At 46.6% G+C, this 288358-nt stretch overlaps 1 protein-coding gene and 1 long non-coding RNA gene across 3 annotated transcripts; one reads left to right on the top strand and one right to left on the bottom strand.

Annotated features, from left to right (window-relative positions):
- Window positions 1-69189: 69189 nt before the first annotated feature.
- SIX2 (SIX homeobox 2) lies at window positions 69190-83242 on the bottom strand. 2 transcript variants are annotated; one of them, XM_069608447.1, is made up of 2 exons: window positions 82157-83242; window positions 69190-70086 (listed from the first exon to the last, which is right to left on the bottom strand). In XM_069608447.1, exons 1-2 carry the CDS (start codon window positions 82720-82722, stop codon window positions 69786-69788), a joined length of 867 nt encoding a protein of 288 aa, XP_069464548.1. In that variant the 5' UTR covers window positions 82723-83242; the 3' UTR covers window positions 69190-69785. The 2 variants fall into 2 exon arrangements, with proteins under 2 accessions (XP_069464548.1, XP_069464549.1); XM_069608448.1 differs by having other exon boundaries at window positions 82163-83242.
- A 1326-nt stretch (window positions 83243-84568) lies between these two features.
- LOC138468049 (uncharacterized) lies at window positions 84569-219563 on the top strand. Its single transcript, XR_011268188.1, has 2 exons — window positions 84569-85204; window positions 217950-219563. It is a non-coding gene; the product is annotated as an uncharacterized lncRNA (long non-coding RNA).
- The last annotated feature ends 68795 nt before the right edge of the window (window positions 219564-288358 follow it).

The following is a 288358-nucleotide window of genomic DNA, read 5'->3' as shown; positions in this document are numbered from 1 at the left end:
CATTCTGTAAATGAAACTGTCGTGGGTGGAGCCTGGATAGTTGGCGTATACTGAGGTGATGATTCCCTTGGCATCACATACTACCTGGACATTGATGGAATGCCAGTGCTTGCGGTTTCTATAGATGTGCTCAGTTGCCCTGGGGGGACGTAGAGCCACATGGGTGCAATCAATGGCACCTAGCACTTTGGGGAATTGTGCCACCCCGTAGAAATCCTGGGCGACAGCCTACCTTTCTGCAGGTGTTCTGGGCAGGTATATGTGCCTGCGGACTGATGGGCGTGCAGTGATGATGGCCAGGACCTGGTGTAGGCAGCGTGACTGCCTGGCCTGTGACACCCCCCCACTATGGCACTTGTCCGCTGAAATGATCCAGTGGCCAAGAAATGCAGTACATTAAGGACCTTCTCCAGGGGGCTGAATGCTTGGGTGCACAGGGTGGTTGATGTGAGGTCATCCTCCCACTCACTGACCAGGTCGAGTATTATGTGAGGTGGAAACCTGTACCTCCCATACACATGGTCATCAGGCATCACAAAAAGGCTTGTCTGGGTGTAAACATTCTGGCCCTGACTATCCTCCTCCTCCTCCTGCGGTATCCCACGGCCACTGCTGCTAGGAACGGTATATTCATCCTGGCGTCTGAGCTTGTTTGTTGTTTGCGTGCACTTTTATGCTGTGCGGGTCGACGTACGCCTGCTTCCTGCTGGCGTACGTGTTTCCGGATTGGCCACGTTCGATTCCATGAATACGTGTTGGAGGCGAGCATGTAATACTTCCCGCGCACCCCTGAAATACACGTACCCAGCCCAATCGCGTGTAAAACTTCCCGCGCACCCATGAAATACACGTACCCAGCCCAATCGCGTGTAAAACTTCCCGCACACCCTGAAATATACGTACCCAGGCCAATCGCGTGTGAAAACACCGGCGCACCCATGAAATACATGTAGCCAGCCCAATCGCGTGTAAAACTTCCAGCGCACCCCTGAAATACACGTAACCAGGCCAATCGCGTGTGAAAACACCCGCACACCCATTAAATACACGTACCAAGCCCAATCGCGTGTAGAACTTCCCGCGCACCCCTGAAATACACGTACCCAGGACAATCGCGTGTGAAGACACCCGCGCACCCCTGAAATACAACTACCCAGCCCAATCTCATGTAAAACTTATCGCGCACCCCTGAAATACACGTACCCAGGCCAATCACGTGTAAAACTTCTCGCGCACCCCTGAAATACACGTACCCAGGCCAATCGCGTGTAAAACTTCTCGCGCACTCCTGAAATACACGCACACGCTCCCCCAGGCCCGATCGGGTATTAAACTTCTTGCGCACCTCTGAAATACACGTACCCAGGCCAATCGCGTGTAAAACTTCTTGCGCACCCCTGTAACATACACGTACCCAGGCCAATCGCGTGTAAAACTTCTCGTGCACCCCTGAAATACACGTACCCAGCCCAATCGCTTGTAAAACTTATCGCGCACCCCTGAAATACACGTACCCAGGCCAATCGCGTGTAAAACTTCTTGCGCACCCCTGAAATACACGTACCCAGGCCAATCGCGTGTAAAACTTCTCGCGCACCCCTGACATACACGTACCCAGGCCAATCACGTGTAAAACTTCTCGCGCACCCCTGAAATACACGTACCCAGGCCAATCGCGTGTAAAACTTCTTGCGCACCCCTGAAATACATGCACACGCTCCCCCAGGCCCGATCGCGTGTGAAACTTCTCGCGCACCCCTGAAATACACATACCCAGCCCAATCCTCTGACAAACTGGCCTGCCGCCTGCTCCAAAGGCAGTACCGTCTCTCCGTTCTCATCAAGAAGAGAGCCCTTATCCAAGCCCGCATCTCTGCGGCATCAAACAACTCCGCCGAACTCTTTAAAATCTGCAAGGAGCTGGCCAACCCTGTTGCAGTCTCTACCTCTCCTGTCCCCTCCCAGGCCCTCTGCACTGCACTGGCCTCTCACTTCATCTCTAAAACTCAGGACATCCTGTCCTCGCTCTCCTCCTTTCACCTCCCTCCCTCCCTACCCGGCCCTTCCTCTGGCCCTTCTGCGGTCACCCCTCCTCCCTCTTTCTCTGCCTTTCCACCTTTCTCTGCTGACGAGGTTTCCAGCCAAGTCCGATCAATGAAAGTCTCGTCTAAACAGGTTCACCCCTGTTCCTCCAAAACTATCAAGGACCACATCGACTCCTTGGCTCCTGCCCTGGCTGACTTTTGCAACCACTCCTTCGCCTCTGGAGTCTTCCCTTCCCCCCTCAAGCACTCCCTTGTGCACCCTCTTCTCAAGAAACCCTCTTCCGACCCCTCCTGCCCGGCTAACTATCGCCCTATCTCCATCACTCCCTTCCTGGGCAAGCTCCTGGAGAAACTGGCCATCTCCCAGCTTAACCTCCATGCTGAATCTGTTGGTAGTCTTCACGACCATCAATCTGGCTTCAGATCTGCCAGAAGCACGGAAACTGCTCTCCTGAACATCCGTGAAGACCTGCTCTTGAACCTCGATTCCAACACTCCGTGTGTTCTTATTCTGCTCGATCTCTCCTCTGCCTTTGACACTGTCAACCATGCCATCCTGCTCAACCGTCTCCGGGAAAACCTGGGTATCACTGGTCAGGCTCTGGCGTGGCTGACCTCTTTCCTTTCAAATCGACCCTCCCAGGTCCAACTGGGGTCCTTCCTCTCCGACATCTTTTTCTCCACCTGTGGTGTCCCCCAGGGATCTAATCTCTCTCCCTGGCTGTTCAACCAGTATCTGGCACTCCTTGCCCACCGCATCGCCGCTCTCTGCCCTAATTTCCAGTGCTATGCGGACGATACCCAGCTCATTTTCAGGCTACCCTCAGCCTCCCCTCTCCTTCCCTCATCTCCGACTGTCTGTCTGCTATCCAAGAATGGTGTGCCGCCAATGACCTCTGCCTAAATGCCAGTAAGACTGAGATTCTTCTCATCGGTACTCCCACTCCCTCCTTCCCTGCAGCTCTCTGGCCTGCCTCCCTTGGCCCCCTCCCTGCTCCTACCTGCAAGGCAAAAAACCTTGGGGTCATCTTCGACTCCACACTCTCCTTCTCTCCTCATATTTCTGACGTCGCCAAGAGGTCACACTACCAGCTGCACCTCCTCAGAGGTATTCTTCCCTTCCTCTCCTTCCCCCAGAAGCTCACTGTCTCCCGAGCCCTGGTTCTCTCGAAGCTGGACTACTGTAACAGCCTCTATCTTAATCTGCCTGCCTCCACTCTCCGCCCTCTGCAACTCATCCAGAACAGAACTGCGAGACTTGTCCTTGGCCTCAAGCCCAGGGACCGTATCTCTCCAGGACTGAAATCTCTACACTGGCTCCCAGTGGCTGCGAGGATAAAGTTCAAAACCCTCTGCATTGTCCACAAGGCCTTCTGGGGCCTGGGTCCTAAATACCTTCAACTCTCTCTTCCCAAATATCTTCCTTCCCGAGCCCTTCGCTCATCCGCCTCCAACTCCCTCAGGGTTAGCCGCTTCTCGAAGCAACGAGCTGGGGGTAGATCTCTCTCCGCGGCAGGGGCCTCCCTCTGGAACAGCCTTCCTGCCTCCCTGAAACTTGAGGAGAACCATCTCCGGTTCCGGAAGCACCTCAAAACCTTCCTCTTTGCTTCTGCTTTCTCTCTCCCTCTCCCCTGCTGAACAGCTAATTAATTCTTCACTGAAACTGCACTGATCCTGCAACTGGACCACTCTAAACGGCCTCGGTCCTGGGCCCAGCCACTCTCCACTTGCACTGATGCCCTGGAACCCCTCTGCACTGCGGGACTGTCTCTGTATCCCTACAGCCCCCCCCCTTCCCCAGCACTTGTTCTGCACTTATCTTGCACTTGCCACCAGCTGGCCCTATTTATTTATTACTTTACGCCACTTACCTTGTACTGCACTTCCCCCCTCCCCTTCCCCTTGCACTTTCCCCCTTCCTCACCCCTGCACTTGCGCGATCTGAATGACACCTGGCCTAGTAGGATCGTTTGTCTGTCTCCCCTTGTTCCTCCCCTCCCTGCCTCGTCGCGCCTTGAAACACCTGTGTATAGGCGCGTTATAAATACCATATCATATCATATCATATCAATCGCGTGTGAAACTTCTCGCGCACTCCTGAAATACACGCACACGCTCCCCCAGGCCTGATCGCGTGTTAAACTTCTTGCGCACCCCTGAAATACACGTACCCAGGCCAATCGCGTGTAAAACTTCTCGCGCACCCCTGTAATATACACGTACCCAGGCCAATCCTGTGTAAAACTTCTCGCGCACCCCTGAAATACACGTACCCAGCCCAGTCGCTTGTAAAACTTCTCGCGCACCCCTGAAATACACGCACACGCTCCCCCAGGCCCGATCGCGTGTTAAACTTCTCGCGCACCCCTGAAATACACATACCCAGGCCCGATCGCGTGTGAAACTTCTCGCGCACCCCTGAAATACATGTATCCAGGCCAATCGCGTGTAAAACTTCTCGCGCACCCCTGAAATACACGCACATGCTCCCCGAGGCCCGATTGCATGTGGAACTTCTCGCACACCCCTGAAATACACGTACCCAGCCCAATCACGTGTGAAACTTCTTGCGCACCCCTGAAATACACGCACACGCTCCCCCAGGCCCGATTGCGTGTTAAACTTCTCGCGCACCCCTGAAATACACGTACCCAGGCCAATTGCGTGTAAAACTTCTCGCGCACCCCTGAAATACACGTACCCAGGCCAATCGCGTGTAAAACTTCTTGCCACCCCTGAAATACACATACCCAGCCCAATCACGTGTAAAACTTATCGCGCACCCCTGAAATACACGTACCCAGGCGAATCGCGTGTAAAACTTCTTGCGCACCCCTGAAATACACGTACCCAGGCCAATCGCGTGTAAAACTTCTCGCGCACCCCTGAAATACACGCGCACGCTCCCCCAGGCCCGATCGCGTGTGAAGCTTCTCGCGCACCCCTGAAATACACGTACCCAGCCCAATCGCGTGTGAAACTTCTCGCATACCCCTGAAACACACGCACACGCTCCCCCAGGCCCGATCACCTTTTAAACTTCTCGCGCACCCCTGAAATACACGTACCCAGGCCCGATCGCGTGCGAAACTTCTCACGCACCCCTGAAATACACCTACCCAGGCCAATCGCATGTAAAACTTCTCGCGCACCCCTGACATACACGCACACGCGCCCCGAAGCCTGATCGCATGTGAAACTTCTCGCGCACCCCTGAAATACACGTACCCAGCCCAATGGCGTGTGAAACTTCTCGCGCACCCCTGAAATACACGCACCCAGGCCAATCGCGTGTAAAACTTCTCGCGCACCCCTGAAATACACGCACACCCTCCCCCAGGCCCGATCACGTGTACAACTTCCCGCGCACCCCTGAAATACACGCACCCAGGCCAATCGCGTGTAAAACTTCCAGTGCACCCATGAAATACACGTACCCAGCCCAATCGCGTGTAAAACTTCACGCGCACCCCTGAAATACACATACCCGCTCCCCCAGGCCCGATCGCGTGTGTAAACACACATGCACCCCTGGAATACACGTACCCAGCCCAATCTTGTGTTACCGCGAAACCCGTAATACACGTTCCCCGCTTGGCGTTTGCTGTTTTGCAGTCCGGTAAACCGGTCCAGGGTTGGCGCAGCCCTTTGCACTGGTTTTGGGATTTTGATGGCTTTTCCTTGCGCGAGGGCGTTCTTGGGGGCGTAACTGGCGCTGCTGCAGGCTCGCTGCGCCACGCTGCGCCGCCGATGGTTTTGGATGTGAGAATCCAGGAATACGCTGTGCGCGGAAATTGATTTTATCGCACGCGGCTGGCGCAGACATTCGCACGGGCATGCTGTGCGCCAGCCGCGTGCGACACTTTTGTGCGAAATTCCATGAATTACCCTGTTAATACTGAGCCCTTATTGACAAAAAAGTCTAAAAATCAGAAATTAACGAAAATGCAAAAGAGCAAAAACTCCAGGCTATTTGTCAAACTGCTGTCCCTGCCTGACAAACGATCTCAAGAGAAGAGTGCAGCCATTACATAAATACACTGCAATATCTAGTAGCAAGGCTCCTTCTCCAATGAAAAACCTGGCACAAAAAGAGCCCATAATATCAGTGGAAACAGATCTTAGGTATGACCCTCTGGACAACTTAGTTGAGGAAGTGGCAAAAATAGAAAAACCAGGCACCACGCTGAAAACATACCCTGCCTCACAGGTGGTCATGAATAAATGCTCAGGTGGAGATCCAACGAAACAGGTTGAAGATCTCTCATTCATGACCTTAGAAAGCAGGCGCAAGGAAATCCAAAAATCAATGGGACTATTTATGTCACGATTCCAACCAAGTGCCAAATCAAATACCACCAATGAAAGTGCTCTTAAGGGTAAGTCAACTTGGATAAACAAGCCTAACACATATGAGTCACAAATATGTCAGAATAATATGAACTATGGAGTAGGGTCCTCGTTAACAAGTGGACCTCCTACAGCTCAGAGTAAGAAAAATGAAACGAAGATCAATCCGAAGAATCGGCATAACAAATGCAACGATTCAAGTCATGTAAGTCTAATTCTACAATGTTGTGGTGGTGAATTTGGCTTATATGATTTGAATCGATCCTCGGTACTGAATATTCTAAACAACATTCCGAATTTACAGGGCACTAAATCTGATGATATAGCACAAATTGAATTCATCAACGATTATGATCGATCAGTGGTGAAGATTTGGATGCTGTCGGCTTGATTCTGCTAAACCCAAAGGAAGTATTGAATGCAACAAGCGGCTACCCTAATCTGCAACAAAGAACATTACAAACTAATGCAGAAACGAAAAGTCCCTTAACAGTGTTGTGTTCGACAGGCAATGACAACCGACTAAGATCTGTATCATATCCTGCTGTGGGGATTGGGATGAATAGCTGTTAGCTGAATATCACTGAAATCAATCAGACAATACATTTAGCCTTGTCGAACACGCAAGGACACGTGCATTTAATAATGTCCTCGGTATCCCTTTTGGCTCAGTATGACATCATTATGTTACAAGAAGTGTGGCTTAACCCACCCCCTTCTTGGGAAAACCACCAAGTATCGTTGGTGCGAGTCAATTTATCAAACTAGGGGTAGACCAAAGGCCGGACTCATAATAGCAGTTAAACTTTCAAGCGGTCTGAAAATTGAACCACGGCTTTCCCCAAACAGTTTTATTCAGTTGGTGCGAATTATATCAGAGGATAGGATGATAGCATGTTTGAATTTGTATTGGGACCATCTTAGCATCCAGGATAGTCGCTTTTTTAGAGACTTAACATCTGTCTAAATGTGATTGACAAAACTCCTGAAGTAATTCATACTATCATAGCTGGCGATTTGAATATGAACAGTTTGGACAAGAAATGCGGGAAGATGAAGGAGACTGTGCAGCAATGGAATAGCCTAATGAAAGAGAGAGGATTTAACCTGATCAATGGTGCGGTACGAGGCGATACTCCACCACAGGCAACGTGGCGGCAAGGTCGCTTGACTTCCACAATTGATTATATTTACGTCGATAGTGAGCTATTTTCGAGGGTTACGTCATTTAAAGTCATAGATCAGGCACAGAGACCACAACATTCTTCACCTAAATTGGGCATGGCCGAAGATGCTTACAAAAAAGAGACATCAACGGTACGATAATGCACTATCAATCTCTTTGAAAGGCAATCAATTTAGATGGACTCCATGAGCTCTAAATGATTTACTGTTTACTATATCATACCCTAAAGACATCCTAGAACCAAACATTTGTTATCTAGATGGAGAATATGTTGCTATTTTACAGTTATTTAAAAACAAAGGGCAATCAAAGCCTGGGGTAAAGCAGTCGCATTTGCATGCGTATGATGAAGAGGTTCGATATCAGAAAGCTAAGCTAAAAAAGGATATACGGGCTCTGATGCAGCAGGATAGCCCCGATAAAATACAAGAGATCTCAAGATGTAAAAACAGAAAGACATTGGATAAAACAGCGCAAGGCGGCTATGATATTAAAAGATGCTCAAATCATGTTGTATTTCATAGCCTCCAAAAGCTCTGCCTTAGTGTGGGGCTTAATAAAAACAGTATATGGTGGCCAGAAATCGATAACACAGATCAACGTAGTGCCAGAAGAAGTGTGGATTCAATATTACGAATCCCTATATGCTGAAGCTCATTGGCCGAGTCCGCTATTGGGTGTGAATGTTAACAAGAATGATCAACTGTCATTTGATGAGCTAGATATTGTGATAAACATCAAAACACTTAGCACATCTAGGGCGCCGGGCCTGATGGCTTGTCTAATGCCATGCTGAAAAACAATCCAGAAGCATGGGCCTCCATTTTGCGAACAATATTTGAACAAGCTATACGTAGTAAGAAAATACCTCATTCCTAGCAAAAGTCGATTATAGTCCTTATAAACAAAAAGGGGGACAGACTGGATCTGTGCAATTACAGACCAGTCGCCTTACTTGATACCCTGGGGAAGATTTTTGCGCGATTGGTATTGATAGACTTCAACAAATGTACTAATGAAGCAGGCATCAATGATCCATTCCAAACGGGATTTGTAGCAGGCCTAGGCACTGCAGTTAATCTTCAGGTGTTGCACGCCGTCAAACAGCATGAGCTGCAAGTAAAACAAGCAGTCTTTATAGCATTTATCGACTTTGAGACGGCCTTTGATTCTATATCAAGGCAATTATTATTTAGCAAATTGTCAAAAAGTTCCTGCCCGTTGTATTTACAGCACTGGATAATCGAATTCCACTCTAATACTTCGATTCAAGTAAGATTATCAATGGATGGAAGAGTATCAAGGCCCATTAACACCTATAAAGGTTTAAAACAAGGCTGCCTTTTGGCATCCACCTTGTTTAATTACTTAACATCTGATGTGGCAAATGAGTTTAAGGATGTAACATCTGATGCACCACATCTGGGACCTAATGCAGTCCCCTGGTTGTTTTATGCTGATGACCTGGTGTTACTGGCTAAAATGCCCAGGGGTCTGCAAGCATTGCTTGAGCAACTAGGGAAGTATGTCAATCACAATAACTTAAGCATAAATGTGGCAAAAACCAAGGCCATGAATATTGTACCCAATAACAAGACCAGGTCATTTCATCAAGCTTGGTTGTTACTGCCCCAGCCCCTTTAACATGTTGTACCATATAAGTATTTGGGATTAAATGTGAATGTTTTGGCTTCTGATGCCCCATATCATGATGAATTAAGAACTAAAATCAGAATCGCCACTTCACAGGCCTCTTTAATTATTCACAAATATGGCCTATTTTCATTAAAGCCAATACTTAATACTTACTTATTATTGTCAAAAGGCTGTCCCCACTGTGATATATGGTGCAGAGACTAGGTCGTGGAAAGATGAGATGTCCTGGTCTAGATTGGAAGGCGCTTTCTGGAAAAATGTATTACATGTACCTAAAGCAGTCCCTATTTGTCTGATACGATATGAAATGGGGCTCTCTTCTCTGTATACCATGTACATGTGAGATTGTGTAATCTGTATCGTAAATGTATGATGAGCCAGCATGAGAGTACTATTCTACATGTACTATCCTCTTACATGAAAACGACAACTCATTGGGCAATGGTTATGTGGCTGTAGAAGGTTAAAGCCTTTTTACAAAATGCAGAGGTCTCAGAAGAACTGTTGTTAACAAATCCTGAGAGAGTGAAATACAAAATTATGATATGGGATCGGATTAACACGTATGACCAATGCCAAAACACAAAGCATGCAAAAGAGCACAACATCATTACAAAAAAAATAAGGACACCGGAAACTTATATTATAAAGTTCCCGGGAGCCAAATTCAGAGATCTGTTTTTAAGATTCAGGATGAATATATGGCATACCAAAAGTGTACTGGCTAAATGGAGACTGATTCCTCTGAAAGAGGATTTTTGTCATTTTTGCAAAGACCCTGAAGCATCTGAAACCTTGTCACATCTAATTGCGGTCTGTCCGATGCTGCTAGATAAAAGAATTGAATATTTCAAATCGCACTTTGAAGTTTATAGCTCTTTGTCTATTGAACAGTTTTGGTACTATGTTTACAATGCTCAATCAACAAAAGTAATAATAGCAGTTGTTAACTATTTATTATCGCTAAAGATACAAGATGGAAAACCATTTTGATAATGCTAAAATTGGTAGCGGCTATTCACAAGTCAGCAAGCCTTTCTGAACAGCTCAGTACATCATACTGTATAAGTGAGATGTAGAACTGCTTATGTTTTATTTGCTCTGATTGGCTTCAATGGTTTTTCACTGATTTATATTTGTTTTTCTTTATTTAATGTAAATTGTACCAATGTAAATATGTAAAAACTGTATAACTTTTTCAGTTGTAATTTTAAAGCAATTAATTAATTATTGTATTTTTATGAATTTGTATAAATGTATTGAAAAGTTGGTTAATCAACTGCATCCATAAAAAAAATAAAAATAAATAAAAATCTTTGAAGTTCTCCCAATAGTTCAATGAAAAATCTCTGCGGGAGCTGACTCGGGATGGCAGCACATAAGTACAAAAGAGGTGGGAACACTTTCATTTTTACGGAAGTCATGCATCCATTACAAGATAAAATTAAGGTGGCACAGCTCTTAATATCTAATTTCGAATGCTCAAAGAAGGGGTCATAATTTACTTTCACAATCTCTCTCAGTTCTCCTGTAACTCGGATCCCCAGATATTTTATGCTCTTATGTTTGATCCTCATACCCAAATATCTCTCCTACAAATCAAAGAGATGGACTTTGTTCTTCAATGGGCATGATACATGGCTGTTCCACATAAATTTTAAGATCTGAAAGGTGGCCATATATCAAACTTTGTTTCAATAATTTCGGGAGTGAATGCTGTATATCTATGAGATAACTCAATATATCAACCGCAAAGAGCGAGAGCTTGCACTCAATCTCTCCAATAGATATGACCTTAATTTGTCGGTTCTCATGGATTTCAATTGTCAAGGGTTCCATCGTCAAGGCTTAGAGTAATGGAGAGAGAGGACAACCTTGTCTAGTACCCCTTGTTAACCTGAATACCTCTGAAAGCCCTCCATTTATTAGAACCCCTGCCCTGGGACCATTAAAGAGTCCTGCCACCCATCTCAGGAAATTCGTACCAAACCCCATTTTCGTCAAAACCTTCATCATAAAAGGCCACTCAACCTCATCAAAGGCTTTTTCTGAGTCAAGAGATACTAAACAGGCATCTGGTACCCCCATTTGGGTGCAGCAAATCAGATCCATGGTCTTCTGTATGTTGTCTGACCCTGTCTCCCCCGGGCAAAACCCACTTGGTCACAATGTATCAACTTTGGTGGAAGCCCTACCTATAGTCTTTTTCCCAGGATCTTCGCTAGGATCGTCTCATCATTGTTCAGGAGGGAGATGGGTCTATATGGGGAGCATTTTGTGGGGTCTTTCCCCTGTTTATAGTCATTCCATCAACAGCCAAAGCATCTAATGCCATACTATCCAAATAAAAGCATCTAAAAAAAAAGCATCTAAAGCAATTTGTTTTCATTTTTCTTTTTTTATGGGCACTCCCAACCCCCCATTTTTTAACCTTTAAACCCCATTTGTATTAAACTAAACCCTTTACCATCTACACAAATGCATTAGATGCTTTTTTTTTTAGATGGTATGGTTGTTGATGCTTTGGTTGTCGATGCAATGACCGGATACCATTTCACCTCCTTATGCCTAGCTACTATTTTAGCTAGCAACATCGTGGCGGTTAGGGCTGCTCCCTCCTAGCATGCGTTGAACATTCACACTAAATAAGGGCTGAGTAATGACCAAAGAATTTATAAAACTTAATTGAAAACCCATCCTCCCCTGGGGCCGTCCCCGATTTCATACTCTTTATAGCCAGCTGTACATCCTCTTCTGAAATAGGGCGTTAAAGGTCCTCTGCCATGGAGTGTGAAACCCTGGGAAGGGGCTGACCCTCTAAAAAGGTATCTATCTGTTCCTCCTCACCTTTCCATTCCAAAGTGTATAGATCATTGTACTATTTAGTGAATTCCCTCCTGATGCCCTGATGATCATATATGATGACCCCCATCTCGATCTCAATAACCCAATCATTCTCTGCTTCCTTTCCTCCCTCAATCTCCATGCCATAATCTTGTCTGCTTTGTCATGGTATCTCTGCTTCAATAACAGGAGTTTTTTTCTCAGTATCCTAAATCAAAATAGTATTTAATTGCATTTTATATTTTGGATCTTACTCGCCACCGCAGATGACATATAAACCGTGGATACCCCCTGGCTGCAATTGTTCTACCTTTTGACGAAGATGGTTTTCCTGCTCCCCCCTTTCTCTCTTCTTCTTGGACCCTATCCTTATGAGAACCCCCCGGATTGTAGCCTTGAAGCCCTCCTAGAAGTGATGGTAATGGCTAGATTTGACAAAGTTACCTCATACCCACTTGCTGTCTGTGTGGTTTGAGAAACCAAATGATGTCTCACCTGCTAATCCCAGGGGATCTCTCTCTCAGGTGTCCAGGGGACGGCCATCTCCATTCGATCCAGAACCTGAGGGTGGAGCAGTGCGGGAGGATCACCTAGGTGAGGGGTCTTTGGGGAGCGGGAGTGAGGCAGCCGATGGCGAGACACAGTATTTCTCCCTTTCCCATACCCATGATCCCTCGTATTTCATAATATTCTCTGTCCCAACCCCCCCTTTCTACACAAACACTCGGCTGGGTAAGAAGGTGACTGAGAGTAACAATACTAACTGTTACACATTGCATTGGACATGTCCATCTAATTGGGTCAGGTTAAGTCAGGCACTTGACTCTAAGTGCATACACCTGATACGAATTAGCATTCCTCACACAGATAAAAGACAGAACATAGAGACACACTCTGAGCAAGGTGCAACATGAGTAAGAGCATAACTTCTGTGGAGAAGGCAAACCTACTGGAGCAGAGTAACAGAACAAGGGATGAGAGCCACTGGTAGGGAAAACCAGGGGTTCCCTGCAGGAGGTTGTTGCCTCCAAAAGGCTGCAAAAGACACGTGGAGAAGGCTGAATCCCAGACCAGAAGGCTGCATTGTGTTTCAAGGATACCAGCGATCCTCCCGGGTGAACGGCAGCGTTGGGGATGTGAAGCCAGGCCTGTGGTACTAACCTTGACTCATAAACTGGAAGACAATAAATACAAGAAAGAAACGCACACAACCAGTGAGTTGGCAAGCGACGTGAGAGACTGGTGTGCTAAAGAAAGATTGAAGTGGCAACATTATATTGCACAATTGAAGGCTGCATGCATGTGGATGAGATGCGAAGAAAGGCAGACCTGCGAATGCACCCTTAAGTAATGATAGCTGTAAAGTAAGCGATACTGAGCAACGGAGTGGTCTGGCAAAAGAAAGTAGCCCACTCAAAGGTCTCCGTGAAAGGTGAAATGTTTGTAGCGATAAAGTGAATGCACTGTAAAAGGTAGGTGATTGAAATTAACCCAGAGACAAGGGGAAAGAAAAAAGGTGAACCTTGAACTTTGGTGCATAATACAGTGAACTACCCAGACCACGAAACACTGGGGCAAATAACATAGGATTGTGAGTTGAAAGCTGGAAAGTCAAAGTGGTCCTGTTGAGGTCTGTAGAAAAAAAGCCATTCATATTCCAAAGTCTTCAACATCAGGAAATGGTCCGAGCCCGACTGAGGGAGACCGAAGGTGTAATAAGTTAGAGGAAGGAACTCCTAAAGGAGGTGAATTAAGCTTGGGGAAGGGAGCCCCTGCAAGTGTTTTGTTTTGCTATGAAAGGTCTGACCCCGACAGGGGGGGGCTATGTGAATTTTTGCTTTAAGAGGTCTGAGCCCGGCAAAGGGGGACCGGTGTGAACTTTTTGTTGAACTGTGTTTTAGAACCAGGAAAGAGAGACTTTAACCTAGAAGGCCAGGGGGGCAGCGATACACATTTTGAACTGCCTATTGTGTTAGGAGCCTGAGTCAGAGTGTGTCATCTTGCCTACAGGGACCGCTTTACTCCGTGCTGTCCAACGTGGTGAGGAGAGCCAACTCAGCAACATTTATTCTTTATATTTAAACACTGACTTTCCTTTAGATACATATTCACATTTTTGTACAAGATATAGGGCAGACATTAGGTTTTTGTTAGTATATGCTATTTTGATTTGAAAGACTCAACTAGGACTATTTTATGACTTTGTAGCTGTAGGGCAAAGTAGGAGTTTATCCTACCCCATTGAAACTTTAATAAAGGTTTTACAAATGTTACCTTTTGTGTTAGTGTCATGCTTGTAATACCATGCCACCCTTACTGTGGTGAGTGTGGACTTGTTTCTCTCCAGAATTTAAAATAACTGCATGCTCAATGTATAATGTGTGTGGGCATCCCATAACTATGGTGGCAGACTTCTTTACTGCAAATGCTGCGGCAGCCAATGCTGGCTCACCTGGAAAGTGCTGTTGCATCACTGGGTCTAAAGGACTGTTAGAGAATATTTGTGGTTGTCGGTGCACACTAATAGTTTGAGGTCGTTTATCAATTGATAATTTATAAAAATGAGTTATGTAAATGTAAGGTGCGGGGGAGAAAAATGGTCTTGGCACAAGATCAATATAGCAAAAAGTAGAAGAAGTCAGAGGATCCAAATTAGGAGCCCTCCCTTCCCCTGCACACTATATAATGTGTCAATAAAGGCATTCAATAGATTTGCATGTGATATCACATGTCGAGCACATTCAATTGAAGTTCATAATAGTTTTGATTCAGAAAAAGTAGAATTTATTTAATTCAAAGAGGCAGGGCAACTATTACAATATTTGCACTAAATTATAGGACAGTTATAAATGAACATATACAAAAGAAAGCAACAACAAAAGAATAATATCCATAGGTTAACATATGCTTGGCTGACGTGTTTCGAGGTACTTTCCTCTTCTTCTAGAGCCTAATAGCACTAGTACACAAAATAGTTGAGAAAGTGTACGCGACAAGGGAGAAAAGAAAAAAATGGGGGGGAGAGAGAATAACTGATGAAATTTACATTTTGCATAGTCAGGTATGGCAAACATTATAAAACGTATGCTCAGTAAGTGTTAACCACCAGTGGTTGTTAAATAGTAACAATGCATAGTGTTTGAGTACTTGTTATTCGACATACTGTGTATTCAATACAAAATTCATAGTGATGCCCAGCTTCATGCTGTTGCTGGAAGTTGTAATGTTATAAGGGGACCCGGTGAGCACCAATTTGAAAGAACATTAATCGAAGGGTTAATAAAGATATAGCTAGATTAATGCATTATATTAAGTGATCGATCAATCAAAAAAGCTAGAAACCATGGTGAATAAGAAGGTCTGGATATCTAGTTAATGGTGATGACAGGCCGGTGATAATTCATAAAATATAGGTTCCATCACTCACAAGTCACTGGAGTACAACAACAGTGTCCTTCTCTGGTTGTCAAGTAAAAAGTAAAAAAATCCTTCAGAACCGAAGGATTGTAGTTTCAGTATATTCAACTGTGTTATGAAAACCTAACTACATCTGTGGAAATATAGGTAAAGAGAAACTTACATTTTATCCAGTAACTGATGAGTGTACAAAATATTTTTTATACGAGATGCCGGTTCAACTAAAATTGAACTTTGGTGCATAATACAGTGAACTACCCTGACCAGGAAGCACTGGGGCAAATAACGTAGGATAGTGAGTTGAAGGCTGGAAAGTCAAAGTGGTCCTGTTGAGGTCTGTAGAAAAAAAGCCATTCATATTCCAAAGTCTTCAACATCAGGAAAGGGTCTGAGCCCGACTGAGGGAGACCGATGGTGTAATAAGTTAGAGGAAGGGAACTCCTAAAGGAGGTGAATTAAGCTTGGGGAAGGGAGCCCCTGCAAGTGTTTTGTTTTGCTATGAAAGATCTGACCCTCGACAGGGGGGGCTATGTGAATTTTTGCTTTAAGAGGTCTGAGCCCGGCAAAGGGGGACCGGTGTGAACTTTTTGTTGAACTGTGTTTTAGAAACAGGAAAGAGAGACTTTAACCTAGAAGGCCAGGGGGGCCGTGATCCACATTTTGAACTGTCTATTGTGTTAAGAGCCTGAGTCACAGTGTGTCATCTTGCCTACAGGGACCGCCTTACTCTGTGCTGTCCAACGTGGTGAGGAGAGCCAACTCAGCAACATTTATTCTTTATATTTAAACACTGACTTTCCTTTAGATACATATTCACATTTGTGTACAAGATATAGGGCAGACATTAGGTTTTTGTTAGTATATGCCATTTTGATTTGAAAGACTCAACTAGGACTGTTTTATGACTTTGTAGCTATAGGGCAAAGTAGGAGTTTATCATACCCCATTGAAACTTTAATAATGGTTTTACAAATTTTACCTTTTGTGTTAGTGTCATACTTGTAATACCATGCCACCCTTACTGTGGTGAGTGTGGACTTGTTTCTCTCCAGAATTTAAAATAACTGCATGCTCAATGTATAATGTGTGTGGGCATCCCATAACTATGGTGGCAGACTTCTTTACTGCAAATGCTGCTGCAGCCAATGCTGGCTCACCTGGAAAGTGCTGTTGCATCACTGGGTCTAAAGGACTGTTAGGCAAGATTTGGAGTAGTCCCCTTTAGGTGCACTACAACAACCTTGACCTCCTGGCAATAGGAAGCCAACTTTTGGTATAAGTCTGTACTACACAGGTTGGTAGTGTGATTGAGCAGCCAGGCTTATCTCAAGAGGTGTAAATGTGAGCAGTAGTGGAGTTACACAGAGATTCACAGTGACAAGTATCCAAATAAACCTTTATACACAATGTTTCTAGATTAAACAATTATTAATGTATTTAACAGTCAGTTTGAATAAGTCTTCTACAGAACGGGCAATATAATTGTAACACACAAATACACTCCAAAATACACAGTCTTAGTTTCTCTAAAACAGCAAATACCCATTTGCGATGACACACAGACACTTCCTACACCCTTAAGTGACTAAAATAATTAGGACACTGTGGACATTAATATATCGCAGTTGCATTTAGAGCAGTACTTAGAAGTATGGCAAAGAAAAAGGGTTATTACAATAAAACAAGAGATCACACAAATATTTTGAAGCAGGTAAGTACTTTTGAACCCCCTAATGCAGAGCAAGTTAACCCTTTCCTGGAAGGAAGGTAGAACACACAATCAGAGAACAGAAGAGTCATTCAGGTAGACAGGCCAAAGTCAATTGGGCAAATGGCTAGGTGAGCTGAAGCACTTCTTACAGGTAGGTAAAAGTCTTGCACCATGTTTTATAAATCTTTATAAAAGCACCTGTGAAGCCCTGTCAAGTCCCGCTTTGCCGCGGGTTTTTTGAGCTCTTTTACTTCTCTTGGATTACCTTCGAATCAACGTGAAAGCAACACTTTCTGGTCAAACTACGAGCCCCAGCAGGTGAAGATACGCTGTTAGAAGCCATACATAACAGCTACCAGTATACCTACATGCTGATACAACTTTGTTTCTCTTTGTTTAGGCTTTCTGTGTAACACCCACTGTGAGGGGCCATAAATACGAGGTTGTGCGCACACCGCACACACGCACCCGTGAAGCCCCGTCAAGTCCCGCTTTGCCACTTCGCCGTGCTTGTCACAGTGAGTGGTGAGGGTCTGAGACTGTGGGTTTACTACCCAAACAATTGCTCTTTCATACTTGCATAGGTTTAATCCTATTGAGTTCACTGGCCCAATTTCACTATGAAACGAGGCATTACCTCTTTAAAATCGGGGATGCCCAGTGTAACTGCTTTGCACTGTACAAATGGCGAAAGCCTCCCTCATAATTCCCCATCCTCTTTAACTAAAAAACCTCGTCTAAGCTCTACACCTCGCATGGCCATTATGAAACCCAAACTAAAAAGTAAAGCTGAACTATTGTTAGGGATGGACATTCATCCGTTTTGTCATGATTCAAGTCACGTGGACTCTTTTGATCTGAATAATGGGAACATCTCATCAGCAGTTCCTGACTGTCTGGACAAAATACCTGCTGGATCAAAAAAAGACTCTTCACATGGACATTCTACCAGGTTCAATGCAGTGGATGATGGAATAACCGGTGAGACACCAAAGTCCATGCCGTCGACCGTTTCTACGGTTACTTTTGCAAAGGAAAATGTGTCCCTTACAGACAGCATTTTGCTAAATAATGCGTTAACTGGTTCTGTTGTGCCATCTGCCAAAGTACCTAACATCTCTGCCTTGGCTGCCAATGACATTTCTAATTCTAAATTGTCTACCATATCGAATACTGGAGATATGGCTGGAATTGACCTTGATACAAATGCTTCTTGCTTTTCAGCACACACCATTTCTGAAAATGTGTCCAAGTCTCCAATTTTATTCACAAACATTAGTGCTGCCAATTCTGTGGACAAACTGTCATTTATTGCTCCAAGACGATCGAAAAATGGGGGGAAATTGCACTCCTGATGTTGGTTTGGTTGAAACCCAAAATGTAAATACTGGCATTGCTCTGACTTCCATGAACACTGCTATTCTTGCTTTAGCCAAATTGTTTGAAGTATTAGCTAACAAGGCTGGCGTGCATTCTAATCAGCTTAATCAGCTATTAGCTGAGCAAGTTACGATTTCCAATAAGCTTGAAAGTCTAAGTCAATCTGCCACCTTACCTATTATCAAAAGGTCAGTAGTCTCCCAGACTTCTTTTCAATCTGATGCTTCTGTGCAGCGTTATCAGACCATTCCGTGTATACCAAATCCTATAATCAGTCTGATGAATGTTGTAAATGAAGCCTCAGATGACCAGCAAAAAAAAAAAGAAAATTACTCGCTGTTTGGTGATGCAAATGCAAATCCTTTTGATGCAGTGAAGTTGGGGCCCAAGAAGGGTCATCATCCAAAAAATCTAAAAACATCACATCTGTGGCTAAACGAGCAACCCAAACTAAATCTTTTGTCAAAAATCTTTCAACTCCAGTAACAACTACGGCAAGTACTTCTAAAGCTATAGCAAAAAAATATCTCCTTCAATCGCAGGTAAAGAGGGCAAAGATATTGCCAGATCCAGCTGCCTCTGTTATTGCTTATAGTCCTTTAAGTGATTTGATAAGTGCTGCTGCTGACATTTCTCGAGACACATCCAAAAGACTAATATCCAATGGCTTTTGTTTTAAACCTACTTTGGCCATAGGAGCCTCGAGCACTGAAAAGCGTTGTAAAGAAATAAGGCAAGCAGTGGATGAGTACATGTCCTCCAAACCTGTTGTAAAGAAGTTGTCCTTTGCGCCATGTGAAACGGTTAATATGTATGAGCCTTCTGCTCCCGTCGCACAGCAAGCGCAAATAACATGTTCACAAGTTTCTGATAAGATAAACTTAACACAAACCGTGCCACAGGCCCATTCTCAGAATAAGACAAATGTTTCTGCATCTAATCTTGTGGTTTCTAGTGACATGGAAAGGCTGATTCAATCAACATTGACCAAGTTTTTTGAGGCTTCTGCCTCCTCTCAAAATAAAGTCTGTAGTGTTAACCACCTAACCTCCAATGCTCTGCCCAATCCATCTAAACAAAAACCTTTGACTGCGGGTCCCAAGCGCCCTGCAGTTCATTCACTGACACTCAGTTGCAGACCTTTGCCAGCTATGCAATATAATCTTAACCGTGCCTCTGTGTTGTCTATTCTTAGTGAAATTCGCGAGCTCGATGACATTGGCACCATCGACATTGAGCTAGTGTAGTTTATTGATTATTCAAAACGGTCCTCTGTGATTCTATGGATCAATTTGAGGGTTGTAGTTAATGCAATCTGGGCTGTCAAGTCTCACCTTTTTGATCTTGGCTTCATCCTTTTGCCAACTTCTGACTCCTCAGATCGCCCATTAGAGCAACAACAGGATACATATTCAAAGCAATACACAAACAGAAATCAAGGTACCTCCTCCCACACATGCAACTGTGACCCCAAAAGTAACCAATGTTAGCATACTAAATCTTTAGAATCTGCTTTGTCTTTGATAAGTTGGAATTCCAGGGGGCATAGGCATCTTTTGAATAATCAGGCCTTGCAGTTGCTAGACCATGATGTAATTCTGATACAAGAATCTTGGCTTATCAGCGTTCCATCATGGAACAATTATGATGTTCTTTTGATACCTGCAGTCAAGGGTCGCACGGGGCGTCCCGCCTCTGGCTTGTTAACTGCTGTCAAGCAGTCTTCCACCCTAAAGGTCGAACCTTGGTTTTCCCCAAATGCATTTTTACAAATGACTAGAATTGTGGACAAAATTTCTCATGTGCTGCCATCAATGTTTATTGGAATCCTTTGGGTATTTCTGATGATCGGTTTCTCGAATCTGTGAACAAAGCCATTGATATTATAATTCTCGATGGACATTCGGACTCCATCATTCTAGCTGGTGACTTGAATCTTCACTGCTTGGGTCCGAATTGTAAATCTGAAACACATTGTCTTGCTAAGTGGACAAGCTTTGTTGAATCCCGAAACCTGTTCATCCTAAATGGTGCATTTCCTCGGGATATCCCGCCTAGATCTACTTGGCATCGTGCTCGTAGCCAGGGAATTATTGATTTCATCTATGTCAATGCACGTATGTTAAATAAAGTAAAATCCTTCCAAATAATCAACACAGAAATGAACGATCACAATGTGCTAAATGCAATTTGGCTCTTAAATTCTAATACAGCACAAGAGAAAGTCTCTTATCTTATGGGTTCCTATAAAGTAAACTCAGCCAGAAATCGACTAACATGGACCGAGTCATCTCTGGAAGCCTTTAGGTCTTGCTATGATGCTGAGCTTCAGAGCAAAGCCGTGCGCAAACATAACCCAGATGTAGTGTATTATGATCTCATGCAGCTATTTCAACCAGCCTCAATCAGACATAAACAAAAACAAACACCGCATCTGCACATCTTTGACCATGAAATCAGAATTAGGAAATCCCTGGCTCGGGCTGAAAAGAGGGAAGCCCTCAAGCTCCCTGTAGATATACGATTAACTGCCCTAACGCTTATCAAAACCAGATATATAAATTGGGTAAGAGGCATGAAGGCCAAACTTTATCAAACTGATGGAAGCAATATGTTGAAACTATTGGCATCTAAAAACTCTGCTCAGTCATGGAACATCATCAATCAAGCTACGGCAGGCCACCAATTTGCTGTCCAAACTAATGATGTGACTGAGGAGAGGTGGGTCCAATATTATTCTAAACTATTTGCTCCACCACCGGCATATTCAAGTCTATCTATGCCTGACTCACAACTTTCTTTCCATTTATCTTTTGACAAAGTCTACATCTCGTATTTCATCAAACAAGCAAGTAATTCCAGAGCACCTGGCCCGGATGGCTTGTCGAATATACAAATGAAGCAATTCCCAGACATTTGGGCAGATATATTATACCTTATTTTTGAGAACATTAATGCTTCTCAGAAAATCCCGATGTCCTGGAAACAATCCATTGTTATCCCTATCTATAAAAAGGGAGATCGGGCAAATCCGGCTAGCTACAGGCCCATTTCCTTGCTTGATGTGCCTGGGAAGATCTTCTGTCGCCTAACCCTGAGAGAGTTGAATACTTGGACAAAAAACTACTTTAAGAGAGATCCCCTACAATCAGGATTTGTCAGTGGTCTGGGCACTCTTCCCAACCTCATTACCATTAATATGCTTAAGTCACAATATGCTTGTCGGAAACAATCTCTAATCTTTGCATTTATTGATTTCCGATCAGCATTTGATTCCATAAACCGTGACCTTTTATTCCATAAGTTAAAATTGCTTGGTTATCCATCATCTCTCTTGGCTCTAGTGATTCAGCTACATACGGATACCTCCATGCGAGTTAGGTTATCTCTAGAAGGTCTCTTGTCTTCCTCCTTTCCCACTTTTTTGGGACTTAAGCAGGGTTGCATTTTAGCTTCAATACTGTTTAATTTATTCATCTTTGATATGGGCCCATCTTTTCTCGGAATTGTATCAGATGCTCCTGAATTGGGAGGTCAGCGTATACCTTGGTTGCTGTACACTTATGACCTAGTTTTAATATCTCAAACTCCCAAGGGACTCCAGAATTTTTTATCCGCCCTTTCTGATTATGTTGAGAGGAATCAGCTTATAGTAAATTTGAACAAACCTCAGATTTTGGTTTGTAGACAACAAGGAAAATCCAAAAATATAAATGGAACTTGGCGGATGCAACAGGAACCAATGGAACTAGTTTTGGAATACAAATATTTGGGGCTTTTTATACAAATAGTGTTGGTGATAACAAATATTTGATTACCTTACAGTCAAAACTTCTGACTTTGACCTCACGGGCTAAAATACTTTTGTATAAGTATGGGAAATTTACTTTAAAGCATCTCTTAATGTTCAATGAACAAAAAGTCATCCCTATTCTTCTTTATGGTGTTGAATCAAAGCTGTATTCAAATGACAAAATGTGGAACAAATTGGAGGCGGGTTTTTGGAAAAGGGTCTTACATTTACCGAACTGTTCACCTATGCCTATATTATGATTCGAATTAGGTTTGAATTCATTATCCAGTAGAGTCAAGTGGAGAATGTGTTCCTTCTTTCATAAGTGCTTGCTTGGCGTGGAAAATAATAACATATTGAGTACGGTTGCCCGCTACTTGTCCTCTTCCACTCTCGCTTTTCCTTTAAAATGGTAAAAATCTAGTATTGAATACCTTGGTAGAAGCTGATATCCCATTACAGCTCCTAATTGAAAATCCAGCCCGTGCTAAAACAAAGTATTACCTTTGGGATTGGATACAAAATTATGATTTTTGTATAAAATACAAAGATTTCAACAATAATCATTTTGGAAATAAGCGGTTGGGTCAAGTGGCAGGTTATTTAATGAAATGTCCTTCCGCGAATATACGGAATACATTTCTGCGCTTGAGACTAAATGTATGGACTACTAGGGAAGTATTGGTGAGGCGTAAAATAATTTCTGCTGACTTAAACTTTTGTCGGTTTTGTGAATCCCATACTATGAGGGAAACCTTACAACATTTGATAATAACCTGTCCTAATTTGAAGGACATGCGGGGTACATTTTTTACTAATTTGTTGAACTTGCATGAGGAACTGGATGAAAACCAGATATGGTGTATTTTACTTAATAGCACAAGATTTTCGGTCATAAAGGCTCTGGTGCACTTCTTGGAAGCCATTTTGCCTGGTGAAATTTATTTACAAACATAATTTAGAATTGTCAACATTATTTGTAAATATTTAAAGTTATTTTTTTTATTTTTTTTTTCCTTTTCTGTGCTTTTTGTTTTTGTGCTTTTTGAGAAATGAATTGAAATGTATAAGATTTTAAGTTTTAAATTGTTCCATTATTTGATCATATTCTGCTTCATTTTTTATGTTCCTCATTGTTTTTTTACTATTGTTAAAATTATTGTTATTAATAATGTTGAATGAATTTGGAAATGTACACTTGTGTGATAATTTTGAAAAGTTGACTTGTTCAGCTGTATCAAAATAAAAATCAAATTAAAAAAATAAGTATTTGTATAAAATAAGAATCGATGTAGGGCCACAAGCTGCTTAGGCTTATGAGGTAAAGAAGCTGTTAGCAACTCTACAAAGCAACCAAGATAAGACTCAACTGAGATCAAGTAAGGCTATAAAGGAGGTAAGCTCTCTTCGACTGTACAGTACCTTTGGTTAGAAGAAGTTATTCCAGCTGACTTCTGTTCCTGTGTGGGTCTGCGGATCCCATTGTTCCTGTGCCTCAGTCATGGGGACAAGAGGGAGTACTTCTGGAGACTCCTGCAACACAACGGGATGTCAGCGACAGAAATGGACAAACTTCTATTCAGCGGCATTTCGTGGTTTCAGCTCCTCGCGTCTCAGCAAATAGCACCACAGCGGATTCTCAGATACCACTCTGGACTTCCCTCGCATCTGGGGCCCAGCACTCTGTTGTGGTGGCTCAGGCTTGGTCAGTCCTGCTTAGTAGGAGTCCGGAGGATCTTCCAGCAACTCGGGTCTGATTTAAAAGTGATCCACTCCAATCTGGTGTTCCTCTCCCTGGCACTTCGGTTCCTGCAGCCACAAGGAAGTACAGCCAGCTCCGAGAGGATGTCCAGACAAATTCACTTTGGAGTTGATTGGTCCCACCAACTCTAGGGGAAAATTCATCTTTACAGGGCTTCTCTAGTCAAAATGAATTTTGAGCTTCAGCAAGGCAGCAGGGCTTCATCGGGCAAACCAACGGTACAGGAGTTGCAGCAGGCATCTTCTTCAATGTCTTCTTCGGATTCCTTCATCCAGTGGTCGACTCTGCCTTCCAATCCAAAAAGCCTCATCTTTTATGCAGGTTTCTCCCATTCATTCCAGCCTAGCTGTCAGTCACACAGCAGGGTGGCTGTGTTTACCGGAAAGCCAGCCAGCCAATCACCTTTGGGTGCATTCCTGTAACCAGGGGGATTAAGCAAGGGAGTGTCAGGCACCTCCCTCACTTCCTGCCCCTGCCAGACACTCTGGAGCCAGAGGTGGGCTTCACTCGTGAATCCTGCCAAAGCCAAAATGAACGAAGGGACCAAACCTGGTTTGGCGCGCAGAGTAAATCTCAAGAAGGACCTTTCTAACAAGAAATGGCGAAAAAAGAAGACCGGGCCATTTTGACATAATGGGTACCCATGGGCAATTGCAGCCCGCGGTTAAAACACATAATGGTAATAAAAATTAAACCACTGCCACCAGCCATTAATTGTAGAAAGGGTAACATGAATATGTTACATGAAAAACTAAACAAAGGGGATTCTAAGTAACCCCTCCAGCACCCTATTGTAAGATAGTGTGTGCTGGGTCTAGAAAGTTACAAATGTAAGTAAAGTCAACTTCACTTCACTGCTCTTGGAAACAGTAATTCATCCAAGAGAAGGTATTTAAACCTTTGGGAAATCGGAAAGACTTCCCTGTGCTACCACATTAAAGGTGCTGTGTGACACAATATAAAGATGATGCATATGGATTTGTCAGACTCCATACTAACAAGGAAACACAGTATTCAAATCACATTAAAATACATGAGAGAGTGGGAAAAAAAGGATCTCACTCTCTCCAGGTTAAAAATTAAAAGTCCTAAAATCCAGTTAAGTTTGCTGGGGCTCTCTAAGGTAGAGAGAAATTTGCACATTTCTGAGAATTCTCCCTAACAAAGACCACTTTAGAATGCCATTGGTTTGTGTTTCTCTGATGATCGCTGTGTAAGTGCTGCTGTCATAACTTGACCATTTGAATTCGAGCAAAAGAAGAATGTTTTTTTTAATCTGGCATTGCTAGTACAGGTGTGCTGCTGATTGCTATTTTGAGATCATCAAAACATTCTGATATTTCTGTTGTCCATACAAATGTACCCTTAATCTTCTGGGCTTCCCAGAGTTCCTGCAATAGGGTTCTGACATGTGTTGAGTAGTGAAATACCCAACGGTGACAATAATTGCACAAACCCAGGAATTGTTGCCTTTCTCTGATTGTGATGGGCTGGGGTGTATTTCTTACGGCTGTGGCTCTGTCTGGGCTTATCTTTCTCCACGTTGCAGATATTATCTGATGCAAGTATACCACTTCTTTCCAGCAGTACTGTAATTTGACTCCATCCACCTTGTACCCTTTGTCTGCTAATAGTGCAAGGAGCTGTACTGTGTCTTTTCTGAAATGTTCTTCTGTGGTGCTGCATACTTATTGCTTATTGCTTTTATTGCTTTCATTTATTCTATTTTGTTTTACTGTCGATCCCATGTACTGCACTGCCCTCTGCTACTCCCCGTGCACTTTTCCCATCCCCTCTCCCCTGCACTTGCACAATCTCAATGTCACCTGGCCTAGTAAGATCATTATCTGTGTCTTCCATCTGTTCCCCCCATACCTTGTCAGGCCTTGAAACACTTGTATATAGGTACGTTATAAATGTCATATCATATCATATCATATCATATTATATCATATCATACTAGTAAGGAATTTACGTACTGTAGAATTGTACTGTCCATATTCATGTTCCCTAAGTACATCTGGAGGACCCCGTTAAAGACACTGGGGGATTCACAATACCCCTGGGGCAAACAAGTGTGTTGGAAACTCTTTCCTTGACATGAAAAAGCAGTCAGGTACTGTGAGTCTGGATGTTATGTTATGGTGAAGAATACATTTTTTAGGTCTACCACAGAAAAGTAGAATGCACAGGCGGGTAGGTTGTACAATATTGATGCAGGGTTTGGTGCTAGTGGATATTCTGCTTCCACTATGTCTTTTAGAGGGTGGAGATCCTGAATGAACACACATGATGCCCACTTTGCTTTCTTCAATGGGTATATAGCTGTGTTACAAGGTGAGTTTGAAGGCACTATGATGCCTTGTTCAAGCAATGCTTTGATTGTGTCATAGATTCCCTTATCTGCTTCACTGGACAGTGGGTATTATTTATTCTAGGGAGAATGGCACCTAGTTTGGGTTTGATTTTAACTGCCCCTATGCTGATCAGCCACCCTATGTCATATGGGTTGCTTGTTGTCAGTCAACTAGGCATTTGTGCTAAGTCTTTGTGTAACTATATAGGTGTTATTGTAGCTGTCAGTGTTGTCTGTGGGACTTCCCTGTGTTGTATTACCAAATGGCAGGGTATGCTGATTTCAAAGACTACTTCCCCATCTGTGTTCAAGTTTGCAAATAGTTCTTTATCTGTAATTTCTCTTAATGGTAGTGCAGGGTCTAAATAGGAATTTTGCTGACAACCGAAATATGAAGTTCTGCATTCCTGGTAACCAACCAATCAGGATGGTAACTGCATATGCAAATAGTGCCTTCTGCAGTGGTAATGCTCGAATTGTGTTGGCACTGCAATGTGCCTGTATTACTCTGGCTATTCTGTTGTAATACATACCTGGTGTTGAACACATGATTCCCTTATCAGTGAATGAAATGGTCATGTTGAGCTTCTTAAGGTGATCCCTCCCTGATAAATTCTCTGGTTTATCGCTACTGTACAGTAACGGTGTGACTATCTCTTGAGTCCCTATAATGAGAGATAAATCTTCTGTGAAAGGAACCCTTATGATTGTCCCAGAAAAACCTTGAGTATCCATGCTGTTGTCTGTTAATGGAAACCCTCCTCCCCTTATAGGACATTGGGTGGCTTGTGTGTCGACCATGAATGTAAACAATCTGTTCCTGATCTTCACCCCTTCTTTGGGTTTGTGGGGTGCATTTAAGGCCCTAACCAGAAATCCCGTCCACTTGAAACATCGCATTTAAACCCTGTCACCAAAAATGGGCCTGCATCATTTTATTTCACCTGAATGAAAGGAAGTCTGAACTGCATTCAAAAACTTCCTTGCATCTTTGTATTTCACCTGAATGGCATGATGTTATGCACTGCATTCAAAAATGGCCCTGCATTGTTTTGTTTTACCTAAATGACATGAAGTTATGCACTACATCCCAAAAAAAGCCCTGGGTTGCTGGTGTTTCATCTGAATGACAAAAAGTATGCACTACATCCAAAAACGGCCATTGTATTACTTTCAATTGATATGAGGGGCAAGGATTTCAACATTGTAACCCAATACAGTTTTTGCTTTCCATTTCGTTTGAACAGCAGCCCTGGAAACACTGCAAACAGGGAAAAAACGGCTTACACACGTGTGAAAAAGAAAGAAAAATTACTTTTAAAAAGCCATCATGAAAGGATAGCTCTGCTCGCACAGAAATGGCAGAGAAAATGCTATAGGGACAGGGTTGACTAAGCAATGTACATTATCCCTCTACCCCAAGACTTAAATCACCAGGGAAGAGGCTTAGAATACCGGAATAAATGTGTTGGGGCTCAGGCAGGAAACTTCTCAATTGAAAGCCCTACTCTCCACTGAAAGTCACACCTACTAGTGAATCAGCGTGCAATGACATGTGATGTACTGAGGGCATTATAATTCCCTAATCTGCCAGACTTGAAGGCAGGGGCTCAGGGAGTTCAAGGAAAGCAAGTGTAGCTAAAACCTTGACTGGGAGGAGTGAGCTCCTCCTTCACCCACTCCCAAGGCCAAACTGACAACGTTAAAGGGGATAATAAAAATCTCTGGTCACTGGCTGTGGGGGATAAAGTGCACCCCCTCCCACAAATGGGGACAGATCTTTCAAATTGACATTAAAAGACTGAGTCAATTTTTAGGCATTTTTGTAAAATTAGAATGAGAAATAATGTTGTTTTATGCTATGTTTTTATGTGATTTACAGGTGGCTTTTAAGAGCTATAGTGCATTTTCCTAGGACTTGGGGGACTGAAATGGCCAGTTAAGACTAGTTTCTGGCTGCTCGGAAGATGTGACAATTATGAGATTTGGTGGAAAGATAGAAGGTGAAATTAAGTATATGCTTGATCATTTGCAAAGTCATATTTGTTATACATTTTATGAAAATGACAACAATGTGCCAAAGGGCCATGCTACCTCATAAGGAGTTGGCAATCAGCGTACCTAATTCCCTATGACCCACTCAAACTGCATATCTAATGCATATGTCAGGGGCTAGTAGAAATATGAAGTTATGAGATGTAACTGGGTTGTTGTCCAAAAGTGGCCAAGAGAACAAAGAAGAGTCATAACATTTAACAGAGAGATGGTTCTCTCTTACCTTGGACCAACCATGCCAGGGGGCAGAGAAAGGAATGGTAAACTGTCCTATCCGAGGGGTAGAGGTAATTATAGAGTACTCCCCTAGATTGTAAAGTGAGTGATGTTGTTTGAGCTGTATAAGAGGGGCTGTACTAAGTCAGGGGACAAGACAGACAACCAATACCAGGGAGACAGGAGAAGGAGGACGGTGAGGAGGCAGCTGAACCATACCAAGGAAAGTGCAGTGACCAGACCCCTTGCCTAGCTGTCCAGAGCGTCCTGAGATCCAGCTGGATGTCCAGAATCCCAAACCAAGGAAAGTGCAGTGACCAGACCCCTTGCTGTTAGGAAAGATTTCGTAATTGTAGGTAATGTTCCTTCCATGTGGCAACCCCTAAACTTTTTGCTGTTGTTTTCACCTTGTTCTTGACTTTGCCAGAGAAGTGCAGCCTTCTGCCGCACTCCTCTGGGCTTTCGCTCCTTTCTTACGGGGAAACTGACATGCCCTTAAGACAGTCAGTACCGGGGAACGCTGTTTCCCGTAGTTTCTTTTATCATGTTGCAGCTTTAGTGCAACATGACACAAGAGGGCACTGTAAGCTAAGTTACCGCTCTCTTGGGTCTCTAGCCTTCTACAGGCCCTAGATACTCGTTTAGGATGGTATTTGATCGGTGCAAGTCATTCAGGGACTCGAATGGTGGCAGCGATCGTTTTGCGTATTTTGAGCTCCTTTTGGCGTTCTGAGCGCGTTTTTCGCACTGAACCCAAAATGGTGGCCTGGCTCCCAAAATGGCCAGACCACGAGGCTCCTTCGTCTTGTCCACTGACCGTCTTGCTCCCTTCACCTTCCCCAGGTCGAGAGACCCGGGGCCTTCCTTATTTGGGCATGTACTTTCCCGCGAAACGTGGTTGCTTTCGCGGGCTTCTACATGTCTTTTGTGTGCCTCCAGGGTGTGGGCTGGGATGTCTGGTCCCAATACACATCCTGGGTGCCAGAGAGTCTAGGGTAGTGTGAATGCCTGGGACCACCGTGGTCCGTGATTGGTCCACGTATGGTATGTGTGTTGATGAGCGGATCTCCCATTGGCTCCCCTCCGTTTTGGCGCGAAGGGAACCGTGGATAAGAGGGAGCTGGAAACACCACTACCATGTCGATCTCCTGAGTTCTCACGAACAAAGGAATACAGGAGCCAAGTATCCTGCAACCACGAGGCTGGACCGAGGAATCGCTGGTGACCCGCTGAAGGAATCCTCCTTGGCACTGCTGTCGTCCTGTGAAACCCTTTCCTCCTTTGATCGAACCAGAAGGCCTGTACTGGTGCTTCGACCTTTGGAATAGCAGGAACAGCTATTCCCGGCGACTTCATCATCTCCTGCCAAGTAAGCCTTCGGAAGTGTCTCTGGGCCATCCAGTTGACTGACCAGCTTACAAGGGAGTCCTGCTCTGTAACCGCCGCCAGGTTGTGTTGTATTTCGAGTCCTGGTCACTCTCCCACGCTTCGTACACTTGGCGTTCCCAAGTCTGAAGGGAGGAGTGTACATTTGGCTCGGATACACACGGCCGCTCCGTTGTCCTGCTGCGGCAACAAACTGTGCTGGTTTCGTCGATTGGGACGTCTTTTTGCTCTACACGACTACGAGGCGTTCCCTGCTCTTCTGAACCTGCCAGCTGCTGAAACTAACGTGGAGAAGCCTGGGTCTGCTTGCTTCGGGGACCGGTGAGTAGTTTAGCTAGGATCTGGTCGCCCTCCTGCAGTAGCCCATTGCTTTTCCCCGCTGTGTAAAAACAGCACCCTTTTGTCCGTACTCGCGCTCTGCTTCTGCTCGCTGTGGAGGCTGCGCTTGAGTTGCAGAACCTGTTCTCCTTCTGCTGGGCACTAACCTGAACTGCCTGACTTCCTCCGAAGAGCTTCCCCTTTTGCCCGTTGACACCGGCGTGGCAGGTACTTTGAGCACAAGGCTCCACTCTTCGCAGGGCTCGGACTTCCATCTAGTTAGGTGCCTCTGAAGGCGAACTGAGTCTAAAGCGTTATCGCACTGCCTGTTTTCCTTCCCTTGCAGGTGGACTACACATTTCGTGCTTATAACGCTAGCGACTGTTGTATTTGTATATATATTGTGTTGATATGGTATGTGTTGGTTTAATATTGTGATATTGTGATTTTCTCGCTACGGTCATTGTTTTAAAGGCCTTAAAATAAATGTGTATATATTTTTTGATATAACAACTGTTTGAAGTAGTTTGTAAGCGCTCTTGCTTTGTGTGCTCATTGCGGGCTTTCAGTCACCCTCACCCCTCTTGAGACCTAGTCTTGACCGCCGCGATCGCTACCTTGATTGGTCTGGCTCGTCCAAAGGTTACCCTGTTCCAAGTAATTAGGTTGGCCTTCTGAACTTCTGCGCCACCAGGACAGAGTTCAGAAATCCGTCTTAACAAATTGGTGTACAGCGGTGGGATACGACTGAAGGTATCCAGTGTTGCGCACAAACTAAGGCATTTCAGGTTATTCCAACCAGTACACGTAGTGAATTGTTGTAGTATAACTTTAAAAAGGCCATAGTCCTATCAAACAGTATGGAAACAAATACCTTGTTAACTTTAAATGCTTCCAAATCAGAAACATTGAAGAAGATGTGTGCGGAGAGAGGTGTTTCCTCTCAAGGCACTAAATTGGAAATGATCCAAAGAATCGTGGCGTGGCAAGAAGCGCAGCTTGACGCTATAACTTCTGAGGACAGTGCAGAAGGTGGTGGGGCTGCTCTCACTGGTAGAACCGACGGTTCTGCCGCTGCACTGATCCATCGCGACCACGAGGACAGGGAGGATGTGATGTCTAATGTTTCCTCTGCCAGTGCTGATGGGGAGGCTATGCTTGAATTCAAGAAGCAAGAGCTGCGGTTTAGGCAGCAGGAGCTTGAATTCAGCATAGCCAAACTAAAAATCGAACAGGCAGAAAAACAAAAAGACAGGGATCACCAGTTGGAACTGGCCAAGCTTCAGGTTGCAAATGGGTCCAAGGGTCCTGGACATGGGTCTGGGGCTTCCTCTCATCCACGGTTTCCGAAAGATCTGCTCAGTGTGTATGAGGAAAGGAATGACATTATGGACTGGCTGAATGCGTTTGAGTATGCATGCGAGGTTCAAGAAATTGACAATGCTGATAAGATTGCGTGGTTGCTCAGTAGACTGCCCCATTCTGGCTGTAGTGCCATTATGGAAATGTCGAAGGCTGAGCGAGCTGATTTCGCAATGTTAAAGCAAACTCTCATTTTAAAGTTTGGGAAGACTCCGGCCCAATATTTAAAGCGTTTTCGAGAGTATAAGAAAAAGGAAGGTGGTACTTGGGTATCTTATGTCGCTGAATCTTTGAAAAACTTAACTGGCTGGGTCGAAGGTTATAAGGTTTCTACCTTCGAAGGCATGATAAATCTTGTCATGCTGGAACACATTTTTGCTTCTTCTTCCCCGGAGCTTAAGCAGCATTTGGCCGATTCGAAGGAGATAGATCCTAAGAAGCTGGCCATTGCAGCAGACTTGTGGGTGTCACATCGAGTGTCCCATAAGGACAAAACTCATCCTGGTAAGCAGGAGGAAGGGAAAAAGTCCAAAGATATGGAGGGTGGGGAATCTGCTAAATCTTCTTCCCATAAGGGCCACAAAAAGAAAAACAAGGGTAAGACACAAGAGAACTCACAGGGTAGTGGAGGTCAGCCTCCGAAACAGGACTCTGGTTACAATAAGCCTCCCTACGTAAACAGACCCACTGGGGCTTGTTTTTCTTGTGGAGCAACTGACCACGTGAAGGGGGATCCCCGTTGTAAGGTTAGACCTTTGGGGGTCCACTCCGCTAATCTGGCCTTCTCCTCCTACGAGGAAGAAGAGATTACAGGAGCATCCTTCTCCTCAGACTCATTTCCCAGCGGAATAGAGGCTGAGGTAGTTTTAGTGTCCCTGGGTTCCTGGGAGCCTAAAGTCGCAGAGGCTTATGCTAGGATTCCGGATAATACCAAGCACTACTTTAAAGACAGTGTGCTGATCAATGGAGTGGATACTCCAGCTCTTAGGGATAGTGGGTGCAGTCGCACTGTAGTGGATTCTACCTTGGTAGACTCAGAGGAAGTTGCCAGAGCTACTCTGATGCCCACTAAGTTGGCTGACGGCCCCCTCCGTATGTTTCCAGTAATACCTGTAAATCTTACTTTAAATGGTACAGCAGTCAGGATTCCAGTGAGCATTCAGAGAAACGTCCCGGGAAAGGTCTTGTTGGGTAATGATCTCAGAGCTTTAGGGCTCGTAGGAGACACTGCCGAAAAACCCTACACACGGTCTCAAACACGGGCAGCATTGGCCAAGTCCAATACGCCGCCCCAGCCAAAGGGGAAACCCAAGCCGAAAGGAGTCTACAAGTCAAAACGAGGGAAAGAGAATATTCCCCCGAGCTCGCCTACCACTGCGGTGGAGGAAGTTGGTCAATCGCCCGGGCCTGACGAGGAGGTGGCGATGCCTGAAGTATTCGACCCCAACGATCATCCTGAACTAAAAGACTTGTTAGTTGAAGGAGGTCCTGATAGGGACGAATTCAGTAAAGGCCAACGTGAGTGCCCATCTCTGGAAGGCCTAAGGAGACAGGCCTGCTCCCAGCTTGAGGGTGAACCTCCTGGGAAGCATAGGATTTATTGGGAAGGTGGACTCCTGTATAGTGAGCCCACAGAGTCTACAGAAGGAGACCATAGGAGGTTGGTGGTTCCCCTTGCTGTTAGGCCCTTCCTCCTGCAGTTGGCGCATGAAGTTCCCCTTGCTGGTCACCTTGGTATGAAGAGGACCAAGCAAAGGTTATCCATGCACTTCTACTGGCCCAAGATGGGGGTGCAAGTAGAAAGTCACTGCAGGAGTTGTGCCTCCTGCCAGTTGTCTGGTAAGGTTGGCGCGACAATCCAAGCTCCGTTGGTACCGCTCCCAGTTGTGGGGGTACCATTTGAAAGGGTAGGGATCGACATCGTTGGTCCCCTTGACCCGCAAACATCCTCGGGCAATAGGTTTATCCTGGTGCTGGTCGACCATGCAACCAGGTATCCTGAGGCCATCCCATTGAAAACTGTACCTGCCAAGTCAGTTGCAAAAGCTTTACTCGGCATATTTACTAGGGTTGGCTTCCCTAAAGAAGTTGTGTCGGATCATGGCAGCAACTTTATGTCGAAGTATAGGCAGGCTATGTGGAAAGAATGTGGGGTCACCTACGGGTTCTCTTCTGCATACCACCCCCAGACCAATGGTCTGGGGGGCGTTTCAACAGGACGTTAAAGAGCATGATTGAGGCTCTGGAGGAGCCTCAGAGAAGAAAGTGGGATCTTCTTGTTTCATGCTTACTGTTTGCCTACCGAGAGGTACCACAGGAGGGTGTTGGCTTCAGCCCCTTCGAACTTCTGTTCGGTCATCCCGTACGGGGACCCTTAGCCATCGTCAAAGAGGGATGGGAGATGCCCACTCCCCCTGTTACTACCAATGTAGTTGATTATGTGCTAGGGCTCAGAAAACGGATGGTACTTCTGATGGGTTTGACTAGTGATAAATTGAAGGCAGGGCAAGCGCTGGTGAAACATTGGTACGACCAGAAAGCTTCCCTCATCAACTTTACACTTGGTCAGCAAGTCCTAATCATGAATCTCATAAGGCCTCGAGCTTTACAGGACAAATGGTCAGGCCCTTACCCAGTGGTGGAGCCCCTGGGTGAGGTTAACTATTCAGTGGACCTTGGAAGGCCTGAACAGGCTCCAAAGGTGTTTCACGTGAATAGGCTGAAGGCTTTCGTCCCAAGCGGCGAAATCGCAGCACTGCTATTGGCTTCAGACGTTGAGGAAGAGGAGTCTGAACCTCTCCCCGACCTGTTCAAAAGCAGTCCTTCAGAAAGCTCTTTTGAGGGTGTCCGAGTGGCCCCTCACCAAAATGGACAAGGCTCAGTGGTTTACCTTGGACATGAAGTAGGTGGAGGGAGGAGACAGCCTCTATCCAGTAAGGTACAAGCAGTACAAGACTGGCCTACCCCCACTACGCAAACCCAAGTGAGAGCCTTCTTAGGACTCACAGGGTATTACCGCAATTTTGTGGCAGACTATGGCACCATAGCTGCTCCTCTGACTGCCCTCACAACTCCGAAGAAACCCAAGAAGGTAACTTGGACTGACGAGTGTGAGAAGGCCTTCAATGGCTTAAAAGACTCCTTGTGCCAGGCCCCTGTCCTCAGGGCCCCTGATTATCAAAGACCTTTTATCGTGCAGACGGATGCCTCTGACACTGGGATAGGAGCTGTACTATCACAAGTAGATGAGAAGGGTAAGGAACACCCTATCGGTTTTATTAGTCGCCAGATTAAGGACAGAGAGCTCAGATGGTCCACGGTAGAGAAAGAATGTTTCTCTGTTGTGTGGGCCCTAAGGAAGCTGAGGCCCTACCTCTATGGGACCCACTTCACTGTGCAGACTGACCATAAGCCGTTAAAGTGGCTAATGAACATGAAGGGGGAGAATCCAAAGTTGCTTAGGTGGTCCATAAGTCTACAAGGCTTCGACTTCACTATTGAGCATAGGCCAGGTGTCCAACATAGCAATGCTGATGGGTTGTCCAGAATGTTTAACCGACCTGAACAAGAGACTCATCCAGGGGTGGATTAGTTCCCCCTGTCCATAGTCTGGGAGGGGCGAGTGTTAGGAAAGATTTCGTAATTGTAGGTAATTTTCCTTCCATGTGGCAACCCCTAAACTTTTTGCTGTTGTTTTCACCTTGTTCTTGACTTTGCCAGAGAAGTGCAGCCTTCTGCCGCACTCCTCTGGGCTTTCGCTCCTTTCTTACGGGGAAACTGACATGCCCTTAAGACAGTCAGTACCGGGGAACGCTGTTTCCCATAGTTTCTTTTATCATGTTGCGGCTTTAGTGCAACATGACACAAGAGGGCACTGTAAGCTAAGTTACCGCTCTCTTGGGTCTCTAGCCTTCTACAGGCCCTAGCTACTCGTTTAGGATGGTATTTGATCGGTGCAAGTCATTCAGGGACTCGAATGGTGGCAGCGATCGTTTTGCGTATTTTGAGCTCCTTTTGGCGTTCTGAGCGCGTTTTTCGCACTGAACCCAAAATGGTGGCCTGGCTCCCAAAATGGCCAGACCACGAGGCTCCTTTGTCTTGTCCACTGACCGTCTTGCTCCCTTCACCTTCCCCAGGTCGAGAGACCCGGGGCCTTCCTTATTTGGGCATGTACTTTCCCGCGAAACGTGGTTGCTTTCGCGGGCTTCTACATGTCTTTTGTGTGCCTCCAGGGTGTGGGCTGGGATGTCTGGTCCCAATACACATCCTGGGTGCCAGAGAGTCTAGGGTAGTGTGAATGCCTGGGACCACCGTGGTCCGTGATTGGTCCACGTATGGTATGTGTGTTGATGAGCGGATCTCCCATTGGCTCCCCTCCGTTTTGGCGCGAAGGGAACCGTGGATAAGAGGGAGCTGGAAACACCACTACCATGTCGATCTCCTGAGTTCTCACGAACGAAGGAATACAGGAGCCAAGTATCCTGCAACCACGAGGCTGGACCGAGGAATCGCTGGTGACCCGCTGAAGGAATCCTCCTTGGCACTGCTGTCGTCCTGTGAAACCCTTTCCTCCTTTGATCGAACCAGAAGGCCGGTACTGGTGCTTCGACCTTTGGAATAGCAGGAACAGCTATTCCCGGCGACTTCATCATCTCCTGCCAAGTAAGCCTTCGGAAGTGTCTCTGGGCCATCCAGTTGACTGACCAGCTTACAAGGGAGTCCTGCTCTGTAACCGCCGCCAGGTTGTGTTGTATTTCGAGTCCTGGTCACTCTCCCACGCTTCGTACACTTGGCGTTCCCAAGTCTGAAGGGAGGAGTGTACATTTGGCTCGGATACACACGGCCGCTCCGTTGTCCTGCTGCGGCAACAAACTGTGCTGGTTTCGTCGATTGGGACGTCTTTTTGCTCTACACGACTACGAGGCGTTCCCTGCTCTTCTGAACCTGCCAGCTGCTGAAACTAACGTGGAGAAGCCTGGGTCTGCTTGCTTCGGGGACCGGTGAGTAGTTTAGCTAGGATCTGGTCGCCCTCCTGCAGTAGCCCATTGCTTTTCCCCGCTGTGTAAAAACAGCACCCTTTTGTCCGTACTCGCGCTCTGCTTCTGCTCGCTGTGGAGGCTGCGCTTGAGTTGCGGAACCTGTTCTCCTTCTGCTGGGCACTAACCCGAACTGCCTGACTTCCTCCGAAGAGCTTCCCCTTTTGCCCGTTGGCACTGGCGTGGCAGGTACTTTGAGCACAAGGCTCCACTCTTCGCAGGGCTCGGACTTCCATCTAGTTAGGTGCCTCTGAAGGCGAACTGAGTCTAAAGCGTTATCGCACTGCCTGTTTTCCTTCCCTTGCAGGTGGACTACACATTTCGTGCTTATAACGCTAGCGACTGTTGTATTTGTATATATATTGTGTTGATATGGTATGTGTTGGTTTAATATTGTGATATTGTGATTTTCTCGCTACGGTCATTGTTTTAAAGGCCTTAAAATAAATGTGTATATATTTTTTGATATAACAACTGTTTGAAGTAGTTTGTAAGCGCTCTTGCTTTGTGTGCTCATTGCGGGCTTTCAGTCACCCTCACCCCTCTTGAGACCTAGTCTTGACCGCCGCGATCGCTACCTTGATTGGTCTGGCTCGTCCAGAGGTTACCCTGTTCCAAGTAATTAGGTTGGCCTTCTGAACTTCTGCGCCACCAGGACAGAGTTCAGAAATCCGTCTTAACACTTGCCAAGCTGTCCAGGGTGTCCAGGGATCCACCTGGCTGTCCAGAATCCCAAACCAAGGGGAGTGCAGAGACCAGACCCCTTGGCTAGCTGTCCAGAGTGTCCTTAGGTCCAGCTGGCTGTCCAGAATCCCAAATCAAGGCTTACTCTGTAAGTAGCGAATAACCCCTGCCCTAAATTCAATAAGCCCTTCCTTTTTGTAGCATTGTCCCATTGAAAACCACATTGAAAACCTCACATTGCTAGTGTAGTTCAGCCACCTTCCCATAGAAGAATCTGTGTTTAGCCTGTGCATGTTAGCCTATTCCCTTGATAAACCTCTCAGTGTCTGTAAATCCTTAGCATATTTTTAAGTAATTCAATTAATTTCCCCATTGAAATTCACGGTACAGGGTGGTTAAAATTTGAAATTAACCGCCTTGTTACTTGTGTCTTTCTTTAATAATTATAGTCATTTAAGTATTGCCTTAAAGAGAGTTAGTCTCCTTGTAACTGAAAAACGAATTTGCCTGTGTATTGTGTGCATTATCGCACACATTTCTAGTTGTATCTGTCCTATTAAAACCCCAAACCATAGTCCCATTGACAGCAATCCCTTTGGCCTACAAGATTATCTGTTATGTGTCTCTGTCCATGTCAATGAAAACCGATTTTCCTCTTTTGAGCTATACCCCTTCCCTGAGCTACCTGTCATTGTAAATCCAGTGTAAAACGAAGTTCCATTTGTTGTCTGTATTTCTCCTTTTGCATTTGCTTTCTCCCCAAAACCGATTTCCTACTTTATTTCCATGTTGCCCTGGTGTGCTGATTAGTAGCCTCTAAGCTTCCCCATCTCCTCAAGTGTAAGCAACACACATTTCCTTTCATTCTGTCCCATAGCCGAGTGAGTAATAATCTAAATCCGATTCTGCCATTTTGCTCCAAAATCAGGTTTTCATTTTCTTTGCTGGCTTCCCACCCTGGGGTGGTGGGCTTTACCCAAAATCTGATTTCGCTCTCTATCCTTACTCTTTGCCACTGACTTCCATTCAAAAGAATCAAGTTAACTAATGTTTGGGGGGGAGTGTTAAACCATTGAGGTTATTTATTTCTAAAGTTGCATTTTTTTCTATATTGCCATTAAAGATTGTGAGAATTGTAACAGTATATATTCACTGAATTGTTTTGTAGAGATTAGTGCAATTGTGTACCACAACAGTAGTGGCTGTAAAATAGTTTTTACTTTCCTTTTTTATTAAATTAAAAATTAATAAATATATTATTGATACACACCGGCCTGATTCCTGGTCCATTGTGACATGGACTGTTTGTGGAGGTTGAGTGCGAGACGGGTTGGAGGCCTACTCAAATAGAAAAGAACCTGTGGTTTATTAAAAATAAAAAGTGCTTTATTGTACGTGGCATTCATTGTCAGGGAAGGAGTCGCTGGAGTCCCTGGCTGGAGTGTGCCGTGCAATAAAACCTGTGATAGGTTCCTTATCTGCATTCAGAGTGATTGAGAGAACTGGGCACATTAAGGCTTGATGTGGTCTGTCCTATTGTGTATAGGTGTTGGACCCTGAAAGAAGGAAAGTAGTCTTGTTTAAAACATTGGCTCCAGTGCAGTGTGTAAGTGTTCCCTGTGGTAGGGCATTCTGTTTCCATGGTACTTTAATTAGCTGTGTCAGAGCTTGCTGTGTGACATTCTGAATTGCATTAGGTGTGGGATTCTATATAGATGGTCCTTGCCTTGTGTGGGAGTGATCATTTGTATTTGACCTTTATTCTGGGGCCACACAGATCCTGGGGGCAAACTTTGGCATTGGAGCTGTAGCTTGCTGTGTGACATAATAGTCTGCACCTTGTGCATAGTACAGGGCTGGGGGTGCTCCTGGGTGATAGTGCATGGGGGGCCTACTGTGACAATCGTTAGACATGTGTCCCATCTTTCTGCAGGTACAACATGCCCCCCCAACTCGTGGCCTTAGTCCTCCAAATCCTACCCTTCCTGTGAGTTATCTCTTGCTCCTTGGACTCCCCCTATCTCGCTGGCTATTGTCATGTGAATATGCCCAGTCCTGTGATGATCATGCCTGTTGTTGTTGTTGTACATCTGTGGCTCTTGTCACTACTGCTCCCATCATGCTACCCTACGCTAGTTTCTTCTGATCTAGTTTAGCTTCTGGTTGCTGTGATTTCTCGTCGGATGTTCTTTCACCCTCATGATTGCGCTTGCAGAAATGCACTATGTGGGCCTGTATTCCTCCCCATCCCTTTGCTTCCATACCTATGATTCTTTCTAGTTCTGCTTGCACTTCAGTGGGTAGACTCTTCATTAATATGTGGTAGAAGAATGGTATGTTCAGTTCCCACTGTTCCCCTGTCTCTTGTCGGCACATTGACTAAATAGACTGAATATACAATGCAGGGTCTTCATCATGTTTCACTATGCGTGCCATTATGGCACCTACATCAGGTCTTCCGGGTATGTCCTTCTCAATGATATGATATGATATGATATGGCATTTATAACGCATCCCATACACAAGCTCAGCAGTTATGAAATGGAGCACCGTCATGTGCACCGCTCTCTAATCAGATTCCTGGGTATCCTTCTTGCTCCCATATTCTGTTTGTCTGATCTATTATGCTAGCTAGTAAGCTTTTCATGTCCCCAATCACTGAAGTAGCCCCTGCTGTGTGCTTTTCTATTGCACTAATCCATTTACCCTCCCCTCCTGTAAGAGGTGGTAGCATCTTAATCAAATGATTCTTATCCAAATGTGGCCATGGTATGTATTGTGATCTGCCCACTCCTTTTTGTATTAATGGGAACTGCCTTAACCACTTTCAGCTATGCTGTGTTCAAGCCTTCTTCTTTCCTCTGACCACAGCCACTGTTCTGGGGTGAGGTCTCATTCGTCTCCTCCATGGCGTTCTCTCTTCCTGGTCCTCCCCTGTTTCCCAAATCTCCTTACCTTCTTCTTGCTTATCTTCACTTTCTGTTTCATCTGACCCATAATCTACATACTGCGGCTCTAGTTCTGCAGGTTCTACTTTCACATCCTTTATTACCACCTTGTGCAATTTCAGAAATATTTCTCCCGCTGAACAGGTTTCTGCATCTATCGTTTGACATGGCCCCTCCCTTTTCCTGGTCGTGCTTCGCAATTCTTCCTCAGTCCTACGTATTGCTGCTTCTAGATCTTTATGCTCTTTATTCTCTAATTTTACGATTTCTGGATTTCTCCTGTCACAAGGTGCACTTACTCCCTTTATGGGGTTCATTGCAGAGTAGGCAGGGGGTTGCATTTGGGGTTTGTGTATCCTGCAGCTGCCTTTAAAGGATAATTGCCTACTATATATAGGGTTGTCGGCTGTGGGGGCGCTAAATCTTTTGCCTGCTGTGTGCCTTTCTCTAAATTTGTCTGAGGCATCGACAGTGCAGGCATTTAAGCCAGGTGCAGGGCAGATGTGCCCTCAGCATTCTCCTTTTCTTTAAAGTTACTAGCATCTTCCTATTAGAGCTTTCAAAGCTCTAATGTACTCTGTCTCTTCTTTAATGTTTTCCCGTTATGTGTGGATAGTAAACGGGTGTACATGTGCTCAATAATATTTGTATCATGGGTGCCCTCAGTTGGCCAGGCTCTGAACATTTTTCCTTCTGTTCCTACCACCCACTCCTTATTATACTTCATAATAGTCTCCTTGTAAGTGGGCAGCTCCCTGCACATATGTTCTAAGGGAGTGCTCATTTTTCATCTTATACAACAACACACAACATAACTGATTGGTATACCTTTTTGTGCCACAGAACAAAAATCCAAACAATGCCTTTGACAATATCTCTAAGTGCCACCCCCTTATTACCCTCATGTGACCCTCATTAAGTTACATTTGGTCGATCTGCCTAGGGACATACATTTTTATAACTCTCTGGAATATGGATATGGGAACTCAGCAGACCTGACGTGTTTTGACCAATCAGTGTACAATGTCTTGTCCTTAAACTCTGGGGTCTGGTATCGTTTCTATAGCTCTTTCAGAGCTGTCTCTCTCTTTGAAGGACTGCTCTCCCATGTGTGGACACGGATGCAGCACAACAGTGTAGATGAGCAGTGACTCGCGTGGCTCTAAACAGATAGAGATTGGACCAAGTTGGACCGGACATCGGTTCAGGGTTCATATCCACCTGAACCTAAGTGGATCTTTGGATTTTTGGCATCTTCAAGACTGGCTATCACCCTTATATTATTATAAGGGAGCTGAGGAATCCCTTAATAGAATAACGATTGGCATTGGTTTAAGAACAACAGGTGCAATTTACAAACTAAGACATCATCATTCTGTGATGTGATGGATGGCTCTGGATGAATATTGACAAGAAAGCCACCTGGTTTGGGAGCCTGGACTATAAAGACAAGACAGACCTAACACTGGCCCAATAGATTCCACACCTACTATTGTGATCAGAAATGACAACACTTGTATATGTCCTGATGAGGGTATGGGCAGTGAAAGCACATATTACACCATGCTCGAAACTCGAGTAGACATTATATCAACTCAAGTTCTATGTTTTTTGCATCTTCATTGTTCTCTTTGGTTTATAAAAATAATCTTTGGCAGTTGGAAATATCAGAATAAAATTGTTAATATATGCTGGACACAATTGAATATTGATGCATTAATAGAAAACAAACAATATGTTGCATCAGAGGTCTAATGGATGGGCCTTTTGGTTTTAGATATTGTTAGGATTGTGTGTTGTTTTCACATGTATGAATGGATATTGAATGGATATGTATGAAATTGATATAAATTAGTAAGTATGTTTGATCATAATATGGTGCTAGGTTAACATGATATGAATTGTTTAAATAGAAAATTCATGGTATGTTTTGTAATGAAATTTGAATGACCGTCGTTTTTGTACACTGTCTTGATAATATGATGACTGAAAAAGAAAGCAATAAGAATAACATAAGAAATAATTGCAAAAATAAACCCTTGGAATTCTTTTTAAGAGAAGGTATTGCATTTAGAATTGTTGAATAAATTGAATTCCATGAGTGTCAGTACATGTTTTTTTGACAACTGTACTTTTGTGCTGTCTTCCATAAACTAAACCCTCAGAATGCATTTGCCCCCTTGTTTCAAACAATCATTGCATGGCATTCAGCCTTTGGCTATGTGAATTGTTGCAACTTGGAATACGTGTGTCTTTATGCAAGAGTCTGGCTAATGTTCTCTAAAGCGGGGTGATGGGGAATTTTCATGCTTCATGAAAATCTAAGTATTTTTGGTGACCTACAAGTATCATGCATTCAGCTAATGCTGAACAGAGGTGATCATTTATTCATCATTATCAACGCTTCCTCTTTATTTCTCTGACTGATGTTAGATGCTGTTGGATCTGGTTAAGGATACATGGTAATATTTGCCTACAAGAGGTGTGCAATGACCTATTTAAAGAATGGCTACCTGTGCCTAGCTGGGCCTATGCAGGAAACCCTTCATTACGTAGGGCAGCATACTTCTTTGCTGCATGACTTTTCATTGTGACTTTTGCAGCTTGTATTTCTGTGCATACTTAGGACATTTAATACTCTCCAATATTTTCATATTCCCCTATACACTCCATCTGGATAAGGGCAGCTACCTCTGCCACAGTGATAGGACTAGGAACTGTGTACATGAAAAATATCAAATTTTGGAAATTCAATTGCTACCAACATTGCATAGGTTATTACATAGGAAAAAGGAGACTAGTGGAAACATATGGTTCATTAAATATGTCTAACATAGTATGTCATTTAAGGAGATGATGTGCTGCTGCCTGGTGTAGTTCACTGAGCATTCCTTTGTGAAGAGAGCCATGTGGAGGATGCTGGGATGCATGGAAATAGCAGCATCAAGATGCTGACTGCTTTTTTCAACTGGACACAGAAGAATAGATTTAACTTGTTGCGAAATTGGAAAAGTTTGAACTTCGAGAGCCATACCACTGACGGGGGGTGAACACATCATCATCGTCATTTCTGTCACTTCTGCAAATTGCTACAAATATTACAATATTTATGGTATTGGGAAAAAATTGGTACATTTAGGTTACTTTGTGTTATTTTGTGTAGAGGCATTACAGTTGTAGATGTGCACGTGTGCAGACCATAACAATGAAACATTGTTGAACGGGGGGTCCTTCTCCACTAAGGTAAAGCAGGCAATCAATATGTGCACATAGAGTTTAGCTGTATGAATGGCGCTCATGATAGGATATCATAATAGGAATAAAATGCACACATAATGCTATACATGTATGGGAAGTGTTTTTCGAATTTAGTAAAAGAATTGAAATATATGAGGTCGGATTGCTCTGTGTGTCATGGGTCTCCGCATTGTGGATTAATCAGAATGGTTTTTTCACCATCATGGCAAAGGTTTTCAAAGGCTTCATCTGCAGTTGGGGAACAGGATTTTCACGTTGATCAATTGGGTAGCTGCAGTCAATTTGCAGATGGCACAAGTGCTGGAGGGCAAGGGAAGATATGATCTCTGGTGAACTGGAGAGCTAATTGTTGTAAGAGATAGGCATCTTGTGAATTCATAGGGTGTTTGAAGCAGGTGGATCCTCCTAGGGCACTTGCGGAGAAAAGTAGGAATACATTTTAGGAGAACGATTGTGTTGTCAGAGAAGGGGCAGAACTCATGTGAATTGAAAAGGGTAAGCCACGTAGAAGTCATAAAAAGTGGCCACCGAACAGGTCTGGACAATGCGATTAGCAAACAGGAATAGGTCAAAAGGGAATCTACATGTCTTTCTCTCGTCTTCATGTGCTTTGGTATTTTTGGGGTAGGTCTGTGTGTGTCATTAATAGGAATTCTGTTGTTGTGTAACTAAGAGGCAACACTGCCACCAAATATGAAGAGGCTGTTGGTAAGGGGCGTGTTGAAACTGTAAACCTTTTAATTATAGGTTTTTAGGGTATTGTGTTATAATGTCTGTGTCCAATGAATGGATGGGATTTAGATTTCTCTGTACAGGACAACCAATCATGTTTTTGGGGATGACTTTGTAATGCTATCTGGGCGAGTGTATTGACTGTTGCAAATTGTATATAATGTGTGTTCTTTGTGTGGATCAGGGAGACCAGGTTTAGTTTGACTCTTAGATGTCATCTAAGCCCCCTCCTGGCCATTGTACAAGAAACTTGCTTTATTGACAAAAGGCACACTTACACATTTTAGAGGTGGGCCTAATTTGGGGAAAGGGGCGGAGCTAAAGGTCCACGCCTACAAAGTGTGTCCTGAAATCACAGAGGCTCATGAAAAAATATATTTTAGCAGTTGACCATTTCATTACACTTTTGGGTGGTAATGATTTGAAAGATCTCGGAAATCACAGCATTTGTGAAAACATAATCGGAGAGCCGGCATGCATGATGTGGCATTTTCTTGATGTAATTATAGTACAGTCACATATAATCACAAGAAAATGTTGAGGAAAAGAAATATTAGCAAGGACATTCTATGTGTCAGCACAAAAGCTAAACAAGTATGTCCCAGTTGTCATCGAGTCTCTGGCATTTAAGGTATGTTGTGCATGGATGAATTAGAGGGCAGCATATGTAGCATACAGATGGTGTACATTTATCCACTATTGGTTATACATATTTATTGACAAGATTATGTAATTTACAATATCATATTTATAAAATTAGAAGCAGAGACTATTAAGAGTACACTTGGAAGGTCATAGGTAGAGGGGATAAAGAGGGTGACAGGCATAGGATAATCCTGAGCCGGTCAGGTGACAACTTTTTTGGTATTTCATTTTCTTTTTCTCTTCCCTGTGAGGTCCAGTTGTGCCCCCTACCCCTACTAATCCTTCTTTATCTCCTTTTACTCTCTTTTCCACCCTCTATCTCCAACCATCACCCTCAAGCCTGTGTGCCACTTTGCCATACTCTGTTACGCCAGAGACAAGTGAAAGTAGCTTGATTGCTATATTTGCGAGAGGTTACAAGGTATGACTTATGATGGGGGATCACATTATAAAATGTACATGGGACAATGATGACATTTGGTAGCATTCCATGCATGTTCAGTGTGACAGGTGTGTTGAACAAGGCAAGCCTCTTTAGTATTGCTGAATATATGTATGTTTGTTTTGGATGGTAATGAGAAGTAGTCTCCTTATTTGGAGGATTAATATCTGTGACATATGTTTTGTGAATTTTTAGTTCACTTTTGCTTTTCTGGACTTTCTGTCATTTCTACTTAGCTTAAACTCGCTTGGTGGAAGAACTAGCATGGGGAAGGGATTATTTATTTGGTTATTTATATAGCGCTCATAGCCGGAAGGCATCTAGGTGCATTTCGCGAAAGGGTAACCCACAGAGCGAGTTGCAGTGGTTACAAGGTTTCAATGTATCATAGATACAGTGTTGCAATACAGTACAATAAAATGCAGTACAAAAATGAGTTACATCATTGCCGATAGCGGACGTTGCCATGTTGTCAAATACAGTAAAGCACTGGGTCATTGCATAGTTACAACTGGTGGGGTTACATAGTTGCCAAAATTAATGTCAATTCAAGGTGAAAGATACAGGTGGAAATATAATGCTAGGTTAATTTGCTAGGTGGAACGGGTGGGAGGGGGTGTTATTTATCAAGTTCATGTGTGAATATAGCCAGGTTTTGAGGTGTTTGCGGAAAAGCCCTGCAGGAGCTTTCGGATCTCAGTGTTACAGGTAGGTTATTCCACTGTTTGGCAGTCATCATCGGGAAGCTGCAACCACCGGCCTTCTGGCGCTTAAATCTGGGTATGGCGAGGCAGTGCGTGTATGCAGAGCATGTGGGTCTTGAGGAATGGTTAGAAATGAATTTATCTGTAAGATATTTCGGTGCTCGCTTGTGTATGCATTTATATGTCAAGGCAAGTGTTTTGAATTGGATGCACTCTGAGATAGGGAAATTAACAAGGGGGCCCTGGGAGTGCCTCTGCCAGACATTAGTCCTGGTTACGAGAGACTTACCCAGAGTCTTTAGCTCACTATTTTTCACGGAAAAGAAATATCCCAAACATATCAGTCTTTGTCCTGCACTGGTGCAGTCCAGCACTGAAAAGCTAGGCGATTCTTCTCTGAACAAGAGTACCAACATCAACCCCAGACATGTGTTTCTGTCTGGTTGGACCTCATCAGTAGGGTGGAGCTGTGCCTCTCTAAGAATAGTGAGCAAGTGGTCCACATCTGGATTCCCCTAGTAACTGTCTGGGGTTGCTGTTGGTATTCTTGTTCAGATGAGAATTGCCTAGCATTTTGGTGGTGGACTGCCCCAGGGGAGGACAAAGACTGATATGTTTGGGATATTTCTTCTCTGTGACAGATAGTGAACTAAAGACTCTGGGTAAGTCTCTCGTAACCAGGACTAATGTCTGGCAGAAGGACTCTCAGGACCCCCCCTTGTTAATTTGCATATTTAAGTAACTTTGGGTCTCACCCTAAGTTACTAGGGGAATCCAGACGTGGACCCCGTGCTCACTATTCTTAGAGAGGCACAGCTCCACCCTTTTGATGAGGTCCAACCAGACCGAAATGCATGTCTGGGGTTGCTGTTGATACTCTTGTTCAGAGGAGAATTGCCTAGCATTTCGGTGCTGGACTGCCCCAGGGCAGGACAAAGACTGATATGTTTGGGATATTTCTTCTCTGTGAAAGATAGTAAGCTAAAGACTCTGGGTAAGTCTCTCCTAACCAGGACTAATGTCTGTCAGAGGGACTCCCAGAACCCCCCTCTTGTTAATTTGCACTCTAAGATGGGGAGCCAATTAGTGTTTCTTCTAGTTGCTGAGATGTGTGGTTTCTTAGAAATGTTTAATGCTGCTCTAAGAGCATTATTTTGAATCACTTGGAGCTTGCTAATATTTTGGGTCTTGGTGCCTGAGTAAAGGGCATTGCAATAGTCTAGTCTAGACAATATTAGCGCACTTGCTAAAGTAATGCATCTGTCGGGTGATAAGAATGGTCTGCAGGCTGTGATGAGAATAGATGTGCAGGCAGCCATAGATGCAGTGGCGTTGACTTGCTGTGTCAGAGTTAAAGCTGAGTCCAGGTAGAAGCCTAGTGTTTTGATTTCATTAGATACTTTAATAATGTTGTCATCTATGTTGAATGATTTGAAGGAGTTCGGTAGTTTTTGGTGGTGGTGTTGGGAGCCTATGAGGAGAAGTTCCATCTTGTCATCATTGAGGCATAGTCCATGTAAGGCTTTCCAAGCTTGGATTGTCTGGTAAATTTTGTTTAGTGACTCAGAGTCAGTGTCATGGGAGCCAGTGATTGGTATGAGGATCTGAGTGTCATCAGCATAGTTAGTCTAGGTGACACCCAGCTTGTCCAGTCTGTTCAATAGAGGTTTTGTGAATATGTTGTAGAAGGTCAGGGAGACACAAGAGCCTTGGTGTACTCCACAGGTGATGGGGCAAGTGCTGCCGCTGAGAGGTACAAGAAGACTCTCATGGTTCTGTCTGTGAGGAATATGTATCTAACCTGCCGAAGTCTCTGTTTTTCACATTTGAAAGAAAGGGAGAAGCTACTATAGTTCAGCGTTCTGTTTGAGTGTGTTCACTGAGGGGGGCATTGCTTTAAGCATAAGCAGTTAAGGCACATGCATTTAAATGTTCCTTGAATTTGCATGCAACTCAATTTAATTAATTGTGCATGCATGTTTCATGTAACTTATAGCAGAGCCATACACTGTAGACAGTTGCCCTAGATATTCATGCATGTTAATTCATGCTGCCTTTCCTCATTTAGTGCTGTACCCCACAGAATACAGCTGAGTCCCACAATAAATTCTGCCCAGCTGTCATGTAGTTTCTACCATATCAGGTCACTCTGCCCATTTTCCCTATCCAATAATGTGCGTACAATTTCTCCACACTAGACATCACTGCTACTTTGAACAGTTCCTTAAACTACAGTTACTGATGCATGCACTGTGATGCTTTTTTCTCTCCTCTTTTGAGACTATATTCTGCTGAAGCATCATCCTACCTACAACCATAACATATGGCATGAGGTGCTCTACAAATATAAGATAGCATAACATATATATTAGGAGTAGCTTTCTGGATTAATGTGTGTATCCATAGCTATACTGCTTTAGAAGCTATATTCATTTGAGTCTCATGCTCTTTGTATTTGTATTTATTTTTAAAGTGTTTACACCTAAGAGCTGGACACTAAAATAACAGCGGTACAATAAATAATGTTGGTTAGAATTCAGAACAAACATACATTAGGCAGAAGATATAAGATAGGACTTTAGATGAGCACAAAATAGTGGAAGAGAACAAGAGGAGTGATAGAGAAAGAGAGTTCCATTGATTTGTGTCAGAAAGAAAGAAAGAAAGAAAGAAAGAAAGAAAGAAAGAAAGAAAGAAAGAAAGAAAGAAAGAAAGAAAGAAAGAAAGAAAGAAAGAAAGAAAGAAAGAAAGAACAACTGTGTGCCATGTGGTTTAGGCCCATCAAGCAAGAAGAGCGATTGGCAGCAGAAGGACCGCGGTGGGGAAGGGAATGAGATGAGTGATGATAGATATGGTGAAGCAAGGCCATAAAGGTATTGAAAGATCAAGTAATTAAAGTGCAAAAGGATATGGGATTCAACAGTGAGTCAGGATAAGGAGTGCAGAGCAGAGAAGATGGATGGCCGAGAGAAAAAGGACAGGATAACATGGATCAAATTGTTGTAAATAGATCAAAGAGCAGTTAATCAATAAGCTGGAAGACCAATGTGCAGAGAAGAACATCAGATGAATCGAGAACAAACAAGAGCAAGATAAGAATTTCGGTGGGAGAGATGGAGAGCAAGGATCAAATATTGCAGATGTTAAATAGTTGGAATCGACAGCACCAAGGGATAGTGGATATACGAGGGGAGAAAGTGAGAGAAGAGTCAAAGAAGACTCCAAGTTTATGAGGGGTGTCAGAAAAGGACAGGTGTACAAGGGTGGAGAAAGAGACGGAAAGGGGAGAGAAGAGGAGATAGAAGAGGATGGGAAGAAAAGAACTTCAGTTTCACTGGGATTCAGGTGAAGATAGCGAAGTACATCCATTGTTCAATAACCAGTAGACATGTAGATAGAGAGGAGTGAAGGTTTTCTGAGAAGTTGGAGAAGGAAAGAATGATTTAAGAGTCATCTGCACAAAAGTGGAATGAGAAATCCAATTTGGCTATAATAGTAGAGGGTGGGGAAGAGTAGAGGAAGAAAAGAAAGGTGCTGAGAATGGAGCCCTGGGGAACACTGAATTGAAGAGAAAGCAGAGCTCAGTGAGTGCCAGCCCAGGAAACAGAGAAGGACTGATCCGAGAGGAAACAGGAGAACCAATGTAGCACAATGCTTGAAAATCCCAAAGTGGAAAGTGTAGTTAGGAGAGACAGGTTATCTACAGTGTCAGGTGGACAAGAACTAAGATTGATTAATGTTTAAGATGGTGAGCATAGAGTCGGGAGTTGGAGACACAGAGTAGCACAGTTTCTGTTGAGTGCACAGGGCAAAGATCAGACTCTTGAAGTGGAAGCAGTGAGTGATGGTGAAGGAAATCAGACACATGAGAATAGCCTCCTGTAATGCGTGTGCGAAAATGAGCTGAAAGACTTGGTGCCGGTGCACTGCCATATTGGACAATCACTTCCAAACCGGAATGAAAGTCTACGTCTCTGTGGGCTCAGTTAGCAGGCATGCATCCTGCCATGACTGTGACATTATATTTTGAAGAAGCAGATGAGCTCACTATGGAGGATAGCTGGTGTATTGTTCAAATCAATGACGAGCCAAGAAGGGAGTCAGAGATGTTCAGGTGCAGTGATAAGGGGTGCTGTGAACGAGCGAGCGGGAGACAAACTGTGTTTTTCCACTACTAACTTGATTTTTCTGCTCTATGCTCCACATGCTTGCTGTCTCTCCTTTGGCTGGGGACGGTTGGCAACCTGAGGTGGGTGTGGATTTTTCCTCCAGAAGGGAAGAGGTACCCTGGTGGTAGAGAGAGAATTGGAACCCCGGGTGATGAAGTCTCGCTGAGAGGGAGGACGCTCTGCTCCAGACCCTGTTAGCATGTGTGATCTCTCTGCCTACATGTTGTGGGGCTGGGTAGTGTTGTAGTGGCCGAGATGAAGCTTTCTGCTTCAGCTGCACTAACAGTGATGTCATTTTTGTTTGTAGCTATTCTTGTGCGTCTGTCCGTGTATAACCACTTATATTTACTCCAAGAGTCAGAGTAATGTGTATGTTTATATTTTGTATGAATAAAAAGGGACTGTAAAGAGCCGATCATATTCCAATTATAAGTCTAAGTGTGTATCATTGCCTCCCTGAGTCCAAGAACTTTTGGTCCGTGTAACAAGGTAATTGGTTGTGGGGCCATTACAAGTGATAGAAAAGCAAGATATTATGGTGCTGTGAGCAGGGTCTTGGTACTGTTATTGATGCCAATGAACCCGACAAATCTGGGGCTTGGACTCAGAAAGGCAATATTCTGTTTGCTTGGGAAAAAATTGGGTGTGTTTAAGGTATTGTTGAAAGGGACGTGAAACATTTATTGACACCATGAGTCCCCTATTTAGGAAAAAAGGAAGTTCTGCAGGTTGAGACTGTCCTGAGGTGACGATCCCAGGGTGGACAAAGAGTCCATATGATAAATTAGCACAGACTTGGGCATGTGGCGCCGGTTTGAGTGAGACCTGTGATATGAGTATAGGAGAGGCGAGTCCGGCGCAAGTGGCGGGTTGCCTGAAACAAGTACCTGTGGAAAAGGGAAAAGAGTGTTTAGGTTAACGTGGCTGGATTCTCTTGCATACATTCAGAAGGCTGCATCAACAGAATGTAGAGTTGCAGGCGAGTGTTCACAGACTGGAAAAGGAGCTGGCTGGCGAGAAACAGATTGTGTTAATGCAGCAGCTTCAAATGAAATTGTATCATGACAAGGCAGATAAATATTAAGCAGTGGCCTAACGAGCTGCTGTGAGAGTCATCTGATCCAAATATCAAAAGAGAAGAGGGAGCTTGAATACCCAAAAGGTAGCAACATTAACGCCTCCGCAGGGGTTGATTGGGAACCCAACCAATGGGAGAGAGATGTGTTCGACAGTACTAGTTAAGAAAGTGGGTCGGAAAGGGAAGTACTGTCCAAACCAGACCCAGGTCCGAAAGAGGTGACTGTTAAACCAGTCATGCTTAGGCGGGCAGGGCCAACTCCGAATAGTACGGGCAGTGGTTTAGTGGATTTGATAACATTAAAGGATCCTTCTCAACAGGAGGTTGGAGAAATAATCAACCGATTGAAACAGGTCTTTTTGAGCCTCTGTTGACATGGATGGTCCAATTATTCGATGGAGGTGCAGTGGGTCTTCTTATGGACACGACAGATGCCACAGGGTTTATGCCATTGTCACAGGAAACACACATTCAGGAGGTGTTGCAAGCAGTACCACCTCATGTTGAGGATGGGAGAGAACCGCAAATGTTGTTATTACAGTTAGCTGCAAAAGGTTGTAATCTCAAGTATTGCATTACATCGATTGGCCTAGTGAGAAGAAGAAATGGTACACATTGAGAGAGGCAATTCAAAAGCTTAGAGAGCATGCCATGAAAGAAGCCACCCATGTTGAGACTCCCGAACATATGGGATTAGTCACATTATTGTTATCAGCCCGAAATACAATCATTCGAACTGCTCCTCCGGCATACAAAAATGTCATTATGACTCTGCTGGTGGGCATGACCGGTAAAATAAAGGATGAGGTGGTGAATACTATCAGACAGTTCCTAGCGGAATGGGACAAGATAGAATAAAGACGCTGTGAGAGAGAGAGTGGGGCGCAGTGACAGACAGACCCCTCGTAAGAGGTTCAATAGCCAGGATTTGCAGGTATCCAGAATGGATATGTTTTTGGCGCTATTGAAAGATGGAGTGCCACGAGAAGACATTGATGCAATCGAAACCCAAGAAATGTATCAGCTATATAAAAAGAGAGGGCTCAAAGGCAAAGAACGGTACAAGCAAATGAAAAGGCAAGATGTTAATAAACCAAATAGGGCAAGGTCCCTTCTGCACCACCTGAGGAGGAGACGGATGAGGAGTCCATGAGGACATCTTCGCCATATCAGCCGACCTATGCTGAGTTATGGAAAGTTGTGAGCAGGATGTTGGAGACTGAGTCCAAATACGTGCATGAAAAATATGAATAGGATTGTGGTCAAACTCCGGTAGTGGCTGCACGAATTAAGGTAGACAGATGGCCTAATGTGAATGTGAAGTTATTTTTGCAATTGGGAAATACGCAAGAGGTTTGCACCTTAATTGATACCGGGGTGGAGCCCACATTGATTAATGGGAATCCTTCAAGATTTAATGGCAGGCATTTTACCATTACTGGATTGGGAGGTAAAGAGACCCCCGCCGTCCAAACCCGAGTTGACATGAAAATTGGTAATCTGAAAAGGAATAGATACCAAGTGTTGATTTTTCCAGTACCCGAATACATTATCGGCTTTGATATTCTGGAGGGGTTGACATTAGGACTGGGAGGTAAGACATATCAGTTTGGGGTGAGCGCATTGATGTGTACTCCTGTCCTTGAGGGAAAATAAATTGAAAATGCCCCCCGTGCAGGTTCCTTTAGCCACAAAACAAGCATCTGTGAAACAATATTGTATTCCTGGTGTGCAGAAGGAGATTTCAGACACCATTAAAGAATATGTTGAAGCAGGTGTTCTACGACCTGTAACCACGGCTTGGAATAATCCGGTCTGGCCGGTTAAGAAGCTGGACAGAAGCTACATTATGACGGTGGATTATCGTGAGTAGAATAAGTACACTCCTCCGTTAATACCTGCCGCTCCACATGCAGTTGCTTTGATTGAAAATGTGCAGAAGTTCGAAGGAACTTGGTGCGCGGTAATAGATTTGGCAAATGCATTTTTCACTGTACTGATTGCAGAAGTATGTCAAGAGCAGTTTTCATTTTCTTGGAATGGGAGGCAGTATACGTTTCAACTCTTGCCCATGGGGTACATGCATAGTCCGACCATCTGTCAATGGCTGGTCGTACGAAATTTGGATAAAATCCTGTGTAAACCTGATGTGCAGATTTTGCACTACAGCAATGACAATTTAATACTGGGGAAGGGTGAGCAGAGGGTGCAGATGCACCTAGACATCATTATCGAGTGACGGAGAAAGAAACAATGGGAAATTAATGAGAATTAATGAGACCAAAACCCAACATCCTGCAGAGACTGTGATTTTTCTGGGAATTCAGTAGCATAATAGGCATAGAGAAATGGTGCCAAAGGCTAAACAAAAGATCCTCAAGTTTCCCACACCTATGAATAAGAAACAAGCTCAACAGTTTCATTGGGTTGTTTGGGATCTGGAGACAGCATATACCACATTTGGGGCAGATTTTTGCACCCCTCTACAAAGTGACACAGAAAGAATCTAGCTTTGAGTGGGGAGAGGGGCAAGAGAACATGTTTCAGTTAGCAAAATATACTATACAGAGAGTGCTTCATTTATGGCCATTGGGGGCAGAGGAAGTGGAACTAAATCTGACTGTACAGGTAAACTATGCCATTGGAGTTTGTGGCAGAAGCAGGACCAAAAGCGTGTTCCATTGGGGTTCTGAAGTCATAAGTTACCAGACTCTGGTGACCGATATACTCCTTTTCACAAGCAGTTGCTGGATTATTATTGGGCTCTTGTGGATATGATATGATAAGATATGGCATTTATAACGTGCCTATACACGAGTGTCATACAGAGCAAATGACGGTGGGACACGATGTATTGATCCGACCAGAAATTCCAATCATGCAGTGGGTACTGAGCTCTCCTAAAACACATCAAATAGGACATGCTCAAGAGGCTTGCACCATTAGGGGAAAGTGGTACATTCAAGATCGTGCCAAAACTGGAAAGGGTGGAATTGCACGAGCAAGTGGCTGGTGTTCCGTTGGTTGATTTGGAACCTTCGGAGGAGGCCCAGGTCAGGGAGTCTCCTGTAAAATGGGGAGTCCTGTATGGAGAGTTTACAAGAGAACAAACTGAACATGCGTGGTTCACTGATGGTTCTGTCAAATGTGTGGGGACTGAGCGACACTGGAAAGCAGTGGCATATAATCCCAAAATGAAGAAGGTATTGGCAACATCAGGGAAAGGGAAGAGTAGTCAATTTGCAGAGTTGTATGCAGTGTACCAGGCATTGAACAGGAAGCGCCTGGTTGTTGCTATGTATACGTGGACTCACGGTTTGTGGCGTATGGACTAGCTGTTTGGCTGCCAACATGGCAGAGGAATGGATGGAAAATTCATGCCAAAGAGGTGTGGGGAAAGAGTTGTGGGAAGATATTGCCGAAATGTTGATGCATAGTACAGTAACCGTGTATCAAGTAGATGCCCATTGTGCAACAGACTCATTGGAATGTTGGTTCAATTCTGTTGCACATGAACATGCCAAAATTTCAGTCATGGACACAAGGTCTGAGGAAGATGATCCAGAAGGGATTGCTAAGTGGGCACACCAGAAAAGAGGGCATCTCAGAGAAAAGGCTACTATCAGGTGGGCACAAGATCGAGGAATAAGCACTCCTTTAGAGATCATGAAAACTGGGATTTTACAATGTCTGGTGTGCCAACATCAAAAACAGGGATCTATTCTGCATATAATTCAGGGTACATTGAAACAAGGTAAATTACCTGGACAAATCTGACAGATCTATTATATCGGTCCGATGCTGATTAGCAGAGGATGTCAGTATGCATGTACAATTGTGGACATGTACTCTGGATACTTGATGGTGATGCCATGCAAGAGAGTCACACAATTGAATATGATTAAATTGTTAGATCAAGTGGCACTGTATTATGGAGTACATTTGCAAATTCAAAGTGACAATGGGTCACATTTTACAGGAAAACTGATACCAGACTATGGTCAGGAAAAGGGCGTGGAATGTATCTTTCACATCCCCTATCACCCTGAGGCCTCGGGGTTGATTGAGAGAATGAATGGATTATTGAAAGAACAGATGCAAAAATCTGATGAAGGAAATCTGAAAGGGTCGCGTGAGCGTGTTTTGGATGCGGTGAAAATATTGATTAACAGACCGATTGCCAATGATGAGACTCCATTAATGCGTATGTTAAAACGGGCCTTACAAATGAAGCCGAACAGGGCATGTGAAACCTTAATGTACTGGGAAATGTCAGCTGGAGCATTACCTCCTTATTGAGCCTTCACCAGAGTCTGCAGGGGTGGATTTACATGCAAGGGAGGAGATTTGTCCTGAGCCCAGAGGAATCAGTGTTATTGATACAGGGATTGAGGAAAATTCCATCAGAGCATATGGGATTCATTGCCCTTAGATCTGGATTAGCATTGAGGGGAATCCAAGTCTTGGGAGAGATTGTGGATCCATACTACCAAGGGGAAATAAAGATGATCCTCATTTATAGTGAGGAAAGCATGTTACCTATCCATAAAGGATGATAGGTTGGCACAGCTAATTATTGTACCTGTGAAATTGTCAATGGTGAGAACAGGGGAGCCACCCACTGTGATAGCTACAGATGGGGGATAAAGGTTTTGACTCACCAGGCAGAATGTTTCAGGAGCAAAGGTTTGGGTTGAGAAGCTGAGTGGTCCGCCGGTTCTGGCGGATGTAATTGCAGCAGGAGAGGATCAGGTGGTTCTTGTAATGGAACCAAGGAAAAGGAAATGGACTCATGTTCCTGCTGACAAATGTTATTTATATGAATGATGTACTCCACTGATATATTGTTTTTTGTTAAAAAAAAATTCAGATCCTGTGTGTGATGTTTGCACTTGTGGATATGTGTGGAGTGCATTCAGGAGGGTCCAGGGACATACGGAAAGAGGTGGAAAATGCCTCCATCCTGCAACTGGAGTCGAGAATCTGGATGACGGCCAACAAATTGTATGTCACCACAGCGCCGAAATATGCATCAGTTGTCTTGTATTGTGGCTTCGTGAGGAAACTCTGTGGACATGGGCGTGATGTTTTGTCCCCTTCCGTGGCTTCCGTGTCTTTTGTACAGCATGGCTATGCTGCAATTTTCAAGCAACCGAGAATATATGGGTCTTTCTGACATGTTAAACATCTCACACTTCTGCTTGGCTGATGTTCATGATGCTGCATCTTTGATTTCAACGTGCCTTGTGGTTGTGCCAATGCTGACCCCTGTGTTGCAGCATGTTTTCGGAGTATGTCATGAAGAATTTCTAGTGGAAGGGTCTGATGTCAGAAGCTCTTTTTCTGTCTATAAGTACTGCAAGTTCTGTGCTGATAACGATCGCAAATGGAGGAATATGACATGTATTATCACCTACAATATTGCTCCTGCTGACGTTTGTTATGTAATGACTTGTGATCTCAAGCAGATTGGCAAATGTCAGCAATTGGACTTAAATGATGATTGAGGAAGCACTGATTTTGAGAGACGTTTGTGTACTCGATCCATGAATGTTTGTGTTGATGTCTCTAATACCATGTTCTGTAATTTTACTGTTTTGACTGCCAGTCACCTGAGTCATGTGAAACTTTCTACGGGTTGTTTATTCTCCTACAGGAACTTTACATATTCATATATTCCTACTAACATTTCTGGTGGTCCTCGTGCCTAGACGCGCCTTAGCTTAATGATGTTTCTTTTGCAACCTGCTGTTCATCGATCTATGCATGCTGTTCATAATATTGGTTTATCCTCTGCAATTCTAATGTGCGTTTCTTATTTGAAACTGAGGTGTTGGCCCTTGCGATTTCCTTGGTGTGGGTTTTTGGTTTAGCGGCTGGGGGCTATAAATCCTTGATTAAGCTGGCTTGTGTGCTAGTGAAAGGACTTAATGAGACCTCTCAAGCTTTGACTGAGCTATTGTTAGGCAACAACAATTTTAGAAAAGCTATTCTGCAGAACAGAGATGCTATTGATTATTTGTTTTTTAGGCATAATTTGGGTTGCAGTGCTGTGAAATGGATGTGCTGTTTTGATTTGGAAGATTTCTCCCATTCTATTGAGAAACACATTGGTGGGTTGAGGGACCACATTTCTCAAGTCACTCAAGATCAGGACGGGAGCTGGTGGGATCAGGTGTTCTCATGGATTCCAGGGGCGTTGTGTTGTATTTTTGTTTGGGTTTTTGCTATGCTGATTGTTTTAATTATTTGTTGTGGTTGCATTTCTTGCATTCCGAATTTGATGGGTGTGTTTCGTCAGAGTCAGAAACTGGCTTTTCTTCCATTGGAATATGGCAGTTGATTGTCCAAAGGGTTGAGTGTAAGGGGTGTGCGAAAATGAGCTAAACAACATGGCATGGCCATTTTAGACAATCACTTCCAAACCACAATGAAAGTCTACGTTTCTGTGGGCTCAGTTAGCAACCATGAATCCTGCTACGACTGCGATATTATATTTTGAAGCAGATGAACTCAATATGGAGGGTAGCTGGTGTATTGTTCAAATCAAGGACGAGCCAAGAAGGGGGTCAGAGGTGTGCAGGTGCAGTGCTAATGGGTGCCGGTAACGAGCACACAGGAGACAAACTGCGTTTTTCCACTACTAACTGGATTTTCCTGCTCTATGCTCCCCATGCTTGCTGTCAGTCCTTTGGTTGGGGACGGTTGGCAACCTGAGGTGGGCGGGGATTTTTTCCCCATAAGAGAAGAGGTATCCTGGTGGTAGAGAGAGAATTGGAACCCCGGGTGATGAAGTCTCACTGAGAGGGAGGACGCTCTGCTCCAGACCCCATCAGCATGTGTGATCTCTCTGCCTACCTGCCTTTGGATTGGGTAGTGTCGTAGTGGCTGTGATGAAGCTTTCTCCTTCAGCTGCACTAATGGTGATGTAGTTTTTGTTTCTATCTATTCTTGTGTGTCTGTGCATGTAGAACCACTAATATCTACTCCAAGAGTTATTTGTATGCTTATATTTTGTATGAATGAAAAGGGTCTGTAAAGAGACTATTATATTCCAATTATTGGTCTAAGTGTATATCAATGCCTCCCTAAATCCAAGAACTTTTGGTCCATGTATCAAGGTACATGTGACAGAAAAGCAAGACAAATGCATGTTTAGGAGCATTGATAGAAAAGGGAGAAAAGAAAAAGTATGATGGTTAAAACAAAGAGATGGGTAAAGAGAAATTATTTTTTAAAGATATTGGAACAATAGTAGTGTGTTTATAGGCAGAATAGAATATGGCAATATGGTAGAGCAAATGGGAGAGTTTAGGAACACAGTCAGATAAGGGATGAGAGAGGGAAAGATTTTGGGGATCAGACCGGAGGGAAAGGTGTAATTGGGAGAAGATTGTGGGTGGCCATGATTAAGAAAGACTGGTGTATCAGAATCAGAAAGAATAGGGAATGAGGATAGGATAGTGTCTTGTCTGGGTGCAGGAATTAACTGGAGAGAATACAAGAGGTGGGAAATGGGTTAAAGGAGACAGAGAGGAGCACAGTTGAATAACTTTATTGGTAAAGAAATAGGCAACCTCAGTGGAGGAGAGGGAAGACGTAAAGGCTGGGGCAGGGGAGAGAAGAGAGAGTAGACGGTCTGCAAGTTGAAAGAGTCGATGAGGATGAGGGGAGTGGGATCAGATAAGCTTCAAGGGTGGAATCATAGGAAGAGTGGATGGGTGAGTGTAGAAGGTTATCAGAGACAGACTGAGATGTCCTCCATCGGCACTCTGCACACCGAAGAGAAGAGAGCAAAGAGTGAATCTGTGACAAAAGGCAAGACTGTGATGGTTAATGGAGGGTGTGAAAGGTAGAAGGATAGAAACAATGGAGAATGAAGGTAAGTGAAGGCTTTAGAGGATTAAGAGCATCATTTGGGTGGTAGAAGGGAGAAAGAGGGAAGAGAGGTTGTGATGAGAAAAGCTGGGAGAACGGGAGAAAGGGGAGGGGGGAAAGGAGGTAGGGAAGGTGAGAGAGCAAGAATAGAGTTTGGAAGATTGAAAGGGGGATGCAGAGATGGGTGATGGGGAAGAGATGGCAGAAAAGATGAAATCAAGAGAGAAAATAGAAATGTGTGAAGGGATGAGGGGAAAGTGTAAGATCATAGGACTGAAAGAGAAGAAGAAAGAGACTGGATGCATGTGTAGAGAAGAGGTAATAGTTGAAGTCACCAAGAAGAAACAAAGAAAATGGATGGGAAGAATTGAAGAAAGAATAGTGTGGTGATCAGCATAAAAGGAGGGCAAGGACCCTGAGGGCAGTAGATGATGAGAAATGTGATACATTACATTCTAGTGAATGCCGCTTAGTGGTACTCAAAGGATAGAAATGCAGGGCGTGGACGTAGAAGCCAGAGGGGGGTAAAGGACTAATGAAAAACAATAGCAGTGCCACGGCCAGAGATAAGTGTGTGGGGGAAGTGATAGAAACTGGTAGGGTTCTCCAACTTCTCAAAAAGCCCTCCCATTACTCAATAAACCCTCTCTTGACTGGCCTGACTCCTATGATTTTCATCCTATCTTGCTCCTCCCATACTTATCTGAACTCTTTGAATGCTTAGTCCACTCTCAACTTTTCTCTTTTCTTAACTCTAATAATTTACTTCTCAACAACCTAGCTTTAGATTTGGCTTTTATATGGAAACTATACTTCTTTGTGTATCCTATTCTATTTGTCATGCATGCCACCTTAAACATTCCTCCCTATTGATTCGTCTTGCCCTCAGAGGTGCCTTTGACACTGTTGATCACCCCACTCTGCTCTCTACCATGTCTTCCCTTGATCTCTCTGGGACGATGTTCAACTGGCTCTTTACCTACCTCTCTGACGGCGCTTTCTGTTTCTTGGAAAGGTTCCTCTTCTCCTTCCTTTCCTCTCCCTTATGGTGCCCTCCAATGGTCTGTTCTTGGTCTGGTCCTTTTCTTTCTTTACACTTCATCCCTCCCTGCTCTGATTTCCTACCTTTTCTGACTCTATTCATCATAGTCATTCTGCTATATCTGCCTGCACGAATTCTCATTTCGTGGGCCACTACTCAATGAAAACCGAAATCATGTTCTTTCCTACTTCTTCTAAGATTCTTCTCCCTCTATTTTTTTCCTCTGTTGCACCTTCCTTTCTCTTCTCAAGCACAGAACCTTGGAGTCATCTTTGAGCCCAACTTTGTCTTTCAAATTCAAATCACATCTATATCTCGCTGATGCCATTTTCATTTGTTTAAGATCAGGAAAATGTGACATTTGCTCACTTTCACTTACACCAAACTGTTGCTCCAATCCCTGGTTCTTTCTCGTCTCTACTATTGTTCTTCACTTTATAGTTGACTACCCAACTATGCCCGTCTTTCCCTATGCTCTTCTATCTTGCACTCTGTGGTTAGGACCCTATTTGGTCTTCATCCCTTTGTGCACATTGCCCCTTACCTTGCCTGCCTTAAATGGCTCCCCGTCCACCATTGTTATGAATTTAATTTTCTTTGCCCTAAATTTAAATGTATCCACGCTCTCGCTCTGATCTACATCTGCTCTTTGATTTCCCTTTATCAACCTACTCGGAATCTCTGGTCTTCTTCTCAGTTCCTCCTTGCTGTTCCCTATCTGCCTTGTGTTGCATCTTGTTTTTTTTTCATTCCAGCTTCTTGCCCCTAAAACTTGGAACTCTCTCCCCTTTCAAATCCGCTCTTGCGCCTCTCTCTCTTTAAAAAATGTCTCAAGTCTCATCTACTTCTTCTCTCTTTTTCTTGCTAACTAGTCTTTTATCCTCACCCCCTATTGTGAATGATTTTTCATTTTATTGCACTGTCTATCGTATCCCAAACCGCATTGGGTAAAAGCATCATATAAGCACTGCAAATAAATAAGTAAAATAAATAAGGAGCAGAAAAAGGAGCTCGGGGAACCGTGTCAGTAGGAGGACTCCGAGTGTCAGTAAAGCGTAGACATTAAAGGTTAATGTGTAAAACTAATTGTCAAGAAGTTAATTATTTGTATTACAGACAGAAAGTGCATGAATGAGACCGATAGAGTTGGAGAACAGTCAGTAGAGGAAAGAATGATGTGAATGTTTGGGTTGCAAATAGGGGGAATGAAGAAGTGGAGAGAGATAGGAAGACATGAGAATATTAATAGACATAGACAGGTATCTAGACAATTCATCTAAACCCATTTAATTTTATACCATTCCATCGAAATGTTTCCTTTTAAAAGAATTTCATCGAATGCATGTTTTTGGGGGTTAACAGGTTAATTTTTGTTCAGGTGCATTTTAAAGGGTAAAAAAAAGTGGTTGGGAGGGGGGGCTCAAAAAAAAAGAAAAGGAAAATAAAAGCATTAGATGTCCATTATTTCGATGGAAACATTGTGATGAAATGGCATTAGATGTAATGGTTTTAGATGAAATGACCATAAACCAAATAGACATAGTGGAGAAAAGATAGGCGATCAGAAGCAAGCCTAAGTAATGTGTCAATTATGTGCTACCCCTGTGGTCTCCCTTGCTACCCCTAAAAAAACTTTCACAAAAACTTTATTTTTTTAAATGCAACCTTCTGCTCTGTGGCCAGCGCCATGTGGCTCTTTCCTTCTGGAGAGGCTGTCTTTCTTGATCAGGCCTCTTAAACAAACAAAAAAAACACAGGGTTCCACAAGTTTAGCACTATCATCAGTGACCATAAATAAGAAAGAATAGGAAAAACAAAACATTTGTCTTTCTGGAATTCTATACAATAATTGCTAAACTCATTAAATGTTTATTTCAGACACACTTCAGGGGGTGAGTCATGGATTTAGTCTGCTCTTAAACACCTCAACTCAGCCTTTCATTTTTCTGAAGTCAATAAATGAGTAACAACACAGGTTAGGTGATATTGTATGTATATTTGATCTATATAAAACGCTTACGCGTAAATGCTATATGTCTGCTTGCATTCACAGTAATTTTAGTATGAGCCTATACACACTGATCTTAATGTCTTAATGATACATATGGTGATCCATTCTTGTATGAAATGTATATCACATTATAGTGATATTGTAACCAGATTTTTCATAGTTCACTTAGGAACAATGCTGTGTGATGCAACTTCCTGTTTTGTCAAGGGGTGAAAGGTCGCGTTCCATCACTTCCCGTGATATCACTTCGGGGTGGGGTCAAATGACATCACTTTCTGTGATGTCATCCGAGGTCAAGGGTTGTGTGATGTCATGCCTGTCCGCTACCCCTGGCATTTTGGTGAAATCACATCCCTACACATGATCCAAATGGAAGCAGGAGGGAGGAGCAACACTGATTCCCATGGCCCTGTGTAGAGGGGCAGTTAGTGGGGGAACAAGGGGTGCAAATATCTATCTGCAGTGGCAGCAGCAACACTGGAAGTGAGAACCTCAGTTCTAAACTGGAGATGGACAGGATTTCTTGGTATGCACCGATGGGGTCACGTGATCAGTCACACAACCAAAATGGAAGTCAGCTACAGGGCCTGGCCGTGCTAATTGCATTGTTGAGTCCCTTAACCTGTCTCAGAGATTTCCTCATTTGCCTTCGCATTGTGGCCTGAGAAACCGTGCATGGGATATGTTAGGATATGATATGATATGGCATTTGTAACGCGCCTATAAACAAGTGTTTCGCCTATGGGGGTGATGCCAGATCTCAAGTCGAGTGTATTATTGGGCTGACAGTGTGCCCACACTTTTTTTATAAGGGTGGAAACCATCCCTGGGATATTTTAGAGGCTGTGCGTGAAACAAGACAATTTGATTGAAACTACAATTTTAAGCACGACCTGGTGATTCAAATCGCATCACAGAGGCTCCCAGGTCGGCACCTCACCACTAAACCTTATAACCTGGTGAAAAATCACAAGCAACTAAAGGTGAAATGTCACATTTCTGGACTGCACTGTCTGGGGAAAACATTGGCATTGATTCTTGGGGTTTAGAACGTGCACTTTTTAACATTTTCAAATCCTATTAGATAATATCCTCTCTTGGTTTTTTGCGTATGTTAGATTTATGAAAGGCAAATGCCCCTTTGTCCTGTGCAATGTGTATGGTTATGCAACACCAATTGAATGAAATGTGCATATTTTAGCTTAATATGCTAATTTCATGTGATGTCACATCCCATCACGTATGTTAATGAGTCCCCCACCGTTTTTAAGGACTTGGCGCGTGACTTAGCTGTTGCAATGGGTGTGATTACTGATTAGTAAGGAGTGGGGGGACACAGGTCTGGGAGTTTGGTTTGTTCGTTCATGACAGGTGACTTTATGTCACCCAAGACCATTCAGAGAGCATCGAGGGGTGCATAGCGGTACGCACCGCTGCCCCCCTGTCCATCAGTGTGCAATTTGTTAGGACGATTGCCAGGGGTCTAGAGCTTGTAATAATAGAAATATAATTAAATATGCAATTTTGACTCAGAAATATATAATACATGTATTATTTTGTTAATTAATTGTTGCATCATTATAATATTACATTTTGCAGAATACCTATATATTACATGGCCTGCGGTAGCGGCCATGTAGTTATGCTTAAGTTGCTAAACCCATAGGAAGAGCACTTTTTGGGTGGCTTATAACTTCACGCCCCCTGGATGAATCCTCTCCAAACTTTGCAAAGTTTGGAGAGGTTTGGTCAAGGGGGGGCAAAGTTATATGGGGGATCCCAAAATTTCTTTTTTTCCCATAGACATAATGGGAAAAAATCTTTGCTCACGCCTACAGCCCAAACCGCTGGACGGATTTCCACCAAATTTGCGGCAGGAGCGGCAGCTTGGTCCCAAAAGCGTGCTTTTGTTAATTTGGTGTAAATCTGTCCAGTATTTTGTTTGTTAAACAACTAAAATGTAAGGCAAAAACATTTGTGATATCTATGTCCGCTCCGCGGACTCACTTCCCTGTTCGGTCTGTGGACTGGCCTCTGATTGGCTGTTCTGTCTGCGGAAAATTTGCTAACTTTTGTGTGGTCCGCGGACATCGGGACACGCTCGCTGATTGGCTGATGGGAAAACGTGAAATGCGTTGGTTTCCCTGAAATACCCGCCATCTTGGATTCACTGATTTTTTTGGGTCTGCGGACAGCGCGGTGAAAACATCCAAAAAAGCAGCATTTCACTTGTCAAACTCAACAAACAATCTCTGGGGATGTGGGGGATGAGGACTGGATTGGATATGGCCATAAGAAGCCAAAAAATGAGTTGTTTCACCCCCCCCTGAAAGTCTGCGGACACTTCAGATGTCCTAGGACATTTGTACCTATTTCTGCATTATTGGGGGAAATCAGTTTTTGGATGGCTTATAACTTTTGCGCCACTCAGTGAAATTGCATGTAATTTAGCAATTTTATTCTAGGACTAATCCTGAATGTTTTTGCAAAATTTTGTGGGATTCTGTCAAGAGGGGGCAAAATTAGAGGGGGTCCCAAAATATTGTAAAGGCATATAAATGTGGTGTCATTTGATGAATCTGCACTATATTTGTCAAAACGATTTTGGATCTAGAGATAAATGGTTTTCTAAAGTTTAGTCGGATTTTCTCAAGAGGGGCGAAATTAGAGGCGCGGTCTCAACATTTCTGGATGGCTTCTAACTTTGTTGCTATTTGACGAATGTGGAAAAAAGTTTTGAGAAAGATTATAGACCCAACCTGCAATGTTTGTGTAAAGACTGAATGGATTTTGTCAAGTGGGTGCTCAGTTATATGACTATTGTATGTACATACATTTTTACACTTTTTTAAATAAATAAAACATGGGCGGATTTTGAGTAAACTCGTGAGGAGCATTGGTAAGATATTAAAGCATGGTTTTGCAAATGTGCCCGTGTTTTATTTTTTGACAAGTGTAATAATGTAGGTACAAAAAATAGTCATATACCTTTGGTGACTGAGGTGTAGCCTGTGGACGTGGGCAGTTGTCAGATTGTCTGGGTCATGGCATAAGGTCATGACGCAGACAATCTGGCTACTGGCCATGACCGCTAGGGACGAAAAATTGTGTTAAAGTGGCTATGTCTACCTGGGACATAAATGCTATGTGGTAAAGTTATTCAAAGGTAGGATAGGTTTGAACGGGAAAAAAAGTGCTTGTGGTAATATGTTCATAGGGTTTTGCAGGCTGCCATGGCAAGGGAAGAGGGGCTGTGTACGGAGCCCCGCCTTCTCTTTCCATGATTGCTGTCTTGGAAAAGGATTTTCCTTACACAGCGGGACACCGGGACCCGCTATAGGAAGAAAAATCTATGTTTTTCCAGCTTTGGGAACCAGGGGTGCTAATGGCCTTTATCCCCAATTTCAGGGGCTGCAATGGACGTTAATGGTCCATAGCCCTCCTTATTTATTTGTTTATTTATTTATTTATTTATAACTCACCAATGCCCGCAGACACCAGGCTCTGTGGTTACACTATTTGTTAAAGAAGATGAGGTGGAGGAAGACAGCTTACTACTTTCTGAGAAAGTAATAACCTTTCTGAGAGCATTGTGCTTATTGGATTTGGTGTGGCGGTGCATGGAGGTGGTCCCGTAGCGGTACTATCCAGGTAGTCTCGACTGAGTACAAAATTGCATTTCACTTTGGAAGCTTTAGCCTTTGGTACACTCCCAACAGTAGCAAAGAGCTGGCACACCCATGATTCGATCTTGGTGCTAGAAGTAGGCACTTCCTCTGCCTCATCTTCTTGGTCCTCTTCATTTTCTTTGAAAGTACTGTGCTTTTTTTGTTGTGAAGGTCCTCCAGCTGGTGGTGGTGGTGGCTCTTGGGGTGGAGGGATGGCGATAACTGATGCCATTTTTAAGATAAATAGCATTTTTGATAAAATTCTTCCGAGTATGTACTGTGTGCTAGATTGGTAATGTATAATGAGTACGAAAAGGTGTAGGAGGTGTGCAGGGGAAATTTTGAAGTTGAAAGTTCCTAGATCAGTAGAAAATGCAGTTCCGAACTGTCTGCGAAGGACAGATCTTATTGTAAAGTGTGGACGGGTTCTCGGACATGTCATCTTGCCGCTTGCCAGCGGATTGTCATGTGGCGTTGTCCGGAAGGTCCGCAATGAAGTCAGATGTTCGTAGACGTCTACGGATGCAAAACTAGTTGAAATAGTTGCAAAAAGTGTATAGAAGTGTTAAAAATGATTCTAGAAGGTGGGAAATGACTGAGGAGTTTTAAGGTGACACTTTGTAAATTGGACACAAATATTTCTATATTGGGTAAGTATGATAATAGTAAGTTGTAGGAAAATAGCATGCACTTGTAAAAACCCATGAAATTCACAGAAAGAAACGTTGTTAAAGGGACATTATGGTTAAGTTGGACTCATAAAAACCTATGAAATTCAATGAAAAAACTTTGTTAAAGGGACGTTATGGTTAAGTTGCACTAATAAAAACCTATGAAATTCAATGGAAAAACTTTGTTACGGGGATGTTATGGTTAAGTTGCACTAATAAAACCTATGAAATTCACTGAAAAAAACTTTGTTAAAGGGACGTTATGGTTAAGTTGGATTAATAAAAATCTATGAAATTCAGTAAATAAACATTGTTAAAAGGACGTTATGGTTACAAGTAAAATCGAAAACGCCCTGAAATTCGCCAGTTATGGTAAGCTAAGCAACCATGACTCGCGCCACCACCGTGCACTGCTAAGTCTAACAGCCAGGACATCAAAGATGACATCGCAAATATCATTGATGACATCACTGATGATATCACATGTCTAGCCCCTTCTTTTTTGTTCACTGCCATATCTAGGCCAGGTGGTTTTATTTACTGACAGTCAGAAACTTGACTTTCAAAAGGTATTACATTTATAGATATTGCTATTCTTACATGTTCTTACACTACTTTCCTTAGAATTTAATCGCATCTTATGATGTACATATATAGAGGAAGAAGCAGGCCTGAAACACTGCAATCATTTTTGTGCGTGAATACAATCATGTAGATTATACACAGTTGCTAATGATACTGCCTCTTGTTTGCTTACTTTACTCTGCATATATAAGCCCCATATTTGTATGCATTGTAGTCTATTTATGTTTTGTGTGTATTAGTAGAAATATGTAGTACTTGATGCATTATTAGCTACTTAGTACATGTTTCACAGTACGGAAAAGTCTGATACAGAAGCATTCACCTTTTTTTATATAACTTTGGAAAATTACAAATATAGCACCTCTTTGGTGTATGCTGCAGCCAATACCTACATTTCTGTATGAGTAGGTTCCTGTACTAGAAAGAACACTGCAATGGAATGTTCTTTAGAACACTACATTGCGTGATGAAGTATGTAGTTTATTACACATCTCCCGATAATCCCTGATACTTTTTTGCCAACATTACATTCACAACCCCATGAATGAAAAGTAAATGCACATGTGATGTCATCAGGGATGTCATCAATGATATTTGTGATGTCATCTTTGATGTCCTGGGTGTTAGTCTTAGCAGTGCATGGTGGTGGCGCGAGTTATGGTTGCTTACCTTACCATAACTGGCACATTTCAGGAGTTTTTTTGATTTTACTTGTAACCATAACGTCCTTTTACCAACGTTTTTTTTACTGAATTTCATAGGTTTTCATTGGTGCAACTTAACCATAACGTCCCTTTAACACAGTTTTTTCATTGACTATATATATGTGTGTGTTTTCGCTATCCTCGCTTCGCCTTCTGTCCACCTGGGCGTCTCGAGTATTTGCTGTATCTGCCCTGTTTGTTCTTGTGGGAAACGGTGATTTCATTAATATTCAGACCACTGACTCTGCAATCCATGCGCTGAGAGCTCCCCTACTGCTGGGGGCGATGCATATTATTTTTGCGTCCGCATGGCCGGGATGAATGTGGCCTTAGAGAGAGTGAGTGAGAGTGAGAGTGAGAGTGAGAGAGAGAGAGCCTACGTGCGTGCACGTGTGTGTGCGTGTGTCCGTCCTCCGAGGTCTTGCACTCGGGGACCACTGCCAGCCCTGGTACTGTATGCGGGTGACGACCGGCAGGTGCCAATTAGTGCGCCTGGTACCTCGGCACCCGCTTTGGGGGAGTCTGGCTGGGTTGCAGCTCACGTGGCTGGCTGGCAACTTTTGACAGCCCAAAAAACGCCCCGTGGCTAAATGTTGCAACAAAATGCGAAGCCTGCTGCCGTTGCTGGTTTATTTTTAAACAAAAGTAAATAAAAAGAAAGCGTGCGATTGCACTAGGTAGGCAACCTGAGAAAGCAGAGCGACGGAAGAAAGAGAAGATGTATTTTTCCAGAATCATAAATACCTGAAAATTGTCTTCGTCGTGTAAGAACTCTGGCGACCCTCCTTCAGAGCCGGGGTCGGCCAATCCCCGCCCCGCACAGAATGCAGCAGAAGAGTCGCGGCCCCGAGCATTCACTGCATCCCTTCCTCCTCACCTCTGCGCCCGGACGCTACCCCTATCTATCTATCCGTTCCTCCACCCACCCACCCTTCTCTACACAGCGCCTTGAAGTCATGCTTCTTTCGCATTTGTTGGCGCTGTATATAAATCGTTGCTCGCCGACTAAAGTGTGTCAACACATGTTTTTGCTTGAGCTCCGTTTCTTTTAAGCCACAACGTACCTCATTTCAATTGAACGACTTGAAAAGCTCCGCTTAATTCATTTCTATGTTTTATTATAAAATAAAGGCAGACATATTTCGAAAGAATGTATTCACAAAATATAAACAACGAACAAAACATGAAGTGACTCGTGGACGCGGTGCTGGGCATTGGGCGCGTGGGGGGCTGCGTGCCCATTGCGACCCCTGTAATAGAGTCTTGGGGGTAGCGGACGGTGTCCGGTAAGGTCCAGGCGGTTACAGCGTCTGGCAGGGGCTGCCACTGGGCTCGTGGGACCTCTGTAACGCGCTGCCTTTTCTGTAAACGTATAGCATATACCTGACGTCCGTATAGAATGCGAGGATGTCTTCTGACCCACGTGTCCATCGCATTCCGTGTTTGGCCTCGGTGTGTTGTGCATCAGACAAATTGGCAACTTACATTTGCAACAATAAAGTGACTGGGCGCTACCTGTGCTCTGACTGCGGTGAGTGGCCAGAGCCAACTTTGTAAAAAAAAGTTATGACCTGTCTTCGCACGTGACAACCTACACATCCATCCAGCCAGCCCGGGAGTGGCATTGTACAGTCAGGTTGCTGTCCTCCCCTTGCAGTTCTTGATACTGTAAAAGAGTCTCTCGGCGAGGATTTCAGGGTCCAAGGTCCACCAGGTTGGAGGACATGGGGTTGAGGATGGAGTCCTGTAGGGTGTGGTGGTGCATGGGGTCCGGCCCGGACACGGGGATGGCGCTGGGCCCCTGCGGGTGCCCCATACCGTGCAGGGGGTGCAGGCCTGGGTTCGAGGACAGCATCATCACCGGGCTTGAGGACCGATGCTCCGGGGTCCCCATAGGCGTCTTATCGTCGTCGGAGCTCCCCAAAACTGTCTTATTTTTGGCGTTCATGGAGGATGACAGGGTGTTGTGGTTGTTGGAGTTCTCGCTGTTTTCTCTGCGGAAACAAGACGGTAGAAACATCATTATCAGCTATAGTGAGGGTGAGGGTCTCAGGTGCAAATGAAGCGTGGGGGGGGCTGGAAAAAAGAGAGTGCTGGGGATAGACGGGGCGGAGGAGGCTGAAGACAGGAGTGAGATGGAGAACTCCGGAAGAAGGCACAGCAGGAAAAGTGACAGGAAGCAAGCAGCTGCCCCCACAGCACGAAGGTGGGTGCTGTGGGGTAGCAGAGGGCAGCGAGGGGGAAAAAGTGACGTAAAACAATGTGGGTATAGTGCCCGAAAGAAAATGGCGAGAGGGAAAGGGAGATTGAGAGAGAGCGAGAGAGAGAGAGAGAGAGAGAGAGGCGAAGGAATGCTTGTGGACAGGACTGCGGGCAAAGTGGGGGGAAACTCGGGTAAAGTACAGCATTTCACGGGACGAGTCGGGGGATCCAGGCGGAGTTACCGGGAAAGCACTAAAGACGAGTCTGCACAGAGCGTAACATAACATCATGGAAGACAGGAGACTGAAACCACAGCAGAGAAGCCAGCGGGGAACATCGAGAGCAAAACAGGAGATCTGCATCGAAATTACCGATTCATGGAATTTTTGGCACGGTTCAAAGTGACTTTGCACTGCTGAAAAAAGTGACGTTGCACTGCAAAAATACAGCGTGCACAGTTCCTTGAATCGGGGTTTGTGTCAACAGTGCAAAGTCACTTTTCAGCAGTGCAAATTCACTTTGAACCGTGCAAACAATTCCATGAATCGGGCACACAATTCAGAGGAGGGAAAGGAGGGCAGTGGGCGTAACAGGTAAAAATAAAATTACGGGAGAAGCAAGAACTGCAATCACAAGAGGGAACTCGGAGAAAGAAACAGAGAGAAAAAGAAGTAAAGAAAATAAAAACACAGCCGAGGCGGCAGCGCGGGACACCGATAACAAAACATGGGCCCAGGCCGGAAATTACTAAATGTAGAAGAGGGAAAGAAAGCAGTGGGAAAAATAGGTCGAAATAAAATGACTGGTGCGCGACTGAGCAGGACGAGCTGAACTCACAAGCGGTGATTCGTCAAACGACTGAAAGTAATAACACAGAGAAAGAGGTGAACACATTAGACACGCTGCAGTGGAACACGACAATCACGACAGAGCAATGGCCAGTGAAAGCGAACAAGCGCAGGGCAGAGGATACGGCAGCTGGCAATACAACACAACCGAGATATACACACACACACACACACACACACAGGAATTCAAAGCAAATACAGTAGAAACTTGGACGCGAATCGCAAGAACACGCTGCAGAGAAGCAGGCGCCATTTAACTGGAAAGACAGCACATGCAAGCGTGGGTTAGCCGAGGAGAGATGAGGGTTAAATGCGGGGATTTACAGAACACACAGCGGTGAAAATAGAAGGACGTTACTGAAAATACAGCAGCAAAACAGACACGAACTGTCAGAAGTATAGTCGGAGACCTAGCCATGAAATAACAGGAAAGCACAACAACAGAAAGGCAACAACTTGCTGAAAAATGGAGAAGCGGAAGGGGCGGGAATGAAATGAATAGGCAACGGAGAGAGAAAGAAGAATGCTTGAAAATACAGCAACGCACTGAATACACAGTCGGAGGAACTAGAGCAAAGCATTGGAATTACAGTACAGAAATAAGCAGGAGAGCACTGAAATGAGGAACATTAAGAAGGAACGATTTCGTGAACGCGTTATAAAGAGGAATTTAGCGTGAAAACACGGGAGAGGGCGGGACTCGTATTTACGGAAAGCTCCCTTGCAATAGGGACAGGGTGACAGTGAAGCACGATAAGGGGATGCGTCCCAGAAAATGACTAAACACAGAGCAACAGGAAGCCACAGGGAACATAAAGAGGCATTGGGAAAACACGTGGATCCTGGCAGAGGAAGAGCGCACATACTCACCAAAATGGCGCACCCTCGGCTTCGGCGCGCTTTACAAATGTCACATAAATAAATTAAAAAAAATAACGCCCAACAGGGGAAGAAGGGGAAACGTTCAGAAAGTGGGGAGGGGGGAAGTTGCAGTGGATTGTTTCGTACACTCGGTAAGCATCACTCAAAGGGGGTAAGGCGAGGCGGGCGGGCACGGCTTCTGGAGAGCACTAACGCCATGCCTGCCATTTGGATGGACACGTATTTCCCGCTCCCAAATGTGAACATATTTTAAGAATCGCTATTTTTGAAACGCATGCGGAAAATAGTGTCTTACTCAAGAGAGTTTGCTAGACGTGAAGCGCAAAACCAGAGTTATGGAGCATGTAGCCACTGTGAGACGTCAGACCCGCACGGAGGGGACTCCCGCAGGACGCGCTCTCACAACCACCGCAACCTCAGGGGGGCATGCGTGCAACTCTGGGTAGCGAGGCGCTTAGAAGCCACGGAAGTTCAGTGTTATTATTTGAGGCAATTATGCATTGACACTGGTTGCTGATTTTAAACACGGTAAATGAAAGAGAGGGAGAGAGAGACAGTTCTGAGCGGCGGTGCAGCGGCCAGTGCCGGGACTGGGCACCCCGGCTCCCGCTGCACGGACGCACATTCACCTCCGCCGTGCGCCCCTGCGCTTCGCTAACTGACAGCTCTGTGGCCTTGACCAGTAATTGAGCAGTTAAGTAATTACCCACTTTCAAAAGCACACTTCCGGTAACTGGTGATAAGTGCGCACAATGCCGCCCGCGCGCCGCTGGCTCGACAGTTTACCGAAAATAAGGACACCTCGTGAAAAAGTGGCATTAACGCACACACATAAATGCAATACCCCGACAACTCTACGCATTGCCGTCTTCCGGGCGGTGTGTAGTGGCGTCCTGGAAACACCCCCCCCCCGTACGCTTAGCGTGGTTTCCGCTTTGATGTTTACAATAAAATACCAATAGGCGCACATTGCGCAGACCCGAGCGTTTTCAGTTGCGCGTGGACTTAAACCCCAGACTTGCCCCCGTTAGCATTCCCTAAGCTGCCTCTACTATCACGCGGGGCTTGTGGGGTCTTTGGTGTCCTGCTCTAGTGTTAGGGTGAAAGCGGATCAGGCGAACGCTTCCTCTGTGCCTCCTCTAAGACACCGGTACCACTGTTCCTTCAGAAACAAAACTAAAACGAAACCTTACGTTTAATTCAGTGCAACTCTCGCCCACAGGGGGCTCTGCGCAAAAGGGCTGCCCTGGAACCAAGTCACCCACACCATTTCCAACCGGAAGCGCCTTCGGTGACATCTTAGATCACGCCTTGGAAGAAATCGACACACGCTCAGTACCCGCGGACACACGCATGCATCCAACCCAAACCCCTCATTACCTGAAGGCCGCGGCATTGTCCCGCATCCAGTGCAGTGACTACGGCGTGGCATCTGCATTCAGGTGGACTGTACCCCATTCTGTGCAGCCGCTGATGGCAGATGCTTGCAGTCAGAGGCACTGTCCCCCCCATTCAGTGCAGTCTCTGTGGGGTGGCACATGCATTCAGTGGGACTGTACCCCATTCTGTGCAGCCGCTGATGGCAGAAGCTTGCAGTCAGAGGCACTGTCCCCCCATTCAGTGCAGTCTCTGTGGGGTGGCACATGCATTCAGTGGGACTGTACCCCATTCTGTGCAGCCGCTGATGGCAGATGCTTGCAGTCAGAGGCACTGTCCCCCCCATTCAGTGCAGTCTCTGTGGGGTGGCACATGCATTCAGTGGGACTGTACCCCATTCTGTGCAGCCGCTGATGGCAGATGCTTGCAGTCAGAGGCACTGTCCCCCCCATTCAGTGCAGTCTCTGTGGGGTGGCACATGCATTCAGTGGGACTGTACCCCATTCTGTGCAGTCTCTAATGGTAGATGCTTGCAGTATGTGGGGTGGCACCTACAATCAGTGGGATTGTACCCCATTAAGTGCACTCTCTGTGGGGTGAGTGACACCTTCAATGAAGGACACTATCCTGCATTCGGTGGAGTCACTGATGCGTGACTTCTGCATTCAGAGGCTCTGTTCTCCATTCAGTGCAGTCTCTGTGGGGTGGCACATGCATTCAGTGGGACTGTACCCCATTCTGTGCAGCCGCTGATGCAGATGCTTGCAGTCAGAGGCACTGTCCCCCCCATTCAGTGCAGTCTCTGTGGGGTGGCACATGCATTCAGTGGGACTGTACCCCATTCTGTGCAGCCGCTGATGGCAGATGCTTGCAGTCAGAGGCACTGTCCCCCCCATTCAGTGCAGTCTCTGTGGGGTGGCACATGCATTCAGTGGGACTGTACCCCATTCTGTGCAGCCGCTGATGGCAGATGCTTGCAGTCAGAGGCACTGTCCCCCCCATTCAGTGCAGTCTCTGTGGGGTGGCACATGCATTCAGTGGGACTGTACCCCATTCTGTGCAGTCTCTAATGGTAGATGCTTGCAGTATGTGGGGTGGCACCTACAATCAGTGGGATTGTACCCCATTAAGTGCACTCTCTGTGGGGTGAGTGACACCTTCAATGAAGGACACTATCCTGCATTCGGTGGAGTCACTGATGCGTGACTTCTGCATTCAGAGGCTCTGTTCTCCATTCAGTGCAGTCTCTGTGGGGTGGCACCTACAATCAGTGGGATTGTACCCCATTAAGTGCACTCTCTGTGGGGTGAGTGACACCTTCAATGAAGGACACTATCCGGCATTCGGTGGAGTCACTGATGCGTGACCTCTGCATTCAGAGGCACTGTCCTCCATTAAGTGCAGTCTTTGTGGGGTGGCACCTGCAATCAGTGGGACTGTACCCCATTCAGTGCAGTCACTGAGGGCGGATGCCTACAGTCAGAGTCATTATCCCGCATTCAGTTCAGTCACTATGGCCTGACATCTGCATTCAGTGTGATTGTACCCCCCATTCAGTGCAGTCACTGAGGGCTGACACCTGCATTCAGAGGCACTGTTCTCCATTCAGTGCAGTCTCTGTGGGGTGGCACCTGCATTCAGTGGGACTGTACCCCATTCAGTGCAGTCATTGAGAGGTGACCTCTGCCATCAAAGGCGCAAACCCAGATTCAATGCAGTCACTGCGGGATGACACTTGCAATCAGGTGAGCCGTCCGGCATTAAGTGCAGTCACTAAGGGTTGACATCTGCAATCAGGGTCTCTGTCCTCAGAGACTATTTAGTGTAGTCTCTGAGGAATAACAAATCAGAGGCTCTCTCCCGCATTTAGGGCAGTCATTGAGTGGTGACACCTGTAATCAGCAATACTGTCCCACATTCATTACATTAAACGAGGGGTGACAACTGCAATCAGGGGCACTGTCCCACATTCCCTGCAGTCACTGAGGGGTGACACCTGCAGTCAGGGGCACTGTCCCGCATTTCCTGCAGTGACCGAGGAGTGACACCTGCAATCAGGGGCACTGACCCGCATTCCCTGCAGTCACCGAGGGGTGACACCTGCAATCAGGGGCACTGTCCCGCATTCCCTGCAGTAACCGAGGAGTGACACCTGCAATCAGGAGCACTGACCCGCATTCCCTGCAGTCACTGAGGGGTGACACCTGCAATCAGGGGCACTGTCCCACATTCCCTGCAATCACTGAGGGGTGACACCTGCAGTCAGGAGCACTGTCCCGCATTCCCTGCAGTAACCGAGGAGTGACACCTGCAATCAGGGGCACTGACCCGCATTCCCTGCAGTCACTGAGGGGTGACACCTGCAATCAGGGGCACTGTCCCACATTCCCTGCAGTCACTGAGGGGTGACACCTGCAGTCAGGGGCACTGTCCCGCATTTCCTGCAGTGACCGAGGAGTGACACCTGCAATCAGGGGCACTGACCCGCATTCCCTGCAGTCACCGAGGAGTGACACCTGCAATCAGGGGCACTGACCCGCATTCCCTGCAGTCACTGAGGGGTGACACCTGCAATCAGGGGCACTGTCCCGCATTCATTACAGTAATTGCTGGCTGCATTACCACTGTTTCTTGCCTTTATTATTTATTTATTGTTATTTATCTGTTTTCTCCTCTGCTTCGCACTTTCCACCTCTCCCCCCTTCCATGCACTTTTCCCCTCCCCCTCTCCCATGTACTTGCGCATTCTCAATGTCACTGGGCCTAGTAAGATCGCTGTATTGTTCTCCCCTGTTCCCCTCCCTTGCCTTGTCGCGCTCTGAAACACGTGTGTACGAGCGCGATAGAAATAAAATATCAATCAATCAATCAATCATAACTGAGGAGTGACACCTGCAATCAAGGGTACTGTCCCACATTCCCTGCAGTCACCGAGGGGTGACACCTGCAATCAGGGGCACTGTCCCACATTCCCTGCAGTCACCGAGGGGTGACACCTGCAATCAGGGGCTCTGTCCTGCATTCCCTGCAGTCACCAAGGGGTGACACCTGCAATCAGTGGCACTGTCCCGCATTCATTACAGTGACTGAGGAATGACACCTGGACTGTCCCCCATTCGCTGCAGTTACCGAGGGGTGACACCTGCGATCAGGGGCACTGTCCCGCATTCATTACAGTAACTGAGGAGTGACACCTGCAATCAGGTGCATTGCCCCACATTCCGTGCAGTCACTGAGGGGTGACACCTGCGATCAGGGGCACTGTCCCGCATTCAGTGCAGTCACTGAGAAGTGGCACATGCAATCAGCGGCACTGTCCTGCATTCCCAGCAGTCGCCAAGGGGTGACACCTGCATTCAGGGGCACTGTCCCGCATTCATTACAGTGACTGAGGAATGACACCTGCACTGTCCCCCATTCGCTGCAGTCACCGAGGGGTGACACCTGCAATCAGGGGCACTGTCCCGCATTCATTACAGTAACTGAGAAGTGACACCTGCAATCAGGTGCATTGCCCCACATTCCGTGCAGTCACCGAGGGGTGACACCTGCGATCAGGGGCACTGTCCCGCATTCAGTGCAGTCACTGAGAAGTGGCACATGCAATCAGCGGCACTGTCCCGCATTCCCAGCAGTCACCGAGGGGTGACACCTGCAATCAAGGGCACTGTTCCGCATTCCGTGCAGTCACCGAGGGGTGACACCCGCATTCAGTGCAGTCACTGAGAAGTGGCACATGCAGTCAGGGGCACTGTCCCACATTCCCTGCAGTCACCGAGGGGTCACTCCTGCAATCAGGGGCACTGTCCCACATTCATTACAGTAACTGAGGAGTGACACCTGCACTATCCCGCATTCACTGCAGTCGCCGAGAGCTGACACCTGCAATCAGGGGCACTGTCCCGCATTCATTACAGTAACTGAGGAGTAACACTTGCACTGTCCCGCATTCCATGCAGTCACCGAGAAGTGACACCTGCAATCAGGGGCACTGCTCCACTTTCCGTGCAGTCACTGGGAAGTGGCACGTGCAATCAGCGGCACTGTCATTAGTTATTTATGTGCAAACACTCCTTGCTCCTGCTGGCCTCTGTCGGCCACAGTGGCCCCAGAAATATTTTACAAAGTGTCAAACGGCACGTGCCCGATACTTGTAATCAATTCCGCACACGCCTTCCAGCTGCACTTTCTTTTAATTGACCCTAGCCGCAGTGCACATGTCAAAGCCCTTGGTTTCCTTCTCTGGTGGAGGGGCACCACCTCTGCTCTTGCCTTTACCCCAAATATGTGCGTGCGTTCAGCTGTAGAACACCATAGGGCCTGATTCATGAAATTATTTGCACGGTTCAAAGTGACTTTGCACTGCTGAGAAGTGACTGTGATCTGCCTACACATAGCCCGATTCATGGAACTGTGTAAGGTTTATTTTTGCAGTGCACAGTGATATTGTACTGCAAATATGACCACTTGCACTGATTTTGCACTGCAAAAGTACACTTTGCACTGTTACGAGTCAAGGTTTGTGTCGGCAGTGCAAAGTCAATTTTCAGCAGTGCAAAATCACTTTGAACCGTGCAGAAATTCCACGAATCGTGTCCAAAGGCTGAGTTTGAGGCTAGGTGGGGAGGTCTTCAGCGGGGGTCTTTGCGGGGTGCGGTCTGCAGGATAGCAACTCGGGGGTATAGGCTAGTGTCGGGGCAGGGATGTTTGGCGGGGTTGAGCTTGGTGCGAAGGTTTGTGGGCCAGTGGAAGGGCAACGTTGTGGCACGGATGAGGAGGGAGTGTGGGTTCAGGCATTAGTATAAGCACGGGCCAGAGGTGGCAATGATCCGCGTTCAGGGGGGTCGGTGGGTCATATTTGCAAACAGTGTGACCTCTGCAATCTCTACTGCATGTGTGTTTGACTCAGACTGTGGGCGCGAGCTCATTGCATGCTTGCTCTGGGTGCGTGTGGCTGAGGAGTGCATATAGCAGGTGTTCACCTCATACTCTCTAGGAGGATCTTGTCGTGGGATCAGAAGGGGAAGCGCCAAATTCACGACCACGGTTATGGGCTCAGAAATTGTCGTGCCCATATAACAGCCCCCCTCTTGCTGTGGGTTGAGAAAGTGAAGCACCCACGAAGCAATGCTCATTGCTGTTGTGGGGTCAGGGGGTGAGATGTGGGCATGACTGCTATGGGATATCGAGGCGCATGCGTGTCCCAATAACTCTCCTCCCTCTCTCACACACACACTTGTGGGCCTAATGCACAGAAGTGTTTTATAAAGGTGTAATCCTATTAAAAACGCTCTGTGAATCTCTCACACAGGGGTATTATAGTTTGTGGAAACAGGGGATCTCCTTAATGGGTATGCGCACATCTATACTGAAGCAAAGTCTTGTACACAAGTGAGTTATAGACTGGCTGCAGCTGTGTGGTGAGTTAGGCGATTTTCCACTACCGCCTATAACAATTACAGATGAGGGAAATACCGACCTCACAGACTGCGCACTTTCCCCACATATACATGTAGTCATCCATGTGATTCATGGAATAATATCTCAAAATAAAGAATGAAAATGGACACTTGAGTCACGGTAAGTATAAGTGACTCTGCGTAATCATACAGAGACACGTATACTTACCGTGACTCAAGTGTCCATTTTCATTCTTTATTTTGAGATATTATTCCATGAATCACACGAATGACTACATGTATGTGTGAGGAAAGTGTGCAGTCTGTTAGGTCAGTATTTCCCTCATCTCTCACACAGGAGGTCACATGCCCATATGGCAGTGTCCCTTTCTGCTGAAGGCCTGGGGACATTACCCCTGCGCATTTCGAGATAAATATATAGCTCTCGCTGTCGGACATACTCATTCCTATCACGACCCGGCTCAGAGGCAATATGTTGGTCAGGACAGTTCACTTCTGAAAGTGAGCGTATATCTGCGTTGTCCTTAGGAGCGTCGCCACAACTGCACCGTGGAACCAAACCCTGACGTCTTAACTACTGATGTTAGAAACAAAGATGCAACGGTACTTTGAGAGAGCGGACGTGCTTGCAAACGTTGCGTGCTTTGAAGCAGTGCGTGCATGCGCGGGAACGCCACTGGCTGCCCTGGAAAGACCGCTGCAAGCCACTGCTCTGCGGGGCATTGCCCGCAGCCACTAACACAGTTTTACAGGGGCTATGTTTTCACGGACCTGTTGATTTTATTGGCCACTTTCCCTATTGCATGAAAGTTGATGGCCGCAAAACAGCCGGGGGCAGCCGCACGCGCAGGTCTTTAATGGAACACGGGGAAATCAGAAGTGAGCTCCAATAAACGAAGGCCGCCATCTTGCGCCCGAAATTTAAGCTCCCGCTGACCACTTCCGGGTCACTGAAAGCATGGCCGTCTCTGAAGAGTTTCGTTCCTTGGTGTTATTTGGCAGTTGCAGTTCAATGCACAGCAGAAGTAAACACTTAATAATGCACGTTATATGTTCGTGTAAGGTGCAGAAGTCCTTGAAGAACGGGAGGCCTTCACACACTCCCTTTCAGTTATTCGGTTCACCGGTTGCTTGGTTTGCTGTTGATTATGTTTTGAGTGTTGTGCTTTCAAGGAGCCACAATTAGCGTCCCTGAAAGTTCAGGCTCAATTTCTGCCCGTATATGTTTAATTTGCCTTACATGACTTGTATAATGGTGGGTTCTCGGTGAATTGACCGCTAAGAGAATACTTTACATGACGTATTAGACTCAGTGTCGGCATGGAGACTGCATTCCGGCTCTCATTCCCTCTGTGTAACATCGACACATGTGTAACATCTGGCTACTCTACACGGGAGTTTCTTCTCCCTTTGACCTGACGTGCAATGAGCAGTTCGGCCGTGGCACCAGATCCCTGTTCTAAAAAAATAGTGACTGCATTCGGGCGACCGAACACCCCATGCCTTTAATACTAAGTGACGGGAAGTGGAGTTGTGATGTCCCGGTGTATTGTTGAAGTGGTATCATCTCGCCTGGTGTGCGTTTGTTTGTGCACTGTGTTATGTTCTGCTTGATCTCAACATCCTCGTCTTCTTATGTTGCCAGCAGACGTATTACAGGATCCTTTGGCTTCCAGGCCGGGCACTGCCACGATGTATTGCCCTGTTATTTTCCAGTTTCCACGGCTGCCCGTTCGTCTCCGCGCCCCGGTAATTCCACCCTGTGTCGACTAGGCTTGGGTCGGCATGCCTTGATTGGGCGAGGTGGCGTGGCCTATTTCTCGGGGGTTGGCATGTGTGAGTTCTGGGCCCTCCAGTGTCACTGGAGATCAGGCACTGGAGAGCCCATAGGTCTGATCGGAAACATCTACAGGGCACCTAAAGCCGTGTGCGCGTCCAGGCCCTGGCCGCTGGTTCATTCAACAATGAGGGTGCTCGGGGACCGCCCGCAATCTTGAAGGACATCCGTCACAAGCGCCGGTGGGAACTTCTAGAAGCTCCGCGCCTGATGTGACAGTCGGCCGGGCAAGCGGGGCACGGGGTATCCGCACGCATTCTAGCACAGCCGTTTTCAATGCCGTTTATTTATGTTATTCGCAATGATAGGGGCCCAGGGAGAGACGAGCATCCAAAGGTAGCTTGCGATAGTACACGGATGTCGAAGAAAAAGCCACCCCCATCCAGCCCGTGGCGGCCACACTAAAGCTGAGCATCGAAATAGCCAAAAAAGAAAGGAGCTGGGGCATGGCCGTCCAGTCCACAGACATCAAAACGCGCAAAGCTGGCAGTGAAAGCAGCCGCTCTAGGCGCTGGGAAGTGTCTCGTTTCTCAGTGCTGAGTGTGCGCTCCACCCCACAGACGGTTGGGTGTCAAATGGGTTGCGGGTAGTGTGCTTGAGGTGCATGGGCCTCGAGCTGTGTTCACTGCGTGCTGTGCGGGTCGTTGCCTGCCACCCAGATTGGCAGATCAGTGGGCCAGAGCGTCGTCGGTTTGTCGTGTTATGAGGGTTAGCTGCGGTATAGTTTGGGTGCGCTGTTGTAGGGGAGCGTGCCCAATGGCACTGCCATGCGTGACTATGAATCCGGGTAGGAGAATCCCATCTCTTAAGGGGAGAGTAGCACAATGAGCACACACCAGCTCACAGGGGCGTACAGTTCAAAGGTCACCCACCACTGACGATAATGCCTGATCTTGGAAATGTACTTGTCTCCTTGAAATGGATTCAAGGGTTCACTTTTATTAGGTTGGGGGGATTGTAGGGGGGGGGGCATTAGCGACCTAGGACCGTGAAGGAGGAAGCACGTGACATACAGTTGCCATGGCCATAAGAAGAAGGGGTAGTGCGGTGACTCAGCGGGGCGTAGTGAATACAGGGCTCCCAGTTAGTCGTGCCATGGGGTCCCACAATTCTTGCGGTTTTATGCTTCCCACCACGAATATAGCACTGGTACAAGCGGCACAGTGTTACGCGAATTGGGCGTAACTACCCTCGTCACCTCAACAATTGGTGGGGAGCTTTAGAGCTCAGTAATGGGGTACGGTAGATTGTGCAGTGCCAGGGCCGCTGTAATGCAGACGGCGTCCGTCCATCTGGCACGAGCATGTCTACATGCTGTTGGAGAATATATCATTAGCAAAGTGTTCTTGTGTCAGAAGTACATCATGCGTGAAAGGGTTAAGCGGCAGACGAGTAGAAGCATCGAGAATGACAAGAGAAGTGACCAGGCCGACGTCTGCACAGAAGAAAGCGCCCCCCCCTCCCCCTCCCCTAAGGTAAGTGGGGCCCCAGTACTTACTCATACCTCTCCTTGGCCTCGGCCGCGCGGTCCCGCTGCCGCCGGTTCTTGAACCAGTTGCTGACCTGCGTGGTGGTCAGGCCGGTGGCCTCGGCCAGCTCGCGCTTCTCCCGCGGGGACGGGTAGGGGTTGTGCGCGTACCACTCGCGCAGCACGCTGCGCGACTTCTCCTTGAAGCAGTAGCTGGTCTCCTCGCCGTCCCAGATGGAGCGGGGCAGCGGGAACTTGCGGCGCACCCGGTACTTGCCCACGGCGCCCAGCGGCCGGCCGCGCAGCTTCTCGGCCTCCACGTAGTGCGCCCGCAGCCAGAGCTGCTGCAGCTTGGGGTGGTTGTGCGGGGAGAACTGGTGCGCCTCCAGGATCTTGTAGAGCTCGCGGAAGTTGCCGCGGTGGAAGGCCACCACCGCCTTGGCCTTGAGCACCGACTCGTTCTTGTGCAGGTGTTCGCAGGCGGGCAGGGACCACAGGAAGCGGCCCAGGCGCTCGATGTTGCCGCCCTGCTGGAGCACCTCGCACACGCAGGCCACCTGCTCCTGCGTGAAGCCGAACGTCGGCAGCATGGACATGGCGCCCCCTCGCCCCTTCTGTGGGTGCAGGGGAGCAGCTGCGAACCAGGGGGGATCCAGGGGAGGCGACGCCTGCTCTCGCCTCCCTGTCCTCCTTCTTGGGGTGGGCACGGGGCAGATCTGGGGGGAGATAAGGCAAATGACAGGCTTTCTCCTGCTGTACTTTCCGGAGTCTTCTTTTCAGTCACCGTTTACAAAAACAACAACAGAAAAATGCAATCCTCAAAATGCACAACTCTTCCTTTAAGTCAAAAGGCTGTAGAGGGTCTCCACTCCCCGAACCTCAGCACCATGTATACAAAGCAAAAAAAAAACAAAAAAAAAGAACCAAACATTCCCTCTTTCCTGGGCAAAACAGGGAAACTTTCCGTAACTCTTCGCAGGAACTTGACTTTGGTTGTCTATTGTCTCAGTCCCCCAGCGCCCTCCTTCCTCAACTTGAAGTTCCTTTGCTCCGTGGCTCGGACATGATGATATAGTGCCGTAGTCTGCTAGCTCTCCTTCTCGCTGTCCAAGCTGCTTTTTAATAATATTATTCTAAGCGGCCATGAGAAGGGCTCGGGCGCCCTCTGATTGGTGGGACACCTGACCCTGGGGGTGGGGGCAAGCTGACAGTGGGAGCCGAGGATGGGGTTGCCGTGGAGACGCTGTCAGTCAGCGGAACCCGATCCAGGCGGGGGCGGATCTCCCTCCCCGGGCTGACAGCTCCCTGGACGAGCCTCTGAGAGGGGAAACCTGAGCTCTGACCGGCGGGCACGTAAGAGGGAGGGCGGTAGGTGGCTGTTCTCCCTGTGACCAGCGGGGGCGCTGTGGCGCTGAATAAGCCCCAATGCAGAGTACACTTCCAGGCCTCCAACAGAACAGCAGAGGCCCGTGCCCAGGGACTCCAGGAAGCAGGGCAAATTACGGGCACCAGGACTGATTGGTGCAGCAAAAAGAGCCGCCTCTCACATCGACGGTTTCATTTCACACATAGTGAAATTAAGTGATCGTCGATGCTAAACTTTTGTTTACCATTATTATTATTGTTACCTGTATTTATTTTTTTTATTTTTTTATTTAGCATTTATAGAGCGCGCCAAACCCGAGGTTATCTGGGCGCTGGGCACCGACATTGGTAGTATTATTAAAATATTCATGTTAATGCCGTAATAATCTTAATCACACGCCCTTAATAAGCAAGATAATCATCGTGGTTTATTGATACTAGTAGGACGATTTTTTATATTGTCCTCTTTAGCGCACACATACGCGTTCTCCTTGCGGGCACTTTCGTTTCTCCACCAAGGATTTTGACAGCCTCATTTTTTTACTTGTATCTCCTTAACGAGTGTTTACCTTATTACAAGCAAATGAACACCTGCAATGACTTTATTTATTTATTTGACTTTGTATAGCGCTCATCGGCCCCGGGGCATCGTGGCGCTGTTAAAGTATGCCCACTTGGTACATAAATACATGAATACATTACAGCAGGTATTTCCAATACGTTACATACAGTCAATATGTGGAGGCAGGTGGAGAGAGGGGTTAGTTGAACAGAGTAGTTTTCAGCAATACCCCTCTGCCTGACACGGCAATGTTGGGCCTCACTAAATGCACCGACTGTGCTCTGATAGTGCATTGCAAGTGGTGGGTGGACTGATACCAGTGCTTACAGATGTTCCCAGCTGAACGACACGCGCACCTTTCCTGCCAACGTCGCTGCCCGCTAATGGGAACCTCCATTGAAGGCTGTGTGTATCTCTCTAGGATATTTTTTTTTAAATCCCAGCGCGGTTCGCATTCGGCGTCGTCTCGTGTGTCAGAAATCGATCCGTCTAGAAAAGCCCTTTGCTGCCCGCTCAGGAAGCTGGTGGCGCTGCTTCCTCGGCCCCTGCAGGCTTTCGCTGGGAGCCGCGGGAGATGGCCGCGAGCCGGCGCCGGGACTGGCCCCGCACTGACCTCAGGGACCGGAGGGGACGCGGGTGTCCCGCACCAGCGGGACCCGTGACCGGCCCGTCACCTGGAGACCGCCAGACCAGTGCCAAGGAGGGGTCCCAGATGCGGAGAGAGCTGTGGCGGAGCCCATTGCAGGGGAGGCCGGCGGTCCAGCACTGCAAGCGCTTGAGATGGAGAGGAGGGGAGCAGCGCTGCGCCGCCAAAGTGTGGACAGGGTCGAAGGCAGAGCAGCGTAAGCCTACGGAAAGGGGCACAGAGATTGGGGGCAGCCCTGCACCCCACGGAGGCACTGATAAGGGGTGGTGGGTAGGTACACCGAACCATTGTGTTGGTGAGAGTGACGAGAAAGCGACTGACCCTCAGGGTGGGGGTGCTGCGGATGGGAGAACAGCGCAGCCCCTTCCACCCCCATGGCGAAGGATAATGAGGCAGTCAAGGATAACGTGGAGCCACCTACACCAACGCGTGGGCAAGGACGACGGGCACGCGACTACATCCCGAGGAGGGAGAACAGCTCCTCACCCTATGGCCAAGGGTAGAGGTAAGGATAAGGGGAATGGGGAGTGGGGGAACTACACCCCTAAGGGTGCGCGAGGACGACGGGAGGCTGGCGAAACAGTATGGAGTGTGTGGCGGGGAATGGCGAGCGGAATACCTGCACCCCATGGCGAAAGTAAGGGCAATGGGGGTATACCGCCAAATCGTGATCAAGGACGATGGGAGAAGAGCTAAAGCCCCGGAGATGGTCACCAATTTGGGGAAATGGCCCTGCAACCCAAGGATATATGGGTAATGGGGGAACAACGCCTGGGTAAGGAGTGATGAGAACGCGACTAAACCCTCCAGAGTGGGTGCGCGTAATGGGAAGCAGCTGTGCACCTCATACCCAAGGGCGAATTTAGCGGTGATGGGGGAAGAACCCTATACCCCCAACGTTGTGGTAAGCACTATGGGAGGTTAGCGAAACCTTACCTTGGCTGCGGTGGAGAAGGGCCCGCGGATGATGGGAGGGCAGCGGAACCCGCGATGGCAGTCAGGGAGGTGGCGGGGAGCAACAGTGGAGACCCCACTGGGTGGGAAAGTGGGTTTGGGGGCCGGGTCCTGCAAACGCAGGGCTGAGGCCCATGGGCGAGTCTTCGGGTGTCACCCCGCATGGCTGAATGCGGCACTCGGTAGTCATTAAGGGTTCCCTTCCACAGCCCAAGACTTCACCCGTGACAGCGCCAAGAGTCGCGCCGGAGCGTGACACCCAGAGACTGCGGTGAGTGCAAGTAGGGGCGCAAGAGAGGACAGTTGGCGGTACCCTCTCTCGTCGTGTCCGCCATACGGGCCTCACTTTTTCCACTCTTCCCGGACTGGAGCGTCTGGTGACTGCGGACGGAGTCCCATGCAAAGGCAGGAGACGTCACGCTGGCCCGCGGAAAGCGGCAAAAACAGGCGGACACCAGAGCGTGACACTGGGACCCCACACGGCCTCACAAAATGCCCGCATCTCTTGGGCACAATCACTCAAATGTTCAAATGATCTGAAGTGTGTTTAATCAAGTATTGTTTCATTATTTATTTTTTATTGGCTATTTTATGGTTATACAACAAGAACACCTTTAAGCCATATTGTCAAATAATTTTTAAAACACAATCTTTCGGCAAAACCTTCAACGTGAGCGTCACAACGCGACTCATGAGAACAACCCCAGCTCATGGAAATAACTGCCAGACGAATGAATATTCAATTCATAAAATAGTCGAACTGTACAAGTTGACGAGAGGTACAACACATTCTGTTAGTGTTGAGCTGTACTTAAAGGGAGAGAAAGCAGGCAAGCAAACAGACTACCTAATTGACACAACGCCCTCATGCCTGCTAAAATGCGAATTTAATGAAATTGTAAATGTTGTTAATACAAACAGCGGTACCTATTAAAGCTACTCGTGTGTGTCTCGGCTTGTGTATTCGGTTGAGCGAAGCCACTGCCCGTGTCCTCCTGTTGGTGTGCAGTCCTGCTGGGCCCTTGTCTCCGAGTTTGTGTTTAGGTGTACAATCCTGCACGGACCGTGTTGTTGTGCTTTAGTGTGCACCCTCGAAGGACCATTTTCCCTGTACAGTTGTGTTTTGGTGTGTAGTCACGAAGGGTCTGTGCTCCCGTATTTGTGTGCTACGGTGTGCGTTCTCGAAGTGTTCCTTGTCCCGTGCTGATGTGTTCTTTGTGTGCAGGTCCGAAGCGCCCGTGTCCCAGTGTTCTTGTGTTTTGGTGTGTTTTCTTGAAGGTCCCGTTTCCCCGTGTTGTTGTAATTTGATGTGCAACCCTGAAGTGTTCGTCTGCCCGTGTTGTTGTGTTTTGGTGTGCAGTCCAGAAAGGCTAGTTTCCCCGTTGTGTTTTGCGTGCAGTCCTGAAAAGCTTGTATCCCTGCGCCGTTGTGTTTTGGTGGGCACACCTGAAGTGACCATGTTGTTGTGTGTTGACCTGCAGTCCTGCAGTGATCGTTTCCCGGTTTTGTTGTGTTTTTATTTGCAGCCCCAAAAATCCGTGTTTTCTTGTTTTGCTGTGCAGTTATGAAGGGCCTGTGTCCCCGTGGTTTTGTGTTTTAGTGTGCTGTCCCAAAGGCCTGTGTCCCTACATCGCTGTGTGTATCGCAGTGTTTGTGTGTGCTGTCCCGAAGGCATGTGTCCCTACATGCCTGAGTGTGTGTATCGCTATGTTCTGGTGTGCTGTCCCGAAGGCTTGTGTCCCTACATCACTGAGTGTGTGGATCGCTATGTTTTGGTGTGCTGTCCCGAAGGCTTGTGTTCCTACATCGCTGTGTGTGTGGATCGCTGTAGTTTGGTGTGCTATCCTGAAGGGCCTGTGTCCCCGTGGTTTTGTGTTTTAGTGTGCTGTGTCCCTACATCACTTTGTGTGTGGTTCGCTGTAGTTTAGTGTGTTGTCCGCAAGGGCCTGTGTCCCCGTGTTGTTGTGTTTTCATGTGCTTCACTGAAGAGCCCGTGGCCCCGTGTTGTTGTGTGTTGTTGTGCACTTCTTAAGGGCCTGTGTCCCCGTGTTGTTGTGTTTTCATGTGCTTCACTGAAGAGCCCGTGGCCCCGTGTTGTTGTGTGTTGTTGTGCACTTCTTAAGGGCCTGTGTCCCCGTGTTGTTGAATATTACTGGGCCGTTCTGGAGGGCCCGAACTGTTGTGTTTTAGTATGCATTCATTCCTAAAGTGCCTGTGTCCTCGTATTGTTGGTGTTGGTGTGAAGTCCTGTTGGGGACACACTCACGAGTTCATCTACTCCCAGTAAGGACTCCTGCTTATTATAAACGTTGTGTTTTATTTTCAAAGAACCCTGTGTACTTCCCATCTGACGCGTGCGGGATCCCAGCACCCCCTTTCCATATCATGCTTGAATGGCGGGACCCGCATCCAGTGCCTGTGACGCAGGAAGGTCCCAGCTGTTCAACCGGAAGCAGGATGTCAACATCCCTTGTCCAAACAGCCCTGTGCATATGAGGTCCGTTCTTATCACGTCTCTTGCCGGCGGCCGCCGCACTGAAGAGACCGAGGCGTGTGATTGTGCACCGGCCGATTGCTGGCTGGGGCTGACCTATAGGGAAATAGACCAATGCCCGAACCAAAAAACACAAAATGCTAGTGTGGGCCAGTTTATTTTTGTTGGTCAAAGTGGGCCAGTTTGTTGAGTTTCTTGATGACTTAATTGACTATGCGCTAGTGTGTTGACCAGTGTTGCTGAATAAATATTCTTGAAATTCCACAATTTGCATTACATTTTATCAAAAAACTCCCCCATGGGTACTATTGAAACAGTTTGTTGCAAAAGGAATGAATTGCCACTGGCAACCTTGGGACAGATTTTCATTGGCGAAAGAGACAATTGTATGCCCAGTCCGATCCTGGCCCTTGTGACCACTGAGAAGTGCACAGACTGGCATTGCATTTGCAAGAAGCCTTCTTTTTCAAACCGAGGTAGGTAATGCTCCAGGGCCTAAACAAAATGGCCGCCCTGACGGTCTGTCGCAGATTGGGAGTGGACGCACTTGAAACATAAGTGTTTCCGGTGGGTCCGCTCCCAAAGAGGGGCAAAAATGCAGGTACGTAGAGGGAGTGGGGGACACATCTGTGGAAGGGGAGGAGGGGAGAAGAGCCCTTACCTGAATCCCCAGCGGGGAAGATGGCAGCCTCCAAATGGCCGCCTTGGCGGTCTGTCGCAGATTGGGAGCGGACTCACTGGAAACAGAGGTGTTTCCGGTGCATCCACTCACAAAGAGGGGCAAAAAAATCAGGTACGTGGAGGGAAGGGGAGAGGGAAAGCAAATCTGTGGAAGGGGAGGAGGGGATCGGAGCCCTTAGCAGAATCCCCAGTGGGGAAGATGGCGGCCTCCAGCCGTGAGGAGGTTGGGGGGTATTACCATGTGGTAATTCCCCGTTCTGAGCCCCCTCATTGGCTGGGAGACTGACCCCCACGCTCCGCCGTCGGGTACTCAATATCCATAATGCACCCATTATCCATAATGCACCCACCATACATCCCCTATTTATCATGGTCCATCCATCTATCCACCCATCTTGTAGCAGCTGTTCCATCCATTTACACAATCCTCACCACCCCATCCAATCCTCTCACTATCTTCATTCATTCATTCACTCATTGGCCCATCCATATGTATTCACTGTGCTATTGGCGTTGTTTTCTTTTCAGTGTCCTCATCCAAGTGCATCTAAACAAAGTATCCTACTGGTGATTCTCGCATGTGTTTGGGGGGGGGGGGGGGGAGTTGAGGAGGGCACGGCATTGATTTGCTAGTGACGGAAGTAAGGTCATACGTTGCGCTACATTTTACCGTATTTTAGGCCACTTGACGCTTTAGTCGGGCTAAAAAAAAGTCATCGCATTTTACGGCCATGGTAGGAAATACGCTTGAGTCCTGACAACCTTAGTTACGAATCCGGCCCGTAGTACAGTATTCCCATGCACTTTGCACACATGCATCGAACGGGATCCAGGATTCTGCACTTGAAAGCTCCACACAGCATAAAGTCACCCAACCCCGCTAACGTGCATTCTGCAGTGCACGGTGCGTGCAGTGGCAGCCCCGGCTTCCGGCCACTGCCGAGGAAAAGCTCCTGGAGACCGGGCTTCGCAGCAGCAGCCCGAGACCTGTCTAAGATGTGCAGCGTCGCCACGGTTAGGAGACCTATACTCCACGATCCAGTGGCAGTAACGCGAGTATCATTAGAGCGAAACTGTGATATTCTTACTGCTGCCACGTTGTGTCCAGTAACTTCTTGTGTTGTGTTCTTTGTGTTGACAGCGCGCGGGGGCCATAGAGGGCGACGGGAGGGGAAAGTAGTTCATTTTTAAAGAATCCACACGGAAACCGTGGAGACCTGTGGATCAAAACAAATTAAACTGGCCCGTAAAAAGAACCAGCCTGGGTCTGGGAAAAGAACATGCAGGGTTAGACATTATCTGTGTGCTCTCGTTGAGCTGCTCGGTGGGCTGAGACGCTGCGGGTTTGCAGTGAAAGGCGTGCACCCTACTTTGAAGCCATTGGCAGGGTAAGGAATTTACCCCTTTCGCCCAACATTTAGCTCTTGTTGATACGGGAACAGAAACGTCCTCAATTGAAACCGGATGCGGCGAAGGACGGATGCGAAAGGTGCATTGCAGGGGGTCCACCTTCACGGCTATATCACATGTGCCCTGTGCTTCACATATGCGCGCATGTACCCCGCCGAGCCCCGGCCGATAGGGCCCCGCGTGGGAATCGCACAGTTCCCTCCAGGACCCAAGAACACGGTATTCATATAAACTCGTAGCACCTTGTATTCTCACCCTCTCCTTTACGTTAACAGCTGACACATTTAAAATCTGTATCACAGAATACATAGCGCATCGAGTCGTCATGACAGTTCACATAGTGGCCAGACGTATGTGCAGCCCGTGTCCATTAAAGTCCAGCGATCAAGCTGTGGACACGGAGAATGCACTTGCATTCTGCATCATGCCTCTGTCTTTCTGTGCCCCTCGCCCCCCACACACACACGATCACAGGAAGAAGGGCGGGCGGGGGGAGGTGTGGGGGGGGGCTGTGCTGCATATGTCTCCGATGCAGCTTGTGTGCTTTTACCAGTGCAAATCCCACTACACCAAAGTAACCCCTTTTGCAGTGTTCAGTGGCAAACATGGGTGCCCATCGTCCACCCGGCGAGTTCCTTTGGGTGGCTTGACATGTAAAGGCTGTTCCCCTCCGCTCCGTGGGTTCGAGCCCAGTGCCACCTTCTTCAGTGCTAAACGCGAAACCTTCTGTGTGTTGCGTGCGAACGCCGCTCTCAGGGCGACGTTACATTTGAAGGCGGTGTCTGCACTCGTTAAGGGCGAGACCGCAGTGTCACACACACTATGTGCAATATTGAATATAAAATATTGTAGCTCTTTTTTTTATTCATATACAGTGTGTTGCAGGGTTATTAATAAAATGTTCACACTTTAAAACATGTACTCCTCATAACAATGAATTCGTTGAGCATTTTAAATAGCGTGCCATCATTTACGTGTAAGAGATCTGTGCCACCTCGATCTCACAAGGGGCAGCCTCTGGCGGTGTTTATACCCCAGTCTGTTATTAACGACACTGTGGCCCAGGCACACGCGCACACGTGTGATGAGACAGAAGGTGTCGCTTGTCTAGAGGGGGCGGGAGTGGGAGCGCACCAGTGAGCGACGCCTCTGTGCGGCGATCGTGTCCCCCCAGGGAGGGGGTCCGCTTTCGGAGTGGCACCACACACTAGGCCCGCTGAGCGTATCTGCATTTCGGAACAGGTCTCCTATATCATGGATTGGCCGGGCTGGCGGGAGAGCCCGCACCGCCCCCACTTCCCCACCAGCCTGATGAATAAGGATCGGGTTCCCTTTAATGGCTGCCCCCTATTTTCACAGCCTGCCCCAACTAACCCGCCAGGCCGCTTCCTCGACCTCGCTTAATGCTGCTGATTGCTCCAAGATGACGGGACTCCGTGTTCAGTGCATGCTCCTGTCCCGCAGAAGCAGAACCCGGGAGCCCGCACTGGACACCCCCCCCACAGAACCCCACGCTTTAGAATGTATTATTCCGCCTTTCATACATTCTCTATGGACTTCAGAAACCATTTTCAGTAGCAATGTCAAACCGCGGGGAAAGAGGTTTGATGTATTGGTTATTGTAACTATAGTCATGGTTTTACCAACCCCCCCCCCACACACACACCCTCAGAAATCCCCGTCTCCCTCCCCGTCGTCCTCTCTTCTCTCGCACCAACGGTGCCTCTTTCACTATGTTGTGTCTAGTGCTCCCCTCTCTCGCTCTCTCCCTTTTTCTCTCTGCCCTCTGCGTCCCCCTTCCCGTCACTTTTTTTCCTCCCCGGAGTCTCCCCACCTCTCTGTTTTCCCTCCCCCCTCTCACGTTCTAGCTCTTTCTACTTCTTCAAAAGTTGTATTTCTCCCCCTGTCCCTTTAGCAGCTGTCCTCTCCTCGCTCTCATTTTGTCTGCCTCCCTCTCCCTATATCGACCGATTTGTGTGCATTATATGTCTCTGTGGTTGGGACTTTACTCTCCTTTTCCCACCTCTCTCTGTTTATCTCCCTCTCTTCTCTCTCCAACGGTGCCTCTTTCACTGTGCTCTTCCCATTTGCTCTGTCTCTCTCTACCCAACGCCACTCCCTCCTTCCCTCTCTCTTTTATCTCCCGAAGATTGCTCCCTCTCCCCTCCCTGGATCTTTATTTCTCCCCGTCTCTCTTTCTGCCTCTCACACACACTCTCTGTTTCTGCTTCTTTCCGTTTTTCTATATGTCTCATTTTGCATCGTCTCTGCTGTCTTAGCTCCTTCTGGTTCTTTAAAGACGCTCTTCTCTCTTTCGCACTTTTTAATTTCGCTCTTTCGGTCAATATGTGTTCTCTCTCACACACGTTTCTCTCGCCAATCCCTTTCATACCCTGGTCGGGATTTACTGCTCCGTTTCCTTCTTGTGCACGCCACCTCTGCCCCCTCTGCTTGCCTATACTGCCCCCCACACACGCGTTATTGGTCCGCGGACTCACACATACCCATGCAATAACCAACTTTTCGTTTTAAACAAGTCGATTTGCGTGCACTAGTAGAACACACACCGACTACGGGAAGTTATTAATGGTGGGGTTGTGTTGTTGACGTTACAGGGCGGTGTGTGTCCTTTCGACTTTTCGCAGTTTACAGTGTCGCCATTCATTGTTTCAAAGGTTACCTACGAGACCGCGTTAGGCAACTCGAAGGCAGTGTTAGAGAGCTCGCCCAGGCGTCACTAGACACACTCCGGCCTATAAGCCGTTAAACGGTGAGACTGAGGATTGAAAGGAACGTGTACTTGGTGTGCAGGGCTCTTTCTCATCTCGTCGCAGTTGTCCGACCTCGCCAATGCGGGCCACTAGATCCATACACCATTAAACCCCTGGTGATCGAAAGCAAACCAGGAGTGCGGGAGACCACTGTGAACGCAGGCTCGCTGTAAAGGACGGGTCCTCTGGGCTGGGGGCTCGCGGATAGATTCAGAATGTGTGCTCGAATGCTCATGTGTGGCTCCACCGCGTGTACCCCAGAACCCTCCCACAAACACCCCAGCAGACTCCATGGAAGTGGTGCGCTTCTGCAGACGATGGCATTTTGCTGCGCTAGGGAGATTTGCTGTGTTTTGATTTGTATGGATCGAACCAATCCAGCGAGGTCCATCTTTCACACAAGGAGGACTAAAGCGCATATGTGATTTCATCCTCCATGGAGAATAACTCAACTCACAACTCTCTCCAAGCCTCGCTTCCCACCAGTGACTTTCCAAAGGATCAGTTAGACAATTTTTGTGCAGAGTGTTGTGCGGGACGACTTTTGGCATCACGCCGGCCCCAGGGGTGCTATGGGACACAAGCATCCTGGAGGCCCAGTGCCTCAGGGGGTTACCAGGGAACACCCGGTCTTCGGTGGGGGCAGGGTGGGCCATACCCAGAGTCTGGGGACCCTAGCCACGTTGCTGGCATGAGGGTGCAACAGCATCATGGCCTGCAGGCTCGTGCTCACAGGTGTGGGGCTAGGCATACATGAGAGACAGACTAATCTTAAAAGGGCAATACACGTTGGGAGTGACCCACATTTTAAAGGGGCAATACATGTGGGAGGGTCACACATCACATTCCTCCTTTATCATAAGGAGCAAACAAATGTTGCTGACACATAAATGATTCCACCCCCACGCCCGCTACAGAATGAGAATACATACACCTGGGAATGATGGGGTAGACAGATAGTAGGATATACCTCTGCTACATACATAGGGACTCACATAGTTACAGACATAAAACACATATCAATAAACAGGGTCGGTCTGGGGCGGGCATAAAATTGTCTCGGGCACAAACGAAAAAGTGGCCCTCAGTTGCAAATGTGAATTCATTCCTTTTGTGACACTGTTTAAATAGTTCCCAAGGGGGAGGTTTTTGATAAAATGTGATGCAAATTGTACATATTAAAGATTATTTATTCAGCAACATTGGTCAAAACTACTAGCCGCATAGTGAAGTAACTTGTCAAACTGGCCCACTGTGATCCCATAAACTGGCCCACATGAGCATTTTGCATATTTGCATCGCCCATGGGCCTATTGCCCTACAGGCCAATCCGTGCATGTCAACACACTCTAAACATAATCCGTGGGTGACAGTCTTGGTTGGTGAACCGCCAGTGGAATCTTGGCAGTTCTACCAATTCTCATAAGACCCTTTATTAACCTAGGGTAAATGCAGCTTCCACCACTGAATGACACCCTTGCTAGCTGCTGGCACCATTTAGAGCATAACTACAAACTACGGGAGCACAGCTTGACATCCCTTTAACTGGGAACACTTTAAGCACGTAATCTACATGCAGGCTCACAGTATCTAAACACAGGTTTTCTGCGTCTTCTCCAAGCACTTGCAGGATTGCAGGAGACCAGTTCACTTTGCTTCCGGGTCCATTCCGGATAGTCACTCCCACGGGTATCGGTCTGTTGATGGTACATTTCAAAAAGACACAGCAAAGCTGCTCCTGGAGACACCGAGGGGAACATCAGCTTAGTCCCTTGATGTTGGGGCAGGTAGCGAGACACTAGTAGAAGGGCGTCTAGACTGTGCCACATGATGTTGACAGGGCATGGAGTGACAGCATGTTACTCACCCCCCTTATTCTTGGCCACGCCCCCCCAGGCAGGAGTGTCACTTTATTGGCGTTGCACAAGAAGGTGCACAGACACTTGTGCAGAGCTGCAACCCTTCTCGCTTGTTACCCCTCTTCCTGGTGGCGAGTGCCAGGGCAGCAAGATGTTTGTTGGCTGGACACAGCTGACAAGGTGTCTGGGCCACATCTTTTACTCCCCCGGGCAGGAGTTACTGCTGTTGATGGGGCAGACATCCTGGCCGGACCTCTTGTACTCAGGAGACCCACGGCCGGCCCATAGAGCCGAGGTTTGCTCCTAGAGTACTTTAAGATGAGATAGCTGCACCTTGAGATGGATGGGGGTGCAGATTAATACTCCAACACCAATCAATAAAGAGAACTCAATGGTTTGGCAAAGGGAGTCAGTTTAATGACAAGTACAAAAAACAGGGAGTCATGGCAATCAGCAGTGATGCGATAGTCCGTCTTGCTTGAACTCCAATGAACTTCATAAAAAAACATCAGTTATATTGAAAATTCATCATAAGTGACGTGTAACACTCAAAAGTTAATAAGCATTTCTTTGGTTCAGAAAAGGTAACTTTAATATAGGTGCTATATTTGTATATGGTAATGGAGTGAGGGGATTGGGTGAATACTGTCAGGTGGGCGTCTAAGCCCTTCCTTCAAAATGACTACTGTAGACGTCACTAAAAGTACGACGTCCCATTGGTTCTACTAACTATAGGACTCTAGATTATTTGGTCCATTGTGATTGGGTTGGCACCAACCCCATGCATACATTTCCACTTTGCTTAGCAGTACACAGAATGGTCAGCCAGGTGCAGGGTGCCCCCTAAGATTTCCGGCCTTGCTCCAATTAAGGTTATAATCAATCATCACTTCAACAACAATGTGTCAATTATGTTACTGTGGTTGGCCTCAAAACTGCATCTTCTGTCTGGGAAAGTTCTGATATCTCTTCCTGGGCTGACCCAAGCGTAGGTGTGAACTCGTGCTTCTCCTCGCTCGGATGGTCACGTGATGCAGACACCGTGAATTTGCCTAGTTTCTCTCAATTTGTGCATTTAATTCTTATTCGGCTTGCCACTTGCCTAAGCTTCTTTACCCTGACCTTTCAAAGACAGGCTATTCTGTTCTTAAGTTTCAATTAGATGTAGCTACTGTTTGGACCTTTGCTCTCCTGGCTCGAGTTGCATCTGCTGAGTTTTGATTCAGCTGTCTCTTCTCATTTTGCTAGAACATGAATCTTGTCTTGTTTGGCGGCCTCTAGTAACCTGAGTTGATTCTGCTTTTCATGCAAAGTGGAATCGCACTTATAATACTGTGCTTTGTTTTGAGGTAGATTATGTATAATGGTGCTTGCCGTGCTATTCTTCTACTTAACATAGCAAGCCGCACTGCTTTCTTAGCTTTCTTGTGGTTTCAAGCATATGTACAGGCGTAAACTGTTTGACTGTATTGATTTTGCTTACAGCTTAACTCTCTTATGCTTTGATAGCTTTCTATCACTTTAAGCTCACAATCTCTTTTCTCGGGGCGTTTCGTCTGCTTGTGTCATTCTTGGTTCATCATGTCATTTGTTCTATCTGTGAGTCCGTCCGGGCTCTCGTGACGTCACCATTCGTCTTCCATTAAGGCCTTTTTGGTTTCTTCCGGGACAGTACCTAGGCAATCTTCATTTCATCTCATTTGTTGGTAGGGTTTTCTCAATGGATACCTTACTGTCCATGGTTGCCTGGTTATTGGTACTTCAATAGGTGTTGCTCTTCTGATGGGTACTGGGCAGAGCCCTACTACGGCTCTCTGCTGGTTTATTTGCTCATCATACGTCACATATTTTGGTGTGAATGTTCCTGGTACTTCAAAATGGGTGATGGAAGTGCAGGCTTTGTTTGGGACCTCCTCTACACTCCCCCCTCTGGGCGATTCATCAACCACTTTCCCCTCCTTCTATAGATGCAATTCACTTGATTCTTCTATATCTATCTTCACTCCATCGCCTGGGTTCATTCCTTCTTCATCTTCTGTATCTATACATGATGGTTTGAAGAAGTGTCCATACCTGAAATGCCCTTTTGGCTGTACTGTATCAATACCAGTAATATGCACCTATTCGTCGCATTATATAACATCTGGCAACAAGTTGAATTGGAACTAAAATGTGAACTGGAATTATCACAGGATGGATGAAGCCTAAGGGAGTGCATAGAGAATCCCTGTGGCAACAGTAATTAAGTGGGCAAATAGAACTATATAAAGGTTGCATGTATTGCAAGTATGATTTTATTAGTATATATGTGTATACGGTTCGAATTGAATATAATGTAATGTTTGTATTATATGTAATTGTAATATGTAAATTATATGTGTAAAGTTTGAATTTATTTCATACTGTATCACATTAAAGAATTTGATTTGATTTGATTTGAAGAAGTGTCTCTTCGGAGTCCATACCTCTATAACTCCCTTCAGGCTTACTGTTGTTCTTACATGTTCGTCTTTATTCCATGTCACGAGTTGACATTGTCCATTTGGGCTACAGTAAACCCATCTTCCCACATAGTTTCTGTGCTCCCTGGGATAGAGAATCTTTGTACCTTCTGAGGCGTGAGTGCTAGATTTCACAAAGTCTCTTATATCTTGATCAGTCAGGTCTTTGGGCTTCCATCCTGGCTTGACATCAATCATGATCTTCATCCCTATGGCTTTCTTTGCAGTTTTCTGGCATTGCGAGATTATTATCTTGATAATACAAAATCCTAGTAATATCATCACTAGCAGGTCTCCTAGGAACTTGAATATGTCTGCCATCCATTGTGGGACCCAAGAGAATAGTGATCCAAACCAGCTGTCATCATCAAATTTGTCAGTTTCGTCAATCATCTGGTTCTGTAGCTTCATCAACATACCTATGGCTTCTGTGAAAGTTCCATTTTCCTCGTTGTGAGACGGTGTAAATGTGCAACATGATTCTCCTATTTTTGTACAAACTCCTCCATCCATAGCTGTGATCATGTCAAGGACATATCTGTTCTGGAGGGTCATCAGTCGGATGGCTCTTAGCTCTTCCTTGATTGCATTGAATTCTTTTATGGTCCTGTTGATGGTCTGTAGTAACTCCCATCTGGTTATCTGCAACCATTTAGTATTTACTCCAACTTGGATTCTTGGAGAAAAAAAAATATTGTGAACACTGATGAGGTGAGGCTGAACAGCCTGTGTTCATATGGGATTGCATGAAAAGCTTCTTCTGATTTAGCAAAGAAGTGATTCTCTCTCTTCATTCGAGTTATTAGTTCCTTTTTTATTTTTTTTAATTTGGTTTTTTACAAACCTTTAAAAGGACAGCAGCAAAATAAACAAATAAAAAACAATACAGAATACATCTCTTTGCATTCAGTTTGTCATCTGAGTCACATCTTTCGTCGTCAGGGTGCACATAGGTCCGGTACATCAATTAGTGGATAGGCTTTGCATCCAGACTCTCCTTTAGAACCCAGAGAAAAGTAACCAATGCATATAGCACAGATCTATTTGAACCGTCAAACAGAGCTCTCCATCAATCCTCCCGAGATAAAAACTGAAATTTCTTTGTTACTGGGCCAAAAATGGTATTTCTTTGATGTACTAGGCCAGAGCACATCATTGTCAAGTGTTTGAGAGTTTCATTCGTGGTTTCACAGAATCGACACGATAAGTCTGAGTCGTCCGACTGGGACCAAAAACGTAATCGCTTCTTGGTAGACAGTGCGTTGAGCCTAAACTGCATATATAAGGTTCTTGATCGCTGATCAGGGAAACGAGTTAAGTATTCCGGAAGCTGGCCATATGCTCTCACCTCTGCAGGAACTTCTTTCATTGTTCGTGAGTCAGATCTTAGTTTGCATGTGTTGATCCAATCGGTTCTCCACATTTTCAATTTTGCACAGTCAGGGTTTTCAATCAATGTTTGTACCGTGATGTCGAATATGTCTAATACCTCACGACACAACACATTCCATTGATGCAAGATTGTTTGAGTTTTTTCCGACTCTGAGTTGTGGAGTATAGCAATTTGAGGTGGCGGATTCATTTGTATTGTTTTCCTGAAAAGACTTAAAAGATTCCAGGCTACTCTTGCTTGGATTGAGATGTACCCAAGCTTGTATCTTACGCAAGCTGTTGCAATCTCCTTTGGGAGGTGTAGAACTTTTGACCAAAAGATGTTTTCGAGTGAGTTCCACACCTGGTGCCCACAGCCAAAGGCATTTTCTCCACCATATATCAAGGCTGGCACCACTTTTTGTTGGAAAAAGATTACCGTGGGTTTTAAAGAAAATTTACCAAATTTTCTATTGATCAGAGACGCCTGGCATGCCAACTGCCGGCATTTGCTCTTTGCTGAGTCTACCCAGGGTGCATCATTTCTACTGGCACTGATTCTCATCCCCAAATAGGAGGTTTCTTCACAATCCTAATTGGCTCTTTATCCAGATACCATTTGAATTTCTTCATATTTCCTTTGCTGCCCTGCAATTTTTCAAATACCATAATTTCACATTTTCCCTTGTTGATGTTAAGGCCATTCTCTGTCAAGTACTTTTCAACGATGGTAAGTTTACGTTGGAGGCCTATGGGTGTTAAATCCAGAAGAATGAGATTGTCTGCATAGACAAGATAGTCAATATGGGTTCCGTGAAGGTTGGGTGGAAACGTGGTCAACTCTTTAAAAATATCTTTAATGTCAGATATTAACAAGTTGAAAATGCTGGCTGCTAAGGGGCAGCCTTGTTTCACGCCCCTAAACGTGTCAATTGGGGATGATAGATTGCCCCCAAGGTCTAGTCTGACCCTAATAGAAGTGTTTGTATGTAATTCACGTATGGCAGCCAGCAGACTAGATGGACAATTCCACTCACTCAGCTTTCCCAAGAGTAGGTCTCTGTTTATACTGTCAAATGCTTGTGATAAATCTATGTCATGATCTCTGCTTCCAAAAGGTCAGGGTTTTCCCAACTCTCTTGGAAGCAGATCCATAACCCAGGTTCCGAGTGCCAACCAGTCCCAATTGGGACCTTTTGGACCCAGTCCTGGCGCCAGTGGCACCAGGCTCATAAATATGCCCAGTCCCAGCGCTGGAAGCGCCGGGCTCATAATGCTTGGGTGGACTTACCTGCAGCAGACCATGCTGCTTACTTGCCTGCCAGTTGGCGTTGAGCCTCTGATCCTCTTCTGTTTGGAACTACTTTTCCTGTTGGGTGGGGCAGGAGCCACTCCCTAGGTTCAGAACACTGGAACTCTTCTGGAAAGCAGGAACTCTTTTCTTACCTAGGCGTGGCTGTGGAAGGAGACACCTAAGCACTACAGGAGGCTATTTAAACCACACCCGATGGATGAATCTTGCTTTGCGTTATTCTGCATCCAGCCCAAAGAGCCAGCCGTGTGTTACACATCACCTTTGAAGATACGGTATACGCCCAGTCAAGACCGGCGCCTCTACGGGAATCAGGTGAGCGTTACATCTATTAGGGCCAAATAGATCTTAGAGTTTGACCGATGAGCTTCCATCTCCAATAGATTTAACAACAGGAGATTGACAGAAACACCCTACACCCTTGAGAAATCCTGTCTGTCTCGGGTCTACTCGATTACTTTTAGTAGACCACTCCAGGAGTTGCTATTGTAGGAGGATGGCATGCACTTTCCCCAGCATTGCAATAGATCTGTAGTTCTTTGGATTTCTACGGTCTCCTTTTTTAAAAATTGGTACAAATCAGCAGATTTCCATGATTTGGGGTGTTATAGCACTTGACAATTCTATTAAACAAAATTTCACAAAAATCTGACCATTCTTCTGGGTGACGTTTAATGGAGAAATTCGTAAGCTCATCCGGGCCAGGTGGTCTAGAGTCATGCACGTTCTTAATAACTCGCAAGATGTCTTCTTTGTCAAACACAATCTCCCATTGCGTTAGTTTAGGAGGTTCCCATTCTTTAATGAGCATGTCTTTGTGAAAGAGATCGGAGTAGAAAGATATCCACTCCGTCTCTAGGACCAAGTTTGCCTGCATAGCATGTTGTGGTGCATGGTTATTATTTATTAGTCTCCAGTAGTCTGCTGAGTTAGTACTTGCCATTTTCTGCAACATAAACTCAGCATCGTTTTGCAACATGATGGCCTTGTGAGACTTGAGCCAGTTCTTGTAGGCTTGTTTAAGCTTTCATCTTTGTTCGCAGGCATCTACAGAGGGGGATTTTTGTACCTTTCTCAGTTGCCAACGCAGGAATCTTTTTCGTTGAGAGATGTTTAGACCGAATTTATGTTTGAAAGTAAATTCAGCATTTCTTAAGTTGTTCTTCCGTTCCAAGTATTGCGTCAGAAGGTGATCATATTCCAAGGATCCAGAATTCTGAAATTCAGCCGAAATAACAGATAAGTCATCAGTATCAAGATATAACCGAATTCGGCAAGCTCCAGTTCTTACTGAGTGCGCCCAGCGCTCCTGATTATGTCGCATGCTAGAGCTGAATTTTAAAATCACCATATCGTGGTCACTATGCATCGTTTTTATGACTTCAAAGGCATTAGTTCTCGTATGGATGTTTCCTGATACGAATATGTAGTCAAGTGTGGAGCTTAGGTCACCTCTTCTCCACGTCGGAGCAGCCGGGATATCCCCCGGTGTTTGGCCATTTAACATCATTATCCCCGTATGTCCATTTCCAAGCACCACTGAGTTGTCAATTGTTCTTCGAAGTTGCTTAAGCTCTTCTTGCCACTGATTAGATTTAGGTGACTGACACAATCGATGTTAAGGTCACCACAAATGATTAAGTCATTTGAGTTGCCCGTTTCCATTAAGTCGTCGATAACAGTTGTTACTTGGTCGACAAAAAACTTTGCACCAATAGCCCCATGATTCCAATAAAGATTGATGATATAGAGTCTGCAGTCTTGAGCTTGTGTTGCCCCTGAGCATCTGACCGTCACCACCTGAATAAAGGGAGAGGTGTTTACACAGTTCACAATCCTGAAACCAGAGGCTATCTTAACTGCCACCAACAGCCCTGCCATTGGTCTCCCCTTGGCCGGTTTAATGGCTGGGTTGAGAACTGTTTCAAACCCATCCAGTATTGGATTTTCGGTCAGCCACTTCTCTTGCAGGCAAATGAGATCTAAGTCAGCAGTCCAAGCTGTGTTGAACAAATGACTAAAGCCCCTGGTATTCCAGGATCCCAATTTGCAGTTTGTACGTGGTTCATGGGCCTGGCATTTTTTCGACTGTTCTGTGTTCAGTGTTCTGGCAACCCATGACCAGTCAATTTCTTTAGCAACCTTAGGGGCGGTCTCTTCTATAGTGTCCACATTAAGCGTAGCACTGTCCGCTCCTTGAATTGTTATCCTTATACAGTCATTTCGTTGCATCTCAGACGGCAGTTCAGAGTCAGGAAGAACAGATCGTGGTGAAATTACAGGGGATGTTCACAGATCTCTTCTTCCTCAGGTGAGAATCTACTTTTGGGAAACTGTCAATAATCAGGTCACTTTTTGGGATTGCCAATGCTGGAACGTGGACATTCACTATTGTGCATATACCTCCTCAGTCTCTTGGCACTCTGATGTATGCTTTGGATCCACATGCCCAATAACGATCCATAATCACTGCAGTCCCATGTACCATTCCTGGAGGGTCAAAAACTCGTCCACAGTTCTGATTTTCCTCCATCTTTCTTGTGCCATTATTCCTGAAGCCGAATTTTGGGCTTTCTAGTGGCACTATCTGTAAGGGTCCTCCTCTGTTTTCAACCCATGTCAGTAGTTTTGCAAGTTTTGGCCACAACGGCTTGCATCCATTTTGCACTATGTTGATGGTGGGCTCGTAGTGATCAAAGACCATCCATGCTTGGCATATCACTACTCCTTTCACACATCCATCTGGTGAAAGCACTGTTCCCCAAATTTGCATTTGGCCTCGATTCTTCCATCTCTGAGCTTCTTCTGGAGTTTTTTCCTTGGACATTTAGCTTCTCTTCTGATCTCTGCTCCTTTAACCCCAGGATTCTCATATCTGATCACAATGTGTTTCGTCTTTCCATTGTTTCTTGTCTTTATGTCCTCGACATAATCGTCTTCATTTGGATCAGTTGCTTCAGTTGCCCATTTCAGAGAGCCATCGCTACCAATGAACTGGCCTCTGGTTTTGCACATTGCTACGTGTGACATACAGTGTGCTGTCTGGACATCGATTTCTACAGCTACGAAGATCTTGGACTTCCCCATGCTGTGTGGTAGGAGTGTGCAAACAAAGCATTCCCCTTCTGAATTTCGTCTTCCAACTTCTTTCATGTGCTGGTACCAAATGTTGTTTCCCAGATGTGCTGTGCTGTCCAGGTAGTTGTTTAGTTCATTGTCATCTCCATGCATGCTTTTTTTGATTCTTAATATTTCCTGTAGTTGGCTATGACTACATCCCTGAATGCATCTGTATGGCTTTTTCTTGCTGGAGGATTCTCAGGTATCCTGGTCCATGGTGCAATCCTCCTCATCTGCGCCATTTGAGTGGACAAGAGTCTGGCTGTTCTTTCCTTCTTCTCATACATCTTTCTCCTGCTGGTTACAAATGCTCATGCCAACCAGCCTGACACTGGTACGGTGTATGGTTGTATTGTACAACTGATACTTGTCCCTTGCGTTGGAACATATGTGCTTGGTAATACAGTCTCTACGATTTTGTTCTTCAGTTCCTCTTGCAGTTCCCTTGCTCTGGCTATGTGCAGAACTAATCAGTCTACTATCAGTCGTGTCTATGCAGAGAGTTTCTCAGAGTTGGCTCTTGTTTTCATAAGAGTTTATGATTTAACTGCTTCTGTTGGTTTTTGCTTTAATTCCTGTTTTCTCACAACATCTGCTGTGGAGTTTCTTATGGCAGGCAGTCTCTCCTTCTCTACTGCTTTGGTTTGTGGTTCTGCAGTCATTGACACTAGGCCAGTTTTGTGTGCATTCAGTGTTTGCATGCGTGTAGTTGTCAGTGATATTATTTCATTCATTCCTTGCCGACCCTGTCTCCGGCTTTCCTTTCCGTTCGTTACCATAAGTGTGTGTGTATCATTGCTAATCACATCCATTTCAAGTTCATTCACTCCACCGTCAGATATTCTAGGGACTGGAATGACAATGTAAGGTCTGGGTGCCTTTATAGGTGTCATGCGTGCATCATTGGCTGGGTGCACTGAAATTGGGACGCTTGGTGCACCAATAAAGAATGCTGTTCTGATCGTTAATGACAGTAAAACAATAATGAATATGATACAACTGTACATTATGCCCCTGTAGGTCAAGCGGTAGCATTTTCTTCCAGAGAACTGGGTCTTCTCTCCTCCTGTGGTAGGACCAGATTGCTGCTCTGAACCCCCATCTCGATCATTTATCAAATGTCAATTTTATTGCATTCCCTTAACCAATATCGTCCTTCGAGTTCTGTGTTTTCTCCACAAGTGTTAGGTGCTCCACAAGTGTCCCCCCCTCTCGCGCGTGACAAATTGTCTCTTATGTCAGGATTCACTTCCTTTGCTAGACTATGGGAAAAATCCAAATAAAATAACACTTTAATGTGTCCCTTTACTGTGCATGTTCAAAATAGGTAAGCTCCCAATCTACTCCCCTGATTTGTTTCAATCCTGAGGACATGGTGTATGCTGGTCAATACGAAGAGTATGGACAGAAAAATATCAAATTCCAATGAAGTTCTTGAAACTGCTTCCTCGATCTGTCCCTCGGCGAAAGCTTTTTTAGAATCTCCTCAGATAGTTCTGTTGATGGTTCGAAAGCTCTATTAGCAGTACCATTCCATGCAAAAGCATGCCCATCTGTGCAACATTAGCTGGATTTCTGATGAATGTGAGGACGTCAACATCGATTGGTCTCCCCACTAGCTCTGGAAAGTCAGTGACTAGATGAAAAAGGACATTATGAGCCAACCTGCATCCTTCCAGTGATAGGGACATTCGTCCTGTCTTGCTGAGGTTTGGAATTATATGTTTTCTCCTAAATGCGAACAATGTCTGCACTGTCTGGTCACGTGGAGTGCAACTAGAATTATGATTTTATTTAAAACATGGCTTAAATGTTCTGTATTTGCTGGGTCTCGAAGGAAAGTGAGTGTATCTGTTGTTCCCCCGTTAAGAGTTGGACAGTCTTCGATTATGCGAAAGAACAGTGTGTTGATGAGCTCATCTATTTCTGCCTTTGTTGGGAACATTTGATTCTTTCTCACTGTACTCAGGGAGTAGGATACATTGTTCGGCAATGACAGTGAGGAGTTGTCTTATTGTCTTTTTTGTTTTCAGGATCTTGTAGGAAGTCAGTGACACTGGTGAGCCTCCCTACCAATGACGGGTATGATCTAAGCATTAGATCAAAATGGGTGACCACATCCTTGGTGATGTCTCTACTGCGGGACACCATAAGTGACTCCGAATAGGGTCTCGGTGTGGAGCGAGTCGGGATACTGTGTTTGCTTCCAATGTAAGTGTCCTCGGTCAAAATTCGGCATGTTCTTTTCTCAAAGCTTAAGTGTGCCTCAGTCCAAGGTTCAATAGTCAATAGCCTGTGTTGTGGCTTGCACGTGCAATTTTCTTCTTCACTCTGCAACTAGGATGCACAGAGTGTCTGTTTTTTTATGTTCTTCTCCCCTTTTTTGCTTAGAGGAAGTGTCCAATTTAAGACACAATTTTCAAAAAGTTCTTTGTCTTTGTCTGGCTGGTCATGCGTCCTTCTTCCACATCATGGATCTCGTATGCACGTGCTGTGGTCCTTCCCCATCGCTCGTCGATTCCCCTCGTTGAGGTGCAGGCAGGGGGTCTTCTTCAATATAGGGTTTTATATCGCAGAGAAAAACCCAAGCTCTCCTGCCTTGTAGTTTCACTGCGGATGGAGTGCAGACCTCTACTTTAAAAGGACTGTTGAATCTTGGCTCGTCCCACTTTTCCTTGTATGATTCTTCACTAGGACGGTGTCTCCAGTAAAGACGGATGGAACGCGTAAACCTTGAACTTGGTCTGTTCTGTGTTCTGAGCTGCTCTGCACCCTTTTTGTCGCTGCAGCGGTCTGAAATCAAAGTAAGGCAAGATGTCATGCAGTTCAGATAGTTTTGCATTTCAGACACTTAAACCACTCCTGTTCACTGGGCATCATATCTAGCTCCATCTCGGGGTCTCAGAGGAGTTCTCATTCTTCTTCCTGTGGCTATCTTGTGTGGCGTAAGATGATGGTCGAACCCGGGTTGGTTCCGAAGTGCATACAGTGCCAGTGGAAGGAAGTGCAACCATCCCTTCTTTAGAGTACGCTTCAACTTCGCTATACTTTCCTTTAACAAGCCATTGAGCTTCTCACATATTCCATTACCTTGTGGATGATACGCCAACGAGAACTTGTGCTTTATACCAAGCAGCAAGCTAATCTGCTCGAACACTGCATTGACAAAATGAGGGTCATTATCTGAACTCATGACCTCGGGGAACACTTGTCTCACTAAAAATGTGGCCGCACAGGTACAGTATGGGTGTGTTCATGGACCTGCCTCAATCCATCTGGAGAATGGACACACCACAGCAATTAAGTATCTGTACCCGTTACATACTTGAATCAAGTTGATGTAATCGACATGCAAGTGTTGAAAAGGCCCATTTGGCCTTCGGATGACTCCTCTCATTATTTTTAATGTGTGCCCAGCCGTGAATTGGTGACAAATGATACAGTTTATGATAAAGAATGCAACGTGCTCTGCTGAATTCGGTATGAACCAGTCTTCTGCAAGTGTTGCTTCTAGGTTCTCTTTTGTCATGGGCGCTGGGTAATGTAACTGCTCCAGCGCTATTTTTAATAGGGCTACAGGCATTACTGGTTTACCAGTGCTGTCTTGTCACCACAAGCTGTCAGAGGGGTTTCAAGAACACCCTCGACATTTCCACAGGTTCTTCTCTTCCTGTGGTGCCTCCCCTTGGAGTTCCATCAGCTGTGTTTACCCCATGTTGCTGTAACTTTCAGGTGCAGTTTGTGTAACCATCATTCGCTCATTGGCATGGATAACTTCCACTTCCATGATTGTTTCGCTTTTGGATGCCATGCGCTTGACTTCCGTGTCTGCTGCTTGATTTCCACGTGAGATAAAATCTGTCCCTTTCGTTTGGGCGGTGCATTTCGCGACCGCTATGCCCACTGGGAGCTGTAGTGCCTTGATCAGCCTGTCCAATAAGGCTGCATGCTGCACTGGCGTGCCGTCTGCTTGGAGGTAGCCCCCTTCTTTTCCAGCACGCTAAGCCTCTGTGCACTATCGACGTCACATAGGCAGAGTCGCTGTACACCGTTTCTTCCTGGTCTGCTTGATTCTCATTGGCGAGTATTAACGCCAATAATTCTGAAACCTGTGCTGAATAATTAGATGGTATTCATGCACTAGGAACCCCTCGAAACTCTCCATTTGTTGTGTTTTCCTTCACAGCAACGCCTGTGTATCTTTGCCCATCATTTTGGTCGATCTTTGAAGACCCATCAATAAAGATGATCTCTCCTTCTGCCAAGGCATTTTATTTCACCCTGGGGAGTTCATCATAGAATTCTTCATAATTTGCACAGTCATGTATGGGATCTCCTTCAGTGACTGGCTCGGCTATGAACATAGCTGGGTTTACTATCTTATATCAGACTATTTTAATCGATGGATTTGATATGATCACTTCATAAGCAGAAGCTCTCTGGGATGTCAATGTGCCCTTTGGTTTCTCTAGATTGGCAAATAGTGAGTGCTCGACGTACAACGTCATTGAGCACCCCATCACAATGGCTGTAGCCTTCTCTATGGTGAACGCTGCGGCAGCTAAACTTTGTTCGCACAGTAAATGACCTCTCATTACTGGGTCCAAATTCCCACTGTAGTATGCCAGGGGCTTGTACCCCAACATGGTTCTTTGTATGAGTACTGCCGCCATAACGCTGCCATTTGTGTGTGAAAACAGGTAAAATTCCTCTGCATAATTGGGGATCCCTAGAACTGGTGCTGTGCAGATGGCTCTTTTGAGATCAGCAAATCCTTTCTCCATGGTCTCAGACCATTCGATCTTTTCTTTCATCACTTGGGCCTTCTTTAGGGCCTGAAGTAAAGGCTTGGTGTAAGATTTGTAGTCGAAGACCCATGCCCTGACATAGTTGCATCGGCCTAATAATCTCTGGATCTGCTTTATCGTGTGTGGCTTAGCCATGTTAAATATGGCTTCAGCCCTTTCTGGGGTTACTTTCTTTCCCTCATGTGAGATCAGCTGGTCTATGTACAGCACTTCTTGTGGACAATATTGTAACTTTTATTTGTCAACCTTATATCCTTTCTTAGCCAGTATAGTCAATAGCTGAACAGAATCGTGCCTGCATTGTTCTTCTGTTGTGCTACAAATTAAGATGTCATCCACATATTGCAGGATGACACTTTCTAGTGCGATATTGCTCAGATCCATCTGCAGGACTCTGTTAAAAATAGAAGGAGACTCACATTACCCCTGTGGCAGCCTCGTGAATTTCAGATGCATTTGTCTGAACGTGAATGACATCAGATCTTGAGAGTCACGGTGCAACGGGATTGAGAAAAATGCATTTTTCAGATCAATCACCATGAAATATTTTGTCTCAACAGGTATGTTACGTAGAATTGTAGACGGGTTCGGGACTAGAGGGAACTCGGCCTCAACAATATCATTTATTGGCCTCTGATCTTGAATTAGCCTCCACGACCCCCTTTACTTTTTTTCACAGGGTACACTGACATATTGCATGACGACTCTGACGTCACTATGATGCTTTGCTCTGTCATGGCAGAAATTGTCTTAAAAATCCCCTCATCTGCCTCTCTGGACATGGGATATTTTGGGGCTTTTGGTAGACTTGCTCCTGGTTTCAGTTTAATCTTCACTTCTCCAACCCCATTCAAGAGGCCTACGTCATAGGGGCCTATAGTCCATACTGCGACATGCACCTTGGCTATGTCATCATCAAAATATTCAGGACAATTTAGTGCCATCATCATTCTCTGAGGTACTTCTCTTTTAATCATCTTTACCCAAAAGGTGAGACTCACTTCCATCATTGTCTCTCCCATATCTGCTTGTTCTTCAAACAGTCCGTCATCGGTGACGTCATTCAATCGATATCCTTCTTCAATGGCAATCACTGTGCACCATTGTCGGCCCTCATCGTCATAACCATCAATCAAGGCCCCTCTCCCTCGCACTGCAGCTGTGTGTATCATCAAGGGAAATACTTGTCCCTTCTCCTCATGCATCGGTATTCTGGGTCTGAATAAGAACTCATCAGGGGTTCTCATGACTTTGTATGCAAGGCCTGGCAATCCTGCCATAAGCACACGCATACCATATGCAAAAAATGTCTGGCTCCAATGGTATGGCCCTCATGGCTATATGTCCTGAGTATGCTCTAATCATTTCGCATACATTTGAGTAGTGCATTCCTGGAGTGGAACATACTATGCCCTCCTCCATGAACGAGATTGTCATGTTTAATTTTGTCATTAACTCTCGACCCAAAATGTTTACTGGGTTCTGCCGAGAATATTGTAACGGCACATTCATCTCACATTCTCCTGTGGGGACTGAAAATGCATTTGTGAAGGGAACATGACTGGTAGCTCCTGTAAATCTCTGAGTATCTACGGCCTCGCCGAACAAGGAAAACTTGCCTTCACGTATGCACGAGCGTGTTGCACCCGTGTCAACTAAGAAGGAATTTTCTTTATCCCCTATAATGACATCCACCCTAGGTTCCCTGTGAGGGTCTGGTGTCACTGATAGTATAGAACACATCCGGGTTCCCAGTGAGCTGTCCTGGTTTATACACACATTTGGCCCACTGTGTGCTGGTGAATTTCCCCCATTCCCATTGTTACTTCCCATTCCAGGGTTCATGGTCTGCGATAGTTGCAGTGGTGCCTGTAGGGATTATCCTTGTGGAAAATTCCCCATGCTTTGCGGTTGCACTCCTTGTTGCGCTCCTGGCACTTGTTGCACTGTGTGGTGATTCGGTGCACCACCCTGCTGTAAAACTGCAGGTGGATTTGCCATGCCTGCTCCTGTTGCTTGGCCGTTCTGCATCATGCCTTGATTTCTGCATGTGCACGCCAAATGCCCTGTCATTCCAAACAGCCAACATACTGGCGGTGGTCGGATCATTTGCTTATCGTCTGACTTATCTGACTTATCATTTTGCATATTTTAAAAACCTCCTTGGGTATTTTGGAAACCTTCCTGATTACTCTGACAGCCTCTTCCCCTAAATCCTCTTCCCCTGGGGTAAAACCCTGCATTTCCCTGACTTTTCTGCTGTTGATTAGTCACCTGCGGCATGCTCGATTCAGCTGCACTAGTTATCATGGCTTCCTCAAGAGCATACTTTGACAATTTCTTTTGCACCAATTTCGCTTCCTCACCCTTTCGTGTTGCTTCCTTTTTGCAATTCTTTTCCTGCAGCAATCTAACATAATGTGTTATGGTCAACTGTATTTCAGCCCAAGGCTTGGCTTCAATTCCCACCAATTTCTTGAGTTCTTTCTGTACCAGCTCTGGCAACTCTAGGCACAATATATGGTAAAACACAGGTATTGATTTCGTCCAAGATTCATGAGACTCGAGTACCCACGCGTCTTGAAAATTCTGTATGTAAATTAACGGATCCTCAGACTCCTTCATTTTGCGTGTCGTTATAGCTCCCATATCGGAAGTATCTGGGTAAAGCACTTGTAGCGCTTTCCATAATGCAGCTCTACAGTTGTTAAATGGAGCTGTGCCGTGCGTGATATTAATTGTGGTTATGCCAGGGTAGTCTGCTCGTGCCCACACATCGTTTGCTCTCTCACCAAGTTTGGCGATTAGGAGACCCTTAATGTCCCCTATAGCTAACGTGTTTCCTCCTGTCATTTTTTCCTAAATCATGTATCCATTTTCTGGCTCCCGATGTCAGCATTGGCAGCTTGCTTTTCAACTTTTCTCGATCCATGTGTGGCCATGGAATATATTGCAGTCTTACTCCCCCCTTCTCGAGCAATGGAAATTGGAATGTGTAGCCCTCTCTCTCTTCTCTCATTGTTCTCCTGTCTATTGCAGGGGTAATATTCCTGCATCACCGTCTACCTGGCAATGCCCTTAGTCTGTCCACATAGGGCAGCGAAGACACCCCTCTCTGACCGTGAGATACTCCTTCATATCGGTCAGGCTGCATGGCTGACTCTGATGCTCTCGGTGCAGATTCGCTATTGTCTGACTATCTTATTCCTTTTTCCCTTAGGAGTCGTCTTTCGCTTCATCCCTCTTGCTCATTTTCCTCGCAATCCTCCCTTTCGGAGTCAGACATTGTCTGTCCCCAATGTTATGCTGACCTGATATCCCCAGGGGCGTCTGGAAGGCTCTGAGATCTGGAACCCTGGATGCGTAGTTGCCCAGTGCTGAATAATGAATATTAGTTATTTGTAGGGTGAGCTATCCGTCCTTTGTTTCTTGTGCAGGGGCGCTTGATGTTTGTTGGCGAGCTGCCCGAGTTGCTTCACTGGTGCAGTACGCCTTCCTTGGGCCGAGGGCTGCTGTGACGCCGAATCTGCTGGTAGGCAGGTTAGGTTTGTTAATTGTAAGTCTTTGTTCTGTTTATGGTGGAAATTCATTAATGTCTTTATCTCCTTCTTTTCAGGTGCGAAGGTCTTGATGCTGGCGTGCCGGATGGAGAGGCATGTTTTCTAGGTAAGAGAAAGCGCGAAGCGCAGTGCCTTTATTGTCTTTTAAAGCTAACCTGTGTTTTCTTCTCCTTTTCCTCACAGGCCACTGTGGTGCTGCGAGTGGATGAAAGCGCAATGAAAAACAGGCCCCAAGAATCCGTTAAGGCAAGTACAGCGCTGTGCGGTTGTTTAATATTGAAAGCAAACCTGAATATGTCTCTTTTCCTTTGCAGATGTTGCTGTCGTGCTATGGATGGAAGCGTGGTGCAGCACGATGGAATTCAGGTAAGACTGATGGAATTCGATGTTTTGGAAGCGTACGTTCTAATATTGTTTTTTCCCTTTCTCGTTATTGCAGGTCGCAATGTTCGAACAGCAGCTGTGGTAGCGGTTCGCCGGAAGCCCTTAAACTAGTACTCACAGGTAAGTGATGTTTCTTCTTCTCTCGGTTTCCACAGATTGCAGCCCAGTTGAGATGCTGAGTGCTGGATGGTGTTTTCTCAGGTAAAACAGAATAATCTTGTTCTTACAGGATTACAGGAAGATGCTGAAGACCAGGAGCTGGACACGGTGAGCGTCACTCTGCGGGTTGCAGAATAACACGAAGCGTGTTCTGCAGTCAGGGTGTGGTTTATATAGCCCAGGTAAAGTAATACCAGGGAAAGTAGTTCCAGGCCTGCCACACCCAAAACACTAGGCCGCATGGCTTGGTTCTTAGAACTAGACTGTGTGGGTGCTTCCATGTTGGATTTAAAGGCCCATGTACATAAATGTGACCTAGTTTGAACAGCCCTTCCTTCCAACATATGAGCCTGGTGCCAAAGGCACCAGGACTGGCTCCAGGAGCCCTTTTGTAGTGGTTTTAAGGCCCTCAGGGTTCTGGTGGGAGCCTGCTTGTGGCACAACTTGTGCCCCCTCACAGTGGTCATGACACCCAACTAGTGCGACTTCTCATATCCTCTTTGTTCCTACTTATTACTAATCTATCCAGGGAAAGCTCTCTATTCCAACTACTTCGGGTGACATCCACAGTGTCATACAGCTGAGTGCTCTCCAGGCGCTCGTCTTCCCCCTCCCCTTGGGGTATTTGTTCTAGCCCCATTTCATCATATATTCTATCGATCATTTCTCTGATGCTTCTGGTGTCTGAATTGTACTCAGGAAAAAATTCTTCGATGTCTTCCCTGGAGCAGGTTTTTTAACCTCGCTCCCCAGATATTGAAGATCGCGTGCTCTCTGTCTCCATTTACATTCTACATCATCATCAAATTCTTTGCGTTTCCTCGCCTCTTCTCTGACCCTATCTTCTTCCCTTTTCTTTTCATTTCTATGTTCATCTGCCCTTCTAATTTCCTCATCTCTTCGTCTCTTTATTCTGTTCTCACGTATCCTTTGCTCTTCCTCTAACCTCTGCTGTTTCTGTCTGTTTTGATCATTGGTTGCTCTTGGTCTGCGATTGAGCTTTTTTTCTTGATCTTCGCGAAATAGCTGTTCTTGCCTTTGTATGTCTTTCTTTCTTATCCTTTTGTGTCTCAACTCCTTCTCTTTCCCCTTTCTCTGTGTCTCATCTAACCTCTCTTTTTGTTTCGCATCATCAATGCCTTTGCCATCGAGTTTCAATAAAAATTGCCCTTCCATCCATTCGTCTCTTGCAAATGCTATGTCATCAGTTCTATCTTCGCTTCCCTTCCACCTCTTCCCTTCTCTCTCTTTGTTGAGAGATACACTTGTCTGTGCCAGATCTCTTCTTTTGTCATTATGTCTCTCCTTGTCCCTTGGGACTGTGGAGGCAATATTCTTATCCTTATCTTTCCCTTGATTTTCATCACTACTATATGTAGGTGACTCAAATGCAGGGTTGCTGTACCCCGTGGCTGCTTTGAGTTCTCTAAGTGGGTATAATCCCTCATCCTCGCTTTCTTCAATTTTTGTTTCAGGTGGGGTGGGTGGCGCTGTAGGCGTCTCACCCCCTCTGTACATACATTAAGTATCCAATCTGTCGGTGGCTCTTCCTCCTTTCCCTGCTCATACATTTTCCACAACTCGAGAACAGCAAGGTGTTTTTCCAACTTCTTGCCTGTGTATGTGGCATGCAAATTGTTAGGCAGAAACCTGTGCAGTTCCCTTGGGGAACACTGCAAAAGATTTAAGACTACAGGTATAGCAGTAAACCCACTTGGTAGCAGTCTGCACCACCCAGATTTACCTGGTAGCTGTGGCTGAGCAGTCAGACTTCCCTCAAGAAGAGTTAGGCAGTATGCAAAGTATACACAATATGTACTCAGACACAATAGCACAAGCAAACACTGACCAGAGCTTGGTTTCAAAAGTATATAGTTATTTATTTTTTTAAGAACACATAAGTTGAAAACACTCTAGCAAAGTATAGTAAAAACACTTAAAACACAGTTATAAGGAAAGCAGTTTCAACCCTTACTCCTATCTAGACAACTCTAAGTTAACCCCACATAATTAAAACAGAGGTGAGCGCTTAACGTTAGATGACACTCTAGTAGGTTTAAGGAAGGGATAAAAAGAAACAGAAATGGGTTAAACACACCACTCTAAGGTCCAGAACACTTGCAATAGGCTCAAAGAAGCACAAAGTCACAGGTGAGCAAAAGTCACTAGGCAGGGCCCACTCTTAGAGTAGCCGGAGCGAAAATGTGCCCAAGATCACACTGTTATTAGGGATTCAAAGTCTTGCAAAGAGTTAGAAAGAGTTTAGAGTGGCTTAGAAGTTTAGCCAGGGTATTCCAGGCACTCCCAGGTTCGAAAGCCGGGGGCTAAATCTACCCCGTACAGTCGGTGGCAAGGGAAGCCAGGCGGAACACGGTACCTTAAGCGGAAAGGATCCTCCAGCGGTGGCAGTTGTTCCAGGCAGTGGCAGCAAGGCTCGACGTCGGTCAGGGGAGAAGAAGTTCTCGCAGAAGAGCAGAAGAAGAAGGTCGTTGCACTGCCCGGGAAGAAACCAGCCGCGGAGTCCTCCGGTCAAAGGGTTGTACCGACTTTCGTGGTTGGGGTAAAAGTGGTGGGGTTCCGGTTGCCGGGGTGCTTGGCACTGGCAAGGCGGCCACGAGATACCTCGAGAAGCGAAAAGAAGGCGAAAACTGGTTGTCCCCACCAGTCAAGGGAAGGAGCCACTCCGTTAAGAGTTCTCCTCGGTCGTCAGGAAAAGTGGTGAGGCGGTTCAGCAGGGCTCCACCGGGTGGTGTCGTCGAAGCAGGTCGGCTCAGCTCTTCCCTCGTCGGATTCTTGGTCCTGTGGCGACTTCTAAAGTTCCAGTCCCCAAAGCCCTGCTTTTATGCAGCAAACCCCCATTCACCCAGCCTAGCTGTCACTCAAACATGCTAAGTGGTGAGCCGGCCGGCTCACCACTTGGGCCAATCAGGACGGAGTGCGACTTGAGTTACCAAGGTAACTCAGTCCAGGGTGCCTAAACCCCCCTCCACCCCTCCTAAGTACCCCAGACAGAGTGGCACCACTTTGGAGGGCTTCTGTGGAGAAGCCCGCCAAAAGTGGAACAAAGGGCTCCACATTGGGTCAGAGTTACAGAGGCGAACGCCAACGCCATTTTAGAATCAAGTTTTGGCAAAAAGTCCCAACCGGAGTTATAATAATAAATATATAAACCGGCGGTATGTTTAAGGCTACCGTAAATAAATAATTAAATGTGTTAGCCTAAAACAATGGGAAATCCCATAGGAAAATATTCGCGGTTGAATATAAAACGTAGTTTCCACTGCCACCAGCCAAAACTCGATCAGGGGGGACGGAGACGTGCCCCCTCGACTAACAGACCCTGGGGCAATCGAATTGCCTCAGCCAGTACGTCCACAATATGATGGTTTGTACTGGTTCTGTTCAGGATTCAAGACTAGCAAAGTCTTTGGTGACTTTACATGCCCTGGGAGACAGTAGTCAGTCCCAGGGTATGGAGTCTATGTTGGGGAGTCCCTAGGACACCCCTGGGTCACGGCACAGAGGGTGCTGTGTAACCCACATCACAAAAATACATGAGGCCCTATGGAGTAAAAGACCCCATAGCCCATTCAACACAAGGTTTAACCAAGAAAACACACTTCAACATGTCCAAGAGTGAGGGTAAAGGAGTCTCACTCTTGGCAGGAGAAAAAAAAGAAACCCCAGAAATCCAGCAAAGCTGCTGGGGGACTCACTAGGTAGGGAAATTCAGCCTAAACAGAGAATTCTCCCTAACACTGGCCCCCCCCAGACTAAGGGACAGGAGGATTTAATCCACTCCTGGATGAACCTCATACCTCTAGTCGATGATATACATCCTAGAGAGTCCATCAGCATTTTGATGGTGACACCCTGACCTGTGCTCAATGGTGAAATCAAACCCTTGCAGGCAGATTGACCATCTCAATAGTTTTGGATTTTCCCCTTTCATTTGCATTAACCATCTCAAGGGTTGGTGGTCAGTCTGAATAACAAAAGTAGAACCATACAAGTATGGCCTAAACTTCTTCAGTGCCCACACAATAGCAAAGCATTCTCTTTCGATAGTTGCCCACCTTGTCTCAGGATCCTTCAGTTTTTCAAAGGCCTGATTGCACTCCTCATTCCATTTTACCTTTTTAGGGAATTTGGGGGAGGAGATTACATTCAGTGGAGAAGCTATGGTCCCATAGTTCTCAATGAAATTCCTGTAATATCCAGTGAGGCCTAGAAAAGCTCTCACTTGGGTTTGAGTAGTTGGTGTTGTCCAATTTTGCACAGCTTCAATCTTGCTGGGCAAAGGCCTTATTTCTCCACCTCCTACCTCATGTCCAAGGTAGACCACTTTACTTTGACCAATCTGGCACTTACTGGCTTTGATTGTCAAATGGGCCTGTTCCAGAGCCTGCAACACATGTCCTAGGTGGGTCACATGTTCTTCCCAGGAGTGGCTGAAGACTGCAATGTCATCCAAGTATGCCATGCAGAAGTCTTCCATCCCAGCCAGAACTTGGTTCACCATCCTTTGGAATGTGGCAGGTGCATTTTTTAGTCCAAAAGGCATGACCTTAAACTGGTACAAGCCAACTGGGGTTGAAAATGCAGTTTTCTCCTTGGCATGGTCTGTCAGGGCTATTTGCCAATAGCCTGACGTCAGGTCAAATGTGCTGAGGTACTTGGCTGCACCAAGTTTATCCACCAACTCATCTGTCCTGGGCAAAGGGTGGGCATCAGTCTTGGTGACTGCATTTAGAGCTCTATAGTCCACACAGAATCTCAAGTCTTTGGATCCTGCCTTTGGTACTAACACAACTGGGCTAGACCATGGACTAGTAGAGGGCTCTATTACCCCGAGATCAAGCATCTTCTTGACCTCTCCTTTGATGTGGGTTCTGACATGTTCTGACATTCTGTATCCTCTGCTTTTGACTGGCAGACAGTCACCAGTGAGTATCTCATGCTGACCCCAAGGGGTCAAGCCTGGTGACAGTGAGAACAGGGAGGCAAACTGATTTAACATAGATTTGCACTCCTCTTGTTGCTCAGGTGTCAGGTCTGAAGAAAGATTGACTCCTTCAACTTTTTCGTCTAAAGGCACACCTCTGAGGAGATCAGGGAGAGATTCACTCTCTTCTTCCTCTGCAGCTGAAGCTAGAAGCAAGGCTCCTACATCAGGTCTGGAGATGTATGCTTTTAGTCGGTTGGTGTGGAAGACTCTAGGAGCTTCCCTGGGTCTGCCCAGATCCACCAGATAGTTGACCTCTCCAAGTTTTCCCACAATCTTGAAGGGTCCCATCCATTTGTCTTGCAAGGCCCTCTGCCTTGTTGGGAGCATAACTAGAACTAGCTGGTCTTGAGTAAACTCAACCATGTTAGCCTTCTGGTCGTGCCAATGTTTGACCAGAGCTTGACCAGCTTTCAAGTTGTCACTTGCTTCTGCCATCATGTGTGACATTCTCCTCCGGAGACCTATCACATAGTCAGTCACTTTGACTGGCTTGAGGGGAGGAGCACCTTCCAATCCCTCCTTAATCAGGGCCAATGGACCTCTGACTGGATGGCCATAGAGAAGCTCAAAGGGAGAATAACCTACTCCCTCCTGAGGGACTTCTCTATAAGCAAAGAGAAGGCATGGCAGTAGAAGGTCCCACTTTTTCTTAAGGGGTTCTTCTAAAGCACCTATCATGCTCTTCATGGTTCTGTTAAACCTTTCAACCAACCCGTTTGTCTGAGGGTGGTAAGCGGTTGAGAACTTGTAGGTAACTCCACAGGTTTTCCACATGGCTTTCATGTAGTGGGACATAAAGTTTGACCCTCTGTCAGAGATTACCTCCTTAGGAAACCCAACCCTGGTAAAAATACCGAGGAGGGCCTTAGCCACAGCCGGAGCTGTAACAGTCCTCATAGGAATTGCCTCAGGGTACCTAGTAGCATGGTCTACTACAACAAGGATAAACCTGTTGCCTGAGGAGGTTGGAGGATCAAGGGGACCAACAATATCAATCCCTACCCTCTCAAATGGGACTCCCACAACTGGGAGAGGCACTAAAGGTGCCACATTCTTGGAACCAACCTTACCAGAAGTCTGGCAGGTATGGCAGCTCTTACAATATCTATCTACTTCAGCCCCCATCTTTGGCCAATAAAAGTAGAGTGAGAGCCTTTCCTTGGTCTTCTTGAAACTCAAGTGACCAGCCAAAGGTATCTCATGGGCTAGTTGTAAGAACTGTTGTCTGTTCTCTTGTGGGACTACAAGGCGTTTGTAGTCTCCAGGTTCAGACTCAGTGGGTTCACTGTAGAAGAGGCCATCTTCCCAGTGTAACCTATACTTCCCAGGCTCTTGCCCATCAGCTTGAGAAGCTGCCTGGTGGCGGAGACCCTCCAGAGTTGGACATTCTCTTTGCCCCTTACGAAAAGCTGCCCTGCTAGGCCCACCTTCTGCCAGTAACGACTGCAGCTCAGGATGGTCCTCAGGGTCCAAATCTCCAATAAGGTTGGGGCCTCCTTCTAGCTCTTCCTCAGAGTCTAGCTCAACCACAAAGGGTTGTACCTCCCTCTCAGCCTCAGCTGGAGGTGGAGTTACAGGTGTAACTTTGGACAACCTAGGGGAAGTCCTTGTTGGAAGCACTGGGGTGCTTGCTGCTGGCTTTTTCCTAGGAGTCTTGGGTTGCCCCTTTGCTCCTGATCTGGTAGTTACTGCAGTAAGTTGCTCCAGTGGGAGAGGAGTGATTTCTGTCATCATCTCCTGAGATAACCCTCTCAGGGTTTTCTCTCTTGCAGGTTTTGTGAGTTCCTGTAACCTTTTGCTAGGGGGTCTGGGGGTATGAGATACAACTCCAAGAGCTTTGAGGTCATTACCCAACAGAACCCTACCTGGCACTTCACATTGTACACTGACAGGTATTTTTACAGCCATATCATTACATTGGATGAGAACTGGTAACTGGGGACACATCTGCACAGGCCCACCAGCTAACTTGGTGAGGCATTTGGGTGCCTTAGCAACATCCTCTGCCTTGAAAAATGATTCATCCACCACAGTTATGCTGGCTCCAGTGTCCCTAATGGCAGGAGTCTCCTGACCATTCACCTGGACACTGTCCTTATAATACTCTTTAGTATTATCTGGGATAGAGTTATAGACATCTAAATTCTGTTGTTCCCACAACCCCAGAGAGACTAAAGAAACACTAGCTGAGACTCCAGTGGGTTCATCAGCTAGTAATAGAAAGTTTCCACTTGCCATATGTACTTCCTCTTCTGGAGCGAAGGCTAAGGAGGCAAGCTGGACCCCGGAAGGTTTACCCTTACATCTGGGATCTCCTTTCACATGGTCAGTAGCCTTACAAACAAAGCATGAGCCAAAGGCTCGCTGGAATGGAGGCTTGTTCTGACCTCCTTCTGGTCTGGGACCAGGAGGTATACTAGCCTGATTCGGTTTCCCTGGTGGCTTACCCTTATAGTTTTGTTTGGGGCCCTCTTTGGAATTTGTAGTATTAGAATTCTCTTTAGAGTCCTTTTTAGACTGTTTCTCCCCATCCTTCTTCTGAGTTACCCCAGAATCCTTGTGAGGGGCCCTGTTGGCAACCCACAAGTCAGCAGCCTTAGCTAGTTTCCGGGAATCCAATTCCCTGGAATCAGCCAAGTGTTGTCTGAGCTCAGGAGAGCAGGCATCATAAATAGTCTCCAACATAAACAAATTCTTCATACCTTCATAAGTGTTCACCTTGTAACCCTTAATCCATCCCTCTAAGTTTTTCAAACATTCATTCACCCAGGTAGCCCAAGGGGTACCATCATGCTTTTTGAGGCTCCTAAACCTCTTAAGATACTGGGAAGGGGTCTTCCCAAACCTAGCTATCAAAGCTAGTTTCACACATTCATAGTCCTTCCTATCCTCCTCCCCCATCTCCATTACCACATCAGTTGCAACAGGGGGAAGCCTAGAGAACAACCAGGTGAGTAAGTCATTTCCTGTGATGTTCTGGAGCCCATGATTATATTCAAACAGAGACAACCAATCCAACACATCCAATTTAGGCTCATACATACCAACCAATTCTTTAGGCATCCGGGGTCTTTTAGGACTGGAACTTCTAGAGGAGCCGGAGAGAGAAGCATTCTCAACAGATAATTTCTTCATTTCTAAGTCATACTTGAGCTCCATTTCCCTTAGCCTTAGTTCTTTGTCAGTTTGAGCATTAAGTTTCTTATACTCCAATTCTAGCTTCATTTTCTCCAGTTCAAAGTACTGAGGACTAAATGTGGGACCTGGTAAAGGTCCAGTAGGTACAGCAGGTAGAGCAGGCAGAGGCCTAGGGGGGACAGTCACAACAGCCTCACCCTCCTCTTCTGACTCTTCCTCAGAATCATCAACATTTTGCTCCATGTTAATTTCAATACTGTCATCTACAGTTACTGGAGTGGTAGGTTCCTCTGAACCATCACCCAGGCTTTGGTTAGCTAGCAATCTTTCAATCAGCTCCATTTTCTTGCCCTTAGTCAGGAGATCCTTATGTTTACAGAGCACTCTTAAACAATCAGCAGTTTTGGCTGCAAGGGACTCTTGACTATAGCTTTCTATGACTGACATGTTAGAGGATTACTTTTACAGTGCTAAGCTTTGTGGTTAGTTGCACTAAGGTATCTAAAGCACAATAAAATGTATACTCAATACAAATCCCACCGCTGTACACCAGTGTTAGGCAGAAACCTGTGCAGTTCCCTTGGGGAACACTGCAAAAGATTTAAGACTACAGGTATAGCAGTAAACCCACTTGGTAGCAGTCTGCACCACCCAGATTTACCTGGTAGCTGTGGCTGAGCAGTCAGACTTCCCTCAAGAAGAGTTAGGCAGTATGCAAAGTATACACAATATGTACTCAGACACAATAGCACAAGCAAACACTGACCAGAGCTTGGTTTCAAAAGTATATAGTTATTTATTTTTTTAAGAACACATAAGTTGAAAACACTCTAGCAAAGTATAGTAAAAACACTTAAAACACAGTTATAAGGAAAGCAGTTTCAACCCTTACTCCTATCTAGACAACTCTAAGTTAACCCCACATAATTAAAACAGAGGTGAGCGCTTAACGTTAGATGACACTCTAGTAGGTTTAAGGAAGGGATAAAAAGAAACAGAAATGGGTTAAACACACCACTCTAAGGTCCAGAACACTTGCAATAGGCTCAAAGAAGCACAAAGTCACAGGTGAGCAAAAGTCACTAGGCAGGGCCCACTCTTAGAGTAGCCGGAGCGAAAATGTGCCCAAGATCACACTGTTATTAGGGATTCAAAGTCTTGCAAAGAGTTAGAAAGAGTTTAGAGTGGCTTAGAAGTTTAGCCAGGGTATTCCAGGCACTCCCAGGTTCGAAAGCCGGGAGCTAAATCTACCCCGTACAGTCGGTGGCAAGGGAAGCCAGGCGGAACACGGTACCTTAAGCGGAAAGGATCCTCCAGCGGTGGCAGTTGTTCCAGGCAGTGGCAGCAAGGCTCGACGTCGGTCAGGGGAGAAGAAGTTCTCGCAGAAGAGCAGAAGAAGAAGGTCGTTGCACTGCCCGGGAAGAAACCAGCCGCGGAGTCCTCCGGTCAAAGGGTTGTACCGACTTTCGTGGTTGGGGTAAAAGTGGTGGGGTTCCGGTTGCCGGGGTGCTTGGCACTGGCAAGGCGGCCACGAGATACCTCGAGAAGCGAAAAGAAGGCGAAAACTGGTTGTCCCCACCAGTCAAGGGAAGGAGCCACTCCGTTAAGAGTTCTCCTCGGTCGTCGGGAAAAGTGGTGAGGCGGTTCAGCAGGGCTCCACCGGGTGGTGTCGTCGAAGCAGGTCGGCTCAGCTCTTCCCTCGTCGGATTCTTGGTCCTGTGGCGACTTCTAAAGTTCCAGTCCCCAAAGCCCTGCTTTTATGCAGCAAACCCCCATTCACCCAGCCTAGCTGTCACTCAAACATGCTAAGTGGTGAGCCGGCCGGCTCACCACTTGGGCCAATCAGGACGGAGTGCGACTTGAGTTACCAAGGTAACTCAGTCCAGGGTGCCTAAACCCCCCTCCACCCCTCCTAAGTACCCCAGACAGAGTGGCACCACTTTGGAGGGCTTCTGTGGAGAAGGCCGCCAAAAGTGGAACAAAGGGCTCCACATTGGGTCAGAGTTACAGAGGCGAACGCCAACGCCATTTTAGAATCAAGTTTTGGCAAAAAGTCCCAACCGGAGTTATAATAATAAATATATAAACCGGCGGTATGTTTAAGGCTACCGTAAATAAATAATTAAATGTGTTAGCCTAAAACAATGGGAAATCCCATAGGAAAATATTCGCGGTTGAATATAAAACGTAGTTTCCACTGCCACCAGCCAAAACTCGATCAGGGGGGACGGAGACGTGCCCCCTCGACTAACAGACCCTGGGGCAATCGAATTGCCCCAGCCAGTACGTCCACAATATGATGGTTTGTACTGGTTCTGTTCAGGATTCAAGACTAGCAAAGTCTTTGGTGACTTTACATGCCCTGGGAGACAGTAGTCAGTCCCAGGGTATGGAGTCTATGTTGGGGAGTCCCTAGGACACCCCTGGGTCACGGCACAGAGGGTGCTGTGTAACCCACATCACAAAAATACATGAGGCCCTATGGAGTAAAAGACCCCATAGCCCATTCAACACAAGGTTTAACCAAGAAAACACACTTCAACATGTCCAAGAGTGAGGGTAAAAGAGTCTCACTCTTGGCAGGAGAAAAAAAAGAAACCCCAGAAATCCAGCAAAGCTGCTGGGGGACTCACTAGGTAGGGAAATTCAGCCTAAACAGAGAATTCTCCCTAACACAAATATGTCGTCATATGTTGAAATATGGCTTTGGATAAAGACCTATTTTGTGGCCATGGCATAAACATCTTGTGGGCGGTACCTTTAACCCACTTGGTACTGTATTCCTGTAGCTTGGGTGCGTGTTTTGGCAACTGCTTGTATAAGTGTGCCAATGGAGTCATATCTTCCATGCTTAAATCTGTTCTCTTTTCCTCTTATATAACACTTGTCAACGCTTTCGTGTGGCTCTAACAATATGAGCGAGCACCAAACACCGCAAGCTCCAATCCAAATTCTTTTCCGCACAATTTTATGCCTTCTAATTTACTCAGAAACATCAATTCATATGCGATTCTATCTTAGCTCTTCAATCGTATAAAATGTTACTCAGTTTTCTCTTTTCTTTTTTTTCATATGACGTCACAACAAAAAAACATGTAAGACAGACGCTTGACAGACTAGACGAACACCAGCTGGATACAGATATCTCTGCCTCTAATCATTACCCCTTCATGGAGTGTAAACATACCCCTTTCACAACGTCTTTAACCATTGTGGTAGTCTATTTATTCCCCATTATGTGGGACTCTGGGTACACGTTTCTTCTAACCACTATATTAAAGCGTAGGAATAAGGTGAATCCTCACACTTCTCGGGTGTCTGCCCCGGTAACCTCTCTCTTCTCGAGTGGCCTCCCCGGTAACCTTTATTTATTTAATTATTCCCCAGTCATTATCCCCTTATATATATACAGTCTTCTCTACTTCTAACTATATTTTGTTTTTTTCCAGCCTCCCTCCGTTACCTTTTCCCATTACCTGTTTCTAGAGCATGCACTTTTGTCAGAACATTAGTCTTTTTCATTCACCGTTCGCATGGTTCTTCTCTGGACCCTTGGGATCACCGCCTTTGTTACCGTCTTCTTCGGTTCTTAGCCCGTTCAGCTGCCCGTAGGAATGGGAAGGGATGCGTGGGGAACACGGGTCTCTTCAGGCCCTGTCTGCAATCTATTTACACTACCATTGTCTACTGGGAGCTTCACAGTCTACTCAACTGAATGGCAAAGGACTTGCGATATTGCCGAAGACCTAGAGTTACTTTATGTCGACGGCCATAGGTGTCTTATTCAAATCAATAATCGATAATTGATAACCATTCTCTCCTACCAAGTGTACTCAGGAGACCTCCAGCCAGCCGATAGAGCCGAGCAGTAATGGCCTAGACACTTCTTTCCCCAGCGGGGGACAGCTAACTTATCACGGCGATGGATGCCTTCTCATTTCCACTTGGGCAATTGACTACAACACAGGGTTCTTCTGCCTCATTGCCATTGTTGTGGGGGCCAGCTAATGGCATCAAGCCAGCCCCAGGGGTGCTATGGGACACCAGCACCCTGGAGGCACAGTGTCTCAGGGGGTTGCTGGGAACACTCGGTCTTCAGTGGGGGTGGGCGGACCATACTCAGACCATGCAGACCCTAGCTACCTTGCTGGCATGAGGGTCCCAAGGGATCATGGCCTACAGGCCCGTGCTCACACTGTGTGGTCCTGCAAGCCTAAATGAAAGACAGACGTTCCTCTTCGGGAGACTGCAGCCGTTGTGATGCACATGCCTGCAGGGGCTCCTTTTATTACCTTTAGCCATGACATAGTCATGGCCCATCTTAAAAGTGCAATACTCATTGGGAGGAACCCACATCTTAAAGGGCAATACACATGGGAGGTTCACACATCACACAGAGGCACATCAATTCTAGTTTCAATTCGGGAACCTTGGTTTCAGTTCAATATGCGAACATCGATGTGGTTCAAGTGGTCTTGTATGCAAGTGTCACTATCCCAGTCGTAACAACATGGGATCGGAAGCCGACCTCTGCAACGTTTAAACCAGAACTAAAACACTTAAGGGTACACATGGATTTCGGATCTTGAGAAGTGTAATTTTTCCGGATCTGGGAAAATCTGGCCAAGTGACCAGCACGGCTGTTAACAAACCAGTTGTGTCGAAACATGAGGACTGACTGCATTGTAATGGGAGTGATCATTTTGAGCTTACGCTTATGCAGAAATGTGTCGAAGAATATCCGGCAGAATTTCACACACCAGATCTGCTTTTCCATTCATACCCTTGAGCATGTACTCCTATGCTGATGGGGACTGTTATTGCCTGAATGTTGAGTCTTTTTTTTAGTGCTCACATGTTTCCTTGAGGCTCCTGCGTCCAGTGGTGGTTCAGAATATCTTACAGACATGACACAGCTCTTCCTTGCAACTAAACACAATGGGACATGTCCATGCAAACTCGGTGGTGACAACATGAACACATTTAAAACATGCCATTGGAAAGCAGAAAATAATGTTAATAATAATAAGAGGATGACAGAGGTCTATGGACATTCAAATCAGACTTAACCACCACCAAAGGCACCAGTGAAAGCTGGGAGTTGAGTTCATGCTATGAAATGTAGATGATCAAACTCACCAGAGAAGCAAATAACCCCCAACCATGCAACTGAGTACTCAAATGCCCCTCATATCTTGCTTACATTTTGAGGTCAAGTTAAAGGTTAAATAATGTTATGTTATTGGCTTTCAAGCAGTTTCTGACACTTTTATGGCCTTTTGGCTCTTGGAGTTCTGACTGGGTGGTGCTTAGAGGGGCAGTGAGAGGAGAGTTAATTTGATGTTTCCAAAATGGTGGCAGAGGACGATCAGAAGAACCATTTTAAAGTAAGGTGATGTGTGTGTTGCAGGGTGAAATCTCATGGTGTGTGGTCTGCTGCTTCCTGTGATGTGGTGCGCATTATGGTCATCTTCAAAGTATTTAAATGTGAACTAAAGAGGATTGGATGCATGTGTAAGAAGAGCCACCCAAAATATAGAACTTACATACATACACATATGGACTAGGGCCACATGCAGAAATCAATCTAGGTGACAAGCCAAATACTAGCAGAAAATGTATGTACCATGAACTCAATCACCATCAGTGCAGGAATCGGGTGGTATTCCCAGCAGTGGCTATTTGGGAAAAGGTGTCTCTCTAGAGGACTGGTCCAGAGACAGCAGATCCATTCCTGCCTAGCAGCGTACAAAATAAACTGCAAGGAGTAGGGGAGAACCTATGCTTCTGCTGGAGAGAGAAAAACAGGGCAGCACCATGCTTCAAAGCATGGGGACATCACAATTGCCTTACCTTCACCCAGGCCATCACAATGGGGATACCACTCCCATAATGTCACTGTGACCTGGTACTAACTGCATCATGGAGTCTGACCTTTCTGACAACATGGGGATACCGCTACCAGCATGTCACTCTGACCTGTTAGTTACAGTCTGACCTTTGTGACAACATGGGGACACTGCTCCCAATGTGTCACTCTGACCTGGTACTAACTGAACCATCAAGTCTGGCCTTTGTTGGGTGGGCGCCTTAATCATCTTGACCCAAACGGGCCCACCACTTGAAGAATGAGTGCATGTTTGTACATAAAGCAAGTTTATTCTACAATTATCCGGGAAGCTGTTAGATGGTGTTGCAGGACCAAACTAAACCAAGTCTCAACAAGCCACATCAGTAGACATCTTTTTTGTACATTTCTGCAACAGTTAAAACACTCCCAGATACTTTATTACAATCCACCCACCAAACATGATTGGACAAAATCCTCTTAAAAGACATACAAGCGTTCCCCAATTCCTATGTTTTCATTGGCCAGCTTTATGTTAATAGTCATTTTCAGACCATATTCATAACACACATCTTCTTAGTATTCGTTCATGGCAGGTCATGACAGCAGCACATGGTTAAACATTGGTATTGAAACATAATTGCTAGCAATAACAGGCCTAAGTTGTTTAAACCCTTCCTTGATTTGCACATGGTTCGCATGAATAGTCCCAGCGATATGAGGAAGGCTCGGTAAATGATTTGTATTTGTGTTAGTGATGCTATTTCTTTCCCCAGGTCAGTAGCCTCAGTGGAAAATGGTAATCTAAATACCCTGCCGCTTTATTGCACATAGCACATCTGACAATACAATTGAAACTCCTGGTTTCTCATTAGTCTTGGCCATTGGCTCACCCCATGTTTGACTGCTAGCTAAAACAAATAATGAAACCCTTTCTGTCACACTCCCATTCATCATGTGATCACCTTCTGCCATCTGCGATACTTATCAGACCATAAAGCTCATGGCTAGTTTCTGCAGCTGCTGATCGTGAAGCTTGCAAAGTTACTCATTCATCAATCCCCTGACTTCTCAAAACATCACAAAGTTAGTTTGAACCCTAACGGCCCATTTACTCAAGGTAACATGTCATACTATGGATGGGACAGAGAATAACATCTCAAACCAAATAATAAGACAGACTCAGAAAGTTGGCAAATCTGTTTTAATATCAATTGGCTCAAACAGGGAGTACAACGGACATTAACGGACGTCGCAAAGCATAATCTCAAAACATCTTCTAAAAAACAACACATTTATACTAAAAGTTCATCATAAATGATGTCATACTACGTGGCAAACTACGAAAACCTACTGTAGATTGTGGTTGGCTCAAGGGCAACATCTCAGTATACTTTCTATATGGGATAGGATCGTGATTGGGTCTCTACAGTTAGGTGGGCACTCATGCCCTCCCCTAGTTCAAGTCATAATGCAAGTCACAATAGTTAGAAACATAACACTTTATTGGCTCTCAAACTATAAGGCTCTTCATTATACGGCCTTCTATGATTAGTTGGCCTGCTTGTACCCTTCTGGAACATTCAATGCACTAGCAGCACGCACGCTGGTACCCCAGGTGCTGGTGGGTGAACTTGACCGTATCTCCCCACCCAATTAGCCCAACATCTTTCATCGATCCTGCCATCTGACATGCACATTGTCTTTGAACGTGGCCTTCTTGTCTCTGGGAAGATAAGTGAGTGTGAGCACTCACTATCTTCAATCTGGTGCACCATGCCCATCGTCTATTTTCATCCTCAGCTCACCTGATCAGAGACTGTGAATTTGCTCATATTATAGCCTTAATCTAATATAGAAACTTGCCACCCATGGTGTTCTCTCCTTGCAACTTATCAATGGATGACTTGGCTTCTCACATCTTACTGTTCTTCGCAGCTGATAACCCGTCCTTGGCTGCTTTCAATCCTTGACACCCAGCCAGGCAGCCTCTTTGGTCTTGCTTTGAATTTGAGCCTATTCTCTGTAGCTATCAATCTGTCTTCCTTTATGGAGACTTGCTTACTAAAATATATCATCGAATGTCCAGAACGTTTATATACATATATGTTGGCAGCACCGCCTGCAGTCTACATACTACATATAGCCAATCTTATGAATACTTAGTCTACTTGTGTTACAGTGTCTGCACAATTCTAAAATGACTTGTGTTGTCTGCAGTGCTCTTCACACATGCAATCTACATTCCACACATGAAAATCTTCTTGATTATTTACTTCACCATCAGATTCTATATCACCTATGCATTTTCTTCTCTGGTCATCCTTCCTGATGCGTCAATCTTATCTTCTGTGACATCATCAGTTTCTTCTTTCCACATCTTCACACTTTTTCAGGCACTTCTCACAGAAGACCATCAGCCTTTCAGGGGTAATTCACATAGGGCTTTCTTAGTGCATACTTCGCCTCAAAGATTCTTCGTGGTATAGGTACCATTACTGGCGTTGCACATGTCGCAATTTCCGGTTTCCAACATTTAGGAAGAATAGGGGCAGGACTTCCTGTAGAGGTACTCGGCTGCTCCAGTACAAGTTTCTTAAAAGTCAAAGTGCATTTGACAAAACAGCCCCAACTACTGTGTTTTTGATTCATTTGTAAAAGCCCACTATATTGAGGCTCATTAATTCCTCATGCATTTGTACCAATGTGCATGTATGTTTTTACATTTTGGTGAGTTTAACAGTTTATCTTTCTGCCTGCATGCAAGATGACATGTATCAATTCTAGACAACAGTAACACTAAAAATAACATCCCATCCATATTTAACTACACTTTGATACATATAAAATTTCAACATGGAGCCAAGTTTGCTTCCACCCCTAGTCATCAATATGGTGTGCGCAACATGAATCCTATGCAATCATGCAGACCCTTTCTGACCACCCCAACATTCCCCCATATAGTTCATACGACCAAATCATAATCATCTTCTTGGGGAACAACCCTACAACCATCTCTTACATCGGTTCCAATATGGGCATACTCCTCTGCAGAAAAAAACAACCACCGTTCCTGAAATCTACCTGCTGCTCCACACAAGCATGCCAAATTGGTGGAGGACACACAACAACTTCAGTTTCAGTACCCATATGGGATGAAGTTGTGGTGACTCTAGCCTTAGGCAGGGTTACAGTCATCATGGCAGCAGCTGTCAGTACGTAGGCAGAGCAACACCATACAAGCCTTAGACAAGAACAGAAAATGAAAAGAAAAAAGACAAAAGAGATAACAATATCATCACAGCGAGGCTCAACCAAGAAGGTACCCAAGAGAACATGGAGTTGATCCATGAATTGTTGGTGATCCCAGCCTCAGTCTCCATGATCACTTTCAGTTTTTTCAAGGCAGCAACGTTTCTGGTAAGGATGCCATTTTCTGGATCATTGGGAGTCACAAATGTGCAGCAGGCACTCCTGATTTTCCGTCTTACTCTGCCCTCCATAGCTGTCAGGAGGTCGAGTATATAACAGTTTTACAAATTCATAAGCCAGTGTGACCTCAAATCCTCACTAATGGCACTGAATGCTAACTCAGAAGTGTTCATGAAAATTAACAGTTCATACCAGGTCACCTGGAGCCATTGGGCATTGGCCCCTGCTTGGGTGCCAGGTGCCAGGAGGGAGGCGAAGAATGTCTTGGTGTGGCTAAACAGCCTTTATAGATCAGGAATGTCTGCTGAAGCCTGTGATGATGCTGCTGAAAGGTAGTTAGATTGTCTACTACGTTGCAATTCTTTGTGATTTTAGCCATTAAATATAGTCTTTGGTTTGTCCATATATGGCGATGAAAGGAACGTAAGGGGCACTGAAGACAAAGGGGGCACAGATGTAGCTTCATGCTTTGGATAGGCCAAAAATAGGTGTTCTTCTGGGAATACGGGGATGGGCACATAAAGGGCAGAGAAACTGCACATCCCTCGCCAGGCTCGAGGCAACTGCCTTTGCACATTCTTGGCACAGGTTCAAACATTATCTAGAACAGCAGCAGTACCTCCAGCCAGATCTGTGATGCGAAGCGTGTGGCTGCAGTTCCCATTTGTGCCAATGGGCACTATGCCATCACCTTTAAAACACAAAGAAAAATGGGTAAATGTCTATATTTTAACATGTTTCTCTGGCTCATTGAGCCATGTCAAATACTGCAAATGATTTCTCCCTATTGTCCCACATTCTGGATTTATTTGTGCCACCCCTTCTTTTGAGATTTCCCTCATTCCTTCAGCTCTGCAACTCTTCATCCCTTGCTCCCATTGGCTTTTAGAAAAAAGCCCCTTCCGACATCAATTGGGCTCTTTGAATACACATGGTGTTTTTCTGCTCTGCACCATTGACAACCGAGAACACGTCATCAATTGGTAGGATTGATGCCGTAATCAACTGTCCTTTAAACTGCCCTCAAACCCTACACAGGGCTAGATGCACTAGTTATAATGCATCTGCTACCTCTACCTCACACAGGATAAATACCATTGGAATGCCAGAAACATGGGGATGAGATGGTAGATGTTGCAGTATCCTAAGGATCTTCCTCTCCCCACTTTCCTCATATTATCTGCTGCAAAACCATGTGCATTCGTTGTGGGATCTAGTTCATCATCCCTATTATCAAAAAGATCATTATCAACATTTATTTATCCTCTTAACATAGACATTTCTACATTTTCTGTATATACACAGGGTGTCATCCTCAGACATGATGACATAAAGACCATAGAAACCATATAAAAAGCATCAAGCATTTCTTTTCCTTGACAAAATTATCTAAATTCTAGATCTCTGTTTGCACCCCACTTTGCACTGAAATGAATGGAAAATTCTTAGGGTGTACTTAACTTGTATGCCTGCTCTTGTGCCATTAGACGCTGCTGGTATCTCTACGGGTATCACTCAGGTGTATCCATTTCTTGTTGGCCTCCACTTTGCATCAGTCAGGGTTGAGAAAATCACTCTGTGCGGCCCATGGAAATGCTGCTCATTCCAGTGATGCACAAAGGTGTGAACATAGATGAGGTTCCCATGGAGAAGATGTGTCTAGTGCAGATCATTGCTTGTCTCGTCATTTTCTCCTGTTGTCTTTTGGTGAGAAGATATAACCTGTGAAGATATAATCTTAACATATTTTATTAAAGGCCTAAGGTACCTCCTAAACTCCTCTCCTAGGACTGCGGCGGTCCTGTGTGCATCTGATACCATGCATATAGGTTAGAGAGGTTTGTGTAGCTTATGCCCAGCCCCGATTTCATGCAGGCTCAAGTGGTGGTCCCTCCCTGGCTGGTTTGTTAGGTAGAATAACACCCGTGGCAGGTACACATACCAGGTCTTATTTAATTCTGCACACCGTTTGGCTAAACGGGCCTTAAGGAACCCATTTAGACTCTCCATGATCCCATTGGCCTGCAGGTGGTACACCGAACACAACCTATGCTTTATCCCTAACAGCAAAGTGATTTCTGTGAACAAGGCATTAAAGAAGTGGGTTCTGTTATCGGATTTTAGGACCTCGCAAATTCCCATTTTGGAAATACCTCCCTCACCAGAAATCTTGCTGCCGATTTACCATCAGGATGTATGCAGGGACCAACATCAAGCCATTGGGAGAATGGACACGAAACAACTACTAAATATCTGAAATGACTGCACCTTGTGGTCATGTACATGAAATAGATGTGCAGCTCCTTAAATGGACCAGAGGTCCTGGGCAAGAACCCCCTCACTGACCTCATGGTATTTCTGAGATTTTACTTTTTGCACACTACACAATTCCCTATGAACCTACTTACCTGCTCTTATAAGTTGGGAATTAACCAGTCCTCCTGGATCTCTGCTGAAATTTGCCACTGAGAAGTATGCAGTGGGTAATGTAGTTGCTCAAGAGCCAAAAAAGCAGCTCTACAGGCATTACAAACTTCCCTGTCACCTCCTGACTCCAGAGTAAATCTATGGGTGTGAACACACATCTGCTCTTAGTCCGGAGCACCTGTTCTCCTGCAGTAATGCAATTTTTCTTTGTCCACTTTGTACCTCTTCTCTGCAACCAAGGCGAGGAGTGCTATTGAATCTTCTCGACACTGCTCCTCTGAAGTTCTACTGACTAATAAATCATCCACATACTGAATTACAATACTGGACACATGTAGATTCTCCATATCCATTCAAACCACCCTATTAAAGACACTCAGAGATTTGCAGTACCCTTGGGGTAACCTTGTGTGCTTGAATCTCTGACCACGATAAATAAACACAGCGAGGTACTGGGAATCAGGGTGTAAGGAAACAGAGAAAAATGCATTTTTTAAGTAAGTCACTTTGAAGTGGGTCAACCCGGTAGGGATGTTACAGAGAATGGTGGCAGGATTTGTTACCACCAGAAATTCCTCTTCAACAATATAATTGAGAGAGCACAAAACTGGACCATCTTCCAACTGGACCCCTTCATTTTCTTCACAGGGTTGATGACCATATTGCATTGCTACACAGAAGGTTGAGTTATGCGTTGCTTCAAAAGCATCATCATGGTCTCATAAATCCCTTCATCCACCCCTCTAGTCATATTGTACTGCTTAACCCATGGTAATAACACACCCAGTTTCAATTATATCCTCACTGCTCCAACACTCTTTAGCAGTCTCACATAATGAGGATTGCTGGTCCACAAATGATCCAGCAATTTTCCCAAATCCTCCTCCCAAAATGGTAATGTATTTCTAAAGATGAACATGATCTGTGGTACTTCCCTTTCCTCTATCGCTATCTAGCAAGGCACCCCAATTTCAAAGACTATCTCTCCAGTGTCTTCGGTGTCTTTGAACAATTACTAATCGGACATGTACCTTAGCGTTAGGGTTGGATCGATGCACAGAACTGTGCGCCAATCTCCACCTTTCTCATCTGTGCCTGAGAGAACCACCCGATCCTTCTTGATTACTATAGCCTCTAAGAGAATTGGAACAATGATGCCTGGTGTTACCTCCTGCGGCACATCAGGTCAAAATAAAAACTCAATCAGTACCAGCCAAGTCTGATTTCTGATCCCTGGGACCCAACTCAACAAAACCGTCACCTCATAAAGAAACAGTGTTGGATGCACAGGAACCCCTCTGACCACGCTGTCGCTACAATAGGCCTGAAAACAAGCCACTTTCTTTACCGGATTCAACCAAGATTCGAGCATACAATACCTTCCTCCTTGAAAGCAATCAAAATCTGAAACTTGCTCAGGATGTCCCTTCCCAAAATATTTGCTGGGGTGTTCATACAATACAACACATGGGGCAGATATATTTTTAGTACCTACCTTAATATGAAGATCGTCAGTATAAGGAACTGAAAGAATAGCCTCAGAGAATCCCTGTGTGTCCTTTGTTTTGCTTGAAATGGGGAATGGGGAACTCACCTTCCTTAATGCAAGATTTCATAGCTCACAGGAATAATACAGCTTGAGATGGTAAACATACTGATTTGGGGTTATGTTTTTTTAACCGCTGATTGGCACCAACAAGCATCTGCTTTGTTTTTTCCTTAGTTGTCATCATCCATGTGTCAGGTTATAAGTTGTCTCAACAAGGGAAGAACCAGATAGCTCAAGGACCAGCTCAATATCATCAGCGTCATTTGTATATCTCATGCCAGCGGTATCAAGCATTTCGAAAAGGGGACGCATATGCACGTTAAACAAAGAAGGGGACAAGCATACACCCTGTGCGACTTCACAAGAGAGGAGTTCTGGGAGGGCCTGAAATCCACCCATGGCAACGCTTGCCCTCATAGGGCTGACAAATTAGGTAAACCAAGCAATGGTAGACCTAGAACAGTTTAGCAGTTTGCCTAACCTCTTCTTTCTCTCTTTCTCATTTTCAATTCTTCATCTGCTCTTTTTACTGCCTGGCTTACTCTTCTCGCTCTCCACCCTTAATCTATCTGCTAACCTAGCAGTCGGGGGAGTTATCCCCTTCCCGCTCTCCATTTTCAACCTCTCTGTAGCCCTAACCATTGAAGGAATTATCCTTCCATTTTCCTCTAAATCCCAGTTCTTAGAAATCACAAATGGTGGAGGTGTTACCTGTGTTTGTCTTGAAACCACTTGGGGTGCCACTGGGTAAAATGGTGGTACAAACTCAAGGTCTGCGGGTGATAAAGGGTAGCATCCATATGAGGCGGTAAAGAAGGAATTCCAGCACCCTCCTTTTTTTGCCCTCCATGCGTGATTTCAACTTTATGTCTCTTCCTGGTTTTTCATACATCCATAATTCCAAGATGTTTAACTACTTTTCTAACTTCGAGCCCTTTGCAGTCAAAAGGTATGCAGGTTCTCCAATATTCCAGTATCATAGATTCCCTCATTAGGGCAAGAACTGATAATGTTCCCCTTACTTTCCCGGCAACCACTCCCTGTGGTATTTTAAAATGTTCACCTTATAGTCGGGCAACACCAGGCACAAATGATTCAATGGAGTTTCCTTACTCCTCTCCAAGATATACAAAAAATATTTCACTGAAAAAATCTCAAGCTGAACCTGAGGCACAAACAAAATGTTCACCCAAAAACCCTCTTCTTTCCCCTACCCAGTTTCTTAGTCGCTCTCCACAATCACTCAAAATAAGCATAGACGCGCTATTAATCAGCCCAGCGCAAACTCACACTACTCCCTTCACCCACAACCCCACCACCACTGCATAAAACAACACACTCAGGCCTCTCCGCATTCCAACACAAGACTTTAAAGCTCTCCCCCAGCCTGCGACCACTGCACCCCACACATCTGCAACTAACCCTCCCCTTAAAGGCACACTATTGAATATAAGATCCTTAGGTGCACACGCCATTGATGTACATGATTTAATACTAGATGCCCAACTACACTTCTTAATATTGACGGAAACCTGGCTTCACCCAGCATTAGGTCCGCTACTCACATTAGTGATTCCGAATGATTATACCATCCTCAGATCTGACACCTTAGAGACCACTGGAGGAGGGGTAGCTATCATTGCCAAAATGTCCCTGCAGTTTAGAGAATGCAAAATGGAAGCACTTGCAGGTAATGAGCTCTTAGCTCTCAAATTATCCACCAACCCTAACACTACAATCAACTTTCTAATAATATATAGAACACCAAGCACCTCCAGTAACCCTCACATAGGCATCCCAATGCTTATCACCCCTCTTATTAAACCCAATACAAAATTCAATCTCTTAGGAGAGCTTAATTTAGGATTCAATGATACAAATGACCATAAAGCCACTGCCTTCCACAATACACTTCTTGAAATGCAATTGACCCAAATTGTAAATGCCTCAATGCATACAAAATGTAGAATCCTAGATTGGATACTAACACTGAACACACCATTCACCTTAGAAGACATCCTTGAATTCTCCTGGATAGACCACGCATTAATCCAATTTTATATATCTATGGACAGTGCTCATAAGGCACCATAAACGCCCCCTATCCCTATTATGGTGAGGAACTCCCGCAAACTCACCCCAGAAAATCTGACCCCCATCCTTAACAAGCTACTCAACTCTCAGCCTCTAGCAAACCTTAACCCGGACAGTTTATCATTACTTTATCTCACATGCATGCAAACAGCCATTGGTGAAGTAGCCCCACGTAGGTGAAAACTGCCAAGAGCCAAACGCAGTAACTCTTGGTTCAATGAGGAACTCAATTAACTCAAAAGAAAAAAAAGAGCTTTAGAGCACCTCTGCAGAAAAAACCCTACTAGTGAGTTCAATAAAAAATTCCAATTACTAGCCAAAACATATAAACTCGCAGTAATCTCTCATAAGGCTATGCGACTTCAACAGCAAAGAATTATTCACAATCATCAGAGAACTAGAAACACCTGTCCTGCCTTCCAGTCCAAATTATTGAGCAAAGACTGGTGCACCACTATTCAAAACGTCTTGGCATCCAAAATCACCTCACTACAAGACAGAATCACCTTACAAAGAGAAACTCTGCCCCACACCGCTGAATTTATCCCCCAGGTAAAAACAGACAGCCCTGATACAGTAACCCAATTCCATTTCACCACAGTCACCCCAGCCCAAGTACTCTCTACAATAGCCTCACTCAAACCATCTAACTGTAAAGTCAACAGCTTCCCAGCTAAGCTAGTTAAAGCCTGTGCCCCATCCCTGACTCCTATTATCACAAACCTCATAAATGCCTCTTTCACCTCCAACTACATTCCCACTAGAATAAAAGAAGCATGGGTCACACCTCTGCTTAAAAAACCTACATTATACCCAGCCATCCCAACCAACTATAGACCCATCACCACTGTGCCCTTGCTCCTCAAAATCATAGATAAAATTGCCTATACCCAAGTTCAAACACACATAGAGAACAACTGTCATGATCTCTGCTTCCAAAAGGTCAGGGTTTTCCCAACTCCCTTGGAAGCAGATCCATAACCCAGGTTCCGAGTGCCAACCAGTCCCAATTGGGACCTTTTGGACCCAGTCCTGGCGCCAGTGGCACCAGGCTCATAAATATGCCCAGTCCCAGCGCTGGAAGCGCCGGGCTCATAATGCTTGGGTGGACTTACCTGCAGCAGACCATGCTGCTTACTTGCCTGCCAGTTGAGCCTCTGATCCTCTTCTGTTTGGAACTACTTTTCCTGTTGGGTGGGGCAGGAGCCACTCCCTAGGTTCAGAACACTGGAACTCTTCTGGAAAGCAGGAACTCTTTTCTTACCTAGGCGTGGCTGTGGAAGGAGACACCTAAGCACTACAGGAGGCTATTTAAACCACACCCGATGGATGAATCTTGCTTTGCGTTATTCTGCATCCTCTGCAGCAGAACGCTCATCGTGTCTTCTGCATCTGATCCTGGGCCTAAGGAAAAAGGCTTACCATCCTGAATCCAGTCTTCAGCAACACCTATAAAGACAAGAAAGAACAGGTTAGCATTACGGTCTTCAGTGACAGCGCTTCACTTACCTGGTCCATCGGCTGTCACCAACGCCTCGCGCTGCATTCCGGCATCTGAAAGACAAAGGCTTACCTACTCTTCGTGCGCTCCGGAGGTCTTCGCACTGCATTCCGGCATCTGAAAGACAAAAGCTTACCAACTCTTCGCACGCTCCGGAGGCCTTCGGCGCTGCATCCCGCATCTGAAAGACAAAACAAGGTGCGTTTAAAGACATTGGGGAACTTTAATACTCACGTGCCATTACTCCTTCCACATCTGACCCACTGGGTATTCCGGCACCCTGCAGCCGCTCCGAACTTGTACCTGCAAAATAAAAAGACAGTTAGAGCGCATCGTGAAGCAGGCAACAAGCGCTTACTTACGTGCTTCCAGGCGCTTCTATTCATCACACGGGCTCCATCTTCAACTCACTTCAGCCCGTCATCCGCCATCGCCGGAACCCTGCAAAACAAGAGACATCATTACTAAAGACTTTTAAAGACATTAGAATTGCTCGAAACTTACCGTTCGTGCAGTAAACGACGGACAGCAGTCCTCTGAAGTCAAGAGGCCTGCTCCCCTTATCCAGTGAAGAAACTGGTTACAGCACCCTGCCCCGAGGCAGATGGAGAGCACGGCGTTCACTTACCTAAGGTGAGAGCGTTAACCTTTGGGGTTCTACAGGAGAAGAGAAAGGGAAGAAGAGAGAGACATTCAATAACCCAGTTCATTAATCCCATATTTTCTATCTGCAGACATCTTACCCTTCGAGTCAGACATACAGTGCACAGAGGTCCAGCCCAAAGAGCCAGCCGTGTGTTACACATCACCTTTGAAGATACGGTATACGCCCAGTCAAGACCGGCGCCTCTACGGGAATCAGGTGAGCGTTACAGAACGCAAAGCCTACCGCAAAACTCCCGTCCAGGCGCTATGGAAACCTCGGATACCGACCAGCTAGCCCAGTTACTTAGGGAACTAAGGGCAGAAGTGCATGCAGCCCGTCAGGAAACGAACGCTCTAAGAAGGGAACTGATTATTTCCAAGGAGCGAACAGATGATCTCGCTAGACAATTGCTACAGTCACAAGCCGGACCGACCCCGTTACCCGCATCTGGGGGAAATCTTCCTTCTACATCCTCTATGAATCCAGTGCAGATCAACCTACCTGGGAATGTAACTCTGGCTCCACCCGAACGATTTTCTGGTGACCCAAAGAGGTTTGCAGTATTTATCAATCAGTGCCGGTTGCATTTCTTATGCCGGCCAGCAGCCTTTCCAACTGATCAAGCTAAAGTAGCTTTCGTGCTTTCGTACCTTAGTGGCAATGCGGCAGACTGGTCGATCCCTCTAGTAAATCAAGATGATCCGGTCCTCCATGATTTTCAAGCTTTTCAGCTCAGTATGGAAAAACTGTTCGCAAGACATTCACAGGGGCAGGCTTTGGACAATGTGCTTCTTTCGTTGCGACAAGGTAATCAAGACCTTTTGGCTTATATTGCGTCTTTCAACAGACTGATAGTGGAAACTCAATGGCCTGAGGACAAAAGGATTACGCTGTTTTATAGAGGTCTACGTGGAGAGCTCAAAGATGTGTTAGCCCAAGTAGTGAATCCCCCACAAGATTGTTCCGACTATTTAGACTTAGTCGTTCAAATAGATCACAGACTGCAGAACAGGAAGGCCGATCGTTCCAAGTTTGATGCTCGAGTATTTTCCAAACCGCCGACTCCTTCCAAAGGAGTAGACTCCGGGGAACCCATGCAAATAGGGGGCCTGAAAGGTCCTCTAACACAAAAGGAGCGGGAAAGGAGAAAACAGTTGCAATTATGCCTCTATTGCGGAAACTCAGGGCACTTTCTTCGAGACTGTCCGGTGAAACCTGCCAAGAAGGCAGTAGGAGCTGCAGTTACCAAAGTTACAAACTCTGAGCAGGGAAACGACCTCGCCCGACAAGAATAGAGGTCCTCTTGCCGAGCGTGAAAACCAGTTCCGTGACCTCGCATTTCGTGATACCTATGGTCCTCATTAGCCCTGATAATCCGGATCGATTACATGCAATTGAAGCTTACGTCGACAGCGGTGCCATCGGCAATTATGTGGATCATGAAATGGTTTTGAGGATGAATCTAACTCTTTGTCCCAAGGCTGTAAAGGACGTCATTACTACGGTGGATGGAACGGAGATAGCCTCCGGACCAGTAACGCATACCACTCAAGAAGTGACGCTAGTAAGTCAAGATGGACACCATGAGAAGATCGTGTTCGATGTGATCAAGGCTCCTCAGTTTCAGATTATTCTAGGAATACCTTGGTTAGAGAAACACAATCCTCTGATGGATTGGCGAGCAAGAACGGTCCAGTTTCCAGAATGTGTCTCTACTTGTCACCCCCCACCTGGTGTTGCACTGGCAGCAATTTCTTCAGAGACTCCCCAGTTACCTCCCGAATACCTAGAATACCAAGATGTTTTCCGGAAGGATCAGGCTAACTCTCTACCTCCTCATAGGTCTTATGACTGCCAGATAGACCTGATACCTGGATCTACTCCTCCTTGTAGTAGAATTTATGCCCTCACCGAGCCTGAGAACCTTCACCTTCGACAATACCTGGATCAATACCTGGCAAATGGGTTTATTCGTCCTTCCAAGTCCCCTGCTTCTTCAGCTTTGTTCTTCGTTCCAAAAAAGGAAGGAGACCTTAGAACTTGTATAGATTATCGCTCCCTGAACCAGATCACCGTTAAGAATAGATATCCGTTACCTTTGATCCCTGAACTCCTGGACCAAGTCAGAAAAGCATGCATATATACAAAGCTGGATCTTAGAGGAGCCTACCACTTGGTACGAGTAAAAGAGGGCGATGAATGGAAGACGGCCTTCCGCACCAAATATGGGCTATTTGAATATCAGGTCATGCCTTTCGGACTTTGCAATGCCCCGGCCGCCTTTCAATATTTTATGAACGATGTCCTCAGAGAGCTCATAGATGTGTGTGTTGTTGCTTACATTGACGACATCCTCGTTTATTCTTCATCGGAATCTGAACATCGGAAACACGTGAAAATGGTCCTCGAGAGATTGCGTCAACACAAACTTTTCGCCAAGTTGGAAAAATGTGTTTTCAACGTGACTGAAGTTGAGTTCTTGGGATTCATATTATCACCTAGCGGAGTGCGTATGGATTCAAAGAAGGTCGATGCAGTTCTCAAATGGCCATCACCATCCTCCGTAAAAGGTGTGCAAAGCATGTTAGGCTTCGCTAACTTTTACCGCAGGCTTATCCCCGAATTTTCTCGAATAGTCCAGCCCATCACTGCCTTGTTAAAGAAAAACAAACGTTTTGAATGGTCTACCGAGGCGGAACAAGCTTTCCAGGATTTGAAGACTAAATTCATCTCTGCACCAATCTTAAAACACCCTCGCCCTGAACTCCCCTACATCGTGGAAACTGATGCTTCAAGCCTTGCCATGGGGGCAGTTCTATCACAAAAGGACCCGGTAACCAATCAGTTGCATCCCGTGGCATTTTGGTCCCGCAAATTCTCGCCTCCTGAAATCAATTACACGATTACTGACAAGGAACTTCTGGCTATCAAGTCTGCCTTTAAGGCTTGGCGGCATTATCTGCTGGGGGCCCGACACACCGTTACTGTGATTACGGATCACCGAAACCTGCAATATTTGAAAACCGCAAAAGCCCAATCCTCTAGACAACTCCGTTGGGCATTATTCTTTGCCGAGTTTGACTTCATAATTACCTATCGACCTGGTACAAAAAACGGTAAAGCTGATGCCCTTTCTCGGATGGGAGTGGAAGAACACTTGATCAACCCTAAACCTGTACCAATCATTCCTGAACAAAGAATTCTGGGTGTAATCGCCACACAATCCATAGAGGAAGTTAAGGATAAAGCAAGGCAACTTGTAACTCCAGCAGACATACAGAATTGGCATCTGCAGGGAAAGGACTTTGCAGTAAAGGACAACTTATTGTATTTCCAAGAACGATTATACCTGCCCAGCACAGATTTACAGAAAAAAGTAATCTCTTGTTATCATGATTCTTTAATGGAAGGACATCCCGGTATGGCCAAGACCTCAGAAAAGATCAAGCGCTACTTCTGGTGGCCGTCTTGGAAAAAAGATATCAGAGACTTTATAATGTCCTGTGGAGTATGCGCCCAAAACAAGAGTCAAAAGGAAAGACCAGCAGGCCTCTTACGCCCTATTGACATCCCACCTCGCCCTTGGCATACGCTTTCTATGGACTTCATCACCGATCTACCTCCATGCTCCGGATACAATACGATTCTAGTAATCGTGGACTTATTCTCCAAGATGGCGCATTTCATTCCGCTCAAAGGCTTGCCAACAGCAGCAACTCTGGCCCGAGAATTTCTCGAAAACATCGTCCGACTGCACGGTTTTCCTTCGGTTCTAATTTCGGATCGAGGTAGTCAATTTATTTCTCATTTTTGGCGAAGTTGCTGTCGGTCGGCTCAAATTGATGTGAGACTATCGACCAGTCACCACCCTCAGACCGACGGACAAACCGAGAGGATCAATCAAACTCTGGAACAGTATTTACGCTGCATGCTGCAACAAACTGAAAAAACTTGGAAAGACATCCTTTGGATAGCCGAATATGCCTACAATAACTCTGTCCATTCGGGAACTGGGAAAACCCTGTTTTTTCTTTTATACGGCAGTCACCCTCGAACCTCGGAGTTGGATCCCTTCCAAGATCTTGAAACACCAGCAGTAGACTACCTGCATTCTACAATCACCCAAGCCTTTAAGGAAGCTGTTTCTCACCTTCAAAGGGCTAAAGAACAATACAAGAAAGGAGCAGATCAACATCGGAAGGAAGCCCCTCAATATCAAGTAGGGGATCAAGTCTGGTTATCCACCAAATATCTACCTCTAAAAGGGCCACGCACATTCAACCCAAGATACCTTGGTAACTATTCCATCACTACCATAGTAAACCCAGTAGCGGTCAAGTTGGACTTGCCCCCGCACATGAAGATACATCCGGTCTTCCACGTCTCTCTATTAAAACCCGTGCAACCTCAAACCCGACTAACTAAATCTCCAAAACCCATCCTAGTTGATGGAGAACTCGAGTTTGAAGTCAAAAGCATTCTGGACTCCAAGATCTCCAAATCTAAACTATTTTACCTAATTGACTGGAAAGGCTACGGCCCCCAAGAGAGATCCTGGGAACCTGCTGAATATGTCCACGCTCCTCGCCTAATCAAAAGATTTCACCGAACATTTCCTGACAAGCCAAAACCCCCGGAGAAGCCCGGTTTGGGAGGGGCCTTGAGGGGGGGTACTGTCATGATCTCTGCTTCCAAAAGGTCAGGGTTTTCCCACCTCCCTTGGAAGCAGATCCATAACCCAGGTTCCGAGTGCCAACCAGTCCCAATTGGGACCTTTTGGACCCAGTCCTGGCGCCAGTGGCACCAGGCTCATAAATATGCCCAGTCCCAACGCTGGAAGCGCCGGGCTCATAATGCTTGGGTGGACTTACCTGCAGCAGACCATGCTGCTTACTTGCCTGCCAGTTGAGCCTCTGATCCTCTTCTGTTTGGAACTACTTTTCCTGTTGGGTGGGGCAGGAGCCACTCCCTAGGTTCAGAACACTGGAACTCTTCTGGAAAGCAGGAACTCTTTTCTTACCTAGGCGTGGCTGTGGAAGGAGACACCTAAGCACTACAGGAGGCTATTTAAACCACACCCGATGGATGAATCTTGCTTTGCGTTATTCTGCATCCTCTGCAGCAGAACGCTCATCGTGTCTTCTGCATCTGATCCTGGGCCTAAGGAAAAAGGCTTACCATCCTGAATCCAGTCTTCAGCAACACCTATAAAGACAAGAAAGAACAGGTTAGCATTACGGTCTTCAGTGACAGCGCTTCACTTACCTGGTCCATCGGCTGTCACCAACGCCTCGCGCTGCATTCCGGCATCTGAAAGACAAAGGCTTACCTACTCTTCGTGCGCTCCGGAGGTCTTCGCACTGCATTCCGGCATCTGAAAGACAAAAGCTTACCAACTCTTCGCACGCTCCGGAGGCCTTCGGCGCTGCATCCCGCATCTGAAAGACAAAACAAGGTGCGTTTAAAGACATTGGGGAACTTTAATACTCACGTGCCATTACTCCTTCCACATCTCACCCACTGGGTATTCCGGCACCCTGCAGCCGCTCCGAACTTGTACCTGCAAAATAAAAAGACAGTTAGAGCGCATCGTGAAGCAGGCAACAAGCGCTTACTTACGTGCTTCCAGGCGCTTCTATTCATCACCGGGCTCCATCTTCAACTCACTTCAGCCCGTCATCCGCCATCGCCGGAACCCTGCAAAACAAGAGACATCATTACTAAAGACTTTTAAAGACATTAGAATTACTCGAAACTTACCGTTCGTGCAGTAAACGACGGACAGCAGTCCTCTGAAGTCAAGAGGCCTGCTCCCCTTATCCAGTGAAGAAAGTGGTTACAGCACCCTGCCCCGAGGCAGATGGAGAGCACGGCGTTCACTTACCTAAGGTGAGAGCGTTAACCTTTGGGGTTCTACAGGAGAAGAGAAAGGGAAGAAGAGAGAGACATTCAATAACCCAGTTCATTAATCCCATATTTTCTATCTGCAGACATCTTACCCTTCGAGTCAGACATACAGTGCACAGAGGTCCAGCCCAAAGAGCCAGCCGTGTGTTACACATCACCTTTGAAGATACGGTATACGCCCAGTCAAGACCGGCGCCTCTACGGGAATCAGGTGAGCGTTACAACAACCACCTACTAGGAGACAGACAATCTGGCTTTTGTCCTAGACACAGCACCGGGACGGCTTTATTGGATCTAAAAATTCAGATGGATGCCAGATTAGTTTCTTATTAGTTAGCCTTGGGCATTGGCTCACCCCATGTTTGACCGATAACTAAAACAAATAATGAAGCCCCGCCTGTCACACTCACAATTATCAGGAGATTATCTTCTGTGATACCTATCAGACCATAAAACGCATGGCTAGTTTCTGCAGCTGCTGACCACAAAGGTTGCGAAGTTACACACTCACCTATCCTCTCCCTTCTGAAAAACTCACCAAGTCAGTTTCTTAAAAGTCAAAGTGCATTTTGCAAAAGAGCCCCAACTACTGTGTTTTTGATTAATTTGTAAAAGCTCACTATATTGAGATTCATGAATTCCCATGTATTTGTATCATTGTGCATGTATCTTTTTACATTTTGGTAGGTTCAATATGTTATCTTTCTGCATGCACGTAAGCAAATAGTTATAGATTCTAGACAACAGCAACACTAAAAGTAATATCTCAAAAAGCAAATTTCTTACGCAGTTATAGAATTTTTATTTCCTATTACATGCTGCGCCTTGTGCCACATTATCAATTTATTTTTCACACACAGCTTTGTTTTTCTTTCATTTTAATCCTCTTGCTGTTTTAATATTTTATATATTTACTTTGGTTCCTTGTAACTGCTACAGTGGTGTGAGGTTGCCTGGGATCACTCACGGCTTCAGGGCTATTTTCTTTACTGCAAGCACCCAGTGAGTCTGTCCTCGCTCTCCTTAGGTACTTGCAGAGGATTGATGGCTTCTGTGGCTTACCATTCATCTTCCCTTGATACAGTCTGCCACTTGGCTCTGACTGTGGTACAGCTCCCTGGGTACCATTTCTATCCTTTGCTACTTTTTATCCTCAGTTATGGTATTTTTATTTCCTTTTACAGGCTGTGCCTGATGCCTTTTACTGGGCGCCACATTATCAATTTATTTTACGCACACAGCTTTGTTTTCATTAATTTTAATCGTCTTGCTGTTTCAATATTTTAGCTTTGGGGCTATTTTCTTTACTTCACGCACCCGGCGAGTCTGTCCTTGCTCTCCGAAGGTACTTGCAGCAGATTGGCTCCTGCCAATACATGAGCGTCAAAACCTGTTATCCGCTATCGAGCGTGCATCAGTCGTGTGCAGAGGAATCACCTTGTTTCCGCCGAAGTCCTGCTTCAGTCCTGGCCATCTGCGCCCATCGATGCCTCAGATGGCCTCTGGGTGATTCCACTTGGGGCAAATGCTCTTTCTTACTCCCGTGCAGAGGTGCTGACCCTTGCCCACAGGGAAATGGTCTTCCCAGCCAATTGGCGTGTGAACCTTCCACCTCCCCCAAATCACCTGGCACTTTCACGGGGGCGCTTGGTGTGCTAAACACCTGTTCGCTTGTGGCACATGCTCTTGACTGCTTTGCCTTCCTGCAAGATAATTCCCCCGATCTCACCTTCATTACAGAAACCTGGCTCAGGGATTCCTCTGATGTCTTATTGGCCAGGTACTACCTACTAACTTTGCTATTGTAAGACAAGACCGCCCCTCTGGACATTCTGGGGTGGAATTGCAATAATATTGAATTCACTTTTTAAATGCTTTATTCTACCGTTCTATCACACGCTGCTTATGTAATCATGTCTTTTTCGTGTTGAAATCCCACCCACTTGTAATGTCCATTTCCTCCTGGTCTATCCTCACTCCTCGTGATGCCACTTTCGTTCCTGGCATTCTTTAAGTTCTTTTTGAGCAGAGGCTCCACCACGATTCCCTCCTTCTTCACCCCAATGATGTCTCCGACCTCCAGGCTTCTCGCTTTGTGTCTGCTCTCACCGACTTTGGCCTTAGCCAGCTGGTTGTTAGCCCTTCTCACTCTTCAGGTAATACTCTTGATCTTATCCTTGCTTCTCCAGATCTGGTCACAGTCCACTCTGGCCATCTGCTCTCCTGGTGTGACCATGTAGTCATTTCATTCTCCATTAGGGCATCTCCGGTGCCTCCATTGGCTCACCACCCAGCATGCTGCGGGAATAGTGTTTGTCGGGCTGCCATAATGACAAATATCGCCAACCATCTCCCTAGTGATACCCTGTGTGATATTTTCACCCTGATGATTATTTGGCTCCTCTTTTAGCTTCTCAGACACACAGGGCTGCCCTTCTCAGACGTGGTTCTTTGCATTGCTTGCTGAGATGCGCTTACTCAGGTGCCAGGCTGAACGCAGATGGATAACTGATTATTCACCCTCTGCCTTGTTTGCACTCCGCAGTGCAACAGCTACCTATCAGTCAGTTATTGTGGAGGCCAAGCATGCTTTTTATACCCCCTCCATTAAATCGGCCTCTACTTTCCCTAAAACTCTCTTCAAAATAGTTCACTCTCTGTCCACCCTTCCCTCGGCAAATCAGAACAGTCCCTCTCTGTCTCCCTGTCTCTCTGCTGCTCCCTATCTTCTTTCTTTTAGGGCAAAATGTCCCTTATTCAACATAAGATTACTGCATCACTGTGCTCTGTCCCTATGCCCCCCCTTGCTTGCTCTGCTTCGGTGCACCTGGCTCACTGGTCTCATTTGCCAGTTTTCGCTGACGCCTGACATCATCGCGGCTATGTGGCGCCTTAAATTGGCCTCCCTGTCTTACCCCATTTCACGAAGGGTCGTCAAAGAGATCATTCCCCAGATTGACTCGCTGGTGTCCTCTTCTGTTAACTCTTCTCTGGAAACTGGTTTGTTTGTTTGTTTGTTTGTTTGTTTATTATTTCTAGAGCGCGCCACACCCTGGGCTATCCGGGCACTATACAAGACAGCTTAAAGTATATACATACATCAATACAATTCAGAAGGCATTATTACAGAGTGATATATACACAGGAACTACTGGTGGTCTAATAAGCATATCAATACAATACAATGACTTTAGGCGCATGAAGAGCTAGGCATGCGTCGATCCAAATGTCTGTAAGGTAAGTTATGCTTGAAATTGGGGACTCCCTATTTTTTGTTAAGGGGTAGTCAACTTGTTTGTTCTTTGCTCTGTTACTATATGGTAAGTTATACAGGAAAGTTGGTCAGGAGGCCTAGGACATCTAGTTTATAGACATCAGGTTTAAACAGTTGAAATTAGTATGCAGATTCCTTGGTGAAGAGCCATTCTTTAGTGTTAGACCTGAAGCTCTGTAGGTTAATGTCCATGTGCAGGTTAAGTGGGAGGGCATTCCAAGCCTGGGCTGCTTGTTCCCGGGAAGCTGGTACCTCTGGCTCTTTTGAGGTTGAAGTGTGGTGAAACAATGCAGCAGGAGTTAGCTGATCTTATGAGCCTGGTGAAGAAGGGGGTAAGGTCTCTGCTTGCATCTTTTATAATTTGGGCAGAGCAGATATCACCTTGGCAACGTGAAGGTTTCAGAGAATTGATGATTTTTGCGACCTCTGTGGTGGTGACCTAGGCAAATTTGAATTTGGGTATAGTATTAGTGAGGATCGTAGTGTTCGGCTACTGGTCTGAGTCTGTGCCCTTTATGTTAAGCCTCTAAGAGGCAATTTTCTTTTGGAGGGTGGTGATTTGGTGTTCTCCCTACCTCTCTTAAAAACGCACTGGTTATCCCCTTCTAAAAAAATCTAATCTGGATCCGGCTCTTATTTTCAATGTTTATTTTTACCTGCTCATCTTGCTTATTCACTCTTTCAGTTTCCGCTGTTATTCCTATGCTGACGATACCCAGATCTTGATGTGACTAGATCTAGCTCTGCCTGACACCAGCTCCTGGTGCTGTTCCTGCCTCTCTGCCATTCATGCTTGAAAGGTACTCAACTGGATCTGTCTCAATGGCGACAAAAGAGAGGTCCTTTCAGTTGGTCCCCATCCTGATGCCTCCCTTTGGTCTGATGTTTTCTGGCCCCTGGAGCTTGGGCCCCTCCCAAGCCCCTCGCTTGGCAAAAACCTGGGGGTCAAACTCTCCTCGTCACTCTCTCTTCTGCCCCAGGTGAGGGCGGTCTGTAAAGCTGTTCATTTTAAACTCTGTGTCTTGTGCAAGGTCCTTCCCTTTCTCCCTGCCTCCCTTCACCCGATTGTCATCTGCTCCCTCATCTCTGGCTCTTTTGACTACTGCAATTGCCTGTACTTGGTCCAACCTAAGAACTTGTTCCACCGCCTTCAGGTTCTCCAGAACTTTACAGCTCGTCTGGCCCTGGGGGCTCCCCAGCTGTCTTCGGCCACTGCCGTTCTGGAAGAGCTTCACTGGCTGCTGATTGCCAGCAGGGTCAACTTTAAAGCCCTGTGTATAGTCCACTGCACCTTCTAGAAGAGTGGCCCTGTCTTAACTTCAGGCAAATTTTCTCAGTATGTTCCTCGCCGCTCCATTCGCTATGCTTCCTCAACCTGTATTCCTGTTCCTCGCAATCCAGCGATCTCGCTTTGGTGGGCGCTCCTTCACTGTCTGTGCTACCCGGAACTCGCTTCCTCTTCAGTTATGCCGGTTACAGGACCACCTCACTTTCCGTCACAGACTCAAGACTCTGTTCTTTTCCTCTTAATTGATGCTGCGTACCTGCCTGTTGCTGTCTCCCACTTTCCATTGCCTAGTACCTTGATGCCCTCGTTGTTGAATGCTGCGCTCTATAAACATCAATAACATACCATCCCGCCCATAATTAACTACACTCTGATACATATGAAATTTCAACATGGTGCTCAGTTTGCCGCCACCCCTGTCATCAATATGGTGCGTGCAACATGAATCCTTCGTAATCATGTGGATCCTCCCTGACCACCCCAACACCTTGGCGATAACATGGTGATACTGCTCCCAGCATCTCCCTCGATCTGGTACTAAATACCCCATGGAGTCTGACCTTTGTAAGAAGTCCTCTGAATCTTGGTCATATGTAGGTGAAAACAGGCACATCAAGCATCTGCATCTGGTAGCCATTTAGGTACTAAGCCTAGCAATGTTTTCATGATAGCAATGAAGGTAAATCATTAACGTTTAATCATTTTTCTTTTTGAAATACATATTTTATTTCCAGGAGCCTGCTTATATGACTGCCAAAACGGTTTACTTTTCTGTAGACCTCAAGTGTATTAGACACAATACACACAATGAATTAATAGATGCATGCCTGTGTTATACCATGGATGCATGCCTGTGTTATACCATGGATGCATGCCTGTGTTATACCATGGATGCATGCCTGTGTTATACCATGGATGCATGCCTGTGTTATACCATGGCTATGAACATTTCACTTTATCACAAGGTTTCTTTTGCTCTAAGCCTATTTGTGTGGAAAGTTCAATCGTGAATTCTAGAGCAGGTTTGTTAGGCTGACATCTTGTTTGCTTTGTGTGACGTGCCTCTAAAAGTTATTTTTTAGGCATCTTATTTTATGCTGTTGTCACCTAACATGCTTGTATGTACTCATGTTGTCCCAAAGATTTGGAAAGCTATGTCTTTGTGTTCAGTGTGCTTTGAGGTTATGTTGTGTGTCTTTTAAGTTAATTGCAGCTAGTTTGGATTGTTTCAGTGCAGTGTACTGGAAATGGGCCACCTAAGAGCTGACTGGCAAAGTCAATCTTATTGGGAATGTGAAACTGAGAAATTATTGGGAATTATTGGTAATGTCAACCATCCTTGAATGTGAAAGTAAGATCTTGCTAGAATTGGCAACCTTAGCCATAATAGAATGTATGACTGCTGATGCCAAGCATGGGAGTGTTATCAGATGAAGTACATGGGCATATGGTTCCCATGGTCAATAAAGGAATCTACCATGAATTACGGAATAGACTTCTCAACCAATCAACATGCTCGGAATACAGTGACTAATCTCTGGTATGTACCTCTTTACAGTCTGGTAAAGGAAATGCAAATACACTGGCATTCTAAGGGGCCGATGGATCAAGTGGCAGGGGCCTCGGGCTCCAGGTGCAGTGACGCCAGGCAAGTGACAGACTTATGAAAAATGCAAGCACAAAAGCACAGGTCAAAAATGACAATACGGTTTGGAAAGATGAGTTGAAAAAAATAGCATAAAAAACTAATTTAATAATCCAGTTGAGCAAAAATGGTACGATTCTAGCGTTATTTCCCCCATTGTGAACGGCAGCCTACAATTACAAGCATGCAGATTAATAATAGCCTCTGGGAAGAATCACAGTGTAAGAAAAGTGCAACTGATTTTAGTCGTTGTGTCACTCAGCATGCAGCTACATGCATCCCTCCCATTTTTAATCACCCTGCCTCCGCCCCATTCCCACCTCTTATGATAGAGTAGCCGTTCACTAGATGGTGTGTCTGCAGTCATCGACTCTTAACTGCCCTATAGTGTTCTTCAGTTCAAAACTAAATTTAAAAAATGCAAGCTGGAGCAGATCCCTATCAGCGTTGGGAACAGCTGATCATAGGGGTACAGAGTAGTATGGAGCTTCGGGAAAGGGGGCTTTTTATTTTCTTGTACTTGGAAATCATGGAGACCAAGACTTTCTCATCACGAGTTGGGCGCTAACCCCGGTGGTATTACCGCCGGGACTATTAGCCCTAACGCCAAACCCCTCGGTGGTATCAGCGCCGTATCACGGGTTTGGCTGAACGGTAAGTCCCCATTCCCCATTGGGCCCATTAGGGAAGTTGTCATTCCCCATTGGGCCCAATGGGGGATGTTCAGAGCTATTACCCCCAGCGGTAATAGCGCCGAAAATCGGCAATATCGCAGCCGATTTACACCCAGCTCAGAGCTGGGGGTAATTCCGCCAAGACTGTGATTTGGCAGACCCTTAAATGCAGTGGTAATAGCGTAACCGCCACATTTAAGGATTACCACCAAACTCGTGATGAGGCCCTTTGTCAGATTCTGAATTGGGGATATCCAGGTCAATTTCAGCACTGTCTGATTCCAAATGTTTTGACTTAAGCAGCAGCCTGACAAAAAATAATTGCCATGAGCTGTGTGAAGGCAAAAAGGACCATGTGCACTGTAAGTCCCAAATGTAACAAACAGCAACGGAACACAAAGGGGGTCATGGCCAAGTCCCTGCAGAATAAAAACAATGCTTAAACTAAACGGAACTAATTTTTTATTGTGCTGTAACGTGAATGAAAGGCTTAAAAGCTAAGGTTTCACGCCATTCATTTACACCATGCCACATTTTCAATAATTTGTATGGCGTAGAGGAGGGGACAAAAGCAACTTGCGTTTCCACCACATTTCTTTCCATCCACCATAATAAATCTCCAGCATTTGCGCCTGTTGAATTTTCATGCTGGCCCAAATGCTGGAGATCCCTGTGGGATACACCAGCTTTATGCAACAACATAAAGCATGCAGAACTCTGACGGTTACATTGTACACGCTGCAGGCAGCATGTAAAATTACAATGAAATGCTGCCCGACATACAAGCCTGTCGGCAGCATTTAATTGTAACTGTACATGCTGCCTGCCACGCAAGCATGTACAATTAAAATGAAACGCTGTCTGGCATTCATGCGGAGTGCAAAAGGGCAGGATAAAAGATGGCATACACATGTGTTCGCCACCTTTTGCCTGCCCATTTGCACTCCACTGTGCAAATGACGAAAATGTGGCGACAGGGACCTGGCCAAACCTGAGTACAAAAGTACCAGGTGGCCGCTGTCAAATTGCAAACAGGAGAACATGAGCTCCAAGGTGTAAGGGGATAATGCCTTGCTTTTACACTGTGCCTCATGTTTTTCAATGCACTCCAAAACACTACACTTTGCCCAATGAAAAGCAAGCATAAAGACACCGGCAGGCTAACCTTTCGTCTCACTGCCTTGTGTAAAGACAAAACGGTATAGCTACGCATGTCACCATCTTTGCTTTTAGGCCTCAAGTAACGCTTTGAAATATGATTCATCTAGTAGCTGCAGTACCATTGTATTTGTATTAATACCCACTTTTACACATAACAGTGTTGTTTTTATTTTGCAAAGTAGTAGTTTACACAGATGGGCCAAATCAGCTTAACATGCTATCCTACCACCAAACATTGAACACTCTACCCATCATGGGGTGGGGACTGTGACGAATCAACTTCCAGAGCACGATTGGTCCAGGGACAAATATCGGTTTCTAAACCATCAATCAGTCCCACACCTCTAGTACACAAGAGGGAATCAGAACAGCTTGGAAACACAAGCAAATTATAAACCTCTTTGTCGAATTTTGGTAACATAGACGAAATGGCAGGCCTATCCCCACAAGGTCGTGGATCGTTGGTTATTTACAACATGGCAAAGATACAATTATTACCCAGAGATGAAAGCAACTGTCCAGTCAAGGTTGTATACACATTTATACTTTATTATTATTCAATAGACAGTTCTAACACATTACAAAATACAACCCACCCTGTAAAGAAGGAAAAGGGACTTCCTCTGAATACTGACAGGAGGGTAGTCCGTAAAATGATTAATCACAATAGTTCAAGGATACTTGGTTTCATCACAAAGGGAGCAATGGGTCATAAAATGTCACTAGGGGCCTTCGGCGAATGACAAGGGGGCCAGAAACACAATGTACCTTGAGCTTGTAGAAGTTCTTGTTGCTCAACAGGGTCGAATCGGTTTCAGGGTGCTTTGCAGCTTCTGCGACAGAGTTCAAGATGGGAGACAGCTGCAGGTATCAGGCTGCAGGCAGTTCGGCGAGCAGGACTGGGCAGATGGCTGCCGGCTGGCCTTCACGGTGGCTCAGGGTCAGGATTCATTGTCTCAGTTCTGGTCGGCAGGTATGAAGCACTGGTCGAGGCGTCTCGGACGGCGTGAGTGACTGTGGCATTACAACAGTGAGCGGTGCAGTCTGTACCAGTTCAAGAGGCTTGACTGTCTCAAAAATGTCCTTTAAGGTGGACGGTGGTTGATGCTTGTTGATGCACAAATCCTAATGTCTTCTCTGGGCTCATGTCGTCCTTTAAGGCGGATGGCCTAAAGCTGAGTGTTGCAGGCAACCGCCTTGTCCTTGGTTTGGTTCAGAGACTCTCTGGCACTTCCCAGCTAGGAAACTTGCTTGCAGAGCCTAGCAGGGCACGTGCTGGCTGGGTACTGGTTCTTGGGCTGCTGGAGGGTCTTCTGGATTCAGTATCTCCCTGTGTTCCCTGGAAGATGTTTAGGGAAGGGATCTTGCTTCCCTATTTTAAATCCTGTCCTTCCTTCAGAAGCTTTAAGGAAACTGTACCTTCAGCCAGGGTCCAAATTAATTCTTCTTGTTACTCCTTGTGAAGTCTTCAGCAGCTATGGCTGAAAGATGGGCTTGACACTCTTTTAAAGCCAAATGGGCCTCAGTGATTGGTGTAAGCCAAGTCTACCTTAATGAACCAATCCCGGGTCCCCACCAACAATTTCCTGTATGCATGAGGTCATAACCAGAGTGCTTTGCAATAGAACAAGGTAAAGGGGTGAAAACATGTAATACTAAGTCCCACCCATCTTCCTGTCTTTTGTGGATCAACAAGTCTCTCTGGTTAATGGAACTCTCTGTGGCAGGTCACGACTTTCTGTCTCCGCCAAACCTGATGCTCGTACCTTCCGAATGGGATTCCCCTGCGGGGATGACTACTTTAAGACATGACAGATATGACAGGTCACTGCCCTTGATACTTAGAGGTGGGAGCTGGCTTCAGGTTGACCCAGTGCATATCAAAGGTTGTTGGGGTTTTCCTGTCCTTTGTTGGTCCTGCAACCAGGCATCCGGTGGGCCTGTTTGAATCAACTCTTATTAGTATGCAAGGCTGTCACCAGGAACTAACAAAGGAAAGGGTGGATCCATGGAGACTTTGATAGTTAATTAGGCTGTCCATGGCAGGAGGAAGGTTTTGCCTCCCCCCTTCTGAGAGGCCTTGGTGTGCTCTTGGCTGTCATATTCCAACTAATTATGACAGGTGTGACGACGTCTGTAGGCTGTGTATGTTGTGTGGTGAGTATAGGAAAGGTTGTGCAGATTAGCCCCACAGATTTTCTGGAGGTTGATTTACAATCATTCAATTTCATTTAAAATTTCAAAAAAGCCCAGGCGAGTGCACACCCACTGTGTAGATGGTTGAATTCCTCACAGGGACAGCACCAAAATGCATATACACTACAGCCTACATTTTCCAGCTGCAAGAAAGAATCCTGCCAGAGATATTGATGGGTCATCACCTCCCCCACCCACCCAACAGGAAGCAAATCATCGTGCCCTTCAACCTCAAGCAGGCATCCCATTGCCCTGACCTACTGCCCCCAGCAGAATCCCCCTCAGGCTGCCCTTCAGCCATACAGTAGACATCCCATCATCCTGAACTCAACCCCAATCAGGCAGCCCATCATCCTACATCTCACTACCAGTGTAGGTAGTCCATAAGCCTGCACTCCAGATTCCCACAGGCAGCCCCTTAGCCTGCACCCCAGCCTCCCACCAGGCAGCCCTTATTCCTTCACCTCTGCCGTCACAGGTAGCAGGCCATCAGCCTATCTCCAAACCCCCTGATGGCAGCCTGTCAGTCTGCATTCCACCCCACTCCTGAAGGCAGCTTAATAGGCTGCACACACTCCCCCACAGGCAGCTCATCAGACTGCACCTCAGCCTCCCATCAGACATCCATCCAGCCAGCATACCAGCCCTTTGCCCAAGACAGCCCATCAGCCTGCTTCCCTGCCCCTCCCACAGGTAGCCCACCCATCTGCACACCGACACCCCCCACAATCAGCCTATCATGCCTCACATCAGCCCCTCTAAAGGCAGCCTATCAGCAATTACCCCAATGTGCAACTGCATAAAGCGCTTCAGCCTGCAATTTGGTTTCACCCAGGAGGCAGCCCTTCAGGTTGCACACCAGTTGCACACCAGCCCGTCACCCACAGACAGCCCATCATCCTACACCCTAACCTCTTGCCGGCAACCAATCAGAATGTAACTAAGCACTCCCAGCAGCAGCACTAGGAGAGCAGGCAGGGTAAAAGAGACCACCATCTTCAGCCTCCTGGCAGAAATTAAACAATGTATTGAGACAGAAAGTCATACTCCAACATCTACCCCTGTTGATGCTCTATACAGTGCTCAATTTCTGTGCAATAGGCACATTTAAGCACACTGTGGCTCTGGGGCATGCTGTCACCCAGCAATGCATCCCCTGCTCCCCATTAAAAGAGTTGTCTGTCATGTTGGCACTGATACACCACCTAATGTCCTTCCCCACACACCCCTTGGCCCTAAAATGGATCAAGGTAGAGTTGTATGTTATATCAGACCTACCAAATGTGGTATGAGCCCATGACTGCACATACAAGTCCCTTCTACTAACCAAGACAAGTAGGCAGATATTCAGACACCTTCGGCACTCCATCACCATGGTCTGTGATGCTGACTTGCTCTTCAAATCTGATTTCCATCCCTGACCCCATGATTCTTGCTCAGAGTAAATTGCCACTCATCATAGAGGCCTTACTGCAATGCAGAGCACAGCTGCGTGGTATCTACATGAAACTCCACTACCTCAGAAATGCATGCCATTTTGTGACCTCCCGCTTCACCTTTCTGTGAACACTGGATGCACATGGATATCATGAGATGTATAGGGGAAAGATTGTAATGGACACTGCCTGGGGCCATGAGAAGGAATAATTTCTATTTATAAGCAATACTGAAAACCTAGGGGCTATGATATTTGTATGGCTTCTCCATAACACCTAGGTCCACACACTCTCCTCTCCCCACCCTACCTAAGACTGGGTGGTCTGATCCCTACAGTTTCCACCCCTGGTTTCTTGTAGATCCTTCGCTTACAAATTGACCACCTTCCTCTCCTGTGTGAGCTCCTCACTCCCTTGTTTCTCTGCTCCCCTCACCATGTTCTTCCCCCTATGATTATAAAGCACTCTGTTGCTTCTCAAAGCTAGGTCTGTGCTCAATAAATGCCCTAATAATATATGGGTCTCATTCTGAGTCTGGCAGAGTGGTAGAAATGTGGCAGTAATTCAGTTACTGCCACTCTTTTTTAGTGAAAACAGAATTACTGCCCTTTTTATCGCTTCACCAAATCCAGAGTTTGGTGTTGTTGTAGAGGATTTACCTCCAGCATGATGCTGGAGATAAATTCTTCACTTTAAAGCCAAAAATAAGCAGAATTACTGCGGCAGAATTACTCTTTGCAGTAATTCTGCCAAAACACCATTCAGAGGCCGATTCATGGAATAATTAGCGCGGCGCAAGTGGGCAAAAACGTGCGATTCGCAGTGGAATAGCGAAAATCGCAGTGAACGTGCGAAAATCGCACGAAAAGCAGCGCACGTCGATTCATGGAAGGCCGTGCGTGAGAAAACCAGCGGATGTGCGAAAAAAAAGTGCGCGGCGCACGTTGGCGCACGTTGGCGCACAGGCCATCTAACAGCGTGCGCCAGGTCACAGCGAAAATCGCACAGGCCACAGCGAAATTCGCACATAGCGCGGCGCACGCAATAAAAGTAGGCGGAACACGGGCGTAACACTCGGAATGGGGAACAACTTGCCAAAACGTGGGCGTCACGGGGGAAGTACAGGGCACAAGTGCGCGGAACGCCCACACGCTCGCCTACAACACGTATTCATGGAATAGAATAGGGGAAAAAAGCGCACGCTCAAACCAGCGCACAGGCACAAACACGACCGCCACAAGAAAGGAGGCGGTAGCGTCTCTGCGGCTGTAAGAAATGTGCGCCAAAAGGTGCGCCAACAAATAGCACCTATATACTGCCATGATGAATGTCCCATACTGTGGCCCTCCAGGAAAAATGACGTGCAAAGGGGTACCCACAAACACGGACACCCGCTGACAAAAAATACGTGTGCATGTATACCGGGATGCGCGGGAAGTGTCACACGCGATTTGCAGGGTACGTGCATCACAGGGGTTCGCGTGAAGTTATTCACACGATCGGGCCTGGGGGAGCGGGCTACGTGTATTTCAGGGGTTCGCGTGAAGTTCCACACGCGATCGGGCCTGGGGGAGCGGGCTACGTGTATTACAGGGGTTCGCGTGAAGTTCCACACGCGATCGGGCCTGGGGGAGCGGGCTACGTGTATTACAGGGGTTCGCGTGAAGTTCCACACGCGATTGGGCCTGGGGGAGCGGGCTACGTGTATTACAGGGGTTCGCGTGAAGTTCCTCACGCGATCGGGCCTGGGGGAGCGTGCTACGTGTATTTCAGGGGTTCGCGTGAAGTTTCACACGCGAATAGCCTGGGCGCGTGAATTTGAGGGGTGCGCGGGAATTTCCACACGCGATCGGGCCTGGGGGAGCGGGCTACGTGTATTACAGGGGTTCGCGTGAAGTTCCTCACGCGATCGGGCCTGGGGGAGCGGGCTACGTGTATTACAGGGGTTCGCGTGAAGTTCCTCACGCGATCGGGCCTGGGGGAGCGGGCTACGTGTATTTCAGGGGTTCGCGTGAAGTTCCACACGCGATCGGGCCTGGGGGAGCGGGCTACGTGTATTACAGGGGTTCGCGTGAAGTTCCACACGCGATCGGGCCTGGGGGAGCGGGCTACGTGTATTTCAGGGGTTCGCGTGAAGTTCCACACGCGAATAGGCTGGGCGCGTGTATTTCAGGGGTGCGCGGGAAGTTCCACACGCGAATAGGCTGGGCGCGTGTATTTCAGGGGTTCGCGGGAAGTTCCACACGCGAATAGCCTGGGCGCGTGAATTTGAGGGGTGCGCGGGAAGTACCACACGCGAATAGCCTGGGCGCGTGAATTTGAGGGGTGCGCGGGGAGTTCCACACGCGAATAGCCTGGGCGCGTGTATTTCAGGGGTGCGCGGGGAGTTCCACACGCGAATAGCCTGGGCCCGTGTATTTCAGGGGTGCGCGGGAAGTCCCACACGCGAATAGCCTGGGCGCGTGTATTTCAGGGGTGCGCGGGAAGTTTTACACGCGAATAGCCTGGGCGCGTGTATTTCAGGGGTGCGCGGGAAGTTTTACACGCGAATAGCCTGGGCGCGTGTATTTCAGGGGTGCGCGGGAAGTTTTACACGCGATTTCTGCACGGTACGTGTATTTCAGGGGTGCCGGGGAGTCCCACATGTGATTTGACAGTGTGGGTCCTCCCAGGTGTACCCTGTACACCCTCCACGGCCCCTGCAGGCAGCCCACACCACAGGGGACTACCCTGCATCCCTGGTCATGTCCCGCAGGCAGCCCACCCAACATGGGCATGCCCCCCAGCAAAGGCACATGTCTCCTTGAACTAATGAACACCAACACATGTCCCCTTGCACCCCCACCCCCCAGCACTGTGGGGCACATGCCAGCAGTCCCCCACCCATGTCCAACTCATGTCTCCCACCACCCCCACCCCCCAGCCACCAGGGTCACCCTCCACCAGGGCCCCACTCATGTCTCCCACCACCCCCACCCCCCAGCACTGTGGGGCACCTGCCAGCAGGCCCCCACCCATGTCCAACTCATGTCTCCCACCACCCCCACCCCCCAGCACTGTGGGGCACCTGCCAGCAGGCCCCCACCCATGTCCAACTCATGTCTCCCACCACCCCCACCCCCCAGCACTGTGGGGCACCTGCCAGCAGGCCCCCACCCATGTCCAACTCATGTCTCCCACCACCCCCACCCCCCAGCACTGTGGGGCACCTGCCAGCAGGCCCCCACCCATGTCCAACTCATGTCTCCCACCACCCCCACCCCCCAGCCACCAGGGTCACCCTCCACCAGGGCCCCACTCATGTCTCCCACCACCCCCACCCCCCAGCACTGTGGGGCACCTGCCAGCAGGCCCCCACCCATGTCCAACTCATGTCTCCCACCACCCCCAAACCCCAGCCACCAGGGTCACCCTCCACCAGGGCCCCACTCATGTCTCCCACCACCCCCACCCCCCAGCACTGTGGGGCACCTGCCAGCAGGCCCCCACCCATGTCCAACTCATGTCACCCACCACCCCCAAACCCCAGCCACCAGGGTCACCCTCCACCAGGGCCCCACTCATGTCTCCCACCACCCCCACCCCCCAGCACTGTGGGGCACCTGCCAGCAGGCCCCCACCCATGTCCAACTCATGTCTCCCACCACCCCCAAACCCCAGCCACCAGGGTCACCCTCCACCAGGGCCCCACTCATGTCTCCCACCACCCCCACCCCCCAGCACTGTGGGGCACCTGCCAGCAGGCCCCCACCCATGTCCAACTCATGTCTCCCACCACCCCCACCCCCCAGCACTGTGGGGCACCTGCCAGCAGGCCCCCACCCATGTCCAACTCATGTCTCCCACCACCCACACACCCCAGCACTGTGGGGCACCTGCCAGCAGGCCCCCACCCATGTCCAACTCATGTCTCCCACCACCCCCACCCCCCAGCACTGTGGGGCACCTGCCAGCAGGCCCCCACCCATGTCCAATCCATGCCCCCCTGCACCTGGGTCCCAACATTCCCCAATCATGTCCGTAATGCCCATCCTCCCCTGCCAAAAGGCCCAACCAACTATCACACCCACCCACATATCAAAGGCAATTACATGTTACACCCCCAATGTAAATAATGCAATTTAACACATGTCTGTCACACACAATGGCTGCAAGTGAATGTCAAAACACCCAACATGACATGCCTGAAAGCAATGAGATGATACCACACATTGAAGATTAAAAAAATAATATGTATTGAACAGCAAATAAGAAAAAACACAAAGCAAATCAAACAAAACAAGATGAATGTCCATGAAAAAATTTTGAAAAAATAAAATAAGCCAATCAAGAAGATAATCCTGGGTCCATGAGCCCTACCAAATTAAACCTAACTGACTACTAACTAAAAAGGGAACTATATACAAAAAAGTGGTGCATTGTCCAATCGCAACCCAAAAAAAATTCAAAAAAACAAAGGAAACCTAACCCTAACTATACAACTATATACAAAGGCAGCGGGCTATTCGGACGGCTCACTGGTTGTTGTCATGGGCCAGGGCATCCTCGAACTCCTGCTCAATGGCTTGGAGGCGGGCATGTTCCCTGGCCCCGAGGTCCCGCAGGGATAACGCAGTGTCAAGCTCAAACTCCCTGCGAAGACCCTCGAGGCACTCAGCCCGCCTCAGCGCCCTCCGCATGGAGTCCTCCGCCCTGACCATCGTGAGCCGTTCCTCCTCTGCCCGCTGCCGCTCCGCACCTATCCGCTGGCACAACCTCTCCCACACGGAAGCCACTCCCATTCCAGGGTTCTCCTGCCCTCCGGCCGATGCCTGCACCCCTGATGTTGATGGCCCCGAGCCATGATGCCTCCCACGTTGAGCCTGCTGCTGCCTCCGACGCAACTGCCTGTGCCAGCACGACGGCATCCAGGCTGATGGAAACCACCGACGCCGTCGTGCACGTGCCCTGCCCGATGATGCCGTCACATCCTCCATCTGCTGGGGTCCAGTTGCTCTGGTGTCCACCCCTGCTGGATCTCTGACTCCCGACTGTGGCAGGGATGGGATCCCCACCGAGCTGGCTGCATTGGTCGGGGCAGGTCCACAGGGGGCCCTGGTGGCATCTGGGCTGGAAGACGGCAAGGAGAACGACTGGTGGATAGCCTGCACAGAGGAGGAGAGGGCCGCCACATTGGCCAACACATGCAGGAAACCCCCGAACATGGCCGATCCCAATTGGGCCACGTCGGCACGGTGCACTTCGTGATGACGTGCGTGCTCCTCCCGGGAAGCACGCACGGCATCACGAATCGCAGCCGTGCGCAACGCGACCCCAATCAGGACCTTCTCCGCACGGCCAGGGGTTCCCACGTCCGCAGGTGGAGGGGAGTCAGGTGACATGGACATCCCCTCTACCTGCGGACAGGCCTGGGACGGGGCATCCCTGCTGGTGCATGGTGGTGCACTCACAGGGTCAGGGACAGCGACATGCACAGGCCCCTCCACGGTGACCTGTGCTGCCTCCTGCCCCTGGCCCTGGACTGCACCACTTGCACCAGCAGGGATGCCCCCACCAGGCCCCATGTGTGCCCCAGTGGCGGCCTCCTCCTCCTCTGTGCAAACCACCAACCTGGATGGCTCCTCACCGTCTCCCACCGTAGCAGGCCCCTGTGGGGGCTCACCCACCCCTTCCGCTGCAGCCGTGGGGGCATCCCCGCCGCCTTGCTCCACAGCGCCGTCTCCGCCCTCTTCTTCACTAGCCGCTGCGTAGAGGGAGACAAAGAACACAAGCATCAGGGCACTGTACAATGGTCCCCTAGACAGGAAGCAATAGCAGATGAGCACCACTGTCAAAGTACACGTCCATCATGTCCCTCCACAACACATGGGCCAGTCCAGGCAAAACACACACAGTAACAGGCATGGTGCATGCCATGGACATTTCCATGCATGTCCAATGGACTCTTGAAACATTCAATGATATGTAACTCACACGCATCATGGCTCATGCCCATCACATGCACACACATCACCTCAGTCACATCCATCTGGCCCCAAACACACCAAACACAGCGGATACAAGGGTAATTTTGCTGCTTTACTGAATCTCTGCATTGTCACACACATGTGTCATGCATCCATGGCATGCACAAGTCACAGACACGCAGGTCAGGCACACAGACATGGCTACCATATATGTACCTGGCATCAGCACCCATCCCTCACCCCCACCCATGTTCAGGTACAGAGACTGGCATGCTCTCATGTTCATAATCTGATTAGGGCTCCCCATGCGGCATTTCAACACATGCAACAACCATGTGCATCACACATCACTGGTCGCACATGCATTACCATGATGTCCCTGCACACATACATGCATACATGGGCTATGGCACACATACAGGCAAGTATCATAGAACCAGCACACCGCAACATGCCCTGTCACACACAGTAATGCATGGACACTTACCGCTCAACTCCAGACGGGCCTCCCTCTCAAGGATCTGGGCGTGGAGCGCTGGGCGTACGCGTTCCAGGACCCTCATCTGGATGGTACTCATGCGGCCCCGGCCCCCCTCCACGAGGCGCCGGGCCTTCACAAGGGTCCTGGACCTCAAGTCCTCCCAGCGCTTCTTGATCTTCAGGACGTCGCGGGTTGCCACCCCCTCCGCGTTGATGGCAACCACACAGTCGGCCCAGATCCTCTGCCGTCCTTCCTTGCTGGCGCGGGACGATCCAAAGAGGGCATCATACTGCCCCAGGACATGCTCCACCAGGACACCAACTTCGGTGACAGTGAAGCTGGTGCCCCTCTGCCCCTCTGGCCTGGGGTTGCCACTGGTGCCAGATGTGGAAGTGCCCGACATGGCAACCCCAGAGGCAGGTGTGGGTGGGCAACTGGGTCCTGGGGCTGGGCTGTGGAGCGATGTAATACCAGTCGGGAGTCTTCAGTTCCAGCAGGGGTGGACACAGCAACTGGACCCCTGCAGATGGCTGATGTGCAGGCACCAAATGGCAGGGCACGGTGGCAGCAGGCAGGCAGGCAGGCAGGCAGCAGCAGATGGCACGTGGGAGGCTGCTCGGGGCACTGGGGGGCAGTAACTCGGCCTTCTGGGCAGGAGCGTGGGCTTCCGTGTGTTTTCGCGTGGCCAGCTTGATACGGAGTGATTTGGCACGTGAAAATCCTGCACGTCAGCGTGAAATCCGAGGAAAGGCCCTTAGCGCGTAAGCGCGTCAGCACGCATACGCGATTCTATTGGACCAGAGTCCCTCAGCGCGTAAGCGCGTCTGTGACGTGACCCGCACGGGTGTTCCCCACTCAGGACGTGATGACGGGGCACACGTGGAGATACTGCACGTCAGAGTGTCATCGCGTGTAATTGGACAAAAGTGCGCGTACACGCGATTGGCCTATGTACGTGTATTTAATGGGTGCGCGGCCACTTACACACGCAAGTACGTCAGCGAACCGGTATCCCGTGGTGCGTGTGAATTTCCACACGCTATTGGACTGGCAACAGGATTCCAGGGCTGCGCGGGTCACACGCTGTATCCCGTGGTGCGTGTGAATTTCCACACGCTATTGGACTGGCAACAGGATTCCAGGGCTGCGCGGGTCACACGCTGTATCCCGTGGTGCGTGTGAATTTCCACACGCTATTGGACTGGCAACAGGATTCCAGGGCTGCGCGGGTCACACGCTCGCCTAGAACACGCGCTAAGCATAAATCGCGGACTTTAACAATAACAAGCTCAGACGCCAGGATGAACATACCGTTCCTAGCAGCAGTGGCAGTGGGCTACCAAAGGAGGAGGAGGATAGTCAGGGCCAGAATATTCACACCCAGAACCAGCCTTTTCGGGATGCCTGATGACCAGGTGTATGGGAGGTACAGGTTTCCACCACACATCATACTGGACCTGGTGACTGAGTGGGAGGATGACCTCACATCACCCACCCTGTGCTCCCAAGCACTCAGCCCCCTGGAGAAGGTCCTCAATGTACTGCACTTCTTAGCCACTGGATCATTTCAGCGGACAAGTGCCATAGTGGGTGGGGTGTCACAGGCCACCCAGTCACGCTGCCTACACCAGGTCTTGAACATCATGACTGCACGCCCATCAGTCCGCAGGCACATATACCTGCCCAGAACACCTGCAGAAAGGCATGCTGCCGCCCTGGATTTTTACGCAGTGGCACGATTCCCCAAAGTGCTAGGTGCCATCGACTGCACCCATGTGGCTCTACGTCCCCCCAGGGCATCTGAGCACATCTATAGGAACCGCAAGCACTGGCATTCCATCAACGTGCAGGTAGCATGTAATGCCAAGGGAATCATCACCTCAGTATATGCCAACTATCCCGGCTCCACCCACGACAGCTTCATTTACCGAATGTCCACCCTAAGCCGGGACCTAGAAGCTGGGCGGCATGGCGATACATGGCTGCTTGGTGAGTATGTATGCCACTGCACATGCATGCATGTTGGATACTGAGCAAGGTCACAACCTCACCAATGATACCAATCCCCACCTCCACAGGGGACAGTGCCTACCCTCTCAGCCCCCACATGATGACGCCAATTCGGAACCCCACCACGCCACCCCAGGTAAGATTTAACACAGCCCACATCACAACCAGGGGCATAGTGGAGCGCACATTCGGAGTGCTGAAGTCACGCTTTCGCTCCCTTGACCGTTCTGGCGGGCAGCTGTTATACGCTCCCCCAGTAGTGTGCAGGATCATAGTGGCAGCATGTGTCCTGCACAACGTTGCAACACGCCGGGGCCTGGCCGTGGACATGGTGGTGGCCCCACATCCCCAACCACATGCACAGCCGCTGCGCATGGGAGGGGAAAGGGCACGGGGGGAGGCAGCCCGTACACAGCTAGTGGCTAATTACTTCACATAGAAATCACACCCCTGTGGAGTGCACACTGCCCTGGCACATTCCATCTGACAATCAATGATGACTCAACCTGACACTGATCCTGAATGTGTGGAGAATGAACCGGGAATTCCATGTCAGCCTGAGATTGTTCACCTGGAAGTGTCACAATGTGTGCATCCCTACCCACACAGACACCACCAATGCAGTTTTGTGAAGTTACACATTGAAGCAGCTAAAATGAATACCCACTTGCAAAATGCAACAAGAGGACAGTGCCATGTCAGCCAACCCAACCCCAGCACTGCCACACGACACACCGTGCCATGACATGCTAATTGCAGGTAAACAAAGTAATCCACACAACATGACATCACTCTCACTATGTACAGTGGCACTATTAGAAACCTGCAACACCTGAAATGCTCACAGCAATGCCGGACCAACAACATACTTGAGCACGTAGTACCATTAACATGACATCAAAAATGTAACATATTAGTAGTCTCACCACCTGGAAATGCCTGCACTCCCACCACTACCAACTGTGCAGTGTTGGCGCCATGTAGAGTTGTAGGTGCACTGCTGCCAACATGGTCCCCATCGCCAGACTAGAGGTCCTTGTGTGGACTTGAGGAAGGGACCTGCAAATTGGGAGGTAGACACAGAAGAAGAGTTACACATCAATGCAACATGCAGTGTACAACACAACAGCAATATGCACTAGGAATGTATACACAGTATTGACTACAGACTGGCCACACAGTTAATGGGAGTCCAACGTCACTGTGTAATTCACTGTCACTTGGGCACACCCTTTGCAAGCCCATGGAAACGGGAAGCAGGAGGGGTGTGTGTGACTCAAACCCAAGCATCTGAACCAAATACATTACAAGCCTGCATGTGCCCAGCCACAATGCAGCGTATGCCCACAGGAACCACGGGAGCCAACAGATCGGAGCCAACAGATCGGAGCCAACAGATCGGAGCCAACAGATCGGAGCCAACAGATCGGAGCCAACAGATCGGAGCCAACAGATCGGAGCCAACAGATCCTCCCAAAATAATTGGGAATAAAAGAAATCAAAATAAAAATGAAAATAAGAAAAAATCAAAAATGGCCATTGATGGGCCCGGGGGGGTTGGGGAGGCCACCCAGGAGGTCCGAGGACAGGATGCACACCAGAACCCACCTGCGTGGATCCTGGGAAAATAAAACACCTCCATGGGCTCATGGCCCACACGGCTACCCTATTGTGGGAGTGTCACTGCTGTCGCTATTATCACCCTGTGCAGCTGCATCCGGAGGTGGTTGCACTATGGGAGGCAGCCCACGCAAGGCCCTAGTCTGCTCCTCCATGGCTGCAAGCATGCGGGTGTGGTAGGTCTGGTTCTGGAGGATGAGTGTGCGGAGGTCCCCATGCAACAACTCACGGGATGCCCGGACCTCCGCCCTCGTTGCCTGCATCTCAGCTGAGAGCGTACGGGTGAGACGCTCCAGCTGCTGTTCTGTCCTTTGGTGTGTGGAAGCCTCAAGCTCAACAAGAGTCGTCCTGAGGTGTAGGAGCTCCTGCCTCAGGGCTTCCCTGTGGCCCTGGGACTCAATGGAGATGGCCTCCTGCAGAGTCGCCAGTGCCGCCCGCCTGTCCCTGTTGGACCCCAACATGTCCTCCCTGTGTGACTGGCAGATGGAGTCAGTTGCCTGCTCTAGTCGCTCCATCAGCCTTTCTGGGGGGACAATGGAAGTGGCCACCCTATCCATGGCCTGAGCCATCATCTCGGATGATGCAGCCTGTTGGGTAGCCATACCGTAAATGGATTGCTCCCATGCGGTATTGCCAGGTGGCGTACGGCCACCACGTCGGCGGGCACCACACCTGTCTGGGGCAAGGCGAACTGCGCCTTGCTGTGCCGGCACTGCCTGAGGCTGCAGGACTGCATTCCCCCTCTGATCTGCTGGCCCAGGAACAGGATCAGATGTCACGGAGTGTGACCCTGCATCCGTAACCACCAAAGGCGTAGCTGCCAACACTGACATCCCCATGGAGGGTACTGACCCTGGTGCAGGTGGGTGAGACAGAACAGAATCCCTCCCTGGAACACTCACCAGCGACGGCACGTAGGTCTCATCCGAATCAACACCTGAGTACAGCTCGGGGGAGGTGCAGCCAGAGACACCCCTTGAGAGCACGACCTGCAGCACTTGTGGGTTCTCCCCCACCACCACACCACGTCCCTCACTGGTGGTTGGTCGGCCCTGGGACACCTCCTGGGTCTGCACCATCTCCACAACCCCAGCAGTATCAGGTGCGTCTTCCCCTGCAAAGACATGAAAACAAAGTAATGGAAACAGGCATTAGCACCATGGCACACATTGAGGGCTGAGAAGCAAGAGAACAAGTACTTGATTGACATGTCCCACATGACTAAAACCCTCCCATGCATGCACCCTCACTGCGTATGAAGTGCAGGCAAACGGCACACACTGATGACACCAAGATGGAAGATGAACAAATTTTCTGCATGCTGCCTGGCAGTGGCATCACACATTGGCCTGTGATTGGCAGGTGAAACACACATGCCATCACACAGATGGCATGTACCATTGCTATTGAGTGAAGATGGAGAGGAGGGCAGCACCTATTCATTCAGTCCAGTTCCCGCATGTAATAGCTTTTCTGATTCTGACAGGTCAGATTTTTCACCTGGAGCTGCCAGTCTGTAATGGTCAAATTGCACAGGGACATGTGTGTACAAAAGATATCCAGGTAACAAAGTCACTCCCCTTTACCATACCCATGTCAGACATGTGACTAGTGGACAGCGACATGCCTAGTGAAAGTGGTGGAATGCAAACAAACTGACTGAATGAACAGTGAAAAATAAGCAAATCTGTTGTGTCAAGGTGACACTTCAAGGGCAACTGGCGTGCAGTTGTGCTAGATGTCTACTGTTGGCAGAAGGGATACTGCTATGGCCAAATGCAGCTGCGCAGGAAGTATTGCATGAAGCACATGGCTGACCCATACGACTGAGGCGCACACACTCTCTCCTGGCACCCAAACAGAAGCCCTCACACACACACCATGCACATGTATGACACACACATGCATGTGCACTCACCGGACAATGCCTCGTAATCAGCCAGATCTCCCACGCCTTGGATCTGTTCCTCCGTGACGTAGGTCCCAGCGACTGACTCATGTGGAGTGAGTTCCATGTCTACTACTGGAGACCCACCTCCAGTCACTAGAGTTGCGGCATGACTTGAGGCCAGCTTACTCTTTGCCCTGCGCTTTAGGTCATTCCAGCGCTTATAGCAATCATTGGCTGTGCGCCTCACGATTCCAAGGGCACTTACGATGTCCGCAACGGTCTGCCAGTGTGCCTGGCGTTGTGCAGGTGTGGTCTTGGATCCTGCAACAATGACCATCTCGTTGTCATGTCCGGACACATACTCGACAAGTGCATTCAGTTCGTCATCCGTGAAGCTGGGCTTCCTGGACGGGCCGGACTGTGTAGCCGTGTCTGGGGCATCAGCCTGTGCCGGACGAGCACTCTTCCTCTTCCGCTTGGAAGGTGGTGGTGATCCTGAGTGTCCTGCGCCGCTCTGGACACTAGGGGCAGGAGCCCTGGTGGACTCTGTATCAGGAGTGTGGGATTGCACACTCAGCATGGGAGTTGGTGCAGGCATTGGCTCGAGTGTGATGGTGTCAGGGGGAATGTCAGCAGCATGGACTAGGACCGACACTGTCCTGGCTGGGTGTGTGAGGGCTGGGGTGGATGGAGCCGCAGCTGCCCCTGCAGCCACTCCGCCCTGCCTCCTTGGTGCAGTAGATGACCTTGCAGCCCCAGATCCACGTGGCATGATGGCATCAACGTGCACCAGCGCACGTGTCGTAGCCCTGCTGACCTGGAAGTCAGCCATGGAGTCAGCCAGGTCTGGTGCCACAATGGGCTGGTCCAACAAGGGCTGAGCATGGATGGTGTCAGCCACTTCAGCCTCAACGGGAGGGGGGGAGGGGGGGGAGGGGGGGGGGATGATGGGTGCCCTTGACTGGTCCTCCACACATGGGGGGTCAGGCTCACCCTGCAAGTTACGACCACGTCCCCTACCGGATCCACCACGGCCACCACTTGTGGCTCTTCCACCTTTGCCACCCTTACGGAATCCTCGCCTCCCAGCCATGGCACTGATGTTAATGTGCGTATGGGAGTGGCTGTAGACAATTGTCCTGGGCAATTGGGGGTCAAAGGGGTTGGGTACCAGATGGTAATTGTACCCTAGTGCTCTAGCACGGCTGATTGTAACCCCTGGGGAAAGATGACGGGTCACGCAACGCACAGGAGGCCCAAAAAAGGGAGATGACGTGCACGCAACCCCTCCTAGACCACGTGTGCAGAAAGAAAAACCTGCACTACGCTGTGGCACCCAGTAACACAAGAATGAACGTATGCGTGTCACACGCAGCCTAGAATGACCTCTGAAGGGGTAGGCAACACACGGGGCAAGCACAGAAGTTGGATACGTGCGTGACTCACCGTCTGCCAGGTAAAAGAGCGTGAAGAATGAGCGCGTTTGGCTGGCTAAACCCCCGCCAAAAGAAGATGTGTGCGCTGTCTGAGAAGACAGGACAACAGTAGAAGGGGACACTGTTTGAGGGAACAGGCCCAGGTAAACCAGTAAAAGAGAAAAAAGAGAAAAAGCTGTCAGAGGTAACAGGGAATACGAACTGGAAACGCCGTGAAGTAAATCGCGTGTGAAACGACAAGAAGTACAGATTTCACCCACTCGCTCTCCACGAAAAGCACGTACAAGGAAATGGTGTTCTACATGTACCTTATATACAGGCCCACACGTACAGCGTCACTTACGCGGCGTGTACGTTCACCAATCACACGCTTTGTCAGTCCTGCGTGTAGATCCATTTTCACCAATCACACGCTTTGTCACTTCTACGTGTACATCCATTTTCACCAATCACACGCTTTGACACTGGGACGTGTCACGCAACAATTTCCTGCACGTGCAGGTGACTATAGGCGCGCATATGCTGTTGACGGGTTTACGCGCTAAGGCCCTTTGCTGACGTGTGGGATTTCACTACCTATCAGGCTGTCCACGCGTTCACACACGAGAGACTACGCTCCTGGCCAGGAGGCGAAATTACTGCCCCCCAGAGCCCTGAGCACGCTCCCACCTGCCATCTGCTGCTGCCTGACTGCCTGCTGGCCACGTGCCCCACAGTGCTGGTGGGTGGGGGTGTTGGGAGACATGGGTGGGGGCCTGGTGGAGGGTGCCCCTGCACTGGTGGGGGTGGTGGGAGACATGGGTGGGGGCTTGGTGGAGAGTGCCCCTGGTGGCGGGGGGTGGTGGGAGACATGGGTGGGGGCCTGGTGGAGGCTGCCCCTGGTGGCGGGAGGGTGGGGGTGGTGGGAGACATGAGTGGGGGCCTGGTGGAGGCTGCCCCTGCACTGCTGGGGGGGTGGGGGTGCAGGGGGACATGAGCAGGTGTGCAGGGTAGTCCCCTGTTTTGTAGACTGCCTGCAGGGGCCGTGGAGGGTGTACAGGGAACACCTGTGAGGACCCACCCAGCCTAATCGCGTGTGATGATTCCCACGCACCCCTGTAATACACGTACCCTGGCTAATCGCGTGTATAACTTCCCGCGTACCCCTGTAATACACTTACCCTGGCCAATCGCGTGTTGAACTTCCCGCGTACCCCTGTAATACACGTACCCTGGCTAATCGCGTGTTGAACTTCCCGCGTACCCCTGTTATACACTTACCCTGGCCAATCGCGTGTTAAACTTCCCGCGTACCCCTGTAATACACTTACCCTGGTCAATCGCGTGTTAAACTTCCAGCGTACCCCTGTAATACACGTACCCTGGCTAATCGCGTGTTGAACTTCCCGCGTACCCCTGTAATACACGTACCCTGGCTAATCGCATGTTGAACTTCCCGCGTACCCCTGTAATACACTTACCCTGGCCAATCGCGTGTTAAACTTCCCGCGTACCCCTGTAATACACGTACCCTGGCCAATCGCGTGTTAAACTTCCCGCGTACCCCTGTAATACACGTACCCTGGCCAATCGCGTGTTGAACTTCCCGCGTACCCCTGTAATACACGTACCCTGGCTAATCGCGTGTTGAACTTCCCGCGTACCCCTGTAATACACTTACCCTGGTCAATCGCGTGTTAAACTTCCAGCGTACCCCTGTAATACACGTACCCTGGCTAATCGCGTGTTGAACTTCCCGCGTACCCCTGTAATACACTTACCCTGGCTAATCGCGTGTTAAACTTCCCGCGTACCCCTGTAATACACTTACCCTGGCTAATCGCGTGTTAAACTTCCCGCGTACCCCTGTAATACACTTACCCTGGCTAATCGCGTGTTAAACTTCCCGCGTACCCCTGTAATACACGTACCCTGGCCAATCGCGTGTTGAACTTCCCGCGTACCCCTGTAATACACGTACCCTGGCTAATCGCGTGTTGAACTTCCCGCGTACCCCTGTAATTCACTTACCCTGGTCAATCGCGTGTTAAACTTCCAGCGTACCCCTGTAATACACGTACCCTGGCTAATCGCGTGTTGAACTTCCCGCGTACCCCTGTAATACACTTACCCTGGCTAATCGCGTGTTAAACTTCCCGCGTACCCCTGTAATACACTTACCCTGGCTAATCGCGTGTTAAACTTCCCGCGTACCCCTGTAATACACTTACCCTGGCTAATCGCGTGTTGAACTTCCCGCGTACCCCTGTGATACACGTACCCTGGCTAATCGCGTGTTGAACTTCCCGCGTACCCCTGTAATACACTTACCCTGGCTAATCGCGTGTTAAACTTCCCGCGTACCCCTGTAATACACGTACCCTGGCTAATCGCGTGTATGACTTCACGTGTACCCCTGATATGCACGTTTCCCGCTTTGCGTTCCTTGTGTGGCAGCCCTGTAACTGGTCCAGGGTTAGCGCAGCCCTTTGCGATGATTTAGCGATTTTGATGGCTTTTCCTTGCGCAAGGGCGTTCTTGGGGGCGTTACTGGCGCTGCTGCAGGGTCGCTGCGATACTCTGCGCCACGGCTGGTTTGGGAGCATGAAATCCATGAATACGCTGTGCGCGGAAATCGGTTTTAGCGCACGTGCCTGGCGCAGTCAATCGCACGCGGACACTCTGCGCCAGCCGCTTGCGACACTTTTCAGCGAAATTCTATGAATTACCCTGTCAGTCTTATGGGCTCCAAAAATGGGTACTAACACCAACCTACTACAATTTGTAATCCTGTGGTAAACTCACAGGGCCAAGTGACAGTAGCCGAGTTTGGTGGTAATTCAGCAGAATTAACTCCAAACTTAGAATGAGGCCCTTAATGCAGTTCCACACACATGAAGAGGAAGTGTCCAGTATCGCCTCCACTCCAGCTGCCCCCCTCCCATTGCCTATTGAGTTCACACCAAATTTTGTGACGTATGAAGAACAGTTAAATCAGCAGAGAGCAGCACATTGGCTCTGCCCAGTACCTATCAGTGTAACAGCACCTATTAATATACCAACACCTAAGAAAACCTGGAGAGTAAGGTATCCATTGAGAAAGCCATGTCCACATTCTAGATAATATGATGGTTGTTTGAATGAAATACCTGAAGAAGTAAAGAAGATAATGAAGGAAGATAAATGGTGACGTCATTAGAAATCGAACTGACGTACATATAGAATATATAATGACCTAAGAATACTAAAAAGAGACAAAATATAAAGTAGATACCACGGATAATTGACAGCTTGGGCTCAAGATGAAGAAACGTATGCCACATACATGATGAAGATAGTTTAAACATGTACAGATGCAAGTAACTGCAAGAGGCAAAGAAATTGTGAAGCTAGCTTATGCTTAATAATTAATAAATTGCAGCAAGCACCAAAATGTACAAGTAAATACCTCAAGAAGCACTTTATGTATGAATGCAAGTCCACTACGCATATGAGCAGAATTGTACAAAGGTTACAAAAGGCCTCAAATGGAGTGTGTCGCAGCAAGAAAATTGACAATCGAGACAGAGCAAAACTCTGCTAAGGATGACCATGCCAAGAAGCCAAGGTCTTATCTGGCTGGAATGGGCTGACATTGGTTAAAATTAGGAGAAAAGAGAACAGAGGATCCTGTTCAGAAAGGTCAAGATAAGCCACAGACATCAGAGAACTGGTTGAATTAAATCAAATATACGAAAAGACACAGAGAAAAGTCAATTTCACAGTGTCGAGTCACGTGACAAAGACAGGCTGGAAGAGTGAGACTTTCACACCTACGCATGGATCCCCACCATGCCCATACTCCTTAAAAGTTCTCAGAGCACAGAGCAGATTCAAGGTCAAACTACAAAGAAGTAATTGACACATGACTACTGAGGTGATGATTGATTGTAGCATAGTTGGTGAGAAGCTGGGGTGCATACAAGCTTCTCTGCACCTGGATGTTCTTTCTGCGTGCTGCTAGACGTAGGTGGAAAAGTATGAGTGAGGTAGATGCAATCCCAATCGTAGTGGACCATGTAATCTAGGGTCCTATAGTGAGTAGAGCCAATGGGAGGTTGTACCTTTAGTGACGTTCATAGTGGCCATTTTGAAGGGAGAGCTTAATTGCCCCACCTGACATTGATTATCCAATCCTATTTCCCCGTTACCATATACAGATGTAGTACCTATATTAAGTTACCTTTCCTATAACCAAGCACGTTGCATGTTAGGGTTTTAAGGTTGCCACGTACAATGACATTAGCGTCTGCGCAGGTTGTACATCAGCAAAGATGAGTTTTTGCGATAAATATTGTGTTTCTTTCTGAAAGTAAAGAGAGGGAGAAGATCAAGTGATTGCTGATGATCATTGTACTCCCCGTTTTATGAACTTGTCATTAAACAGACTCACTTTGCCAAACTATTGCGTTGTCTTGATTATTTGATGCATGAGTATGAATCTGCATCCCCATCTATCTCGAGGGTACTGCTACTCATCTTAAAGGGCTGTTTTGAGATCATCCAGTTCACTTGGTAGCAGAGTTAGATGGTTAGATTAAATAAAGATACCCATCAACCATCGACATAAGTAACTTCGGGTCCTCGGCAATTTCACACGTCCTTTGCCATCCGGCTGATAGATGAGAAGCTCCCTGTAGATAGTGGATAGATTAATTGAAAAACCGTGCAGGTTAGGTATAAAGGGTCCCTTGCTTTCTCCCAAAATCCCCTCCCATGTAGCGGATTGTACGAGTGGCATGGAGAGGCAGTAACAAAGGCGGGGATCCCGAGCGTCCGTAGATGAAACAAATGCGAACAGTGACTAAAAAAGACTGAATGTTTTGGCAAAGTATGCATGCTTAAAAAAAGTAAGGGAAGATAACGGAGGGAGGCGGGATAAAATATAATGTCAGAATAAGAGTGTAATGTATATATAAGGGGAAAGATATTGACTCGAGTGTGGCAGAGCAATATAAAGATTTATCGTGAGTGTGGCCGCGATAAGAGTATACGCTGAGTTCCTAAATTTTAAAGAATACTAGCAGAAGCCCTTATCTAAAGTCCTGTAAATAGGATGTTGTAGGAGACCGGATTGATTAAAGACAATCCAAAAGAGATAGGCTTAAATATCATGTTGGAAAATACATTAGGGGTAAGATGCGTTTGAGAGAGCAGACGACATAAGATGTATGTGGCCGGCCAGAGTTTGTCTGTTTGTTTTATATGTTTGAGTAAAATTGTGACGTCTTAGTCGAAAACAGTTTTTAGGTGTAAAAAGGTATGAAAATTGCACGATTATAGAAGAAAAATATAGCATGACATGGATTGATGGTTGTTTTTTAGCAAGATTAAAGTAAAAAATATTGTTGAAAAAACGGGATTGGAGCTTGCGATGATTGGTGCTCACTCATATTATATTGTTGATTTTTGAGACACAATTTTAATAAAGTGCGAAGTGAAAAAATAAGCAAGTGTTATATGAATAAGGGGTAAACGAGTCAAGCATGGAAGACATCACTCCATTAATACACCTGTGCAAACAGTTGCCGAAAACTGCACCTAAGCTTAAACAGTACACTGCAGAATGGGTTAAAGGGACCGCAGACAAAAAGTTTATACCATGTCTCCAGACAGATCACTATCCAAAACGGACCTGCAGCACATGATGACATATTTACATGCCACGTACACTGGCAAAAAGTTAGACAAGCGCCTGGCTAGTTTAGAACTTTGGAAGATGTACCAAGAAGAAAGGGAGGAGGAGCCGCCATTAGATTGGATATTGAATATATGCAAAGAGAGGGGTGAAGAGACTTCTCTGCCACCCACCACATCTGAAATAAAAAACAAAGCTAGTAAAGACGAAGGATTGTACCCACTGAGGGAATTTAAAGCAGCAACGGGATATAGCAACCCGTCATATGAGTCACTTACGCAAAGTAGCGATAAAGCCCAGAGAAGGACAGGGAAAGAAATATTACCTCCAAAGTCCCGAGGGACAAGGAGAGACGCAAAAAAGTAAAAAGGTGATCAAGCGCAAGCAAGTACATCTCTAGCTACTGGAAGAGAGGTAAAGAGATGGAAAGGAGATGAGGATAGAACTGATGAGATGGCACTCACACAGAACGAATGCATGGGAGGTCAGATTTTATTAAAACTTAATGGTAAAGGCATTGAGGACATGAGACAAAGGGGAGAACGAGACGAATCAGAAAGAAGAGATAAGGAAAAAGAAGGATGATGAAGAGAGGAAGGGGTAAGAAAAAAGGATAGGCAGAAACGAGAGCAGTTATATCATGACGAACAGGTCAAAAAACTGGAAAAGGCAGAAGAACAAAGAAAATGTGACAATAAGCAGAGAACAGCTGATGATCAGGAAAGAATAGAACAAAGGAGAATAGAAGAAGAAGAGCAAAAGATACAAGAGAAGAAAATAAAAAGACGGAGCGATGAGGAAATACGAAGGGCAAATGAACTAAGAGATACAAGTAAAAAAGAGGAAGACAGGGTTAGAGAAGAAGCGAGAAAGCGTAGAGAATTTGATGACGATATAGAACGCAAGCGAAGACAGAGATTGCGTGATCTAGAGTATCTGGAAAGGGAGGTTAGGAAACCCAATCCAGTGGCAGAATTTGAAGATATTTAAGAATTCTTTCCCAAGTACGATTCAGTACCAGGCACGTCTAGAGTAAATCTAGAAGATGACTTCGACACCATAAGTATCAGAGAGACAATCCATGGAATATATGATGAGATGGGACTAGAAAAGGTATGCCAAGGAAAGGGAAAGGATGAGTGTCTTGAAAGCACTTAGTTGTACAATACTAAGGACGCTTCACGCAACAGCAGACATAGAGAGCTGTTGTTAGCGTTAGATAGGCTGACACTAAATAGAAATGAAGAAGATGAGAGAAGCTGCACAAGTTGGGCACAGGCAATATCAGACGAAGAAAGGGAAGCCTGTAAAAGAGAAGAAAGAGACACAGAGTGAGGTCGCAAGAGATGTCTCTATATGGGTAAGGGAATAAGATGATCAGATTCAACTGTGTCAGCATCTAAAGTACCAGAGTCAGTGACGCAGTCAGTTCGGCATCAAGGACTGCCACATGGTCAGAGGTGGCTGTCTCCCCCGCCATATGTAAGCAGGTAAAGTACATTGCTAGGCAAACGGCGATGTGGGAATATTACCCCTGCGGTAGACAGACAAATGATGAAAGACAACAAGGAGTTATGTGTGTCACAGTTTCCCTTATTAGAGAAGGGAGGGACAAGGCCACAGTATATACCATGGCCACAGATGGATAGAGAGAATCTAAAAAACAAGCTCCCAATGTTGACATCTGGAGCTGGGAAATGGATAAACGAGTTCGAAAAAATGATGTGAGGTAATACGTTGGCTATAGGGGATATCAGGGCTCTTTTGATCGCCATACTTGGTGATAGAGCTGACAATGTTTGGACACGTGCAGGTTACCCGGGTGTGACTACAGTCAACACAGCGCATGACAGAGCACCATTTAACAATTGTAGAACCGTGATTGGAAAGCGCTTCAAGTGCTATACCCGGACACTTCTGACATGGGAGCTATAATGACGCGTAAAATGAAAGAGGAAGATGATCCATTGCTTTACATTCAGACATTTCAAGACGCATGGGTGCTGGAAACTCGTGAATCGTGGCGGAAACCTATACCTGCGTTTAACCATATAATATGTCAAGGGCTGCCAGAACAGGTGCAGAAGCAGCTCAAGTGAGTGGCAGGAATCAAATCTAAGCCATGGACAGAAATACAACTGACCATTGCGCATTATTGCAACATGCTGCAAGAGAAAAATCGCAAGAAGAATGATGCAAGGAAAGGCGAAGAGGCCGAATTAGTGCAGAAAAAAATGTCAAAATATGCTATTGAAGGGGCAATGTTAACTAGCAAAGATGGATCCAATGCGCAGCAGGTCAATAACCACAGGCAGTTTGATCAAAGCAATAATGGGTTTAGCCCAAGAGGAAGAGGCTCCTGAGGAAGGGGATGGCAAAATAATCTAGGAGGCTTTCAGAATATGCAAGGCAGAAATCAGATTATGTAAAATGGGCAAATGATCAGACCGACGCCAATGTGTTGGACATGTGGAATGACAGGGCATCTAGCGCGTATGTGCAGTAGTCAAGGGATGGTGCAAAATGACCAATTTACAAGTGGGGGGATGATGAATCCACCTGTGTTTTTGCAGCAGGGCGGATCTGGATTTGCGCAGAATCAAACTGTACAGCAGCAAGCACCGAGAGTGCAACAAAGCTTACAGTCACAACAGACTGTGACCAATTTACCACAAGGGCAGTCCCCGATGCAACTTCAACAGACTACAGGCACAGGACAGGTATTGAAATCTAGAACAGGAAATGCTAATAGTGATGGAGGGAATCCATTCACTAACTGTGGGACAAGATTATATATGGACTAGGACAGCTCACTGGGAGACCTGATGTGTTCCATTCTATCAGTTACACTGAACCCTCATGAGGAACCAAGGGTAGATGTCACTATGGCGGGTAAGGAAAATTTGTTTTTGGTTGATACGGGTGCGACGCGTTTGTGTATACATGAAGGCAAGTTTTCCTTGTCCGGTGACGCCATGACTACTCAATGTTTTACAGGAGCTAAAAGTTGTGTTCCTTTTACAAAAGAACTTCCAGTTTCTATAGGAGAGTGTGACATGACGGTGCCACTGCTGTATTCGAGACAGATGCCTGTCAATATATTGGGACGAGATTTGATGACAAAGTTAAATATGACAATCTGGTTCACTGAGGAAGGAATAGTGTGTTCAGCTCCAGGAATGCACTATTTAAATGTATGCAAAATAATCAGAGCGTACGCAAGACGGATGGCTATGAGAGCTATTCCATTACAACTGGAGATATTCGCATATGGAGTGTGCATATTAATGTTGTGGCTACCAGGCCTGGCAGACAGAACAATGAGAATCCCAGATGAGTTTCTGTTCAGACCAAGAATACCTATGCATGAGAAAAAGGGACAAGTGTTTCCCTTAGCAATACAAGCAGCCATAGTGCGAGGAGAGATGGCTTTGCTTGAGGGTTGTGATGATGAAGGCAGACAATGGTGCACAATAATCACCATTGGGAAAGGTTACAGATTGACTGACGTCACTGATGATGATCTGTTTAAAGAACGACTAGGTGAGGATGAGATGACATTTGAGGTAAACCTCATTTGTTGGGTAAAAATGATTAAAAGAGAGTTGCCCCAGAAAATGATGCTGGCACAAAAATGTCCCGAATATTTTGATGACGACATGGCAAGGGTGCCTGTCGCAGTATGTACTACAGGCCCTTATGATGTAGGCTTGCTGAAAGGAGTCGGAGAAGTGAAGAGTAAATTAAAACCAGGAGCAATTTTACAGAGAGCACGACAATATCCCATGTCTACGGAGGCAGATGAAGGGATTTTTAAGACAATTTCTGCCATGATAGATCAGGGCATTTTAGTGATGTCAGAGTCACCATGTAATACGTCAGTGTACCCCGTGAAAAAAGTAAGGAGGGTCTTGGAGGCATATACAAGATTTGAGGCCGATAAACCAGATAGTAGAGGCCGAGTTCCCCCTAGTCCCTAACCCGTCTACCATTCTGCGTAACATAACTGTTGAGGCACATTATTTTACGGTGATTGATTTGAATAATGCATTTTTCTAAATCCCATTGCACAAAGATTTGCAGGATTAACATCTTTTACGTTCAGACAAGTTTGTATGAAAAGCACCTTGGTGCCTCAAGGGTATTGTGAGTCCTCTTCAATTTTATATAGAGTCCTGCACATGGACTTGAGCAACGTTGCATTAGAGAGTGTTGTTTTGCAATATGTGAATGACATTCTAGTTTGCAGCACAACAGAGGAAGAGTGCAGACGCAATTCCATTGAATTATTGAATATACTTGATGACAAAGGATATAAAGTTGACAAAGAGAAGTTATAGTATTGTCAACAAGAGGTGTTGTACATAGGCCAACTGATTTCACATGAAGGAAAGAAGTTTACCCCTGAAAGAGCTGAAACTATTTTGAAAACAGCTAAGCCTCACACGATAAAACAGATGCAGAGTTTTCTAGGATTATGCAATTATGTCAGGGCATGGGTCTTTGGCTACAGCACTTATACAAAGCCCTTATTACAAGCTTTAAAGAAAGCACAGGCAATGAAAGAAAAAATTGTGTGGACTAAGGCCATGGAGGAAGGGTTAGATGAACTAAAAAAGGCCATTTGCACGGCACCAGTTTTAGGGATTCCCAATTATGCAGAGGAATTCTACCTGTTTTCACACACGGATAGTTCTGGTATGACAGCAGTCCTTGCCGGAAAACCACGTTGGGGTACAAGCCCCTGGCATACTACAGTGGGATTTTAGACCCAGTGATGAGAGGTAATTTCCCATGCTTACAAAGTTTGGCTGCTGCCGCATGCGCTATAGATAAAGCTACAACCATTGTAATGGGGTGCCCAATGACGTTATTCGTTGAGCATGCATTATTTGCCATTTTAAAGAAACCGAAAGGTACATTGACATCACAAAAAGCTTCTGCTTATGAAGTGGTCATATCAAATCCAGCGATTAAAATTGTTCGATGCAGAATAGTGAAGCCATCTATGTTTATAGCAGAGCCTGTCATTGAAGGAGAGCCAATACATGATTGCGCAAACTATGAAGAATTCTATGATGAGATCCCCAGAGTAAAGAAAAATGCATTGGCAGATGGAGAAATCGTCTTCATTGACGGTTCTTCCAGGATTGATCAAAATGATGCACAGAGATATACAGGTGCCGCTGTGGTGAAGCACACAGAAAATGGGGAATTTCGAGTACTTATTGATGACGTTTTCCCTCTCATTATTCAGCACAGGCTGCAGAATTATTGCCGTTGATACTCGCGCCCGAGAATCACACAGACCAGGAAGTAACAGTGTACAGTGACTCTGCCTATGTGACGTCAACAGTGCACGCAGCCATAGCATGCTGGAAAAGGAGGGGCTACCTCCACGTGGATGGCACGCCAGCACAGCACACCGCCTTATTGGACAGGCTCATTAAGGCACTACAACCCCCAGTGGGCATAGCAGTCATGAAGTGTGCAGCCCAAACGAAAGGGAAAGATTTTACCTTGCGTGGAAATCAGATGTGGAAATGTCTGATGTGCATGAGAAAATGATTGTTGTGAGGAATGATCCAGAAGGCTACAGTAATATGTCAAATACCCAGTTAATGGAGTTCCAAGGGGAGGCACTGCCTGAAGAAAAGATCCTTTGGAAGCGAAGAGGGTGTTCTTTAAACCCCTCTGAGGCTTTGTGGTGACAAGACAGCACTGGTAAACTAGTGATGCCTATAGCCCTACTGAAAATAACACTGGAGAAGTTACACTATCCAGCACAGGTAACAAGAGAGAATCTAGCACCAACCATTGCTGAAGACTGGTTTCTACCAACCCTAGCAGAGCATGTTGCATTTCTTTATGATAAATTGGATAGTTTGTCAGAAATTTACAGCTGGGCATACACTGTGTGTGATCAGAGGAGTCATCCCAAGGCCTAATGGTCCTTTTCAGCACTTACATATCGACTATGTCAATATGATTCAAGTATGTAACCGGTACAGGTATCTAATTGTTGTGGTGTGTCCATTCTCTATATGGATAGAGGCAGGTCCATGTACACACCCAGACTCTACCTGTGCGGCCAAATTCTTGGTGAGGGAAGTGTTTCCCAGATGGGGAGTTTGTGAGGTGATGAGGTCAGACAACAGTCCTCATTTAGTTGACGCAGTATTTGAACAGATCAGCTTGTTGCTTGGTATAAAGCACACTTTTTGTCTGCATATCATCTGCAAGGAAATGGCAATGCAAGAAGCTCAACGGCTTGTTAAAGGAAAGGATAGCCAAATTGAAGCTTACTCTGAAGAAAGGATGGTTGCACTGCCTTCCACTGGCCTTTTATGTACTCAGAAACCAGCCTGGTTCTGACCATCATCTCACGCCACACGAAAGTGTGACTGGCAGAAAAATGTGACTGCCTTTAATGCCTCAAACTAGAGCTAGATGTGAGGCTCAGCGAACAGGATAAATGTTAGGATTGGAAATGCAAAACTACTTGAACTGCATGACATCTAGTTTTTCTGTAATTTCAGGACAGCTGCAGCGGCGAGGAGGGTGTATGGCATTAGAACACAGAAGGAGAAACTACAAAAGACAAGTTTCCGGAGTTACGTGTACCTCAACTATACCCTGGGGATACCGTATTAGTTTGGAATCACACAAGGAAAAGGCGGGATGAGCAAGGTTCAACAGCCCTTTAATTGTGGAGGACATAACGCCATCTGCAGTTAAGTTACAAGGAAGAAGAGCTTGGATCTTCCTTGGTGACATCAAGCCATATACAGAAGAGACCCTTCTGCCCGCACCCAACCCGAAGAGACTACAGACAACAGGGAAGAACCACAGGCGAGATCTATTATGAGGAAGAAGGACTCATGACTAGTCAATCAAAAAAGCAAGGAACTTTTGTGTTAGGTTTTGGCTCAGTTTTAAACATTCCCCTTGAGCAAAATAAAGAAAGAAAGGACAAAATACAAACACTCTGTGTATCCTAGTTGCAGGGTAAAAGAAGAGAATTGCATTCTTTGGGCCACAAGTAGCTTGTTGACTTTGGACTAAGGCACACTAAAGCCTTGATAAGAAAAGCTATGCCGAATTCCGATAGAGGATGTATAAACTGGAAGAGAATACAGTATCTCGAGTCATTCAATACAGTGTTTGTTTGGACTTACGTATGTTGTCATACAATAGTGACCTCACCAGGAACATACTGACCTATTTGGAATTGGTATTGAGGTCTTACACGTCATTGGTGAGGAGACTTACATGCATAACATAGTTTTTGCAAGATCCTGATAACGAAAAGACAATATCAAATTTGCTCACAATTATCACAGGGCAGTTCTTATTATTGCCGGAGTACAGCGAGGACAAGACAAATGTCCCAATCAGAAGAAGCAGTGAATAGGCTTGTCAGCGTGCTATTCTTTTGTTTAATTGAAGACTGTCCAGATCTTGTTCGGAGACAACGATGTCCTGACTTTTCTTCGAGATCCAGCGAACACAGAACCCTTGAGCGTGATACTGAACAGTATCATTATTCAGGTTGCACTTCAAGCTCATCAAAATCACAGAAGTATGTAGAGACTTTCATTCGATGGACAGATCATGGAAGTGTGTACAAGAAATACACTTTTTTATGCTGACAGGGAAGCAACATGTCATCTGGAGTGAAGCAGATTCGAGGTATAGACTGGGGACTAGTCTATATGGAATACGTATTATAGACTCGCCAAGGTCATTGTTCATTGTTGGAACATTACATTGCAAAACAGAACTGTTTCCAGAGACAAGAGACAGTTCATTATGCAGATTCAGAGGACAACTGGTCCAGAACTATTGATCCGTGAAGCAGAGACAGCAGAACCCAGAAGGAAGTGATAATAATGAAAATTTATTAAAGAACCAGTTTTTCGAGATGGGCAGTCAAAGCAGTAGCATTGTTCTCTCTCAGGAGGAGAGACATCCATATTGCCCAAGAAACAAATGCTGTAAAATGACATGTAGATGTATTATCTATGCATGCATTATAGTCATAATCATATTGCTGTCATTGACGATTAGAACCACATTTTTTAGAGGTACACAAAGTGTCATTCCTGTGCACCCACCTGAGGATGTATGCCTGATAACTACAAGAGTGCTCAGACCGTATATAGTCATTTCTGTTCTGAGAAAGAGTGATAGAGTGACTGAGCTTGAAATGGACGTGGTAAGCAATGACAAACACGCACCACTTGTTTTAGCAAATTAGTTGAAACACCGGAGACAGGGTCAGCACAGTAAACCTGATAAGGGATTGATGAAAGTTACATCTACACAGATAATGAGTACAAATACACCTGGTCTAGTATCAATGATTTCAGAATCACATTCCAGAGAATGGGGGAGTTTGGGCAAATAACAATGAGAAGTTTTACGCCAAAAGAAGTTGAGAGATAAATGGAAAAAAATTGAACTGTTAATGAGACAAAATAATTTAGAGAATAAACAAACAGAGGCCACACCTGCAAGCACACCTGCTCCTGCAAGATATGATATCAGGGCAGTGCCTGAAAAGGAAGACAAGAACAGAAATTTTGAGAGACATGTTCATGTCTAGTTGGAAAGTGGAAAGGATGAAGCTTATTGCACTTTCCTCTACTCAAACAGTACAAATGGAAATGCCCAGATCATCGATGGAGATGCCTGAGAATCCTCCAGAAAGAAGGAGCTATACCGAAGTACTGCATGATATGCTTGTGGAAGCTCATATCAAAAGAATAAGAGCCAAAAGAGGCACACAAGAAGACAATAATGAATTGAATGATTACCTGGATAGCACAGCACATTTGGGAAACAACTAATGGTACCAACATATGAAGGAAGTTGGAATGTGAACTTCGGATGAGGAATGCTTTGTATGTGCACTTCTGCCCTACAGCACTGGAAAGTCTTTGTAGCTATTGAGATAGATGTTCAGACAGACAGAACACTGTCTGTCACACATAGCAATGTGCAAGACCAGAGGTCAGTCCATGGGTAGATTAATATGTTCAAGACTTAAAGAAAAGAAACAATGCCAAAACAAAGAATATTGTGATCAGATATGATAAACCTGGAGTAAAAGTAGCAGAGATCAGAAGAGAAGTGAACAAGGAATTGGAGACTGCAGGAAAAACTTCAGAAGAATCAGAGGTCAAATGCAAATCTTGGGAACAGTGCTTTCACCAGACAGATGGGAGAAAGGAGTAGTGATCTGCCTAGCATGGGTAGTCATCGGTTGTTACCAGGCTACCATTGACATAGTGCAGAATGGATGCAAGCCATTATGGCTGCAGCTTGCTAAACCGCTGACATGGGTCGAGGACATAGGAGGACCCTTGAGATGGTACCATTGGAGAGCCCTAAATTCTGTTTCAGAAATAATGGCACAAGAAAAATGGGAGAGAATCGCTATTGTGGCCGAGTGTTTGATGCTCCAGGAATGATGCATGGTACTTGTCATGATCTCTGCTTCCAAAAGGTCAGGACTTACCCAACTCCCTTGGAAGCAGACCCATAACCCAGGTTCCGAGTGCCAACCAGTCCCAATTGGGACCTTTTGGACCCTGTCCTGGTGCCAGTGGCACCAGGCTCATAAATATGCCCAGTCCCAGCGCTGGAAGCGCCGGGCTCATAATGCTTGGGTGGACTTACCTGCAGCAGACCATGCTGCTTACTTACCTGCCAGTTGAGCCTCTAATCCTCTTCTGTTTGGGACTACTTTTCCAGTTGGGTGGGGCAGGAGCCACTCCCTAGGTTCAGAACACTGGAACTCTTCTGGAAAGCAGGAACTCTTTTTTTACCTAGGCGTGGCTGTGGAAGGAGACACCTAAGCACCACAGGAGGCTATTTAAACCACACCCGATGGATGAATCTTGCTTTGTGTTATTCTGCATCCTCTGCAGCAGAACGCTCATCGTGTCTTCTGCATCTGATCCTGGGCCTAAGGGAAAAAGGCTTACCATCCTGAATCCCGTCTTCAGCAACACCTATAAAGACAAGAAAGAACAGGTTAGCATTACGGTCTTCAGTGACAGCGCTTCTCTTACCTGGTCCATCGGCTGTCACCAACGCCTCGCGCTGCATTCCGGCATCTGAAAGACAAAGGCTTACCTACTCTTCGCGTGCTCCGGAGGTCTTCGCACTGCATTCCGGCATCTGAAAGACAAAAGCTTACCAACTCTTCGCACGCTCCGGAGGCCTTCGGCGCTGCATCCGCATCTGAAGACAAAAGAATGTGCGTTTAAAGACATTGGGTAACTTTATTACTCACGTGCCATTACTCCTTCCCACGCCGAACCCAGTGGGTATTCCGGCACCCTTCAGCAGCTCCGAACTTGTACCTGCAAGATAAAAGGACAGTTAGTGCGCATCGTGAAGCAGGCAACAAGCACTTACTTACGTGCTTCCAGGCGCTTCTATTCCTCACACGGGTTCCATCCTCAACTCACTTCAGCCAGTCATCCGCCATCGCCGGAACCCTGCAAAACAAGAGACATCATTACAAAAGACTTTTAAAGACATTTGAAATACTCGGAACTTACCGTTCGTGCAGTAAACTACGGACAGCAGTCCTCTGAGGTCAAGAGGCCTGCACCCTTATCCAGTGAAGAAACTGGTTACGGCACCCTGCCCCGAGGCAGATGGAGAGCTCGGCGTTCACTTACCTAAGGTGAGAGCGTTAACCTTTGGGGTTCTACAGGAGAAGAGAAGGGGAAGAAGAGAGAGACACCCAATAACCCCAGTTCATTAATCCCATATTTTCTATCTGCAGACATCTTACTCTTCGAGTCAGACATACAGTGCACAGAGGTCCAGCCCAAAGAGCCAATCGTGTGTTACACATCACCTTTGAAGATACGGTATTCGCCCACTTAAGACCGGCGCCTCTGCGGGAATCAGGTGAGCGTTACAGAACACAAAGCCTACAGCAAAACTCCCGCCCAGGCGCTATGGAAACCTCGGATGCCGATCAGCTAGCCCAGTTACTTGGGGAACTAAGAGCAGAAGTGCATGCAGCCCGTCAGGAAACGAACGCTCTAAGAAGGGAACTGATCATTTCCAAGGAGCGAACAGACGATCTCGCTAGACAGTTGCTACAGTCACAAGCCGGACAGACCCCATTACCCGCATCAGGGGCAAATCTTCCTTCAACATCCTCTATAAATCCAGTGCAAATCAACCTACCTGGGAATGTACCTCTGGCTCCGCCCGAACAATTTTCTGGTGACCCAAAGAGGTTTGCAGTATTTATTAATCAGTGCCGGTTGCATTTCTTATGCCGGCCAGCAGCCTTTCCAACTGATCAAGCTAAAGTAGCTTTCGTGCTTTCGTACCTTAGTGGCAATGCGGCAGACTGGTCGATCCCTCTAGTTAATCAAGATGATCCGGTTTTCCATGATTTTCAAGATTTTCAGCTCAGTATGGAAAAACTGTTCGCAAGACATTCACAGGGGCAGGCCTTGTACAATGAGCTTCTTTCGTTGCGACAGGGTAATCAAGACCTTTTGGCTTATATTGCGTCTTTCAACAGACTGATAGTGGAAACTCAATGGCCTGAGGACGAAAGGATTACGCTGTTTTATAGAGGTCTACGTGGAGAGCTCAAAGATGTGTTAGCCCAAGTAGTGAATCCCCCGCAAGACTGTTCGGACTATATAGACTTAGTCGTTCAAATAGATCACAGACTGCAGAACAGGAAGGCCGATCGTTCCAAGTTTGATGCTCGAGTATTTTCCAAACCACCAACTCCTTCCAAAGGAGTAGACTCCGGGGAACCCATGCAAATAGGGGGCCTGAAAGGACCACTCACACAAAAGGAGCGGGAAAGGAGAAAACAGTTGCAATTATGCCTCTATTGCGGAAACTCAGGGCACTTTCTTCGAGACTGTCCGGTGAAACCAGCCAAGAAGGCAGTAGGAGCTGCAGTTACCAAGGTCACAAACTCTGAGCAGGGAAACGACCTCGCCCGACAAGAATAGAGCTCCTCTTGCCGAGCGTTAAAACCAGTTCCGTGACCTCGCATATCGTGATACCTATGGTCCTCATTAGCCCTGATCATCCGGATCGATTACATGCGATTGAAGCTTACGTCGACAGTGGTGCCATCAGCAATTATGTGGATCATGAAATGGTTTTGAGGATGAATCTAACTCTTTGTCCCAAGGCTGTAAAGGACGTCATTACTACGGTGGATGGTACGGAGATAGCCTCCGGACCAGTAACGCATACCACTCAAGAAGTGACGCTAGTAAGTCAAGATGGACACCATGAGAAGATCGTGTTCGATGTGATCAAGGCCCCTCAGTTCCAGATTATTCTAGGAATACCTTGGTTAGAGAAACACAATCCTCAGATCGATTGGCGAGCAAGAACGGTTCAGTTTCCAGAATGTGTCTCTACTTGTCACCCTCCACCTGGTGTTGCACTGGCAGCAATTTCTTCGGAGACTCCCCAGTTACCTCCCGAATACCTAGAATTCCAAGATGTTTTCCGGAAGGATCAGGCTAACTCTCTACCTCCTCATAGGTCTTATGACTGCCAGATAGACCTGATACCTGGATCTACTCCTCCTTGTAGTAGAATTTATGCCCTCACCGAGCCTGAGAACCTTCACCTCCGACAATACCTGGATCAATACCTAGCGAATGGGTTTATTCGTCCTTCCAAGTCCCCTGCTTCTTCAGCTTTGTTCTTCGTTCCAAAAAAAGAAGGGGACCTTAGAACTTGTATAGATTATCGTGCTCTGAACCAGATCACCGTTAAGAATAGATATCCGTTACCTTTGATCCCTGAACTCCTGGACCAAGTCAGAAAAGCATGCATATATACAAAGCTGGATCTTAGAGGAGCCTACCACTTGGTACGAGTAAAAGAGGGTGATGAATGGAAGACGGCCTTCCGCACCAAGTATGGGCTATTTGAATATCAGGTCATGCCCTTCGGACTTTGCAATGCCCCGGCCGCCTTTCAATATTTTATGAACGATGTCCTCAGAGAGCTCATAGATGTGTATGTTGTTGTTTACATTGACGACATCCTCGTTTATTCTTCATCGGAATCTGAACATCGGAAACACGTGAAAATGGTCCTCGAGAGATTGCGTCAACACAAACATTTCGCCAAGTTGGAAAAATGTGTTTTCAACGTGACTGAAGTTGAGTTCTTGGGATTCATATTATCACCTAGCGGAGTGCGTATGGGTTCAAAGAAGGTCGATGCAATTCTCAAATGGCCATCACCATCCTCCGTAAAAGGTGTTCAAAGCATGTTAGGCTTCGCTAACTTTTACCGCAGGTTTATCCCCGAATTCTCTCGAATAGTCCATCCCATCACCGCCTTGTTAAAGAAAAACAAACGTTTTGAATGGTCTACCGAGGCGGAGCAAGCTTTCCAGAATTTGAAGACTAAATTTATCTCTGCACCAATTTTAAAACATCCTCGCCCCGAACTCCCCTACATCGTGGAAACTGATGCTTCGAGCCTTGCCATGGGGGCAGTTCTATCACAAAAGGACCCAGTAACCAATCAGTTGCATCCCGTGGCATTTTGGTCCCGCAAATTCTCGCCTCCTGAAATCAATTACACTATTACTGATAAGGAACTTCTGGCTATCAAGTCTGCCTTTAAGGCTTGGCGGCATTATCTTCTGGGGGCCCGACACACCGTTACTGTGATTACGGATCACCGAAACCTGCAATATTTGAAAACCGCAAAAGCCCAATCCTCTAGACAACTCCGTTGGGCACTATTCTTTGCCGAGTTTGACTTCATAATTACCTATCGACCTGGTACAAAAAACGGTAAAGCTGATGCCCTTTCTCGGATGGGAGTGGAAGAACACTTGATCAACCCTAAACCTGTACCTATCATTCCCGAACAAAGAATTCTGGGTGTAATCGCCACACAATCCATAGAGGAAGTTAAGGATAAAGCCAGGCAACTTGTAACTCCAGCAGACATACAGAATTGGCATCTGCAGGGAAAGGACTTTGCAGTGAAGGACAACTTATTGTATTTCCAAGAACGATTATACCTGCCCAGCACAGATTTACAGAAAAAGGTAATCTCTTGTTATCACGATTCCTTAATGGAAGGACATCCCGGTATGGCCAAAACCTCAGAAAAGATCAAGCGCTACTTCTGGTGGCCGTCTTGGAAAAAAGATATCAGAGACTTTATAATGTCCTGTGGAGTATGCGCCCAAAACAAGAGTCAAAAGGAAAAACCAGCCGGCCTCTTACGCCCTATTGACATCCCACCTCGCCCTTGGCATACGCTTTCTATGGACTTCATCACCGATCTACCTCCATGCTCCGGATACAATACGATACTAGTAATCGTGGACTTATTCTCCAAGATGGCGCATTTCATTCCACTGAAAGGCTTGCCAACAGCAACAACTCTGGCCCGAGAATTTCTCGAAAACATCGTCCGACTGCACGGTTTTCCTTCAGTTCTAATTTCGGATCGAGGTAGTCAATTCATTTCCCATTTTTGGCGAAGTTGCTGTCGGTCGGCTCAAATTGATGTGAGACTATCAACCAGTCACCACCCTCAAACCGACGGACAAACCGAGAGGACCAATCAAACTCTGGAACAGTATTTACGCTGCATGCTGCAACAAACTGAAAAAACTTGGAAAAATATCCTTTGGATAGCCGAATATGCCTACAATAACTCTGTCCACTCGGGAACTGGGAAAACCTCGTTTTTTCTTCTATACGGCAGTCACCCTCGAACCTCGGAGTTGGATCCACTACAAGATCTTGGAACACCAGCAGTAGACTACCTGCATTCTACAATCACCCAAGCCTTTAAGGAAGCCGTTTCTCACCTTCAAAGGGCTAAGGAACAATACAAGAAAGGAGCAGATCAACATCGGAAGGAAGCCCCCCAATATCAAGTAGGAGATCAAGTCTGGTTATCCACCAAATATCTACCTCTAAAAGGACCACGCACATTCAACCCAAGATACCTTGGTCCCTATTCCATCACTACCATAGTAAACCCAGTAGCGGTCAAGTTGGACTTGCCCCCTCACATGAAGATACATCCGGTCTTCCACGTCTCTCTATTAAAACCCGTGCAACCTCAAACCCGACTAACTAAATCTCCAAAACCTATCCTAGTTGATGGAGAACTCGAGTTTGAAGTCAAAAGCATCCTGGACTCCAAGATCTCCAAATCTAAACTATTTTACCTAATTGACTGGAAAGGCTACGGCCCCCAAGAAAGATCCTGGGAACCTGCAGAATATGTCCACGCTCCTCGTCTAATCAAAAGATTCCATCCAACATTTCCTGACAAGCCCAAACCCCCGGAGAAGCCCGGTTTGGGAGGGGCCTTGAGGGGGGGTGCTGTCATGATCTCTGCTTCCAAAAGGTCAGGACTTACCCAACTCCCTTGGAAGCAGACCCATAACCCAGGTTCCAAGTGCCAACCAGTCCCAATTGGGACCTTTTGGACCCTGTCCTGGCGCCAGTGGCACCAGGCTCATAAATATGCCCAGTCCCAGCGCTGGAAGCGCCGGGCTCATAATGCTTGGGTGGACTTACCTGCAGCAGACCATGCTGCTTACTTACCTGCCAGTTGAGCCTCTAATCCTCTTCTGTTTGGGACTACTTTTCCTGTTGGGTGGGGCAGGAGCCACTCCCTAGGTTCAGAACACTGGAACTCTTCTGGAAAGCAGGAACTCTTTTCTTACCTAGGCGTGGCTGTGGAAGGAGACACCTAAGCACCACAGGAGGCTATTTAAACCACACCCGATGGATGAATCTTGCTTTGTGTTATTCTGCATCCTCTGCAGCAGAACGCTAATCGTGTCTTCTGCATCTGATCCTGGGCCTAAGGGAAAAAGGCTTACCATCCTGAATCCAGTCTTCAGCAACACCTATAAAGACAAGAAAGAACAGGTTAGCATTACGGTCTTCAGTGACAGCGCTTCTCTTACCTGGTCCATCGGCTGTCACCAACGCCTCGCGCTGCATTCCGGCATCTGAAAGACAAAGGCTTACCTACTCTTCGCGTGCTCCGGAGGTTTCGCACTGCATTCCGGCATCTGAAAGACAAAAGCTTACCAACTCTTCGCACGCTCCGGAGGCCTTCGGCGCTGCATCCGCATCTGAAGACAAAAGAAGGTGCGTTTAAAGACATTGGGTAACTTTATTACTCACGTGCCATTACTCCTTCCCACGCCGAACCCAGTGGGTATTCCGGCACCCTTCAGCAGCTCCGAACTTGTACCTGCAAGATAAAAGGACAGTTAGTGCGCATCGTGAAGCAGGCAACAAGCGCTTACTTACGTGCTTCCAGGCGCTTCTATTCCTCACACGGGTTCCATCCTCAACTCACTTCAGCCAGTCATCCGCCATCGCCGGAACCCTGCAAAACAAGAGACATCATTACAAAAGACTTTTAAAGACATTTGAAATTCTCGGAACTTACCGTTCGTGCAGTAAACGACGGACAGCAGTCCTCTGAGGTCAAGAGGCCTGCACCCTTATCCAGTGAAGAAACTGGTTACGGCACCTGCCCCGAGGCAGATGGAGAGCTCGGCGTTCACTTACCTAAGGTGAGAACGTTAACCTTTGGGGTTCTACAGGAGAAGAGAAGGGGAAGAAGAGAGAGACACCCAATAACCCCAGTTCATTAATCCCATATTTTCTATCTGCAGACATCTTACTCTTCGAGTCAGACATACAGTGCACAGAGGTCCAGCCCAAAGAGCCAATCGTGTGTTACACATCACCTTTGAAGATACGGTATTCGCCCAGTCAAGACCGGCGCCTCTGCGGGAATCAGGTGAGCGTTACAGTACTGCAGTAATCATGGATCACTATTGGGCGTGTCGATCCCAGGCATACATAAGATTGACAAAAAACTGGGGAGGTATATGTACATTGGTGAATGTCCATGTTTCAGCGTTGGTGATTCCAAAAAGTGATGTGAACATTGACAGTTTCCTGAAAGCAGATGCTCACCTGAGGAAGAAGAGCTCTTTGGAGCTTATGAAGAGAACGAAGAGGGAAAATTGTTTCTCTGCAAAATCCATAGAAGATGTTGATGCTATCCCATATGAACACGGACTGTTCAGTGAGACTTCTTCAGTATTCACTTTGATCCTAATGTCAAGAATTCAGGTTGAAGCTAATACTAAATGGTTGCAGATAACTAGATGGGAGTTACTGCATACCATCAACATGACCATAAAAGGATTCAATGCAATCAAAGAAGAGTTGAGAGCAATCAGACTGATGACACTCCAGAAGAGATATGTCTTGGACATGATCACAGCTATGGATGGAGGTGTTTCTGTAAAAATCAGAGAATCATGTTGCACATTTATACCTTCACACGACGACGAGAATGGGACCTTAACAGAGGCCATAGATATGCTGACAAAACTACAGAATCAGATGATAGATGAAGTTGACGAAGTTGATGATGGCAGTTGGTTAGGAGCACTGTTTTCATGGGTTCTTCAATGGATGGCAGATGCATTCAAGTTCCTAGGAGCCCTGTTAGTGATGATATTACTTGGATTCTGTGTGATAAAATTAATAATCTCTCAATGCCAGAAGACTGAAAAGAAAGCCATAGGGATGAAGATCATGATTGATGCTGAGTCAGGTTGGAAGCCTAAAGACCTGACTGATGAAGAAATAAGAGAGTTTGTGAAGGCCAGTATTTATGCACCAGAGGGAACAAAGTTCCAGGAATCCAAGGCATCAGAGGAAATATGTGGGAAGATGGATCTATTGCATTCCAAGTGGAGAATGCCAACTGATGACATGGAATAAGGATGAGCACGTGAGAACAGCAGGACGCTTGAAGGGAGTCATACAGATATGGACCCCAAGGAAGCATTTCTTCAGACCAGAATGTCCGGATGCAGAGGACGAAATAAAAGTGAAGGATAAGGAAAAAGTGGATGCAAATAAAGAAGTGAGAGTGGTCGATGAATCGTCCAGAGGGGGGAGTGAAGACGAAGTGTTGAGCATCGCCCCCACTCTAGCTGCCCCCTCCCATTGCCTATTGAGTTCACACCAAAGTATGTGACGTATGATGACTATTTAAATCAGCAGAGAGCAGCACATGGGCTCTGCCCAGTACCTATCAGTGTAACAGCAGCTATTAATATACCGACACCTAAGAAAACCTGGAAAGTAAGGTATCCATTGAGAAAGCCAGATCTACATCCTAGACTGTATGATAGTTGTTTGAATGAAATACCTGAAGAAGTAAAGAAGACAATGAAGGAAGATGAATGGTGACGTCATAAGAAATCAGACTGACACACATATAGAAGATATAATGACCTAAGAATACTGAAAATAGACACAATATAAAGGAGATACCATGGATAAGTGACAGCTTGGACTCAAGATGACGAAACCTATGCCACATACATGATGAAGATATTGAGATAGTTTAAACGTGTACAGATGCAAGTAACTGTAAGAGGCAAAGAAATTGTGGAGTAGCTTATGCTTAATAGTCAATAAATTGTGGCAAGCGCCAACATTTACAAGTTTATACCCCAAGAAGCTCTTTATGTATGAATGCAAGTCCACTACACATATGAGCAGAATTGAACAAAGGTTACAAAAGGCCTAAAATGTAGTGTGTTGCAGCAAGAAAATTGAGAATTGAGACAGAGCAAAACTCAGCTAAGGATGACCATGCCAAGAAGCCAAGGTCTTATCTGGCTGGAATGGGCTGACATTGGATACAATTAAGGAGAAAAGAGAATAGAGGATCCTGTTCAAAAAGGTCAAGATAAGCCACTGACGTCAGAGAACTGGTAGAATTAAATCAAATATACGAAAAGACATGGAGAAATGTCAATTTCACAGTGTCTAGTCCCGTGACAAAGACAGGCTGAAAGAGTGAGACTTTCACACGTAGGCATGGATCTCTGCCATGCTCATACTCCTTAAAAGGTCTCAGAGCACAGAGCAGAATCAAGGCCAAACTACAAAGAAATAATTGACACATGAATACTGAGGTGATGATTGATTGTAGCATAATTGGTGGGAAGCTGGTGTGCACACAAGCTTCTCCGCACCTGGATGTTCTTTCTGCATGCTGCTAGACAATGGTGGAAAAGTATGAGTGGGGTTGATGCCAACCCAATCATAGTGGACCATGTAATATAGGGTCCTATAGTGAGTAGATCCAATGGGACGTTGTACTTTTATTGACGTTCACAGTGGCCATTTTGAAGGGAGGGCTTAGATGCTCCACCTGAAATTGATTATCCAATCCCCTTTCCCTGTTACAATATACAGATATAGGGCCTGATCACGACTTTGGCGGTAACGCTGGCGGTATTATCGCCGGCAGTATTATCCCTACCGCTGAACTCCCCGGTGCTAATAGCGCCGGATCACGAGTTTAGCGGTAATGTTAATCCCCATTCCCCATTGAGCCCAGTCGGGAATGCCCCATTGGGCTCAATGGGGAATTTTCATGCTCTTACCGCCGGCAGATTTCCGGCCGGCGGTAATAGCGTGATTTTTCAGCGGATTTCACCCCAGCTCAGAGCTAGGGCGAAATCCGCTGAAGTCCTGATTTGGCGGACCCTTAAATCCGGCGGTAATAGCGCTATCGCCGGATTTAAGGGTTACCGCCAAAGTCGTGATCAGGCCCATAGTACCTATATTAAGTTACCTTCCTATAACCAATCACGTTGTATGTTAGGTTTTCAAGGTTGCCACGTAGAATGACGTTAGTACGTGCGCAGGTTGTACGTGAGCAATGACGAGTTCTTGCTATCAATATTGTGTTTTTTCTGAAAGTAAAGAGAGCGAGAAGATCGAGCGATTGCTGATGTTCGTTGTACTCCCTGTTCTCTGAACTTGTCATGAAACTGACTCACTTTGCCAAACTATTGAGTTATCTTGATTATTTGATGCATGAGTATGAATCTGCATCCCCATCTATCTCAAGGGTACTGCTACTCATCTTAAAGGGTTGTTTGGAGATCATCTAGTTCACACATATCATGATTGCAATTACTGGCATGAAAAGGCAGTATCAGCATAGAGAAGCCTACACTCGCAAGTTTGTGGTAGCACCTGGGAAGATGTTGATGTAATTTCCATTAAAGGGCTATATGGAGTATGGTGGTAATTATGGCTACTTTGATTGCACCACCATATCATGACCTGCTCTCCAACCTTGACTCTAACATCCTTTCTGTCCTCATCCTACTCAATCTATCTTCTACCTTTGCCATGGGCAACCATGCCGTCCTGCTCAGCCATCTCCATGATAACCAGGGTATTACCGATCAGGCCCTGGCCTGGCTGTCCTCTTTCCTCTCTGATCGACCCTCCCAGGTCCAACTTGGATCCTTCTTTCCTCTCACTCTCTACCTGTGGTGTCCCCCAGGGGCCTAACCTCTCTCCTTGGCTTTTCAACCAATATGTGGCACCCCTTGCACTGCATTGCCACTCTCTGCTCCAACTTTCAGTGCTATGCGGATGACACTCAGCTCGTTTTCAGGCTTCCTTCCGCCACCTTTTATCCTTCTCTCATCACTGACTGTCTGTCTGCTATCCAGGAGTGGTTTGCTGACAATGATCACTGCCTTAATGCCAGTAAGATGGAGATTCTCCTCATCGGCACACCTGCACCCTCCTTTCCTGTCACTCTCTGGCCGGCCTCCCTTGGCTCTCTTTCTGCTCCCACCTGTGAGGCCAACAACCTCTGGGTCATCTTCGAATCCATACTCTCCTTTTCTCCTCACATCCCTGATGTCTCAAAGAAGTCAAACTACCAACTGCACCTCCTTAGAGGTGTTCTTCCCTTCCTCTCCTTCCCCCAGAAGCTTACTGTCTCTAGAGCGATGGTTCTCTCTGGGCTGGACTACTGCAACAACCTCTTTCTAAATCTACCTGCTTCTACTCTCTGCCCTCTGCAACTCATCCAGAACAGGACTGCAAGACTTATTCTTGGCCTCAAGCCCTGGAATCAATTCTCTCCACCCCGAAATCTCTTCATTGGCTCTGAGTGGCTGCAAGATCCTTTGCATTGTCCACAAGGCTTTCTGGGGCCTGGGTCTAAAATACCTTCAACTCTCCCTCCATAAATACCTTTCCACTTGAGCTCTTCACTCCTCCACCTCCAACTCCCTCAAGGGCAGTCGCTTCTCCAAGCAACAAGTTCGGGGTAGATCTCTTTCCTCGGCTGGGGCCTCCCTCTGGAACAGCCTCCCTGCAACTCCAAAACTTGAGGAGAACCATCTCTGTTTCTGGAAGCACCTCAAGACCTTCCTCTTTGCTTCTGCCTTTGCTCCTCCTCTCCCCTGATGATCTTTCTGCTTCGGCACCGTGCACTTGGTAACCCTCTGATTTTGGGCCCAGGTCCCTGCCCACTCAGCCACACACCTGCACTGCCTCCTGGCAACCCCTGCACTTGGGTATGTTTCTGTAACCCCACAGTCACTTTATCTGCACTTATCAGACACCCCTTGTCTGTGCTTTAAACCTTGCACTTGCCACCATGAGGCTGTACTACCAATTGTTATTGTTTTTTATCTCTTGAAACACTTGTGTATGAGCGCGATACGAATAAAACATCATATCATATCATATAATGAGTTTGGAGAGAAAGTGCAAGGAATACTTGGTAGGAGTTATTTGCCGCCCATATAATCTCCAAAAATAGTGGAATTACTTCCAGTGGAAATTCCTTCAAACAACAGAAGAGACCTACGATGAGAGATATTAAAAGGCTTCACATGAAAAGTAAATGCAACAGATTGAAAAGGCAGTGTCTGTTTCTAGCCATGACTTTAAGTTTCTATTTCATAAGAAGGGCTCAGTTAGTATTCAGAACAGTCATTCAGGGTCCCGGAAGAATTTGATTGGGACCTGTTCTCTGAGATAAGCAAGATGATGACCGTTAGGCATGAGAGAAGAAATGCAATGGGATAATTGCAGGCTTAAGTCAACAACAGAGCAGCCGAGACTGGATCTGATGCTCTGAGATGAAATTAAACTTAAACTGTGAAATGAAAGGCATGTTCTGCATATATGTTTGAAGATTCTGATTAATCTAAATGGACTGTCATAGTTGTTCATCTTCTCAAGAATCATAAATCGCATCGTAATGGTTCCGGTACTACTAAACAGCTACTAAACAGGCCTACTTATTGAGATAAGCCTTATTAAAAGGCGGCAACCAGAGGTACAACCTAAAATGTATTTCTAACTCCCCAGATAATGTCACAAGACTGAAAGTTGTAAGGGTAGTAGCATCGGAATCATGTAACTCGGTGTAAAGTTTTGTGCTACAGACATTTATTATTTGTGAGTAAAGTGCGGAAAACCGTCAGTCGGACAGGCAACCTCCTGCTGAGATGGGAGCTAGTTTATTATGAGCGGCATGATTAGAGGAACCCAAAAATATATATGTTGCTATGTTTATTTGTAAAATAACAGTGTTTTTCATTCAGTGACTTTTTTTGGTGAAAAATGTAAAAGGGTCAAATAAAAACTCTGGTTGGTGAATTCCTCCTTCCCATCATTTCAACTATACAGCTCTAGGGGTCTATTTACAGAGAGAGGCTGAGAGGAGAGGGCCATCAGAGTCAAATAAAAGTCTGGGCTAAGAAGTAATCACCTTTCAATATTTTTGGGGTGTGGCTTTGAAGTTAAAAAGTGGTTGCGCAATCCAGAGAGCGGAGAACTGCCTAAAAATCATCTGGGTGAACTGAAAGAGGGTTGCAGGATGTAACCTTGCCGGGAGAGCTACCAGAAGTCTCCTGGGTGCAACTGTTGAAAAATGCTGCAGATTTAACATTGCCTGGGTGACAGCAATTAGGAAAGACTAAAGAGGCTGAGATATGTGTAAGGAGAGCAAGATAGAGGGATGAATGCTGGTGGATATTCATGACTGAGGTATCTGACCAGACCCCTGTGCATCCCAAAGAGAGGGTCCTGAAACGCTGATGTCTTTCCTAAGGGTCAAAGCCAGAAATCCAATGTAAGTAGTTTTTCCAAATGAACCAAGTTTGGGGATTTGTTTGATTTAATTTCTTACCCATAGTTAAATGTTCGGGTGTATGGATGTAGACTATTAGGACCCAATTCATGGAAATATCTGTGAGGAAAATAGGGACTTTATGTGCCACGTAAAAAATCCTGTTTGTTGATTCATGGAATCGACTGCGCAGTACTATTTTGTACTCTGTGGAACTTGGCACAGGCTCAGCACATCACTATAAGAGGCCGAATACCTTGCATGAGACACCACTCAGATTGTGGGCATGGCTTGCACACAGGGCAGGGTAGGGGCGTAACTCAGAAAATGAGGAACAACAAGGGAAAATGTGGGCGTGACAAGGGATGGCCTGCAAGCGGTCTATCGCACATCCACTATTGTGTGGAACGATCCGTATTCATGGATCCGAGCGTGCAACCTCTTGGCAGGGAAATGGCTGCACAAAGCTCTCATACAATGCGCCACCCGAAGGCAGGTGTCCAGACACTTGCGCATAGGATTCACTGCACAGAGGTAAGATTGGGTGTTGTATTTAGGGGTGTGTGGACACAGCCGCGCCTCTAATCTGACTTAGGGCTGCGGCGTGTATGCAGTATAGTGGGGTGCAGGAATGGTTTACTGGGGTTCACACACAGATTTTCAGAGCTTTACCTAAGTTACAATAAATCATACGCATGTTGTTGTGGTGCTAGTAACAGTTACGGAGGACCCCATGCCAGGGCCCCGAGATGCAGGCCTGCTTGTGGGGGACCCCATGCACTGTTTGAAGTGTGCATGTATTTGCCCCCAGGGTTGCATGCAAAGGTAGCTGTTCTTGCTGTTTTTGCTTTGCCTGGGGGCTTGTCTGGGGCTTTCCAGCCTTGACTTGCTTATACAGTTACTTTCCTCGAAGAGTTCCATGAATATGTGGAGCGCGCTGAAAAACGACTTCTTGGTGCACTGGCTTTGTAGGGTCTCTGTGCACTTTTCCATGAATCGGGTCCTGTGTATATTTTGATAAACAATAATTCAATTAATTGCTGTATGGCTAAAGAAAATGTGGTGATTTTGTTAACATGCGAAATTAACAAAACTCACTCCCAGTGTGAATGAAAACTATAGTTTGTGAATGTAATGAAGTACACTAATGTTCCTTGTCAACCCCAAAATTCCCTAAAGTAAGGAGGTGCCGTGTCTAAAAATTAAATTCGAACTGTCACCATTCCTCGGACCTGCCCTTTAAGCAGAGGGTTGCTGAATGTAGCGGAAGGTCTGGTTTCTGTGCTGGGTAGAGAAATGCTTTGCTAAATGAAACAAAGAGTACTTCCTAATTGAAAAATGTACACACGCTCCTGAGAGTGAGAAAGTGACCCTAATAGAAGAGAGAGTTTGTATTGCTTCAGGGTGAAGAAGGAAGAAGGTGTTTATCAATCCAAAATATTATCAAAAGTCAGTGGTGCTTTGAAAACTGCTAGCATTTTCAAGTGCATTTTCAAGTGTGCAGGGAAATTAAACATACAAAGTGCTGCATGTGTGAAATTGCTTTTGAAAATAGAAAAAGGTTGCAATTGGTCTAAATCTAAACCTTATCAATGAATGCTAATGTTCAAGATCTTGCTATGTCCCCAGGTATTGTTTAATTTTAACATAAAGGGGTTTTTGTGGGATGGAAGGGTTGAACTGTTTATTTGGCTGTGTTCCATGTACATGAGACCCACAAGTGAAATCCAGAAAAGTGAGTTTTGTATTGAAGATATGTTTTGTGCACAGAGATGGTGGCATGTGCAATCATTTGGTAGAAATATTAATTGAACCTATTATTTAATAAACATATATTCTTTCTGTACCCTAGATTGGGTCTTGGCTTATTGGTGGCACAGAGGGAGAGATCTACTTGGCTCTATTTGAGTCATAGACAGGCTTAGACCGAATCAAACACATGATATGTTGTGTGACACTTTAATTGGAGGGAGAATGATCTTCCCATGTTAAGGGTAGTCTCTTAATATATCATTACAAGTGTGGGTACGTAGCTGGGTTCTAGTTTGCTGTTTTTGATTCAATAGAAGTGCATTGTTGACAGGCTATTAATTCTGATGTAACCACATTGAGGTGGATAGCAGGTTTTTCATGCTTTGTTGAAGTACTACTATGGCTTGACCGCTGATAATCAGGCAGCTGTACAGAGGAACACAATTGTGCAGAGTAATGCAAAAGTAATCTGATTTGATGTGGCATTGAAAATCCAATAGGAATAAAGGGCACAGTTTTTGTCACGGTGCAAAGTTGCAAAAAAGCCATTTTTAAAATGAGCGCTATTGAAATTGAAGATGCCAGGAAGCAGCTCTTATCTAAGTTACAAATTCATGGTGAGTGGTCAGAGATGGACACTCGTGCTGGGAGACTACAATTGTACAAGAAATCACATCAGTAAGCATTGACATTTGGCTTGAAAGTAGGATGTTACACAAAGCTTTAGAGGGATTCTACATGACCCAAAATATTCGACAGGAACAGATTCAAATGGCTCAGCTCATGGCTCATTTATATTATCTTTTGCAATTAGTTGAATAGCAATTGCAAAATAAAGGGGCCAGTATGCTGAATCAGACTTGAGACCTGGAACAGGCAGGCCTATAAATCACTTAAGGCAATTAGAAGATAATTTACAGCAAAGTCAGATTTTCGAGCTCAACTATGAAGATCTCATTGAGCAACTTAAAAATGAGCTAAAAGCACATCAGACAGAGAGGGTGGGGTGAGAAATGCATTTCTCTGCACTGCAAGAGGCACATAAAGAGTTTGTGGAAAATTTGAGCACACTGCAATATAAGGTGAATGATCAAACTACTTACAGTAGGGCAATGTTGGGTGAGATTATGGCCTTTAAACAGATAATAAGTTAACTAAAAAGTGAAAACAGTTAGTTAATTAGAAAAGGGATTGATTTCCAAAATGACTTTGATCAGACAAACTAAGATTCAGATTCCCTGAAACAACAGAAAAAACAACACATTAAGGAAAAATCTTCTTGGACCAGGATAATACTGCTCTACTACAACAAGTAAATCAGTTGAAAATGAATGCAGGGTAGGGTCAGTCAGGTTCTCAGGAACTGACCAGAATTAGTGAAGAGAATATAGAGCTTATGGAGCACTCAAGCAAGCAGAAGCTGACCTATCACAGGCAGCGCACTGTAGAGATGCTCAACAGAAAGATCTTTTTATCTTGAAAAAAAGCGCCATGACTATGCACGCATAACACAAGTCTCTCAGAGTGTTTGTGAAGTACTTCAAAATGAAGTACAGAAAATAGAGGACTGATTGGTGGCTCGGAGAAGTGTGCTCAAAACCTGCCAGACCTTGATGTTAGAGTTAAACTTTTAGCTCTCTGAATATAAACAGGAAATCAGGACAGAGAGCAGCAAGTGTAAGAGTTGAACTAATGAAATAGAGCAATATAAACAGACATTGTGGTTCCCTGACCCATCACGGAATCGGATAGGGCCCTCTGATCAAGGAGAGATGCCCCTCCTATCCGGGGCCTCATATCAGTTATCCACAACCTCCCATATACAGACTGGAACTTACATCATGCATACCACTTATAGAGAACAGGTAACATGAGGCAGCTGGACTTACCTAGGCCTAGCCAAACGGATTCAGAAGGCCAATCCTTATCTGACATTGATGAATATTCATCTCTAACAAACAGAAGGGAAGGTTGCCTGACTAGCGCGTACTACTTGGAGACCAAAAATCATCATGTGAGTATTTCTGACCTTGAAAACTCATATGATGAGAAAATCAGAGAGTTAGACCTGCAGAAAATGATCTTACAAAGGGAACATCTAACCCAATTGAAAATGTCAACCTAAGAAGGGAATTCTAAAAACCTCCACACATTTCAGGTGAATGGGGGGATTTCCCCGGACTACCTGGAAGTACCTGTTGGCAATGGGTCTGATGAAGACACTGCGTTCTATCCTGGGCCTAAAAGTGACGATAAGGAAAGTGACCCAAGAGTTCACGGCAGCACAGGCGAGAGGAGTCCAGGCCCCATGATTCTGGGAGGTATTCCCAATCTCATAGAGATAAGGAGCACCTAGAAGACATGGAATGGAGTCCAAATGGCAGCTCTGAGTCAGAAGGTGAATGGACTCAAGTGCAAAGGCACAGAAAGACAGCAAAACAGAGAAAGGGTTTTGTTAAAGACCCCATCAGACAAATCAAAGCCATAAAGAGCTTCCTGACCACATACCATGATAATGCGAACTATTCGGAATGGGAGCACTTAGAACTTTATGAGTAAATGATGCAATCCTTTGAGATAAAAAATGATGTCAATTGCATGGAGTTTGTAAAATGGACATTTCCTCCTGAGTACTCCAGTTTCTTTGCAGGAATGAAGTACCAGGATCTTTATAAATGGTCCACCCCTTTTGGCCATTTTGAAACACTTCTTCACTCAGAGGAACCCAAAAGAGGCCAGTAAGGCTGCATATAACTTGCAACATGGGAAAGATCAGGCACCTAGGGAGTTTGTACAAAATTAAGAAGTGCATTTGCACAGACGTCCAGGCGGGTGAATACGAATAATAGGGAGTTTCTGACCACATGTTTCCATGTGCTTCCCAGATATACAATTACCAAGTTAGTGTTTGATTTCCATGAGAGCAGGACACTAGATTGGGTCATAGAGCAAGCCACCAGGATATATGAGGTCCAGAAACCCTCTGACAATAAAAGTAGCAAAAAAACCACAAAGCCATTTACAACCCCCTCTGCTGTGAGGGTGGAAGAGGTCACTACTACCACTCTTTTGGACCTGGAGATGGGGGCCTAAAAATACTCTGTTAACAAGCAAAATGAAAGGCAGCAGCGATCCTATGCCCCAGCCCAATTGAAGAGTTGTCAGGCAGGATTCCAGAGCAATGACCCCTCCTGTTACGTCTTTAAGTTACCAGTGCGCATGCGTGAGCCTCGTTATGGCCGCTCATGTGTGTTTGGAATAAAGACGGTCCGTGCAGCAGTTACCGCTGGGACCCTGGAACGTACGGATGTGTGGCTCATTGTGTCAGCGTGTGCATGCGTGTTTGTATCAGTACAGGGCGGCCTGAGGCACGGGTGCACCAGTGGTCGAAGTGAGCGGGAAAGGTCGGGAGCAGTGCTCCTATACTTTTTTTTAATTACCTTGTACAGCTCCTATACTTTTATTTTAAAAAGAAACTGTTCTGGAATGGTTTTGTTTTCAAATAAAAGTGTAGGAAGAAGTTGAAACCTTCACTTTCAGTGCACTGCACTGAACGTTCCCTTAAACAGCAGGTGCAAGTGTTTGGGTGGGTGTATTGTGTATGGGAAGGGTTGTGGTAATGGGGTTTGTGGGGAGCAGGGGCAGGCCAGCAGGGAACATAGTTCCACTACTTCTTTTCGTACACTTGGACCACTGGGGTGCACCCATCACATTGGCGACGAGGCGGGACACGGAGAGAGAAGCGCTCGGCACGTGCAAACGTGTCGTTTATGGGCATTTTTCTTTGCGTGTGTTACGAACTCGATACGAGTGATGGCGGCCATTTTGTTTTCAGTATGAGAGGCAGTAGCGGCCCGTGAGGGCACTCGTGCACTGCCCACATACCGAGGAGAACAATACCTCAATTTTTGGACACTCTGAAGCTCTCCAGCTGGGAGGACTGCATTTCAGACCTGAATATACAGGTTTTAGGTGATCAGCTACCAGAGAACATCACCAAGTGCCACAGCCCAAGGGTCCAAGCACATCAGAGCCAGTTTCAGCCAGGTTTGCGGCCTCTACTACCGACTGAGGTGCCTGTGCGATGGCGGATAGCGATGGAGAAGCCCCTCCAGCGGCAAGAGTGGTGAGGAGGCAGCATGGATCCTTACAACCCATGCAAGAATTCGACACATCAGGCCCACCTTCGAAATTGGGCCCAAGATGGCTCCTATGGATCAAAAAACTTGATATGTTCTTCGCTGCGACCAGAGAAACCGATGATGATGCGAAGGTGGCGACACTACTATACTCAGCAGGTACACAACTACTGCGTATTTATGAATCTCTCAACTTACCAGCAGCGACCTATACAGCCGTCAAGACAGCACTTCACGATCACTTTATTCCTTTGTGGAAGGTTGACTTTGACAGGTTTGTCATGTGCGGAGAGAAGCAGCATGACGGCGAGTCATTAGACAAGTTTTGCGCACGCCTAAGACAGCTGGCAAGTACCTGCAGGTGGGCAGACAAAGAAGTCTTTTTCATTTCGAATTTGCCTACGGGGACATAGAAACGCAGACAACCGACATGCGTTGTAGACATTCAAGGGACCTCCACACGAGTGCTGATAGACACATGGGCGTCTGTGTGTGTGCTAGCCACAGAACACTATGAAGCCATCCCGGGCCCGCCTCCCCTGGACAAGTCGAGAGCCAGAATCTTCACGTTTGGAGGTGACACCCCGTTGCCCATCAGAGGGGTGTTCGTGACCACGTGGCCCGTGGAGCCAAAGTCATTAAAGCCAGGTTTTTCATCACCGATGTCAGCCCACATTCCCTGTTAAGTTGTGTCGCCCCGGAGGCTTTGGACCTTGTACACTTTGCACTGGCGGTCTACCAAGGAGACATTGACTCACTTCTGGAGAAATTCGATAGTACCTTTCAGGGGATAGGCAAGCTGAACGCAGAACCAGTGCGACTACACATTGATGAGACCATCCGGCCTACGGCACTGAAACACCGTCGCATCCCGTTCCACCTCCGATCCCAGGTTGAAGAAGAACTTAAATCACTCAACAGAACGGACATCATTGAGAGGGACGAGGGGCCAACTCCATGGGTTTTGCCGATTGTCGTGGTGCCAAAGCCCAAACAACCTGGCGCGGTACGCATCTGCATAGACATGCAGCTTCCGAATGCGCCCATTAAGCGTGAATGCCACATAACTCCCACACTAGATGATATAATTGGCGAACTGCAGGGGGCCAAGATATTCTCTAAGCTGGATCTGAGAGCAGGATACCACCAGCTCGAACTGCATACAGACTCGAGGTACATTACCACCATCACCACGCACGAGGGTCTGTACCAGTTCAAATGCCTCAGCTTTGGTGTATCTTCTGCCGCAGAGGTTTTCCAAAATACCATCAGGGGTGCTCTGGCGGGACTCAAAGGGGTAATAAATATGAGTGATGACATTCTCGTTTTTGCCACATTCCATGATGAGCACATGAAGAGGTTGGAGGCAACCCTACAGAGACTGAAAGACCTAGGCCTCACCCTGCATCGGGAAAAATGCGAGTTCTTCACATACCGTATTGGGTTCTTTGGGTTTGCATTCCACGCGAACGGGGTGCCTCCAAACCCAGAAAAGATCAAGGACATCCGTGAGGCTGCGGCGCCCCAGTCGCCTACTGAGGTACGCAGTTTTCTGGGAATGGTTAATTATTGCGGCAGATTCGTCAAAGGGTTGGCGTCACTCTCTGAACCCCTGCGGCCCCTAACAAAGAATGACGCTGTTTGGGTCTGTGACAAGCATGAACAGGAGGCGTTTGTGGCAATCAAGAGAGCACTCTCCGACCAGGACACGATGGCATATTTTGATCCAACTGCAGAGTCGGAGATCGTCGTGGAAGCCAGCCCCGTGGGCCTAGGGGCGGTTCTCATGCAGGCGGATGCCAGAGGGGACATGCTACCCATCGCGTATGCGAGTAAGGCCCTCACGGAGACTGAGAGACGCTACTCGCAGATTGAGAGGGAGGCGCTGGCGATCCTGTGGGGATGCAAGCATTTCCAGTTATACATCCTCGGAAAGCCAGTTACCGTCATAACAGACCATAAACCTCTTCTGCCCATCCTGGCGGGCGTGTCCTCGAAGCCTTCTCCGCGAATAGAGCGCTGGATGCTCGCCTTCATTGAATATGGCGTCAAATTGGTGTACCGACCGGGAATGAACAATCCTGCGGATTACCTGTCCCGCCACCCCAACAAGGACAGTAAAATAAGCCAAGGGGAGTTGGTGGAGTGCCAGGAATTCATCCGCAACATCGTAGAAGGGGCAATGCCGGTGGCACTGGCCTGGGATGTCGTGGCATGAGAGTCATCCAATGATGAGGTGTTTAGGATCATCCAGGTCGCGATTTGTAGCGGGGAATGGAGAGATGTACTGCAAAACAACACTAGGCGGGAAAAACGAACCCAAAAACACCTTCAGGCGCTATGGAAAGTCCGTGATGAATTCCATAGAGTCCTAGAGCTGGCCCATACAAGCCATCAAGGGGTAGCGAAAACGAAGGCGAGACTACGACCGAAAGTATGGTTCCCGGACCTGGAGGGCCTAGTGGAATCACATGTGAAGGGATGCCTGCCGTGCCAAGCAGCGAGTCCCCTTGAAAGAGCTCCACCGATCAACTCCATGGAGAGGAGTGAGAGGCCATGGGGCACGGTGCACACTGATTTTGGATCAACCGGGAGGGACATGTACTTTTTAGGAGTGGTTGACCAGTGGTCGAGGTATCCAGAAGTGGAGCTAGTCGATTCAACAGCAACCGACCACACAATCCTAGCCCTGGAAAAGATGTTTGCAACGCACGGCTTCCCGGAAGTCCTGTGTTCGGACAATGGGCCGCCGTTCACCAGAAGCCAGTTTGCGCAATATCTGAAGGAAAAGGGGATTCAGCACAGAAAGGTTTCACCGCTTTCGCCCCTTGCGAATGGAGAAGCGGAGAGGCTCATGAGGACGCTCAATAAGGTCTTCCGCATAGCGGCTAATGGTGGAGGGGAACTGAAGAGAAACCTCTTTGAATTCCTCAGGGAGTACAGAACAACCCCCCACCAGTCGACAGGGGTTGCACCAGCCAAAGCTTTGTTTGGGCGCTGCCCGAGAGGACTCCTCCCGGAAGCTGAAGGCCGTGAGCCAGGGGTCATAGACAACGACCGAGTGAGACAGGAGCAAGAGGCCCACAACGAGAAGGAGAGCGGAAGGAGAGGACAACAAGACAAGGAGGTAGCTGTGGGAGACTCTGTGCTGGTCCGGTACCGCAGACCCGAGGGGAAGCTATCGCTGCCGTACGAACCACAACCCTGGACCGTCACCCATGTGAAGGGGTCAATGGTAATGGCAGTGAGTGAAAGGGGAACCGTCACCCACAACAAGTCATTCTTCAAAAAGGTTGACATCCCATCCCGAGAGGCTGGAGTGACGGAATCTGCAGCACCAGAGAACAACGTCGAGATCCCCGAAGAGGACACCGCAATGGACCCGCCACCAGTGGCAGGGGCCCCGCCACCAACCCCAACGAGCGGTAGGCGGTACCCAATGCGACAGAGTCGCAACCCACCTGTTCAGCTCAAGGACTACGTCCTGGACTCGGGAGACTGAATGGTAGACTGACACAGGTCAGCAACCCACCGGTGGGTCAGTTAGAACGGTTATTGATTGCATTGTTTTTTTTAAAGAAAAAAAGGGATGTTACGTCTATAAGTTAACAGTGCGCATGCGTGAGCCTCGTTCTGGCCACGCATGTGTTTTTGGAATAAAGACGGTCCGTGCGGCAGTTGCCGCCGGGACCCTGCAACGTACAGACGTGTGGCTCATTGTGTCAGTGTGTGCATGCGTGTTTGTATCAGTACAGGGCGGCCCGAGGCACGGGTGTGCCCATCACACCTCTGACCCTGCCACCTATGAAAGCCCTCGGTACAAGGGTACAAAACCGATCCTGGGGTATGTGTACACTCCCTCAGCACAAAGGGGGTGGAGGGGCAAACCAGGTAAGTACTTCCCAGGAAACTTCCCTCCAAACATCCCACAGGTGAGAAGTACCACTTCACCTCCCAACCTGATATTTTTCAACAGAAACTCTCAAAGACAGAAATTCCACAAAGGTCCTCCTCCTTCTCCATGGTTCCAGGATAATAGATCCCTGAACCAGGTCGAAGGTAGAATGAGGACTGAAAATTATGGGGAAATGTCCAATACCTGAGCTACTCCGCTAGAACGGACAGTTATCCTTTTAGGGAGCAGCGAGGTATGAACAGAGACCTCCCTACAACCTAGAGAAAGTTACTCAGCTGGATCAACAGGTCCATCAATTGACCAATTACCTGGGGTGCATGCCGAGAGCTCAGTCAATCCCTCAACCTAAACCTGCTTCCCAGAAACACCCAACACCCAGGTCTGATGCCCCATGGGGGAAATGACTGAAGGAAAATATCAACAAGCAGCAGGTTCTCGAGGATGGGACCCGGGTGGAAGGGTGATGCAAAGCCCTAGAGGAAGACATTCTTCTCAGAACAGAACTCCTCAGCCTGATAGTGACTCTTCTACCTCTAGAAAGATAGAACCCAAAGAACAGAGGGTAGGTAGGAGAAGTCTAATAAAAACATACTTTGTAGAGGGACAACAAGATAATCCCTTTTGAAAGAGAATAATCACTGGAGGAGTCAGATAAGGAAATGATCTCGTTCCGGAATGGGGGAACCCTCCCAAAGAAAAATGGGTCCCAAGAGATCCTGAATTCGACTGGGTAAGTATGGAGATGGACTCAGATCAAGAAACTCTTAGATCCCAATAATGCAAAACTGATCGTACAGAAACTGTAGAGGTATCCTCCCCACAAAACGGTTCTAAGAACTGTCTTCAGGTAAAGGGGGACAGCGATGAATCTGGGGAGAAAGTGGAACCCCCATCTATGCAGATTGCCAGATGTACATTTCTTCCTACAGATTCCAGTCTTAAACACGGAAGATTGCCCAAGATCACTCAGTGTCGGAGTTCAATTTCAATAAACTGACTGCCAAGCTGGAAAACAACTCACACTTTCTTTTCACCCTTAAGGAGAAAAAGGGTAGATTTCAGTCAGTGTGAATTATTATTTGGTAGATAAGGAATCTCATGCCACCCTCCTGTCCAAAAAGACATTCTACCAACTAATCTCAAAAAGGGGGAGAGTGACCAGATTCCCCTCATACCTCTTCCAGGAAAGCTTCAAAATTTCAATGGGAATCATATTTCCGTCAAAGGCACTGCAGATCTAGAAATAAAAATTGGGCAACATTGTTTAAATCATCCAGTGATAGTCGTGACTCCAGAGGGCACACCATGTTTACTGAGGAACAATCTCCTTCAGAGGTTATCACACCTGAACAACTACTTGAACAAGGTCCCCTGGACCCAGATTAATCAGCCTATAAAACTAAAAATTAGTACAAATTATATGAGCTTGAATGGCACCTGCCATTTAATCGAACAACATTCTTAGAAAGTGGAATTTAATTTACAGAATAATCAAGTCCCAGACATCACTGTCATCTCAGTATAACAAACTGGTGATGGGAAACCTTCTCAGTTCTTGAAAATCAACATTCCTCCCAGTATTAAGTGGCATTCCACACTGGAAGGGATCATTTGAAATGCTACACCAGTCCAAACTCAGAAGAAACATTCAGTCTCATGAAAAAGGAGTGAACCCGGATAACGGGTCCTTTAAGATGAGGTAACAGTATCTGAGATGGATGAGGATGCAGATCTTGCTCAAACATCAATAATCAGACCGACTGAAGAAGTTGGCAAAAAGGTACGCTGTTTTAATAACACATCTTTAAAACAGGGAGTACAACAAACATCAACGGAAGCCGCCCAGATTTATCTCAAAGCATTACATTAAAAAAACACACTTATATACTAAATATTCGTCATGACTGACGTCAGGATACGTGGCAAAATAAGAAAACCTACTCAGGATTATAGTTGGTCAACAGGGAACAACTACATATACTTTCTATGGGCTACAAAGACGTGATTGGACCTCTAAGGTCAGGTGGGCAACTAAGCCCATACCAAGTGCAAGTCATCTTCTATGTCAGTCTAAAACTCGACATACTATTGGCTTATCAAACTATAGCATTCCTTAATATGTGGCCCTCTATGATTGGTTGGCACCCTAGTACCCTTCTGGAAGATTCCACATGCTAGCAGCACGCAAATGGAACTCCATGTGCTGGGGGGATTGGCCTGGTCATGCCTCCCCGCCCAATTAGCCCAACAGCCATCATCACTCCTGCAGTCTGCCATTCAATTAATACATTTGAACTTGGCCTTGTAAAGGCTTACTGCGCCTGGGAATAAAAGGGGGTGAAGCATGGTCTTATCTTCTGGTCTCGGTGTAGCTCGACCCAAAGTCTATTCTCATCCGCTCACATGACTAGAGACCACATTTTCAAGCTCTTCGTTGTATTTTAATACCATCACATGAAGAAATCTTGGCACCCTCGATGGTTTTCATTACACCTCAAACAGGATTAGTGCAAGCTTCTCACATTTTTGTATCTTATTGAGTACAAGGCTGGGCTCCTGCTGGCCCCAACTCTTGACATTGGGCCAAGCAAGGCTTTCTCGAATCTTCCATCATCGTCAGCTATTATTCTGCTTCGCCACACTTCAAATTCTTCCATTCACGGAGTCCAAGTTTGCCAAAGTGCGTTTGTGGAACATCCAGATTCTATATATTCCTACGTATATACATTGGCGCAGCCTTATGATTACTTTGTCTACTTGCGTTACTGCTTCTGCACAATTGTAAAATGGTTTTGCATTTTCTTCGGTGCCTCTCCGCACATACAATCTTCATTTCAGGGGCAAAATGTTACATACTTGATTACTTTGCCATAAGGTTCTAAAGGGTCTATATCCTTGCTTCATTCATATCTCTTCTGTGTGTGTTACCTCAACTTCATTGTGACATTACCAGTTCTTTCCTCATTCATTTTCACACGTCGTCTGGAACTTCCCTCAGAAGATCGCCATTTCTTCATGCATACATAAAGGGCTTTCTCAATGGATACCTTGTTTTGAGGACTTTTCGCAGTATTGGCATTCTCACTGGTATTGCACACGTTGCAATTTCCGGTTGCCAACATATAGGCATAATAGGGGCGGAACTTCCTGTATAGGTACTTGACTCCTCCTCTACAGGACAATGAAGAATCAGCTCAAAGTCTGACAGACATTCATAAAAAGGATGAACAGTTGTTTTTCCCCATTCAGATACATGAGGGGGAGTAGCCTGTGCTCACCAGAGTATGCCTGAATAATGGAAAAAGCTTAATCAGTGAAGGATTATTCAGGAAACTCCCAAAAGATCAAACCATTCCCACATTTAAATTGATTGATAAATGGGAAGTCGGTCTGGAAACCCCAAATTACAAACATTTCCTGCCGCCTAACATGTGTATGCTAAACATTTCTATTGGCAACAAAAACATAGAACACAATTTTTGGGTTGTTAGATAGGCCCCTAACACATTATATTTAGGTTGTGATATTCTTAATCGATTCGCAATCAATTTGGATCTAAGTAATAGTAACATATGGTCACGACTGGGAGTAACCCCATGGGCTTTCACAACCCTGAAAAAGCATTTCAGTCAGCTCAATTGCTGCCTTATGCAGTTGAAATTCAAGTGTGAGAAGAGGTTACCACCACAGGACAGGTGCAACAATTCATGATCTCCCTCAAAAGGAAGCGAGGAAAGAACATCAAACAGCATGACGCCTATGTAAATTTGAATTCCCATCTCCAACAACAAGGTTTGCCTTTACATCCAACACCTCTAGTGGATCTAGAACATGACACCATTCAAATATTGGCAGATAACAGCAACCCTCAAAGTATCACTTTGGGCGCAGACACCTCTATTGGAATGACAGTAGATGCCCAACATTATTCTATTGATTTAGGTAACGAAAACATTGGATCAATTCCTCATTCCTGTTTTGAAATCAATGACATAATTCCTCCAGAAAAGATTTTTACCCATCATGGGGGGAATTTCTTGATGTGCTCTTCATGCCCTTATGGGGTTCAAGATGTCACCTGTGACATCAGGAAGGACGAGGTGTTATTTAAAGTGAATAACAACTACCTTGAATCCTTGGAACCTCCTAGCCAGGATAACACCACAAAAAAGAAATCTCTCTACCCAACTGAAGGATACCGCTCAAATAGCCAAGCCAGAGGTCTTTCCAGGTTTCAAGCAGAGGGTCGAAGAATGGATCAATCTTGCTGATGCCTGTGAGAATGACGAGCAAACACAGAAACTGAAACAGGCATTCTTGGACTACTACAATATATTTTCAGTAGACTCATATAACTGTGGATGTACATCCATTCATTCCACCACCATATCCATGGACCCAAAGATGACACGAGTATTTCTGAAACAATACCGGTTACCTCTCACATCCATGGAGTCACTCACAGATATTATTAAGAACTTTGAAACCTGTGGAATAAGTTGTCCGATCCACAGTACCTTTAACAACCCGGTACTGGGGATATTAAAACCCAACGGCCAATGGAGACTATGTGCAGACCTGAGGGAGTTGAACAAACAGGTCACATGTCAAAACGGCCACTTCCCACCATCGATCAAGGGCTGGCACAGATCCAAGCATCAAAAGTGTACACATCCATTGATTTGACCAATGGTTACTGGAGGGTACTTGTGAGTAGGTAAGACCAAAACAAGCTAGCCTTTACCTTTGCAGGGCAGCAATACATGTGGACCAAATACTCTTTGGATACATAAACTTCAGCAATAACTTCAACATGTATCTGAATAAGGCCATGCCAGATTTGGACAAAAGGGCAACCTGTGCTAAATAGATGATGTCCTGATCAAGAGCTCAACTTTGGAGGTACATATAGGAGAAATCCACTATGTTCTGACCCAGTTGCAGAAAGCCTGAGCAAAGCTGTCCTTTTAGAAGGCACAATGGTGTAAGACCTGAGTGAACATCTTAAGGCACAAATCAACCCTGATGGTCTGAATCCCCAGACAAAGAAAGTGGAAGCCTTATTGAAATTAAAAGACCCTGTGAGAATTGAGAAGCCTTTTTGGAGACACTAATTACAATCTGAAGTTAATTGAAGACTACGCATTAAAGGGCAGAGTAAAGTGGGAGTGGGGTCCGGAACAATCCGAGGCAGTTAAACAACTGAAAAGAAGTCTTTCCCATGCTCCTTATTTGGCATACCCCATGAAGAATATGGAGTTCTTCTTGGAGGCAGGGTTTTCAGATACCTTCCTAACCGGGATATTGTACCAAAAGTACAACAAGGTTGACAAAGTCATCTCATACGCAAGCAAAACATTGTCCTCTGTGGAGGAAAAATTCAATGACTGTGAAAAGGCATGGGCATTGAAAAACTACTGTCTGTTTATCCAGGGAGAGCACATTATCGTACAGACTCCTACCCAATCCTTGCAATACTTACAAAGTAACAGGATACGGGTGGGTGATGCAAGTAATTCCAGGATTACTTCCTTGATTCTGTCCATGCAGGACTTTCCAGAGGAGGTCAGAAATGGCTAAAACAAGAAGAGTCCTCTAGCGCAAAGATTGGCTGGCTTGCATGATTGTGCTCAAGAAAACTGTCTCAAGGACGAAATTTTAATGACCAAAGACAATATGGAGGCATACCTAACATCCCCAAGAAGACACGTGTAAGGGGATACTCACAGTCTATGTGGTTGAGTGCTCCTACCATGTTGCCAATAACAGGGGAAAAGAACTAGTGGCTGGCATTGGGAATGCCTGGTTGAATGACACCCCAGAGCACTCAACTGGTTCCAAAAATGGACCCCGAAGTAGTCAGGTGGCAGAGTTAATTGCCATTCATTAATCCATCCTCACTTCAGTACACCACCAACTCAAAGAACTGGTCATAATCACCAACTGTGATTATGTCAGGAATGGGTTTGTGGAACACCTGATTGAACCGAAAAATCGAGGCATTTTGTGTGCTAACAATCATCCCTTAAAGCATCGGAAACTGATCTAGCCCTTTGATGATCTGCTGACCTCTAACAGGATGACCATCTTTTGGAAGAAGTTCCAAAATAGTGGGGTGCGATAAAAGTGGGAATCACCTGACTGACCATCTGGCTAAAACCGTAGCTCCTCAGGGGGATTTCATAGAGACAGAATCCCTTCTGGGAGAAATCTAAGTCACTGCTGTAACCAGCTCTCATAACCGCGTCAACAGTGCAATCTCAACTGCTCAATGGAGAAAAGATACCATGGATGCAGTTTTGATCAATGCACAGAAAGAGGACCCAACAAAGTTTCCTCAAACAGAATCGCATTATACCTGTAAAGAGGGTCTACGGGTGTTGATGGAGTTTTCCAAAATGTTCCAAAACCAAGATGGTTTGTTGGTAAGGTGATCCCTATCTGGATGTGACCAGTGGGTTGTACCTATCTCATTTCGGAGCATGATGTTAAATCATGCCGATGACTTGGCCACTGCCGTTTATTGGGGATTTCATACTACATTGGAAATCTTGCTAGAGGTTGCATACTGCCACACATGAGCCTGGAGCTGAACATTTATTTAAAGGGTGTCTCCTGTGTGCTCAATTCCAACACAGTTCTCTCACACACAGATCTCCCGTGCAGAAAAGGGGAATGGCACTACCTTGGTCAGATTTGCAAGTCGATATCGTCAGGCCAGTGATTCACTCCTTTAGAGGAAACAAGCGCATGTTGACTGTGACATGCTTGTTTACCAAGTGGATAGAATGTCTTCCTGCTCAAAATTGTAAGGCCAAGACAGCTGCCGTGCTAATGATCAACCACACATTCTCTCGTTTTGGCCTCCTGCAAAGGATTGAGTCCGACTGAGGAAGTAATTTTAATAGTGAGGTGACGATGAAGATGTGGGAGATTCTAGGAGTAAAAAGAAAACTGCACATTGCCTACCACCTGGCCTCGAGCAGAGGGATTGAGAGGTACAACAAGATGATTGTGAGCATCTTGGAAATGTTTGTGGCTGACTCTGGGCCTATTTTGGACATTCAATTACCGCTGGTCATGATGGCTATTAGGTCTACACCAGGGGTGCACAACTGATTTTGAAAGAGGGCCGAAAGTACCTTACATGATGGCTATAGTGGGCCGAAAAGTAAATGTGGGTAGGCCGGTAGGCACGGTGGGGCGTGGTATCACAGGAGGCTTTTCCAACCCCTAAATCCTTATTAAAACACATGGAAAAAGAATGTTTTTGAGGTGTAATGATTTTTATTTGTATTTCAAACTTATATTTTGTACTACACATTTTCCATTGTTATTTTATTTCTATTTAGTTATTGCCTATCATCTGTTTAATTAAATTATATATATTTTATTGACACTTGATTGGACATTCCATTATTTTGGACTGCTATACTTTGCTGTTTGGATTGCCCACGAGGAGTATGGCCTTCGCTGAGTCAGGTTTCTACAAAAAGCAAAGGATGTAAATCTCCTAACTGTGCCTGTTTTAGCTTTTTTTTTGGGTTCACTCTTGGAGTGCAACACTATTCCCCATAGCCCCCACCCCTCAACCAAACACTATGCCCCATGGCTCCCACCCCTCAACCAAACACTATGCCCCAAGGCACCCACCCCTCAAGCAAACATTATGCCCCAAGACACCCACCCCTCAACCAAACACTATGCCCCAAGGAACCCACCCCTCAAGCAAACACTATGCCCCATGACACCCACCCCTCAAGCAAACACTATGCCCCAAGGCACCCACCCCTCAAGCAAATACTATGCCCCAAGACACCCACCCCTCAAGCAAACACTATGCCCCAAGGCACCCACCCCTCAACCAAACACTATGCCCCAAGACACCCACCCCTCAACCAAACACTATGCCCCAAGACACCCACCCCTCAAGCAAACACTATGCCCAAGACACCCACCCCTCAAGCAAACACTATGCCCCAAGTAGAAGGCTCTAAAGTAGAAGGCTATTAGGGTAGCTCAGCAGGTTGACAGACTGTTGCTAAGATGAAGTTCCTGTTAATCGTATGACTTTTTGCAATTCCTTATGAATAGTGCTATAAAATATGTTTGGCCAGGGCATGGGTTGGGCTGCTTGCTTGCTTATAATCAGGCAGAGGTGGGGGTATCTCTGCCCCTGTAGTGAAAATCAAATGTTCACACAGCCATCAGAGGCAAGGGCTCATCTCACTAAGCGAGCCAAACAGAAGGCTGCACACCGATGCCAGAGACAGGCGCTTAACTCACTGAGCTATCATACTGACTGTAGGAATCCAATGACAACCAAGCGTTGATTGTTATTTATAGCCCAGTCTTAGTGTGCCCAGCATTGCGGAATGACTGCTTTCAGCAGTGATGGCCCCCTCGCCCCTTAAGGACAGAAGAATGAAACATGCAGCTGTTTGGGGAAAGGATCAAGGAGCCCAGGGCACAGTGGAGCCGACTTATGAATTTCCCGGGGGGCCCAAATACAGGAAGTGACATCGCTGGCAGTTATAGGACCGCAAATCCCCGGATCACATGCTCACTTCTTCAGTGAGCAACTCTGGCCAAGGCTCTTTGGGCAAGCATTCAGGATGGGTCTCACAACTTTAAACAGTGTGCTATATTGAGTGGGCACCTCACTCCTTTGAGCATAGTATCAACCGTTGCTGGTAATCTCACAACTGACTGTACAGTTTCACTCTTGGTCATCTCAGTGACCCCATATATATTAATGGAGTCAGTCTCCCATCTGGGAAGACAATTATATTTCTGTTAAAACACTCTGAATTGTCACTTCAGTTTTCTCGATCTATAGATCCATACCAAATTCATTCAATGTGTGTGCAGGGGTGATAACTTTTGCCTGAGAGAGCTACAATGAAATGCAACAGACCTGACAAATGGCGGTCTCTGGGGAACTGCCAGAAAGTCCTCCAAATATGTGCTTTATTTGTTGGCCTGCCAGTCAGCTTGGGCTGGGGGAGGAAAGATGAGGGAGGTCAGGTACACTGATGTTTGGCTCGGCTCAGATGCAGGGGGCCGCACGTTTTTCTGCGGCCTCATTGAGCAGCTGTATGTACCAGATTACATTGGGGGCACTTAAGCAGGTTGACCTAGTGCTGCTAACGCTGACCCTCATGTAAAGGAAGTAGTGAGCCTTCCCCAAATCACAGAACTGTTCTGGGAATTTCACTGTCTTGCATTCAAATTACTAGCTTTGGGTGTGCCTTTGATTTTAGTAATTATTTTTAGAAATTGAGGGACAGATGCAAAGCAAGAGCTTCTTGCTTTGCATCTGTCCCACAATTTCTAAACATCGTTTTCCCGCTTTTGTCCGGGCCGCCAGAGAGAGACACAGTATGGATGGAACAATGGGCCATCCATACTGCGTCTCTTCTCTCTGGCCGGGGGGGACTCAGCCCTGACTTCATTCTGCGGGGGGGGCAGGGCCCCCATCCCCCCTGTACTCGGTGCCCTGCCAGGGCAAATTAGGTCACCAAGCCCCAGCTTCCCTCAGTGAACCTGGGGGCTGGGTAAAGCCTGCCATGCTGCTGCTCGCCCACCCGGCTGTCGTTCGCAAAGCATTTTTTTATGAACTCACCGGGAGGGCGGGCGAGCTGCAGGGCATAGAGAAGACGTGCATGCAGGCAGGCAGGCAGGGGGGATGACTTCTTGTGCGGCTGGCGTGGCGAGGCTGAAATGCCTTCCGGCATCAAGCCTTATTGGCTACGTCAGCTGCACTGCTGGCCCCCCATTGGTGCAGCATACACACACACTACGTGACTCACAGGAGTCACGTAGTGTGTGCTGACTGAGCAATGAGGGGCAGTCTTTTTCACGGCCTGTCAAGGAAGAAAACAAAGGCTTTCTTAATGGAGGGCGACCGTTGCTGCTTGCGGGCCGCCTTCCATTAGGAAAGTCTTCAACCCTGCCAGGCCGCATCCAGCAGCATCACGGGTGCACCCATGGTCTACACCATCTTCTGCAAATAAAATTTCTCCATTTGAATTTATGATCGGATGAAAAATGGTGTTACCTCAGCATCTGCTCTATAGAATTCAGGAGCAGACACTGATTAACCTGTCCACTACTCATGAGTACATTGAGATCCTAAGGAAGCACCTCCATCATGCTTTTGCTTATGCACAGCACAACTTAGAGAAGTCGACTGAAGGAACAAATTCATACTATGACCTAAAGAACACGAAAATGAGTATGAGGTAGGTGACAGGGTTTACATGTAGAATTTTCATAGGAATCAGACCAAGAACAGAAATATCGTCCATCTTGGTGTGGTAGTTTTGAAATTGCAGATAAAATAATCACCTGTGGTCTATAAGATCCACATCCGAAAATGAGAACTATCGGAAGAGAAATGGGCCCATAAAAATCAATTTAAAAAGCTGTCATCCCATACAAGCTTTACAACTGATTGAGGAGACCAATGAAGTTAGAGCCAAGGAACCATCTGAGGAATGAAGGTAAGGCAAAAACCCTGGATGGAAACTAAAAAATAAATATAACAGGTGAGCGGTTTAATATTCATCGGAAATGTTAAAAAAATGGTTTTGTAAATGCCAAGGTGAAATATTATAAATGTTTCTTAATTTAAATGCAATCTTGTCGCAATTTCCATGCAAGGTTGTCTTTCAAATTCAGTGTACTATTATCCAGGCAATGCAGTTTTAAACCAAATATACTTAACCATTCTTTTTACTCCTCTCTTTAGAGTGATTATCATCCTTCCTTCCAGTCTGGGAAACAGAAGGATTGGAGTCTGGGCAGGATCCCAGTGACCCTTAAAAGAGGGCGGGGGTCTGTGATAAGAATCCCAGAACACAAAAACAAAGAGGTGGCGCGCACAGTGCCCACTCCCTGAGGATGGAAAAGAAGCAGGACGTGCTCCATCAAAAAAAATGTATTGTGGAAAGAAACACTGTCCCCTGCTCTTTCCTAGGAATAATCATGATGAAAGAGCCAGGTGGGATCTGTGGGGGTAAATGGCAGCCCCAGGATCAAATTAACTGAAAGGCCATGTTAGGCCCAACATTTTCAGAAATACCTTCTTTTCATGGGAAGGCACACTTGCACACCTGCAGTCTGAAAAACCAGCATCATAAACACTACTCATGTGCCTTGTGAATTCAAATGTATGTACTTCGGCATTTGACACAAGGAACATATGAAACATGAAACCAGAATTGGAAATTGAAATTGACATTGGAAAGGAACTTTGTTGACTCATATACAAAAGGAAGCATTTCACTTGCAACTGCCCCACGTTAAAATGCTGTGTACATTGAAATTTAAGAGTACAAAATGGGCCTTGGATGTGAAATTCAAAGCAATGAAAGTACCTTTCATTTCATGTGACTGACTGAGGCCTACTTTTCAACACTGACAGTCTTGCCAAAAAAAGAAATATGCCTTGAACATGTGGGCATTCTACAGTTTGGAAGGAAAGGAACTGTTTAACAGTAAAATCCCCTGGCATAAACCATTCAAATATAGATCATAAAGTGACATGGACATTGATGTCATGATAAGAGATATTGCCCGGCCTTCACATGAAAAGTAAACGCAACAGAATGAAAAGGCAGTACTTTGTGTCAGCTGCCACATTAAAAAGGCCTCATGTCCCTAAGGAATTGCAACCTTCACAAATGTAAGTGTCTGTTTCTATGCCTTTAAGTTTCTATTTCCAGAGAAGGGCTCAGTTTCTATTCAGAACACTCATGAAGGGACCAGAAAGAATTTTATTGGGACCTGTTATCTGAGAGAAGCAACAAGATGATCACTAGCATTGAGAGAAGAAAGGCTGATGGGATAATTGCAGGCTAAACTCAACAATGGAGCAGCAGAGACTGGAACAGATGCTCCAGAAAGAAATGAATCTTAAACTGTGGAATGAAAGTAAGGATCTGAATATATGTTTGAAGATTCCCATTAGTTTAAATGGACTGATAGTTGGGTATTATCTCACGAATCATAGGTTGCAACATAATGGTTCAGGTATCACTCAAAACTGCTTAACAGGCCTACAAATTGATGTAATCCTTATGCGAATTTGACCTTACGGACCAGACATACAACCTAAAGTGAAGTGTATTTCTAGCTCCAAGAAAATGTCACAAAACTGGAGTTTGGGGAGGTAGTAGCATCAGGAATCATGTAAGTGTGTGTAAAGTTTGGTGATACAGACTGTGAAAAACCATCAGTTGCAACTGCAACCTCCTGCCGAGACAAATGTTAGTTAATTACGAGCGGCATGATTAGAGGAACCCAAAAATATATTTGTTTTTTATGTTTATCTGGAAAATAAAAGTTTTTGTCATAATTTTAATATTTCTGAGGTGTGGCTTTGAGGTTAAAAATTGGTTGCACAAGCCAGAGAGGGAGAATTGCCTAAAAATCATCTGGGTGAATACTGACAGAGGGTTGCAGAATTTAACCTTGCCAGGACAGCTGCCTGAAGCCATCGGGGTGCAACTATTGAAAAATGCTGCAGATTTTCCATTGCCTTGGAGACAGCAATTAGGAAAAAGACTAAAGTGGCTGGGATATTTGCAAGGAGAGCAAGATAGAGGTATGAGTTCTGGTGGCTATCAATGACGGAAGTACCGAAACAGATCCCTGTGCTTCCCAAGAGATGGTCCTGAAAGATTAATGTCTTTCCTGAGCGCTGAACCCAGAAATCCAATGGAAGTATTGGATCTTTATATTTGTTTTGAAGATTCCCATTAGTTTAGATGGACTATCAGGTTGCATCAGTCGAACAATGTTTTTGGTCTGATCATTTATTTCTTCATTTTGAGGTTCCCCTCCCATTGCTTCCTACTAAACCATCAAAAGTAGTTAGACCCTCCATAATAAATCACAACTGTAAAAGGTTTCAATGGGGGCCTTTGCGCCTAAAGTGCTACCTCTTCTACCATCTATGGATGAGAGTCTTTCCCTTGATGTTTTTACTTCTACTTTTAGAGCAGCTACTAATGAAGTATTTGATTCTTCAGCTCCCTTTAGACCAGTTAAACAGCACAAAGTAGTTTGTTTTAACCAATGGTTTAGCTCAGAAGTTCTGCATGCTAGAGGGGTGAAATGCAAGCATCCGTCAGATGACACTGCAGCAAAAACACAAAACTGCAACTAGGAACTTTAAGAAGGAAAATGTCAAAGCTAAACAGAAAAATGTGAATCAAAGAATAGAAAAAGCTAAATCCAAATCAAAAGAACTGTTTACAGTATTACAAGAACTTAAAGGGTCTGTGGTTGAAAAAAACTGGTGCCAATGTTGACTAGGATCCCGTTCCCAACCCCCCAGAGAAACCACTATGACTCCCAAATGCGTAACCTCAACCGCTTACGCACTCCCCTTCACGAATACCACATCGATAATCTCCCAGGAACTCAGCACGTCACACCCCCTGACCACTGTCACACCTAAACCCAGTAACAACACCCAAATCCAACTTGCACTCCTAAATGCAAGGTCAATGCAAGCCCACACCACAGAAATCCATGACCTGATCACTGACCTGGAGCTTGACGCATTAGCCATTACTGAAACCTGGCTACACGAAGCTTCCGGTCCAGCCATATGCCAATCCTTACCCCCTGGCAACACAATCCTCCGCCATGACAGACCCACTCACAAAGGTGGTGGAGTCGCCCTTATTATCAAATAAACGCCCTCTCTACAAAAATCTCATTCTCGCCCAAAGACACCATCACAATGCACCTAGTATACCATCCTCCAGGCCCCTTGCTGGACATCCAAGCCAACCTCCTAGACCTCATAGGTAATAACCTCAAATCCAACAATAGAGCCATCCTCCTAGGAGATTTCAATCTTGGATTCAAGGACATAAAAGACAAACAAAGTAAAGCCTTTGCAAAATCCCTCCTCGAACTAGAATTCATCCCAAAAATTGAATCCCCCACCCATGTCAAAGGGCGCATATTGGATTGGGTAGCTGACCATAACTGTGGTGTTGACATCAGTTCAAACACCCCATGCCCATGGACAGACCACCATCTAATCCACGTCCACATTCCATCAAACTTTGTAACCCAACAAAACTCTCCTATGCCAGCCGCCACGGCCAGGTCAAAAACACTGCTTACCAAAGACAGACTTCTCCCTCTTTTGGAAGCTTCAGCTCTAGTACAATCTCTCTTGGACAACCCAAAAGAACTCGTCAATCTCTACAACTCCATTCTCAAAGAAGCAGTTGACACCATTGCTCCTTTAGAGAAAAAAAGAGCAAAAAAATCTCAATCACACCAACTCCTGGTACAATCAAGATCTCCTAGACCTAAAAGTACTCAAAAGGCAAGCCCTAAACAAATGGCAATCCTACCTGTCTGACTCCACAAATGACTCCTACCTCTCCATTGCAAAGCAGTACAAAAGCTCTATCACCTCAGCAAAAACCGCTGCATACAACTTCAGAATTGACAAAGCTAAATCCCAATCCAGGGAACTGTTCGCCATCTTCAACGAGTTGGTTGCTCCCTCGTCCTTAACACATCAAACAGTAAAGGACAAGAAATGGTGTAATGACATCCAACATGCTATGCTGGGAAAAATCAATTTACTCCAAGAAAAGATAAAATCCAACTTCAACAACCTGCCTACAACCTCACCACCTATACCTACCACTCCTGATTCTTCTACCCTTCCAGATCCCAAGCTTGCGCCGCTCTTTACCTTCTGAAATGTAACCATCCCTGAAGTCACATCAATCATGATGAATTTATAAAACCATCACTATGCAAAGGGGACATCTGTCCAGCAAGCATAATCAAAGACTGTACTGCAGTACTAGCCCCCTTCATCACAGCCTTCATTAATACCCTTAAAGAAGCTTGGGTCCGGCCATTGCTAAAAAAGCCCACACTGGACCCTGACTCCCCAAACAATTACAGCCCCATCACAACGGTGCCATTCTTGCTGAAAATCCTCGACAAAGCTGCATACCTGCAGATCTAATCCTACCACGAGTTGCACAACATACTGTGAAAGAGGCAATCTAGTTTTCACCCCCGGCATGGCACTGAGTCAGCCCTGCTTGACCTAAAAAAATCAGCTATTATGTAACATGGACAAGGGCAAATCAGCACTCCTCCTGCTTCTTGATCTATCTGCAGCATTCAACCTGGTCGACCACAAGATCCTAGGGGAACACCTCACAGACTCTGCACACTTCTCCCATGAGGCCACCACCTGGATAACATCCTTCCTCGAGGACCAAACCATGAGGGTCTTCTGAGACCAGGCATCAGCCGCTCCGTCCCTATTGGCTGTGGCGTTCCACAAGGCTCATGTACCTCCCCCACACTCTACAAACTTTTCCTCTTACAACTGTTCAATGACCTAGAAGATTTCGGCATAACGTTGACCAACTACGCCGATGACACACAAATTCTTTTCCCACTTACTTGTGACTACGCACATGACCTCACAGCACTACAAAACACATATTCTATCAATCATCCAGGCCTGGATGGCAGCAAACGGCCTTTGACTCAATGGAGACAAAACTGAAATTTTACTGGTTGACCCCAAGGAGACCCTCAAAAAACTAGACAAGAACTATTGCAGTTTCAAAATAGAGAACACTGTAGTCACAGTCTCGACTGCTGTAAAAACTTTTGGAGTCTTCCTGGACTCATCCCTCTCTATGGATAGACAAGTCAGCTATATCTCCTCCTCAGCAGCACTCACAACCAAAATTATCAATGCAATAAAACCCTACCTCTCAGTCAAAAAACTGTCTCAACATTGCCAGAGAAACTATAGGTACAAAACTACTATTGTAATGTCCTCCTACTCGGCACATCTGCCAAAAACATCAACAGATTACAAATCACTCAAAACAATGCACTTAGAGCAGCTCTCAGCATTCCCAAAAGAGAGCACATCTCTGAGGCAAGAAAAGATGCCCACTGGCTCCTCATCAGAGAGCACATAATTGTTCAAGACACTTACAATAACCCACAGATGCCTATCCCAATCAGCACCCACTTATCTAGTGGAATGAATACACCAAGTCCAGACACTCAGACCTAAACGTGGAATATACTCACAGCAGCTCACTATTCCTACCTTCAATAGAACTAAAGCCAGTGGCTCCAGTTTCGAGGTACTAGCACCAAAATCCTGGAACTCACTTCCACTTGAACTCAGAGCAGAAACCCCACTCATGGCTTTCAGAAAGGCACTGAAAACCAAACTATTCAAGTAAACCGCACCTGCTCCGCTGTTCTCCCCTGTAACCATGGAACAAGAGCAGCGTTTTTGTACCTAACCACTGAACTTGTACCTAAGTATTGTAACTATGTTAACCTGCTGCCAAGTGAAAATGCTGTAACAGCGCCTCGATGCCCTAGGGCAGTTTGTGCGCTTTATAAATGGAAATAAATAAATAAATAAATAAATAAATAATTTATACACGACAGCTTTACCCAAAAAATAATAAAACACCAAAAATATATACTGGATCAAGTCATGTTGTTACAGTCAGCCGAAGCCAACTTTGCATCGGCATGTAATGTCACAACCCCCAACACCATCTTGTTTTAATTTCAAAGAAGTATCGGAAGACGAGGTGTTGGAGGTCATACAAAAATTGAAACCCACATCTTGTAAGGGAGATGGTTTCCCTGCAACGTTTTTCAAGGACTTTGCTACAACGTTTGTCCCATGGGTCACTAGATTTGTAAATCGCTCCTTTGAAGAGGCTTGCATCCCAGGTAATATTAAGGAGGCGTGGATAACCCCTTTAATAAAAAAGGGGAACCTGGATCCAACAGTCGCTGGAAAATACAGACCAATTACAAATGTACCGTTTCTATTGAAAATAATTGACAAAATAGTTTCAGCCCAATATCAGAATTTTGTCGAACAGAACAATGTCCTAGCGAATGAACAATCTGGTTTCTGCATGAACCATGGGACAGAGACTGCTGTCCTAGATTTAAAATCAAATATCGGGGAAACGATTGAGGAAGGTAATGCAGCACTACATCTTCTGTTGGATCTCTCTTCGGTCTTTGATTTGTTCGACCATGCTCTCCTAGAAATGAGACTGATCAAGATAGGTAAATGTACCACCCAGGCTGCAAGCTGTTTCAGATCTTTTCTTGGGCCCAGGATGGCTAATGTGGTGAAGGGCAATGCCCAGTCTTCAAGAACACTTTTAACATGCGGAGTTCCACAGGGTTCATGCATGTCACCATTATTGTTAAAATTTACTCTAAGCCTCTATGTGACCTTCGTGTTTCCCTTGGGGTTTATTTTGCAAATTATGCATATTACATCCAGATAGTGTTTAACCTATCTGGGGTCTATAGTGAAGATGTGATCAGAGTTAATGAAGTATTCAGGGCCATACAGATATGGATTGCTTCAAACTCCCTGGCCTTGAATGATATAAAAACGGAGTTGCTTATCATCGGCACTCAACATAAACTAAAAAACCTTGACACTCTGTATAAATCTTTTGAAGTTGATGGCATTGCCATTGTTGTGTCTGAGACAGATAAAACATTAGGAGTCTCATCTTACCTTTAAGAAGCATGTCTCCTACTTTAACTCCTATGCTTTTCTAGTCTGTCTTCTGTGGCAGATTTGCCCCTATTTATCGGTGGATAATCAAGCAATGAATGCCACAGTCATTGTACATTCTAAATTGGTCTACAGTAATAGCCTCCTGGTAGGCACTTCAAAATCTAATTTAAGAAAGTAACAGGTGTCACAGAATGGAGCTGTCTGTGCTGTATGTGGGCTTAGCCGTTATTCTAAGATTTCAGCTTCTCGTAGGAAGTTACACTGGATTCCTGTTGAGCAGCAAATACAATTCAAGGGCTCTGTCTTGCCATTCAAATGTCTCTTAGGTCATGCACCTTCATACCTTTCTTCAAGAGTACAAAGAACCCCTGTCAGAAGTACTCTCCACTCAAATAATGAGACGCTATACCAAACTCATGTCACCTTAAAAAAGATTGGCGGTGCAGGATTTAATGCATGGGCACACACCATCTAGAACTCCTTTCCATTGTAGCTTTGAGTGTGTGATCAATGACTCGGTTTAGCAGGGTGAAGGCAAGTCCCTTTGTATGCACACTCCAGAATAAAGACAACTGACTAGGGAACTAGGCCAGGAGATAGCATTGCAAGGATAACAAGGGTTCATTGTACAGGATACACATATCAGCAAAGGACTCTGCTGCTCTAGAGCGCTCTGAGCAGTTCTGATGCAAACAAGAGCTTAAAATGCCAATTAGCGTCATCACATATAGTACAAAACTGGTGCCTCTGATTGGTGGATCCCTACACATAGGCCTTCTCCATAGGGGATGCAAGACTACAAATGGTTGGTTGTTCCCCATCGATCAGGATTCATGTGGGTCAGCTGGGCTCATCCTCACGGTGAAGGTCTGGGCACACATTAATACGTTGTTCCTATCTAAACTAAACATGCGAAGCCTGAACATTAACTCATTGTGGCAGACACCTGGGTGGCAAAGGAAATGGTGCTGGTGGAAGGGAGGATAAATACAGTCATGGTGAGCCACACATTCAGGCCTAATTGATTCCACAGTTCTCGCACTCAAGGTCTCCACCTGGGGTTTTTGATCTTTAATTTATCCTTCCCAGTACCTCGTGTTACATAGGATATGTGTTCATGTTGGAAAGAAATAAAACCATGCATGTTTGGATTTTCAGTGGACACTTGATTTGTGCTGGGGCATTGGGGTCGCTTGCTTATCAGGGAATGTAAAAGGTGTGGGGGATGAGTTAGTGGTATGGGGCTGGCTCCGGCCATGCTTGCTGCGGGCTAGAGGCCTAATGGCAGTTTAGTGGAAATGAATGGACACAGTGCGGTGCCTGTTGTTGTCTCACGCTCTTGCAGGGTGCATTCCTTTGGAAGATACTAACAGGCCGATTGATGGAATTAATGTGCGCCGAAAATCTCTGCGAAAGCGTGCGAATCGCAGCGCAAGTGCGAAAATCGCAGTGCAAGCGTGCGAAAGCCGCGCACATCGATTCATGGAAGTCCGTGCGCGTGTAAATACTGGGATGTGCGCTAAAATCCTGCGTGGCGCTTGCAGGCGCACAGCGAAAGCGCACATAGCATGGCGCACACAACAAAAGTAGGCAGAACACGGGGCGTAACACGCGGAATGGGGAACAACGCGTGAAAATGTGGGCGTTACGGGGGAAGTACAGGAGGCAAATGCGCGGAACGCCGACACGCGCGCCTACAACACGTATTCATGGAATCGAACAGGGGAAACGCGTGTGCCAAAAAAGACGCGCTAATCCGGAAACACGTACGCCAGCAGGAAGCAGGCGTACAGGGACCCACGCAGCATAAAAGTGCGCGCAAACAACAAACAAGCTCAGACGCTACAATGAATATACCGTTCCTCGCAGCAGTAGTCGTGGGACATTGCAGGAGGAGGATAGTCAGGGCCAGAATTTTTACACCCAGGACCAGCCTTTTTGGGATGCCTGATGACCAGGTGTATGGGAGGTACAGGTTTCCACCTCACATAATACTCGACCTGGTGAGTGAGTGGGAGGATAACCTCACATCACCCACCCTGTGCTCCCAAGCACTGAGCACCTCGGAAAAGGTGCTCAATGTACTGCACTTCTTGGCCACTGGTTCATTTCAGCGGACAAGTGCCATAGTGGGGGGGTGTCACAGGCCACGCAGTCATGCTGCCTACACCAGGTGTTGGCCATCATGACTGCATGCCCATCAGTCCGCAGGCACATATACCTGCCCAGAACACCTGCAGAAAGGCAGGCTGCCGTCCAGGATTTTTACGGGGTGGCACACTTCCCCAAAGAGCTAGGTGCCATTGATTGCACCCATGTGGCTCTACGGCCTCCCAGGGCAACTGAGCACATCTATAGAGACCGCAAGCACTGGCATTGCATCAACGTGCAAGTAGTATGTGATGCCAAGGGAATCATCACCTCAGTATGTGCCAACTATCCATGGGCCACCCATGACAGTTTCATTTACAGAATGTCAACCCTAACCCGGGAGCTAGAAGCTGGGCGGCATGGCGATACATGGCTGCTTGGTGAGTATAAATGCCTCTGCATATGCATGCATGTCAGATACTGAGTAATGTCACAACCCCACTAATGATACCCATCATCACCTCCCCAGGGGACAGTGCCTACCCTCTGAGCACCCACCCGATGACGCCAATTCAGAACCCCACCACACCACCCAAGGTAAGATACAACACAGCCCATATTGCAACCCGGAGCATAGTGGAGCACACATTCGGGGTGCTCAAGTCACGCTTTCGCTCCCTTGACCGCTCTGGTGGGCAGCTGCTATACGCGCCCCCAGTAGTGTGCAGGATGATAGTGGCAGCATGTGTCCTGCACAACGTTGCAACCCGCCGGGGCCCCCACATCCCCAATCACATGCACAGCCGTTGCGCATGGGAGGGGAAAGGGCACGTGGTGAGGCAGCCCGTACGCAGCTGGTGGCTAATTACTTCACCTAAAATCACACCCCTGTGGAGTGCACACAGCCCTGGTACATACCAGCTGACAATCAATGATGATGACATAAGGAACAGTCAACTGTCACAACCATACCAGCCTGAGATTGGTCACCTGGAAGTGTTACATTGTGTGCATCCCTACCTACCTAAAGACAACCAATGCTGTGTCACAAAAAGACACACATTTATGCTGCATGAATGAATACCCCCTTGCAAAATAGAACATGAAAACAGCGCCATGTCACCCAACCCCTCCCATCTCCGCTACCCAACACACCATGGCATGTCATGCAAATTGAAAGCAAACAAAGGAATGCACAACACATGACACACGTGTCACAAAGTGCACTGGTCCAAATTGAAACAGGCCACATACAAAATGCTCCCAGTAATCAATAACAAACAGCACACATGACCAAATACTTACCAGCAACACAATACAGCAACACAGGATGAAACATTGCCAAAATATGACAGTAACAAATCAAAGTAGTGCAAGTTTTATAACCTGAATAAGCCAGCACATCCACCCCTTCCAACTACAGAGTGTTGATGTCAGGCGAATGTGTCAGTGTACTGCATACAACATGAACTGCATCCGCAAAGGAGACGGCCTTGTGAAGACATGAAGAAGGTACCTGTGAATAAGGAGGAAGACATGAGTGCACAAGCACATATCAATACACCATGCAGTGTTCAATACAACAACAATCCCCACTAGGGATGTACACACAGTTTTGACTACAGACTGCCCACACAGCTCATGGGAGCCCAATGTCACTGTGTAAGCCACTGTCACTTGGTCACACCCTTTGCAAGCCCATGGAAAGGGAAGCATGAGGGACGTGTGTGTCAGGAACCCAAGCATCTAACCCAAACACAGGACAAGCCTGCATGTGCCCAGCTGGAATACACAGTGGATGCCCACGGGAGCCACACAAGGCAACACACTGTAAAAAAAAAGAAAAAAATCAAAAATGGCCATGTGGGGGCTAGTGGGGGGGCACCCAGGAGGTTCGAGGACAGGGTGCACACCAACACCCACCTGCGTGGATGTTGCGAGAAAAAAAAATACCTCCATGGGCTCATGGCCTGCACGGCTACGCTATTGTGGGAGAACTGCTGCTGTCGCTCTCTTCACCCTCTGCTTCTGCATCAGGAGGTTTTGGTGCTATGGGAGGTAGCCCACGGAAAGCCCTGGTATGGTCCTCCATGGCAGCAAGCATGCAGGTGTTGAAGGTCTGATTCTGGAGGATGATAGTGCGGAGATCCCCATGTAGCACCTCACGGGTTGCCTGAAATTCTGCACGCATGGACTCGCATGATGCCCGGATCTCCTCCCGAGTTGCCTGCAGCTCAGCTGAGAGCGAACGTGTGAGCTGCTCCAGCTGCTGGTCTGACCTTAAATTTTGGGAAGCCTCAAGTTCACTTAGAGTCTGCCTGAGGAACTGGAGTTCTAACCTCAGGGCTTCCCTGTGGCCCTGTGACTCTACAGAAATGGCTTCCCGCAGAGTCTCCAGTGCCGCCCGTCGGTCCCTGTTGGACGCCAACATGTCTTCCCTGTGTGATTGGCAAATGGAGTCTGTTGCCTGCTGTTGTTGCTCCATCTGCCTTTCAGGGGGGAGCATGGAAGTGGCCACCTTCCATTGCCTGAGCCATCATTTCAACTGATGCTCCCTGTTGTGTTGCTATACTGTACATGGAGTTTTCCCATACAGTATTGCCTGGTGGCACACGGCCACCGCGTCGGCAGGCACCACACCTGTTTGGGGCAAGGCGATCTGCACCTTGCTGTGCCGGCACTGCCTGAGGCTGCAGGACTGCATACTTCCTCTGATCTGCTGGCCCAGGAACAGGATCAGATGTTGTGGAGTGTGACCCTGCATCCGTAACCTCCAAAGGCGGAGTTACCAACACTGACATCCCCATAGAGGGTTCTCCCCCTGGTGCAGGTGGGTTGGACAGAACAGAATCCCTGCCAGAAACACTCACCTGCGACAGCACATAAGTCTCATCATCCGATTCAGCACCTGAATCATAGAGGTCTGGGGAGGTGCAACCAGAGACACCCCTGGACAGTATGGTCTGCAATAAGATTGGGTTTTCACCCACCACCACACCACGTCCTCCACTGGTGCCCGGTCGTGCCTGAGATTCCTCCTGGGTCTGCACCATCTCCTCAACCTCAACAGCATCAAGTGCGTCATCACCTGCAAAAACATGAAAGACAACAAATGGAAACAGGCATGAGCACCATAGCACACACATAGGCATGACAATCCAGAGATCCAGTAAATGATTTACACATGTCCCACATGACAATAACCCTGGCATGCATGCACTGTCAATGAGTTGGAAGGGGAGGCAAAAAGCAGACACTGAGGACACCAAGATGGAAAAGCAACACATTTGCTGAATGCTGGGCAGCACTGGCATCACACATTAGCCTATGAGTGGCATGTCCAATACACATACATGACACATGCCAGCACACAGATGGCATGTAGCCTAGCCATGGTACATTTGACAAGTACAGCCATATGTCAGTGAATGAGTACTGTCACCCATCCATGTGAGATGGACATGATGAGATGAAAAATGCTAAATATTGTGACAAAATATGCATGTGCCACACACTGCAACACATCCAGTGTACAATAATACAGTGATCGCAGGCAGATGTACACATCAATGGTTGGTCACTTCAACATGACAGGAAACAACTATTATGTTCCACATTCAAACAGGCCCCAAAAAATAATGTGAGCAGGCCAATACTCAATCAGCCTGAATGATTTAATCATTCACATAACAAGGCAACAAATGTGGGCCAATGTGGGGTGTAATCAATGACAGAAGCATGTCATATATGTGGCATTGGGGCTGAAAAATGTGTTGCAAAAATGGGAGAATTGAAACAATCAGCCTGAATGAACACTGAAAAATTCAGAACAATGTTGTAGCAAGATGACAGATCAAGGGCAACTGAAATAATGTGGCGCTAATTGGCTACTGTGGGCAGAAGGGATACTGTCATACCCAAATCCAAGGCCGGTGAATGTTTTGGAGGAAGCACATGGGTGACCCATACAACTCAGGAGTACACACCCTCACCTGGCACTCAATCAGAACCCGTCACCCCACACACATGCATGGGCACTCACCGGACAATGCGTCGTAATCTGGTAGGTCTCCCACGCCTTGGATCTGTTCCTCTGTGACAAAGGTTCCAGCAACAGACTCATGTTTAGTGAGTTGGTTGTCCTCTGGTGGAGACCCACCGCCAGTCACCAGAGTAGAGGCATGATTTGAGGCCAGCTTGTTCTTTGCTCTGCGTTTCAGGTCATTCCACCGCTTGTAGCAATCATCAGCTATGCGCCTCACAAATCCAAGGGCACTAATGTGGTCCACGTTGGTCTGCCAGTGTTCCCTACGTTGACCAGATGTGGTCTTGCACCCTGCAGTCACCACCATTTTGCGGCTATGTGCCGACACATAGGCCACAAGTGCATCAAGTTCGGCGTCATTAAAGCTAGGCTTCCTTGACGTGCCGGAGTGTGTAGCCATGTCTGTGGTCTCAATCTGTAGTGCCAGATGCACAATGAACATATGCAGGCATTGGTTGCAGGGTGACGTTGGCAGGGCCTACGTCGGTTTGATGGACCTGGACCGACACTGTCCCGGCTTGGAGACTCAGAGCTGGGGTGGATAGAGCTGCAGCTGCCCCTGCAGCCTCCCCACCCTGCCTACTTCGGGCAGCGTGGCTTAGACGTGCTGACCTGGAAGTCAGCCTGGGAGTCATCCTGTGCCGGTTCAGGTGCCAAAATGGGCCGGTCCAACAAGGGCTGAGCTGGGATGGTGTCAGCTACGTTTCCCACAACCATGGGGGGGGCATGGGTGTCCCTGATTAGTCCTCCACACACGGGGGTCTAGGAGCACCCTGCAAATCCTGGCCACGTCCCCTACCGCGCCCACCACACCCACCTTTGGGAGGACGGCCACCTTTGCCTCCCTTACTGCTTGGTCGCCTCCCAACCATGGCACTGATGTTGTTTTGCGTATGGGAGTTGCAGTAAACAATTGTCCTGGGCAAGGGGTAGGGTACTAGATGGAATTAGTACCCTAATGCTCCAGCAAGGCTGTATGTGAGCCCTGGGGGAAGATGACAGGTCATGCAACGCACAGGCACCCCAAAAACAAAAGCACACATGCACGCAACCCCTGGTAGACCACGTGCGTGGAAGAATAAACCCGCACTACGCTGTGGCACCCAGAAACACAAAAATAAGCGTATGCGTGTTACACGCAGCCTACAATGACCCCTCAAGGGGTACGCGACACATGGGGGCAACCACAGTTGGAAAATACGTACACGACTCACCGTCTGCCTTGAAAAAGAATGTGAAAAAAACGCACGTGTGCACGTAGGCAACACCCCCGCCAAAAGAAGAAAAGAACGCAGTCTGAGGAAACAGGGAGTACGAACTGGAAACATTGTGAAGTAATTGCGTGTGAACCGACAAGAAGTACAAGATACACCTGCTCGCTCTCCACAAAAAGCACGTACAAGGAAATAGCGTGATACTCGTACCTTTTAAGCCAGCCCACGCGTGAAACGTCACTTACGTGCTTACGCGCTAAAGCCCTTTCCTCCAACAGCACGGTGATGTGCAGTTTTCTCACGTGCTGATTCACTATGCACCCGTGTTGTGGGCAACGCCTGTGCGCCTAACGTCACTGACGCGCTTACACGCTAAGGGCCTTTCCTCGAATTACATGCTGACGTGCAATTTTTTCACGTGCCAAATCACTCCGTATCAAGCTTGCCATGCAAATTATACACACGGAAGACCACGCTCCTGCCCAAAAGGCCATTTTCCTGCCCCCCCCTAGAGCCCCGAGCACACTCCCACCTGCCATCTGCTGCTGCCTGATTGCCTGCTGCCCACGTGCCCTGCTATTTGCTGCCTGCACGTCAGCCAGGGGTGCAGTTGCTGTGACCACCCCTGCTGGAACTGAGGACTCACGACTGGGATACCATCGCTCCACAGCCCAGCCCCAGGACCCAGTTGCCCACCCACACCTGCCTCTGGGGTTGCCATGTCGGGCACAACACCATCTGACACCACTGGCAACCCCCAGTCAGAGAGGCAGAGGGCCACCAGCTTCAGTGCCAGGGAAGTTGGTGTCCTGGTGGAGCACATCCTGGGGCAGTATGATGCCCTCTTTGGAAGTTTGCGCGCCAACAATGAAGGATGGACCAGGATCTGGATGGACATCATGTCTGCCATCTACGAGGAGGGGGTGGTAGTCCGCAACATCAAACATGTCCGGAAGCGCTGGGAGGACTTCAGGTCCAGGACCCTTGACAAGGCCCAGCACCTCTTGAAGGCAGCGGATGCCAAGGGGCGCCGGGGCCACCTGTGGGACCACCAAAGGAGGGTCCTGGAATGCACACGCCCAGCGCTCCACGTACAGGTCCTTGAGAGGCAGACTCGTCTGGAGTCGAGCGGTAAGTGTACATGCATACTGATTGGACGCTGTGCGTGTTGTGGTGTGCCAGTAGTGTGCAGGTTGCACATGTGTTTTTGTAGGGCTATGTATGGATGTGTATGTACAGGGGCGTGAGGCTGACACAAGTGAGTCCTCTCATGTGTGAGACACATGGATGGTGTATGTGTTGGTAAGCATGCAGGCCAAATGCAGGTGTGGGAGCACACATGTTTGAATTACTGTGTATGTACATTGGCATGGTTATGGTGTCACACATGGATGGTGGTTCTAGCTGCATGTATCTGCACTGTGTACATGAGCATGTGTGTGTATTTGACAAGTGTGCAACTGTGATGCAACATGGATTCCACTGGTGCTAGTGGTGCAGTGCAGGGGCAGGGACAGGAGGCAGCACAGGACACCGCGGAGGTGCCTGTGTGTAATCCTGTCCCCATCCTGTGACTGCATCATCCCGCACCAGCAGGGATGCCTACGTCCAGACCCGTTTTCAGGGAGGGGATCCACTTACAACAACTGGCCATCCTCTCCCTGCGGACGTGGCTATCCAGGACCGGGTTGAGCATGTCCTGAGTGGGATGGCGTTGCTTCAACGGGGCATGCAAGGTGACCTGCAGTGTTTTCGTGGAGACACTGCACGTAATCTCGAATGCCTCATTGACTGCATTGACCTACTGGGACTGGTCACCAGGGCTGGATTCCTCCGTTTGCTGGACCTTGTTCCGACCCCCTCCTCACCTGAACACCCTACGCGCCAGTCGTCCTCCATGCCATCTTCCCACCCATGTATCACCTGGGTACCCTGTGGAGCTGCCTCTGACCCAGTGGCCAGGCTGGTGGGGGACACATCCCTGCCACAGTCGGGAGTCGGACGTCCAGCAGGGGTGGCCACCAAGACAACTGCACCCCAGCCATAGGAGGACGTGCCGGCAGCAAGAGCAGGGGCACAGGCAGAGGCACAGCAGCAGCAGCAACAAGGTGGGAGCCATGATGGCTCGGGGCCATCGACATCGGAGGGGAAGGCATCGGCCAGAGGGCAGGAGGACCCAGGATTACAAGTGTCTTCTGTGTGGCAGCGGTTGGGCCACGCCATAGATGCGGAGCAGCAGCGGGCGGAAGAGGCACGGCTCACAATGGTCAGGGCGGAGAACTCCATGCGGAGGGCACTGAGGCAGGCTGAGTGCATCGAGGCAATTTGCAGGGAGTTGGAGGTCAACATGTCATCGTCCCTGCGAACCCTTGGGGCCATGGAAGAGGACCGCCTCCAGGACATTCAGCGGGAGTTCGATGATGCCCTTGTCACGCCGCCGCCTTCGGGTGGTCGGTGGCGGCTATGGAACGCTTGGCGTTGGCGGCGCCATTAGGTGCCAGGGTTTTTCTTCCCACTTCCTGGTTTGGCGGTCTAGTCTTTTTGTTTTGGTTCCCCATTTCCGTATTTAGCCTTGCCCCTTTCTGGGCTCTGTGCGTTGAAACTTTGTTTCTTTCGCTTTGTTGCCGTGCTCCTTCGTACTTTCACTCCGCTGCCTTTAGTGTTGTTGCTTTTCGCTTCCCCCGTGCGCGGGGATCCCTTTTCCCGTTCCGGTTCTGCCCTGCCTTTTCTCCCCCTCTCTCTCTCCCTCCTCTCGCGGTTTACGTACCTGCTTGTGGCTTCCCTTCCTTGTCTGTTTTCTCTCTCTCTCTCTGGCATCTATCCCTTACCTTATCTTCCTGATCCTGCCTGCTGCCATCCGGACTGCTTTCTTCATTCCTGCTCCTGGTACCCTTGTAATAGGGTACCCGGACCCGGTGTACTTACTACGTAGTGGAACTCGCTCTCCTATCCTGAGCGCTGCCATCCGCTCCTTCTCCGATTCTGCTTCGGATCCAGACCTTGTTTTCCTGCTGCATTGTGGAACTTGTACCTCTGTCCAAGAGGCTGTCTTCAGCTCCCCTGCCTCGGAGCTATTACCATCTAGTCCGGACTACCTTGACATCCATCACGATCTGGACGAGTCCATCTGCTGCTACATCCATCACGTTCTGGACGAGTTCAGTTGCTGCTACATCCACAGAGAGGTTTTTTTAAGCGGCTGCTTTTTTCCTCTCCAATTGGTCCCTGCAGGAAGGGGGTTGGCTGCTTCCCTGTTTAGCAGGGAATCAGGGTGGCTTCTTACCGCGGACGACCATATCTCTTCTCAAAGAAGAAAAAATCAAAGAAGAAGCTTACCAGGCGAGAAGTGTCCTCAGAAGATACAGGTGAGGAGGAAGGGGAGGTGGACATTGATATTGCTGATAACCCACGTATCACATCTGAGCTTGACAGCCCTGGCCCGGGACATCGAAAAGTGAGCCGTCGTGCTGTGGTATTTTGGTGTAGAAGTGGCCATGATTGTGCATCTTTATGTCATGTAGGGGGGGACATGAGTGGGGGCCTGCTGGCAGGTGTCCCTCACTGCTGGGGGGTGGGAGTGCAGGGGGACATGAGTGGGGGCCTGCTGGCAGGTGCCCTTCACTGCTGGGGGGTGGGGGTACAGGGGGACATGAGTGGGGGCCTGCTGGCAGGTGCCCCTCACTGCGGGGGGTGGGGGTGCAGGGGGACATGAGTGGGACATGAATGGGGTCCTGCTGGCAGGTGCCCCTCACTGCGGGGGGTTGGGGGTGCAGGGGGACATGAGTGGGGGCCTGCTGGCAGGTGCCCCTCACTGCTGGGGGGTGGGGTGCAGGGAGACATGAGTGGTACATGAATGGTGGCCTGCTGGCAGGTGCCCCTCACTGCGGGGGGGTGGGGGTGCAGGGGGACATGAGTGGGGGTCTGCTGGCAGGTGCCCCTCACTGCTGGGGGGTGGGGGTGCAGGGGGACATGAGTGGGACATGAATGGGGGCCTGCTGGCTGGTGCCCCTCACTGCTGGGGGGTGGAGGTGCAGGGGGACATGAGTGGGGGTCTGCTGGCAGGTGCCCCTCACTGCTGGGGGGTGGGTGTGCATGGGGACATGAGTGGGAGCCTGCTGGCAGGTGCCCCTCACTGCTGGGGGGTGGGGTGCAGGGGGACATAAGTGGGACATGAATGGGGGCCTGCTGGCAGGTGCCCCTCACTGCTGGGGGTGGGGGTGCAGGGGGACATGAATGGGGGCCGTCTGGCAGGTGCCCCTCACTGCTGGACTGCTGGGGGCTGAGGGTGCAGGGGGACATGAATGGGACATGAATGGGGCCTGCTGGCAGGTGCCCCACACTGCTGTGGGGTGGGGGTGCAGGGGGACATGAGTGGGACATGTATAGGGGCCTGTTGGCAGGTGCCCCTCACTGCTGGGGGGTGGGGGTGCAGGGGGACATGAGTGGGAAATGAGTGGGGCCTACTGGCAGGTGACCCTCACTGCTGGGGGGTGGGGGAGCAGGGGGACATGAGTTGGTGATCACTAGTGCAAGGTGTCATGTGGCCTGGCTGGGGGGCATGCCCATGGTGAATGGGCTGCCTGCGGGACATGACCAGGGGTGCAGGGTAGTCCCCTGTAGTGTGGGCTGCCTGCAGGGCCCGTGGAGGGGGTAGAGGGCACACCTGGGAGGACCCACACTGCCAATTCATGTGTGGGACTCCCCGCGCACCCCACTGGATACAAGTACCTCGCTCTGACAGCGAAATTGCGTGTGAAACTTCCCGCACACCCCCAAAATACACACACCCCGCCCGCACAGGGCCAATCGCGTGTGAAACTTCCTTCGCACCCCCAAAATACACATACCCCGCTCGCACAGGGCCAATCGCATGTGAAACATCCCGCGCACCCCCAAAATACACATACTCCGCTTGCACAGGGCCAATCGCGTGTGAAACTTCCTGCGCACCCCCGAAATAAATGTACCCAGCTCGCACAGGGCCATTTGCCTGTGAAACTTCCCGCGCACCCCCGAAATACAAGTACCCCGCTTGCACAGGGCCAATCGCATGTGAAACTTCCTGCGCACCCCCGAAATACATGTACCCCGCTCACACAGGGCCTACCGTGTGTGAAACTCCCTGCATACCCCCCAAATACACGTAGCCTGCTCGCATAGGCCCAATCGTGTGTGAAACTCCCCGTGAACCCCAGTAATACACGTACCCCACTCGCACAGGGCCAATCGCGTGTGAAACTTCCTGCGCACCCCTGAAATCCACGTACCACGCTCGCACAGGGCCTACCACGTCTGAAACTCCCCACGTACCCCCCAAATACATGTAGCCTGCTCGCACAGGCCCAATCGCGTGTGAAACTCCCCCAAACCCCAGTAATACACGTACCCCGCTCGCACAGGCCCTACTGCGTGTGAAACTCCCCGCAAACCCCAGTAATACACGTACCCCACTCGCACAGGCCCTACCGCATGTGATAATTCCAGCACACCCCAGGAATACACGTTCCCCGCTCGCCGTTTGCTGTGTAGCGGCCCTGTATGCTGGTCCAGGGTTAGCGCAGCCCTTTGCGCTGGATTGGGGATTTTGACGGCTTTTCCTTGCACGAGGGGCGTTCTTGGGGGCGTAACTGGCACTGTGGGATGTTCTCTGCTCCAGGGCTCTTTTTGCCTTGGGAATTCCATGAATACACGGTGCGCCAGAATGCTGTTTAGCGCACACGGCTCGCGCACGCTGGCGCACGATCCCTCTCTGCGCTGCTCGCATACACTGCCTCTGCGCTGAAATCTATGAATTACCCCCTAAATAATCACAACACTAGAGGGATGAGAGGAAGTATACTTCTGTGGGAACAGGGCTCTTGCAAAGCCAGTGTCTTATACAGAAATGGGGCCTTGTGGACAAGGAGCGCGAGCCGGCAACTTCTCCTTTCTGGGCCTAATACAAAATGAAGTCGATGGCTATGGGTTTTCTATTGCCACGTATCTACTTCTAAGCACTACAGAGCCTCTACATATTGCCTGATAGTGTGAAATACTCCCCCCCTTGTATGTTATTTCACCTCATATGGTGTTCATCTTATTTGAAAGCACTTAGGGGGTCGGATAGGCTCAATTCCATCCCAATATTCCCCCTTTCATTACTTCTACAGTACCAAATTATCCTCCCCCATATTTCCGCTCATTTGTGTGCCTTTCTGCTTTGTCCCACGCAGATGTTCCCTTTATGGGCATCCATGCCATGCACACATGCCTCAAACTTTCCCCATGCTGTGCATACTGTTCAGGTGTGCAGATCATGTATATACATCACCTGCCAAATCTATCCACACCTCCTTATAGTTCTCAGGATCTGGGGGAGGTACAATAGTTGTGTGGTACAAGTTGTCAACTACATCACCGAGAGGGAGGAGGATCATGCAGTGTGCGGGGATGACATTTTTCTCAGTTTGGGTTTGTATCACGAGGCACTTTATTAATATTATTCCCAATAGTCACCATCATCATTGCACTATTAGGCACAGCTTTGGCACAACATGGGAGGCCCAATTGGCACATGCAGAAAATCACCAACATAACCACGATGATAAGGACCAGAATCTTTACCAATGTTCAAAGCCATGATAGATCCAGCTGAAGGCCAGGGTGAACCAGTCCTCTTCCTTGACTCCAGCTTTTTTCTTCATTTTCACCCCTAGCTCATGTACAACTGCGATGACATGTGACAACGTCCCGTTTTCTGCGTCTTCAGTAGGTACGAATGTGTAACATGAACTCCCAATCTTTTTACAAACACCGCCCTCCATAGCTGTCAGAAGGTTCAACACATACCTATTTTGCATCATCATGAGCCTTTGGGCCCTTAATTCCATCTGGATGACATTGAACCCTTGTTCAGTATCGTATGCCAAATGGATTAATTCCCATCGGACTATATGGAGCCACTTGGCATTGGCCCTTGTCTGGACACTGGGCACCAAGGATGCAAAAAATGTCTCTGCTCGATCGTAGAGCTTATGGGGGTAATTCATAGAATTCAGCACACAAGTGGCGCATGCGGCTGGCACACAGTGTGCGCGTGCGGCAGTCTGCGCCAGCCGCGTGCGCCAAAACCCATTTCGGCACACAGCGTATTCATGGATTTTAACATCCCTAAGCAGCCGTGGTGCAGAGTGGCGCAGCGACCCTGCAGCTGCGCCAGTTACGCCCCCAACCCCGTCCCGTGTGCCCTGAACAGCGCACAAATCCTGTACATGGTGCACAGGCCAGTGGACCAGCATACAGCCCCCCAACCACGAAAATGCGTGTAAAACTCTCCGTGCACCCCTCGCAATACATGTACCCCGCTCGCGCTAGGCCAATCGCGTGTAAAACTCCCCACGTACCCCTCAGAATAGACGTACCCCGCTTATTCACGGGAAGTTTCACACGCGATAGGCCTAGCACGAGCGGGGTACGTGTATTTCTGGGGTTCGTGGGGAGTTTCACACGTGGTAGGCCTGTGCGAGTGGGGTACGTGTATTACTGGGGTTCGCGGGAAGTTTCACACGTGATAGGCCTTGGGCGAGCGGGGCACATGTATTACTGGGGTTAGCAGGGAGTTTCACACGTCGTAGGCCCTGTGCGAGCAGTGCACGTGTATTTCTGGGGTAACCAAACAAATTGGCAGTGTGTGTCCTCCCAGGTGTGCCCTCACACCCCTCCCCAGGGCCTGCAGGCAGACCACAACACAGGTGAACACACTGCACCCCTGGTCATGCCCCACAGGCAGTCCATCCACCCTGCCGAAGCTCCCCAGCCAGCCCACATGTCACCATGCACAAGTGAGCACTAACTCATGTACCCCCACCCACCCACCCAGCCAGCAGTGAAGGGCACCTGCCAGCAGGCCCCCACTCATATCCCCCCACCCACCCGTGAAGTGCAACTGCCAGCAGGCCCCCACTCATATCCCCCCACCCACCCGTGAAGTGCAACTGTCAGCAGGCCCCCACTCATGTCCCCCCACCCACCCAACCAGCAGTGCAGGGCACCTGCCAGCAGGCCCCCACTCATGTCCCCCACCTACCCACCTGTGAAGGGCACCTGCCAGCAGGCCCCCACTCATGTCCCCCCACCCACCCACCCAGCAGTGAAGGGCACTTGCCAGCAGGCCCCCACTCATGTCCCCCCACCCACCCAACCAGCAGTGCAGGGCACCTGCCAGCAGGCCCCCACTCATGTCCCCCACCTACCCACCTGTGAAGGGCACCTGCCAGCAGGCCCCCACTCATGTCCCCCCACCCACCCACCCAGCAGTGAAGGGCACCTGCCAGCATGCCCCCACTCAAGTCCCCCCGAAACCTGCCCACCCACCTGTGAAGGGTACCTGCGCGCATGCCCCTACTCATGTCCCCCCACCCACCCACCCACCCACCCGTGAAGGGCACCTGCCAGCATGCCCCCACTCATGTTCCCCCACCCAGCAGTGAAGGGCACCTGCCAGCAGGCCCCCAATCACGTCCCCCCACCCACCCACCCACCCGTGAAGGGCACCTGACAGCAGGCCCCCACTCATGTTCCCCCACCCACCCAGCAGTGAAGGGCACCTGCCAGCAGGCCCCCACTCATGTCCCCCCACCCACCCACCCAGCAGTGAAGGGCACCTGCCAGCAGGCCCCCACTCATGTCCCCCCACCCACACATCCATGAATGGCACCTGCCAGCAGGCCCCCACTCATGTCCCCCCACCCAAATGAAGGGTACCTGCCAGCATGCGCCCACTCATGAACCCCCACCCACCCAGCAGTGAAGGGCACCTACCAGCAGGCCCCCACTCATGTCCCCCCACCCATCCACCCATGAATGGCACATGCCAGCAGGCCCCCACTCATGTCCCCCCACCCAAATGAAGGGTACCTGCCAGCATGCGCCCACTCATGAACCCCCACCCACCCAGCAGTGAAGGGCACCTGTCACCAGGCCCCCACTCATGTCCCAACCCACCAACTCAGCAGTGAAGGGCACCTGCCAGCAGGCCCCCACTCATGTCCCCCACCCACCCATGAAGGGCACCTGCCAGCAGGCCCCCACTCATGTCCCCCCACCCACCCAGCAGTGAAGAGCACCTGCCAGCAGGCCCCATTCATGTCCCCCCACCCACCCACCCACCCACCCTCCCAGCAGTGAAGGGCACCTGCCAGCAGGCCCCCACTCATGTCCCCCACCCACCCACCGTGAAGGGCACCTGCCAGCAGGCCACCACACATGTCCACCCACCCACCCAGCAGTGAATGGCATCTGCCAGCATGCCCCCACTCAAGTATCCTCCGGAACCTACCCACCCACCCGTGAAGGGCACCTGCCAGCATGCCCCCACTCATGTCCCCCCACCCACCCACCCGTGAAGGGCACCTGCCAGCATGCTCCCACTCATGTCCCCCCACCCACCCACCCACCCAGCAGTGAAGGGCACCAGCCTAGCGCGAGCGGGGTACGTGTATTTCTGGGGTTCGCGGGGAGTTTCACACGTGGTAGGCCTGTGCGAGCGGGGTACATGTATTACTGGGGTTCGCGGGAAGTTTCACACGCGATAGGCCTTGGGCGAGCGGGGCACATGTATTACTGGGGTTAGCAGGGAGTTTCACACGTGGTAGGCCCTGTGCGAGCGGTGCACGTGTATTTCTGGGGTACCCAAACAAATTGGCAGTGTGTGTCCTCCCAGGTGTGCCCTCACACCCCTCCCCAGGGCCTGCAGGCAGACCACAACACAGGTGAACACACTGCACCCCTGGTCATGCCCCACAGGCAGCCCATCCACCCTGCCGAAGCTCCCCAGCCAGCCCACATGTCACCACGCACAAGTGAGCACTAACTCATGTCCCCCCAAAGCTATGAGGGGCACCTGCCAGCAGGCCCCCACTCATGTCCCCCCACCCACCTGTGAAGTGCACCTGCCAGCAGGCCCCCACTCATGTCCCCCCACCCACCCGTGAAGTGCACCTGCCAGCAGGCCCCCACTCATGTCCCCCCACCCACCCAGCAGTGAAGGGCACTTGCCAGCAGGCCCCCACTCATGTACCGTCACCCATCCACCCACCCACCCATGAAGGGCACCTGCCAGCAGGCCCACACTCATGTCCCCCCACCCACCTGTGAAGGGCACCTGCCAGCAGGCCCCCACTCATGTCCCCCCACCCACCCAGCAGTGAAGGGCACCTGCCAGCAGGCCCCCACTCATGTCCCCCCACCCAAATGAAGGGCACCTGCCAGCATGTGCCCACTCATGTCCCCCCACCCACCCAGCAGTGAAGGGCACCTGCCAGCAGGCCCCCACACATGTCCCCCCACCCACCCACCCATGAAGGGCACCTGCCAGTAGGCCCCCGCTCATGTCCCCCACCCACCCACCCAGCAGTGAAGGGTACCTGCCAGCAGGCCCCCACTCTTGTACCTCCACCCACCCACCCACCAACTCAGCAGTGAAGGGCACCTGCCAGCAGGCCCCCACTCATGTCCCCCCACCCACCCGTGAAGGGCACCTGCCAGCAGGCCCCCACTCATGCCCCCCCACCCACCCAGCAGTGAAGGGCACCTGCCAGCAGGCCCCCATTCATGTCCCCCCACCCACCCACCCTCCCAGCAGTGAAGGGCACCTGCCAGCAGGCCCCCACTCATGTCCCCCCACCCACCCACCGTGAAGGGCACCTGCCAGCAGGCCCCCACACATGTCCACCCACCCACCCAGCAGTGAAGGGCATCTGCCAGCATGCCCCCACTCAAGTATCCTCCGGAACCTACCCACCCACCCGTGAAGGGCACCTGCCAGCATGCCCCCACTCATGTCCCCCCACCCACCCACCCGTGAAGGGCACCTGCCAGCATGCCCCCACTCATGTCCCCCCACCCACCCACCCAGCAGTGAAGGGCACCTGCCAGCAGGCCCCCACTCATGTCCCCCCACCCACCCACCCGTGAATGGCACCTGCCAGCAGGCCCCCACTCATGTTCCCCCACCCACCCACCCACCCAGCAGTGAAGGGCACCTGCCAGCAGGCCTCCACTCATGTCCCCCCACCCAACCAGCAGTGAAGGGCACCTGCCAGCAGGCCCCCACGCATGTCCCCCCACCCACCCATGCAGTTCATGTTGTATGCAGTATACTGACACATTTGCCTGACAGAAACACTCTGCAGTTGGAAGGGGTGGATGTGCTGGATTATTCAGGTCGTAAGACTTGCACTACTTTGAGTTTGTACTGTCATATTTTGGCAATGTTTCATGCTGTGTTGTATTGTGCTGCAGGTAAGTATTTGGTCATGTGTGCTGTTTGTTATTGATTACTGGGAGCATATTGTCTGTGGCCTCTTTCCATTTGGGACAGTGCACTTTGTGACACTTGTGTCATGTGTTGTGCATTCCTTTGTTTGCTTTCACATTGCATGACATGCCATGGTGTGTTGGGAGGCGTGGCACTATTTTCATGTTCTATTTTGCAAGGGGGTAGTCATTCATGTAGCATAATTGTGTGTCTTTTTGTGACACAGCATTGGTTTTCTTTCGGTAGGTAGGGATGCACACAATGTACCACTTCCAGGTGACCAATCTCAGGCTGGTATGGTTGTGACCGTTGACTGTACCATATGTCATCATCATTGATTGTCAGCTGGTATGTGCCACGGCTGTGTGCACTCCACAGGGGTGTGATTTTAGGTGAAGTAATTAGCCACCAGCTGCGTACGGGCTGCCTCACCACGTGCCCTTTCCCCTCCCATGCGCAGTGGCCGTGCATGTGGTTAGGGATGTGGGGGCACCACCATGTCCACCAGCAGGCCCCGGCGGGTTGCAACGTTGAGCAGGACACATGCTGCCACTATGATCCTGCACACTACTGGAGGCGTGTATAGCTGCTGCCCACCAGAGCGGTCAAGGGAGCGAAAGCGTGACTTGAGCACTCTGAATGTGTGATCCACTATGCCCTGGGTTGCAATATGGGCCGTGTTGTATCTTACCTCGGGTGGTGTGGTGGGGTTCCGAATTGGCGTCATCATGTGGGTGCTCAGAGGGTAGGCACTGTCCCCTGGGGAGGTGATGATGGGTATCATTAGTGGGGTTGTGACATTACTCAGTATCTGACATGCATGCATTTGCAGCGGCATTTCTACTCACCAAGCACCCATGTATCGCCATGCCGCCCAGCTTCTGGGTCCAGGCTTAGGGTTGACATTCTGTAGATGAAACTGTCATGGGTGGACCCTGGATAGTTGGCATATACTGAGGTGATGATTCCCTTGGCATCACATACTACCTGCACGTTGATGGAATGCCAGTGCTTGCGGTTTCTATAGATGTGCTCAGTTGCTCTGGGATGACGTAGAGTCACATGGGTGCAATCAATGGCACCTAGCACTTTGGGGAAGTGTGCCACCCCGTAAAAATCCAGGACTGCAGCCTGCCTTTCTGCAGGTGTTCTGGGCAGTTATATCTGCCTGCGGACTGATGGGCGTGCAGTCATGATGGCCAACACCTGGTGCAGGCAGCGTGACTGCGTGGCCTGTGACACCCCCCCCACTATGGCACTTGTCCGCTGAAATGAACCAGTGGCCAAGAAGTGCAGTACATTGAGCACCTTTTCCAGGGGGCTCAGTGCATGGGAGCACAGGGTGGGTTATGTGAGGTCATCCTCCCACTCACTCACCAGGTCGAGTATTATATGAGGTGGAAACCTGTACCTCCCATACACCTGGTCATCAGGCATCCCATAGAGGCTGGTCCTGGGTGTATAAATTCTGGCCCTGACTATCCTCCTCCTCCTGCGGTGTCCCACGACCACTGCTGCGAGGAACGGTATATTCATCGTAGCATCTGAGCTTGTTTGTTGTTTGTGCGCACTTTTATGCTGCGTGGGTCCGCGTACCCCTGCTTCCTGCTGGCGTACGTGTCGCCGGATTAGCGCTTCTTTTTTGGCGCACGCGTTTGCCCTTTTCGATTCCATGAATACGTGTTGTAGGTGCGCGTGTGGGCGTTCCGCTCATTTGCCTCCCCCGTAACGCCCACAATTTCACGCGTTGTTCCCCATTCCGCGTGTTACGCCCCGTGTTCCGCCTACTTTTGTTGTGTGCGCCATGCTATGTGCGCTTTTGCTGTGCACGTAGCACACGCCGTTTGATGACGTGTGCGCCCGCGTGCGCCACGCAGAATTTTAGAGCACATCCCAGAATTTACACACGCACAGACTTCCATGAATCGATGTGGGCGGATTTCGCAGGCTTGCACTGCGATTTTTGCACTTGCGCTGCGATTCACACGCTTTCGGCCTGTAAATTCTTCAGGTATTTGTGAAAGCAGCTCGGACGAGTCATTGGAAATGTAATTTGATATTTTTTCCTTCTGCACAGTTGGTTATAGGGCTACTTTCCAGGGAGCATGCAAACGTTTGGTGGTGGCTCTGTGCGTCATGCTTCTGTGATAGGGGGCATAGAGTCCCCCCTTCAGGTGCTCCTCTGGCATGACCAGCAGGGCAGAATACAGCATTGCTAGCGAACGGTAACCCTTCCAAAATGACGGAATACTTGCAGGCCGTAGATCCAGTAAAAGTCCATCAGTTCAGCTGTTAGCCTTGTGATATGTTCTGCCCAGATTTGCTCACATTCCTGCTCCACTAGTATTGTTATTTTCTCTGACAGCCCCAGGAGTGCCTCGGCTCTGCACATATATGTTGATTCCTGCCACTCATTATTGACATATCTCCTTCCCTCAATCACTGGGTGTGATTCCTTGAGACATTTAGGGTTGCTAGAACTTGTTTCACACTTTCTGGGATTAGGATCGATCAGTTCTAGATGGATGCTGTGTGCCTGGAATGTGCCTTTGATCCTACAAAGTGCAAGGTGAATCAGACATTGTGTTTCTATCCTGGGTACTTCTTGTGGTACTAAGACCTTGGGTGCCCCACATGCGTGAAGTATTAAGGAACACACATAGCAACTCCCATTAGTCAATTGCCTTCCTATTGTTCTCATGTCAGAGTACAAACGGTTTGAATGTTCGGGTTGTGAATGTCTCACACCACATCTAATCGTAAACCATGATATGCATCATATTTACTTTGGCTTGCTTGCCTCCTCTTTCTGTCACTATGCAATATGAGCTTTTTTCTTACTGTTATGGGTTAGGGGTTAGGGTTGATTTTAGCTTTGTTAGGGTACATAAAAATAGAAGTGGGACACTGAGTGGCATTATAGTTACTTTAGGAAGAATTGCGGTACCATTTGAAAGCATTTTTGGCTCATTGAAATCTGGTTTTGTAATGTTCAAGGGTATATTTCCATTCCAGGTCAATTTAAATCCCTCCACTTTCTTTTAGATGGGCTGCCAGATAAAAGACGCCTCCCAATAAATACCCAAAATGAACATTTATATTGTGAATTAAACTGCTGTGGAATGGAGGCCACAGTCAAAGCTGTAGGCCCTAGTAACGCTAATTCTACCTCTACTACTATCTACATTTGAAGAATCTCTTAATGGTGTCATCTCCATTATCGCTGCACCTGCAGAAATTGGAAAAAACAGGGAAGGTAGGAGGTGCGGAGAAGAGGAAGAGTGAGGGAGAAAGAGAGGAGAGACAGAGAGAGAAAAAAGAGAGAGTTTCAGTAGCTTATGCTCTAGCAGCAATGCATGTACTATACTTGTTTCCACTTGTACAAATATGGTCGGCATAGAGCTACTGATTTGATGTAGTGTTGTTGTTTATAGTCTGGGCACCTGGTGTGGTGTTCTACAGTGCCTTAAGAACATCAGAGAGGTGTATCTAATATCTCAGCCTTTTCACCTTCACTGCAAGAGGGGTGGAAAACACCAGTTCATAGGGTCTATGGAACCTAGGGGTGTTCTATTTCCGGACAAAGCTTCTGACATAAATCCATTCCCCAGGCAACACCGGTTGGGTTGGTGAGTTGTCTGTCAGTGGGGTAGTTGGATTTTCACTCTCCTCCATGTGCAGCGGTGCAATTTGTTACGAGATGCATCTCAATACACATGTGAGTTAGGTTAGGTATTGTTTAAACTCTTCACCCAGAATCCTAGCTGCTCGATGGGCATCTGATGCTCTTCTTACTGGGGAGAAGGGTGTTTGCATGCGTTGGCCAGTTGCTATCTCGTGGGGGGACTGGTGGTGGTCCTTACTAGGCTGTGTGCGCAAATGAAACAGTTCCAGGGCCAGACAGTACACCCAATTCTATTTTAGGGCATTGCATAGTTTGAAAAGTCTGCTTTTAAGGAGGCGTTGATTCTCTCCACCATACCATTTGCTTGTGGGTGATAAATAGAGCACATGCAAAGTTTAATCCCTAATAGAGTAGTCTCATCATTGGCTCATCAGAAACCTATTCTTTTACAGAGTGACAGACCTGCATGCACCGTTGTGGTGACATATGGGCCTCATTACGAGATGGGTGTTAGCCATGGTGCTAATAGCACCATGGCTGCCTCGCATACCGTGTCCGTCTTGTTCAATGGGGATTTACCGGTGTAGTCCGACCCTGGTGGGACGATAAGTCCCCATTGAACAAACCATTCCCCATTCCCATTGAGCCCCCATAGGGCTCAATGGGAATGGGGAGGGTGCTAATAACGGGCTTGAGAATGGCAAGCCCATTATTAGCGCCCTGGTCCCTTAGCGGGACCCTTAAGGGACGTGTGGTCACACCACACATTCCTTACGGTTCCTTCCAAGGGACCTCGGAATCGGGTGGTAAGTGATTACCGGCACCAGTCTCCTTACCGGTGCCCGGTATCCCTTATCGCCCGACTCGTAATGACCCCCATAGGCAGAGTCTGAATAAATGGTTACATAGCACCCCTTTGAAGCCTGCAGGGCTTCTATGAGTGTGACAAGTTTTGCTGCCTGTGCAGAATAAAGCCTGGATAATCTTTTCATGACCAGTGGGCCTCATTACGACCCAGGCGTTAACCATGGTGCTATTAGCGCCATGATTGACGCCGGTACCTTACCGATTCTGCCATGGTGAATGGCGGAATTACCGCCCCATTCCAAGGGTGGCAGGGCAGTAATTCCCCATTCACCATCGGCCCTTCCCCATTCCCATTTTTGCCCCATAGGGCTCAATGGAAATGGGGAAGGTGGTATTTACGGTTCCGCAAATCGCGGTACCGTTATTACCTCCAAGGTCCCTTTGCGGGTCCCGTCCTTAACGGCTGGTAAAACCAGCCGTTAAGGGAGGACCCGCAAAGTGACCTCAGAATTGGGCGGTAAGGGATTACCGGCACCAGTGCCTTTACCGGTACCGGTAATCCCTTACCGCCCGGTTCATAATGAGGCCCAGTGTTTCATATTCTCCCTCTTCTAGATGCACTGCTCCTGCCCCAACATGTTTTTCACCAGTGGCCTGGTTAATGGATGCTGACCCATCACCGAAGAGTATTTCTCCTTCCTCTAAGGTGCTGTCTTTGGATTTGGGGATATTGTCACCTTCCCCTTCGTATGATGCGCAGTAGTGCTGTTGCATGTCCTCAGCCGTGCATGGCCCAGTGTGAAACGTGGAAGGATTTACTGTTCTACATTGTACCACATGGACATGAGGGCTGGACAGTATTATATCATATGTAGATGCTCTTTGTGTGGTGAGGTTGGATTTTGATCGATCTAATATTGCAAACAGTGAGTGCTCAATGTACAAAATTACTGAGCATCCCATAACAATTGTGGAACTCTTTTCAAGGGCGAATGCTGCAGCAGCAAGGGCTTATTCGCAAGCGAACTGTCCCTGCATGACAGAATCGAGCGAGCTGCTGTAGTAAGCTAAATTCTTGTGGCCCATTGAACATTTTTGCGTGAGCACCGCTGTCATGAGTGTACTGTTTGAGTGGGAAAAAATGTTAAATTCCTGTGTGCAATCAGGGGTGGCTAAGACAGGAGCTTTCAAAAATACTTCTTTTGGGTCATTCAAATTGGTCACCATTTCTGCTGTCCACTGAATTGTGTTGCCCTTTTTCTGGGCCTTCTTGAGTCCTTGTAAGAGCGGTCTGATGTATGCTGCGTAATCTAAGATCCATGCTCTACAATAATTACAGAGGCCTAATAACTTCTGCATGTCTTTTAGTGAGAGTTGTTTGGGAGTGGCACGCACTGCAGCTGCCCTGTCTGGAATTATTCTCTTGCCATCTTTGGAGATGAATTGCCCTAAGTAATGTTCCCTCGAATCGTTTTTCCATGTGTGCAGAAATGCACAGCTTTCGTGTGCACATTATTTTCCATGTGTGCAACTGCATTATGAGGTAAGCCATGCATAGTTAGTGAGCTGCCATCTCCAAAGAGTTTGGAAGAGAATTTCACCTTCCCAAGCACTGCAATTCTTTACAAATCAGTGTAAAAGTTGCATCTTCGAACACTTTTTCCAAATATATAGGCTTAAAAAATAACAAATATTATATAAGCGATAGGGAGAGCTCATCAACCAGTCCAAGACTACCATAGTACCTACCAAAGGACCTCCTGTGCAGAGAAAAAAAACATGTACATGTATGCACAAACAAACTTTGTATGCCCAGGATAAGCAATAGGTTTAGTTGTGGCTATTCATTTGTCGACACTGCTTAGAGACAATGCAGAAAGTGTCTAATGCCATTGGAAAAAAACACTCAGCTTTATTACAAAAAAAGCAAATATCATTTGCACTGATGTGGCTGTCAAAACACTCAGACAGGATACCATTTTTGCAAATTGAATAATGGAAACTAAAAGGAATGTATCAGAAAACATACCAATGGGAACTCATCTGCCACTTTAATGAAGTAATTCAAGACCCAGGAAAATATGCCTTATAATGTGTGTAAGGACGATAATTGCATGAGAATATCTGCACCACAGGATTTGATAATAAGAATTCCTGGGCCTCTGCTTGCTATCCAAATCATGTTATCCTGTGAGGTGAGACAACATTTGCTCAAAACCAGCTCTATAGCTGAAATGCATATACACCATCCATTGCTATACCATAAAAACAGGAAAATGTGCCCAACAAAAACAGAAAACCATGTTCATATAGGGGCCAACCCCCAACTTCTATCCACAAAGTTCCACTCATATTTCTTCGAATCAGTGACCATCAGAGCAGTGGCATTGGTAGGAACTGGAATATTACTAATGCTCAATATCAAGAGGAACTTTAAGAGGAAAGACATTTTTAATATAAACATGAAATATCCCTACTGGCAAAGCTAATTACTTTCTTACTCCCTGAAACATTATTTAATTCCAAGTAAGGAGTAAAATCATATCATAGCCCTCCTTGTAACCCTGACATAGGAAATTATATGACAGTGTACATAATACAGTTTATAGTTTTGCTGACCCTTCCACACCACAGCCTAGACAAAGATCTACAAGAGTCTTACTAAGGTTTTCGTCTGGAGCACCATTGAAGAAAATCACATATATTTGCCTTTTAAGTCAATAGCACCAATGCTCGTGGAAAAAACAGATCAAGTGCTTTCTTATTTAACTAGGGACCACTCTTCTGAAATTCACTGTCATCAGTTAAACAAGATGCATAGGGATGCTACAGGCAATACGTGCAAACACACAACTATATTGAAAAATCCTCAGCAGCTGAGCATAGAAAGAAACAGAAGTCACAGTTTCCTAGACTTTTACTAGAGTTTCCTTTCCTTTGCTGTACTGTACTGCCAAAATGTCTGATTTGATTGTTGAATGTTGCTGGTTCATTCTTCACCCCCAAAGGAGTGTCCTCCCGTGCCCTTCCATCTGCACACCACCCTGACTCGTGTGCTAGCCTCTAGTACTTGTTGACATGTCTCTGTAAAAACTGAGGGATTGTAGCAGTAAAACATTAACTGGGATATTTGTATACCCACATTACTTTGCAAGCAAAACATATTTAAAACCTCACCATGCTATATGTGCAGTTTAAGAAAATGCAGTGAATCTGTATGTCCACAATTACCATGAAGTGCACACAAGACTGTTTGCAAACATACCCCGCCTTTAAATTGTTGGGTAGGATTATAAGAATGATCAGTGAAACTGCTGTTGTATTGCAGTGAGTTAGCATATAATTTGTTAAGGTCTATGCCCCATGGAACTCTGAAAACTTGGAAAGGCTGCAGATTATGTGAAAAGCATTCTAGTTATCTGAATATCCATTGCCTTAATATTATATATGAGAAATGCTAGCCATAGTCCACACCCATTATCCCTTGCAGGCCAAGTAAATGATATTGCAATGTTTCTCTCCACTTATAGGGTTATGTTAGCAATGCTAAAGTAGGAGATGTTGAGCATGACATGTACCTACTCAAAATCCTTACAGGGCAAATTCATATTTTAGTTTTATAATGCATTCATTTGCAAGGGGGCCGCTCCAAAGGGTTTGTGTGACATATGTACACAGAATAGGAAGCATGGTATGAGGTTACACATCCAAGTAGCCTGGTTACATACACTCAGTATCTGATATTTGAGCTGACAGTTGTGTTACATAGTCTGGGTGACGCTTTTGCTAAAAACACCATGCTTAACAGAAATTCTTGTACTTAAACGTCATTCATATTACAAGAAATATAAAGGGGATGTAGGTACAAGTCTTGTTACCTTGTGCAGAGCCAAGGTAAGCAGTAAAGGTTGTCTGGTAATATCTGAATGAGGTCTGGAGCGGAGGTTCGAGTTACGGTATGTGGGTGGCAGTCAACTATAGGAGTAATAGGTGGGGATGGGAGATAATTTGGTTAATGTGTGCAGAGATCTCTTAGTTATATCTTCTGTTCATAGAGTTACTTTACTTTTTCATATTCATTTTTAACCTTTTAGGGTGTATTCTACTTTTAGGGTTTGAGGGTTTGTAAGCTCAAGCATGCATTGTAGGGCAATGTAAATAGACTAGACCAGCATATCATGACTAGTTAGTATAATATAGTTTCATTTTGAGAGAAAGCAAATATTAGGCACCTGCTTTGCTTCCTCCTCTGTTTCTTCCCCATTGAGGGTTTCTATAGCCAAGGCAGTAGCTTGAGCTTTGTCTATGAGTGAGCTGTAGGGGCACTGTAACACGTATGTCGGTATAAGGAATTTTAGAAAAGCCTGGTCCCGGTTGTAAGAGCATTTCATCATTCCTGTTTCAGGAGGAACTAGGGGTAAGACTATTCACTCATTTGTGGCCATGAAACCTCTAGTCATTTGGACCCGGAAATGGAAAAAATTATCACCATCAGTTTATACAAAAAAACAAATACAAAAATCGGCCATAGGAATTTGAGGTGCACCTCTAAATTGCCCTGATTTTACCCTCTAATTAACTGGTTTGGTAAGCTCCTGGTGCTCTTTATCTGCGAAAGACCATAACTAATCCAACAAGCGGAAAAAAAGAACAATTATAAAAGAAAAAGTATCATTATAATTATGTAAAAGATTGGATATTGCATATACCAAGAAGAGGCAGGGTCCTTCCTCCTCGAATCCTAAGCTTCTCAAGTACTTCAATGATAAAACTGCCAGGGTTGTTCAGTGGTAGCTGCATGCCAGGTATTAAAGTACTCCAAATTCCAATTTGTCCATTACTGTACTTTGCCAGAAGATGGAAGGATGGAAGGATCTTGCACGCCACGAATGCTTGCGTCCATTTTTTGTCCACCTTAACACTGTCCATTTTTTTTTCTCTGCCCAACACATAAGGCCCTGAGGAAACGGGCTTGGGCTCCTGCTAATTGAGGCTTTGGAGCGATGCCTTCAAGAGGCCTTGGTTTGGGCACAAAGCAGAGATGGCACATTTTACAATTGCAAGTTATATTGGCAAAGCGTGGAAAGTAAGGCGCAGCCCTAGTATCTCCGCCCATGGGCCATGAAACATGAGGCTTTGTTTAAATACCAGTATCACCACTTCTCCACCGTGAGTGGGATTGAACAGCTGGTGTAACTCATTTTCAACTTTGCATAATTTCTTTGAACGCACTTCTCTACATATATATCCTTTCATTGAACACTTTGTAGTTGTTGAGCTTTTTAGTATGAACTTTTTTTTCCTACTTCAATTGATCCTGTTATTTAACTGGTATATTTAGTCAATATTCAATTTGATGTATTGTCACTGTGATTTTTAAATGCTTGCATTGCTATGGACACACACATTTTACTTCACTATAAATAAGTGTGTTCCTTTACAAGTGTCTCGGTAAAGTCCTTCGAAACAGGCGTACCTTCTTTTTGATGAAGCTTCCAGCCACATAAATGATGCCTTGAACGTTGTATTTGATTGGCATACCGAAGGGTCAGACTTTAAAACCGACGCATAGCTAACTCATCAAAAATACAGCCTTGGTTATTTATAAATCTTATTTAGACGTAACTGGATATTTTACTACAATACCTGGTGTTTGTGGTCAGTTCTGCTTTTCGGAATTTTCTATCAAGTTATTCCCTCCAAAAATATCAGTTTGGTTCTGAGCAGAAGCCCAGTTGTTTACTTTGGCAAAGTGTGTCCAATGAATGTGCTTGCACTGTAAGAGACACCATTTTACTGACAGGCACACATTCCGCTTGCAGCAGACAGCGAATGCAATCTGCAGGGAAAGCCCAGACTGTGAGTGAGTGAGAGAGACGTATTCATGAAATGTTCGGTAAAAAAGATACTGTAGGCATATGTTCGGGGCTCTTGTGACCTTTTGAGCATGAAGAAACCATACATATGAATAATGTTGAATTTACCACTTTATAACGTATGGTTCAAATACCAAAAGAGAATACAGGTATAATTTGCCACATACTTATTTCAAATGTGTAAGGATTATCAGATGAAGGTATTTTGGGTGATTTGTAATGTGCATACTAGCAGTTCGTCTTTCAGGAACATTTTTTAAAAATATGTGTGTATATTCAAATTAAGTTTTGTGTGGTTGTTGCTTTGACTCAAATAGGCTCAGAAAACAGTTGTTAGTGACTTCACGAAGAACTATATGACAGAAGTTATTTAAAATAATGTTGCTTTGAGAAAATAGGAGACAACATTTAGGAGAAAAAATCACTTTGAAAACCAAGGCGGTTTATCAGAAGTCTTACAAAGATGTTTCCATTGACTTTCTTGGGATGGCACTTGAGCGCATTGAGCGCAATAGGACTATCTATATATTTATGTTCTCGCTAAATTTCATCGCATGAGAATAAGGGGAAATGTGGCAGAGGATATGCATACATGTAATAGGGGATGCTTCACATATTTTCTTTGCTTTTTTACTGCAGTATTGTTAGTGTAGGTTGAAGTTACAGGGGGGTAGAGAAGGATCATGCTAGGTTTTGCTTTTGTGGTGCCACAGGAGACACAAACAAGCATGTCATTACGCAACACTTGTTCTCCCATTCCTGCCATTGGTTTTAACCATCAAGTTGAGACAGATGCACATACCACATAGCCTTTGCCAGTTATCCTGTGGTCATCAATGTTTTATAAAAGCACAGATTTATTCCTTAAACGTATCCACAATGAGTTAGGGGGTGGTCTGGAATATACAATGTATTTGCCCATTCATTTGACTTTTGTATCTGTGTGCTGCTGCCGCCCTGCAACATGGGGTAGGCACCATGTATTTGCCCACTGCTGGACTTTCGCATCTGTGTGCTGCTGCTGCACTACAACATAGGGTAGGTACCATGTAGTTGCCCATTGATTTGACTTTCGCATCTGTGTGCTGCTGCTGCGCTCTGCAACATGGAGTAGGCACCATGTATTTTCCCACTGCTGGACTTTTGCATCTGTGTGCTGCTGCCGCCTTGCAACATGGGGTAGGCACCATGTATTTTCCCACTGATTTGATCTTGCATCTGTGTGCTGCTGCCACCTAGCAACATGGGGTCAGGCTCAATGACGTTCCACGATGTAAATCACGTCTTACGCTTCCTTTTCTGTAACATGAAGCACTTACCGTAACCGTATTCTTAAGTTAAAAGCGCCTAGCTACATCGGGGTTTTGTGCGCTATATAAGTGTCAAAATAAAATAAACAAAATAAATACCTTCTAGCAACCACAGCAAGAGAGCAGGCCTTCATACAGCACCCATCAACATGCAGATGGTCTGTGATGATGACTTGATCTTGATGCACATGCGTGGGACTTCCCCCAAATCCAGCCGTGATTCCATGATCTTGGCTCAAATCATTCTACCACACGTAATGGAGGGATTACAGCAACATCAGGAATGCACATGAAACCACACCACCCCACAAATGCATAATATCAGACTTACCCTGAACATTTCCCTACTACATCGGACACTGCACTCATCTGAGTGGGAGCAACTGGAGGGTATGGAAACTATTGTGCATGAATGACTTTGTCAATACTAACACATGTGACCACGTGAGGCAGAGCTCTCAAGTTACCCCTGGCTAGGCTTGAGTAGGAGAAGCAGTTCTGGTTTAATTTCTCGCATTCCTCAACTTGCTTTTTCCCTTTGCCAGTTAAAATGCAGAACTACAACTCACAGAATGCAAGCAGCAGTTCAGGTCTGGATGTCCCACACAGGTATGGCACGGGAAGACGTCAGAGCCATGCATGAGAACATCTTCACACACTGTCAATCATTTAGTCTGGGAATGGCCTTGAGACACATACGACACCTGACACATGACTGGCCAATGCTGTTTTGGAAACTGGTATGCATGCTCTTGTGGGATGAAGAGTTGTGACAAGTCCATTTTCTTGACAAATTTATAATTTTCACATGATCTCCGCGCCTTGTAGAAACGCATGTGCAAATCATTCATGTTGCATGCCTTAAAGCATTGAAATGCATGTCTTTGCCAAACTGGGAGAAATGGCGGCATTAGTAGTTACACTCCCACAAGTACATGAATAGTAATCACCACCCTCCTCCCCATCCACTGGTCACTCTGCTATATCCAATGCACCCTTCGGCTTTGTTCCCACCATGTCAGCCTGTCAATCCCAGGCAGCTATGCTACAATGCGCCCCACACAGTGGTCTATGTTTACGAAAAGAAGTAGTGGAACTATCTTCCCTGCTGACCTGCCCAGACTACCCATAAAACCCATCGCCATGCACCCTCCCACACACAATGCAAACCCCCAAATAAACGCGCATGCTGTTTACAGGAACATTCAGCACAGTGAACTGCAAGTGCACGTTTCAACTTCTTCCTACATTTTCATTTAAAATTGAAAACATTCCGGAACAGTTTCTTTTTAAAAATAAAACTATAGGAATGGCAAAACGTAATTAAAAAAAGTAGATGAGCACCGTTCCTGCCCACTCCGACCACTGGGCCCACACTGCTGCCAACTTGACCCGCATTCCTGTTGAGCAGGCATGTTCTAAAATACTGCTTTTGGTGCCTTCAGAGAACTTTTGATGTGTTCATGTACTGACCAGATAAGGTAAGCCTCATTGTGGCCGCATTGTGGCAGTGAGTTGTCAGATGCAATAGGCCCGTGCCTAATGAAGTAGAGGGTGATGCGGCAGATGACTCTGAAGATAGGTACAACGGGTAGGCACCAGGGCATGGGCAGAAACAGGACAATGTTAATGGTGAGTACACAACTACAGTAAAGGACACAGGCCCTTCTACACTTCCCCTTCATTGGAAACACATGAAATCAAATGAAAACAGTAAATCCGAATCAAAACAACTTGTACTAGTACGGGGGCGGGTCTGAATAATGCTGCTTTTTTAATGGGAGTGGGGGAAAATGAAAAGAAATGCAAAGTGATGGGTGATTCAAACAAACCCAAAGTCCAGGGTGGCTCCAAAAAAAGACAGGGTGAAAAGATGATCCAAAGCAAATCTGCAGTGAAGTCCAGGTAAGGAAAACCCAACACAAATACAATATTGAACTTGGAAGGGGCCACAAACACATGTCATGGAAAGACATTCGGTGAGGGGAGCACTTGCTCCCACCTCTCACTCCATGGCAGATTGAACTACAGGAGCATGGTGGGAATAGAGAAACAGTTTTGAACAGAAGATGGTTTGAGTGGTGGCAGCAGACCTGATGGGGATTGCCGCACAGATGAGAGGACCACGGGGATGCTGAGAGTGGAAGGAGAAGGGTTGTGGATTATCTCCCCACAAACTCCTGAATGCGAGTGAGGAACTACTCCAGAAGGATCAGCAGCAGAGTCAAGGAAAGGTGGGACTGGGCATGGCATTCTGCTGGCTGGCTTCCGCCATTTGTCAGAAGGGTGCAATGCTGGAAAAATAACATTTGCAGGACACTGCAAAGAAGACACAGGTGGGTTAGAAAGTGCTTGGTGGGAGGTCTGCTCTTGGGCCACAAAAGCATCCTCTCTGTCCCCAGAGTAGGTTTCAAAGGCTGCTGCAGCATCAAACACCGCCACAGTGCATCCTAGTAATGTGTTGCACATGTCTTCTCTACTAACTCCCCCCTTAGGTGATTGCTGCCTAAAACATACTCAATGCATTCCCTCCAGGGACTGTGAACCTCTCCCAGAATTTGTTCCAATAAGCAAGATGATATGATATGGCATTTATGACGCGCCTGTGTTTCTATGCGTGACAAGGAGGGGGAAACAGAGGGAGGACAAAACAACAATCTTACTAGGCCTTGTGTCATTCAGATCGCGCAAGTGCAGGGAAGAGGAAGAGAACTGCTGAGGGGAGGGGGCATAGTGCAGGACACTCAAGTTCAGCCAAAGGGTGGCTAAGTGCAGGCAACTTAATAAGTGCAGCCAGCAGGTGTCTAATAAGTGCAGAGCAGGGGGACTGTAGGGGTGCAGATACAGGCTACAAGTGCTGAGGGAGGCAGGAGGCAGCACTAAGGGCAACTGGACAGCATTAGCCTGGGCCCAAGTTCAGAAGGTAGCCAGGTGACCAGTGCATGGGGCAGTCGGTCTTGAGTTGCTTCTGCAACCAGAGGTGGTTCTGCTCAAGTTTGAGAGAGGCAGGGAGGATGTTTCAGAGGGAGTCCCCCGCCAAAGAGAGAGATCTGCCCCCAACTCTCTGCTTGGAAAAGCGACTGACCTTCAGAGAGTTGGAGGAGGATGAGCAGAGAGCTCGAGAAGGGAGATGTTTAGGAAATTAGATTTGGAGGTAGTGCAGTTCCTCCAGGCCCAGAAAGCCTTGTGGACGATGCAAAGGTTCTTGAACTTCATCCTGGCCACCACAGAGAGCCAGTGAAAATATTTCAGAGCTGGAGAGATACAACCCATGGGCTTGAGGCCAAGGACAAGTCTTGCAGTCCTGTTCTGGATAAGTTGTAGAGGTTGGAGATTAGAAGCAGGACGATTTAGAATGAGGCTGTTGCAGTAGTCCAGCCTTGAGAGGACCAGAGCTCTGGAGACAGTGAGCTTCTGGGGGAAAGTGAGGAAAGGAAGAATACTTCTGAGGAGGTGCAGCTGAAAGTTTGTCTTCTTAGAGATGTCAGTGATGTGAGCAGAGAAGGAGAGGGTGGGGTAGAAGATGACCACAAGGTACTTAGCCTCAAAGATAGGAGCAGGAAGAGAGCCCAGAGTGGGTGGCCAGAGAGACAGAGGAAAGGAGGGAGCTGGTGTTCCAATGAGGAGGATCTTGGTCTTACTGGCATTAAGACAGATATCATTGGGGGCCCACCATTCCTAAATTGCGACCAGACAGTCTAGTATGAGCGAAAGAGAAGAAGCGGCCGAGCGAAGCCTGAAAGAGAGCTGGGTGTCATCTACATAACACTGACAGTTGGAGCAGAAATTGGCGATGCAAAGGGCAAGAGGTGCCAGGTAGTGGTTGAAGTGCCAGTGAGAAGACCCCTGAGGGACACCACAAGTAGAGGGAGTGATACAAGAGAGGAAAGACCCCAGTTGGACCTGAGAGGGTCGATCAGTGAGAAAGGAGGTCAGCCAGGCCAGGGCCTGATCAGTGATACCCAGGTTATCATGGAGGCACTTGGGCAGGATGGCATGAAGAGAGATTGAGAACAATGAGGACAGAATGAAGGTTAGGGACAAGATTCAAGAGCAGGTCTTCAGAGATGTATCTATCTATTCTTCAAATTGTTCTCTATCCATGCCTGGGATACAATCATAGCTGCCAGTCTCTCTGGACTGCCCACTATGACATTCTCAACCATGGGGCTAGGAGTGAGGGTTACAGGTGGTAGGAGGGGGACAATAGATATCTGAAACAGTAGTTCAACACATGTCAGTGGTGCTAGAGAAACAGAGAACTCTTTAACTGGTGGTGAAAATATGGCTCCACATGAATGATAGTGTCCCCCTCACATCACTACAAGCAGGATAAACCTGTCCCTCAGCTGCTGGAGGATGGGTCTGAAAACAGTGTAAATTTCGCAAGCTGAGATAGAAGTGGTGGCAGTGTGACTGTGGCCGTTCAGCTGGATGACAGTGCTGGCCAGGGATAGAGGCTGGAGGAAGGTTGGTTGTGTTAGGTGGGTGCTGTAATGGGTGTCTCCTCCCTGCTGTGTGGGTCAGGCTTGCTTGCCCCCTGCAATGGTTCTTCATCAAAACAGCTTTATTATATAAATATTTAAATAGTTTGATTCTTGCTCGGTTTCAATCAGGCTTCCGTCCCATGCACTCAACTGAAACAGCTCTTCTCTCAGTCTTACATTCCGTACTCATAGAACAGCACTCTAAGCCATCCTCTTTCCTTATTTTATTAGATCTTTCTTCTGCATTTGACACTCTTGATTACTCACTCTTACTAGCTTCTATTTCATCTTTTGGTCTTTCTGTCTTGGTTCTTTCTTGGTTTAGATCCTATCGGTCCCAAATGACATTCTCTGTTTCATGGGGAGGGACAACCTCAGACTCCTTTTCTCGTGTCCATGGTGTCCCCCAATGATCGGTTCTTGGTCCTTTCCTTTTTTCTATTTATCGTTCTCCTTTAGCTAAAGTTATTACTTCCTTTGGTCTATCATATCATTCCTATGCTGATGATACTCAGCTTTTTCTGTCTTTTTCCTCTTTCTCTGCTGATATACACAATCGACTATCCTCTTGCTTACTGGCTATTAAATCCTGGATGTCTGCTCACTATCTTACACTTAATACTACTAAAACTGAAGTACTCTTCTTCCCTTCTAATACCATCCCCCACCCTTAGCTCCTCCTTCTATATAATTTCCACTCTCTCAGCTTCCATCTCACCTACTGCCCATAATTCTGGACTTTACTTTGATTCTGCCCTATCCTTTAAGCACCATATCTCTGTCTCCTCACACGCCTGTCGCTATCATCTATTTATCATTCGAAAAGTCAGCTCCTTCTTGACATTTGATGCTACCAAGGTACTGATATCCTCCTTAATTTTTTCATGCTTATTCTACTGTTCCACTACACTCTTTGGTCTTCCATTTACCCGACTTGTCCCTTTGAAATCTGTTTTCCACGCTTCTATTTCTGTCTGACCTACCACAATTCCATTTCTTCTCCTCTTCTCACTCTTGGCTGGCTCTCCTTTCAAGTTCAATTCAAATATATTTTTGTATGTCTTGTCTTCAAACCACGTTATGGTCTTACTCCGGACTATCTCTCCTCAATGGTTTCATTCTATATCCCTTCTTGTTCTCTTCATTCTAGCTCTCAGTTTTGTCTGGTAATGCCACTTCCTCCCTGTGCACAATCACGTTTTCTTACACTTTCTCATCTTGCTCCCTTGCACTGGAATGCTCGTCCTCTTTGTCTATGCTCTATTTCTGCTTACTCTATGTTTCGTAAATTGCTGAAATCACATCTACTCCAGCATGGTTGATAACAGGCTAATTTTTCTCAGCTTCACATCACTGCACTGCTTTTATTGTGTTGTTGCTATGTGCAGTGCTTTGGATTAAGGCGCTATATAAATCTCAAATAAATATGTGGGATGTTTTAACCCACTAGGCTCTGCCCTGCGGCATCACTGTGTGCTGGTGGCACCAGAATCAGCAAAAAAGTGTGCTTGCCTATGAAAATCTGTCAAAATATGGGCGCAGGAGCAGCAGCCACTTGTGACTGTTTCAAAAGCCTGCATTTAAACTGCAAAGTTGCACCATTAAGATCTAATGTCTTAACTCTAAGTGACCTGTCATTAAGAGGAACATAGGTTGTAACTATTTAATCTCCATGATTTAGAGACTGGAATCAGAGTTATAGCTGTTTGATTAAAAATTATTTTAAATTAAGAAAAATGTTATAATTTTACAGTGGATTTAGCTGAACTCAGAGTCACCAAAACAGTTTTCCCCAGCTTTCCCCAACAAAAGGCTTCTCTCGTGCTTCTCACCAAAGGCCAGGAACTCACATTCAGATGTTGATTAAGAGGGGAGGAGATTTTGGGCTGCTGCTCCTGGAGGAGACAATGAACCTTCCTTGGCTGAAAGAATATGCAGATTGTAAGTGTCAACAGTGGCCTCTGCCAGAGGAAGAAGGCGGGGATTGCTCCTGAGCTACAAAATGGAGGCGGGGTTAGACATTTTTGTTGATTCTCAATGGACAGAAAGCATATTTTTGGAAAAGACTGATAAAGCACTGTGCAAATTTGTAAAAATTAGAGAACTAACAGCAGTGTGAATGTGATTTTTTTGTGCACATTTCTAAAGGAGCCAGAACTCTGTGCGATGTTCTGAGAAGGCGCACTGTAAATTCTGTTTTTTTAGCAATTGTATTTATGTCAGAAGCATGAAACTTCATATGATTATGCCCAGATATCAGGCACACATATGTACAAAATTGTGGATAAATCAGATGTTGTGTCCCGGACAAAAGTGCGAAAAATTGTCAAATCCAGACCCAGGACCTCACAGCTATGGGGCTTGGAAGAATATTTGCTCCACAAAATATGTGATCTATGTATGTTATTGGTATAAAGATTGCACACATGTAAATATGTATTATATCAAAATAGATTTTATGCGCAAAAGGCAAAGGGGAGGTTTTCCCTGCCTCATAAAACACATCATCATTATGACACTCTATTTTCTCCTCCACTCAAGGGGGAGAGCAGATTTTAGCCAAAAGACTACCTAGTGGGTGCGCCTGGGATAATTCAGCATACCCACCCGTTTATCAAACACATAAATAGAGACAGCCCAGGACCTAGAGACAGACTGATCCATCTCGAGATTGGCGAAGCACTTTGAAGAAGATCCATCCATACTCCTTGTTCCAGGCTCCAAAAACTTTGCAAGCAGAATGGCTCCTTGCATAGCTGAACCACTTTCAGCTGGGTCTAATTTCCAGAACCCATCCCTAAATTTAAAGGGGAAAACAAAGAAGCAGCCAGGCTGTGCTGTAACTGCTTGCCTGCCAAAGAATCATCTTCATAACCAGAAGGGCAGATTAAACTCCGTCTGGTGCCGTGCTGTGCTGTGCAGACCAGAGAGCCATTGCAGATCCTGTCCAGTCCTGCCGTGAGGTGTCCAGAGGGCCTTGCTGATCGCTGACCCGTCCAGTCCGGTGTGCCCAGCAGTCTGTCCCAGAAATCTTTGACCAGAATCCCTGACAGTTCCGTTCAAAACATTGGTAGTGAGTATCTATAGTATAGGATTGTCACTAGCCTATGTACTGTCCATAGTCATCCCTATCCAAATCAAATCTATCTTATATCCAGAACTGTACTATTAGAATTCCTTTTTATCTTGCCTGAACTCTCTCTCTCTTATCCTATAGTTCTTCTGTAATAATATTGTTAAAATCATCTTTGCACTATTATATTTTATCTGAAGAAAGGCAAGCATCTCAGGGGGCAAAAACTTGATCGGTGACATCCTGGTATGGTGGTTGTGCTGTCGTGGTTTGTATCTTCATAGGCCATATCTAGTGTAAAGAAACCTTGTTTGTACTTTTAAAAGCGCATTGTTGGTTTACATTTTTGCCTCTTGCTTAAAAAAACGACCTCCACGAAAACCTTCATTTCTTCTTCCTACTTCATGCTAGAAACAAAATCTAAGTGTCTATTTGAAGCTAACATCCTAAGCTTTCTAGAAACACAAAATCGCATCTCAACGCCCTATAGTTGTCCTGCGATCACGATTCCCGCGCACAGAAAAGTTTTCCACAAATTTTCCGTTTGGCTCAAATCTATAACGTGTGAAATAGCTATTCATTGCACCCGATATCAAAGTTAAGTTCTCAAATTGCTTATTACTCTTAAATCATTGCTAATGTTTGTCTGAACCCATACAAAGTGGCTCCCATTTGATTTAAATAATTTCAGTGAATTAAACCATTTTCCGTGTTTTACCCATTCCATTCAAGCCAACTTTAAAACCATTTTTGATAAGTTTGCCAATCAATTCTGTTTTTTTCTGGTATTTGCTGGGGGGAAATTGGGATTGATACTATTTGCTTGAATTCTGCATTCCTGAAACCTGTACTCTCTCTTCTATATTCTTTATATTGTATATTGGGGATTTAAGAGTGTGCAGGCGGAAATAGTAATCACACTGCATTTGATTGAACACACATAAAAGTATTATTTCTGTGCTGCATTATTTTTTCCATCATTGCTTCTTGTGATTAAAGAGATTGTTTAGTGTAACATCACCCACTGGTGATCATTGTATAACCATTAAAAATAGTGTGATATATATATTGTGCTATACATAAATACATATTTTTAACTTTGCAAACCAGCCTGATTCCTGGTTCAGTGTGACCGGGGGGGTTAAGACAGAGGGGCGTGATATAAGTGGTACATCGTTCAGAAATAAAAGAACTTATAGACACAAATAATTAATTAAGGGTTTCAGCTGTGCATCACACGCTAGGCATTGGCTTAGGTGAGGTGCCAGATCGAAATCTCTTACAAGTTTGGGGGCTCGATGCCGGGATTTCTGAATTGGACATACCACTTGTGACAGCTTAATACAGCGTGCTAACTAACGGGGTACATAAACCCTGCTGGGCTACCACACTGTGCTACACTGTGAAAAGCACCCTTCAATAGCAACGCTCTAAGGAAATTGGTCTGTTTTTCAAAAATAATATAAACTCCTTTAAGTCAGAAAGGAAATTAATTTTTCCGGAATGGCGACCTTGGTAGAAATCAATATGGCAAAAGAACACCCACTGCACAAATTATTTGTCAGGGGTGAATGGACAGAGCAGGATCAGAATGTGTGGGTGCAGGAAATTAAGGAACAGGCCACTGCAACAGGATTAAATACATGGCAAGATCAGGGTCCATTACATTTGGCACTGAGTGAACTGTATATGGCCCCTAAGGTAAAAGAAGAGCAAAGTAAGATTGCCAAAATAGCTGCATATCTGTACCTCCACATTGGAGCAATACAGGACAAATATGCCGAAAACCTAGATCTGGCAAACAAGCAACTACAATCACTTGAAAAAGCCCAAACTGATCAGGACTCTGCAGAGCAAAGGCTACAAAAGAGCCATGAATCAGAAAATGAAACCAGGCAGTACCTGGTAAAAATAAAAGAAGATATGGATATCCTGCAGCTGGAGAAGGTCGAGCAGGATACCAAAGTGCTGGCCCTGCAGAAGGAGTGCCAAGAAAGTTTGGACACTCTACTATTGAGCCAGAAAAAGCTGGAACAGCAAATCAATTTTAATAGAGCGTGCGCAGAGCATGTAGTCACCATGCAAAACCGCCTAGACCAAGAAAAGAAGAGAATAATAAATGAATCCTGAAAGACCATGACACCCAGACAGAATTTGATGAGGAGCGCCGAAAGCTGGTACACTCCAAAGACAGAATTATGACCTGGCTGCATAGAGGCGTACTCTTATTCAGGAAAGGGACAGCTTAGGCCAGGAGGTCAGTTACTTAAAAGATACGATGGAAGAAAATCACTTGGACCTTCAGGGACTGGGTGAACTCTAAAAAGATTACACAAAACTATTAGAGCACTCCAGGAGGATGGAAGATGCACTGGCAAACAGTGACCAAGCCAGTAAGGACAGGACTCAGGAGGTAACCCTCCTGCAGCAAAAAATGGCCCAGAACTCTAAAATGACACAGGAAGCACAAAAAGACAATGAGGCTCTCTGTGAGAAAAATGACAGGCTCCACAGAGAGGTAGCTATGCAAGAACAACTGATAGAGACTAGCAAGGCCTTGATAGAGGAACAAAAAGGTCAGGTTCTTGCATGGCAACAGGAAGTAGGGGCTGAGAGAGATGAGGTCTGCTGGGAAAGAGAAACACCTGAGCACAACCTCAGGAACCCTAGTACCAGAGGCTTTCATCTCTTCATCCCCATGGACTCTGCCACCCCCATTTCCACTGGTGCACATGAGCCCAGGGCCACAGGGATGGCAGACGTCAATCCAATGAGAAATATGGGGCTCATAGATCATCACCTCCCAGGAATGGATGGGCGGGCATCTGGGTATGGGTTTCCAAGTACTAGGGCCATATTCGATTGATTAGGAGACTCCAATGAGGGGAGGGTCAGAGAAATGGATCCTCAAAAATACTATCTACCCAGAGACCAGATGGTAAAATTTAGTAGGTGGGGAACTCCATGAGAGTAGGCCCACTAAGGGCATCCTGAAAAGCTCTGCCAAGCTAGGACAGTGGGGGGGGGGGGGGTACTCAGCAAATCCTGGGAGCAAGGAGGAATCAGAAGACTCCTCTGAGCGCCACAGGACTCAGGAAACCGGGCCCCCACATTCTGCCAGCCATTCCCAAGCTTGCAGAATCTGGGAGAGCCTAGAAGACCAGACAGGCACCTCTGGTAGCAGTGCCTCTGAGTCAGAGGATGAGTGGACCAGGGTCACCCGAACCAAAAAAGCCAACAAGGTCAAAAGGGCCTTGATCAAGGATCCCCTAAAACAAATAAAGGCAATTAGGAGCGTCATCATGCCCTATCATAAGAATGCAAAGTATTCGGTTTGGCAGCAACTTGAGCTCTTTAAACAAATGATGGAGACTTTCCATTTGAAGGACAGCCAACGCTGTATTCAATATGCAAAATGGAGCTTCTCTCCCGAGTACTCCAGCTTCTTTGCGGGGCTGGAAGATCAGAATAAATCCAGATGGTCCACCTATAGGGCGGCCATCTTGAAACATTTTTCTGTGCACAGGAAACCTCAGGAGGCTCGTAAGGCAGCCTATAACTTGCAATGAGTGGAAGATCAGGCCCCACAAGAATTTGTTCAAGAATTTAAGCATGCCTTTGCGCAGACCACTAGAAGGGTACGCACTGATAGCAAAGAGTTTGTAAATACTTTCTTCCATGCTCTCCCCAAATATATCATGACCCAGCTAGTGAGTGACTTTCACAAGAAAAGAAAACCTGCCCGCACAGAATCAAAATAACCCCAAACCCAGAAGGCCCCCGGGCCAATCACAAACAGGTAGCCAGGGAGGCAACCCCACAAATGTGACCCTAAATCCCCTGAGTACATCAGCCCCTGCTACAAGGGGAATAGACCCATCCTGGGTTATGTGTGGGCTCCTCCAGCCACAGGGGGGGGGGGGGTCCAACCAGACAGCAGCTAACCCAGGGAACTTCCCTCCTCACTTTCCCCAGGAGGGCAGTAATCCCTCAAATACTGGACAGAATTTCTTCCCAAGGTACCTGCCAAACATCAACCCCCAAAACAATCCATCCTTCTTTCCCCAATTTCCTGAGCCCAGACAGCCCAATCTGGGAGAGGGGTGGCCAAGGGTGGAGGGGTACCCAAATTTTCCTAACCCGGGGTATTTTGGGAGAAGGCATAGCTACCCTTCACGGGATCAGCCCAGGGGAGACATGAGGACCCCGTACCAGCCAGAGAGGGTGTCCCAACTAGAGCGCCAGGTCCAAAACATGGCACAGGATCTGGGTCACATGCTGAGAGCTCAACAGAACCCTCAGATGAGTATGGCAGCACAGAATGCCTCAAACCCAGGAGCTGGTGCTCCAGAGCAATGACAGGGGAAGAACCCCGACAACCCACCGGTTCCCAGGGAGGAGGCACAAGGGGAAGGGGGTGTAAAGCCTTGGAAGAAGCTTCCTTCCCCACATGTAAAAAGCCCCTGGAAACCCAGGAACTGGAACCAAAATCTTCTGCCCCTGAAAGTCTACAACCAAAGGAGCAGAGACGGGTAGGAGAAATAAAGAGCCCAAAAAGACCCATTTTGCAGAGGAGGTACAAGTCTTTCAGTTTGAAGGAGCGGGATCTCAGAGGATTCTCGGAAAAGGATCTTCTCCTTCCAAAGAAAAATGGGTCCCAAAGGATTCAAATCCAGACTGGGTAGATGTGGGGACCGAGTTAGCACCGCCCATCATCAACCCCCATAATCATCAGCATGAAAATATCCTGGTTCAAACCCATCCTGGTGACTGCCTCCAAAAAGGGGGGGGGGCAGCCCAGAACCAGAACCAGGGGAACCCAAAACATCCCCCATATCTAGCTGTCACCTTTTTCTTTCAGATTCCCAAGACTCCCAACAGAATCCTGCCCAAATCACCTTCTTGTCAGTGTCCAAAACCAATAAACTAACCCACCAGTTGTCCAAAAATGTACATTATCTTTGCCCCCTTGAGGAGAAGGAGGGAAGATTGTATGCCCCGGTCCAAACACAGGGGCAATGTACAATTTTTGCACTGGTGGACACTGGATCCCAAGCTACCCTTCTGTCAAAAGGGCCTTTGACCAACTGAATTCGGGAAAGGGGGAGAAATACCAAATTCCTCTCACTGCGAGGGTTGTCACCTGCGAAGGTTGTCACCCCTAATAGATGGTGTAAACAAGGTACTCTGGACCAAGACTAGCCAACCAATAAAATTGAAACATAGTGTCAACCATGTTAGATTAAACGGCACATGCCACATGGTTGAACAAAAACCTGACCAAATAGAATTTCACTTCCAGAACAACCAAATCCCAGATCTGACAGTACTTGCAGTAGGACAACAAACTGGTAGTGGGGGGTCCTCTCTATTTCTGAAAATCCACCTTCCTTCCAGTCTAAAGTGGCATTCCTTACTGGAAGGAAACACTCTTTACAAATTCACAATCAGAAAATCCCACTCTTATAGTCCAGAAAGATGAGAAATCAGCTCAAAGCCTGGCTGATATTCAGAAACTTGGAGAGCGGTTGTTCATCTTTATTCAATTAAATGAAGGGTAGGACTCTGTTCTCACCCGAGTATGTGTGAACAACGGTAAGAGCTTCATCAGCGAAGCCATGTTCCGCAAACTCCCAAAAGATCCAGCCATTCCAACATTTAAACTGATAGACAAATGGGAAATGGACCTGGAAACACCGAATTCCAAATATCTCCTGCCTATGTATGTATGCTCAAAATTTCCATAGGCAACAAGAGCATAGTCCATAATTGTTGGGTCGTGCAAGATGTCCCTGCTGCATTTTACTTAGGCAGTGACATTCTCAATCGCTTTGCCATTCGTTTGGACCTAATAAACTTCAAAGCTTGGTCCCGATTAGCGGGTAATCCCATGGGCTTTGACGACCCAGAGAAAGCATTTAGGTCAGCTCAACTTCTGCCTTATGCAGTTGAAATTCAGATTGGAGAGGAAGTCACCATCCCAGAAAGGACCTGACAATTCTCCCTAGAAGTAAAAGTTAAAAGAGGACAGAAATTGAAAAACCCTGACGCCTATATTCATCTTAATGATTATTTCCAATAGCAAGGGTTGGGGGTAAACCCAACACCACTAGTCAATAGAACATGACACCATTCAAATAGAGGTGGATAACAGCGACTTAAAGAGTATAACTCTAGCCGCAGGCACCATTATTGGAATGGCGGTTGATGACCAACATTTTTCCATAGATTTAGGAAATTAACTGTTAAGACCAATTCCCAAGGACTGTTTTGACAGTGATAGCGATGATGACACAACACCAGACAGGATCTTCACCCGGCATGTGGGGAATTTTCTGGTGTACACTTCCTGCCCTTATGGTAAGGAAGATGTGACTTGTGACTTCAGGAGGGATGAGGTGATATTCCAAGTCCGCGAGGACGGCCTTCCCCACCTGAAGCCACCAGTCCAAATCAGCACTTTGACCAGGGACTTCTCCACCCAGCTGGAGGAGGCCGCTGAGATAGCAAAACCGGAAGTCTTTCCAGGCTTCAGGCAGATGGTTGAAGAGAGAGTCAACCTAGCTGATGCCTGTGAGACTCTGGAGCAGAAGCAACAATTGAAACAAGTTTTCTTAGATTTTCAAGATCTCTTTGCGGTGGACTCATATGACTGTGGTCACACCGACATTCACACAACAACAATTTTCACGGACCTTGGCATGACTCCAGTGTTTGTGAGGCAATATCGCTTGCCTCTTGCATCAGTGGAGTCCCATACTGAAACAATTAAGAACCTTGAGTCCCGTGGGATAATTCATCCAGTCCACAGCACTTTCAATAATCTCGTGCTGGGAATTGATTGACCTGACCAATGGGTACTGGACTGTACCTGTCAGTAGGAAGGACCAATACAAGCTGGCTTTTACCTTCGGGGGGCAGCAGTACACATGGACCCGGACTCCCTTTGTATGCATTAACACCGGCAATGAATTTAACATTTTTCTACATAATGCCATGCCCGACCTGGGTGAAAGGGGTAACCTGGCCTATGTAGAGGATGTTTTAGTCAAAAGCTCAACTCTGGTGGAACACATAGCAGAGATCTGTTATGGTCTGACAAAGTTGAGGGCTGCCGGAGCAAATCTCTCCTTTCAAAAGGCACAGTGGTGCAGAACCCGTGTCAATTTCTTGGGGCATGAGATTACTCCTCAGGGTCTCTGTCCCTAGGAAAAGAAACTGGAAGCACTCCAGAAATTAAAAGACCCCACAACTCTGCGGGAACTAAGGAGCCTCCTTGGACTAACTAATTACAGCAGACACTTCATTGAGGACTACGCAGAGATCACAAGACCCCTGATCCATCTTTTGAAGGGGGGGTCAAGTGGGAGTGGGGTCCAGAGCAAGCCAAGGCAGTAATACAACTCAAAAGAAGCCTCTCACAAGCGCCTTGCCTATCTTACCCTGTCAGAAACAAGGAGTTCTTCTTGGAGACAGGGTTCTCTAATACATGCTTGACTGCAGTATTATACAAAAAGCATGACAAGGTCAATAAAGTAATCTCCTATGCGAGTAAAACTTTATCCTCTGTGGAGGAAAAATTCAACGATTGTGAGAATGCACTCCTGGAAACGTGTGGGCATTGATGAATTACCGCCCGTTTATCCAGGGGGAACACATCATAGTGGAGACTCCACACCAGCCTCTGCAATATCTCCAAAGTGACAGGATCTGTGCCGGAAATGTGAGTAATTCCAGAATTTCTTCCTGGATTCTGTCAATGCAAGGCTTTCCTGTGGAGGTCGGATATGGCCAAAACAAGAAGAGTCCCCTTGCGCAAGGTCTGGCTGACTTGCATGATTGTGCTAGAGAAAACTGTCTCGAAGACGAAAGTCTTAAAATCAAAGACAACATCGAGGCATACCTTAATTCCCCACACAAAGTCTTTGAAGAAGACAAGTGTGAGGGATTGCCCACTGTCTATGTGGATGGATGCCCCTACCATGTTGTCAACAACCGGGAAAAAGAACTTGTGGCTGGCGTAGGGAATGCATGGGTGAATGATGCCCCAGAACCCTCCGCTGGGTACAAAATCGGTCCCCGAAGTAGTCAAGTGGCAGAGTTGATGGCTGTGCATCAAGCCATCCTCACTGCTGTCCAACACCAACTCCACAAACTGGTCATAATCACAGATTCGGATTAGGTACGGAATGGGTTTGTGGAACACCTGGTTAACTGGAAAACCAGAGGCATGCTATGTGCTACTAACAAACCATTGAAACATGGGAAATTAATCCAAAATATTGATGATCTGGTCACCTCGAATGGGATGACCATCTACTGGAAAAAGATCAAGGGTCATTCTCATCCTAAAGTAGAGGGACAGGACAAACCTAGAAATGACCTAGGTGATCAGCTGGCCAAAACCGAAACCATCCAAGGGGATCTACTTGCGATTGAATCCCTGTTGGGGGAAATCCAGGTCACTGCTATCACTAGGTCCCAGACAAATGCTCACAGTGAACTCTCAACTGCACAATGGAGTAAGGAGACCTCAGATGCTGATTTGATTATGACTCAAAAAGGGGATCCAATAATTGGTAAGTTTTATCAACACATTGATTGATTGATTGATATTTTATTTCTATCGCGCTCGTAAACAAGTGTTTCAGAGCGTGACAAGGGAGGGGAACAGGGGAGAACAAAACAGCGATCTTACTAGGCCCAGTGACATTGAGAACACGCAAGTGCATGTGAGAGGGGGAGGGGAAAAGTGCATGGAAGGAGGGAGAAGTGGAAAGTGCGAAGCAGAGGAGAAACAGATTAATAACAATAAATAAATAATAAAGGCAACAAACAGCGGTAATGCAGCCAGCAATTTGCAAGAGCTAAGTTTAAGGCAGCAGACAGGGTAGGTCTGATAAGTGCATGAAGAAAAAGGGGTGCTGTATGGGTACAGTGCAAGGGGTGGCCTGGGGGCAGTGCGGGAGGGTGGCAGGGTGAGCAGGTACCTGGGCCCGAAGCACAGAAGGTGGCCAGGTGCACAGTGCCAAGAGAGAACAGATCAGCAGGAGAGAGGGGGAGCGAAGGCAGAAGAAAAGAGGAAGGTCTTGAGGTGCTTCCGGAACCGGAGATGGTTCTCCTTAAGTTTTAGAGTGGCAGGGAGGCTATTCCAGAGGGAGGCCCCAGCCAAAGACAAAGATCTACCCCAGCTTGTTTCTGTGAAAAACGACTGACCCTGAGGGAGTTGGAGGTAGAGGAGCGAAGAGCTCGAGAGGGGAGGTATTTGCGGAGGGATAGCTGAAGGTATTTTGGACCCAGGTCCCAGAAAGCCTTGTGGACAATGCAGAGGGTTTTGAATTTAATCCTTGCATCCACTGGGAGCCAGTGGAGATATTTCCGAGCTGGAGAGATACGATACCAGGGCCTGAGGCCAAGGACTAGTCTCGCAGTCCTGTTCTGGATTTGTTGCAGAGGGCGGAGAGTAGAGACAGGTACATTTACAAAGAGGCTGTTACAATAGTCCAAGCTAGAGAGAACCAGAGCTTGGGATACCATGAGCTTCTGGGGGAAGGAGAGGAAAGGCAGAGTACATCTGAGGAGTTGCAGTCGGAAATGTGACTTTTTAGAGACCTCAGAGATGTGGGCGGAGAAGGAAAGGGTGGAGTCAAAGATGACCCCGAGGTTCTTAGCTTCACAGGTGGGGGTAGGAGGAGGGCCAAGGGAGGCCGGCCAGAGAGTGAGGGGAAAGGATGGTGAAGGTGTGCCGATGAGGAGGATCTCCATCTTGCTGGCATTCAGACAAAGATCATTGGCGGAACACCAATCTTGAATGGCAGTTAGGCAATCAGAGATGAGAGAGGGAGAGGAGGTGGCAGAGGGCAGCCTGAAAATGAGTTGAGTGTCGTCAGCGTAGCAATGGAACTTTGAGCAGAAAGTGGCAAAGCAGTGGGCGAGAGTGCAAGGTATTGGTTGAAAAGCCAGGGCAAGAGGTTAGACCCCTGGGGAACACCACAGGTAGAGAGGAAGATAGATGAAAGGAAGGACCCAAGTTGGACCTGGGAGGGTCAATCTCAGAGGAAAGAGGTCAGTCAGGCCAGAGCCTGATAAGTGATACCCAGGTTTTCACGGAGACGGTTGAGCATGATGGTATGGTTGACTGTGTCGAAGGCAGAAGAGAGACCGAGGAGGATGAGGACAGAGGGAATGTTAGAGTCAAGGTTGGAGAGCAGATCTTCACGGATTTTCAGGAGAGCAGTTTCTGTGCTTCTGGCAGCTCTGAAGCCAGACTGGTGGTCATGGAGACAGCCAACAGAATTGGAATGAAGGTTAAGCTGAGAGATGGCCAACTTTTCCAGGAGTTTGCCAAGAAAGGGAGTAATGGAAATTGGGCGATAGTTAGCTGGACAATAAGGATCAGCTGTGGGTCTCTTGAGAAGAGGATGGACAAAGGAGTGCTTCAGAGGGGAGTGGAAGGATCCCGAGGCAAAGGAGTGGTTGCAAAAATCAGCAAGGGCCGGAGCGAGGGTGTCAATGTGGTCCTTGATGGTTTTAGAGGAACAGGGATGAACCTGTTTTGACAAGGCTTTCATAGATCGGACTTGTCTAGCGACCTCGTCAGGGGTGAAAAGAGGAAAGGACGAGAAGGATGGTGGGAGGGTGGCTAAAGGAGAGTCAGCAAGCACAGATGGAGAGTGGAGAACCTGAGAACTTCCCCCTGACGGATACCAATTACATTGGGAAAGAGGACCTCAGAGTGTTGATGAAATGTCCAAAAATGTTCTGAATCCAAGATGGTTTGTTGGTAAGGAGATCCCTAGCTGGCCATGATCAGTGGGTGTTCCCTACCTCATTCCGAAGTCTGATGCTAAGTCACACCCTTGATGCGGCCACAGCCGGTCATAGGGGGTTTCATACAACACTTGAAATCTTAGGAGAGGTTGCATACTGGCCACACATGGGGCAGGACCTCGACCAATACTTGAAGGGGTGTCTTGTGTGTGCACAATTTCAGCCAACATCCCTCATACGACGTGCGCCTCTCCAAAATAGGGGGATAACACTACCTTGGTCAGATTTGCAAGTCGATTTTATCGGTCCCGTGATTCGCGCCTCTAGGGGGAACAAGTACATGTTGACCGTGACATGCTTGTTCACTAAATGGGTGGAATGTCTCCCGGCCCCAAATTGCAAGCCAGAAACAGCAGCTACCCTGATGATCAACCACATCTTCTCGCGTTTTGGGCTACCCCAAAGGATCGAGTCAGACCGAGGTAGCCACTTCCCTAGCAAATTAATGACAATGATGTGGGAGTTACCTGGGGTCAAATCAAGAGGAAACTACACATTGCCTACCGGCTAGCCTCTAGTGGTTCAGTGGAGAGATACAACAAGACAATTGTGAGCATATTAAAAAAGTTTGTGGCAGATTCTGGGCCAGGTTGGGACATCCTACTACCTCTTGTCCTGATGGCCATCAGATCTACCCCTTCTGCTGCAACAAAAATGTCACTGTTTGAGCTGATGACTGGACGAAGGATGGTGCTTCCCCTACAGAACCCAAGAGCAGACTTTGATAAAAGCCTCCACAACTCATGAGTATATTGAAAATCTGAGAAAACACCTTCATCATGCTTTTGCCTATGTTCAGCGAAATCTAGAAAGATCTGCAGACAGTATGAAGACCCACTATGACCTTAAGACTACTAGAAAAGAAGACCAAGTAGGAGACCGGGTCTACTTATACAATTTCCAAAGGAACCAGGCCAAACAGCGCACATGTTTGCCTAGCTGGAAGGGTCCTTTTGAAATTGTAGACAAAGGGCCTCATTACACGGACGGCGGTGGACCAAGGTGCTATCAGCACCTTGGCCATGCCGGTAAAATACCGGCACCGCCTTGGTGGAAAGGAGAAGTACCGCCCTATTCCAGGGTTGGTGGGGTGGTAATTCCCCCTTCCCCCATTGCCCTTCCCCATTCCCATTTTTGCCCCATAGGGCATAATGGAATGGGGAAGGTGCTAATTACGGCACCGCAAATTGCGGTACCGTAATTAGCTCCCTGGTCTCTTTGCGGGTTGGTTTTTAACGCCTGCAAAAAGAAGGCGTTAAATTCTCCAACCCACAAAGGGACCAAAATACCGGTACCGGTAAACCCTTACCGCCTACCGAGTAATGAGGCCCAAAATCTCACCAGTTGCCTACAAAATCTGTATCCCCAAAGGAAGTTTGGCAGAAGGGGAAGATAAGTGGGTCCATATCAACCAACTGAAGTGTTGCCACCCTAGGCACACTCTGCAGCAACTAGAGGGGTCATCTGGAAACCCAGAGGGGGACCTTCCAGACCCCTAGAATTCCAACTATAAAAATATTCCACCTGTTGAAAATGAGTAATAAATTGCAAACAGAAAAGATTGTCAGTAGATGTCAAATGCATGCGTCTGCCCCACTACATGAATAGTGGTGGGGAAATGTCTACAAATATGCTGTTTTGTCATCCTAGAACGGGACCATGGATCTTAAGCACCAAGGAGGACCGCCCAGGGACCAGAAGGAAACACCCAAGGGGCCCGGATATCGCTCCATACTCTCATTCGGAACCGGCGAGGGGAACCTGTCGATCCACCACTGATCGGAGAAGCAGATGAATTTTGCCATTTGGACCAGAAAGAAAAAACTGAACATTCCAATCTCGCGACTTCTCCTTGACGGGCGGTCAAAAGTCAAATCGCAAGGGGGGGCTTTGTGGGATGTTTTAACCGACTAGGGTCTGCCCGGCGGCCTCACTGAGTGCTGGTGGCACCAGAATCAGCAAAATGGCTGCAAAACCTCTGGGCGCGCCAAAACCTATGAAAATTGCGCTTTGAAACTGGAAAAGATGGCTGCTAATTCTACATTGCCTGTGTCAGTGGTGGAACAGAGACCACACTGCTGAAACCTGTCACTGGGCTGCCTACCGAGTAAAAAATGGAAACTGCATGAAAGGCAGTGCTTTATTGCAAGAAACCCAGAAATTACTCTTAAACCTCCTTTTCTTGGTTGCTGAAAATACAGAATGCCAGTCCAAAACATCAGAAAACACTCAATATCTTTACTGGGTGTTACCCTCCACTTCATTTAAGGAATTAATATGAACCTACAATGTCAGGAAAAGTGGAATCGATCATCAAAATATCCACAGTAAAAAGTGTGCTTGCCTGTGAAAATCTGTCAAAATATGGGCGCAGGACCAGCGGCCACTTGTGACTGTTTCAAAAGCCTGCATTTAAACTGCAAAGTTGCACCATTAAGATCTAATGTCTTAAATCTAAGTGACCTGTCATTAAGAGGAACATAGGTTGTAACTATTTAATCTCCATGATTTAGAGACTGGAATCAGAGTTCTAGCTGCTTGATTAAAAATTGCAAGTTTTATTTTAAATTAAGAAAAATGTTATAATTTGACAGTGGATTTAGCTGAACTCACATTCAGGTGTTGATTAAGAGGGGAGGAGATTTTGGGCTGCTGCTCCTGGAGGAGACAATGAACCTTCCCTGGCTGAGAGAATATGCAGATTGTAAGTGTCAACAGTGGCCTCTGCCAGAGGAAGAAGGCCGGGATTGCTCCTGAGCTACAAAATGGAGGCGGGGTTAGACATTTTTTGTTGATTCTCAATGGACATAAAGCATATTTTTGGAAAAGACTGATAAAGGACTGTGCAAATTTGTAAAAATTAGAGAACTAACAGCATTGTGAATGTGATTTTGTTTGTGCACATTTTAAAAGGAGCCAGAACTCTGTGCAATGTTCTAAGAAGGCGCAGTGAAACCTCTGGTTTTGTAGCAATTGTATTTATGTCAGAAGCATGAAACATCCTACGATTATGCCCAGTTATCATGCGCACATATGTACAAAATTGTGGACAAATCAGATGTTTTGTCCCGAACAATTGTCAATCCAGACCCAAGACCTCACAGCTACGGAGCTTGGAAGAATATTTGCTCCACAAAATATGTGATCTATGTATGTTATTGGTATAAAGATTGTATACATGTAAAGATGTATTATATCAAAAATAGTTTTTATGTGCAAAAGGCAAAGGGGAGGTTTTCCCTGCCTCATAAACCACATCATCATGATGACACTCTGTTTTCTCATCCAATCAAGGGAGAGAGCAGATTTTAGCCAATAGACTATCTAGGGGGTGCACCTATGATAATTCAGCATACCCACCCCTTTATCAAACACATAAATAGTGACAGCTCAGGACCTAGAGACAGAAAGATCCACCCACCATCTCAAGATTGGCGAAGCACTTTGAAGGCGATCCATCCATACTCCTTGTTCCAGACTCCAAAAACTTTGCAAGCAGAAAGGCTCCTTGCATAGATGCACCACTTTCAGCTGGACCTAATTTCCAGAACCCATCCCTAAAGAAACAGCCAGGCTGTGCTGTAACTGCTTACCTGCCAAAGAATCATCTTCATAACCAGAAGGGCAGATTAAACTCTGTCGGGTGCCCTGCTGTGCTGTGCAGACCAGAGAGCCATTGCAGATCCAGTGCAGTCCTGCCGTGCAGTGTCCGGAGGGCCTTGCTGATCGCTGACCCGTCCAGTCCGGTGTGCCCAGCAGTCGGTCCCAGAACTCTTTGACCAGAATCCCTGACAGTTCCATTCAAAACATTGGTAGTGAGTATCCATAGTATAGGATTGTCACTAGCCTATGCACTGCCCATAGTCATCCCTATCCAAATCAAATCTATCTTATATTCAGAACTGTACTGTTAGAAATCCTTTTTATCTTGACTGAACTCTCTCTCTCTTATCCTATAGTTCTTCTGTAATAATATTGTTAAAATCATCTTTGCGCTGATATATTTTATCTGAAGAAAGGCAAGGGTCTCGGCGGGCAAAACCCTGATCAGTGACATCCTGGTCTGGTGGTAATGCTGTCGTGTAGTTTGTATCTTCATGGTCCATTCCTAGTGTAAAGAAACCTTGTTTGTACTTTTAAAAGCGCATTCTTGTTTTACATTTTGCCTCTTTCTGAAAAAAAGACCTCCACTAAAATGTTCATAACTTCTTCCTACTTTATGCTCTAAATGCAAGTGTCTGTTTGAAGCTAACATACTAAGCTTTCTAAAGAACCCAAAACTGCATCTCAACTCCTTATAGTTGTCCCGCGATTGCGATTTCCGCGAGTGAAAAAGTTTGCCGTGAATTTTTTGTTTGGCTCAAATCTATAACATGTGAAATAGCTTTCATTGCACCCAACCTCAAAATTAAGTTCTCAGATTGCTTATTACTCTTAAATCATTGCTAGTGTTTGTCTGGACCCATACAAAGTGGCTCCCATTAGTATTTAAATAATTTCAGTGAATTAAACCATTTTCCGTGTTTTACCCATTCCATTCAAGCCAACTTTAAAACCATTTTTAATAATTTTGCCAATCAATTCTGTTTTTCTCTGGTGTTTGCTGAAGGAAGTTGAGATTGATACTATTTGCTTGGATTCTGCATTCCAGAAAGCTCTACTCTCTCCTTCTATATTCTTTATATTGTATATTGGGGGGATTGAAGAGTGTGCAGGGGGAAATAGTAATCACACTGCCATTTGATTGAACACACATAAAAGTATTATTTCTGTGCTGCATTATTTTTTCCATCATTGCTTCTTGTGATTAAAGAGATTGTTTAGTGTAACATCACCCATTGGTGATCATTATATAACCATTAAAAATAGTGTGATTTATATATTGTGCATTACATAAATAAATATTTTTAACTTTGCAAACCAGCCTGATTCCTGGTTCAGTCAGTGTGACCGGGGGGGTGGGTGGGTTAAGAGAGAGGGGCGTGATATAAATGGTACATCGTTCAGAAATAAAAGAACTTATAGATGCAAATAATTAATTACGGGTTTCAGCTGTGCATCACACGCTAGGCATTGACTTAGGTGCCAGATCGAAATCACTTACAAATACAAATAAATACAAATACAAAGAATTCAATGCGTGCCACCTGAGATTAATTAGAGCAAACATGTTATAATTAATTATTTCCACCAGGGCAATGACGCTTTCAGACATACAGCAGTGTCATAAAATGGAAACCTTCTCCTTGGGGGTTGGAGCGCATAATATTGGTGATGCTCCATAAGAATAATAATTGTGATGTGTGTTCTGTAATTTGTGGCAGGCTACAGGCACTGTTTAAAGTTATAAAAACATCTACCAGGACCTTTGGACCTTTTTAATAACTCAGGTTTCACATTCATCATGTGCCATACATTGTCTCTTGCCTTTTTGAAAAGGGTTTGGTCTGGTTTAACCCTTGTAAGCCAGGTCTTTGTCATGTGGTCTGCTGAGGGCACATGCTCTAAAGCAGTGCATGCAGTTTACCAAGAGCAGAGGTTTGAAAATGTTGACTCTCTAAATGTTTTCAATAACTCCCATCATCATTAAACAGCATTGCCAAAAAAGGATTATGGGCCTCATAATCCAAAATCTCTAGGGAAAGCCACAGGTTGCAGAACCCTGCCCTAGAGCTATGGGGGCACTGAACAATTTACAGATTGACAGTAAGTGAATCAGGGAATTAGCAGCCTGAGTTCAACTCTGGGTAGAAGTAACACACATGTTGTTCTGGTGCTTTCATTTGTAATCTCTTCCAGGAGGACTTGTATGTTGTAGCCTCTGTGCATGGGCACCACAGCACTGAGTTCCACACTATGGAAGGCAGGATGTATAACATAAGAGTGGATTCCCATGCCAGATAATATCCCTATCCCACTGTTTCCGTTGGTTTACCTGCACTTGCACCATCTTTTGTGCCTGACAGTGCTTCTCTCAAAATGTAACTAACTGGTTGAGTGAGGGGCTTCGCGCATGAAGTAGTAATAGTAATAGATTACTCAGGTCTTGAAGCAGAAATGCCATTGGGATGTTTGTGAGTGCAAGCAGCTCCATAGAGTTGGCAGGCAGATAAACAGCTTTCTCACTCTTAAGGGGAGAGAGATACCAGATCTCCCCTCTGATAATTAATCAAGGAGAAAATGTCCCTCTCTAAAATAGAAACCAGTGAGGTTTAGAGCCAGCATATATTTAGGGCTAGGGATCACCCAATATCAATTGCAAGCATAACCTAGAAACCTATATGCCTGCACTCCTGATGAATTGTGAAATCCAAGAATGAAATTACTCTCTTGAGAATTTTAACATAGAGTTTTGATTATCTCTTTTATCTTTTAGTCTAATTTAAACTGAATAAAAATCTTTAAATTTTCTGTATCACAAAATAAAAAGAATTTCTGGTTTCAAAGGAAACAGACACATAATTGTTACATGCATTATTTGCTAAAGAAGTAAATTAGAAGCATTCAGAATTGTCACCTATATTGTTTTATACAAGGAATTAATTGGTTTCCTTAAATATTTTATAACCATTTTTCATGATGACAATCCTCATATATATGTGCAAACTTTGCATGCCTTTAAGTATGCCTGTGCATTAACAGAATGCACCAAATTGATGATTTTTCCTACACCAAAACCAAAATGTTCATCTACAGTTTTCTACTTCTCTGTACTTAATGAACTCTCCATCAATCTCAATTCCATTATAAGTATATTGCAAAAATTCACCATCCCTAAAAGGTTTATACATTGTGAAAACTTTCTAACAAAAATCAGAAGTTCAACATATCTTCTACATTACAAAAAAAACACTTATACCGTGGTTTCATCCACTAAAATGACAAAATAATAAATTACTTCATTGTACATTTTGTCATCAAGGTAAAATAGTTATATGTAGGGTAGGCAGTATAGAATGGTCAGAAAGTGTAGGGAAGTGGATAGGAGGAGATACATGGGGGACCACCTATTAAAAGAAAAACAAATTAATAACCATTCTGAGACCTACAACAAAGTTACTAACTATATTGTAATTTTGGTTGATCAAACCACAATAAACTATAGAAAAAGCAATAGTTACGTTCAATTTTGTGAATGTCCTAAGATGGGGAATGGTCACTCTGAATCATCTGTTATTAAAAGTTCTTGTGTTGAATAGATTTTGTGCTACTGGGTAATGCTTATTGATTCAATCATTTTGTGAAATTGTCAAAATGAATTGAAGATGTTAAAATACAAAACAATACCTACTTCTTGGACGTATAGTAGATTTGTGCCACCCACCAAGAAATTATGCAATGGTTTCATATATACTTGAACAAAAACATGTTTAGTATTTATTATGATACAAGTGAAATGTGTTTATAACAGTCAGAGTATTTCCTGCTTAGAAATCAGTGCAATGGTTCTTCTTTTCTTACAGAGAATTTTAGTCTGATTGACATTGATTCAAATGTATTTTGATGACGGATTGAAAGTCTAATGATAAATTGGGTATTGCATAGACCAGAAAGCACTTTCTTGAGAAATTCTTTGGCTACTAGTGCCTTCACAGTAACCCAGCTTCATTCACAGAGTGAGTCAAGGGTCAACCTGTCTCAAAGGCTCTATCTGAAATAAAGAAATACTGCATTGATTTTCAAGCAGAAAATAATACAACATGTAAATGACTTCTATGGCCTTCAGAAAGGTTTGTATATGAAACACCTTTTGACCAACTCATAATAAATATTAATTCATTTTGAGAAATCTGTAATGAAACAAAAATGAAAAGGGTTACACAAATGGATTTTCCATAAATATTAACTTCTTTTAAGTATAAATAAAACCATTTCATACATCCACGTGAAGCCTTCATTGACTTTTCGGATTTGGGGACACTGGCAGATCCTGACTTTCTGTTTGATGTTTCAGCAATAAATAACAACCACAGGCACCAGTCTATATGCCAACTACCCAAACATATTGACAGGATGGTTGTCACCTAAAGTAATTTTAATACCATTCTTTGTTTACCAAGATAAAAGTTGGTTCAGCACTGAAAAGAGTCATAAACGTCACCAGTGTCTTAGTTATCATTGGCACTTTCATTGATTATTTACATGTTTATGTATAACTTTGGACATGGCCAGGCAATTTTATCAGGCTGATATGTTGATGCATATCGGTATGCAGCTTGTTCTCGCAGTTGTTTTCACCAATAATGGCAATTATTATTAAATTCAATTAGGTACAATACGAATACAAATCAACAACAACCTTTCAGTATATGTCTTGGTTTACAATTTAATAGAATTTCAAAGCACATAATCACTACTTATTCTATTTAAATGAACATTACAAATTGATCTTCATACGCTTGTACTGTTATTTATGCATACTCTAGTAGTACCACCTTCCTTTTCTTCCTTTTTCTTTTCTTCCTTCTTTACAGTAAATTACTAAAATATCAGATGTGTATATAAATTTACACCTTAGGAAAGCAAGATACATTGTAAAACACACGTCTGCTTTGGGATTGTAATTAACACATTTTGAATCAAATGAAATTGCCATATCACTGATTCAGATTTGTGTATGGCTATAATTCTACAAAGCACTTTAAAACAGGTTCAACCTGCCAAATCAATTCGAATAATATTAGCCATTATATTGAATGTCCACTTCAAATATACCAATGTACTCTATACCAAGTATAAAAGTATAGGCTAACCCATACATGGAAATGACAGAAGAATACATGTTGGATTAAGGAATCACAACACAACAGACCAGTCCACATGATACACCTATACTTTCACTAGGTAAACCACCTGGTACATACTGTTTAGTTAGAGATTACAGAATACCAATGCACACATTTGCACTAAAGCAGTTCAACATCTAAACAGTTCTGGTCTTTTGAGTTACGTTTACACGTGTAAATACAAAACTGTCATTGACTTAGGGGAATATTTTTTTCAGTCATTAGAAATGCTTTGACTACACACATTTCACTGCTCTTGACTTGAGGAATGTTTTTTTAGCCATTAGGAAAGTTTTCACTAGACACCATTCTCATTCAAACAAAAGCATTATTGTTTCACGAGAAACCCTCATAGCTACAAGTACAGTTCAAGAATATTCTCAAGCAGAACACAGAGCCTACTAGAAGACATTGCATATTTTTACTGCATGTGGATGATATCTATTATACTGATGATTATTTGAATTAAAACATAAAAAACAGTAGCTTCAAAGTGATATCTATTTAATAAAAAAAGGCAAAGATATCACAAAGAGAGGTTACATTTATAGCGTTTTCATTGTAAATTGTGGGGAGGGAGTCTTTTCTCATAATTGTGAGAAAACAGTGCACACTTCTGAAGAGGGAAAATCAAGATCAAACCCATGCCCCCTCACCCCAGGCGCATATACAGAAGAACAGCAGGAAGAACAAGGAGCGCACTTATCATTTGAACCAGGCCCCAGCGCACCCGTGGGTGACAAATATGCTGAAACACACCCACTTCACCAACAGTGCAACTTCCATGCTACATTAGAATCAAAGCTGCAATATCAGAATCTAAAAACACAAAAATCCCTGTTTAAAGGCTTGCAAATGCCTATATGAATTAACATACTCTAATAGCACAGGAAAATTACAGCCAAGTTCATTTCTCTCACTGGACACTGGCTGCAGAAGCCTTCAGCAATGCTCCTCGCAAAACCCACGAGCAGCCAAGGTCGCGCATTCAAGATAACATTGCTTTCTGCAGACAAACATTTTTAATTCTCCACAAATGCGAGTAAGCCACGGCAACCCAGTGTGTTTTTTTCTTTTCTTTCTGGGAAAGAAAGACATTTCGCAAAGACTCGCACAAAATTTGAAACATAATTGTAACAAGAATGGCTCAGCCCAGCCAATGAGCGCTCAGAGCTCAGGTGCGAAATGCTTGCTTCAGCTAAAAAGTTATGGGAACAAAGTCATAATGCAACAAGTTAGAATTAGGTAATGGGGGGCTGGCACAGCTAAACCAACCCACTGACGCAAAAGGCTAACATCCAGGCTTTCTATAAGAGCTACATAGGTAACCTATCACTTAGCAGCCAATAGCAGGAGGAGATAAGTTTCTGGGAGCTGATCCAATTCTGTGATGTCAGCCTGCAGTGTGATTACAAAGCTGGCTTGCAAGCCAGCCCCGGGGGAGACGGCGCCTGAACTCTCGATGTGCACGATGCTCTACGTGTTTTTTTTCTTTTTTGCTGCCCAGAAATAAACGCAGTTTGGAACATGCTGCTGCCTGCTTGGGACTCTGTTGCATTCCTGTGGGCCATATGGGAGGTGTTGGGGTCTCCCATAGCTGGTGAGGGTATGGCTGCTGGCCCCCCACAGCCCTGGTGGGGGTCCAGCTTCTCCCCAACAAGTTGGTGCCCTCTGTGAGGCTCATTGCTCATTGTAACATGGGTGAATGAGCACTGCCTGCGCAAGCCCTGCGTTGAACTGCACTCCCTGCCGCCGACTCAAGGAAGCTGTGGGACCCTCGCCTGCACCTGAAGACCACCGGAAAATGCGTAACCGGCTAAAGGCATCGGGGGCCACTTGGAAATACCCCGCTTGAGGGCAGGTGAGAGCCCTGCAGGAGAAGGGGTCCGGTGAAGCGCCTTGAGGGGGTGTCCAGCAGCAGAGCAAGTGCCAGTGCAGCATAGGAAATGTAAGTCAACCAGCAACATGGGCTTTGAGGGGGGGAAATGTTTAAAGTATTATGATGCATTGTTGATCAGTATGTTGCAGAAATGTTAAGTTCTTTTGTTTGGGTAGAAACTGGGGGAGGCATTGTAAATTGGGTGGTGGGTGATTGTACATTGTCGCAAAATTCGGCGCATTGGTGGCGATCGGCACGTGAATTGTTGGGACTGGAGCAGTGGCAGTTGTCCCTTCTTGTGTTCATGAGGATATTGGGTGGGGTAGTGACTCCACACATATAGTAAGGCGTGCCGCGCTGGTTGGTTCGGATGGCGATTTCATGTACAGGGGTGTGGATTTCCTATGAATTGACGTTGTAGATCAATGAGTAGATGAGGTTCCCTGCTAATTGAGCACTTTAGTTCAGTGAGTGGATGATGTTTCCCTGCAGGAGGTAGCTAGATTGTTCCCGAGTGCGGAAGATAATTGACTGGTTAAGCTCCCCTGTGAGGGGCGTGTCACACGTGAGGCGACGCAGTGTGCGCAGTCCAATTATAAGAGTTTTTATTGTGGTTTACCTTGTTCCAGTTGAGACAGGAAGACAGCTGTGGGGATTGTGGGGTTTTATTTTGGGATTTTTGTGGGGTTGGGAGAAATGGGTTATTGTTCTGTGTATGCACATTTGTCTGTTCATTTGCACTGTGTTTTTAGTTTGGTGACTTCACCTTCAGATTGATACATAGGTCACAGAGTTTTGATGGTGAGGAGATAGTGGTGTGGTTTTGGATTTGGAGAATAGATGACCCAGAGGCGGTGTGTGGAAGACACATGCGCAAGATTGTGGGGGTGTGCCGGAGAAGGCAATGTTTTGGTGAAGATGGGCTGCACGTGAAGTGCACTGGCTAAGGTGCAGAGCCAAGAAGGCTCACAGAAGTTGAAAAATGCTCAATTATCTTCTAACTTTTGCTCCCTGAACAGCAGACTATCGAAATTTTCAAATTGAATAGAGGTAAAATGTATCACACAATACAGAAATGACTCCCCTTCACCTGTTGTGTAGCACACAGCTTCCATGCCGAAATAAGTCAGTAAAACATAGTGTGCAAAGATTCAAAAGTACTGAAGGTAAATAAATGATACTATGCCTGCCCATAGGCAGCTTCTCCAGAAGCGTGCAAATCGCTAATGACACACATGCATAGCACTTACACAGGAAAGAAGCTGGGGAAAAAGCACCTGGCTACAGCTGAACGGTGTGCATGAAGGGAAGGTAAGTGGCGAGGCGTCAGCAGACGCTGAACCAGCACGAGCAGAGGGACGAGGGGACTCACCCTTCTGCACCTCCGGGAGTGTAATATTTGATGACACAGATGGTAAGAAAGGAATGAATTGCATGAGAGAACTGAAAATAGCAGAAGGACATTTAAACACCACACACACACACACACACACACAATCACAATACACTAAAGAGAACAAACAGGAAGGTACAGATCAACCCACTAGCAGCACAGGAGCGAGCAAGGGAGGGCTGCAGTGCATGGAAGCAGATTTGAAGGCACAGGTACAGAGGAATTAAATTTAAAGGGAAGATAATGGGGGAGGTGCAAGGAGTAACAATAGCAACAGAGAGGGGGAACTGGAAAGGGAAGAAAGGGATTGGAGGAGGAGAGAAGGACTGAACGAGACAGCACAGCCAAACATGATAGAGGATCAGTAAGGGGTGGTGCAGCATGCATGGGGTTATGGAAGGGAGTAAGGAAGGATAGCGCGCTAGACATTGACTATGTGCATTGTAGATTGTGGTAAGAGAACAGCGGAGGCAGAGAAAGGCAGATGAGGACAAGCAGGCACAAAATAAATTGTTAAAGTATGCAATGGGAGGGGCAGTTAAAAAAAGCCTCAACACACACGCACAAGCATCACAATAGCAGTGTCAACAACCACCACAATATGCACCACCCATGTGGGGAGGATACATGGGGCAGAACGGGATCATTTCAGCAGTCACCACAAGCACCAACGCAGGCACTGTCACCACTACATGTACAGACACAACAAATGACAGCACCACTACACCACGACTGACAAGAATAACAACCCAGGGGCACTGCACAGCAGTAAGCACCCATACAGAACACTGACACAATAGCAACGGTACCAGTTACATGACTGGGAGGGGTCTTCCTGATGGGGAACAAACCTTTCAAAGGACATAGATTGACATTATAGACCTAATAGGACAGCCCAAGACAAACTTGATTTGACTTACTCTGCCACACACACTCATGCTCCACCTCCCCGACAGAGCGGGCGAGACGCACGCCGACACACACACTCACGCACACTCAATAATGCAGAGGACAATTGCATAGGGGTGGTGATAGGTATCAAAACATTTTCTTTTCTGGGAGACAGTGGGGCGATTGGCCATGCATGAGGGAAGAGACATTTGTGACATCATGAGCGATGTGGATATGACCACCTTATTAACAGAGAAATCCATAACTTGTTAAACACCAGGAATACGCATGTTGAAAGTAAGGAAGATTGTTTAAGCATAATGGGGGTGCACGGTAAAGAGGGGGGTGCATAATGATAGCGCATCACAAGAGAGTACATTTAGCTACATTTTGAGCACACATCTTTCAGTGAGGAGACTGGGCTCATGAATAAACGAATAACACAGAACAATTAAATGAGACACACAAGTTGGAGGAAGGTGCACTTGAGGGGGACGTACATTTCATTGACAGTTCACCACGGGAGGAGAGAAATAGAGGTAAAGGGTGGATGATCAATGTTCCCAACAGACTCAATTTGGCGACTAAATAACACAGTGCAAGTAGTAATGCCACTAGCACTTTTGAACACAGCACTGTCACAAATGCATTAGCCAACACACATAGGGAAAGAGGTCATTGCTGCACGAACTGGAGAATAATGGTTGTATTAAAATTTGAGAGCAGATATTGGGGGGAGAAATATATTCTTTAAATGTAACAGTAATTACAGTAGTGGAGTAATAAAATACTAGACTAAATGATTAATTAACAGAGTAGGTAGGGTTTAAAAAGTGGACATGGGGTGGGATAGAGAGAATGGGAGTAAATTGTGAGGGTTGGGTTTGAAAGAAAAGAGTAAATAAATAAATAAATAAATAAATAAATAAATAAATAAATAAATAAATACAAAGAGGGGGAGGGACAGGTAGCAAATAATTGGTAGCAAATTTCATTAGTACCAGCTTAAAGTGCCTGCAGTTCACTGTGAGACACGCCCTGAGAAGTTGAGAGAGGTGCCATAGAAAAAAAGATTTAAAAACCCTGCGATTATCTTAACTAAGTAACATGGTCCACTTAATTTAGAAACACAGCCATCCTATATGACAAATTTACCACCCTGATGTTTCCCTGTTTAGCTTGTCAGTGCCTGATGCCCCACGGGACAAAGGCACGCACTATAAATAGCTTACAACAAAAGCACAGTTAATATAAAGATCCAAAGGCCCATTTGTACACTAGCACCTAAATTGCATATATATGATCCAAGTGTGTAATGAGTATCTTCACATAAATTAAGTGCCTACCCATTTTCTGGGTACATTTCGAATAGCGCAACAAGTTACGGTCAGACCGTCATTGAACGCCACCAGGTGGTGACAGGATGGTGCATAAATGTACCATTGGCTCCTCCCACTAGGACACTGAATAGTGCAAGAGTAGTGCAGAGAGGTTAGGTCAAGAAATTGAAGAATTTGTAAATGCTCAGGTCTCAAGCGCTTCCATTTAATTTCTCGCCAGATATAAAGGACCCAGGGCAGGCCTGAAGACAACGGACAACCAAAACCCAATGGCTATGGACTACAGTGGGACATTTTCCCCTCCTGACAGACTTTTTTAGATGTGTGAGGCGTCAAGCCCTACAAAGCGGTGGCCACCCTGGCAACGAGGGAGCAACGATCAACAGGGCAGACGCAAGAGATTTTCATGAACTGCAAAATAGCACGAACACTCCAGAGTTAGGGAAACATGGCCATCCTATGGTCCAACGCACACTAGCAACTAGAATAGGGACCGACAAACGCATGTCCAAAGTTTAATTGAGTTTCATATTACATTTTGTGCACCTACAGCTGTAACACTGTTTTGTTCCTTCTCTTTTCCCCGCACATGCAGGTTGTTGCGTATGTATGCGGTTAGAAAT

This window comes from Ambystoma mexicanum, chromosome 4q (genome assembly GCF_040938575.1).
Source record: "Ambystoma mexicanum isolate Mex_15411 chromosome 4q, UKY_AmexF1_1, whole genome shotgun sequence".
In the NCBI taxonomy this organism is placed as follows: Eukaryota; Metazoa; Chordata; class Amphibia; order Caudata; family Ambystomatidae; genus Ambystoma; species Ambystoma mexicanum.
The sequence above is the reverse complement of the archived record's forward strand: the minus strand, read 5'-3'. Positions and strand labels throughout refer to the sequence as shown.

Coding starts and splice junctions, on each gene's coding strand:
- SIX2 (XM_069608447.1), bottom strand. CDS start 82,722: ATGTCCATGCTGCCGACGTTCGGCTTCACGCAGGAGCAGGTGGCCTGC. Junction 70,087..82,156: donor GAGGCCAAGGAGAGGTATGA/GTAAGTACTGGG, acceptor TTGTTTCCGCAG/AGAAAACAGCGAGAACTCCA.